The 288,358-nt window shown below is 37.7% G+C and overlaps 1 protein-coding gene across 1 annotated transcript; it reads right to left on the minus strand.

Annotated features, from left to right (window-relative positions):
- Positions 1-17,996: 17,996 nt before the first annotated feature.
- On the minus strand, positions 17,997-233,903 carry LOC117062424 (lysine-specific demethylase 6A-like). Its single transcript, XM_033175981.1, is given in 34 exon segments — positions 17,997-19,494; positions 20,759-20,929; positions 23,071-23,197; positions 56,458-56,599; positions 57,413-57,600; positions 61,329-61,443; positions 63,758-63,906; positions 64,390-64,450; positions 64,453-64,463; positions 64,537-64,601; positions 81,657-81,862; positions 82,706-82,811; positions 84,331-84,460; positions 92,129-92,901; positions 112,800-113,195; positions 113,724-113,819; positions 115,685-115,755; positions 115,758-115,776; positions 116,277-116,432; positions 116,890-116,978; positions 116,981-117,023; positions 117,560-117,779; positions 118,233-118,275; positions 118,278-118,330; positions 123,374-123,500; positions 126,408-126,501; positions 152,963-153,000; positions 156,034-156,088; positions 168,774-168,894; positions 172,801-172,859; positions 203,847-203,896; positions 224,096-224,204; positions 233,126-233,189; positions 233,386-233,903. Coding segments are annotated over 34 exon segments (4,326 nt in total). The 5' UTR covers positions 233,538-233,903; the 3' UTR covers positions 17,997-19,467.
- Positions 233,904-288,358: the final 54,455 nt, after the last annotated feature.

Consider the following 288,358-nt stretch of genomic DNA (forward strand, 5'->3'; position numbering starts at 1 on the left):
AAATCTTCTTCCACCAAGTAGCTCCAGTTGAGCATCACAGCCTACACTGGCTAGGGAGGCTGCTCTAAACTTTTATGAATTCAATTTATGAATTGTTCTTTGCTCAGTAATTTTTTTAACACATAGGTAGCTACTTGTATTGCTATTCTGTTAAATTTACTATTTTATAGTTCTTTTGAACTTCTTTCTTCTCTGGCTGTCTTTGTACTTGTTAATTTTTGCTGTGTATGTTTAGTGACATAAAGTTAGTTCTTTCCCCTTGTTTCTGCATTTACTATTGGTATTTTCTTTGTGGTTACTCTAGAGGCTTACATAAAACATCTTATAAGTCTATCTTAAGCTGATAACTGAACTATAATTGCATCAACACTTTTACCTTTCCTCCACTTTTATTACACTTTCCATCTTTATATGGTGTGTTCATTCATTATGATTTACTTTAGACCATTAAAGTATTTTGTGCGTCTATATATTTACCTGTATCAAGGAGTTGTTTCAATGTTGCTGTTTAGCATCATTGGTTTCAACCTAACTTCCTTTAGCATTCCTTGTAAGGTAATTTCAGTGACGATGAACTTTTATCTGAAACCTCTTCAATTCTCTTTTATTTCAGGACAGTTTTGCTGGGTTTGGCATCATTGGTTGGCATTTTTCTCCCAACACTTTGAATATATAATTATATTCTCTTCTGGCCTGCAAGGTTTCAGCTGACAATTCTGATAGTTCTATGATTTCCTGAATGTGACAAATTGCATTTTCCCTGCTGTTTCACATTTCTATTTGGTTTGGACTTTTGACCATTTAATGATTAATGTGTCTCGGTGTAGACTTGTTATGATTCACCTGATTTGGTATCTTTTGAGTATCATGAATCTGGGTCCATTTCCCTCCCCAGAATGAGGAGTTTTGAGCCATTATTCCTTCAGATAAACTTATCTTTTTTCTTTCTCATTCCTCCTGAAATTCTCATAACGTGCTATCTTGACTTGCAACGTAAGTGGTGTTCATAAGTCAGTCACTTTCCTTAGTCTCTTCACCCTTTATTCCTTTTGTTTTTGCGTGGCTAATTTCAAATTTCATGTTTCAGAGTTCACATTTCTTTCTTCTGTGTGATTCTGTTGCTCAATCACTGTATTGAATTTTTAAAATTTCAGTTATCATATTTTTCATTTCCAGATGTTTTTCGTTCCTCATATCCATTTTTGTATCATTCTGTTTATGTACCACTTTCCTGATTTCATTTAATTATCTGTGTATTCTCTTGTATCTCACTAAACTTTTTTACAATGACTATTTTTAATTCTGTCAGGCAATACATAGATCTCCATTTCTTTATTGCTGGTTGCTGGAGATGTGTTTTGTTCTTTTTATTGTGTCTTATTTTTCTGATTCTTCATATTCTGTATAGCTTTGTGTTTATATGCATGCATTTGAAGAAACAGTTCTCTGTCTCAGTTTTTTCTGACTGGCTTTCAGTAGGAAATACATTTTTAAGTCACCATAATGAGAAGTTCTGGATCTTTCTTCCTATTTGCCCTGGGCATTTTTGTTAGTTGTTTCCCAAAAAACTGTACTATCTTCCTCTTAAAAACAATCGTGATTGTGTTACACCTATCTGATGTGTGAAGTGAGACAGAAACCGAACTTCTGGTTGGCACAAAGGAATGCTTTGGGGGTATACACTGCTCTTTCCCCTTTCCTGGGAGAGAAACCTCAGGCATGCATCATCTTCTAATTTTACGTATTTATGCTAGCCACAAAAATATCTCTCTCTCCTTAGCAGCTGTGGACATCCATACTGTGCTAGTTCTTTCTGTGCTGTGAGATGAGATAGGAGCTAGAACCTCAAAATGTGTACTGAAAGACCAGGAACATTGAATCTGCCACAAACTCTTTTCCTTCACCCATCACTTTTTGCCGTGAGCTGTGCTGGAACTTGGAAAAGAAGCTAAACTAGGTAAAAGAATATTGTTCTTCGTATTCATTTCAGTGCAGCTGGTATCAGTTTGTGATTGTCCAGGGTACTGCAAATGCTTAAAGGACTCTGAGCTTCTCAAAACGGAATCTTGATATAGTTTTAAATCTGTGTTTATGTGGGGGAAACAACATCTGTAACTTCCTATATTACTGTCTGGCTGATTTGACAATAATTTAAATAAGGTATCACGTAAATACTTTAACAAGCAATTACAAATCTCTTGAAATTACTAATAAATTTCAGCAAAAAATGAGTAATAAAACACCCAGTTTAACTATAGAAATAAAAAATAAAGGAATTAGAATAAAAGACAGTGTATTGGCTCAATAGTAGATTATATAATACAGAGGAAAAATTTCAGTGACAAAGACAGAACTTCCTGTGTATTCTCGGTGAACACGAAAGAATAAGTAAGTTGAAAAAAGTGAACACAGTTGCGGGACCTGTTGTTTCAGGAATCATAGGGTGTTGCTTTTCTGGCCAGAAGCCTCTCTGGGTGGTGGTGCCTTTGCCGAAGTTTTGCTCAGGCCTGCTGGGCTTGCTCCACTCACTCAGTCTGGAAGGCTGCACGTGGCTCACATTATTGGCATAGATCCCATGCCTGCTATGGGCTAGCCAGATGTGGAGCGGCAAGATGTGTGTAAGCAAGCGAGTTTAGGGTCTCGCTATTGCACACAGTCAGGCACACTGGCTGCTGCACAAGGGTGGGCAGCTTGAGGTGCTGGCATAGGCACCAGCTCTCTGTGAGGGTGCAGTCGAAGCGGGCACATCACAAGCAGCTTCCACAGCTGCAGTGGTACCAGGAAGTTTGGAGACTCCAGAAACCACAAGGTCCCAAAGAGGGATTGACAACCCTGGCTCAAGAGCTTCCAGGTCTGGGCTCTCTGAAGGGCTGCAACTCTTCTCTCCTCTTCACTCACAAGGTGGTGAGCAAGGGGTATGTGTTAGCCCTGTTTGTTTTACAGCTTTCAGCCCCACCATTCAGCAGCTCCCAATTTCTTCTGCTGTGTCAGCGAAGAATGAGGTCTGTGGACAAATGAAGGGAGAGCAAGACAAAGAGAAGTTTTACTGAGTGACAGAATAGCCCTGGAGAGGGAAGTTCCTCTATGGGTACAGGTCTTCCGGTCATCTCTGCAGCTCTCAGCAGAGATGAGGCTCTGGAGTGGGTGGTTCCTTTCTACAGCTGGTCACCTGAAGTCTGTCCAGCTCTGCCTGAACCCAGGGCTTTTACGGGCTGCAGAAGAAAGTGAATGCCGATTTGTCCACGGGTGGAAAAGGCACCACAAGTTCACATTGGGTTTGCCGGACTGCCTAGCTTTCAGGCCCTCCCTGACCTGAAGGTGGGGCCTCACCAGGGACCCACCCCCTTCCACGCAGGAACCTGTCTGCCTCCTGCTGCCTTTCATGGTACCCAGGATGTATGTATCAAGGGACACCTGCAGGCCAGTGTAAGCTGCCCTCAGCCCCTCCATCAGCTTCTCTCTTATGCTCATCAGTGCCCAAAGTTCAGAGTGGGCCAGTAAGGTGGAAGGCTGGCATGTCAGTACTGCCTTTAGCATGAGCACAGCTGGCCAGGCTGACACAATGCCAAGTCTTGGCCCCAACCTTGCTCTGACATCAGAGTGGACACTGGGAGCTGAGAGAGGCCAGGGAGCAGGACCAGATACCTCCAAGCCTATGGGAGAGGGGTCCTTCCCGGGCCCCTGTGAGTGCAGAGATGCCTGGCTTTGCAGCTGTGGGAAGGCTCAAGAGCACAGGGAGGCCCAGGTTCACAGCTATGACTATCAACTTGGAAGTGGGGGGGTGGGGGTGCACCCACTTGTCCCCAGCTCCCGATGACCTTGTTGAGTGTGCAGCTCAGGGAATAAGTAACTCAAACATCAACACTAAGATGTAAACATCAACAAATTTAAAAGAACTGAAATAATGCAGTATATTTTCTGAGCAGTCAAACCAAAGTGGAAATCGGTATTACACAAAAATAAAGCCTCCCCACTCCCCATCACTAGGGAATTAAACAGTTCTAAATAATACATAGATCTAAGAGAAAACCCTAAAGGAAAATTTTAAAGTATATAAAACTGAATAAAAATTAAAATACAACATATCAAAATATGAAGGGTATAATTAAAGCTGTGAAAAGGGAGTTATTTCACTAAATGCATGTATAGAAAAGAGATACTTATTATTATTTGAGACAAGTTTCCACTATGTTGCCCAGGCTGGACAGCAGTGTCACAATCACAGCTCACTGCAGGCTCAAGCAAGCCTACTGCCTCAGTTTTCTGAGAAGCTGCAACTACAGGCACCCAACATCATGCCTGTCTAATGTTTTAATTTTTTGTAGAGTTGAGGTCTCATCATATTGTCCAGGCTGGTCTTGAACTCCTGGGCTCAAGCAATCCTCCTGCCTTGGACTCACAAAGTGCTGGGTTTACATGCATGAGCTACTGTGCCTGGTTGAAAATAGTTTAAATTAACTGAAGGAATTATATAAAGTAACTAAAGAATGAAGTGCAAAACAAACCCAAAGGGTGTTGTGGGTGAGGGATGAGGAAATAAAAATGAGTAAAACTTGGGGAAAAACAGTAGAATAAATAAATAAAATAAAATTTTGCTTTAAAAATAACTGGTGAACTGGTGAGTGAAGTCACAAAATATCAATAAAGAATAAAATACATTACTGCAGATACTATACTACTGAAAGGGTAATAAAAATACCATGAGAAATTCTGTAACTTAAAAGAAACAGTTCTTCAAAACTCACAATCTGGCAAGTCAATCAAAATATAAGAGACAATCTGAATAGTCTGTGACAATTAAAGAGAAATTGAAATTTCCTTTAAAAGTCCCCAAAAGAAGACCTAGACTATTATGGCATCACTAGATAAGTCAGCCAAATATTTTAGGAATTAATATCAAGTTTACAGAATGTCTTCAGAAACTGGGCAGAACACTTCTCAATTCAAAATAAGGCCATTCTTACACTGACACAAAATTAGAAAAAGACAATGTAAAAACAGAAAACACCAATAGTACTCAAGTACATAGGTATAAAAATAAACATTTTAACAAGCTGAGCTCAGCAACTACAAAATTAAACAAGCATGCAACACAAACAGTTGGGAGAAGGCTCATCTACGTAAAGCTACTTTGACACTGAAAATCAGCTAATGTAATCTATTTAAAAAGTCATATGGTTGATATCAACAGATGCAGAAAAATGAGAGCACCTGAAAATTTCAACACTCAAAGGTAAAACCTGCTAGGAAATTAAGAAGAGGATTTTTTTTTTTTTTTTGAGGCGGAGTCTCGCTCTGTCGCCCGGACTGGAGTGCAGTGGCCGGATCTCAGCTCACTGCAAGCTCCGCCTCCCGGGTTTTTACGCCATTCTCCTGCCTCAGCCTCCCGGGTAGCTGGGACTACAGACGCCCGCCACCTCGCCCGGCTAGTTTTTGTATTTTTTTTTTTTTTTGAGACGGAGTCTCGCTCTGTCGCCCAGGCTGGAGTGCTGCGGCCGGATCTCAGCTCACTGCAAGCTCCGCCTCCCGGGTTCACGCCATTCTCCTGCCTCAGCCTCCCGAGTAGCTGGGATTACAGGCGCCTGCCACCTCACCCGGCTAATTTTTTGTATTTTTAGTAGAGACGGGGTTTCACCGTGTTAGCCAGGATGGTCTCGATCTCCTGACCTCGTGATCCGCCCGTCTCGGCCTCCCAAAGTGCTGGGATTACAGGCTTGAGCCACCGCGCCCGGCCAGGATATTCTTAATAAAGAGCATTTCCTTATAAAACTACAGCCAACATCATAGTATTAAGAAAATTTTTTTTTTAAAGATTGGATACAACAGAAAGTAAGAGTGTCCATTTTCATCATTCTTATTTAACACAATATCGGGAATTCTAGCTGCTGTGATAAAGTAAGAAACATAAACACATTAACAACATATAGGAAGGGAGGAAATAACACTCTTCTTTATTGCAGACTGTACACACGGAAAATGTAAAAGAATTTACAAAAATCTTTTTTGAACTAATAAATGAGTTGTGCATGGTCAGAGGATATTAAATAAACAGAAAAAAGTTAATCATTCTGTTGACTAAAGATGAACTTGCAGAAATGGAAATTAAAAGCCCAATGCCACTTACATCTCTCAAAAAGAAATGAAGAAGCCTTCATCATGGCTGAGTAGGGGCATTTGCTTTCTCCAATAAGAGAACCAAAGTGAGTAATTACACACGAACTAGACCATCCAAGAGAGAGCACTGGAAAAGAGGCAATATCTAAAGCAAGGAATAATTAGGTGAGGCAGTCTGCTTGCCGAGGATGGGCTGGGAGCTGAGAGACTTTCCAACAAGGTCAGGGGTGAGTGATCCTTAGGAATCCATATTCATACTAGGTACCCCTGTAATTCTAGTCACTGGAGAGCTAACCCCACTCAGTAGGCCCTGAAACTAACATAGGGAGCAGCAGAGAGATGGTATGATGGTACTGCCTTAAGCATATAGCCTGCGCTGCGCAGGATCCCTCATATTCCCTGAGATCTAAGCAGTTACAGCAAGGCACACTCTTTGGAACATCACCCTAAACAGACTGGGGACCATCTTTGGAGTCCAGAGGAACCAGGGCTGAGGTGCAAGAAATGCATGTGCTGCTGGCTCTGGAACTTAGGTATAACCAATCACGGGCTACTTGGGACAAAGGTATGTCCGAGATGCAAAGAAAGTGCCATTCTAGAGCCATGCCCCCAACAGACTCCCTATTGTTTTGGAGCCCAGCAGTGGTAGGGCTGAGATGCAATAGAAAAGATGGCTGCTGTCCCCAAGATGTAGTTGTGAGCACTACCAGAGCTGAGGCATGAGTAGTACATGTGCTCCCAACATATGAGGCTAAGCTGCTGTCACTGAAACCAGTAATGCCTGCCTAGTGGCATGAATGCTACCACCATCTATCTAAGCATTCTGCCAGTGGCCTGAGGATCCCCATAACCCCTGCTTTCCAGGGCCAGCACATGTACACACCATCAGCCCTGAGGAAAACCCAGCCTGAGCAGGTTTAATCCCCTACCTATGCCACAGCAAAGTCTGGATCTTGGGTGTGACCCCACTCAGTCCACTAATGTTGACACCTGAACACTCCTTGTGGGGGAATCAATCTGGATCTTATCCACCTGGTTGCTATAACCACAGCTGATACCTATATGCATGTGTCAGACATAAGCCTGGAGACTGGCCTGATAAGCTCACTACAGTCTGATACACATTGCTTAAGGCATCCTTCCATTGTCACTGCCAGCGCCATCATCCACGCCACATCAGGTGTCCAGAGGTCCAAGAACCTACCTACATGCTGAGCTCACAGTTGCCACTATCAGCATCAGAGTAAGCCACCTGGGGCCCCAAGCATGGCCTGCTTGGATACACTAACACTGGTGTCAACTGTAGGTCACACAAAAGCCCAAAGATACAACTGTTCAGTGCACTGCTGCCACTACTAGGGCCTGAAGACGGGCCAGTCTGGCATCCCAGTCCCAGGTAAAACTGCACTACAGCCTCTAATACTAACTGTACCCACAGTCAGTGAAAAAGTCTCAGATAGCACTGATGCTCTTTACAACCAAAGAAATCACACAGAGATTATCCTACTGCATGAACCCAGAATCAAAGCCAAAGTGCCTTACCCAAGCAATGCCACATATTCATCCTCAGAAATATGTGCTTCCCTATGAAAGGGAATTAAGAAAATTGGAAGTGACTGATACATCAGTTATGCAGATATCAATGAAACGACACATGAGAAAGCAAGTTAATAAGACATTTCCAAAGCAGATAATAATCCTCCAGAAATAGATCTAAATAAAAAATATATACACAAAATGGCAGAAAAAGACAGTAGGAATTGCAAAGAAGCTCAGAGAGAAAGAACATTTAAAACAAATATTTAAAAAACCCAAAGCAAAAACAAGTCAGTATGATATGAGAAGTATAACAAAAAGACAGATATTATTATATTATTTTTTTGAGACAGAGTCTCCCTCTGTCCCCCAGGCTGGAGTGCAGTGGCCGGATCTCGGCTCACTGCAAGCTCTGCCTCCCGGGCTTAGGCCATTCGCCTGCCTCAGCCTCCCAAGTAGCTGGGACTACAGGCACCTGTCACCTCGCCTGGTTAGTTTTTTTGTATTTTTTAGTAGAGACGGGGTTTCACCGTATTAGCCAGGATGGTTTCAATTTCCTGACCTCATGATCCGCCTGTCTTGGCGGATCCCAAAGTGCTGGGATTACAAGCTTGAGCCACTGCACCCAGCCAAGACAGATGTTATTTAAAATAACTAAGTCAATTCTGGAACTGAAGAAGTCTTTGAATGAAGTACACACTAGGTTTGGAAGCAGCAAGAATTGGCTATATTAAGCAGAAGAAAAAAACCTCAGAACTCGAAAACAAGTCTTTTGAAATTAAAAAACCAGACAAACATTTTTAAAAGAATGAAAAAGAATTAACAAAATCTTTACAATATATAGGACACCATAAAGTGACCAAATATATAAATTACTGGCATCTCAGCATATGAAAAGATAACAAAAGGTTAACAATTTTTTTAGCAAAATAATAAATGAAACTTCCCAAGTCTAGCAAGAGATTTACATATCCAGATACAGGAGATCCCATGATCCCCTCAGATATGACACAAAAAAGTCTTCTCCATGACACGTTATAGTAAAAGTGTCAAAAGTCAATGACAAAGAATTCTAAGAACATCAAGAGAAAAGTGTCACGTTATCTATAAAAGAAATCCCAACAGATGAACAGACTGCTCAGCAGAAACCTTGCAGGCAAGGTTAGAATTAGATGATATAACCAAAGTAATGAAAGAAAATACCTGTCAGCCCAGGATGCTATATTCAATTCAATTTTCCTTCATAAATGCAGAAGAAATGAAGTCTTCCCCAGACAAGCAAACACTGAGGGAATTCATCACCACTAGATGAACCCTACCAGAATTGCTCAAGGGAGTCCTAAATGTGAAAATGAAAGCACAATATTCGCCATCATAAAAACACATCACGGTATAAAATTCAATTATAAGAAAACATACAAATAGGAAAGAACTCAAATGGTACCACTACGGATAACTGCCAAACCACAATAATAATAAAAGAAAAAGAAAGAAAAAGGAATATACAAAATCAGAAAACAACAGTATGAGAGGTACAGAACCTCACATACCAACATATCAATAACCTTAAATATAAGTGGACTAAATTCCACACTTACAAAATATATAGACTCTATGGATTAAAAACTATGATCCACTTATATGCTCTCTACAGGAAACTCACTATACCTGAAAAGTCAGCACATAGACTGAAAATAATGGTGGGAAAATAGTATATGGAAGCCAGAAGCAAGTAGGAAAAAAAAAAAAAAAGACAAAGAAGGTCATTATATAAAGATAAAGGAATCAATCCAGCGAGAAGAAATAACTGTTCCATATACATGCAGCCAGTACTGGAACACCCAGGTTCATAAAGCAAATATTAATTGATCTAAGGAGAGATATTTCAACGCAAGAATAGTGAGCAACTTCAATCCCCACTCACATTAGACTGATCATCTAGACAGAAAATCAACAATAAAACACTGGACTTAAGATTAGACACTGGACTAAAGGTACCTAACAGAAACTTGGAGAATGTCTACCCCAAAACTGCAGAGTGCATACTCTTTTCACATCAGCACATGAAAGATCCTCTAGGATAGACCATGTTAGACCACAAAACACTTCTCAAAAAAATTTTAGAGAGCCAAGATCACATCAAGTATATTCTAGCACCACAGTGGAATAGAACAAGAAATTAAGATTGAGCTCAGTGGCTCATGCCTGTAATCTCAACACTTTGGAAGGCTAAGGCAAGAAGACTATGTAACCTCAAGTCCAATACCAGTATAAGCAACATAGCAAGACCTTGCCTCTATTAAAAATTTAAATCAGCTGGGCATGGTGACATGTGCCTTTAGTCACAGCTGCTGAGGGAGCTGAGGTGGGAGGACTGCTTGAGCCCAGCGGTCAAACCTGCAGTGAGCCATGAGTATCGCACTGCACTCCAGAGCAAGACATTGTCTCAAAAAAAAAATTAAAAATTAAAAAATAAAAAAGGCTGGGCATGGCGGCTCACACCTGTAATTCCAGCACTTTGGGAAGCTAAAGTGAGATGATCCCTTGAGCCCAGGAGTTCAAGACCAGCCTTATAAGTGAGATGCTAATTCAATTAAAAAAATTAAAAACACAAACCATAAAACCACACAATAACAACAACAACAACAACAAAACCCCACAAAAAACTAGAAATTAATACCAACAGGAACTTTGGAAACTATACATACATGGCAATTAAAGAACATATTCTTTAACAACCACTGGTCAAAGAAGAAATAAAGATTAAAATAAAAAAATTATTTAAATAAATGAAAATGGAAACAACACACCAAAATCTGTTTAATGTAACAAAAGCAGTTAAAAAGAGAAATGTGTAACAATAAGTGGTTACATCAAAACAGTACAAAGATCTCAACCATGCAATCTAATGATGCACCTATTTGAAAAACAAGAACAAACCCAAAAATAGCAGAAGAAAAATAATAAAGGTGACAGCAAAACTAAAAACAAAAAAGAGACTCAAAAAGAATACAAAGGATCAATCAACACGAAGTTCGTTCCTGAAAAGACAAAATTAATAAACTACTAGCTAAGCTAACCAAGGAAAGCAAGAAGACCAAATAAACAAAATTAGAAGTAAAAAAGGAAACATTACATCTGATACTAGAGAAATAGAGAAGATCATGAGAGATTATTATGAACAAGTATAACTAATTACAAAAATTTAGAAATAATGGATAGATTTCTGGAAATATACAAACTACCTAGGATGAATCAAGAATAGCCAGGCACGGTGACTCATGCTTGTAATCCCAGTACTTTGGGAGGCTGAGGCAGGTGGATTATGATGTCAGTAGTTCAAGACCAGCCTGGCCAAGATGGTGAAACTCTGTTTCTACTAAAAATACAAAAATTAGCTGGGCATCTGTAACCCAGCTACTAGGGAGGCACAGGCAGGGAACTGCTTGAACCTGGGAGGTGGAGGTTGCAGTGAGTTGAGATCATGACACTGTACTCCAGCCTGGGTGACAGACAGTGTGAGAGTTCATCTCAAAAAAAAAAAAAAAAATCAAGAATAAAAGATAGGCCGGGCGCGGTGGCTCAAGCCTGTAATCCCAGCACTTTGGGAGCCGAGACGGGCGAATCACGAGGTCAGGAGATCGAGACCATCCTGGCTAACATGGTGAAACCCTGTCTCTACTAAAAATACAAAAAACTAGCTGGGCGAGGTGGCGGGCGCCTGTAGTCCCAGCTACTTGGGAAGCTGAGGCAGGAGAATGGCGTGAACCCGGGAGGCGGAGCTTGCAGTGAGCCGAGATTGCGCCACTGCACTCTAGTCTGGGCGACAGAGCGAGACTCCGCCTCAAAAAAAAAAAAAAAAGAATAAAAAATAACCCTGAAGAATAAAAAGTAGTGATATTGATTCAGTATAAACAAGTATCCCAACAAAGAAAAGCTCAAGACCAAATGGATTCACTGTTGAATTCTACAAAACATGTAACAAATAATAGCAATCTTCCTATTTCAAAACATTGAATAGGAAGGAATTATCCTGAACGCAGTCTATGAGACCAGCTTTATCTGATACCAACACCAGAAAACACACAACAAAAATCTATATACCATTATCCTTGACAAATGTATCCGCTGCTCTTGGCTTAGAGGAATTAATGTCATTAAATTGAACACACTGCCTTCCCCAAAGCAGAAAACACACAACAAAAAACAAAACTACACACTATTATCCCTGATGTATTGCATCCCATGATCACGGATCCAAGGAATTAAAGTCATTAAATTGAACATTCTGCTCAAAGCAATCTATAGATTCAATCCAATCCCCATTGAAATACCAATGTCATTTTTCACAGACACAGATAAAATAATCCTAAAATTCATGTGGAACTAATAACAAAACTGGCTAAATAGCCAAAGCAATCCATAGCAAAAAGAGACATCATACTACCTGATATAAAAATATATTACAGGGCTACAATAGCCATAAAAGCATACTATTGAAAGAGACATAGATCACTGGATGCAAACTGGATAACCCAGGAATAAATCTAGGTATTTACAGTCTAGTGACTTTTTTTTTTTAAAACAAGATGAAAAGAAAATACATTTGAAAAAGGACAGTATCTTTAGTAAATGGTGGTGGGGAAACTGTAGACCCATATGCAATAGAATGAAACTAGACCCCTTTCCTTACTGAATTAAAAAAATCACCACAAGGCTAGGCACATAGTGTAATCCTAGCACTCTGGAAGGGCAAGGTGGGCGGATCACTTGAGGTCAGCAGTGCGAGACCAGCCTGGCCAACATGATGAAACTCTGTCTCTACTAAAAATACAAATATTAGCCAGGTGTGGTGGCAGGTGCCAGTAGTTCCAGCAGCATGGGAAGCAGAGGAAGGAGAATTGCTTGAACCCAGGAGGTGGAGACTGCAGTGAGTCACGATCGTGCCACTGTACTCCAGCTTGGTTGACAGAGCAAGACTCCATCTCAAAAAATATAAAATAAAATAAAACAAAGTAAAATAACCTCAAGATGGATCAAAGACTTAAAAGACCTAAAATTATACTACTAGAAGAAACATAGGGAAAACACTACTGCACTCTGACCTAGATTTTATGGCTAACAGCTCAAAAGCGCCAACAAAAACAAAAATAGACAAATGATACTATATTAAACTAAAAAGCTTCTGCACAGCTAAGGAAATAATCACTGGAGTTAACAGACAACCCACAGAAAGGGAAAAAATATTTGCAAACCATCTGACAAGAGACAAATAATATCCAGAAAATACAAGCTCATACAACTCATTTATAAAAACAATCCCACTAGAAGGTGGGCAAATTACATGAATGGATAATCCTCAAAAAGACTGTATACAGACTGCCAAAAGGCATATACAACTGCTCAACATCACTAAGCATGAGGATATTCAAATCAAAACCATAATGAGATTAAAAAATCACAAAAATTGGAGAAAATGAATGGAAGTGGAGGTCATTAGTTTACAAAAATTTTTAGAGACAGAATCTTGCCCTGTCACCCAGACTAGAGGCGGTGGTACAATCATGGCTCACTGCATCCTTGACCTTCCAGGCTCCAGAGATCTTTCAACTTCTGCCTCCCGCATAGGTGGCAATACAGGCATGTGCCATCACACCCAGCTAAGGTTTGCATTTCTTGCAGAGGTGGAATTTCACCACGTTGCCCAGGATGGTCTCAAACTCCTAGGCTCAAGTAATCTACCTGCCTGGCTCCCAAAGTGCTGGGAATACAGATATGAGCCACTGAGCGCAGCCCAAGTACATTATGTTAAGTGAAACAACCTAACTGTGGAAAGGAAAACACCGCACACTATCATTCATATGTGGGGGCTAAAAAAATGATTTAATAAAGGTAGAGAGTAGAATGATACTACTACATACTAGAGGCTGGGAAGGACAGATGGCTGGGAGGGAGCTGATAAAGACAAGTAGGTTAATGGGTACAAACATACAGTTAGATAAAAGGTATACATTCTATCATTCAACAGCAGTACAGATGAATGTAGTTAATAAGAATGTATATTTCAAGGGAGAAATAGAAGAGGACTTGAATTTTCCCCAACCCATAGCTATGGTAAGTCTACAAAGTAATGGACACTCAAAATATCCCAATTTAATAGTTATACATCCTACATATGTAGCAACATATCACATGTACTCCCATATATATGCAAAATATTATCAATTTAAAAAATAAAATAATCTGTAGGTGTAAGATCTGTACAGGATCTACACGCTGATCATTACAAAAGCTAATGAAAAAAATCAACAAGGATTTAAATGGAGAGAATTACCATATGGACTGGGATACTCAACATATTAAAGATGCCAATTTTCTTAATTTTATTAACCTACTAATTATGCTGCAAGCACATTTATGTAGGTATGTATTCTAGATATTAGAACACTGTTGTTAATATAGTTAGCACAACATAACAGAATCACAATAAGGTTTTCTGTAGCCCTAGACAAGCTTATTCTAAAATGTATATGGAAAGGCAAAGACTCTACAATAGGTAAAAACAGTATTTAAAAAGAATAAAGAAGAACTGCTTTATCCAATATTAAGACCTATTATATAACTACAGTAATCAAGATAGTGAAGCACTCGCACAAAGATGAACAGATATAAAAATGAAACAGTCTAGAAAACACAAAAAACAACCAACACAAATTCACTCTACTGATAACTTTTAGAGTTACAAACAAATGGTCCTGGAGCTTAGACACAAAATGCAAAAACAAAAACAATATTGATGTATGCCTTATAATGTATTGAAAAAATTAACTCAAAATGGATTATGAACATAAATGTAAAATCTAAAAAATTAATCCACAGGGTAATATCTTTTCAGTTCTAGGTGTAAGTACATTATTTCACTGAAGCTGCTCAGGCAGGTTAACATCACAGTAAACTTGCACTAACCCAAAGAGATCTCCTTTTCTATCTTTTCAGAATGATGTACATAGTTTTCAAAATATTTACTCTTCCTGCCTTTTTCTTTTTTTTAGCTTGTTTTCCCTTCCCTTTACGTGATGCCAAAAGGTGGACTTGTAGTCTTCTCACTTGTAGATTCACTAACTTGCATTTCTAAATTTGAGATTCACATATCCATCTGTTACTTTCTATATCAATTAAAATCACTTAGATGTCCCTATATCTTCTGCTCTATCCTTTCTGGATTTTGTCTTGTTAAAAGCACACTTCTCCATGGGGATCTGTGAACTTTATTCCTTAAAATGTTTCTGAAATTTGTGCCTTTACTTCCATTCCACAAAATGAAAATTCCAAGTACAAAACATTTCTTCCCTGTACTTCCAGTCTTAGAAACAATCCTGTGGGATATGTGTAAAGAACAAGTGGAGCATTGAAATAAATGCAAGTGATAAAAGATTTTGCAAATTTATTGATTCTTTGGTATAAAACCACTCAATAGCTCTGTTACTAACTACAAGAACAGTCAGAAAGTCTTAACATGACTGAGGAGTTTTACATCATCAGGTCTCTTCCCCAGTTATCTGTTTGCTCACCCAATACCTTAGTTATGACAAAGAACTTGAGGTCCCCAAACATTCATGTTATGAAGTGTGAATGTAGATGACTTAATGCTGTGTTTTTTTTTTTTTTTTGAGATGGAGTCTCACTCTGTCACCCAGGCTGGAGTGCAGTGGTGCAGTCTCAGCTCACTGCAACCTCTGCCTTGCAGGTTCAAGTGATTTTCCTGCCTCAGTCTCCCAGGTAGCTGGGACTACAGGCATGTGCCACCATGCCTGGCTAATTTTTGTACTTTTACGAGAAGAGATTTCGCTATGTTGGCCAGGCTGCTCTCGAATTCCTGACCACAGATGATCTGTCTGCCTCAACCTCCCAAAATGCTGGATTACAGGTGTGAGCCACAGTGCCCGGACGACTCTTGAATGCAAACTGTAATAGTACCTTTTTGTTATTTTTCCATGTATGTTCCATTATTAGATGGTAAAAGCCTTGTGGAGTGTAGAGGACAAGTTCACATCTTATCCATATTTGTCTTTTAGGAGAAGCTAATTAAAATGTTTAAAATAAAAATATGTTACAGGAACTTAATGGCTAACAAAAAGGCTCAAATATTTAGGAGGAATAGATTCTTTACACTGAAATTATGTAATCATAAACGTAAGTTGATTTATACTAGTATTTTGAACATCCTACTTTGTAATGTATTACTTCGGAAAAGCTGATAAGGTTTACATTAAAATGCAGAAGGATGCCAGCTGCAGTGGCTCACACCTATAATCCCAGCACTTTGGGAAGTTGATATGTGTCGATCTGAGGTCAGGAGTTTGAGACCAGCCTGCCTAACATGGCAAAACCCCTTCTCTACTAAAAATACAAAAAATTAGCCTGACGGGGTGGCCTATAATCCCAGTTACTTGGGAGGCTGAGGCAAAAGAATCACTTGAACCCAGGAGGCGGTGGTTGCAGTGAGCTGAGACTGCACCGCACTCCAGCCTAGGCAACAAGAGTAAAACTCTGTTTCAAACAAACAAACAAACAATCAAACAAAAAAACCAGAAGCTGAGATTTCTGGTAACAACCAGGTTAAGTAAGCCACATTATACATACATGGCAGAAATGCAAATCAATCTAAGAAAACTTCATATTTAATCACTGAGAAAGAGAATATGGCTGTTTTCCACATAGTTCTTGTTTCTTTTGGGAAAAGTATCGTTTTATGCAACTACTGGATTATTTTCTGAACAACATGTGTGCTATGAATTTCTTTTATTGAAAGGCACATAGGTAGGGTCAGCTTGAGCAGCTTCACACGTCCCGCAGTACAAAGGACAATAAAAAAGAATCTTTTTATAAAGATCTCCAAAATGCAACTTACAAAGGTGATAAATTGATTAAAGTAGATAACAGAACTTTATCTAGATAAATGCCAAACTAGTGATATATTTGATTTTCAATTTTGGTTTTCTGCCTATTTAAAGAGTGTAAGCTTCTGAAAAGTATTACTCTCAATGGATAATCCAATTATCCATTAGGAAACATGTAAAAGGGCTAGGTGCAGTGCCTCATGCCTGTAATCTCAGCACTGGGGGAGCCTGAGAAAGGTGGATTATGAGGTCAGGAGTTCGAGACCAGCCTGGCCAATGTCATGAAACCTCATTTCTACTAAAAATACAAAAAATTAGCTGGGTGTGGCGATGCACACTTGTCATCCCAGCTACTTGGGAGGCTGCGATGGAAGAGCTTGAACCCAGGAGGCAGAGGCTACAGTGAGTCCAGATCACTCCACTGCACTCCAGCCTAGGTGACAGAGTGAGATTCCATCTCAAAAAACAAAAACAAAAACAAACAAACAACAACAACAAAAAGTATAAAAGATAAACAAGTAAAGTCATTTTCATGACTAGGTCAATTCTGTAAATTCAACATACAGTAATCCTGGCCATAAATCATCTTAAAAAGAGTTAAGATGTTATGTTTAACACAAACAACTGGTTAAGAAAAGTTCAGGTATAGCTATGGTATTCTAGATGTTTCCTGATGGTTGATTTGTAGTTTTTTTGGGGGGGGTGCTGGTGGGGGGAAGTCCTGAATTTCAATCTCAATGATTTCTGAATAAGATAATTTACAAGAAAATTACAAGAATATCAGCATTTAAAATATCTAGAAGTACTTACTATTTTTCTTCCTTAATTACAAATTGCATTTTTTTCCCCTGAAATTAGATATGTGATGATTACTGCTAATAGACTTCAATTGCCTAACTTAATAAAATATCTTTTTTTTTTTTTTTTTTGAGGCGGAGTCTCGCTCTGTCGCCCGGGCTGGAGTGCAGTGGCCGGATCTCAGCTCACTGCAAGCTCCGCCTCCCGGGTTCACGCCATTCTCCTGCCTCAGCCTCCCGAGTAGCTGGGACTACAGGCGCCCGCCACCTCGCCCGGCTAGTTTTTTTGTATTTTTAGTAGAGACGGGGTTTCACCGTGTTAGGCAGGATGGTCTTGATCTCCTGACCTCGTGATCCGCCCGTCTCGGCCTCCCAAAGTGCTGGGATTACAGGCTTGAGCCACCGCGCCCGGCCAATAAAATATCTTCATGAGTTTTCTAACAACTATTTTTAGGAAGCCAAAATATACCAAACTTGTCTGAGAAAAGTACTACATTAATGCAATGATCAAGACATTTCACCAGGTAAGATTATAAATTCCCTTTTGACATTTAAATAACTTCTATTAAAGCATTCTATGATTCTTCACTAAAGCTCTCTGGAAAGCTGTTACAAAGAAGAATGTGATAAAATAAAAATGCTTCAGAAAGGAGAGGTAGAAAAGACAAGTATTATTACCAAATGAGGTAATACTAAATTAGCAAGTTTTTCATATGAAATAAAAGTTTTAATCAAACTTATTACAATTTACTAGCGATATAGATTTTTTAATGCTTTCTTTCCCTTCACCCCAAATCATGTTGTACAAGCAGGACAGTATAGCATTTCAAAGTCATCTAGCTTTAAAAAAATAAGTCACTTAGTTGTTCTCTAAAACAAGAGGTCATCATTCTGAATCTTTTCTATAAGAAACTCTTAATTATAAACAAGATTTATCAAATCTATATAATGTTAACTTTAAAATCTTTACTTCACTCACTATATGTTTTCTACTATTATAAAATACATTTGCCAGCAATTATTTATGGGCTATCACTATGGTGACTACAACTTAATAAATCACACTAAAAGACATTTACTTTAAAAATAGCATACTTCTGTGAGTAATACTTTATAATAGGCACCTCAAAAACTATCATAGATGTAAAAAATTAACTTTAAATCTATACAATTATATATTGATGTTTCTGTCTATATTATACGTGTGTACACACACACATATAAAATACATATAATCATTAGGTTTGAAAATGAACAAAAAGTGTATTTTTTCAGAAAGTCTTTTTTAAACTCAAACATTGGAAAACCCTTTAAATATTTAACAATTTTAATAAAAATTTCTGTATAATACTAAGCAGTTTTATTTACACATATAAAATGTAATAGGAGTAGTGTTTAAAATTATAGAACTCCTTATGTAATGGCAGTTAAGTCTGGAAAAAAACAACATTCCATTCACAAATATTTTCAAGCAATAAATATGTATTTATAAATAGTGTAAATCTGTATCAAGACTAGAAACAAAAATCACAAATCTCAAGTTTATTTCTTTGTCTATGTGCAATCCATTATCTTTGTATATGGGCTATTAATATTTAAAAAAATTATTTTGGAACCACAAATGTAATCATCATGGCCTCAAAACACACAAAACACAAAGCAGTAAAAAACTTTCTCATGTAATAGTACACATCTTTTAAAAAGCTGATCAAGAAGACATTTAAATTTGCTATCTTATGAAGAAATGACCAGCTAGGAAAGTGTTTTTAACTAAGGAAAATTCTGCAGGGTTAAATACAAATGAATATTAATTCATCAGCCCAGAAATACAGAGACATGAAAAAGGCTATCTTCAAGTCAGTATTCTGTGTCACTTTGACAGTTTTGTCATATGTACACAAAACATATGATTAATATTATTTTTCTGAAGTACAGCTGAGTTAGCATGTTAAGTCCTGAAGTAGAGGCAGCACTCTGTGTCCAGTTGCTTGACATACTATTCTTGGAAGGTTGCATAGACATAGCTTTTAGTCAACATTTTTATGAAACAGCTACAAACCCAGTGGTGCAGAAATTTCCTGAAGAGCAGAATTATCTCATTTAATATTCATGGAACAATATCAAGATGAGGATGATAATGAAAGAGCCTAGAAATAAAAGTTAAGATTTTGTTATACAAATCCTTAATCGTGTTTGCTAGTTCATGACTATAAAAGATAGCCTTTTTATGAAGTGAGTTTACAAGATACATGAAATCTCAACAGCTTCCTAAGAGAGATGCTCTTTTCTTTGTTTTCTTTTTGAGACAGAGTTTTGCTCTTGTTGCCCAGACTGGAGTGCAATGGCACGATCTTGGCTCACCGCAACCCCTGCCTCTTGGGTTCAAGCAATTCTCCTGCCTCAGCCTCCAAGTAGCTGGGATTATATGCATCCACCACCATGCACGGCCAATTTTGTATTTTTAGTAGAGACGGGGTTTTTCCATGTGGGTCAGGCTGGTCTTGAACTCCTGACCTCAGGTGATCTGCCCGCCTTGGACTCTCAAAGTGCTGGGATTACAGATGTGAGCCACTGTGCCCAGTCGAGATGCTCTTACTTTATCCATTAGAACCAGTTCTTTAAGAGTGCTGCGCTATTACCTCCATTTTTCATCATTTAGTGAACAACCTTTGGAATACTGTTAAAAGTTAACCAGTTTTTTAGATCGCTAAAAGAAAAGTTGTGTGGAAAAATAATTTTAAAGTTAATTAAAATTTCACTAGCAACTGGCTTATGAAAATGCCACAGCTAGATGACATTTAATATATTTTTCATGAGTCTTACATATCACATAATCTAGTCAAGCAAGCTCCATCAAGTACTGCTATCAGGCTAACTCTTCTGGGAATCTTTAAAATCACAAGGCACATGAAAAAAACCCACACATTTCTTTCAGATAATTACTACAGAAGAATTAAGTAACTTACATGTATATACAAAGGTTTTATAAGTTATGTAAGCAGCATAACAACTACAAAATATTTTAAAACATACAGAGATTTACAAATGTAATTAGCGTAACTATTCTTTGGGGGCATTCTCACTGAGAGGCAAAAATGGTAATAAACATCAGTTTTATATAGAAAAATTAACATGAAATATGAGGAAGGCTACTAATATTTTTCTTTACACAGTATGTACTGCACTAATGGATAATTTAAGTTTCTTCTTCTTTTTTTTTGGTCTGAACAAAAGACATTTATTTCCCAAAGTTCTGCATGGTGGAAAGTCCAAGGTCAAGGTACTGGCAGGTTTGATGTCTGGTGAGAACTATTTTAAGTTTCTTCTTAACACACATTTATCAGGTAGCAAAGTCAAAGATCACTGCTTTAAACCCATCTAACTAAGCGTACTCACGTGTTGATCACTTACTAGTGTAAACTGATCATAAACTTGGATTAGGTCCTCCATTTTGTACTGTTCGAGCACCACAAAATTTTCCAAACTTCTGCTTGTTTTTCGTGCACAATCTTGGCAATGTACTATATAAGTTTTTTGGGTATTGCTTTCATTAGTGACAAAAAGCAGATTAAAAACCTCCACCTATATTAAATAAATAAACAAACAAATAAACAGTACTGGACAGTGATATCTGAAATTATTTTAGCCCTTTATCCATGGGGATTCTACTTCACATAGAACTGGACAATGATTTTTGGTTAAATCCAAGTGCTTAAAAAGACAAAACAGACTATGGCTGTGAGTTTGAGACACCAGGTTTCTTTTGTAGCACATCCAGAGAAAAGGATAACATTAGGTATTTAGAGATTGTCTTTAAAGAAATTAAATACTCATGACCATTCACTAAAGTGTAATTCAAGTTTTGATAAAAATCAGTGTATTTTTATTTTACCAATAATACCAGATCATTACTTGCTCTTCACTTTTCTGTGAGAGTACTCATAGTATTCTGTGTTTGAAGGATTGTGTTCCCCAAATGACTGAGCTCCACAGTCATTCATTTTTGATGTCTACAGCACATCACTGTGGTTAATTTTCACCAAGGCTAGAATTACAATAAAAAAACTTGGAATATGCACATAATCTGATATTTTTCAAGATAACGAAACTGATAGGTGAATAACAAAAAGTGTGTATTTTAAGCCTCATATTAAAAAAAAGTAAAAACACACGTGTATTCATGAACATTAATGTAACAAGAGACAAAATGCACATCTTATAGACAAAGACTGATGAGTTGCAAAGGCTCAGCCAGAATAATGGATAACATTGAGGAATACAATAGTTTTTTTCATATTCTAGAAAAATACATTCACTTTTCTGAAGTAAAACACCTAACTAGAATCCACTTGAGCTCATAATAATATACTTTGGTGAGTTTATACAATTTAAAAATTGCCAATGAATTTAATCAATTTATCTCAGAATTACAAACTTAAAGGTTTACATTAGACTTTTAATTTTAGTCAAGCATCCTCAGACTTCTGCTTGATTTCTTCAGTTAAAAAAGTGAAATCTTCATTACCTTAAGTCATCTTTAAACAGAGTTAAAATTCCAAATATGAAGCTTTCTATTACCATCAACAGGAATAACAGTACTCTAGCGACCTGAGCTGCAAATGTAGGGTTCTTCTACTTATCATAATTCCCACATTGGATCAACTGTGCTGGTAATTTTACAACGTAATAAACACTTTTGAATGCCTCCCCTTTTTTTTTTCACTTTCTTAAGGTTATGTTCTAGTCTAGGATGTTCATTAACACCTCCTAATACCATTCTAATAGCGTCCACACTGACTTGTTTGCTTTTTGTCTCCACTTCATCCAATTATCAACCACCTTTTTTTTTCTGAAACGTATAACATAGTCCTCTGCTCAGAAATTTAAAAGCTCCATTTATGTCAGCATATACATCGAATTCCTTAAAATGCATCAAGATGATCTGCAAACTACACACACAGCCTACTCTAATGGACTTTAAGAATTTGCCATCTACTTTCCAGCCACATTGAAATAATTAATTACCCTTTACTGAATATACTATTCCTTTTCCCATCCATACAATGTTCCTAAAGCGTAATGATGTTCTATAAATCTCCAATTATTGCTATTTTTCTCTGCTGCAATCAGAACATTCTTCAAGAACCCAAATGTTAAGTCTGTATGCTTGAGAGGAGAAAAACAGCAGACAAATCATTTTCCTCAGTGTTTCTGTAATAGTTTGTATATATATCCACTCTCATATTCATCAGTTAGATGTGTATTACAATGTGTTATTTATAGTTTGTCTCTGCAAGTAGAATATACACTTCTCCAGGGCAAGCAACACATACTTATTCTGTACATCTTGTAAACCTTAGCCACAAGAGAAATATCAATAATGTCTTATAAAATGAACTAAAAAGGACTTCATCCTGACCTGCCTGAATATTGAATTAAATTCTGTTTGTAGGCATCTGTGTACTTGTTATGGACTGTTCCTAGTCTAAAGCTGAGATGATTATCATTTGGATAAGGATTTACTAAATAAATTCTTCTGTAGGAGATACTTCTAATATATCTAGTTAGTGAAATATCAGATGAGAACTTAGCCTAACAGTTTTAATAGTCAATTTCAATCAAAAGCATAACATCAAAGTATAGGTAAATTTAAAATAAAGCAACAACATTTGAAACCTAAAGAATCCAAAACAAAACAACTATCAGTAAAAATAGTTACTCACCTCACAAATGCTACAGTAATGAGCTGGTTCATCATTTGTCCGCCCATGCCATATAACCTCCTTTCCTGCTGCAACAAGAGCTTCTCTCAATGTCTGACATTGCTTCAGAATTTTCAAAAGACAATACCTATTGTAGGTAAAAATTATTTATGAGAGTAACTACTGAATACTGTTACTGAATTATAGGTTGGGATTTTTATGATTATAGAGAGGCAAGAAGGCTGCCTATTCCCTCACAAGCAGTGTATTTATATAATAGTTTTAAAAACTTTGCACTACAGCAGACAATTATCTATGTATATGGTCACTATAAGATACAAAGTTAGTTCCAATATGAGAACAAAGGAAAAACAAAAGAGTATTATTTGCTGAATTTTAATTCGAAAATCGTATAGTAGAATCCTTCATTATTATTCACACTAACTTTTCTTATAATTTATAGTTTTCCTACACATACTTGTGAGGATAACAATATATTGTGTATAATTATACAATAATTTTCCTGTAATTTGATTTTCCTGTAATTTGCTGTCACTGCTCAAAACTGTCTGCTAAAGTTCCTGCAAATGTAAGGTTTTCAAAGCAGAGGTGGTATAGGTGATACTCTGAGGTACATTTCAACTCTAAACTTACCTTAAAAAGCACGATATGGGTTTAATAAAAATGCCATTAACACCATTTGTAAACATACAACCTCCTGGAATCAGGAGAGTTTGCGCTAATTTGGAGCTTGCTGCTCTACTACACTACAGATATTGACTTGAAATTATCATTATAGGGATTACAAACCAAGTATTTAGGGAGAAAACAATCATATTATCAGTACGTAAAATTATTTTCCACATCTGTTTATTATCTTTCTTTCCCGTGAGTGTAACCATCATGGGCGTGACGCTTTATCTGTTTTGGTTTTGTAAACTGTTGTGGGACTAAATAACAGTTAAATTTTACAATATACATTAAATTTTACATAAATTTAAATTTACATACAATTTTACGATATACATTAATGGCAGATTTAATTTCCTTAATTTATATTTTCTTTTCTTTTTTTTTTTTTTGAGATGGAGTCTCGCTCTGTCCACCAGGCTGGAGTGCAGTGGCGCTATCTCGGCTCACTGCAAGCTCCGCCTCCCGGGTTCCTGCCATTCTCCTGCCTCAGCCTCCCGAGTAGCTGGGACTACAGGCGCCCGCCACGGCACCCAGCTAACTTTTTTTTGTATTTTTAGTAGAGATGGGGTTTCACCGTGGTCTCGATCTCCTGACCTTGTGATCCACCCGCCTCGGCCTCCCAAAGTGCTGGGATTACAGGCGTGAGCCACTGCGCCCGGCCCTTAATTTATCTTTTCTTGCCATTTGTTGCTTGCCAGGTACTAGTTATGTTTCTTTACTTTTTAAATCAAAATTCCTATAAGTAACCCTGGGGCAAACTCATTAGGGATATTATATACAAAATATGGAAACATTTAAAAACATAAGACAAGTACAGCAAGATAAGCCTAATGTGGCCTGACAAATTCCTGAAGTATAATATAAAATACATAATTTTCCGTTTGCCTTTAGCAGTTATGCCTCTTTAGAAACAAAGCCATATTTTTGTCTATATTTGAATTTTACCAGAGCCTTATTGTGAGTTTTTGTATGTCTGAAAGAGGTGCCACGGGAGACAAGTGAAAAAATTCAGTTCATGTCAAAAAGTAAGAATATAAACCACACTGGATCTGTAGCATCTACTGATGTTTTCCTCTCATCCTTCTCCTACATGATTTCACTTCTGGGTACAGGGATATTACTGCATATGTTTTCAAAACAGTGTTTCAAAACGTCATATTTCACAGGAAAATAATGTTTCAAATTTTATGAATTTGTGTTTTTTGCAAATTCAACCATGTTTCCAAATGAGAAAATAAAGTGCCACAAAGAGGTAGCAATCATGAAGGCTTAGTACCAGACAAAATACACGGAATTGGTACATTAGATATGCCACGCAGTTCTCATAACAGCTCAGTGCAAGAAGCATCCATATCCATTTAACTAAGTGGGAAATGTGGGGGTCAAAAAGGGAAAGTTTGCATGATGTTATAAGGCTATTTAATTAGGGATCCAATTTCCTACATAAGTAAGCTTACTCTTACTATGTCTTCCATACCCTCTTCTGCTCACCATTTGCCATTTTTGTACCCACTCATCCCACCACCCTGTGCAACTGTCTTTCATGAAGATAAAATCCTTGGGGCTAAAAAAACCATTATGTTCCCCCAGACAATGAGGGTTAGTTTTTTCTTTTTTTTGAGACAGAGTTTAGCGCTTGTTACCCAGGCTGGAGTGCAATGGCGTGATCTTGGCTCACTGCAACCTCTGCCTCCTGGGTTCAAGCAACTCTCCTGCCTCAGCCTCCTGAGTAGTTGAGATTACAGGTACACATCATCACACCCAGTGAATTTCTGTAACTTTAGTGGAGATGTGGTTTCACTATGTTGGCCAGGCTGCTCTCAAATGTCTGCTTTGGTCTCCCAAGGTGCTCAGATTACAGGCATGAGCCACCACACCTGTATATGAATGTATAATGAAGCTTAGTTCTGTGCAGTCAGTTTGGTTCTACTTATTCCTCAGCAGATAAACTTTCATTTCCAATAATTCTCATTATTTTGACAATTACAGCACAGTTTTTATTGTATTACTTTATACTTAGTTTTGAAATTTCATATAAAAACGAGGCAAAATACTACAAAGGAATAACGCTTGGTTGCTAGAAATAAACACTAAGAATGAATAGTATTTCTATAGACACTACAGAAACAAACAGTTGAATAATATTAACATAAAATAATAATATTGTTATTATATATTACAACAGCCATTCTACAAGCAGACTCTCTGGAATGATGGTAGAGAATTATAAGCCTCAACAGTGAAATCTTAAAAGCTGACTGCTGTTATATTAACAATACTGAATAACTGAATTGTGGTTACTCCATGTTCTCATGTATTCTTCTTCAAATAAATTTTTATTCCTTACCACTTCAGAAGGCAGCAGTAGGAAATGAATAAAGAACAACAATAATTTTGAGAGGTAGAGGCTTTAATGGAGACCACATAAATGAGGATCTAATTCAATTAAAGGGTAGGGAAGAATATAGAGAAAGTAATAGTATTAAGGTAAAGAATATTTAAAAGATTCAAGATAAATTTCAAGACTTATTTTAATACAAACTGTTGGCTTTGATACAGGTTTCATCTGAAGAGAACTTTTGAATTTTCTGAATGGCCTATACACAGCCACAGAAATGCAGTGTTGACATTTCTTCACTTTGCTCAATTTGAATAGATTTACCCTACAACAATTACAAATTCAATTTAAAAAATATAAAAGAAGGGAAATGAACAGGCATATTGTGGCCTTCTGTTAAGGCATAAAACACCAGGAATACTGAGACTTCCAAAAGGCAACAGGATCGAGACAAAATTACTTTAAGTTTATATATTTTATCATACTCTGCTCTAAAGTGGGGAAAAAATAGAAGCTGATAAAGCTTCTACTGCACAACTGTATTAGGAATAGGATAAAAAACAACTTTAGGAACCACAGAAGCAGTAAACTCCTAGACTTTTGAAAATCTTATTTATTTATTTATTTATTTACTTTTTATATTTTAAGTTCTGGGATACATGTGCAGAAAATGCAGGCTTGTTAACGTAGGTACATATGTGCCATGGTGGTTTGCTGCACACATCAACCCGTCATTCACATTAGGCATTTATCCTAATGCTATTCCTCCCCTAATCCCTGACTTCCGACAGGCCCTGGTGTGTGATGTTCCCCTCCCTGTATCCATGTGATCTTAATGTTCTACCTCCACTTAGGAGTGAGAACATGCAGTATTTGGTTTTCTGTTCCTGTGTTAGTTTGCCAAGAATGATAGTTCCCAGCTTCATCCACATACCTGGAAAGGACATGAACTCATCCTTTTTTTTGGCTGCACAGTATTCCATGGTATATATGTGCCACATTTTCTTTATCCAGACTATTACTGATGGGCATCTGGGTTGGTTCCAAGTCTTTGCTATCGTGAGCAGTGCTGCAATAAATATGTGTGCTTGTATTTTTATAGTAGAGTAATTTATAATCCTTTGGGTATGTACCCACTAATGGAATTCTTGGGTCAAATGGTATTTCTGGTTCTAGATCCTTGAGGAAGCACCACACTGTCTTCCACAATTGCTGAACTAATTTACACTCCCGCCAACAGTATAAAAACGTTCCTATTTCTCCACCTACTCGTGAGCATCTGTTGTTTCCTGACTTTTTAATGTTCACCATTCTACATGGTGTGAGATGGTCTCTCACTGTGGTATTTGATTGCAATTCTCTAATGATCAGTGATGATAACTTTTTTTTATGTTTGTAGGCTGCATACATGTGTTCTTTTGAAAAGTATCTGTTCACATTCTTAGCCCACTTTTTGCTGGAGTTGTTTTTTTTCTTGCAAATTTGTAAAGTTCCTTGTAGATTCTGGATATTAGCCCTTTGTCAGATGGATAGATTGCAAAAATTTTCACCCATTCTGTAGGATGCCTGTTCATTTTGCTATGCAGAAAAGTTCTTTAGTTTAATTAGATCCCATTTGTTAATATTGGCTTTTGTTGTCATTGCTTTTGGTGTTATAGTCATAAAGTCTTTTGCCCAGGCCTACATCCTGAATGGTATTACCTAGGTTTTCTTCTACGGTTTTTATGGTTTTAGGTCTTATGTTTAAGTCTTTAATCCACCTTAATTTTGTATAGGGTGTAAAAAAAGGTGTCGAGTTTGTTTTCTGCATATAGGCCAGTTTTCCCAACACCATTTATTAAATAGGGCATGCCTCCCCCATTGCTAGTTTTTGTCAGGTTTGTCAAGACCAGATGGTTGTAGATGTTAGTCGTTATTTCTGAGGCCTCTGTTCTGTTCCATTGGTCTATGTATCTGTTTTGGTACCAGTACCATGCTGTTTTGGTTACTGTAGTCTTGTAGTATAGACTGAAGTCAGGTAGTGTGATGCCTCCAGCTTTGTTCCTTTGGCTTAGGATTGCCTTGGCTATGCGAGCTATTTTTTGGTTCCATATAAAATTTACAAGTAGTTTATTCTAACTCTGTGAAGAAAGTCAACGGCAGCTTGATGGGGATAGCACTAAAGTTATAAATTATTTTGAGCAGTATGGTAACAACAATATTGATTCTTCCTATCCATGGGCATGGAATGTTTTTCCATTTGTTTGTGTCCTCTCTTATTCCCTTGAGCAGTGGTTTTGTAGTTGTATTTGAAAAGGCCCTTCACATCCCTTGTAAGTTGTATTCCTAGGTATTTAATTCTCTTGGCAGCAATTGTGAATGGGAGTTCACTCATGATGTGGCTATTATCGGTGTACAGGAAGAACTGTGATTTTTGCACATTGACTTTTGTTTCCTGAAACTTTAATGAAGTTGCTTATCAGCTTTAGGAATCTGAGGCTGAGATGATGGGGTTTTCAAAATATACAATCATGTCATCTGCAAACAGAGACAATTTGACTTCCTCTCCTCCTATTTGAATACATTTTACTTTTTTTCTTCCCTGATCGCCTTGGCCAGAACTTCCAATACTATGTTGAATAGGAGTGGTGAGAGAGGGCATCCATGTCTTGTGCTGGTTTTCAAAGGGAATGCTTCCAGTTTTTGCTCATCCAGTATGATATTGGCTGTGGGTGTGTCATAAATAGCTCAATCAATACCTCATTTACTGAGCTTTGTGAAGGGGTGCTGAATTTTGTTGAAGGTTTTTTCTGCATCTATTGAGATAATCATGTGTTTTTTTCATTGGTTCCGTTTATGTGATGGATTACGTTTACTGATTTGTGTATGTTGAACAAGCCTTACATCCCAGAAATGAAGCCGAGTTGATTGCAGTGGATAAGCTTTTTGATAGGCTGCTGGATTCAGTTTGCCAGTATTTTATTGAGGGATTTTTGCATTGATGTTCAGGGACATTAGTATGAAATTTTCTTTATTTCTTGTGTCTTTGTCAGGTTTTGGTATCGAAATGATGCTGGTCTCATCAAATGAGTTAGGGAGGTGTTCCTCTTTTTCTATTGTTTGGAATAGTTTCAGAAGGAATGGTACCAGCTCCTCTTTGTACCTCTGATAGAATTCAGCTGTGAATCTGTCTGGTACTGAGTTTTTTTTGGTTGATAGGGTATTAATTAATGCCTCAATTTCAGAACTTGTTATTGGTCTATTCAGGGATTCAAGTTCTTCCTGGTTTAGTCTTGGGAGGGTGTATGTCTCCAAGAATTTATTTATTTCTTTTAGATTTTCTACTTTACTTGCATAGAGGTGTTTATAGTATTCTCTGATTATGATTTGCATTTCTGTGGGATCAGTGGTGAGCTCCCCTTTATCATTTTTTATTGTGTGTATATGATTATTTTCTGTTTTCTTCTTTATTAGTCTGGATAGTGGTCTATTTTATGGATCTTTTCAAAAAATCAGCACCTGGATTCATGAATTTTTTGAACTTTTTTTGTGTTTCTATCTTATTCTGACCTGCTGCGATCTTAGTTACTTCTTGTCTCCTGCTGGTTTTTGAATTTGTTTGCTCTTGCTTCTCTAGTTCTTTTAATTGTGATGTTAGTGTGTCGATTTTATATCTTTCCTGCTTTCTTCTGTGGGTATTCAGTGCTAAAAATTTCCCCTATACAATACTTTAACTGTGTCCCAGAGATTCTGGTATGTTGTGTCTTTGCTTTCATTGGTTTCAAATAACTTCTTTATTTTTTCCTTAATTTCGTTATTTACCCAGTAGTCATTCAGGAGCAGGTTGTTCAGTTTCCATGGATTTGTGGGGTTTTGAGTGAGTTTCTTAATCCTGAGTTCTAATTTGATTGCACTGCGGGCTGACAGCCTGTTAAGATTTCCATTCTTTTGCATTTTCTGAGGTGTGTTTTACTTCCAATTATGTGGGCAGTTTCCAAGTAAATGCAATGTGGTGCTGAGAAGAAAGCATATTCTGTTGATCTGGGGTGGAGAGTTGTAGATGTCTGTTAGGTCTGCTTGGTCCAGAGCTGAGTTCAAAGTCCTGAATATCCTTGTTAATTTTCTGTCTTGTTGATCTAATATTGACAGTGGGGTGTTAAGGCCTCCCACTATAATTGTCACTATTAGTGTGTGGGAATCTAAGTCTCTTTGCAGGTCTCTAAGAACTTGCTTTATAAATCTGAGTGCTCCTGTATTGGCTGCATATATATATTTAGGAGTTAGCTTTTCTGGTTGCATTGATCCCTTTACCATTATGTAATGCCCTTCTTTGTCTCTTTCCATCTTTGTTGGTTTAAAGTCTGCTTTTTCAGAGACTAGGATTGCAACCCCTCCTTCTATTTGCTTTCCACTTGCTTGCTAAATCTTCCTCCATCTTTTTTTTTTTTTTTTGAGCCTATGTCTCTGCACGTGAGACGGGTCTCCTGAATACAGCACACTGATAGGTCTTGACTATCCAATTTGCCAGTCTGTGTCTTTTTAATTGGAACATTTAGCCTATTAACACTTAAGGTTAATATTGTTATGTGTGAATTTGATCCTGTCATTATAATGCTAGCTGATTATTCTGCCCGTTAGTTGATGCAGTTTCTTCATAGTGTTGACGGTCTCCATAGAATTTGCTAGTTTTCGCATAGTTGGTTCCAGTTGTTCCTTTCCATATTTAGTGCTTCCTTCAAGAGCTCTTGTGAGGGAGGCCTGGTAGTGACAAACTTTCTCAGCATTTGCTTGTTTGTTAAGAATTTTTTTTTTCCTCCTTCACTTATGAAGCTTAGTTTGGCTGGATATGAAATTCTGTGGAAATTATTTTCTTTAAGAATGTTGAATATTGGCCCCCACTCTCTTTAGGGTTTCTGCAGAGATATCCACTGTTAGTCTGATGGGATTCCCTTTGTGGGTAATCCGACCATTCTCTGTGGCTGCCCTTAATATTTTTTCCTTCATTTCAACCTTGTTGAATCTGATGATTATGTGTCTTGGGGTTGCTCTTCTCGAGGAGTATCTTTGTGGTGTTCTCTGTATTTCCTGAATTTGAATGTTGGCCTGTCTTGCTAGCTTGAGGAAGTTCTCCTGGATAATATCCTGGAGTGTCTTACAACTTGGTTCCATTCTCCCCCCATCACTTTCAGTCAAATGTATGTTTGGTCTTTTCACATAGTCTCATACTTCTTGCAGAGTTTGTTCATTCCTTTTCATTCTTTTTTCTCTAATCTCGGCTTTATGCTTCACTTTAAAGTGAAGGAGGGGTTGCAATCCTAGTCTCTGATAAAACAGACTTTAAACCAACAAAGATGGAAGGAGACAAAGAAGGGCATTACATAATGGTAAAGGGATCAATGCAACTTTAAGTTGTCTTCAATCTCTGATGTGATTTCTTCCGCTTGATCGATTCAGCTATTGATATTTGTGTATGCTTCATGAAGTTCCCATGCTGTTTTTTTCAGCTGCATCAGGTCATTTATGTTCTTCTCTAAACTGGTTATTCTTGTTAACATTTGTCTAACCTTTTTTCAAGGTTTTTAGCTTCCTTGCATTGGGTTACAACATGCACCTTTACCCAGAGAAGGTTGTTATTTCCTACTTTCTGAAGCCTACTTCTGTCAATTCGTCAAACTCATTCTCTGTCCAGTTTTGTTCCATTGCTGGTGAGGAGCTGTGATCCTCTGCAGGAGAAGAGGTATTCTAGTTTTTGGAATTTTCAGCCTTTTTGGGATGGTTTTTCCTCATCTTTGTTGATTTATCTAATTTTGATCTTTGACATTGTTCACCTTCAGATTGGGTTTCTGTTTGGACGTCCTTTTTATTGATGCTGGTCCTTTCTGTTAGTTTTCCTTCTAATAGTCCCTTCTGTTGCAGGTTTGCTGGAGGTCCACTCCAGATCCTGTTTGCCTGGTTTTCACCAGCGAAGGCTGCAGAACAGCAAAGACTGCAGCTTGCTCCTTCCTCTGGAAGCTTTGTCTCAGAGGGGCACTTGCCAGATGTCAACTGGAGCTCCGCTGTATGAAGTGTCTGTCGACCCCTGCTGGGAGGTGTCTCCTAGTCAGCAGGCATGGGGTTCAGGGACCTACTTGAGGAGGCACTCCATCCCTTAGCAGAGCTTGAGTGCTGTGCTGGGAGATCCGCTGCTGTTTTCAGAGCCAACTGGTAGGGAACTGTTTAAGTGTGTGCCCACAGCTGCCCCTTCCCCCACGTGCTGTGTCCCAGGGAGATAGGAGTTTTATCTATAAGCCCCTGACTGGGGCTGCTGCTTTTCTTTCAGAGATGTCCTGCCCAGAGAGGAGGAATCTAGAGAGGCAGTCTATAGCGGCTTTGTTGAGCTGCAGTGGGCTCTGCCCATTCTGAACTTCCCAGAGGCTTTGTTTACACTGTGACGGGAAGACTGCCTACTCAAGCCTCAGTAATGGCAGACATCCCTCCCCAGTAATGGCAGAGACCCCTCCCTACACCAAGCTTGAGCGTCCTAGGTTGACTTCAGACTGCTATGCTGACAGCAAGAATTTCAAGCCAGTGGATCTCGGCTTGCTGGGCTTTGTGGGCTCTACTAAACTAGACCACTTGACTACATGGCTTCAGGCCCCCTTTCCAGGGAATTGAACTCTTCTGTCTTGGTGGCCCTTCCAGGCTCCACTGGGCGCATGAAAAAACAAAACAAAACGAAACAAAATGAAACAAACAAACAAAAAACTGTAGTTTGGTGTCTGCCCCAACGGTCACCCAGTTTTGGGCTTGAAACCCAGGGCCCTGGTGGTAGAGGCACCTGAGAGAATCCTCCTGGTCTGCGGATTGTGAAGACTGTGAGGAGAGCATAGTATCTGAGCTGACTGCACCATTTCTCATGGTACAGCCCCTCAAGGCTTCCGTGGGCTGGGGGAGGGAGTTCCCTGACCCCTTCCTGGGTGAGGCAACGTCCCACTCTGCTTTGGCTCGGCCTCTGTGGGCTGCACCCCCTTTCTAACTAGTCCCAACGAGATGAGCAGGGTACCTCAGTGGCAAAGGCAGAAATCACCTGCCTTCTGCATTGATCTCACTGGGAGTTGCAGACCAGAGCTATTCCTATTCAGCCATCTTGCCAGCCACCTCCTAGAGTCAAATCAATCTTATTTCTTAAGACTTTCTTTTAGTTGTTTGGATACAAGAATGTATGAAAAGGCATGGAATAAAAGTGGCTTCTGCATTGAAAGAAAAGCCTAAATAATGTTTTGGGGCATAATAGGTAATCAAGGAAATGACCGTGTTCTTGGGAAGCTACTGCAACAGGGGTGATCTTATAGCCAACATAGTAAGCCTTAGCATTTGCATTGTCATTGAGCTCATTCATCCTAAGCTATCTTCAGTAGAACTTCTCCCTCTAAAGAGCACGTACATTTTGATTTTATGTACATTTGAAGATTTTACCTATCTTCAAATGACCCTTGCTCATTTTAATACAAAAAAAGCACACCCATGGGTAGAGATTTAAGATGCTAATGAGACATGTGACATATGAACAAGTACCTACAGTGCACCCAGAAGACCACCCACAACATGCTTACTAGCAACATCTTTTTGACCTCCTTATGAATAATCATGTAAGAGTCTCAAACAGGGAGTCTCCCTGAGGCCAGTCTTTGATATCTCGTACCTATGAGAAGCCCATCCCCTCTCAGGATGTTGTGTTTCTCTCTCTCTCTCTCTCTCCGTATTCTCTCTATTCTCTACTCACATTTCAACACACTCTTTTTCTTTTGCAAAGAATTACTTTATGCCACACCTCTTTTGCTGTGTGTCTCTTGTTTAAATTATTTTAAGAAGACAAAAACCAAGGTATCACAATAACCATCAACAATTTCACTAAACATCTGATAAACCTGACAATTCTATTTGAAATACATTGCACATTCTATTCTACACAGTGTACAAGTCTGGGTGTGGTAACTCACACCTGTAATCCCAGCACTTTGGGAGGTGGAAGTCGGGATATTCCCTGAGCTTAGGAGTTCGAGACCAACCTCAGCAACACAGCAAAACCCTGTGTTTATCAAAAATACAAAAAATTAGCCAGTGTGGTGGCAGGCCCCTGTGGTCCCAGTTACTTGGGAGTCTAAGGTGGTAGGATTGCTTGAGCCTATGAGGTGGAGATGGCAGTGAACCAAGATTATGTCAGTGCACTCCAGCCTGGGTGACAGTGAGACCTTGTCTCAAAAACAAATAAACAAAAAACCCTAATCTACCTACTGTACACAGTGTATTCTAACCTAATCAATAACCTATTTGTACAATGATAAGACACTTAAGATGATGACGACTATGGATAGCAAGGACAACAGGCTAGAGAAATGAAGCCTTCTAAAAAGAGGTGTTTTAGAGTTGGATTTTATTAAGAGTATAAGATTAAATATACTTGAAATAAAATACACTTGTAATATTAGAATAAGGAAAACTATTGATTAGAAATAAATATATCAAAATAAAACAATTTTAAAAGTGTAAAAATAAGGGGCTTTATTTTCTTGGGCAATTGATGCACACTATAGATTCATAAATAAATATATTAGGAAGTGAGGAAACTCAAGTATACAAAAAAGGAAGATGGGATTTAAATACAAGCAACATGGTTCTAGTGTCTGTGTATCCATTACTCTGTAGTAAACTAGTTTGTTTGGAGCAGATCCTGGATCTGATTTTCCTCACCTATAAAAAGGAAATAATGATATCTATTTTATCATTATTTATTTATCTATGAAGAGTAAGATGAGTGTTAACATATATACAGTAAGCAGAATAACAACCACATCCACCTCCCTAACAAGGATGTCCAGATCTTTTTTTTTTTTTTTTTTTGAGGCGGAGTCTCGCTCTGTCGCCCAGGCTGGAGTGCAGTGGCCGGATCTCAGCTCACTGCAAGCTCCGCCTCCCGGGTTTACGCCATTCTCCTGCCTCAGCCTCCCGAGTAGCTGGGACTACAGGCGCCCGCCACCTCGCCCGGCTAGTTTTTGTATTTTTAGTAGAGACGGGGTTTCACTGTATTAGCCAGGAGGGTCTCGATCTCCTGACCTCGTGATCCGCCCGTCTCGGCCTCCCAAAGTGCTGGGATTACAGGGATGTCCAGATCTTAATTCCCAAAATCTGTTATTATATCATTCAGCAAGGCAAAGGATATTAAATTTGCTGATTTAAGGTATCTCATCAGCTGACTCTGAAATCTGACATAAAATTATCCTGGATTATCTGGTGGGGTCCAATATAATGGCAAGGGGCCATAAAAATAAAAGAAGGAAACAGAAGAATTAATGTCAGAATGATGCAATGTGAGAAAGACATGATCAGACTTTGCAGGTTTCAAAGAAAGAAAGTGTCCATAAATTAAGGAATGTACACTCTCAAGAAGCTAGAAAACACAAGCCAACAGATTCTTCCTTATAATCTTTTCCTATAATTTTAAGATAATAAATTTATGTTTTTTAATAAATCTGGTCAGGAAATCTGTAGTATTTTGTTAAAGTACTAATATAAAACTATTATGATATGCAAAGGGTTGAACAATTTGTGCTCAATAAATGAGAAACATTATCTGAAATCAATATGAAAAATTCCTAAACACAGTTAAAATAATTACCATTATTAAAGTTTACTTTTTGAGTTGGAAAATATGTGGCATAAGTGCCAATTGAAATGTTAGTAGTTCACACATTGAAAACATATTTAGACCACTCTCTATTCTAAGGCCCAAATAATTCCTGAAAAATCATGTAAGATATTGTTACTATTTGTTACTTTTGCAGAAAAGGAAGCAAGAATTATAGAAGTTTAGTAACTGGTCATGAGACCCCAAGACAAAGAAGTGAAGAAACCAAGACTATATGCAGATCAGACTCCAGGGCTTAGATTTCTCACCACTATTCTATGCTGCTCTCCTTTTAACACTTTCCTGTGACATTAAGTAGAACATCTCCCAAGTCTGTCTACAAAGTCAAAGAAAAACAAATAACAGTTGTTACATCATAAGAAGCATAATGAATGAAAGTACATGTACATTTAAGATAGTAAATTTTAAAAGTGAAATATAAGTAATGCTTTAAATGACAGTCAAAGGATATGTAACAAATCAACTTTACGTTGATTTCTTTGGAATTGAACTGTTTAAATTTCAGAAAATTAATTAATTAATTAATTTATTGGCATAGTTTCACTCTGTCATCGAGGCTGAGTGCAGTGACTTGGCTCACTGCTATGACCTATACCTCCTGGGCTCAAGTGATTCTCCCTTTTCAGCCTCCTGAGTAGCTGGGATGACCCAGGTGCACACCTGGTAAGGAAATTTACTTTTTAACTACTAGTTTATGTTTATGAATTCTACAATACGTAATTCTTTGATGGATCACTGAGAATTGATTTTTTAAAACTATGTATTCTAGAAAGAATGATTTCTACTCTAATTCCTGTCTGACATATTCCCCTGAATTAAAGATTTCCTAAAAGTTCAACTTTTCAGAAGAAAATGTGCTACTTACTATTGTTTTTGATTGATTTTCAAGTGGTCTCATATTTATCATGGTGCGTTAAATGGCAAATAACAATATTGTTGCATAACCCAGAATTAATAATGTGGTTAACTGATAATTAGGTTAGGTAACCTCCCTCTAAAGTTTTTATTTTTTACTATGCTTGTCACAGCTAGTCTTATTTACTATTGTAGCAGATCACATCTGCCATTTAACTACACAAAGAAGGTCGTTTTAAATTACACTGAAAAATCTAACCAGTAGCTGCAGCATTATCACTTAATTCCTTTCAAGGATTCTGTTGAAAGAAATGATTCAATAGTAAGACATAATGAATACACAAGTCTCATGAAAACGAAGAGTCACAGAACTATCTAAAGAATATACAGACCAAAAATACATTTCATATATCTGAAACTATCAATGATGCATTGCAAAAAGTGAGGATTTCCTTTCACGTTCGATAAACTCATTAAAAAAAAATCAGAGTAGAAATCTTTATTTTGATGAACATAGATAAAGGGCAGGAACAAATATATTTTCACTAAATTTTTTTTAAGCTTTAAGGTAAATTTAGTAACATCTCATAATACAAAATGAAAATTACATGCTATATATAATAAACGTTTTTATCACAGCAATACTGTAGTGTTTTATTTTCCTGATTATATCACAGTAATATATTATATATAAAATTTTAAATATTTAAATATAGTTTATATAATAAATGTTACATATATATAAAATGTTATATACATTATATGTATTATATATATAATGTTTTTTCTCTCTTAGGGCAATTACAAACTAGTACACAGAATGCCTCAGTTAGTTTCCTGCTTTAAATCTCAAGTTCTACATTTCCAACAGCTTTTTCTAACATTGGTATCCAACTTCTTCAAGTTGTTACTGTCTTGAAGTGCAGTCATGTGTCACCATTATTAAGAAGTGCTTTCACATTAGAAAGGTGTATTTTTAAATACTTTGTCTCTAGGTATGTGATGCAGGCTACAATAATTGAGATAAGGCTGGGTGCAGTGGCTCATGCCTGTAATCCCAGCGCTTTGGGAGGCCGAGGTGGGCAGATCACGAGGTCAGGAGATTCAGATCATCCTGGCTAACACACTGAAACCCTGTCTCTACTAAAAATATTTAAAAAATTAGCTGGGCATGGTGGCAGGCGCCTGTAGTGCCAGCTACTCGGGAGGCTGAGGCAGGAGAATGGTGTGAACCTGGGAGGCTGAACTGGCAGTGAGCCGAGATCGTGCCACTGCGCTCCAGCCTGGGTGACATAGTGAGACTGTGACAAAAACAAAAAACAAAACAAAACTTGAGATAAATGTCATGCTTTATAGACATTACATCATAAAATCTACAACTTTCAATCAATGTATTCCCAAGTGCTATCTTTAACCTTTCTATCTCCATTGTCTCTTTTGATTATCTCCCTAATGAAAAAATACAGTAAGAATTCATACTATCTATTTATCAACTTTCAAGACCCATGCACTGCTTTAAATTCAGTTAGCACTCAAATATTCGTGAACATTGCATACACACATACATACCATATATACATACATATATACATATAAAAGTAGCACTGTTGGCTGGTAAAAGTATTAGGCTGGTGCAAAATAATTGCAGTTGTTGACATTAACACATTTTCAGAGGTGGTTGAATGATTCTCGGTAATATTTTCAATCAGAGTTATAACAAAAGGTGGTTCTAATACCAAAAACTAAAGTTGGGAGTAGATTTTTAAAAAATCATAATAAATTAAATAACTATTCAATGATTCCAGATCTTGTAAGTATAAAAACAAAACTCTGCAGGTAAAATAGAACACAGATAAATACATACATGTAGTTAGATTAAAACACAATAATCAATCACAGAAGGGAAGTATGAGGAAAACTTGTTTTCTCGTACTTGTTTTCTTCTAAGAGAAACAAACTACATCTGTATGTTAGTTCAACAGTAAGACAACTGCTACCACAAAGATAATGCAATTTAAACTGAACTGTAGAAATGGAGAGCACCCCATATGATGAAAGAAGACCCTCCCTGCCGACCTCTTAAAGAGGAATCTTGACCAACTGGAAAGGTTTTAGAGGATATTAAGAATAACCATAGGACAGTATAAAAATAACATAAATGGGATATGTTTTAAATTCATTAACACTAGATAAGAACAAAAGAGGATAAAAGCTGTTTTTTTAATTCAATTTCCTTCCTATCCCACCACCCGAACCATAAGTAAGTCAAACGATCTATATTTTTATAACATAACCACAACATAATCTTTCACTCAACTTCCAGTGCTACAACCTCAATCTAGGTTAGACTGTTGCATTTACTTTCTAATAATTCTTTCTACTTCTAATCTTGCACTCGGCATTCATTTTTCATAAAGTCATAATTGCTGGATTTAAAATATAAATCAGAAGATGTTTCCATAAAATTTCATAATAATTACCTAAAGCAGCTCAGAATTACTAAGTCTACCTAAATGTCCTGCCATTGGTTTCTCACTTAAGTGAACACCCCACCACAAATTTAATTTTACTTGTATTACTAACAGTAACTTTATTATCTATCTGGAATTTTTCTCTCTGGTTGTGCTAGAATTTAAACCATGTGGAGGTAAAAATTTCGTCTTAATATACTGTTGGATCTATTATTGCAAGGCACACTGTATGGCACAGAGTTCTAGGATTATCAAACACTTGTTGGCGTTGTGAATTTTGCATAAATTTGGATAGCAAATAGTATATTTTACACCAATCTGTGAATATGTTTCAAGAATTATAGTTAATGACCATGATGAAATTACTAACTGGCCAACCAGAAACTGTGGAAATGAGAAATGCCATTATGACAGTAAGTAGAAATTTGGCTGGATGTTCTTTAAAACCCCTTATAGTGGACGGGCGCGGTGGCTCAAGCCTGTAATCCCAGCACTTTGGGAGGCCGAGACGGGCGGATCACGAGGTCAGGAGATCGAGACCATCCTGGCTAATACGGTGAAACCCTGTCTCTACTTAAAAATACAAAAAACTAGCCGGGCGATGAGGCGGGCGCCTGTAGTCCCAGCTACTCGGGAGGCTGAGGCAGGAGAATGGCCTAAACCCGGGAGGCGGAGCTTGCAGTGAGCTGAGATCCGGCCACTGCACTCCAGCCTGGGTGGGAGAGCAAGACTCTGTCTCAAAAAAAAAAAAAAAAAAAAACCCTTATAGTTTTCAAATCCAAACACAGACCAAAAATCAAATGAGTAACTAGATAAAATAGTACATAGGTACACTATACTGGCTTCACAATTTTGGTAAAATTATTTATTTTGGTGAAATTATTATATTTATTTATTTTGGTAAAATTATTATAAAATTATTTGTTAGAACAAAATTCTGAATTTACATTAGGTTTTTCTTTTTTAAAAAAAGACAGAATTACTTTTTTTTTTTTTTTTTTTTTTTTGAGACGGAGTCTCACTCTGTCACCCAGGCTGGAGTGCAGTGGCCGGATCTCAGCTCACTGCAAGCTCCACCTCCCGGGTTTACGCCATTCTCCTGCCTCAGCCTCCCGAGTAGCTGGGACTACAGGTGCCCGCCACCTCGCCCGGCTAGCTTTTTGTATTTTTTAGTAGAGACGGGGTTTCACCGTGTTAGCCAGGAAGGTCTCGAACTCCTGACCTCGTGATCCGCCCATCTTGGCCTCCCAAAGTGCTGGGATTACAGGCTTGAGCCACCGTGCCTGGCCCAGAATTACTTTTAAAAGATACTGACCCAACAAATTTTGGAAACATGATAAATCTTCCTCTCCCTTTAACAAAATACATAGACATACTTTGAAAAAGCCATCCTATTAATAACAAAAATATACATTTAACTGCTTAATCTAAAATTCCCAAAAGGTTATTAAGAAATCACAACAGCGAGACTGTAGAATAAAAAATCCTAGCCTCCATCTGCCAATAAAAACAATTATACAGCTAGCCATGAATGGAAAAAACTCTGAGAGAGACCAGGTGTCCAGTTAACAATCCAAAGACATACAATAGAGCAAAGAAACAAAAAAAAGACACAGAATAAATTCACAGAACGGCAGGAAGAACAGCTTCATGTTTATTGTACCATATATCTCTTAAACCAGCACAACTCATTTAACAGAGGACTCTTATCAGTGAGTTTCCCTCAGGGGAAAAGGACAGCAGGGCAGGCAACTAGCTTGCTCAGGGGCAGTAGTCAGAAGACTTGCTTCCTTACTATGCCCTCCCACCCTGGTGACTGAAGAGAACACCACAGCTCAGATACCTGGAGACAGCTAGTAACAGTAAAAAAGACAAGGCTATCACATAGCAGGAGCAACCATGGTCCCTAGCAGAGGATCATACCTGTAACTGACAACCTCAATGACCACTGCAGCTGCCATGAAACCCCTAGAAAAGGAGTGACCACCCTCTCCATAATGGCCTGTGTATCAGACACCAATGTCACTGACACCATGAAAACGACTGCATGCTAGGCCCGGCATCAGCAAGTACTAGTGTGATTAAGACTTCCCTTTTTGAGGAGAAAAAAGTCAGATAACCTCAATAGCTTTCACTACCAACAGATAAATGTGGCCTTGGCTGCACAAAAACAGTGCCATTGTGACAACTCTGAAGCCAGAATCCCTGTACTACATAAAGCTACTCCATCAAGCATGCACCTGCAGGTGATGATCTTTGCTCATCAGTCCATAAGTTAGAAAAAAGTGATTACTCCCTCAAATGCTCAGCCATCCAAAAAGCTACAAGAAACATTAAAAATATCAAATAAAGATGAAAATACAAAAGGAAAATAGTAATTTTTGAGTTACTCTCCCCAAAGAAATGAAGATCTACAAACTACTTGACAAGCAATTCAAAATAATCACCTAAAGACGCTCAGTGAGCTAAAAGACAACACAGACTACTAAACAATATCAGGTAAACAATACATCAACAAAACAATAACTTTAGCAAAGTGACAAAAACTACGACAAAACAAAACAGAAATACTGCAACTAAAGAACATAGTAATTGAATTGAAAAATCTTCACAGAAGATTCAGTGAAGCAGTAGAAGGACTAACTGAACTCAAACACAGATCATTCAAAATTACCCGGTCTGAGGACAAGAAAAAAAAGAAAAACCCAGCGAGAAAGTCTATAGGACTTACGGGACACTATCAAGACACTCTATGCCTTATGGAAGCTAATGAAGGAGAAAATAAACACAAAGGGGCAGAGCCTACTTAAAATAAATAATGGCCAGATGTGGTGGCTCATGACTAGTAATCCCAACACTTTGGGAGGCCAAGGCAGACAGACCATTTGAAGTCAGGAGATTGAGCTCAGGAGACTGAGCCCTACCTTGATGACATGATGAAATTCTTTCTCTACACAAAAAAGAAAAAAAGTTGTTGGGCATAATGGTATGTTCCTGTGGTCCCAGCTACTAAGAGGGGCTGAAGTGGGATGGTCACTCGAGACTGGGAGGTTCTGGCTACAGTGAGCCCTAATCATACCACTGCACTCTAGCCTAGGTAACAGAGCAAGACCCCCTGTCAAAAATGAAAGAATGAATGGATGAATAAGTAGAGAAAGGAAGAAGGATATAAAACAAACTAGAGAATAAAATGCATATTCAAATTCATTATGCCCAAAAACTCCAAATAAGCTAACCATAAAGACATCTTTGCAGGATACATTATAATTGCTTAAAATCATGCTGAAAATAGTAAAAGAACAACCCATCAAATTGAAGGGAATCAGGAGAAACTTTACAAGCCAGAGAAGACTGGGATAATACTCAGAGCAAGGAAAAACAAACAAAAAAAACTGCCCTCAAAAAATAATATGCTCAGCAAAATTATCCTTTAAAATTAAATGAGATGTAAAGTCTTTCTCAGACACACAAAACTAAGTGAGCTAGCACGAGATCTGCCTTAACAGAAATGCTTAAGGAAGTTCTTCAAATTGAAACAAAAACACATTAAAAAGCAAAGCAAAAACACAGAAAAACATAACTCTGAACGTAAACTTATGAACACATAAAAATTAATGCAACACTGTAAAAGTGGTGATTTACTCTTAACCCTAATACAAAAGTTAGAAGATTAAAATGTGCTAATATAATGTTAAAAGAGGCAAACCCTAACTTTAACAGCACAAAGAGTGTGTTATCTACAGGGCAGTAAAAATGTTGTGCTTTGTATGTGATCCAAATTAAGTTGTTGTCAATTTAAAGGGTTAACTATACGATACTTTAGAAGGGAGCAAGAGGGCCGAAAAGGACACTCCAGTGATCATTACCCCTGCAGGAACACCAAACTGAACAACTATTCACACACAGAAGCACCTTCATCAGAACCAAAACTCAGGTAAGCAATCACTGTATCTAGTTTTGACACAATATTTTTCAAAAGGCACTGAAGGAAGTAGAAAAGACACTTTTGAATCACTGATACCACCCATCCCCAATCCCTCTCAGTGACTATGTTGAGCAAAGAATGTGTGCTTGGGGGAGAGAGAGCCGTGATTGTTGGACTTTGCATTGAAATTCTGTGCTGCCTTGTCTCAGTGAAAAGCAACATGAGGAAAATATCTCTGCCTTGTCTCAGTGAAAAGCAACATGAGGTGTCACTTTGCTGGCACCCACTGGGGGAGCATTTAGACAGATCTAGCCAGAGAACTGTCCTTCACAGCAGTCAGAACCTGAGTTCTAGCTGGTCCCATCAACACGGACGAATGTGCTCTGGGGTACTAAATGAACATAAAAGTCAGTATCTGCCAGAAAGACTGCAGTTCTTAGGCAAATTCTAGTGCTGTACTGGGCTCAGAGCCATGGGACTTGAGATGCATGTGACCAAGTGAGAGAGCAGCGAGGGCAGCCAAGGGAGTAACTGTGTCAGCTTTCCCCAGTTCTAGGCAGCACTGCTTGCAGTTCTCGGAGAGACTTTCTTTTCACTGGGGAGAAAAAGGTGAATTAGGAGGACTGTCTTGCAACATGAATACCAGCTCTGCCAGAGTACATCATGCAGAGTCCTGAAGCCCCTTTCCAGGCCCTACTTCCTGGATGACATTTCTAGACATACCCTGGGCCAGAAAAGAACTCACTCCTTTGAAGGAGACAAGACCTAGTTCTGGCAAGGTTCAACATCTGCAGACTACAGAGGCCTTGGGCCTTGATATCTCAGCCGTACCTTGACAATATTTGTCACAATCCTTTGCTGAGACCTAGGGCTATGCTGGCTTCAGGTGTGTGACCCAATGCATTCTTAACTGGGGTAGCCATGAGGAAATATTTCTTCTGCTTGAGGAAAGGACAGGGAAGAGTAAAGGGGACTTTGTCTTGCACTTTGGGCACTAGTGTGGCCACAGTGGGGCAGAGCACAAAGCAAGTTCCTGGGGGCTCCCAATTTCAGGCGTTGGCACAGATGGCATCCTGGACCCCCTCTGAGGAAAAAGGAACCTGCTGGCTTAAAGAGAGAGAGAGATTCAAATCTGGCTGCATTCAGCATAAGCTGACTGAAGTGCTCTTGGACCTTCCGTGAACTTCAGTGGAGCCAGGCAGAACTTTCTATGAGTCTGGGAGTACAGAAACCATGTGGACAGACTACTTCTGCAAAAAGGAGAGGGAAGAGTCGGGGAGACTTTGTCTTGTAGTTTCAGTACCAACTCAGCCACAGTAGAACAGAGCACCAAGTAGATTCCTAACATTCCAGACTCAAGGCCTTGTCTCTTAGGTGGCATTTCTGAACCCACCCTTGGCTGGGGAGAAGCTTGATGTCTTGAAAGGAAGGACACATTCCTGGATAGATTCACCACCTGCTAACTGATGTAGGTGGGGCACATCACTAGGAGCCAGGCAGTGGTCACCCTGGGGCTTTGGGTTAGAGTCAGTGCTGTGCTGGGTTTGGGTTTGACCCAGTGCAGTCCCTGTGGTGATGGCCCCAAGGGTGTTTTTGCCATCTGTCCCTCAGCTCCAGGAGTCTCAGCATGGTGAAAGACTCCATTTGTATGAAGAAAAGTATGGGAAAAGAGTAAGAGTGTACAACTGGTAATCCAGAGAATTCTACTGAATCATTACCAAGACCACAAAGGCGGTAACTCTCTGAGTCCATAAAAATCACAGTGTTACTCGGTTTGGGGTGCCCCTTAGGCAGATATGGCTGTGGCAACAAAGATTTTTTTCTTTAGAGATGAAGTTTCACCCTGTCACCTGGGCTGGAGTGCAATGGCATGATCTTGGCTCACTGCAACCTCCACCTCCTGGTTCAAGCAATTCTGCTGCCTCAGCCTCCCGAGAGTAGCTGGGATTAGAGGTGCTCTAATTACCCCCAGATAATTTTTTGTATTTTTTTTTTTGAGACAGAATCTTGCTGTCACCCAGGCTGGAGTGCTGTGGCATGATCTTGGCTCACTGCAAGCTCCGCCTCCCAGGTTCATGTCATTCTCCTGCCTCAGCCTCCTGAGTAGCTAGGACTATAGGTGCCCGCCACCGCACCAGGCTAATTTTTTGTATTTTTAGTAGAGACGGGGTTTCACCATGTTCGCCAGGATGGTCTCAATCTCCTGACCTCTTGATCTGCCGCCTTGCCCTCCCAAAGTGCTGGAATTATAGGTGTGAGCCACTGTACCTAGCCAATTTCTTGTATTTTTAGTAGAGACGGGATTTCACTATGTTGGCCAGGTTGATCTCAAACTCCTGACTTCATGATCCACCTACCTCAACCTTCCAAAGTGCTGGGATTGCAAGCATGATCCACCATACCTGGCCTGACCAAAGATTTAGATCACAACACTAAATCACCTTTGAATACCTAGAAAACCTTCCTCTGAGAAACACAGGTACAAGCAGTCCCAGACATGAAGACTACAATAAATAAATAACTCCTCAATGCCCAGACATTGACAAACATCCACATCTGTGACAATCCAGAGAAACATGGTATCTCCAAATTAAGTAAGGCACCAGGGGTCAGTCCCAGAAAGACAAGAGATTCACGACCTTTCAGACAAATAATTCAAAATAGCTGTTTTGAGGAACCACAACTACACGTAACATAACACAGAGAAGGAATTCAGAATTCCATCAGATATATTTGAAAAAGAGATTAAAAAGAGTCAAGCAGAAATTCTAGAGTTAAAAAATGCTGCTAACACACTGAAGAATGCATCAGAGATTTCTAATAGCAGAACTGGTCAGAAGAATCAGTGAGCTTGAAAATGGGCTATTTGAAAATACACTATTGGGGAGACCAAATAAAAAAGATTAAAGCCCACCTACAGGAACTGTCAGAGAGTGTTAAAAAGGCAAATCTAAGAATTGTTGGCCTTAGAGACGAGATAGAGGCTGGGCACAGTGGCTCACACCTATAATACCAGGACTTTGGAGGTTGAGATCCAAACCTCCTTTGGATCTACCTTTGGAGGTAGATCACCTGAGGTCAGGACACCAGGCCCGGCCAACATAGTGAAACCCCAAAATTAGTTGGGAGTGGTGGCATGTGCCTGGAATTCCAGCTACTTGGGAGACTGAGGCAGGGGACTCACTTGAACCCGGGAGGTGGAGGTTAGAGTGAGCTGGGATTGCTCTACCGCACTCCAGCCTGTGCAACAACAACAAAACTCTGTCTCAAAAAAAAAGAAGGTAGATAACAAACATCAGGGTAGAAAGTTTATTGAAAGGAAAAATGGAGAACTTCCCAAACCTAGAGAAAGGTATCAATATTCAAGTACAACAGTGTCACAGAATACCAAGCAGATTTTTTTTTCTTTGAGATGGAGTCTCACTCTGTTGCCCAGGTTGGAGTGCAGTAGCACTGTGTTGGCCCATTGCAACCTCCATCTCATGGCTTCAAGCAATTCTCCAACTTCAGCCTCCCAAGTAGCCGGATTATAGGCGCCCACCACCACACCCAGCTAATTTTTGTATTTTTTTTAGTAGAGACGGGGTTTCACCATGTTGGCCAGGCTGTCTCAAACTCCTGATCTCAGGTGGTATGCCTGCCTCGACTTAGCAAAGTGCTAGGATTATAGGCGTGGGCCACCACGCCCGGTCCACCAAGGAGACTTAACCCCAGTAATATTCTTAGGCCTTTAAGAATAAAATAACCAAAGATCAAGGACAAAGGAAAGACCTAAAAGCAGTGACAAGGGAAACAAATAAAATACAAAAAAAAAAAAAAAAGCTCCAATACATCTGTCAGCAGACTTCTTGGTGGAATCCCTAAAGGCCAAGAGAGAGCAGCATGACATACTTAAAGTGCTTAAGGAGAAAAACTTCCAGAATAGTAGATCCAGCAAAAATATCAAACACAAAGAAGAAATACTTCTGACAAACAAAAGATGAAGGATATCACCAATACCAGACTCGCTCTACAAGAAATGCAAAAAGGAGTTCTTCAATTACCAAATATAACTACAAAAAGTTTTCAAGATACAGACAATATAGTAAGATACAAATAGAAACAACAGAAAGTTTAAAAGGGGGATGAAATTAAAGTGTGAGTGTTTGTTACTTTTCTCTTTGCTTGTTTTTGCTATCAGTGTTAAGTTGTCATCAGTATCACCAGAGAAAATCACCTTCACAAAAAGGGAGACAGCAAGGAAAGAAAAAAAGAACACAGAATGATGAGGAAACAAAAATAAAGTTATAGGAGTAAGTCCTCATCCACAACATTGAATGTAAATGAACTAAGCTCTCCAATCAGGAGAAAGAGAGTGGCTGAGTGCAGAATTAAAAAGAGGCAATGACATACTGCCTAGAAGAAATGCCCTTTACCTATAAAGACACACAGAGACTGAAAATAAAGGGATGAAAAGAGATATTCTATGCAAACAAAAATGAGCAAAGAACAGGAGTAGCTGTATTTATGCCACAAAACTGATTTCAAAATAAAATCTGTAAGAACAAAGAAAGTCATTATATAACAATAAAGGGGCCAATTCAATAAGAAGGGTTAACAATTGCAAATATATATGCACCCAACACTGTAGCACACAGATATATATAAAGCACATATTATTAGAGCTAAAGAAAGATAGAGATCCAGTACACCAATGGCTAGAGACTTCAATACCGTACTTTTGGCATAGGGCAAGTCAGATCAATCAGACAGAAAATAACAAAACAGCATTGGACTTAGTATGCAGTATAGACCAGAGGGACCTGACACATATTTACAGAACATTTTATCTAAATTAGGGCTGCAGAATACACATTCTGCTCCTTAGCACATGCATCATCTCAAAGCCAGATCATAAGATAGGCCACAAAACAAGTCTTAAAACATTAAAAACAAAATGAAACAATATGAAATATCTTCTCTGACCATATGGAATAAAACTAGACATCAGTAACATGTGGAGCTTTTGAAAGTATAAAAGCAACTAGAAAATTTTTGGGGGAAAATTTTTCAGTTGGAAGAACAATTAAAATTTTCCAATTGTTTTTATAGTTTCAAACATCCTAGAATGACCAGAGGCCAACGAAGAGATTAAGAATAAAATTTAAAAACTGCTTGAAACAAGTAACAATAAAAACACAACATAACAAATCCTATGGGCGATAAATCTAAAACTGTCCCTGGAGCCAAAGAAAGGTCATCACCTAGTAATAACTGGGTTCATTCAACTGGGAAGTGTAACTATCAGAAATATATGTGGCCCCCAAACATCAGAGTACCTACACATATATAAGAAAATATTGACAGGTATGAAAGGGAATGCTTATGGCAAAACAAAAATATAGTAGGGGAATTCAACATCTACCTTAGAATAACGTATACAGCCTCCAGAACACCCCTAACCCCACAAAAAAAAAAAAAAAAAATCAATAGTTGACTTGAACCAGCACTAACAGGGAAGTTTATGACTATAAGTGCCTACATCAAAAAGGAAGAAAAACTTCAAATGAAACAACCTATTACTGGCAGCAATATACACCAATAAATTAGATAACCTAGAAGACACAGACACATTAACAATACAACCTACCAAGACTGAACTGTAAAGAAATAGAAAATATGAACAGATCAGTAATAGGTTAACAAGACTGAAGCCATAACAAAAAAATCTCACAGCAAAGAAAAGCCCAGGTTCAAGCAATTCTCTTATCTCAGCCTCTCAAGTAGCTGACATTATAGGCGCCTGCCACCATGCCTAGCTAATTTTTGTATTTTCAGTAGAGATAAGGTTTCACCATGTTGGCCAGGCTGGTCTTGAACTCCTGACCTCAGCCTCCCAAAATGCTGGGATTACAGACAGGAGCCACCATGGTTGGCCTCACTGTTGAATTTTACCAAACTTTTTTTTTTTTTGAGACCGAGTCTCACTCTGTCACCAGGCTATAGTGTAGTGGCATGGCTTTGGCTCACTGCAACCTCCGACTCCCAGGTTCAAGCAATTCTCCTGCCTTAGCCTCCTGAGTAGCTGGGATTACAGATGCATGCCACCATGCCTGGCCAATTTTTAAAATTTTTAGTAGAGCCAGGATGCTCTCCATCTCCACCCGCCTCAGCTTCCGAAAGTGCTGGGATTGCAGGTGTGAGCCACCACGCTCGGGCAAGTTTTACCAAACATTTAAAGAACTAACACCAATCCTACTCAAACTGTTCTGAAAAAGAGGAGGAAGAAATACCTCTAAACACATTGTATGAGCACAGTATTACTCATATACCAAAACCAGACAAAGACAATTAAAAAAAGAAAGCTACTGGGCAATATAAACAGAGGCCAAAATCCTTAACAAAATATAAGCAAACCAGATTCAAAAACACATTGAAAAGACCATTCATCATAGTATGCAGCCATAAAATGGAACAAGATAATTTCCTTGCATGGACATGGAATCCATTATCCCCTGCCAACTAATGCAGGAACCGAAAACCAAACACCACATGTTCTTACTTATAAGCGGGAACTGAACAATGTGAACAGAGGGAGGGCAACAACATACACTGGGGCTTGTTGGAAGGGATGGACAAGGGAGAGCATCAGGAAAAGTAGCTAATGCACATTAGGCTTAATACCAGGGAGTTGACAGGTGCAGCAAATCACCAAGGCACATGTTTACCTATGCAACAAACCTGCACATCCTGCACATGTACTCAAGAACTAACATAAAATAAAATAAAACAAAAACTATTCATTGTGACCAAGTGGAATTTAACACAGGCATGCAAGGATAGTTCAATATATGCAAATCAATCAGTATATCATATCAACAGAATGAAGGACAAAACCATATGATCATTTCAAATAATTCTGAAGACACACTTCATAAAATTCAACATCCCTTCATGATAAAAACTACTTAAAAACCAGATATAGAAAGAACAGACCTCTACATGATGAAAACCATATATTAATACAACAGACACAGCTAGTATCACACTGAATAGGGAAAAACTGAAAGCCTTTCTTTCCTTTAAGACCTGGAACACAACAAGAATGTCCACTTTTACCACTAACAAAACTAAGAACCAGTCTTTTAAATCCATAAACAAAATTGACAGACTAAGAAAAAAAGAGAGAAGACACCAACAAAATTAGAAGAGAAGACATTATAAAAGATATTCAGAAACAGGCTGGGTGTAGGGGCTCACGTCTGTAATTCCAGAACTTTGGGAGGCCAAGATGGGCAGATCACAAAGTCAGAAGTTCGAGACCATCCTGACCAATATAGTGAAACCTATATCAACTAAAAATACAAAAATTAGCCGGACATGGTGGTGTGCACCCATAGTCCTGGCTACTCAGGAGGCTGAGGCAGGAGAATTGCTTGAATCTGGGAAGCGGAGTTTGCAGTGAGCCAAGATTGCGCCTCTGCACTCCAGCCAGAGCAACACAGAGTGACTCTGTCTTGGGAAAGAAAAAAAGAGAAGAAAAGGAAAAAGATATTCAGAAAAAAAAGGATGAAAGAGATTATTATGAACAATAACATGGCAAAAACTAGATAATCTAGAAGATACGAACAAATTCTTTTTTTTTTTTTTTGAGACAAAATCTTGCTCTTGTCCCCCAGGCTGAAGTGCAATAGCACAATCTCAGCTCACTGCAACCTTTGCCTCCCAGGTTCAAGCGATTCTCCTGCCACAGCCTCTCGAGTAGCTGGGATTACAGACGCCTGCCACCACACCTGGCTAATATTTTTATATTTTTAGTAGAGATGTGGTTTCACCACATTGGCCAGGCTGGTCTCAAACTCCTGACCTCAGGTGGTCCACCCGCCTCAGCCTCCCAAAGTGTTGGGATTACAGATGTGAGCCACCACTGGAAGATATGAACAAATTCTAAGAAACGTGCTATATGTAGCAAATCTGCATCAAAAAGATTTAGGAATTTCGAACAGACCAGTAACAAAAAAGGTGCTTTAATTAGGGATTAAAATTCCCCTAACAAAGAAAAGCCCAGGACCAGATGGCCTTGCAGGTGAATTCTAATAAACACTCAAAGAAAAACACCAACTTTTTCCAAAAAATAGAAGAAAGAAGACATCTAAACTCATTTTATGAGGTCAACACCACCATAATATCAATGGCAGACAAAGACGTCACAAGAAAATGAGATGATAGGCCAACATTCCTATAAAACATAGATGGAAAAATCCTCAGTAAACTAGGAACAAATAGAATTGAGCAGCATATTAAAAGGATCATGCACCCTGAAAAAGTGAATTTATCCTTGGGAAATAATAATGGTGTGACACAGGCAAATAAATGTGATCTATCATACTAACAGAGGAAAAGGAAAAATGACATGATTATCTAAACAGATCCAGAAAAGGCATTTGAGAAAGCTCAAACTCTATTACTATTTAAAACTCTCAACAAAATAGGTACAGAAGGAATGGATCTCATGGTAAATGCTGTAATGGAAAAAGTACACAGCTAACATCATAATCACTGTGGGCAGAAATGAAAAGCTTTCCTTCTAAACCCTAAGTAAGAACACTCATTCTTGGCATTTGTTTAGAATCTAATACTGTTTGTTGTAGCCAGACAATTAGATAAGAAAAATAAATAAAAGAAATTCAATTTTTTTCATTTTTTTTTTGAGATGGAGTCTCACTCTGTCCAGGTTGGAGTGTAGTGGTGTGATATTGGCTCATTGCAATCTCTGCCTCCTGGGTTCCAGCAATTATCCTGCCTCAACTTCCTGAGCAGAGTAGTTGAGACCATAGGCATGTGCCACCATTCCCGGCTAATTTTTGTATTGTCAGTAGAGAATACAAAAGGGGTTTAACCATGTTGGCCAGGATGGTCTTGATCTCTTGACCTCGTCATCTGCCCACACTGGCATCCCAAAATGCTGGGATTACAGGAGTGAGCCACTGCGCCTGGTCATGGCATTCAAATTTTAAGTGAAGAAGTATAATTACCTGTATTTGCAGATACCAATTCTATATGCAGAAAACTCTATAGAGACTCAACAAAGAAAATTGTTAGAATTAATAATTCAGAGAAGATTCAGGATACAGAATTGGGATATAAAAATCAACTGCACTTTATATAGAAAAATCAAACTACTAAAAAGAAAAAAAAAATGAAGAAAACAGTCCATTTATGTAACAAAAAAAATCTTAGTAATAAATATAACCAAAGAAACGAAACATTTGTACATGGAAAACTATAAAATGCTGATACAGAAAATTAAAGACACACATAAATGAAAAACATCTGTACTCATGGTTTGGAAGTATTAATATAAATACTGTTAAAATGTCCATACTACCCACAGTAATCCACAAATTCAATGTAATCTCAAGCAAAATCCCAACTACATTGAGTCTATGGATTACTGTGGGTAGTATGCAATTTTAGAAGAGAAAAAGTCTTCTAAAATTCACATGAAATCACGAAAGATTTCCAATACCTAAAGTAATCTTAGGAAGAAAAACAAAACTAAAGGCATCAAATGACTTGATTTCAAAACACACCTCAAAGGTATAGTAATAAAAACAGTAGGGTACTGACATAAACACAGATATACAGACGAAAAGAACAGAACAGAGAGCTCAGAAATAAATACAATTATGAACAACTGCTCTCTGACAAATGTACCAAGAATAAATACGGGGGAGGAAAAGTAAAGTGTTTTCAATAAACTGTAATGGAAAAATGGCATTGTTTGATACAGAATCATAAAACTCAACTATCACTTCATATTATATACAAAAATCATCTCAAAATGGCTTAAAGGCCAAGACCCAACTGAAAAAGTACTAGAACACAGAGAAAAATATTGCTTACTTCAGGTTAAATGAAATAAAGAAGACTCAGAAAGACGAACACTTCATTATCTCACTTACGTATGTACACTCTAAAAACATTAAACTCACAGAAGCACAATGTGAATGATGACCATAAGGAGGGAAATATGGGAAGATGTCAGTCAAGAGTCACTATGTTTCAGTTATGCAGAAGTAGATTCTGGGTATGTAACATACAAGATGATGACTGTACCAGTCTGTATAGTATTGCTATAAAGAAATACCTGAGGTTGGGCGCCCTGGCTCATGCCTGTTATCCCAGCACTTTGGGAGGCCGAGGTAGATGGATCGCCTGAGGTCAGGAATTCAAGACCGGCCTGGCTAACATAGTGAAACCCCATCTCTATTAAAAATACAAAAAATCAGCCAGGCATGGTGGTGGGAGCCTGTAATCCCAGCTACTTGGGAGGCTGAAGTTGGAGAATTGCTTGAACCCAGGAGGTGGAGGTTGCAGTGAGCTGAGATTGCACCCCAGCCTGGGCAATAAGAGTGAAAACTCTGTCTGAAAAAAAAAAAAAAGCTGAGACCAGGTACTTTTGAAGGAAAGAGAATTATCTGGCTCACAGTAGTGCAAACTATAAAATAAGTATGACACCATCATCTGCTTCTGGCAAGAGATTCAGACCAGCTTCCACTAATGGCAGAAGGCCAGGAAGGGGAGGAGATAGCAGAGATCATAGCAAGAGAAGGAAGAGAAGAACAGAGGCAATGGGCTCTTTTTTAATAACAACTCTGTCAGGAACTAGCAGTGTGAGAGTTCACTGACATCCCTAGCCACAGAGAAGCATTAATTTACTTATGAGAGAGCCCTCCCCATGACCCAAACACTCCCCAGGAGACCCGCACTTCTAACACTGGGATCAAATGTTACCACTGAATTTAGGGGAACAAACATTGAAATTACAGCATTATCTCTGTGCCCCCACTCAAATTTCATGTACTTTTTACATACAAAATAACATAATTAATTTCCATTAGCCCCAAAAAGTCTTAACTTGTTCCTGCATCAACTCGAAAGTCCAGAGTCTCACCTGAGATGCAAGGCAAGTTCCTTACAGCTGTGAGCTTGTAAAATCAAAAATGAATTATTCACTTCCAAGATATAATGGAACAGACATTGGGTAACAATGCTTTTCTGAAAAGGATAAATCAAGTCAAGAAGGGAATAACAGCCTGTATACAAGCCTGAAAACTAGCAGGGCACACACTGAGTCTTCAAGCTTCAAAGTAATTTTTCTTGACTCCAAGTCCCATATTTTGGACATATTGGTGTCAGCAGTAGGCTCCTAAGGCCATAAGCTGCTCCACCCACATGGCATTGCTGCACACAGGCCATGTGACTGCTCTCATGGGTTAAAGTTGAATTTCTGCAGTTTTTCCAGTCTGGACTTGCATGCTGCCACTGGCACTATCAACCTGATGTCTGTAGAACTGTGGCCCTGCTCCCATACCTCCATTAGGCACTGTCCTACCAGAGGTCTCTCTGTGGAGGCTGTCCCTGTGGTAGGCTTCTGTGTGGGCATCCAGGTTTCTTATATATCCTCTGAAATCTAGGTAGAAGCTGCCAAGGTTCCATGGCTCTTGCACTGTAGGCAACACAGACTTAACACCTGTAGAAGTCATCAAGGCTTAAAGTTTAAGTTCTCTAGAGTGGTGGAGGATGGGTGGAATAGCATCCTGGGGTGGCTCATGGCAGCAATGCCTTGGCTTGTCCCTCCCTACTTTCCAGACCTTTCTATTCTCCCCGGTCTCCAGGGTTGTGAGGAGAGGGGCGACCTTCAACATTTCTGAAACGCTTTTAGGGACTTTTTCCAATGAGCGTGAAGATTAGCACCTGGTTCCCTTTTACTCATGCTAATCTCTCTAGTAAGTGCTTGCTCTGCAGCACCCTTGGATTCCTTTCCTGAAAATGCTTTCCTATTACATTTCTTTTCCAAATTTTATAATCTGCTTGTCTTTTAATTGTAAATTCCATCTTTAGTTCATTCCTTTGCTGCTGGTTTAGATAGTAAGCTGTTAAAAGTAGCCACATAACTTATCGAAAGTTTGCTGTTTAGAAGTTTTTTCTGCCCCTTACCCTAGGTCATCACCCTTAAGTTCAGCTTCCTGCCAAACCCTAGGGCAATGGAAACAACACAGCCAGGTTCTCTGCTGCAAAGTAACAACAGTGACTTTTGTTCCAGTTCTCAGTAAGTTCATCATTTCCATCTGAGATCTCATCAGCAAATCTTTCACTTTCTCTATCAGCTTTTTGGCCAGAAACAGTTTACCAGTCTCTAACAAGCTCCAAAGTTACCCTTGCTGGACTTCTTCTGAGCCTCATCAGAATAACCCATTCATTATAATACAAACTTTTCCTAGCCTGGTCCTTCAACTCTTTGAACCTCCTGCCTATTACCCAGTTCCAAATTTGCTTCCACATTTTCAGGTATCTTTTAGCAAAAAGTGGTATCCCATTTCTAAATATTGATTTTCTGTATTAGTGTATTTACTGTTGCTATAAAGAAATGCCCAAGGCAGGGTAATATATAAAGGAAAGAGGTTTATATGGCTCAGCTGTACAAGAAATATGGGACCAAGACCTGCTTCTGGTGAGGGCTTTGGAAGGGGAAGGGGAACTGGTATATACAGAGATCATATGGCAAGAGAAACACGAAAGGTGCCAGTACTTTCGTATTTATATATATGTTCATCAAATTATCAGGCTGTACACCTTAAATGTATACAACTTTCACTGTCAACTATACTTTAATATAAAAATAAAAAACATAAAAAATAAACAAAAAACTTACTTAAAAACAGTAAAACAAATTGTCCTAGGAAATCAGTTTTATCAGAATTAGGAGAAAATAGACATTTGTAAATTTACCAGCATATATTCATGTACACCTTTATTCTGCTCTAAGTCGTAATAAACATGGGTGACTGTCAGCCATCACATCCCCTGTAACTTGCACACATACGCCCAGATGGCCTGAAGTAACTGAAGAATCACAAAAGAAGTGCAAATGCCCTGCCCCGCCTTAACGGATGACATTCCACCACAAAAGAAGTGAAAATGGGCAGTCCTTGCCTTAAGCGATGACATTATCTTGTGAAATTCCTTTTCCTGGCTCATCCTGGCTCAAAAAGCTCCCCTACTGAGCACCTTCTGACTCCCACTCCAGCCCGCCAGAGAACAACCCCCCTTTGACTGTAATTTTCCTTTACCTACCCAAATCCTATAAAATGGCCCCACCCTTATCTCCCTTCGCTGAGTCTCTTTTCGGACTCAGCCTGCCTGCACCCAGGTGATTAAACAGCTTTATCGCTCACACAAAGCTTGTTTGGTGGTCTCTTCACATGGACGCACATGACAGTGACTATTTGTAAGGGAAGCAAATATTTTAATCTTATGTGATTTTATAACACTTATGAATATATAAGATTATTTACATCTTATTACATTTTGCCAAGACTTCTGTCTATATAATGTCAATATAATTCTTTTGAAAAGAAATACTGAATGGCTACCAATACCCCCAAGAGAAACCGCAGCAGTTTTAGAAGGCACTTACTTAATCATTTCAAAAAGCTTTGGATCTGACACTTTAATATTTCGTGCCATATTCCAGGACAGATGCACCATGGGTACCGGTGACTTCACACTTTTCAATTTGTTCCATTCGTACCGTTCCACTGCCAATTTATACTGGCAGGCTAGGAGGAAAAAAGCAACAGTCATAAAGTAACCCAAAGTAATAGAACATATGAAGATAACTATTATTTATCACCTCTAAGGCGATAAATAATGAGCTTTTTTCCAAGCCCATTGGAAAAAGTCCCTAAAAGCATAACTTCAATATCAGTTCTGAAAACCTGGAAACACTGTAAGACTATTATGTTTTGTGATAACTGTGGTTGAAAAAATCTAATGTAAAGAGCACTCACAATATGCAAGACATTGTGCTAGGTTCTTTTAACATCTTATCTCATTTTATTCTTTCAAGGCCTTCATTTGGTAGAAGAAAGTGGTTTGGTAGAAGAAAAAATGAAGGCCTGAGAGTTAAAAAAAAAAAAACAACAAAACTTGCCCAAAGTCATAAAGTTAACAATGTAGAGACATGGTCTATTTCAGGTCTTTCTAACTGTTAAGGCCAGATTATTTATTTATGTATATCAAATACTATGACATTTTTGGGCTGCACATACGGTATATATCACATCAACTGAAAATTCTAATGAACAACTACAATGCTTTACTCAGTAAAGGGCTTCCTTTATAAAAACATAATCTAGCACCCTAAAAGTATATCTTGTATTTCTGCAAAGAAAATGTTTATATTTTTAAAAAATCTGTGTTCTTGGATTGCCATTTTTAAGCTAAATTTAATTTCTGTATTAAAAACTGGTATTTTTTTCCTACAAGAGATACTATTTCTATTTTCAGTGAGTTATTTTCTACTAGTAAAATAATATCTACTAGGTAACCCTTTAAAATATAAACTTTGTTGGTATTATTATTCAGAATACCTGTAAGTGGACCAACATTCCAGGCAATGTTATTGCACCAGCCAACAGCTTGAACCCAATGTACAGTGCCTGCATTTATCCAGACCAAATCTCCAGGTCGCTGAATAAATCTATACACAGGAACATTTGCTTCATAAAGATCTTCAAGGTTGGGCCACCAAGAACTCATTAAAAAATTCAAATTATTTCTGAAAAAGAAAATAATGAAAATCAAGTTGAAAAGTGTTTTATTTCTAAAAAAGAAAATAATGAAAAATCACCTTGAAAATTAATCGAATTAAAACAGATTTAACAAGAGTTAAAAAAATGCTTTAAATTTTTCTTCCATTAATACTTTGTATCACAGGGCTGGGTGCAGTGGCTCTTGCATGTAATCCCAGCACTTTGGGAGGCTGTGGCAGGCAGGTCATTTGAGGTCAGAAATTTGAAACTAGCCTGGCCAATACAATGAAACCCCGTCTCTACTACACACACACACACACACACACACACACACACAACACACACACACACACACAGGCAAACATTGTGGCACGTGCTTGTAATCCCAGATATTCATAAGGCTGAGGCATGAGAATTACTTGAACCTGGGAGAAGGAGGTTGCAGTGAGCCATGATTGCACCACAGTACTCCTGTGTGGGCAACAGAGAGAGAGAGACTACTGCAAACAAAACAAAACATAAGCAAATAAAAAAAGATTTGGCATCACAAAAGCATTGCAACAAGAACTGCCTCTTTCATTTCCTGTTGAAGACTTGGGCCAGGGTCCTGAGAAAAATTAATTGCAGGTGAATACTGATAGACTTATCCAAAGATCAGCTACTATAAGCTTAAACTTACTGTTCAAAAGTCTACAAATTAATATTTAAGTTTCTAATTACAGTTAAACATACTGATTTTTAATTTTGTTTCAATAAGAAATATTTTGACTCATCCTTTCTTTTTAACTAAAAAACCTCAATACTCTGAAATCTCTAAAAATGAAAACTCTGGTTAGAAATCACATTAAGTCATTTAAATCTTAATCATAATTACTGTGGTAGATATAAGAACCAGGACCTCCTCTCAATATTCCTGAGTCAGGGGTGAGAAGGAGAGCAGAAATCATCCTCTACTGCTGTCTGGAATCCTAGGCAGGAAAGGGGAGTAAGGACAGAATATCTATTTGCATAGGCTTTTAGGAATTAGGTGACTTAAGGCAGCTGAAAAAACTAGCACAAGAACCCATATACACATATGCAAACCACCACTGGCACCAATACAGACAGATAAAATTATGAAGTTTTAATACAAAAGTCATTTTTTTGTTATTCTCCTTCATCAGATTTTCTGTATTGTTGCCCAGGTGTGGTGGCTCACACCTGTAATCCCAGCACTTTGGGAGGCCCAGGAGGGAGGATTAGTTGAGGTCAGGAGTTCAAGATCAGCCTAGCCAACAAGGCAAAAACCCCAGCTCTAATAAAAATACAAAAATTAGCCAAGCATGGTGGTGCATAGCTGTGAACCCAGCTACTTGGGAGTGTGAGGCAGGAAAATTTATTGCACTTGGGAGGTGGAGGTTACAGTGAGCTGAGATTGCGCCACTGCACTCCAGCCTGGGGGACAGAGCAAGACTCCATATAAAAAAAAACCCAAACAAACAAACATTGTTTTTTTCAATATTGTGATGTACTGCACAGTAACTACATTAAGTTTTCTATTAAGAATTTAGTAAAATATTTCAAATTAAGTTTTCTCAAGAGGAAGAAATTCACATAGTTGAAAATGTTTCAAATTTAAGAACTAGCTTTTGCTTTGTTTCTATATTTTATCTTTAAAAAATGACAAAAATCTGGAGTTGTCTATATGAAATCTTAGTCTGTTTCATTTTATTCTCCTAAAATTGCTTTTGACTTCAGCAGAGGTTAGCAATTCAAGGAATGTTTTGTATGTGGAGACAGAGTCTTGCTCTGTTGCTCAGGCTAGAATGCAATGGTGCAATTTTAGCTCACTGCAACCTCTGCTTCCTGATTCTATCAATTCTCCTGCCTCAGCCTCCCAAACAGCTGGGACTACAGGTACACATGACCATGACCTGCTAATTTTTGTATTTTTTGTAGAGATAGGGTTTCACCATGTTGATCAGGCTGTTCTTGAACTCCTGACCTCAAATGATCGGCCCTCTTTGGCCTTCCAAAGTGTTGAGATTACAGGCATGAGTCACTGTGCCCAGCATGTTTCCCATAAACTTTAAAAAAGTTGCCAGTAAACAGGAAGCAAAATGAAAAAAAGAAAGGAAAAGGAAAAAATTATAAGCATAGCACAAATCTGACCTTATCTTACTCATATACTACCAATATAAAATGAGAAAATTTTGTATTTAAAAAAAAGGCAGCAAAACCAACAAATGCAGACAGTATTTTTTTCAAAAGTTCAAAACAACGGCTAATTACATATAGGGAGATACTTTATGCAAAATAAAGTTACAAGGAAACTGCAAAGAGGACTGCAAAGTTTTTGAACTTAAAGATAAATAAATAATTTTAACTTCATATTTTTATTATTCCCAATCTTTAATTTTTCAGATATCACATTCTCCCCTCCCCTCAACAATCATTAACCTAAGGTCACTTCTCTGTTCAGAAAGGAAAAAAGTTAAATCCTGAAAATGGCAGTTCTCATTAAGGAAAAATGAACAGAAGTCATTATATTTAAATGTTAACAAGAACTGCAGTATACAACCTCACAGTTTTAAGAAAAAAATTCTCTGTGTAGCACAATAGGGATTCCCCCGTATAAACTTCTTTTTTCCTTGTTTGCCCTTGCTGTTTCTGTGTATTTGGAGTTTCCTAGGTTCAGAACAAAGAGTTCAGATCAAAGTGTTTATTGATGTTTTAAATGTTAAAAAACATCACCTTTGCTATGCTGAGGAAACCTTACGCATCACACAACAAAGGCAACAAAAAGTGATTATTTCTTGCCAGTAGGTAAGAAAATTAACTTTATGTTTTAATAAGATGCACTTTTTACCAAATAAAATGTAAAGACATTCCAAAAGGTTAAAGTAGAAATTATTTTGTGAAACATGCATATTGATTATAATGTAACCTTCATATATAATTCTCTATGAGAATTTCATCTTTTTTTTACAATATGTTTTAAGTACGTAATACAGTTTCAATTATGTCTGTATTTTTCCACTACTTCTTTACAAACTCTAAAAAACAAATCCTGTGATTCCTTTGTTATTGATATTTTTAGGCTGAATTACAAAGATACACAAGATTGAGTTACTAAGCTACAAGGGTGCCTTATTTTATAATTTCCCGTAATTTCTAAAAACAATGTAAGTAAAATTTTTCTTTAAGGCACACTTGTCAAATCTGGAAGAATGCACGACATTTTTACATTAACATAAAAAACAATTTACTCTCTTATCAATTCATACCTATCACCACTGCAGAGACTACTTCATGGCATCTTTCTGTTTGTTTGTTTTGAGACAGAGTCTCAGTCTTGTCACCTAGGATAGAATGCCATAGCATGTTTATGGCTCACTGCAGCCTCAACCACCAAGGCTCAAATGATATTCCCATCTCAGTGTCCCGAGTATCAAGGACCACAAATGCAGGCTAATTATTGTGATTTTGCCATATTCCTTAGGCTGGTCTCAAACTTCTAGGTTCAAGACATCCATCTGCCTCAGCATTCCCAAGTGCTGAGACTGCAGGCACAAGACACTGTGTTTGGCATGGCATCTTTTCATTAAGTATTTAGATAACATAAAAGATTTAAAATCAAATCACTTAAAAAAATTTCTGCTGAGCAGTAAGTAAAACCACTGATAGCTGCATTAAGAAACTCAGCTTTGCACTTTGTCCTTTACAACTATTTTCTCATAGTTACGTTAAATGAAAGTTTAGTTCAGAAACCTACTTTTCACAGAAGTCATTCAGAACACCCCAATAATCCTCAGGTACAACAAACCATTCACAATCTCCTGGACCAATATTTATGTTAACAGAGCAGAAGTTGTTATTTTCTTGGTGACCTGAAAAGTAAAAGAAAATTAAAGTCACAACTGCAGCAGCATATGGACTGAGTGAAAAATACATGCTTAGAACTTTGACTAGAACATAATACACAATACATATTAGCTATAGCATTACTATTCCTTCTCTATAAACGACTTCTCAATTCTCACAAATAGTATCAGAAACCTTATTAAGAAGAGAAAGGTATAGTGTTCAAAATGTAACCTGTCTCCTAGCACTCTTAGCTCCTACCACATGTCAAATGTTAGCATATAATGTAAAGAATCACAACTCTTCCACAATGAGTAGGTGGATGGCACTGCCCATGGCAAGGGGCTTTAAAAATAAAAACTACAAATATTAGGACACCACGGGCACCTACCCATGGTGAAAGAGTTAGAAACATTTACATTACATACCATATATATTATCTTAGCTTATGATCTATCAGCAATCTCAACATTTTAGAACACATTAAAGATCATATCAGAATATGAAGTGTATTATAGCAGGCATTATTTCTACTAATGCAATACTGGAATAAAATCTCCATATACAGAAATTCAAAACAATGTTTCTTTAAATTATATCTGGCAAACTAAAACATACTACATTTCTTCTAAGGAATTCCTTAACAGTTCCATAGGACACTGTTGAAGTACTAATGTTATACAAAGAAACCAAAAAACCCAAACACTTTAGAGACAAATGACAAGGAGATTATTAAAAGTTTGGTTATTCCTCTGCTAGATTTTAAAAGAAAAATGACATTTTTCATTTCACGTGATTTATTTCATTTTCACTGTGAAAATGAAAGGTGTTTAATATCTACATTTATTTGCACTGTATTATTCATTGGACAGATCTGTGAAAAATATCATGTGCCAGTCTCATTGACCTGTTGAATGAAAGTTCCATGAATTTTGTCAGAAACAGAGATTGAATATCTTCACTTGTCTTAAAAAAAAACAGGTCAATGATTTAGCAATGATGAGGTTGTATTGCTATTTTTAGAGCTCTGAGTTGAGATGGAAATTTTTCTGAAGAAGTACCACATTCTGCCACTGTTATTGACCACTTACTGGCCATGAAATTTTACTGCAGGCTTCCAAACATTTCTTGATAAATTCAACCTAAAAATTACAAGGCAAAGAGAACTTACATGTGAAACTTTTAGGATGATAAATCATTCTGAAGACAAAAGAAATTTTTGAATTGCAAGTAGTATCAAGCTGCTTTTATACACTACTTCTTATGCTACTAAAAACAAGAAGCTAAATCTCCAGTAGCACAGACATTTGCAAACATATACTTCTTTAAGTTCAAAATATAATTTCAGCAGCATTTTCCAAACCTCAACAAAAGTGCAGGGAAATGTGCATATTTCAAAAGCCATTTGTACTACTATGAGGTTTTCCAACTGAAGGTGCAACTGACCTTCAATTTGAGGAAATTAATCTGCAATGGAATGAAACCCAAAATGAAAATAACATAAAAGGAAACAAAAATCTAATCCCGTAAGTGTCTTTAAGGCAATTAATATACTCAAGAAAATATGCTCAAAGTTTGACATTAGTATATGGTAGTATTGATCCACTTGAAAAGACATTTTGAAGATCTTAGTACCACAGAACAACTTTATCAGGTGTACATTTGTAGTTAATATTGATGACACAAGAACACAGTATTTGAGCCCCAATGAAGTACTATTTCCTCCAAAATAATTCCATTGTTTTAACTGGTAAAAAAATGCATTCATTTGTTATTTATTTTGATTTTCATCAATAAAAATCCATAACAAATATGAGTTTTGTTTTAATAGAACACCTATAAAATATCATCAATGGAATCTCTTGGCTTGCAAAGTTTAAAATATTTAGTATCTAGCCCTTAAAGAAATATTTGCTTAAAATTAGGAAGTTTTTGGATTACATTTTACTAAAAAAAAAAAAAAGCGCATCACATACTTTAAGCATTGTCAATGAAATTTTTATTATACATAACTTGAGTAAACTGGTTCATAATACATCATTCTTACTGTAACTGTGGTAAAACCTCTGAAAAACATTGTTAACTTGTCATTCCTAACACTCAGTAACTTAGCATCCCTTTCCCACTTTACATTTTTCTGATTTTTTTCATATAAAAATGATGGAAAAACAATACTCTGAGCTCAATTATAAGAGTAATATGAACATTTTTACCCATAATAAAGAATTTTAAAATCCTTTTGGCTTTAGAAGTATAAATGACAATGTGTTCTCTTTGCCTGTTCCACATGATAATCTCAATTTTTTCAATCATATAAGGTATGTTAGTCATTAAAATCACCTGGTGTCCGACTCCCAGGAACTTTCATATATAGTTGTACTGTATTCATGCCCAGAATGGTATGTCCAACGTGGCTTAGAAGATTTCCTGCTGACACCACACGCACAAAAGCAGGAAGTTTAGTCAGTTCATGTAATTGTAACTTCCACCTGCAATAAAATAACAGACTAAGAGTAAAAACTCATGAGCATTACCATATCCTCAAAAACCCTGTGAGTCAATCAGAAAAATAATTAAATCTATAAATATTTTACCTGTACAGTCAGTACAACTAAAGTGTTTAACTTATTTCAAAAATAAGTCTTAAGACAAACACAGATTACTGAAAAAAAATAATAAAATGTATAACTACTAAATAAAAGAAACAAGTTATCTTCCATTTATAAAGTTGTATTAATAGAGACGGTACTTTGATTTTCTTAAGAGTAACATTTTAATTGTAAAACCCTGTCAAAATAATTTCAGAATTGTAGTGTTATTAGGTAAAACTAACACATCAACATAAAAAAACAAGAAACAGAGAGAGAGAAAAAAATAGGAATAGAAAAAAAATAGAAAACTAGACAATTCCCAATCCTGCAATCCGTCATTGGTTCAGTTCATGGAAACAGTACTAGGGCAGGGAGACTTACTTTTTGTTATCAGAGAGGTCAATGTTGGTCCCAAATTTTATGGTTTTAAACGGTCCTTTCTTCTCCTTCCAGAACTTAAAAAAAGAAAGAATATTAAATCCATGTATTTTAGACAGAAATGTTGAGTGGGTGCTAAAAGTTACTTACTTCTCTGAAGATGTGGATTCATTATCTGAATGATCTTTGTGTTGTGTTCTTTTCTCATTTTCTTCCTTCAGGTTAAGAAAAAAATATTCATACTTAGTATCCTCTAACAGGCTATCACTTCCATTATACAAATTATGAAAATACTCATCTACATGGGCAGTATTGACAATTTTTGAGAAATAAGTTTCTACAGGCACATTTCACAGAAAGTATCTTCTATAATCACATTACATTAAGTTACAGGAAAAGTCAAAGTCCAGTGCACGGTACTCAACCTCCTCCGTCATCTACAAAATTAACACGAAATTCAGTTATTATACTAATGTATAAGAAAAGCATGTAGTCATTCATATTTTACTTTGGAGCACGGAATTTTCTAAATAGTAAATGAATTTCATTTAAAATGATATCAAGAGAATATGAGAGAATGAAAAATGAAAACAAGGACAACATGCAAAAACTTTCTAATTATATATTTAAAAAAAAAAGATGTGAGAAAGCACCTTAATAAGACAGAATTCCTACCCCCGCCTTTTTTTTTTGAGCCAGAGCCTCACTCTGTTGCCTAGGCTGGAGTGCAGTGGCGTAATCTCAGCTCACTGCAAACTCTGCCTCCTGGGTTCAAGGAAGTCTCCTGCCTCAGCTTCCCTTCAATTCCCTTTTGCAATAAGTAAAAACCATTGTTTTGTTTTTCCCTGTAGACACTGTTTTATGAGAAAGAATCTGTAGACTCTTATACTTAGGCCAAGGACAAGACAATGAAGAACAACTTGAAGCTGAAAGTACTGAGGGGTGTAACTATGAAAGTTAATTATAAGTGCCAAGTAGCAAAGCAATGGCACATATTCTAAACTGGTAGAAATAGGTTTCCATCCATATGCAAATATGTATAGAGTGAGCAATGTTAAGATCCTCTATTTCTGATTATAGTGTCATATTTAGTTACCCTGGCTTTCTCTGTGGGTGAATCACATTAACAAAGCTAAGAGCATATGGATGAAGTTCTTCACAGACTAAATTTTCAATGCAAAGAGTTCTATATACATAATAAAATATTTTCACATTTTTATTTGACATTTTTAATAAAAAATTAAATGCCGAATATAAAAATGTTTTTCTCTTGAGAAATATTTCAAGAATATGCAACGAGAAAATGTTTCTCAGAGGACTGGAAATCCACATGTAAAAGAATGAATTTGGACCCCTACCTCATAATGTATAGAAAAATTAGCTCAAAATGAATGTAACTTAAATATGAGACACCACACAAAACTCATGCAAAAAAAATTAATAAATCTGTATGACTAGGGGTTAAGTAATAGTTTCTTAGTAATGACAAAAACAAACGAGATCCAAGAAATGCAAATAATTGAACTCCATCAAAATTAAAATTTTTGTGCTTCAAAGGACACTAATAAAAAAAGTGAAAAGACAACTCACAGAACAGAATAAAGTACTGACACATTTAACACTTGAGAAGGAATTTTTTTTTTTTTTTTTTTTGAGACGGAGTCTTTCTCTGTCGCCCAGGCTGGAGTGCAGTGGCGCGATCTCGGCTCACTGCAAGCTCCGCCTCCCGGGTTCCCGCCATTCTCCTGCCTCAGCCTCCTGAGTAGCTGGGACTACAGGCGCCCGCCACCGCGCCCGGCTAATTTTTTGTATTTTTAGTAGAGACGGGGTTTCACCATGGTCTCGATCTCCTGACCTTGTGATCCGCCCGCCTCGGCCTCCCAAAGTGCTGGGATTAGTAACAGGCGTGAGCCACCGCGCCCGGCCGAGAAGGAATTTTTAACAAGAATATAGATGCAGATAATTTACAGTTTGATAATCAAAGTAGCCCAATTAAACAATGGGCAAAAGAAATAAACATGCATTTCACCAAAGAAAATATAACCATTAACAATATGTTCATGAAAAGATGCTTATTACTTCAAAACCAATAGTATGGTTAGAATCAAAAGGAGATAGTATACAGGTATCAGATAAGACAGATAAATGGGAAACTTATAAATTAAGAATAAAAATGTAGGCCAGGCACAGTGGCTCATGCTTGCAATCCCAGCGCTTTGGGAGGCTGAGGTAGGTGGATCACTTGAGGCCAGGAATTCAAGACAAGCGTGGTCAACATGATGTAACCCTGTCTCTGCTAAAAATACAAAAAAACAATTAGTCAGGCATGATGTTGTGTGCCTAAAATCCCAGATACTTGGGAGGCTAAGCCAGGAGAATTGATTGAATCCAGGAAGCAGAGGCTGCAGTGAGCTGAATTATCACCATGCACTCCAGCCTGGACGACTTGAGTGAGAATCACTCTCAAAAAAAAAAAAAAAAAAAAAAAGTAAAATGTAAAATGATGCAGCCATTTGAAAATTAATCTGGCCATTCATTAACAGAATAAACAATGAGGCCGGCTCCAGTGGCTTACACCTCTAATCTCAGCATTTTGGGAGGCCGAGCTGGATGGATGATTAGAGGTCAATAGTTTGAGACCAGCCTGGGCAATGTATTTCACATGGTGAAATACTAAAGAAGTGGTTTAGTGATACATGCTGTAAATGAATAGACCTTGAAAATCTTATGCTAAAAGATAAAAAAGAAACCAGTCACAAAAGAAAACACAACAATTAGCCAGGTGTGGTGGCACACATTTGTAGTCCCAGCTACTCAGGAGGCTGAGGCAGGAAAATTGCTTGAATCCAGGAAGTGGAGGTTACAGTGAGCCAAGATTGTGCCACTGCACTCCAGCCTGGGCAACAAAGCAAGACTGTCAATAAAACACCAACGAAAAACCCCAAGAATAAAAAATGAGTTATTATACCACATAATCTAGCATCTATACAAGGGAAATGAAGATACATGTTCCCACACAAATACTGTTTTTGAGTATTCATAATAGCATTACTCAGAATACCTAAGAGGCAGAGCAGAAATAACCTAAATGTTCATAAACTGATGACAGAGTGCCTCCACCAAAAACAGTATATATCCAGACAATGTAATATTGTCACTGAAAGAGAAGTGGTTTAGTGATACATGCTGTAAATGAATAGACCTTGAAAATCTTATGCTAAAAGATAGAAAAGAAACCAGTCACAAAAGAAATTATATCATCCCATGCACACACACACACTCAACATTGGCAAATCTACACATACAGAAAGCAGACAGGTGGCTGCTTGAATTCTTGGAGCTGGGGGAAATCTGACTGTGGATGGGTATGGGTTTTCATCTGGGAATAAAATAATACTTGTAAAATTTATTATGATAATGATAGCACATCTATGAAATACACTAAAAACCACTGAACTGTATACTTTATATGTGTAAATTGTATATTATGTGAATTATCTTGATGACGCAGTATAAAAAGAAATAAAGGACAGGTGACATGAGCCCAAATGGTGAATGAAGAAGCCCCAAGTCCTCACACTTCCTTAATGTAAAAAAATGGAAAATTACCTAACATAATCTGATACAATTTATGGAAAACAATCACAGACCTATAGTATCCAAGTAAACAACTTATAAAAAGCCACATTGAAATCAGTAGGAAATACTATGGTGTTTTTTACTTGTGCTTGCCTCACACTCCATCAAAGGCCTGGTACAGTGTTGCTATAAAAGAGGTATCAATTTCGTTCCTAATTTGTTCCGTCAAAAGAGAGACAGCAGAGAAAACCTCACCTGTAATTTTCTAATTCATCTAGGGACTGTCTAAAATATTGGTCTCTGTTTTGCCTAATACTAATGCTTCTCAAAAACTTTTTAAAAATTTCATTTAGCATGCTATGAGCCTAGATTTATCCTGAGACCCTGGACAAAGACACTGTAAGAATACAACAACATATCTTATAAATAGTAACACAAAATTTCTAACAAAATATTAGTAAGATGAATTCAGAAACACATTATAACAAGTTTGTATGTAATGAACTAGTGGACTTTCCTCCTGAAATTCATGAATGATTAACAACATATTAAAATCAGTCAATTTAATATACATTAATAAAATGAAGAAAAAACTCATGATCATCTCAACTGGTAAGAAATACAATTTCACAAAATTCAAGATGCTTATATATGATAAAAAACATTCTACAAACTAGGCACAAATGGAAAGGGCTTCAACATAATAAAGGCCATATATGAAAAACACATAACTTAACGTTGTACCTAGCAAGGACTGACAGCTTTTCTTCTAAGATCAAGACCAAGATAAGGATTTATGGTTTGGAAAACTAAATATTGTTAACATGTCAATATTACCAAAAGTGATCCACAGATTGAATGTAACCTCTATTAAAATAACAACAACAATTTTTGCAAGATTAAAAAATTCATTTGGACGGGCGTGGTGGCTCACGCCTGTAATCCCAGCACTTTGAGAGGTCAAGGCAGGCGGATCACGAGGTCAGGACCATCCAGAGCATCCTGGCTAACACGGTGAAATCTCGTCTCTACTAAAAACACAAAAAAATTAGACAGGTATGGTGGTATAGGCCTGATTATATGGCATGAACATGGGAGGCGGAGCTTGCAGTGAGCCGAGATTGCGCCACTGTGCTCCAGCCTGGGCAGCAGAGTGAGACTCCTTTCCCTGCCCCCAAACAAATTCACTTTTTTTTTTTTTTTTTTTTTTTTTTTTTTTGAGACGGAGTCTTCTCTGTCCCCCAGGCTAGAGTACAGTGGCGCGATCTGGGCTCACTGCAAGCTCCGCCTCCTGGATTCACGCCATTCTCCCGCCTCAGCCTCCAGAGTAGCTGGGACTACAGGCACCCGCCCCCCACCACGCCCGCCTACATTTTTGTATTTTTAGTACAGACGGGATTTCACCGTGTTAGCCGGGATGGTCTCAATCTCCTGACCTCGTGATCCACCCGCCTCAGCCTCCCAAAGTGCTGGGATTATAGACGTGAGCCACCACACCCGGCCACAAATTCATCTTAAGGAAGTTCAATAGAAAGATGATCTTGAAAAACACTACTTTACTTCAAACCATACCATAAGGCTACATACAGTAACCAAAACAGCATGGTGCTGGTACAAAACAGACACACTGTCAGACCAATTGAGCAGAATAGAAAACACAGAAATAAAGCCATAGACCTACAACTGTCTAATCTTCAAGAAGACGGATAAAAACAAGCAAGGTAGAAAGGACTCCCTATTCAACTAATGGTTCTGGGTGGAACAACTTGCTAGCCATAGACCGAAGAACAAAACTGGATCCTTACCTTCCACCATATACGAAAATTAACTCTAAGATGGACTAAAGATTTAAATGTAAGATGTCAAACTATAAAAAAAGAAAACAGAAAATACCCTTCTCACCACTGGTTTCGGCAAACAATTTTTAACTATATCTCTAAATAAAACTGCAACAAAAATGCAAAGTGATTAAGTGTGACCCAATTAAGGCACAGAGCTTCAGCACAGCAAAATAAACAAAAACTATTAACAGAGTAAACACACAAGCTATAAAATGGGATAAATTATTTGTGAACTATGCATCTGACAAAGGTCTAACATCCAGAATCTATAAAGAACTTAACAAATCAACACAAAAAACAAATGACTCTATTAAAAAATAGACAAAGGATATGAAAAGGGTATGTCTACTTAAAAGAGGACATATAATTTGTTTTCTGCTAGGAGAAAATAAAACAACATACAAGTGTCAGCCAAAAAATAGGAAAAATGTGGCTGGGCATGGTGGCTCATGTCTGTAATCGCAGCATTTTGGGAGGTCGAGGCGGCCGGGTCATCTGAGGTTGAGAGTTCGAGACCACCCTGGCCAACATGGAGAAACCCCGTCTCTACTAAAAATGCAAAATTAGCCAGGTGTAGTGGCACATGCCTGTAATCCCAGCTACTCAGGAGGCTGAGGCAGAAGAATCACTTGAACCTGGGAGGAGGTTGCAGTGAGCCAGAGATTGTGCAACTGCAGTCCAGCCTGGGCAACAAGAATGAAACTGTCACCCGCAACAAAAAAGAGAGAGAAAAAAAAGGAAAATGTTTGATCATCACTAATTATCAGAGAATTGCAAGTCAAAACCACAATGAGATACAATCTCACATTAGTCAGAATGGCAACTATTAAAAAAGTTAAAAAAAAAAAAAAGCTGGTGAGGCTGTGAAGAAAAGAGAAGGATTATACATGGTTTATGGAACATTAATTAGCCACTGTGGAAAGCAGTTTGGAGAGTTCTCAAAGAACCTAAAATAGAGCTACCATTTGACCCAGTAAACTCATTACTGGGTATCTACCAAATAGAAAACAGCATTCTACAAAAACAGATACATGCACTCCTATGTTCATCATCACTGTGCTATTCACAACAGCAAATGTGGCAGGCCAGGTCTCATTAACAGCTGAATATGCAGGCCTCCATCACAACTGTTTCAGCACTGACTGAGTGGTTAATTTAAGTATTAAAAGCTGAGTCAGTGCCCTCATATAAAGCCTGGAATGCAACAAAAGTCCATCAAGAATTTTGCCCGGGCCTTGAAGATAACAAAATAACAAATTCTTAACAGGATCTGCTTAGGATTAAACAAGTTTTTCCTGGGCATCTGAAGAAACTCCCCAGACTTCCACAAGTAAGTTTTACTGGTGGTCTAAAGAAACTCCCCAAACCTCCATAATTTAGCAGGAAACAGGATAAAGGTACTCAGCACCTGGAGACATCTAGAATAATTTACTGAGGCTCCAGAGGAAGGTCTTCAAAATTCAGACCTGTTATAAATTAGAAGCTGTTAATCCCTTATGAGTTTAGATTAATGCACGCTACACACTGACATATAGCTTAGAAGGTATATAAGCTCTAGAATACTTTGTAATTTTGAGTTGGTATGGTAATATTTTCCTGGTTTTCTCCCTGTACCTGGTTACTTCAGAAATAAACACTCTTCTTTCCCAGTTCATCTGCATCTCATTATTGGGCCATGAGAATAAGTGGTGCAATCATCAATTTGGTTTGGGAACACAAAGACATGGAATCAACCTAGGTGCTCATCAATGTTGGACTGCATAAAGAAAATTGGTACATATAGACAATGGAACACTATGGAGTCAAAAAAAGGACAAAATGATGTCCTTTGCAGCAACATGGATGTAGCTGGTGACCATAATTCTAAGTGAATTAACTCAGAAACAGAAAACTAAGTTAGTTGCATGTTCTCCCTTATAAGTGGGAGCTAAACACTGAGTACATATGTACATAAATGTGAGCTAGATGTGAAACGAAAGGAGGTGGAGCATGAGGTAAAAAACTATCTATTGTGGGGTACTATGTTCACTTTCTGGGAGTATTAAATCCAAGTGACAAACTTGCACATAAACCCTCTGTCTTTAAAACAGAAGTTGATATTTTAAAAATAAAGGGCTGGTTGTGGTGGCTCACGCCTGTAATCCCAGCACTCTGGGAGGATGAGGCAGGCAGATCATGAGGTCAGGCGATCAAGACCATCCTGGTTAACATGGTGAAACCCCGTCTCTACTAAAAATACAAAAAATTAGCTGGGTGTGGTAGAAGGTGCCTGTAGTCCCACCTAGTCATGAGGCTGAGGCAGGAGAATGGCATGAATCCAGGAGGTGGAGCTTGCAGTGAGCTGAGATTGCGCCACTGCACTCCAACCTCGACTCTGTCTCAAATAAAACAAAAAAATTAAAAAATAAATGAATAAATAAATAAAAGAAAGAAAAATGAACACTTTCTAATTTCAAAATTTACTATAATACTACAGCAATCAAAATAGTGTAGTAGTAGCATAAAGAGACATACAGACCAATAAAAGAGAACACAGAATCAAGACAAAAACTCTTGCATGATTTCTGACAAGACTGCCAAGACTACTGGGCAGGAGAAACGTCAGTCTTCTGAATAAATGGGATTGGAAAAACTAGATATTAACACGCAAAAAACCAAAGTTAGTTCTTTATCTTGGATCACATACAAACTTAACTTGAAGTAGATCAGAGACTCAAACATAAGAGTTAAAACTATAAAATTGTGAGAACAAGTAAAAATGCTGTGATATGATATTCGGCAATGATTTCTTAAACTTCAAAAGAATGTGTCAACAAAGTAAATAAATTGGACTTCACAAAAATTAAAAAATTATCAAAGGACACTATTACCAAAACAGTAAAATTATAATAAACAAAATTTGAGAAAATACTTGTAAAACATTGTAAATCATTGCAAATACTTGTAAATTCTCTTGGCCATTGCCAATGGGAATTAACATGGTGCCAGCACTGCGCAACACAATATTGTCTTCCTTTAAGAAGTTCAGCAAGTAATTACCACACAATCCAGTAGTTCTAGAGACAGAACATGTAATTTACATCAATTTTCAGAGCAGCAATACTCAACACAGTAACTTAAATGTGAATAAACAAAATGTAGTACATAATGGAGTTACTGTTCAGTCATAAAAAACAGTAAAATTATGATGCTAAAAACATAGATGCACCTGACTGAGAAAGCCAGACATGAAAGGACAAAAACTGTATGATCCCACTTACATGAGCAACCCAGAATTTGTGAAATGTATTTTGAAAGAATGTGAAAAAGAGATGATCGGGCACAGTGGCTCACACCTGTAATCACAGCACTTTGGGACACCAAGGAAGGCAGATCACGTGAGGTCAAGAGCTCAAGACCAACCTGACAAACAGGGAGAAACCTGTCTCTACCAAAAATACAAAATTAGCTGGGTGTGGTGGCACATGCCTGTAACCCCAGCTACTCAGGAGGCTGAGGCAGGAGAATTGCTTGAACTCAGGAGGCGGAGGTTGCAGTGAGCTGAGATCACACCACTGCACTCCAGTCTGGGCAACAAGAGCGAAACTCCATCTCAAAAACAAACAAACAACAAAAACAAAACAGATTATTAAGGAGTTGAGGAAGAAACGTAAAAGGAAAATATCTTATCACTAAGCTAACAGAAAAAGTCCAGCTTGGAACTGCTTAGGGCAAACTTGCCTCACATTCTATTCAAAGTCACCCCACTGCTCACTGAAAGAAATGTGTATGTGATTGCCTACTTTGGAGAGGCTAATCAGGAACTCAAAAGAATACAACCATTTTTTCTGTTATCTACTTATGGCCTGAAGGCCCCTTCCCCAGAAATGAGTTGTCCCTCATTTCCAGACCTAACCAATGGTTCATCTTACATATACTGACTGATGTATCGTTTCTCCCTAAAATGTATAAAACCAAACTATACTCTCATCACCCTGGGCATATGTCAACAGGACCTTCTGAGGCTGTGTCATGGGAGTGTGTCCTCAACCTTGGCAAAATAAAACTTTCTAAATTAAATAAACTGAGACCTCTCTGAGATTTTCAGGGTTCACACAGAGGTAACCAAAGAGGGATTTTCAGTGGAGGTGCCTCTGACCGTTGACGAATCTTCTATTAGTGCTTGGTACCAGCTTGAGTTATCTTTAGGCACCACACCAACATGACAATTTGCTGAGGCATTGGAAGAAGCCCCTCCAGAGAATCCCCGATCTCCCGAAATTTGTTCAAGATCTGAAGTTTATTTTGCTGGATCCAAAGTTTATTTTGCTGTACAACTCATTTTCTTTTCTTGAGTTTTACTTGCTTCTAACACAAGGAAGACACGCTTTTCCTGCTTCCATGATGATGATGGAAGCCAAGTAACAGTTTGTGCTCTTTTCCAACAAGGAAGATGAGTTGTTTTTCATTTTTTTTTTTTTAATCTGCTTCTAGGATGGTGTGGAGCAGTCATCAGCCTCAGACCCAGCCATAGGTAAGTAACTGAACTGTGGTTTGCTTTGGCCAAAGTTAAGATTAACAACTAGCTGATCTTAATTTCTCCTTACCAGTAGAGCACTCAGTAATCATATAAACTGTGCAATCATTTGTTTTGCATAAATGTTTTGTTGTTGTTGTTCGTTTCTGTTTTTCTTGTTGTTTCGGTCTTTTTCCCACTTGGGTTTGATCAACTCTGTATGACTTGATCAAATCCAAAGGAAGTTCCAAATTATAGGGAAAAAGTCCTCTGAAGTGACTAAATTCCCACGAGAGAGAGAGAGAGAGAGAGAGAAAAGAGATTGTGTGGTAGGGGAAGAAAACCAGCTAGCAAAAGGAAAAAGAAAAAGAGGAGAAAGTCTATTGATTTTGGCTACTATAGGGCTTTACGGATGTAACAGCCACCTTTTTGCAAGCCAGCCTAAAAAGACAGAGCAATTGCTGTATTTCTGAAATAGGAGCAGTTTATCCTATTTAAATATATGGTAATGAGATTTTAAAAGATTTTTTTTGGACGGAATTTTGCTCTGTCACCCAGACTGGATTGCAGTGGCACAGTTTCGGCTTACGGCAGCCTCCACCTCCTGGTTTCAAGTGATTCTCCTGCCTCAGCCCCCTAGCTGACATTACAGGCGCACGACACCATGCGCGGCTAATTTTTATATTTTTAGTAGAGATGGGGTTTTGCCATGTTGGTCAGGCTGGTCTCGAACGGCTGACCTCAGGTGATCCACCTGTCTTGTTCTCCCAAAGTGCTGAGATTACAGGTATGAGCCAGCATGCCCAGACACTTCCATACTCTTAAAAAGAAGACAGTGTAGTTTTTATAGTTACATCTTGAATTTAGTAAGATTGCCACAACTTCTATCTTTTGGCTTCAGGCAGTATAGTCCACAGGTAGTAAGGCTTATTTTAGGAAAGAAATGTTACTTGGTTTCAAAGTTAAACTATAAACTAAGTTCCTCCACAGTTACTTTGGTCTAAGCACCAGGAATGAGCAAGGACAGCCTGGAGGTTAGAAGCAAGATGGTGTTAATAGGTGAAATGTTTTTCTCTGTCAAAATGTAATTATAATTTTGCAACGGTGAGCTCAAAACTTTAAATAATTACAATTGTAGTTTTTATAAATAATCTAGTTAAGCAATTAAGTAAAAGTAATACGATAAATCCTTGTCGACAAACTTGTCAAAATTTAGAATCTACAGTTAAATAACAGATGTGTTATTATTTGTGTATTTTCCAATAAAAATATATTTGTAGGAAAATATCCATTCTAGAAAAAAGAGTGTCTATAAAAAGCGAACAATTTTTTGTCTAATTCAAAGCTTAGGTTATGTATAAAACAAAGTAAGCCGGGCACTATGGCTCATACCTGCAATCCAAGCACTTTGGGAGGCCGAGGCAGGTGGATCACCTGAGGTCAGGAGTTCAAGACCAGCCTGGCCAACATGGTGAAACCTGTCTCTACTAAAAATACAAAAATTAGTGGGGCATGGTAGTGTATGCCTGTAATCCCAGCTACTTGAGAAGCTGAGGCAGAAGAATTGCTTGAACCTGGAAGGCAAAGGTTGCAGTGAGCCAAGATCGTGCCACTGCACTCCAGCCTGGATAGCAGAGTGAAACTGTCTCAGATAATAATAATAATAATAATGTAAAAGGAGTCAGCAAATGCAAGAGGTGAAAACAAATTTTATAAAAAGAAAGAGATTTTGTTTTGGTAAGAAAGCTTAAAGAGAAATAATTTTATGTGAGAAAGAACCTTGTATAGTAAATTTATTCCTAAGTAAAACAACCTGGTTGTTTAAGAAAGAGGGATGTTCAGGACAAATCAGAAAGTCAAATATGTCATGACCCATTAGCATAGGTCATAATAAGAGGATTTATTAAAAAAAGAAAAGCTTTCATATATTCAAGTTATCTATGATTAAAGGGAAATGACAATGGTCTTTCTAGAGGTTGGATTAGATGTAAAAAAAAAATACACATTAAAGGATGATTGGTTTGTATAACAATGAAATTTTCATAAGGGGTTGATTTACTCTTAATAAATTATAAGAGATTTTAACCCAAAGTTCAACTTTTATTGTATCTTGCTTGTTTTGGTTTTCTATCCCCTTTTAAAAGGCAAAACTAGGCCAAGAGCAATAGCTCACATCTATAATTACAGCACTCTGGGAGGGTGAGGCAGGCAGATCACGAGGTTAAGAGATCAAGACCATCCTGGTCACCATGGTGAAGCCCCATCTCAGGCAAAAATATAAAAATTAGCTGGGCGTGGTGGTGCATGCCCGTAATCACAGCTACTGGAGAGGCTGAGGCAGGAAAATTGCTCGAACCTGGGAGGTAGAGGTTGCAGTGAGCTGAGATTATGCTACCACATTCCAGCCTGGCGACAGAGCGAGACTCCATCTCAAACACCACCACCACCAAAACCAACACCAACAACAAAGGCACATGATAGTAACACTCCCCTTCAATTCATTTTCAGCTCAGATAAGCTTTTCTTCAGAGGGTTCTGTTTGTTGTGGTCTGATGGTAATAATGTATTCTTAAAGGTCTAAAGAAAATGTTTCTTTCCACAGAATATTCTGTGACAAGCACAGAGGTTGTTTCTTTTGCCTTTTGGGAACTGGCCTAATCGATTTTACATTTTATCAAAGTAATTCCTATACCATTATTATTAAGTTTGGTTTGCTTAGGAAAAACTGAGATTAGAAACAAATTTCTTTAAATTAAGGTTGTACGTCCTCGTACCTTGCCGTACACACTTTTAAAGTCCTTGTGATACTGAGTTATAGGGCTTTGACTCGTGGTCTAAAAACAATGAGTCCTGCTGAGTCTTAAACACTGAAGCCTCATCTTCAAGCCTGGTAAAAGATGCCAACCAAAATAAACTGCATTCCTGAGAAATAGGTCCAGAAATTAAAGCTATTCAACTCCTCAAGGTCCAAGGACTACTGCAAAAGAGGTGAGTATGTGAGATTTTAAGGGACGATTTTGAAAGATAAGAGATAATTAGTTCCTGTATACATTAACCATTAATGTCAAAGACACATTGATCTAAGACCAGCATTTGTGTCCCTGTGTCAGATTAACAAGGGTTTTTTCAAGCATTAACCAATTCCTTAAGAAAGACTATAAAAGAGTATGGAAGTTATATCTTAATATCACTATGAAAATTTATAGATTTCTATAAAATTTTATAGAAAATTTTGTAAAATTTTGGATAACAAATTTAATTGGTTTCATGCTGTTTTTATTAGGGCTTATTGTTTGGAAAGTTAAGTATCCTCAATAATGAAGGTTTATACCTTCTTTTTAAAAAATTCTTGAGTTATCACTCTGTTTAATTTAATGATTTATTTTACAATGATCTCTGATCCTATTTTGTAATATCAAGCTGCTTTAAATCTTTAATATTTGACAAACTTCCCAATACCAAATGATAAATTCTGTCTTTTTCTAATTTAATTAGTCCTTTAAGATAGTAATAGGTCCCCTAATGTCCAAAAATCACATATTTGGCTTATTTGGCATAAAATAATATATAGTAAGCATTGTCAAATATAAAAAGGTGATTGGCTTTCTTAGGGCTGCATTTGTGTAAATCTATTATGGCTGTGTGTTCCAAAATTATAGGAAACTCCTATAATTTCTGTTATGTCTTAATGTACATGATTAGTAATAATTATAATAGTTATGTTAAATTATTTTGTGCCACAGAGGTAATAAATTTCCTAGTCAATTGTGTGTTTGACTATGACTGCTCTAAAACTTTTAGTCATCCACAGAAAATTGTTGTCTTTATTTGGTCCTCTTTAGAAGGTGGTTTCCCAATTAGCTATAAACTCTTAACAGGTGCTCTTGAATGCAAGTTTCTGATAACTATGAGACTGTGACATGAGAATACAGAAAAACCTGTCAGGACTCACAGAGAGCTGAAATATCAAGCAGAACAGGAATATTAAGCAGAATATTTGTGAATATCAAGCAGAACAGGAATTACCTGCATGGACTAAATTAACAGAATTTGAAGTAATCTTTTAAACTTTTTGTTTAAAATATTGCTGATCCTTTGTTTTTCAGAGTCAAGAAAACTTTAAAGTTATTTAAAACTTTTAACAATTGAGTACTCTTATGAAGAAAATTTGCAGTATATTTCTTTCTATCTGATTTCTCCGGAATTTGAAAACTACTTGCAAGTATTCTTAGCAATTATAGCAATACAATTATTTGCATAAGTGAAATAAAAATGTTTTCATTTGTAATAGGACACAATGGTAGAAACCGGTTATTTTACCAACGCTTTGACTGAAATGGTGTACTTTCCTTTAAGGAGTCAAACGACTTATGGAGTCAATAAAATTCCCTTGAGGAATCTGGCCTCATACCTTTGTACGCATGGTCCCTATATAGGGTTACTGTCCTGTGGTAAGTAAAGAATGTCACTTTCTAATAGGCCCAGGAACCCCAACTTTATCTTGGAAAATCAAGAGTAGAGGAATTCAACCAAGTCATAGGTATTGATAGTAGAAATCGATGGCTGGGTTCAGCTTTAAAAAAGTGTTAGCTGAGACTACTTCTATGAAACAAAGTTCCATCAAAGCCAATTAAAAAAAGAAGCCCTGGCCGGGCGCTGTGGCTCACGCCTGTAATCTCAGCACTTTGGAAGGCCAAGATGGGTGGATCACGAGGTCTGGAGACCGAGACCATCCTGGCTAACACTGTGAAACCCCGTCTCTACTAAAAACTACAAAAAACTAGCTGGGTGAGGTGGCGGGCGCCTGTAGTCCCAGCTACTCGGGAGGCTGAGGCAGGAGAATGGCGTGAACCTGGGAGGCGGAGCTTGCAGTGAGCTGAGATCCGGCCACTGCACTCCAGCCTGGGCGAAAGAGCGAGACTCCCTCTCAAAAAAAAAAAAAAAAAGAAGCCTATTGGAAAAACAACTATTCTTGCTGTACTTTATACAAATAATACGGCCGAGTTTAATAAAGAAAATACATCCTAACTGGGGAAAGAAAAATTATGTTTCAAAAACAATAGTAAACCTGTGGCTAGAGTCTAGTATTGCCAAATATTTTTAACTAATAGGAAACAACCATCCTAGCCATGAAAGATCAGACAAAACCTGACAGCAGACTCATTTTCTTCTCAAATGCTTTCTCCAAGAGATTTTTTTTTTTTAATGGGGACAATGTGAAGGGAAAATGTCTTGGGTACCTGAAATCACTATGCTAAAGGGAAAGGTCAAGCTGGGTACTGCTTAGGGCAAACCTGCCTTCATTCTATTTAAAGTCACCCCTCTATTTACTCAGTCAAATGTATATCTGATTGCCTCCTTTGGAGAGGTTAATCATAAACTCAAAAGAATACAAACCATTTGTCTCTTACCTACCTGTGGCCTGGAAGACGCCTCCCTACTTTGAGTTGTCCCACCTTTCTGGACTGAACCAATGTTCATCTTACATGTGTTGATGTCTTATGTCTCCCCAAAATGTATAAAATCAAACTTTGCTCTGACCTTGGGGACATGTCTTCAGGACTTCCTGAGGCTGTGTCACATGCACACATCCTCAACCTTGGCAAAATAAACTTTCTAAACTATCTGAGACCTGTCTCAGATTTTCATGGTTTATTAACTAATGATGAGTTATGTTTCATGGGGTCAGAGTTTCAGTTTGAGATGATAAAAAGGTGCTCAAAATGAATTGTGGTTTTGGCTGCACAATAACATGAACACCCAAGGCCACTGAATTTAACAAAAATTGTTAAAGCATTACTTTCCTGTTTACTATGTAACAAAAAATCCAAAAAATACGCTATTTTCACAGCAGAATTGGATTCCTGTGATATCAATGTGATGAAAATACAAAATGAGGTCCAAATTTTAAACATCTTCTGGAGGTCAATGATACTAGCAAATTATAAATTTGAAACTTCCAACAACATATTTTTCAGCTATAAAACTTTACGTTTCAAGGAACAGCTTTATAAAAACGTAACTTTTCTATATTCTTTCATCTGATATAGTAAACGCAGTTCTATTTTATAATTTATTTATAATTTCATTTATTTTCTTTCTTTGAGATGAAGCCTTACTCTGTCAACCAGACTGGAATGAAGTGGCACAATCTCAATTCACTGGAAGCTCTATCTCTGGTTTCAAGTGATTCTCCTGCATCAGCCTCAAGAGCAGCTTGGAATACAGGCACCTGCCACCACTACATGGGGCTATTTTTGCATTTTTGTAGATATGGGATTTCACTGTGTTGGCCAGGCTGGTCTTGAACTCCTGACTGCAAGTGATCCGCCTGCCTCAGCTTCCCAAACTGGTGGTTTTACAGGCGTGACCCATTGCGCCTGGCCAAATTTGTAATTTAAAGGGGCCATTAAGAACAAACAATTCAAACAAATATTTGAGAAATACAATTGTGGTTGCATTGCTTAACTATTTTCTTAATTTTTTTTGAAAAAATTCAAAAACTTTTATTTCTAACAATTCTATTTTTCCTCATTTACTATTATATTTTACTAACCACTGTCCTGTTTAAGATTTTGTTTTTCAATTTTCCATGTATTTTTGACACATTTCTGTAAATTTCTTCTTCTATAGTTTTTTTAGAGACTACAATTAATAGAGGAAGACTGCTAATGCTCCCAAAGGAAAATTATCCAGATAAAGTAAAATACGAACATCTTTTCACTGCTGAGTGACTATCTGAGATGACCAGATAATTTTCTTCATATTAAGTATCATTCTGCAAACTGTAAGTAGGCTTAGTTTATCATTAAAATATCCCAAAAATAAGGTAGATGTAAAATAGGAATTTTATTTCTCTATTAGCAATGTGTGTTTCATACACTGTAATTTTGCTTACATTTTTAAAAGTTTATCAGGCATGGTGGTTCACACCTGTAATCCCAGCACTTTGGGAGGCTGAGGTGAGTGGATCACCTGAGGTCAGGAGTTCAAGACTAGCCTGGCCAACATGGTGAAACCCTGTCTCTACACAAATACAAAAATTAGTCGGGCAATGATGGCGGGTGCCTGTAATTCCAGCTACTTGGGAGGCTGAGGTGGGAGAATCACTTGAACCCAGGTGGTGTAGGCTGCAATGAGCTGAGATTGCTCCATTTCATTCCAGCCTGGGTGAGAGACGGCAAGACTCTGTCTCAAAAACAACAAAATAATAAAATAAAATAAAAATTTAATAATTTATGAGCTATAGCACTTTAAAAACAAACTGTTAACAGTATGCACTAGACAATAGTTATGAAAGTAATATGCACTATTAAAAAATGTAAAAATTAAAAAAGGAAGAAAGAAAAACTTACTCTCAATGACTCCTGGAAGGAGGAAGCCTGGTATTGTGCATATTTAGCAATTGTAGTATGAGATCTATTACTTTCACAAAGCCAGATTTTCTTTGTTCCAGTGGGATCCCAGTTTTCATCTGCTGGTTGCAGCAACTGTGTCCTCACTTCTACCATATGTTCATTGTTAGCTTCTACCAAAGTTTTGGTAGAGAAAAGTCCAAGATCTTTACAAATAATAAGTTTCATTAATCAGTAAAGTTGTATTCAGTTCAATTAAAATGTCAAAGTACTTTAAAAAACCTATTTAATAGAGTCCCATCAGTTTCCCTTAAGAGGGCTCCAAGTCATTTGGTATCAGAGTTACACAGCACGTGTTTGAAGCTCTGGCTATAACCATCATGTCAGGGTGTCGAGGGTTGCAGCATTTATAAACATAATCCAATTTTACTTATATTTAATACTCAGAACTTCTTCAACTATGTAACCTAAATATTGTATGTTGGATAATGATACCAAATTTAAATCTAAAGTAAAAATCCACCACAATATTATGTTTAAAAAACGATAATAAACTTATTGCTAGAGTCTAGTATTGCTGAATATTTTTCATAATAGGAATAAACCATCCTAGCCATGAAAGATCAGACAAAACCCCACACTGGAGACTATTTTCTTCTCAAGTGCTTTCTCCAAAAGATTTTTTCTTTTTTTAAACGGGGGAAAAGTAAAAGGAAAATATTTTGGGTACCTGAAATCACTATGCCAAAGGTAAAGGTCAAGCTGGGTACTGCTTAGGGCAAACCTGCCTCCATTCTATCCAAAGTCACCCCTCTATTTACTGAGCTAAATGTGTATCTGTTATTATCTGTATATGATATCTGCATAATCATTTGCATCAGTGCTAATGATGCTTGTTCATGCATGAGAGACAAAAAGTGAGTGAGAAAGAAAATAAACACACATTAAAATAAAGACTCAGAATGATGGGGGAAAAAATCAGTGTTCTGTCAATGTTATAAAAATTTAAAGATAGTAAAACAAATATTCAATCTTGGTTTCAAGCTTACCTAATTTAAGAGCTCCAGCAAGGCCACGTATTACTGTAACAGGGTTTTTTGGATTTGTACAAAATTGATGTAATGGAGGAAAGAAAGCATCACGTTTATTTTCCAACTGTAAAAGCAAAATATTTTGTTAGTCTCAGACAAATGACAAAATATACCTCAGATTTCTGTCTTTAATAAAATGACTAAATACAATACTTGAAATTTATGAGTTTTTTCCCATCAATCTGGCTATTTAAAATTTGCAGTGCATCCTAACCTTTGATACTGTGTTGCTACATATTACAGTACTGTATCATTTGTCTTGTCAGGTAAGTGTGGAGGTAATAGCTAAAAAAAACCCTCTCTTTAAAAAATTACATTTGAAATTTGATTTGTTTTAAAACTGTTACCTATCTCTTACATCACAGTGATTCATAAAATTCTTTTAAATTATTTGAGCTGTTCAAAAGTATTTACCAAGCATATTTTTCGAGTTATCTTCTATTGCTTCTTAAATGAGACAACAGGTAGAAGTGACTTTTAAAGTTTAAAATCAAACTGTTTTAAAAACTATTATCAAAACTTTTAGAGAATTAAGAACCACAACAGGCAAACCTTAAATTTGTATTTGCTGCCTCAAAGTTTCAAAGGAAAAGCTTATTTTAGTCTCTCTTCCATGACTCTTCTAATACCAATGTCAATAAATTTCAACTAGGTAAAAAATCAATACTGAACATCTGTCCAAAAAAAAAGCCAAAATCTCCAAAATCCTCTCTTACATATTTGATTCAAGATCACTCTAATTACTGTCTCTTCATGTTTTAGCTTCAGATTCTTTAACTTGTGAAGGAGAATGAAAAAGCTGGTGACACAAATTCTTCAGGAGGAAAAATACATAAAAGTTATTTTGATGTAAGCCACATCAGCTCACTTCTTCAAATGCTTATGTTGCTAAATAGTAAAAGAGCCACTTAAATTCCAATGGAAATTTTGTGTCTACATGTATTTATGTAAAACTTTTAAATAACATGTACTCATAATCACTTTTATAACCTCAACCAGTTTTTATGAAGACAGAAAAAAATCTCTTTATTAAGGAAATGTAACATTCAATAGGTATACATAACTAGCAGTGCCAGAATTCAGATTTAGAATCGTGTTTACTAAAAGCTGACCCTGGAAAACAATTATCTTTTGCTGCTCTCATATAATTCCAGTCAATATTTGAGAAGACCTTAATTTTTCTAGACAAAATCTGTTTGCATACTCAGTGGTCAAGAACTTTTTCTGTCAAACGCCAGATAATAAATATTTTTGGCTTTACGGCCAACCTAGTCCCTTTTGCAAACTCTGTCAATGTATTGAAAATGCAATCATAAAGACAGCAACTAAATAAATAAGCATGGTTATGTTCCAACAGAACTTTATTTTCAAAAACAGGTTGGTAGGCAGCTTTTAGAGTAAGATCACTCATTTGTTACGTGCCCTGAAATATAAACATGTTTTTCTGAAATATTAAACCTGTGAGAGTAAAGTCTATGCTCCCTAAGGGAATCTGGCTTGATTTTAAAAAATACATCTATTTTCTAAAAGACACATTAGTTCAGACTCTTGATTTATTTATAAGTTACTCAATAGGGACTCACATAAATACTAGGTGTGGGTGGATTCAACTTGTCCTTTGGCAAGGGTGGGTATGGTGAAGTTGGTGGTCTTGGAGGTGGACATTTATCTAACAAAATGCAGCTATTAGACAAGCCATTTTTACCTAGATTCCTTTTAAAAAAAAAAGCAGAAGAAATATATCAGTGATATATTTATTTTAAAAATACAAAAAAAGAGAAAATCTGAAATAAAAGTCAGGCATAAGGCATTCACAAAAATACAAATAGTGTAAGATATTCAGATCTATTAAATAAGAAATTGAGAACTATTAAATTTCAGCAGGTCTTATAAAAGCTAAACAAAATATACTACACACAGAGTATATAAAATGTTGACAAAATTCCTCTTATTCATTTTCCAATTTGCTTTCTCATATGAAACATTAATATAAACTCAAATGTTCTCTCCAACATGTGCCATGGTTAAATGTTCTCCATAAACTGGTAAAATACTTGATCAAGAAGTTATTTACATATCCTTAATATCATAGTATATCTCCTTTCTCACATCACATCTTAGTAATTATTTCTAGAATACCATTGTGAAAACTTTCAAATTCAGAAACTCATTAGTTTCATCCTCAAGACTTACTTTCTGTGGAATTAGCTAATACTCAATAAGACTCCATTTTCCAAACTTTCACATCTTATAATTTTAAGTGATGTGTGTAGTTGCTCTGTGTTGTCACACTGTGCATAATTATTACTTAACAGTATTTGGATTTTTTCTTTAATGAAAGGTACAATATTTGTTAAATTATTGATATAAATTCTTAAAATATGGCGAAATTATTTCCATAATCCAATTCTTCTTTTAGTATGCAAATACAAGTTATTTCCTAAACTCTTAATATTTTAACAAATTCAGAAAACTGCTAAGCCTTTCAAATTATTCAAGCTGTCTCACCTAATTATTAAAATTATGAAATAATCAATGTATTAAAATATTAAAGGAAGGAGCTCTCAAAAATGTTAATATTTCAGACAAAAATCTGAAAATTCTGTTTTGGAAAGTAAAAAATACATCAGTAACTGCGAACAAATTATGTTTGTATTTCAATATATAGAATAATAAAAGCTGAAGCAAAAGCTTGTTTTGCTTTATTTCCCTACACAGAAAAAAACTTTCAAGTCATGCCTCTGTGGTTGGACTAATAAAAATGAAGCCTTGAAATGCAACATATACACTTTTAAGATGTCATAGTAAATAGCTACTAGGGCGTATAATCTTTTTTTTTTTTAATACAGAGTCTGGCCTTGTCCCCCAGGCTGGAGTGTAGTGGTGCAATCTCAGCTCACTGCAAGCTACGCCTCCTGGGTTCACCCATTCTTCTGCCTCAGCTTCTGAGCAGCTGGGACTACAAGTGCCCGCCACCACGCCCGGCTAATTTTTTGTATTTTTAGTAAAGACAGGGTTTCACTATGTTAGCCAGGATGGTCTTCATCTCCTGACCTTGTGATCTGCCTGCCTCGGCCTCCCAAGCTACTGGGATTACAGGAGTGAGCCACCGCACTAGGCTGTATAACCTTTTTAAGCAATTAAAAAGGTCTTAATGCATTTTTAAGTTACGAATTTGGTTAGAAATTTGACTTATCTATTTTTTAAATAAAAAATGTGCAAATACCTATTAAATGTTTACATTTAACTACCTATTACATTCTAAAGTAGTATCTAGATTTCAGTTTCCCTCCACAAAGCATAATAACCCATAGGTTTAGTCACAGATGATACATGTTAAGCTTTTAACTTAAATACAGAATTGAACCTAATTTATAAACTCCTTATAACTTCTGTTTTAAATAAATAGAATATACATGGTGAAGAGACAATTCAATTCTCACTATACCAGTACTTCATTGTACTAAATTTGGTGAAGTATTTAATTGTACTAGAAATTTCTTTATGTTAATTATTGTAGTATCAAAAATTAAACAATCACCTCTATAAAAAAAGAGACTAGGCAGGGTGCCGTGGCTCATGCCTGTAATCAAAGCACTTTGGGAGGCAGAGGTGGGCGGATGACCTGAGGTTGGCAGTTTGGGACCAGCCTGACCACCATGTAGAAACACTGTCTCTACTAAAAATACAAAACTAGCTCTACGTGGTGGCAGGGGCCTGTAATCCCGCTACATGGGAGGCTGAGGCAGTAAAATAGCTTGAACCTGGGAGGCAGAAGTTGTAGTGAGCCGAGATAGTGCCACTGTACCCCAGCCTGGGTGACAAGAGTGAAACTCCATCTGAAAAACAAAATAAAACAAACAACAACAACAACAACAAAACAATTAGACTAAGAACTTGGGATTGACTGTAGAATTCTGTCTTATAATTTCTACAGTCTATAAAATAGAAAAAAGTGGATACATAGGAAGCTAAAGCATTGGAAAATGTAGATACTGGCATCTGAAGAAAGAATAAGATGAGGCACGAGCAAAGGAGCCATGATTCAATCACTTGAATGCTGAAATCAAAATTTAAATTGTGAAAGAAGCACAACGCTTTCCTGATTAAAAATAACGGACCAGGAATATACAAATAAGAAGACTATCAGAATAAATGATACAATAAATCATATCTAACAATTCCTTGACATATTTCTATCAATTATTAGAGTTAAATCACAAGCTTTAGGAAGCTTCTTAAAGGAAATAATATAGATGTTTTAAAAAAGTAAATAGTATATCTTTTACTTAACAGGTATACAATCTGACCCTAATGCAAAGAGATAGGTCTTTTTACATAGCTACATTTATGGAATAATCCTACAGACAACAGAAATAGACTATCTTCTGAATGTATGTATGAAGAATCCAAAATTCTTCAAAAGAAATTATGAAACTTTATTAAAGTTCATAATGGGAATGAAACAAAGTTGAAGAAAAAGCAGGTGTTGGAAAGACTGAAGAGTTTATCTTACTCTGAAACCTTCTTGCTAACCCTTAGTTACTTACTGAAGACACTCATCATTATATAATATTAAAAATGGCGTTTTTGAAAATAACCTGGTTAAGTTTACTTTCAAGTTCACCCATATAAGGATAAAACGAGATTCTCTCCAAACACCTCATAATAATTTATCTTTCCTTATAAGCCTGCTTAATCAGGGAAATTAACTCTCTTACTCCCATATTACTTAATTTGAATCTCAGTTTTCTCTCCAGAACAGATGCTACTATCAACTGACTGAATTGGTGCCCACATAGAAACTATCATTTCTCATTCTGGCTCTTTCTCTACAACTCAGAATAATTTCATTCCTAACTTTTGAATCCATCCGTTCATTCTCTTTCTTTCTGCGACTGTTTTCCTTTGCTTTCTTAATTTCTCTCCTATTTTCTTTTTGGTAGGTTATCTTCAATAGCAAATTGGAACCTACATTTATTGGAATAGTCTTGCAGCCACAGATACAATATTTTAAAAATACACTATTTATAGCTTTTAAAAATAAAATTATTCATTTCTGGTAAGGTAAAGTCCTTTTACCATGTCTAACCCAAAAATAATTCTTTCAGAATGCATTTTATCATAAAGTTATTGTTTACATACACCTCAAAATGAGATAGATTAAAATCTATAGTCCATTAATATAAAATATATAATTTATTTAATTATTTTGCAAAAAAAAAAAGATCACTACTACATTACTGCTTCCCAAGGTTGTTGTAACCATAAATTATAAAAAAGCAAAAAATTTTGATTTCATCTTAGTAGCTGATCAGTTAACATATATTTAATGGCTGACACACAATGGTTTCTAATAAAATAATCAAAATACCTGAGAGTCTAAACAACGTTTAGATACAGTCATAGAGAAGAAGTATGTAACACCTTAACATCTCACAGTAACAGGAAAAGAGTTGTATCATCATTTGGCAAAAGCTGTTTTCAAATTTGAAGTTTAAAAACTTTTTAATAAAATGACCAAAGTAGATTAAAAATAATGTTTAGATTGTCTAGTTATAGGGTATTTCTTTTCTGTTAATTTGCATCTAATTTCAGAAAGCTCTTTTATGAATCTAATAAAACCAATATACTATTGTTACAATTTCCAAGTTTAGGTACTAAAAATACAGAAGGAATACAGAATGTGTTTTTTGGCATCGGAAGTGACTTTCACTTACATTTTATACTCTTCCATACAGAACATTTATGAGACGTAAGAAAACTTATTAAGATTTAATTTTATTGTGTTTCAAGTCTATGTCAGGTTTGTTTTTGAGGTAGTACAAATGCTGTAAAACTGACCGTGACAATGACGGTACACATCTGGTAATCTGCTAAAACCAAATGAACTATATACACTAAATGACCAAACCATATGGTATGTGACTTATATCTCAATAAAGCTGTTTTTTAAAAAGGTAGATGAGGCTCATTGGGGGCATCAATCTGTTGCCTTAATATCAAAGAAAGTGTTCCTGATTCTTTTTTGTGGGAATGGAATGAAAACCAATTTTTAAACAACATGTGAACCCCCATTGATTAAAAGAGTAGCACTTGAATCCCTGAACAGACCAATAGTAGGTTCTGAAATTAAGGCAATAATTAATAGCCTACAAACCAAAAAAAAGTCCAGAACCAGATGGATTTACAGCCGAAAATACCAGAGGTTTGACAAGGAGGAGCTGGTACCATTCCTTCTGATACTATTCTAATCAACAGAAAAAGAGGGAATCCTCCCTAACTCATTTTACGAGGCCAATATCATCCTGATACCAAAGCCTGACAGAGATACAACAAAAAAAAGAGAATTTTAGACCAATATCCCTGATGAACATCGATGTAAAAATCCTCAGTAAAATACTGGCAAACCGAACCCAGCAGCACATCAAAAAGCTTATACACCATGATCAAGTGGGCTTCATCCCTGGGATGCAAGGCTGGTTCAACATACACAAATCAATAAATGTAATCTAACATATAAACAGAACCAAAGACAAAAACCACATGACTATCTCAATAGATGCAGAAAAGGCCTTTGACAACATTCAACAGCCCTTCATGCTAAAAACTCTCAATAAATTCGGTATTGATGGAAACTATCTCAAAATAATAAGAGCTTTTTATGACAAACCCACAGCCAATATCATACTGAATAGGCAAAAACTGGAAGGATTCCCTTTGAAAAACTGGCACAAGACAGGGATGCCCTCTCTCACCACTCCTATTCAACATAGTGTTGGAAGTTCTGGCTAGGGCAATCAGGCAAGAGAAAGAAATCAAGGGTATCCAGTTAGGAAAAGAAGAAGTCAAATTGTCCCTGTTTGCAGATGACATGATTGTATATTTAGAAAACCCCTTTGTCTCAGCCCAAAATCTCCTTAAGCTGATAAGCAACTTCAGCAAAGTCTCAGGATACAAAATTAATGTGCAAAAATCACAACCATTCTTATACACCAGTAACAGACAAACAGAGAGCCAAATCAGGAATGAACTTCCATTCACAATTGCTTCAAAGAGAATAAAATACCTAGGAATCCAGCTTACAAGGGATGTAAAGGACCTCCTCAAGGAGAACTACAAACCACTGCTCAATGAAATAAAAGAGGACACAAACAAATGGAAGAACATACCATGCTCATGGATAGGAAGAATCAATATCGTGAAAATGGCCATAATGCCCAAGGTTATTTGTAGATTCAATGCCATCCCCATCAAGCTACCAATGAGTTTCTTCACAGAATTGGAAAAAACTGCTTTAAAGTTCATATGGAACCAAAAAAGAGCCTGCATTGCCAAGACAATCCTAAGCCAAAAGAACAAAGCTGGGTGCATCACGCTACCTGACTTTAAACTATACTACAAGGCTATAGTAACCAAAACAGCATGGTACTGGTACCAAAACAGAGATATAGACCAATGGAACAGAACAGAGCTCTCAGAATTAATACCACACATACACAGCCATCTGATCTTTGACAAACCTGACAAAAACAAGAAATGGGGGAAGGATTCCCTGTTTAATAAATGGTCCTGGGAAAATTGGCTAGCCAGAAGTAGAAAGCTGAAACTAGATCCTTTCCTTACTCCTTATATGAAAATTACTTCAAGATGGATTAGAGATTTAAATGTTAGACCTAATACCATAAAAACCCTAGAAAAAAACCTAGGTAATATCATTCAGGACATAGGCAAGGGCAAGGACTTCATGTCTAAAACACCAAAAGCAACGGCAGCAAAAGCCAAAATTGACAAATGGGATCCAATCAAACTACAGAGCTTCTGCACAGCAAAAGAAACTACCATCAGAGTGAACAGGCAACCTACAGAATGGGAGAAAAATTTTGCAATCTACTCATCTGACAAAGGGCTAATATCCAGAACCTATAAAGCACTCAGTCAAATTTACAAGAAAAAAACAAACAACCCCATCAAAAAGTGGGCAAAGGATATGAACAGACACCTCTCAAAAGAAGACGTTCATACAGCCAACAGACACATGAAAAAATGCTCATCATCACTGGCCATCAGAGAAATGCAAATCAAAACCACAATGAGATACCATCTCACACCAGTTAGAATGGCAATCACTAAAAAATCAGGAAACAACAGGTGCTGGAGAGGATGTGGAGAAATAGGAACACTTTTACCTGTCGGTGGGACTGTAAACTAGTTCAATCATTGTGGAAAACAGTGTGGCGATTCCTCAAGAATCTAGAACTAGAAATACCATATAACCTAGCCATCCCATTACTGGGAATATACCCAAAAGATTATAAGTCATGCTGCTATAAAGACACATGCACACGTATGTTTATTGCGGCACTATTCACAATAGCAAAGACTTGGAATCAACCCAAATGTCCATCTGTGACAGACTGGATTAAGAAAATGTGGCACATATACACCATGGAATACTAGGTAGCCATAAAAAAGGATGAGTCCCTGTCCTTTGTAGGGACATGGATACAGCTGGAAATCATCATTCTCAGCAAACTATTGCAAGAACAGAAAACGAAATACCACACGTTCTTACTCCCAGGTGGGAATTGAACAATGAGATCACCTGGACACAGGAAGGGGAGTATCACACACCGGGTCCTATTGTGGGGAGGCAGGGGAGAGGGAGAGCATTAGGAGATCTACCTTATGTAAATGACGAGTTAATGGGTGCAGCACACCAACATGTCTCATGTATACATATGTAACAAACCTGCACTGTGGCTAACTAAAGGCAAGTCTACTTAAAGTATAAGGAAAGTATTAAGAAAAAAAAAAAAAAAAGAGTAGCACAATATAGCAAGTCTTACCAAACTGGCTGATAAGTTAGAGCTGTAGAATGTTAAAAGTAGTAACAGGCCTTATTGATTATTAAGGCTAGTCTTTGCTTATATTTGAGAAAACATTTTGTCAGACTCTACAAGTTACATAGTTTCCAGGAGAGACAGGAAATGAAGAGAAACTGCAGTCTATCATATACCAGGGCCTCTCAGGGGTTGGGGACACCGGGAGGGAGAGTATCAGGACAAATACCTAATGCAGGAGGGACTTAAAACCTAGATGATGGGTTGATAGTTGATGCAAACCACCATTGCACATGTATACCTATGTAACAAACCTGCGGTTCTGCACATGTATACCAGAACTTAAAGGAAAATAAAGAAGAAAAAATCCACAATTTTCAACATAATAAATTTCCTTTTGACACTGTTGTTTTCTGTGAGTGACTCTATAATCTTTTGAGCATGTTACATTTATTAATATATCACATAAACCTTTTAGTTGTCTGATCTGGCCAGAAGTTGACCATTTTCATTTTGTGATGAATTTTCCCATACTAACCTGAATGCTTTCAGAACTTCTGTTGAACTGGGGCATATAGACACTGACATTGATGGTATGATCTGAGAAGTAGATCTGTGGCTAACTAAAGGCAGGTCTACTTTTGTAGAGCTCTGTGAGTTCTCCAGCCCCTCTCCATTGACTGTGTGTATTCCACTGTGAGGACTGTTAAGGCTGGTAACACTGTTTATGCTTGCCTGCTCAGTGGATTTAGGAGAAGGTGTTGCTGTGGAAATGGCTGAAGAGGGTGAAGAGGCAACAGAATGATCAGTCTTTGTATGAACAGCTGGGTGGATATTATTGACTTTGTCACAGGTTCCAGTATCCACATTGTCATTGGCTTTTCCAATCAACAAGGCAGAGAGCTGAGGATTGTCTCCAATTAATAAATTTGGTGAATCTCCATGGTTAGGACTGGAAACAGCATCTGCTATCAACTGATGAACATGATTAGAAAGTCCCTTGACATCAGGACAGCCATTAGATGTGTCTCCAGTATGCCTGCTTGTTTCAGGCACCAAGGATCTATTTTTTGAAGGCTTGCTCTCTTTGGTAAAAATAATGCCTTGTTGTCCCCCTGAGGTAGCAATATGAGAGGAGAGGTGACTGTCAGCATTCCTCTGTGGTACTGAATTACTAGGCAGAGTGAGATGTTCATTTGGCTTCTTAATACCAGTGCTAGTTGCCTGCTGATACTGGGCAGACTCAGTGGAAAACACAGGTTGTTCTTCATTAGGTCCTGACACACATGAACTCTGACTCTTATGAAGCCCCTAAAAAAAACAAAAATTGAAATTTAATGTCATGGAAGCTTGAATGCATATACAGAAAACTCTTGAGGATTAAAATGTTAAACACAAAGCCACCATAAAGAAACTAAATTTTGTGTAATGTAATTTAAGCCAAATCTCAAAATCATTTAAAAGTTCCCATAATCAACAGATTAAAGTGGTTAGTATTTTTAGAGAACATGATCTAACCTGCCTGCTTAATTTGATTTACTAATATGTGAATAATTTTCTTCCTATTAGGCTTTTTAAGTTTAAATTGTTCAGTTCTGACATACATTTTCAGCTGAATAAAAATTTATTTCAAAATTTAGATGTGGAAAAACATGTATAGTTATGTATGGTTATTATACTTAATACATGAAGTATATTTCAGGGAATACCATTTACAATAAGCCACAGACTATGCAAAAACAGTCTCAATAAAACTGAAAGACCTGAAATAATAGGAAGTGTGTTTTCTGAAAAGAGAATTACATCAAATATCAAAAACATAAAATCCTATAAATACTCAAATGTGTGAAAACTAAAGAACAGAAATCTAAATTTCCTATGGGCCAAGTTAAGAAATGACAAAATAAATTAGATAATTCTTTGAACTTGATAAAAATAAAAGCACACCATGTAAAAATTTAGTTTAATGCAATACTTAGAAGGTTTTTTTTTTTTTTTTGAGACGGAGTCTCGCTCTGTCACCCAGGCTGGAGTGCTGTGGCCGGATCTCAGCTCACTGCAAGCTCCGCCTCCCGGGTTCACGCCATTCTCCTGTCTCAGCCTCCCGAGTAGCTGGGACTACAGGCGCCACCACCTCGCCCGGCTAGTTTTTTTGTAGTTTTTAGTAGAGACGGGGTTTCACCGTGTTAGCCAGGGTGGTCTCAATCTCCTGACCTCATGATCCACCCGTCTCGGCCTCCCAAAGTGCTGGGATTACAGGCTTGAGCCATCGCGCCCGGCCAGAAGGTTTTATACTTTCAAACACTTAGGTTGTCAAAGAATAAAGGTCTAAGATCAAAAAGATAAAACACCAATTTAAGATGTTGTGGAAAGAGTATCAAACCAAAAATAAACACAGGGGAATAAAAAACACAGGAAGGAAAAAAAATTACTGAAATAGAAAACAGAGAACCAATGGAAAAAATTTGTTAAAAAATATATACAACTGGTCTTTGAAAGGATCAACAACACTTAAAAAAATCTTTATTGAAATATAACAGTAAATATAAACTTAGCAAAGTACAAAGAAAAGAAATTGTACTGTTAGAGAGCTTACAAACAACATTTTAGGAAGAAATTACACTAATCTTACAAAAATCTTTTCAGGATATACAGCAGTACAGAGCTTTACTAAGTCATTTCAGAGAGCCAATAATACTCTAATACCGGCCGGGCGCGGTGGCTCAAGCCTGTAATCCCAGCACTTTGGGAGGCCGAGACGGGTGGATCACGAGGTCAGGAGATCGAGACCATCCTGGTCTACACGGTGAAACCCCGTCTCTACTAAAAAATACAAAAAAACTAGCCGGGCGAGGTGGCGGGCGCCTGTAGTCCCAGCTACTCGGGAGGCTGAGGCAGGAGAATGGCGTGAACCCGGGAGGCGGAGCTTGCAGTGAGCCGAGATAGCGCCACTGCACTCCAGCCCGGGCGACAGAGCGAGACTCCGTCTCAAAAAAAAAAAAAAAAAAAAAAAAAAAAAAAAAAAAAATACTCTAATACCAGTGAAAGCCAATAAAATGTATCACTGAGAAAAACATGTCCCTTGAATACAGACAACATGATCCTTAAAAACATATTAGCATGTCAAACCCAGCAATATATAAGAATTATGCACCAAGACAAATGAGGAGTTATCTTAAAAAGCAAGTAGGTTTACATGTGAAATCAAGCAATGTAATACCATACTATTAGAATAGCGACAAATAACAAAAAAGGTGGAGTTACATTTACCTATTTTTAAAACTTACTATAAAGTTATAGTGACCAAGGCTGTGTAGAATTGGGTGTAAGAAAAACTATATACAGGGGTAGGACAAAAGAATCTACAAATATATCCACATATAGATTGCAAATTAACTGTTGACACAGTTGCCAAGATGGGAAGAAGAGTTTTATACAAATGATGCTGGAATAATCAAATATCCTTATGCAAAGTGGATATTCTCACACAATGTACAAAAATTAAATGACTCAATTAAATGTATGAGACAGTCATAAAAATTAAATTATAAAATATAATATGATACCAAATAGATCGCAGAGGGTAAGCTCTAGAAAGTCAGTTAATTATGTTAATCCCTTTTTTTTTTTTGAGACAGAGTTTTGCTTTGCTGCTCAGTCTGGAGTGCAGTGGTGTGATCTTGGCTCACTGCAACTTCTACCTGCCAGGTTAAAGTGACTCTTGTGCCTCAGCCTCCCAAGCAGCTGGGACTACAGGCACATGCCACCTTGCCTGGGTAATTTTTTTTTTTTAATAGAAACAGGGTTTCATGGCTGGGGGTGGTAGCGGCAGGCAGATCACCTGATATCAGGAGTTTGAGACCAGCCTGGCCAACACGGCAAAAACCTGTCTCTAATAAAAATACAAAAATTAGCCGGGCAAGGTGGTATGTGCCTGTAGTCCCAGCTGCTTGGGAGGCTGAGGCTGGAGAATTGCTTGAACCTGGGAGGCAGGGGTTGCAGTGAGCCAAGATTGCGCCACTCCACTCTAGCCTGGGTGATGCAGCAAGACTCTGTTTCAAAAAAGAAAAAAAAAAAAAAAAAAAAAAGAATTGGGTATATTGGCCAGACTTATCTCAAACTCCTCACAAGTTGGTCAAAAAGGAAAACTGTTTCACGGATGAGGGAGGTATGTGAAATTGTGGGAAAGACACGAGGTCTTGGGAGAGACCAACTTGGGGTATGATGTGGGGAGGCACAGATCTCCTAGCGTGGACTGTGTGCTCTGAGGTGAGTGCGGAAAAAACCAGACCTAGGACACTGTATACTGCCTATAGGACCAGCTCCACAGCTGCAGCTAGCTGTGAGAGGAATTAAGGCACACTCTTGGCTAAGCAGTGTCCTAACCTCCCATAATAGGATCTGGTCTGGTGGATCCAACAGTGAAAGCGTGCTGTAAGGGGGGAAATAGGAGGAAAAATGTCAAAGCCCACTCCACTGGAGTGCATGCTGAAAAAATCTTTAAAAAGGTTTTAATGGTGATTATGGGATTAAGCTAACTCCACAGAAACAGAGAACACTTTGTGAGACAGACTGGCCATCTTTTAATGTAGGGTGGCTAGCCAAAGGTACAACAGACGGAAATAATTGGCTGAGTGTCCTAGTTAGTTACTCAGGCTGGAGAACAGCCTGGGCACCCAGATCAGTTTTCCATATATTAACTCCTAGCTAAGTTTAATTCAAACCCACACTAAGTGACTACAGGCCTGCTTTGAGACCTATTGTAAGACTCTAATGGCCCGGACAAAATCAGGAACCATAGAAAGAGACTGCAAGGCATCAGAAAAAGAAAAGGAGTCACAGGAAAAGCGGAAAAAACCTGTCCTACAGGCCCCACATGAAGAGTTAGAAAGTGCATCCCCCTATGCACCAATTTATCCATCCTGGCAAGGAAGGCTTAGACAGGATGCTGTCCTGGCTGCCTCTGGAGATTCAGACTCAGAAGAAAGCACCCCTCAGGCAACACCATGCAGAGAGGAGCCAGAGTCCCTGCCTGAAAATTCAAGGGAGAAACTCCAGGGGGATGAGGTCGGCTAGGCTGGGCTGTGCCCGAGCAATGCAGAGGCCCCTCTGAGAAACACGGGGACAAACTTATTTAAATGCACAGAATAAAGTCCAAGGGGGAGAATATGTCTTCGTTTATCAGCCCTTCTCTACTACTGATCTCCTAAATTGGCGACAACTTACTCCTTCCTATATAAAGAAGCCTCAGGCTCTTACAGATCTAATGCAGTCTATTTTCCTAACTTACAATCCTACCTGTGCTGACTGCAAAAACAACTTCTTCTGTCATTATTTAATATCGAAGAGTGCCGTAGTTATACAAGCCACTTTCCAGTGGCTAGAGAACAATGTGTCTGCAGGCACAGGAGATATCAGGCAGTCTGCACAACAGGCACTCCCAATAGAGGGGGACCCAGGCTGAGACCTTAACCAGGCTCAAGGGCTACAAAGTTTGCAAAGGTATCGAGAGGCACTCCTAAATGGAATAAAGGTTGGAGTGAAAAAGGCCACCAATACCAAAAAGGTCTTAGATGTCCTCCAGAAGCCAGATAAAAGTCCCAGTGAAGTTTATGAGAGGCTCTGTAAAGCTTAGCGGTTTTACAAGCCATTTGATCCAGAGGCAGTGGGTTATTAGTGTATGGTTAATGTGGCATTTGTAAGCCAAGCGCAAGGAGACATAAAGCAAAAGCTTTAGAAGTTAGAAGGTTTTGAGGGCATGAATATTATCCAACTTATCCAAGTGGCTACTAAGGTGTTTGTAAATTGGAATGAGGAGGCCAAGAGAAAAGCTAGATGCAGAGCTAAGGAAAAGGCAGACTTGCTGGTGGCGGCCTTAGTTGGCGAAGAAACTGGTTTTGTGAGAGGGCATGGTAGTAGGAGAGGACAAACTAGGCAAAACCAGGAAGCTAAGCCAGGATAAGAGGGCTGACCTAGGTTTGAGAGAGATTAGTTTGCAAGATGCAAGCAGATGGGACACTGTAAGAATGAATGCCCAGACAGAGAAAAGGATAAAGTCAACAATCAGGGACAAAACAGCTGGCCAGAATACTCTGCCGATGGTCAAGGGGTTCACAAATCAGACACAGATCTAATCAGACTGGCAGGAATCAATAATTATTATGAGGACTGAGAAAGACCAGCCTCCATTTCATTAGGCCCTGAGGAACCTACGGTCTCAATGGAGGTAGGGGGCTGGAAAATGGACTTTATAGTTGACACTGGTGCAGAGCACTTAGTAGTAACTCAAGCAATTGGGCCATTGTCTAAAAATTATGTCAATATAATTGGAGCTACAGGAGTAACAGAAAAGAGGCCTTCAATTCTAAAAGATGTAGGACTGGAGGACAGGAAATCCAAAATGAATTTCTGTATTTGCCAAACAGTCCGGTTCCCTTGTTAGGAAGAGCCTTGTTCCAGAAATTGCAAGCAGAAATCTCCTTTACCTGAGAAGGCGACATGACTCTGAAACTAGGATAAAGAAAAGCCATGATAATGACCCTAATTATCCCCACAACAGAGGAATGGAGACTATGAGAGATGCAAAATTTGTAAGATGCATTTTGCCAGTGGGAAAATGAGGCAATGTATAAGAAATTATTTCTCAAGCTGCCAGGGGCGTGGGCAGAAGACAGTCCCCCAGAGTTAGCCATAAATCAGGTCCTATAGTGGTGGAACTGCTGTGGGACACTTAACAGTGCAAATTTGTCAGTATTCCATCCCAGCAAAGCCAGCCACGGGATTACAAAGGATATAGTCTGACTCCTTAAATTTGAATAGTAGAAAGATGTGCCTCTTCTTGGAACACTCTACTGCTACTGATGTTAAAGCCCTCCAGAGATTACCAGACGGCACAGGATTTGCAGGCCATACATAAGGTTGCAGCTACATCATATGCCATTGTGCTCAACCCATATACACTGCATGGCTGAATTCCTGCTGACGCTGCTTGGTTTACATGTTTAGACATAAAGGATGGATTCTTCTGCATCTGACTAGCCCCTGAAAACCAAGCCATCTTTGCCTTTAAGAGGAGCTCATCATAGTATACTTGGACCAAACTCCCCCAAGGATTGAAAAACTCCCCAACCATTTTTGAGGACCCACTTGCCTCAGACCTGAAGGGTTTCATGCCACCAAGTGGCCGCCGTGTCCTGCTGCAGTACATAGATGACTTATGCACCCACAAAAGAAGAGTGTTTTCAAGGCACACAAAGCCTCCTTCATATTCTGTGGGAGGCTGGTTATAAGGTGTGTAAGGAAAAGGCACAAATCTGTGGCCAAAGAGCAAAGTATCTTGGCTTTAACATCTCTCAAGGGCAGCGTGAGAGTGGATGTGAGTGAAAAGAGACTGTGGCATTTCTCAACCTGACACTAGACAACAAATGCGGGAGTTTATAGGGGCAGCTGGTTTCTGTTGCATTTGGATTCCAAATTACTCGCTCTTGGCAAAATCATTGTATGAGGCTACCAAAGTGGTGGAAAAGAACCCCTCCTGTGGGGAAAAGAACAGGATATGGCCTTCAAGGAAATCAAGAAGGCTTTGATCCAGGCCCTGGCATTGGGACTGCAAGACACGACAACACCTTTTTACGTGTATGTCCATTAAAGAAAAGGAATAGCTACAGGAGTCTTGGTACAAACACTAGGGTCATGGTATTGGCCCGTGGCATATTTGTCCAAGCGACTAGACTTTGTGGATATGGAATGGCCACTCCATTTCAAGGCAATGGCAGCCTCTGCTCTGTTAGCAGAAGATGCTAACAAGCTCACATTTGTAAAAAGGTTGATAATTCAGATGCCCCACACAATCATCACCCTGATGGGGTAGAGGGGGCATGGCTGGCTTTCTGACCCTAGGATGTTAAGATATCCAGTACTTTTGTGTGAAAACCCCTACATAAACTTGGAGACTGTGAATACTCCAAATCCAGCTACACTGCTGCCAACAGAATGGGCAGAGCACGGAAAGCCCCCATTGTGTTGCCCAGGGTATGGTTGTGTGGAAATGGTGGATGAGGTTTTCTCAAGCCGAAATGACTTAAAGGACCAGCCATTAAAAAATCCACATGTTGAATACTTTACTGATGGAAGCAGCTTCATATCTGAAGGTGTCAGATGGGCTGGATACGCAGAGAAACACTGAATTCAGTAGCTGAAGCCTGCCCTCTGCTGGTTGGAACTTCGACCCAAAGAGTTGAGCTAATAGCCCTCATTAGAGCATTGCTATAGGCCAAAGTCAGTAAACATCTACACTGACTCAAGGTATGCTTTTGCCACTTTGCATGTGCATGGCGCCATATATAAGGAAAGAGGATTAGGCCGGGCGCGGTGGCTCAAGCCTGTAATCCCAGCACTTTGGGAGGCCGAGACGGGCGGATCATGAGATCAGGAGATCGAGACCATCCTGGCTAACCCGGTGAAACCCCGTCTCAGCTAAAAAATACAAAAAAAAAAAAAAAAAACTAGCCGGGCGAGGTGGCGGGCGCCTGTAGTCCCAGCTACTCGGGAGGCTGAGGCAGGAGAATGGCGTAAACCGGGAGGCGGAGCTTGCAGTGAGCTGAGATCCGGCCACTGCACTCCAGCCTGGGCAACAGAGCGAGACTCTGTCTCAAAAAAAAAAAAAAAAAAGGAAAGAGGATTATTAACTACTGAAGAAAAGGAAGTCAAAAATAAAAAGAAAATACAGCAGCTCTTAGAAGCTGTATGGGCTCCGAAAGCAGCAGCAAAGGGCATCAAATAGGAGGTGACGAAGCTAGAGGAAACAGGAAGGCAGACAGAGAAGTCAAAAGAGCTGCGATGATGGAGGTAACTAAGAAGGAAGAGGAAATCCTTACAATGCCCTTACTGGAGCTTCCCCTTACAGAACCCTCTAACTACTCCTCCACTGAAAAGGCTTGGTTTGAGCAGGAGAGTGGAAGTTTCCAGAAAGGAAGTCAGTGAAAGTTCTCAGATGGGAGGCTTGCCATTCCAGAAGCAACAGCCCCCTGGTTCATAAAGCAGTTTCATCAAGGAACACATACAGAAAAACTGCATTATAAACTCTAGTAGGATGGCATTTCTATGTGCTGTGCCTAACTGCCATCACTTGAGTCATTTGTGAGCAATGTTTAACTCGTGTCCATACAATCCACAGCAGGGGCCAACATAGCCCCCAGGGAATCAAGGAACTGGTCTACACCCTGTGAAAACCTGCTAGTGGACTTTACCAAGCTGTCTTGAGCAGGAGGCTACCAGTACATGCTAGTGTTTGTCTGCACTTTCTCAGGGTAGGTCAAGGCATTTCCCACCAGGACAGAGAAAGCTCGGGAAGTAACCAGGATCTTACTAAAGGACATTATTCCTGGATTTGGACTGCCTCTAACTTTAGGATCAGACAATGGCCCAGCATTTGTGGCAGAGATAGTACAACAGCCAATGCAGATGTTAAAAATCAAATGAAACTGCAAATAGCTTATCGCCCACCGAGTTCTGGAAAAGTTGAAAGAATGAACCGGACACTCAAATAGCTGTTAAGACGTTTCGCCAGGAAACTCATCTAAGGTGGGATCAGGTGCTGCCCATGGTCCTTCTCCAAGTGAGGTGCATCTTACTAAATTAACTGCGTATTCACCTCTCAGATGGTGTTTGGCCAACCACCCACAATCATAACTCAGAAAAAAGGTGATTTAAAATAAATCGGGGAATTAACCTTAAAAAGGCAAATGCAAGCCTTCGGTGAGGGCATGCAGGAAATATAAAGGTGGGTAAGAGAAAGAATACCTGTTAGCCTCTCAGATGCAGTACATCCCTTCCAATCTGGAGACTCTGCCTGGGTCAAACAATGGAACCTGACCACCTTAGGGCCTTTATGGGATGGTCACCATATTGGGATCTTGTCTACCCCACTGCTGTTAAAGTTGCAGATATCACACCATGGGTTCATCATAGCTGAGTGAAATCAGCAGCAACTGCAACTCAGGACCAGTGGACCCGTCAACAAAATCCAGACCACCCAACATAGCTGATTCTGCGGCAAAACCACGCCACTGCTGAAAAGGACAACTGCCCTGCTCTGACCACATCAGAGGTTGGTTGGTCCACATATGGCTGAAGCTTAAGGAAACATCAAGCCCTGCTCTAGTCACACAACTGGAAGCTGACTAGTCTACACACAGCTGAAGCCTAAGGAAGTCAATGATTGATAAGTAAGTGTGAACTGATTTTACAAGCATATACTCTTACTTGTACTCATTATTTTACTGTCATGTTATCTTTGCAAATGCTGCCAAGCTTTTTGCCCAGAAGGGTGCCCATGCATAGTGTAAATTTAATCATATTAGTAATACTGAAGCTGCTGACACTTTCACCTATGGTTATAAAAGGGGACCAAGATGACTGTCATCACTGTATGATAGAAGCCTGGACCAGAAAAGGTATGACTAAAACTCTTGTTACACCAGACCTACTGTAAGTGTACAGGGACTCATACAGGAACTTGTGTCTATAACCAGACTAGTTAGTCTGTGATTCTGGAAACAGGCAGCTCCAAGTATGTAATGACCCAGAGTTCTTGCCCTGTGACTTCTGGCGAATCCCTAACGCCATCATATACAAACCTCACAGAAATTGGGGTTGGTAAACTTGTAAACAAAGCAGAAGTATTCCCTTACTCACATAAAGGGCCTGTCTCCATGATATTTTGATGCCTGCCAAGCCACATATCTCAGTAAACTGGATAATACTGGGACCATCTGTAAAAATCTAGGACAAGAATCAGCAGCACAGATGCCAAGGCCATAATAGGAGAGTCCGAAAAGGAGTGCGCTGATTGTGATAATCAGTGGACCACATATGAATTTATCAGCACCTGTACACAGGAAGGGTTGCTCTGTTTGCCAGCCAAGCAGTGAAGATAGGAACTTGCAACCCACTCAATCTGACGATACCAAAGCCAAATATGCCTTTCTGGACTAAAGGGCGTAAAGGGCTACTAATGTTCTTTTTTTTTTTTTTTTTTTTGAGACGGAGTCTCGCTCTGTCACCCAGGCTGGAGTGCAGTGGCCGGATCTCAGCTCACTGCAAGCTCCGCCTCCCGGGTTTACGCCATTCTCCTGCCTCAGCCTCCCGAGTGGCTGGGACTACAGGCGCCCGCCACCTCGCCCGGCTAGTTTTTTTTAATTTTTTTAGTAGAGACGGGGTTTCACCGTGTTCGCCAGGATGGTCTCGATCTCCTGACCTTGTGATCCGCCCGTCTCGGCCTCCCAAAGTGCTGGGATTACAGGTTTGAGCCACCGCGCCCGGCCAGGGCTACTAATGTTTGATCAGGAAGGAGCTCTCTTAGGACTTGGTATTCCTCTGGTCAACACCATTAAAACCCAAAGGACCCAAGTTCAAGTTAGCCCAATGCAATACTTTAGGTTTTTAAATCTTTCAATGAACACTTTAATCCTGAAGTATCAAAAATTCAAATTCCTCATATATCAGCTGAAAACCTGTTTGCCCAGCTAGCCAAAAGTCTTGCTAACAATTTAGGAGTTACTGTATGTTATATATGTGGAGGTACTAATATGGGAGATCAATGGCCTTGGGAAGCCAAATAATTGATGCCACAAGAAAATTTTACCATGCCTGAATTTGTTACACAATTCAGTGCAAATCCAAGTGTTTGTATTAAGGAACCCCATCACTGGAAAATACTGTATCGCCTGTTGGGACAAGGTCTTTCAGAACCAGGTAGGGGCAACAACTTGCCCAGGTCAACAATATTTTGGAGAATCTGAAAACAGAACACAATGGAGAAGTTTTATAGACAATTCCTCTGTGTCAGATTTAATCCCTTTTGCAGTTCCCAACGCTAAATCAATCATGGTACCACCGTAATAGATGGATGACTACTTATTCCCTTCTCCTGCCACTTCTCATCAGAAGCATCCAATCCACCATAGATGCAACAGTACACAGACATACCACCACCCAAATAATGGCTCTGCAAAAGTACGAACGGGTGTCCCAAGATGAGTATGTACCCACTCAAGAAGAAATAGCTAACTGTGGTGCTCTTTACTAATCTATGTTTGTGTCAGGAAACCAAGGGGGGAAATGACAAAGGAATTAATGAAATCAACTATAACTTATTAGTAGTAGTAGTAGTAGAAATTTTAAAATCCTCTTAAAGTTGCTGCAACTTTAAGTTGTGACTCCCCCAACCTCCAACTATACTCAACTTAAAAGAGAATATTAACAGCCTGTCTTCTCTCTGTGATCAGTGGCCCTTATCTACTTGCCCCAGCTCTACATTCCTCAAAGTTTATTACAGGCCCAGCAAGTTCCTGCTTACCTCCCTAGCACAGCTGCCGGTCACAAGACTGATAAGTTTAGGTTGCAAGACATGATTTTCTCAAGAGGTAAGAAATGTTGTAATGATTAACTGCCTTTGTTTCTTGCTTCTGTATCTTGCTTCTTGCCTTGTGTAGTTCCCGCCTTTAGATGTTTAAAAGTAGCAGGGCTGGGTGAGGTGGCTCACGCCTGTAATCCCAGCACTTTGGGAGGCTGAGGCAGGCGGATCACGAGGTCAGGAGATCGAGACCATCCTGGCTAACACAGTTAAACCCTGTCACTACTAAAAATACAAAAAAATAGCCGTGGGTGGTAGCCGTGGGTAGCACCTGTAGTCCCAGCTACTTGGGAGGCTGAGGCAGAAGAATGGTATGAACCTGGGAGGTGGAGCTTGCAGTGAGTGGAGATCACGCCACTGCCCTCCAACCTGGGCAAGGGAGTGTAACTCTATGTCCAAAAAAAAAAAAAGTAGGAAAACCTCTTTGTTTGGGACTCAGACTTTCTAGACATCTGTCCGGCTGAGCTGGTGATTACCTTAATAAATTCTCTTGAACCTTTTTCAGTCTCTCCAGTCTTGACTGTCCCACAACATTTTGTGTGATAAAATAACTGAGCTTCTTACCCTACCAATTCTGACATGTAAAAAAACTAACCACTTCAAAATAAATTTTTAAAAATAATAAATAATAAATAAAAAAAAATTTTTTTTTAAATCTTCAAATACTTTCAGGATGGACAGTCTCTGTTTTAGACTGAATAGTAGCTTTTTGTTCCTTGAAGCCATTTTTATTGAGTATCTGGTTTGGCCACATCTAACTTTTTCAGGCTCAAGGGATGAAACAGAATAAAAATACCCTAATTCCCTATTTTACCCAGCTGATGAAGTAGACAAAAGGGAAATAAAATAATTTAGAATATATAATATTAGGTGATGTTTTGATAAACACCTTATAGAAAAATGTATCCAAGAAGAGGGCAGAGAACGCTGGAGACAATAGGACACAATTATGAACAAAAAGATAATGAAAAGCTGATATCCTTGAGATTGTGATGTTTGATTAAACTCCTGGAGGAGGATCTGAGAGAATAATGAAGATACAATCAGCCCTTTGTATCTGTGGATTTCCACATGGGTGCCTTTATCCAACCATTAATCAAAACTATAAGGAAAAAATATATAATAATACAACAATACAAATAATACTTTTTTTTCTTTTTTTTTGAGATGGAGTCTCGCTCTGTCACCCAGGCTGGAGTGGAATGGTGCGATCTCAGGTCACTGCAAGCTTCGCCTCCCGAGTTCACGCCATTCTCCTGCCTCATCCTCCTGAGTAGCTGGGACTACAGGTGCCCGCCACCACGCCTGGCTAGTTTTTTTGAATAATACTTATTTCTAAAAGAGTATAAATTCTTTTGAGGAGCTAACTTTTCTATGATGATCAGGACATAGCTATAACAGAAATCAAGAGGAAATCAAAAGAAAAAGCTGGTAGATTGTACAAACTGCCTGTTTGACACAAATTTCTTATTTTCCTCACTCAATTCCTATTGATCAAAAGCTAACAAAAGCAAACTGAATGGTAGCCCAGCACTATTCAATTTTCATTTTAGAAGGGTTATTAACAGGATATATTCCCTAACTTTGAAAACACAATGGCAGGTGAAAGAATTAAGAAACTAAAGGTCACATACTATATTATTCCATGTGTATAAACTGTTTGTAATACATTAATCCATATGCACAGAAAACAGATTGGTGGTAAGTTACCCAGGGTTAAGAGAAGGGAAGTGACTGGTTAACTTACTGTTGTCACCCAAATTGAACACAAAGGCAGACAGATTCACACCTTACCATAGTATCATAACTTACCAGAGCAGAAGGCCGTGAACACAAACTGCTGCTGGAACCACTAAGAGAAAAACCTAGACTGTAACTGAAAAATTGCTGGATGCTCAGTTTTTGAGAGTTAGAAGCTTCAGGGAGGCCAACTCTTAGGAAACCTCCACATTTTTCTAAGTTTTACCTCCAGAAGCCCTAATAGGATCTTACAATAAAGATTAGAAAACACATCTCTACCTCTTCTAACAGGAAAAGCGGCAAAGTAAACATTCTGAAATGTTTCCTGAGCATCCGTTCTTAAAAAGGCATGACTCTGGGACATTACTGTAGTATTTGGCCAGAGCCTAAGACATCCAGGGTTTTATTATAACTAAATGACAGACAGCAAATACTCAATGCCAAGCCTCTCTAGCCTTCCTGCTTGTCTACTGGGGAATAAAATGCTGACCAGCACTTGTGAAACGCATCAGCCAAAAGGTAATGGCTCATTAAAAGACGGGCAACAGCCTGGGCTTGGTGGCTCAAGCCTGTAATCCCAGCACTTTGGGAGGCTGAGGCGGGCAGATCACAAGGTCAGGATATAGAGACCATCCTGGCTAACACAGTGAAACCCCGTCTCTACTAAAAATACAAAAAATTAGCCGGGCGTGGTGGCGGGCGCCTGTGGTCCCTGCTACTCGGAGGCTGAGACGGGAGAATGGCATGAACCCAGGAGGCGGAGCTTGCAGTGAGCCGAGATCGCGCCACTGCATTCCAGCCTGGGCGACACAGTGAGACTCCATCTCCAAAAAAAAAAAAAAAAAAAAGACAGGCAACTAATACAGAACCCTTCCTTCCACACACTTTATCACCTCATCAATAGAACACCTCCAAAATAACAGAATACAACTGAAAGAACTGCGTGATTCAGATCTTACATAAGCAGTAATGTCTAGGAAAAATATGATAACAGAGAAAACAAACCAAAAACAGCACATCAAATAGTAGCCTCTTACATTTGCAATCTTGGTAAACAGTAAACCCAGGCTAATAGTCTGATTAACATAAACCTCAAAGTGAAAGCCTATCTACCTGAGATACTTTTAGCCAGTATACAGGTTTAGTACAGAAAAATACCGAAAAGTGTAACAAACATTAAATGGACATACTAAAATGGGAATGAGAAAAAAAACAGAAGAAATATTTGAGCCATAATGCCTGAGCATATTAAAAATTAAGGATTGAAACTGTTAGGGACAAACTGCCCCAAAAAGCTTCTTGATCCTGCCCACCCCTCCCCACTGGGCAACTCCTCTTCATGCTGCCCCACGCCTCTTTACATTTCTAAGTCTTTACGTAGGCGCCATGGTAAAGCCAACCAGCTGACTTTACTTACAAGGCCTGGCTGCGGAAAAATAAACTCCGATTACAAACCACCTAAAACCCACAGAGGGAGCTTGTGGGAAGCATAAGCAAACTTGACCTCCACCCTTAGGTACCATAAATGTTACAAGGTGATACATGGCATAATCAACCAGTGGCAAACAATCCCACGATGTGGCCATATCAAAGAACTCCCTCAAACTCTGTCCTCAATATCAATCCCTCATTCTATAATCTGGCTGCTGCTGCCTCCTTTGTCTGTGGTAAAGCGGCTGGCAGGTTTACTAAAAGCTTGCCTGAACTTGGGTCTTCCTCTCTCTCTTTTGTTGTTTCTCTCAGCTGACCTTATGCAAACCAAACCACAGACCCAGAAAACTTATGAGAATATCCAACAATATAAATAACAAAAAATACTACAATAGGCATCTATAAGTAAACTGCAAAAAAGCAAAGACAATGAAAAAAATCGTGAGAAAAATTAAGAAAAAAAAAAAAAAACCCACCCCAGCTTACCTGTGGAGGAGCCAAGTTAAGAACTAAAGCTGACTTCTCTTGTGAACATATGCACTAAAAGAGTGAATACTTGTGCCCACCTTTACCGCCCAATTCCTATGTTGAAACTGAATCACCAAGGTGAAGTTACTAGGAGGCTGGGCTTTTGGGAGGGGATAAGGTCACAAGGTGTACAGCCCTCATGAATGAGATTAGTGTCCCTTACAAAAGAGCCCTGAGAGAGACTCCTTGCCCATTTTACCAAGGACACAGCAAGAAAGTAACATCAATAACCCATCTTCACAAGACACCAAATAGGCTAGCCCTTGGTGTTGGACTTCTCAATCTCCAAAACTGTGAGAAATTTCTTTTCATTATAAGTCACTTAGTCCATAGCATTGTGTTCCAGTGTCTGAATGAACTAAGACTCCATGCGAAAGAGAGAGTAGACAGAAATGTTTGAAGTATTAAAGGAAAACTCAAACTGGAATTTCAGCAAAATTATCATTAAAAAACCAGGGAAGAAATTTTCTCAGACAAACAAGAACTTGAGAGACTTCTGTAACTAGAACACATGACTAATAGGAGAAACCATGAGAGATGAGGAAAGGAATGGGAGCTTTTGTACTTTTTGTGTAATTTTCTATATATCAACATGGCTCTAAAAAATAAAGTATATTAATCAATAAAAATAAAAAAAGTTTCAAGAAATTCATATCTCTATATCAAAACCTTAATAGCTTTACTGTGCCATCAGATAAAGCTGCACTGAGGTCCTGCACTGAGGCCTCACTTTCATTCTACTAATGAGGAAACCACCCCTCATATTGTCTTATGGCCAATTTCTGCCTCCAGAGAATTAAAAGACAGAAATGAAATCCACAGGGAGACAGCCAGTGCCGCACCTGGGCCTGGTTAAAGACGGACTCCCGACCTAACTGATTATGTTATCTATAGATTCTAGACATTGTATGGAAAAGCACTGTGAAAGTCCCTGTCCTGTTCTGTTCCTTTCTGATTACGGGTGCATGCAGCCCCCCATCATGTACCCTCTGTTTGCTCAACTGATCACAACCCTCTCACTTTGAGAGGTGAGAGCCCTTAAAAGCGACAGGAATTGCTCACTTGGAGAGCTTGGTGGTTGGAGACGTGAGTCCTGCCTAAGCTCCCGGTCGAATAAAGCCCTTCCTTCTTTAACACAGTGTAAGAGGGGTTTTGTCTGTGGCTTGTCCTGCTATACTACCTTTTGATAAGCTACTCTCCAGCCACTCCTTACCTGCGCTTTTTCCTTCAATTGTCTGAGTCTCTAATGTGCTAGACCTCCCAAGGTACTTAATCATGTCACCCTATATTACAATTAATGGTAATTTAAATTTTGCTAGTCCTTTCCTCCCGTTAGAATAAATATTGAACAGCTTGCATAGCAGTGGCATTCTCCAGGAAATATGTGCAAATATTACCTGAGGATAACCTTCTAAAATGTGTCATATGCCTTATTGAAATAGCGATGAGATTTGGTGTAATTGTAAAGTAAAAATTGTTTTTTTTTTTCTGTACACTAGCTTTATAATTATTATTATAACAGTCCCTCATATTTGTAGGGGATATATTCCTAGACCCTCACTGGATGCCTCAAACCATCAATAGTCCTGAATTCTCAATATGGTTTTTTTTTTTTTTTTTTGATTTGATAACTGAGGGACAGCAACTAAGTGAATAAGGGTAGGTAACATGTACAGTGTTGATATGCTGAACAAAGTGATGATTTACATCCTGGTCGAATGGAGAGGAACAAGACAAGATTTCATGACACCACCCAGAATGGAAAGAAATTTAAAACGTATGTATTGTTTATTTCTGGAACTTTCCATGTAATATGGACTGCAGTTGTCTCCAGGTAACTGAAACCACACAGAAAACAGTACTGTGAATTTATAACATTTCAAATAAACTTACGTGCACAGACTGAATTACCATGTAGTCCAGCAGACATACCTCATTTTATTGTGCTTTGCTTTACTGAACTTCAAAGATACTATATTTACTACAAATTGAAGGTATATGGAAAAACCCTGGATATCAGGAAGCAAGTCCACCTGTACCACTTTTCCAACATAATATATTCACTTTGCATCTCTGTAACTCTCTCATTGTTTTAAACTTTTTCATATTATATCACTGATTTGTAATCAGGGATCTTTGATGTTATCATTTTCATTGTTTGGGGCACCACAGACAGGGCAGCAAACTTAAATTAATAAATGTTCTGTGTTCTAACTGCTACACCATCTAGTCCTTCTATTTTTCTCCCTCTCTTCAGACCTCCATATTCCCTGAGACACAAAAATATTAAATTAGGCCACTTAATAAACCTTACAATGGCCTCCAAATATTTGAATGAAAGGAAGAGTTGCATATCTCTCACCTGAGATTTGTGGATTAACTCATAATTTTGAAAGAAGTTTTACTATGGGTATTTATTTATTTATTTTTGAAACAGGGTCTCACTCTGTCACCTACGCTGGAGTGCAGTGGTGCAATCTCAGCTCACTGCAGCCTTGTCCTCCTGTGCTCAAGCAACCCTCTCTTCCAAGTGTCTGGGAATGCAGGCACATGCCATTATGCCCTGCTATATTTTTGAAGTTTTGGTACAGAGGGGGTCTTGTTATGTTGTCCAGGCTGGCCTCCAACTCCTGGGCTCAAGCAATCTTCCTGACTTGGCCTCCCACAGTGTGTAATTAAAGTCCTGAGCCACTGCATCAAGCCACATCTCTCCCTTTAAATCCAAAGCTGGAACAATTAAAGTTAGTGAGGAAGGCATGTCCAAAGCTAAGACAGTCGCAAAGTGAGCCCTCTTGCACCAGTTAGCTGAGTTGTGAAGGCCGAGGGAAAGTAAAACTACTACTCCCGTGGACATACAAATGTTAAGAAAGCAAAACCACCTTATTGATGATACAAAGAAAGTTTTAGTGGTCTGCATAAAGGCTCTCATCACTGACAACATTCCCTTAAGCCAAAGCCTAACCCAGAGAAAGGGTCTAAACCCCTCCTTCACATCTATGAATGCTGACTGTGGTGAAGAAGCTGCAGAAGAAAACTCTGAAGCCAGCAGAAGTTGGTTTATGAGGTACAAGGAAAGAAGCCTTCTCCATAATATAATTAAGTGCAAGGTAAAGCAGTAAGTTATCCAGAAGATCTAGCTAATATCACAAATGAAGGTGGCTACACTAAACAACAGATTTTCAGTGAAGATGAAACAGCCTTATAATGGAAGATGATGTGATTTAGGACTTTCTAACTAGAGAGAAGTTAGCGCCGGTTCCAAGGCCTCAAAAAGACAGACTGACACTCTTGTTAAAAGCTAAGGAGGCTGGTGACTATAAGCTGAAGGCAATGCTCATTATCATTCTGAAAATTCCATAGCCTTAATGCAGTATACTAAATCCACACTGACTGTGCTTTATAAATGGGATAACAAAGCCTGTATGATAGCCCATCTGTTGACAGCATGGTTTACTGGATATTTTAAGTCTATATGGATAGGTACTACTCAGAAAAAGGGATTCCTTTCAATATAATACTTCTCATTAAATATGCACTTGGTCATTCAAGAGCTCTGACAGATGTAAAAAGAGATAAATTTGTCTTCATGCCTAACACAGTATCTACTCTGCAGCTCATGGACCAAGAAGTAATTTTGACTTTAAGTCTTATTATCTAAGAAATACTTTTCATTTCATAAGTCTATATATAACTAACGCAGACAGCAATTTTCTAATAAAGTTAAGCAAAGGAAACAGAAAACTTTCTGAAATGGATTCACTATCACTCAACATGTCATTAAGGACATTCACGATTCATGGGAGGAGGTCAAAATGAACGTGGAAGAAGTTGATTCCAATCCTCATGGATGACTTTCAAGAGTTCAAGACTTCAGTTGAGGAAGGAACTACAGATGTAGAAATGGCAAGACAGTTTGATAAGTGAAGCGTGAAGAAGTAACTGAATTGCTGCAATCACACAAAACATTTCAAATGGATTAGAAGTTGCTTTCTCAGGGATGAGAAAACAAAGTAGTTTTCTGAGAGGAAATCTACTCCTGGGGAAATGCTGTGAACACTACTGTGATAAAAACAAATGACTTGGAATATATAAACTTATTTGATAAAGGCAGTGGCAAAGTTCAAGAGGAATGACTCTAACTTTGAGAGAAGTTCTATCATTGGTAAAACATCAAATAGCATGGCATCCTACAAAGAAGTCTTTCAAGAAAGAAAGAGTCGGTTGGGCACAGTGGCTCATGCCTGTAATCCCAGCACTTTGGGAGGCCAAGGTGGGCAGTTCACTTGAGGTCAGGAGTTTGAGACCAGTCTGACCAACATGGTGAAACTCCGTCTCTACTAAAATTACAAAAATTAGTCAGGAGTGGTAGTGCGGTCCCAGCTACTTGGGAGGCTGAGGCAGAATTACTTGAATCTAGGAGGCAGAGGTTACAGTAAGCCAAGATAGCCCCATTGCACAGCCTGGGCAATAGAGTGAGAGTCTATCTCAAAAAAAGGGAGGGAGGGAGGGAAAAAGAGAGGAGGGAGGGAAAAGAGGAGGAACGAAGTAAAGGAGGGAGGGAGGGAGGGAGGATCACAGTAGCAACTATCATTGTTGTCTAAGAGGTTACAGTCACTCCATCAGCAAACACCATCCTGATCAGTCAGCAGTCATCACCACAGAGGAAAGACCCTCTACCAGCAAAAAAAAATTATGACTTGCTTAATGATCACAGGCTTTCTTTTTTAAGCAATAGAATATTTTCAAATTAAGATGTATATGCTGTTTGCTTATAGAAACTGTAATTGCAAACTGACACAGTATTGTAAACATACCTTTATATGCACTAAAAAATGAAACTAAATTAGTGTGATTGGCTTATTATGAACTCACTTTATTGCAGTTGTCTTGCACGAAACCTGTAAGATATCCAAGGTAGGCCTGTAATGATCCTGGTACCACTTAAAAGTTTTGTAAGATTATCAATTACTTAAATTACTTTTTAAAGACAAAGACATTCTTTAAATTTCTATCTTTCTTCTTAGAATGTACACAAACTAAATAAAGATAAACTACACTACATAAGAGCCAAGAAAGCCTCTAGTCCTTTTTTTACCTGAGCGGAGTGAGACAGTTGTTTTCTCCATGGCTCTTCTATGCTGCTGTTCAGGTCTGTATGGTTATGAGGTAGAGTGTGTGTATTCTGCTGCAGGTAAGGCACATTTCCATTACTTTCACTTCCTGCTATACAGTTACTGCCTAGCAAGACAGTGTCTGTACTTCCTAGAATTTTTGATGTGCCACAAGAAATACAGCCTGCAGAAAAAGCTCCACTGGACAAAAGTTTTTCAACGCAAGCAGGGTGAACTCCAGGCTGAGAGACGCTAGATACTCTGGTCAGAGCAGCATGGGGTTGTGGATCAGAGACAGAGTTTGTAGGCAGTGACGAATCAGCTATTGCCCCATTATGAATTCCAGTAGTTCGTACCTGAGCAACTCCTTTGTGTCTCACCTTCAAAAACAAAAAAGAAACACTGCTGTGACTTAGAAAATATGTAGTTCATACAACTCTAATTTCACATAACATTTCATGTCTCTAATTTAAAAAACATATACTTCAACAATGGATTCACTTTAAAATATAATTCTACACAAAGAAGAAAGGTGTTTCAATATATAAAGAAACAGCCCTTTATTAACAGCTCAAGGGCAAAATAAAGCAGATAAAAATTATAAATAATGATTCAAAAACTTACAGACTTTTTTTCTGTCATGAAACAGAAGATTTCAAATTTCCATTCAATTTACATTCCTGTCAAATCCTTCAAATCAATAATTTGGCTCTAAGTTAATCTGAGTATATTTCCTTTTTAAAAATTTGACCATTACTAATACGTATGTGAAACTCAGATATATACATTCCATGAAGTATACACAGAAACTATAAGTTAGCATTAATATCCTCTAAAATGATACTGTAGTAAAGAAATATTCTCAACATGTTGATAAATTTTAGAGAAAATAAAAATATTATACATACTTGCTGCATTAAGACAAACTGACTTTCTAACTGTTCCAGCTGACGCTTCTGTGCTGGATTTAAATTATCTCTATTTGCACGCAGTTGTTCCAAGTGCTAGAAGAAGAAAAGAGGCGAATACAATCAAAGTTTAATCTAAAATTTAAGACAATATAAGGCAATTCCTCACTAAAAAGACTATACAGATAGAACCTTTACACGATGAAAGACAGCAATTCCTAAACAATGTTAAGATAGCGAATTTTTTTTTGAGACGGAGTCTCGCTCTGTCGCTCAGGCTGGAGTGCAGTGGTACAATCTCTGCTGCACTGTAACCTCCGCCACCTGGGATCATGCCATTCTCCTGCCTCAGCCTTCCGAGTAGCTGGGACTACAGGCATGTGCCACCATGCCCGGCTAATTTTTTGTATTTTTAGTGGAGACAGGGTTTCACCATGTTAGACAGGATGGTCTCGACCTCTTGACCCTGTGATTTGCCTGTCTTGGCCTCCCAAAGCGCTGGGATTACAGGCGTGAGCCACGGTGACCGGTCACAATAGTGATTCTTAACCAATGTTAGTCAAGCTCAAAATCCTTTAAGAAGTGTGAAAAGGTGGCCGGGCATGGTGGCTCACACCTGTAATATGAGCACTTTGGGAGGCCGAGGAGGACAGATCACGAGGTCGGGAGATTGAGACCATCCTGGCCAACATGGTGAAACCCCATCTCTACTAAAAATACAAAATTTAGCTGGGTGTGGTTGCACACACCTGTAATCCCAGCTACTTGGGAGGCTGAGGCAGGAGAATCCCTTGAACCTGGAAGGCAGAGGTTGCAGTGAACTGAGATCGCATGTCACTGCACTCCAGCATGGCAACAGCGCGAGACTCTGTCTCAAAAAAAAAAAAAAGTCTGAAAAAGGCAGTAAAATCTAAAATTCTGAGGAAAACTGTTTTGTGTGATTTTAGTTAAATGTATTATGGAGAAATAAAAATTCAAAGACAAAGCTATTTAGCTTAAAATGTATTATAATAAAAGTGCTTAATGCAACTATTTGTAACAGAATTACTGAAAAACATGTAAATGACCAATAGTTGGGATCTGTTTAAATAATGGATTTGCCCCATGCAATCATAAATAAAAGAACAGAGAAGCAATACACAGACACAGGAAGATCCAAAAAAACTGAGATCCTAAAATATATGTAAAAGTGTTCCTACAATTCTATTTTAAAAAGAGAGAACTGGAGATCATACCATCGCACTCCAGCCTGGGCAACAAGAGTGAAACCCTGTCTCAAAAAACCCAAAAAAACAAAAAAACAAAATACACACAAGAGAGACTTTGCCAGGTGCAGTGGCTCACACCTGTAATCTGAGCACTTTGGGACACCAAGGTAGGCAGATCATTTGAGGTCGGGAGTTCGAGACCAGCCTGACCAACACGGTGAAAACTTGTCTCTACTAAAAATAAAAAAATTTAGCTGGGCAAGGTGGCACATGCCTATAGTACCAGGTATTCGGGAGGCTGAGGCAGGAGAATCGCCTGAACCCAGGAGGTGGAGTTGATATTGTAAGCTGTGAGCTGTGAGCAGTGAGCTGATATCATGCCACGACACTTCAGCCTGGGCAAAAAAGCAAGACTGTCTCAAAAAAAAAAAAGCAATACACAAACATATTTGTTTGTACACGCACAACTTAACATCTCTAGAAAAAAACTGTTAACATTGCTAGTCCATAAAAACTAAAAATGGGTGGTTAGAGACAGAAACTGGAAGGTCCCTCATCTTATGTAATCTAAGTTTCCTCTCCTCTCACAAAATGGATTCTAATTCTATTATTCTGGAAAATGTGGGCTCATTTTAATTACATTCATATTAACTTAGTTAACCGTCATTCAATTTGACACTTAATACCTAAAAAACAATGTTTACTGTTTTTACCGCTTTCAAATTGGGGAAAGATTGTCAAAGAAATTCATACCTGTAATTTCTGTGGTGTCAAACACAACGAATAAACTTGCTGTACTGGATGATGTGAAAGACTCTGGACACATTCCAGTTACCAGAACCATTCTAAGGAAAATTTATTGTAAAAGATTATTTGCTTAATTTCATACACTTCTAGTTATGACTAGTGAGAACCAAGTGACAAGGAATTGGAATAGGTATATATATACATATACATATGACTTATCCTTTTAAATCATTAAAAGTATTAAAAATGCACAATTCATTCATAAACGTATACATTCAGAAAAAAAGGCCCATATTTAAGTTAGGTCTCAAAAAGATAGAAAAGTGGTTTACTCCTATTCAACATTCAATTTATTTCAACGTCAGAAGTGATGGTAAAAACTATGTTAAAACTGTAAAAGCAGGGAAATGAATAGAATGACATGATGAACACAAACTTTTCCCTACCTTCTATATTTAATGTGATGCAAAGATAATGGAATAGAAATACTGCTTCACTTTCTGATGTCCACAAGCTTAAAATACAGTCCAGGCACATTTCAGAAGAGTTAGTTTCATTTTTGATTGGGATTTTCCATATCTCTAAAATGTATATATACCTTTGTTGGACTAGATGTTCTTTTCTTCTTAGCAGGACTGGACAGGCCTTCTACTTGGCTAGAAGTAATCATGTGTAGTGACAAGGATTGCTGTAAAATTGGTGTTTGACTGTGGTTTAATACAGGTTCAGTATTTGGATCATGAGCTCTATAAGCCTAAGGATCACAGAAGTTAGACAAAAATATGGTTCTACATATTCCTAATTCATTCCTTCAAATTATAAAACTTTATATACTTTTCAACACTATGTGGACATCATTGATGGCAATTATTCAAAATTATAATCAAATGAATCATCAAGGGAGCAATGTGTCTTCTTTAGAAAAGTTTCATCTTTTAAACTTAATAAACAACTATAGAAAAGTCACTTAAGAAATAACTTTCAAATCATGAGAATATACAAAGGTTTTAAACTGACATCCGTATTTCTTCCCATATCAGAGGAATTTTATTTTGATTTTCTAAAACTTTTTGGAATTAAAAAAGTTTTATTTTTTAATTAAAAATATTTCTCTATTTTAAAGTCTTAGTGAAATAAATTTGATTACTAAAGAGTGAAAAAAAAAAAACCCTTAAAGCTGGGCACCTACAGAATATAACCCAACTTCTCACCTGCTGTGCTGTGTTCATGGCACCCTGCCTGGAGGTAAGCTCTGCGGGGATTGGTAGGCTCCATGCCTCCTCAATACTAGGAAGTAATTAGTTTTATTCTGTAGACTACTTTGTGGAAGGTTACACAACTGAGCCTAGGAAAAATTATGTGAAAAGCAAATTTAACACAAGCCTACTTGAGTAAGAGCAAGTCCACAAAATCTTCCTCAGTGTTATAGGTATTTAAAAAAAAATTCTAAATTTGGGGATTTTAGGTAGATGTTAAATATAAGAAGGGCAACTAGAATATTCTTGTGCGAATCAGAACAAAGACAAGCTGTTTTTCAGTTCTCATAGATATCTTCTCATGAAATTTTAAGCAAGAGTGAAAAATGGCATTTGTGTTATTTTCTCTACAATGCTATGAAACAAAATGTAGATAGCACACTGAAAAAGTTCACACATATTAATGTAAAATATAAATATGCATCAATAAATGTAAAAAAGAACTTAGTTTACATACTGCATATTTCACTTAAAATTAAATGAAAAATAATACCACAAAATATTACAAAGTATGGAAACAAGGTAACATCAAAACACAAATAGACAAACATGCCAGCCACCCTTCTCCTGCCAATTATTACAGGAATATATGTGTCATTTAAAATATACTATTTAAGATTTTTACCTGTAGAAATTTAATTCTTGCAGCAAGCATAGAGGTATTACTACAACGTTTGCTTCTAGTTGCATTTAGGTAGCATTTAATGGCATCCTGAGGTTGATTGCAGGATTCATAGAGAGTACCTAGGTCCATCCAGGCTGCTGCATGCCCATGGTCCAATTGTACAGCACAAATATAGGCCTGTAAAGCATCCATAGGCTGATTTTGCTGCTGATACAACACACTGGGAAGAAAAATAATGCTGTCAAATTTAACTGGTTACTTTCTTTTGTTTATTTTTCTGTTTTGCTGAGACAGCATCTCACTCTGTTGCCCAGACTGGAGTGAAGTGGCGTTTCCAAGGCTCACCACACCCTTGACCTCCCAGCTCAAGCAATCCTCCCACCTCAGCCTCCTGCGTAGCTGGGACTTTACAGGACATGCCACCATGCCTGGCTTTTTTTTTTTTTTTTTTTCATCTTTCATAGAAATGGTGTCTTACTATATTGCTCAGGCTGGTCCTGAAATCCTGGACTAAAGAGTTCAACAGCCTCAGCTTCCCAAAGTACTGGGACTATAGGCATGAGCCACTACTACTTCCAGCCAGTTAATTTTATATTACTATACAGTATATTAGATGTTTCAATCATCCAGTATATCAAGCGAACTTCTATTGCTTTTATATACATAGCCTTACCCTATTGAACACCATGTATCTGCACTTGCTTCTGATTTATCATAGATTGCCTGTAAGATATAAAGGCATCCTGAACTTTCCCAATACTTGAGTAACACCTAAAAGGAAAAAATATAAATAAATAAATACAATTCCATGAATAATTTATTTGCCAAAAAGATGAACTGTATTCCAAAAAAGAAAAAATAATGGGCAAGCATATATATGTGTGTATATATGATTATCAATGTGATTTATTTTAATCTCTATTGTAACTAGATGTTAAATACTGTCTTGAAAGAGCTAGTACATGTTATATTAATAAACTCTTCTGAAACTATTGGAGATTTCTTCAATACTACAATATTGAGGGTTAAACATAAAGCTCTCTATTTACACAGTCTGACCTCAGGCTTCTTACATCATAAGAATATAGTTAAATATAAAGAGAAAAATATCTTTGATAATGACTTTTATATTAGGATTTAATATTCCCCTTCCATTTAATAACACTCAGAACACTATCATTCTTCGTTAACTGTGTGACTTGTTGAAAAAAGTAAATCTATTGTAAAAATGATTATCACCATGTAGTTCTCTACACATAAAGTTTTTAACTTTATATTCTTTATGATGGAGGAATTCCATGTGTGTGCATATGTTACCAAGAAACCATCTGTATAATTTCACTTTACTATGACATTAGATGATACAAAACAGCAAAAATCCTTCATATCTTTAGTGGTACAGGTACTATAGGTTGATTACTCAATCTCTTCTAATTGTGTATCCCGAACAGCTGGGAACCACAGATTAAAACAAAAAACATGAGAAGAGGCATTTCATACAGGTTTGGAAAATATGTGCAAATATTACTGAACCTACAAATGGAAATTTTTAAATCTAGGCTATCAACTTGAGATATGTAGTTTAAAGGGCAAGTAATATGATTAAAATGAAAATAAATACGGGCAGACAAAACCATATACAGACACTGGTAAAGAATAATACGGGAAAAAATAGAAATGGCAAGAAAGAAAAAGATGGGGGAAAATAATCAAACCTAATGATTAATGAAGATGTGATGATGTGATTACAGAGTAGGGGTCGGGGGGCAATTGTTTTAAGCTTGGTTCAGTGGGAAAATGGCAGTATCACTTAAAAATGAAAAAAAGAAAACACACACACACAAATCAGGAAAGTTGCTAGAGAACACCACGAAGAGGGTTTTTAAAAATGCCAATTTAGATGTGATGTGAGGACTTTGGTAATGCTCAGTAAAAAGAACCAGATGTGGTACTGAATTATAAGCTAACTTAAAGTCAGAGATTTTAATTTGGAATTTACTCATATGGGAGAGTGATTTAAGAACACAGATGCATATAAGGGAGGTATAGAAACATGTCTATAGAATGAGTCATTAATGGGCTGGGAAATACAAGAAATGCCAGTAACTGAAACAGATATTTAGAGGATGCATACAAACTGCAGTGTAGGAGGGGAGTGGTGAGATGAAGAAGATACTTAAACAATGTTAACAGTGACAGACACCAGAAAGAACATGAATGTTAATAGAAAAGACAGAAATTTTCTTCAAACCAATTTCAGATTATCAGACAAATCTGGCTAATGCTGAAAGAAAGAAATAGCAGTATTTTCTCAGATCAACATTTTCCAATTCCATTTCCAAAAAGTGAAAACTAGAAAGCCAATGCACCAAAACACAGATCTGAGTCCAGTCACCAAATACTTTCCCTCTAATGCAATGTGTCTAGGTTCCTCTGTGGTAATCCAGAGTAATACAAAAGCACAGGGTAAATTTGAGTGGCAACTCTTTCTCTGATAATAATTACATGGCACCTTGAGGAAAACATTTTATTCCTCTGGACTTACTTCCTACATCCATAAAATGAGACTGAACAAAGGTTTACTCCCCTAATCTCTTCCAAATTTAACATTACACAGTTCTGTGACTCCAGGAGACTATTTTAACTGAGGCAATAACCAGTGTCATTACGTAAAAATGTAATACAGCATCCCCATTTCACTTTGATATGTACATTCCAATTGAAAAACTAAATCAATATTCAATACAGCCCTAACTAATGACAAATTATCAGATGCCTGTGTCTTACTAACACCCAATGTCCGTATGCAGAGCTTTAAGAACTTTTTAAGTATAACTTTTAGCAAATCATTTTTTCAGCACAAATTACATTAGAAACATTAAATCAGAAGGCAGTAGATGAGACTGAAAAAAATAAAAGCAGAGAAAAAAATTTCCATGAAACCAAAGCTGGTTAATTACCTTCATCTGAGAAGTCAAGAAAGTATTCTGTAATGTTTGAAAATTTTAGCTAAAAAGGTTAAAACCAAACCACACCCAAATGCCTTACATTCATAGACTCAGGGAAAGACCTTCGTGAATACTACTTTCCTTACGGAGCTATAAAAGTTTATTATTGAAACTATAATTTTATTTTATTTTACTTTTTTTTTTTGAGACAGGGTCTCACTCTGTCACCCAGGCTGGAGTGCAATGGCACAATCTCAGCTCACCGCCACCTCTGCCTCCCAGGTTCACATGATTCTTCTGCCTTAGCCTTCCAAGCAGCTGGGACTATAAGCATGCACCACCACGCCCAGCTAATTTTTGTATTTTTAGTAGAGACAGGGTTTCACCATGTTGGCCAGGATGGTCTCCAACTCCTGACCTCATGGTCTACCTGCCTTGGCCTCCCTAGGTGATGGATTACAGACAGGTGTGTGCTACTGCACCTGGCCTTCATTTTATTTTTTTGAGACAGGGTCTCATTTTGTCACCCAGGCTGGTGTGTAGTGGCAAGATCACACCTCACTGCATCTTCCAACAATCCTCTCAACCTCAGCCTTCCCAGTAGCTGAGACCACACACCCAGCTAATTTTGGTATTTTGGGTAGAGACAGGGTTTCACCATTTTGCTCAGGCTGGTATTTGACTCCCGAATTCAAGCAATCCAGCCTCCTTGGCCTCCCAAAGTGCGGGGATTGCAGGCATGAGCCTGAGACTGTAATTTTAAGCATCTTTCATTATATTATCTTGTAAAATTCTACAAGAAGTAAACAATTACAACCATCCTTTACAATAATGAGACATTTCGGTGCTATAACAAAACATGCAACATATCTTATTCTTAAAGAAAAAGCAAAAAAACGTCCTGGTTCATAGTCTTTCTATTTACAGTAAAAGAATTGCTCAAATATAATAAAAAGCCATAGACCAGAGTTTACACCTGCCCCTTTTGGTAATTAACCTCTTTTAATGTTATTGTATTAAGGCATACACTGTGCAAAAGCTAATAGTATGTAACAGTGCTAGCTCTAAGCCTAAACGCTACTTACTTAGTTCACTTGCTCTATTTAGTAATAGAACGACTCCATTGAGTAATAAAGCCAGTTTGCTCAAAACACTTTGTTGTGCAATGCAGATACAAAAAAGATTCAGCTTCTCCTGAACTTGAATGGTGGATCAAGTCAAAGTTTGGAACTCTCAAGTTTTGTATTACAAGTAATGTAAGGTCAAATTATTTTACAAACCCTAGAGTTCTTCATTACGAAAACTCTACCGCAAAGGATTAACTTCATTATTATTATTTATCAACAGATGACCAATATTTTAAATAAGGAATAATCCTAACAATAGTCTCCCTTTAATATAAATATGCTTTCCTAACTTTCAAAAAAAAAATGAAACACTGTACACAACTAAAGTTAACAGAAAAACTAAATTCGAATGCGACTGCATGTCAAAGTTACACAAAATAAGCTACCCTATGTATAAACAAAACTAAAATTTACCACTGAAACAAATTAGGGCAATTAAATTAAGATACAACCTTGTTTTGAAAAGATGCCTGACAGGTATAATAGAATCTTCTCAATAGTCAAGTAAAAACTTGAGACATCAATTAATATTTATGTGTCTGATTTAATTTGCTTCATAAAGTGCTAAGCATACAGAAAAACTCAAAACTCACCCTGTGGTCAAGAAAAATAGGGAGAAAAAATGTCTGGGTTACTAAAAATTTTTATGTTCCTACCATAACAAACAATAACTTACACATTTCCTCTAGATTTTCCACTAGCACTGTAATCTGAGGGCTATGATTAATAAAAATATTTTCACATTAATATAGAAATCACCAGCCAAGATTATAAACAGCAAATTTCTACTGATGACTGACAGATAAAATTTGGGGTTTTGTTCAATATTTTTTAAAATACTAGATATCAAAGGAAACACAATTTAAATACTAAATTGAAAAACTATTAGTGATTATTATGTGATGGTACTCTTTAAGACTCTTTAAAAGTTAGCAATAACTCTACTCAGATTAAGAAAATGTGATGGCGACACCACAATTCTACTAAACACAAAAATCACGCAGGCATGGAGGCACACTCCTGTAGTCCCAGCTACTCGGAAGGCTGAGGTATGAGAATCATTTAAGCCTGGAAGGCAGAGGTTGCAGTGAGCAGAGATCACACCACTGCATTCCACTCTGGGCAACAGAGTGAGAGCCAGACTATGTTTCAAAAAAATAAAAATAAAAATATGAAAACAAAATCTACTAAGTACAAGAAGAGTACCTCAATAGAGCAATTAAATTTAAAGCTATCTATTTTTTATCTCCTAGGAACTTTCAATTTTCCTTTTCTCTAAAATGAAAATAAAATATAGTTTCACATAAAATATTATATCCAATAAATATATTTTTATAAGCATACAATACAATTATATTTTAATGTAAAATAGAAAATATAATTATTTTAATTAGGGGATATTTTAATGATTTTTAAATATAGTTATATTTTAATAAAAACATAATTATATTTTAATTTTAATTAAATTATGATTATAACAGCAGTAAATAACCACAACAAACTTCAAAGTAATACTGAAATGCAAAATAAAACATAGGTTCAAAGAGCTGTAGGAGTGGTACAGAGTGGGTACCACAGATTTTATTTAATAATTAGATTAATAACTACAGCTACACAGACAACTGAAAGACTAATTGGGAATTATTTTTAAAATGTCACTTCCCAGATTACATTTTACAAAATCTACAAATGATTTTACATTACAAATAAACTCTAGATAGCACAAGTATCTATCTCACCTTCCAAGAAAATACCAAGATTGGCCAGAATTAGGATCTGCCTCCAGTGACTTTTGGAGATACTGAATAGCATAGCTTTCCTTTGAGGCTTTGTCTCCTACTATATCCGTATTATGATGCATCCAACCTATAATTAAAAGGTATAAGCATTTACCCATCATTCTACTTCTTCAGTTTCAAGAACATGGGAGAAACAGCAAGTAACTTTCTCAGTAATTTATTCATTTAACACAGACATTTTTCCAAAATTTAAAACTAACAAATAAAGTGTAGAGAAGTTTATTTCACAAAAAACGATACAATCAAAGCTAAAAAGGGATCTTAAAGCATATACAGAAAACTATAAATGATTTTAGAAACTGGCTTGACATAGAGATGACAAATCGAATTCTCTTTTGTAAATTTAATCTGAAAAAAATGCAAGTTATAAATCATAAGTATAAAATTGATAAATTTACTATCCTTTAAAGGTTGCCATGCAGTGAGAGAATTTTAAAAACAACTTTCAACTCCATGCTTACATCCAAAGAATAAAAAAATGCTTATGTAATCAAAGATAATCCATTTACATTCTTTCTGCTGTTGTTGAGATGGAGTCTTGCCCCGTCACCCAGGATAGAGTGCAGTGGCACAACCTTGGCTCACTGGTATCTCTGCATCCCAGGTTCAAGAGATTTTTCTGCCTCAGCCCCTCAAGTAGTCAGCATTACAGGCATGGGACACTATGCCTGGCTAATTTTTGTATTTTTAGTAGAGAGGGCATTTCACCATGTTGGGTAGGCTGGTCATAAACTCCTGGCCTCAAATGATCTGACCACCTCAGCCTCCCAACAACATACTGGGATTACAGGCATGAACCACCACACCTGGCCCACTTACATTCTTTTTAATAGCTGTGTTCAACTTTTACCTAAAACATAAACCTTCATAACATCTCAAAATAATATATAATTAATTTAATTACACTTTAAACAACTTACAAAAGGCCTCATACATTACTGACATTGTTTATTTACAATAATAACATTATAAATGTCACAGCATTAGATAAACAATCACAACAAAACTTCCAGGCTATATGGAAAAAGCAAAATGGAAAGTAGGTTCAAAGAGCCATAAGAGTGGTACAGAGTGTGTACCAGAGATTTTTGTTTAATAAATAGATTATGAACTACAGCTACATAAACAATTGATAACTAATAGGTAATATATGCTAAATGCTCAAGTCAAATTAAAAACAGTCTATCAGCTGTTTATACACTTAATTCAAGTGTATAAAATTAGCTTTGCAAAAGCATCTAAACAAAACTCTGCTTAACTGCTTTTGAAACTGTGGAAAAAATAGTGACATTATAAAAAAATACATATTACAACCAATTTGAATAAAAATTAGGATTTTATTTGCTTAGACCAAAAAAAAAAAAATTACTGTACTGAAGGACTACCAACAAATATTAACCCAAATAGCAAATATAATCAAGATAGATAAGCAACGAAATTAATTACTGGGGAGGGGGCTTGCTATATTCTAAATGATAACATATTATCTTTTATTACTTTCAAACACTAGATTACCTTATCTTCAATTTAAGAATGTAACAGATTTTTGAAAAGAAAACCCAGTAAGATGTTACATATAATTTTAGATGAAATATTCCCATTGATCATATATCAATACAACTACAAAGCAAGCTTAGTATCCGCTTACCAGCTGTGTGATAATCTTGATTTAATTTACTTCATAAAGTGCTAAGCACACAGAAAAACTAAAAACTCAACCTGTGGTCAAGCAGTAACGGATAATGTCCAGAATCCAATACTAGCTGCACCAAGCACTATCTTTTTTTTTTTTTTTGGGACTGAGCCTCGCTCTGTCGCCCATGCTGCAGTGCAGTGGCAAGATCTCCGCTCAGGGCAAGCTCCCCCTCCCAGATTCATGGCATTCTCCTGCCTCAGCCTCCCCTAGCAGCTGGGACTACAGGTGCCCGCAACCACGTTCGGCTAATTTTTCGTATTTGTTTAGTAGAGATGGGGTTTCACCGTGTTAGCCAGGATAGTCTCCATCTCCTAACCTCGCGATATGCCAGCCTTGGTCTCCCGAAGTGCTGGGATTACAGGCGTGAGCCACTGCGCCCGGCCTTGTATTTTGTTTTGTTTTGCTTTGAGACAGTTTCGGTCTGTTGCCCAGGCTGGAGTGCAGTGGCTCAATCTTGGCTCACTGCAGCCTCTGCCTCCTGGGTTTAGGTTATTCTTCTGCCTCAGTCCGGCAAGTAGCTGGGATTACAGATGCACGCCACCACGCCTGGCTACTTTTTGTATTTTCAGTAGACGGGGAGTTTCACCATGTTGGTCAGGTTGGTCTCAAACTCCTGATCTTAAGTGATCTGCCTATACAGGACCCCCACAGTGCTGGGATTACAGGCACCTGGCCAGCATTAAGCAAAATCTTTATATAGATGGTGAGAAGGAGTGTGCTTGATACTAGGTTTTTCAATAATGAAAATACACTTATAGAAGAAAACATTCATACAGCAGTCCCCCATTACCTGCTGTGGTTTCAATCTCCCAGTGCCAAAAAATATTTAATGGCAAAATCTCAGAAATAAAATACTCATAATTTTAAATTGCATGCCACTCTGGGTAGCATGATGAAAACTCTTACTACTACATCTTCTTCTACTACTCTCTGTCCAGTGTATCCACACTGTCTATGCTACTCATTCAGTAGTCACTTAGTAGTCATCTTAGCTACAAGATTAGAAAAACATAGTAAAATATAGGATTTGGAACTATCTGCAGCTTCCAGAGTATCATGGAACATATAACTTGGTATAACATGGAACTACTGTAATAGAATTATTTATTTAAAATTTTACCTCAAATTAATACATAATAATTAAACGTCACATTTAGTCTTAAACCACTGACTTCTAAATGAAAACAAATGTCTGAGCAGAGGGAAAAAAACTGAACCTCAAAAGGAAAATCTCTTCAAATTAATGTAATGTATAACAAAAGTTAAGTTTTCATGTACCTAACTGTTGCAATACAGTTGCTTTTACTTGTGCAGGAAGGTTTTCTGTCTGTAAAAGTTGTTCATATGCTTCCTTTGCAGAATGATACTTCCTCTAAAGAGCAAAGGAAAAAGAATATTTAGAGAAAAATAATATTAAAATAAAAATATTCTTGATTTTAGCAATATATACATGGCCATTCTTAACTTATAAGTAACTTAAATAATAAATCTATATAATAATGAATATTAAAAATTAGATAATAAAAATAAATATTACAGTATTATTAAAATAGCTAGCACAGGAATATTTACATATTAATAATGTTTAAGAAGTTTCTTGTACCATAAAAAAGTAACAGAAAGTAAAAAGTGCTAATATTTTAACTTAATATTTATTTTGCCCAGGCCAGCCATGTTTCAGATCACAGCAAAAAGATAACATTAAATATAAGACGGCATAACAAAAATATTACATTTTTAAAAAAGTCTATCTCAAATGCTGCAAAAAAAAATTGCAAGCAACCTCTAACATTATTTAACTTTCATAAAGTTACAGAAGTATTCTACCAGACAACGCAATATTAGCCTAGAAATACTTTCAAAGAGAAGAGTAATTTGTTAATACATCAAGTACCACTATTCTTTACAAACACTTCTGCGCTTAGCCAAAAGTACAGAAACAAGAAGTGTTTAAAATTTAAATTCAAAATTTAAAATACACCATCTGAGAAATAGTCTTTAGAAATATTTATAATTTTAAAGACATTACATTTTCCATAGATATATAGTAACGATGTTTGTAATATTTAAAGTTATAAGCAATTTTCTAAGTAAAACCATTTGCACAGCTCTACCTCACAAAATACTTGTACAACTAAAACCTATTATTGTTATAAAGTTAAACTCAACTCCTACAAATTAAAATAAAACCAATATTGAATCTGAGATATACTTAGCAAAACCATGCTAAACAAGGCAATAAGAAAGTGACTTGTACTTATAATCTCAGCTGCCTAAACAGCTTTAACATTTTTAAAATAAAATAACAAAACGATAGAGTGCCATTTCAAGAGTTACTAATGACTGTAACAAATTACTAGAGCAATGTAACTTATTCAATGCTGTGTAAACTGGGACTGAAAATAAATGTTACCAAAACAGAGAAAGAAGTGGAGAGGTAAACATACTATTTTTCTCTCTTTCTCCCTCCTTCACACACAGATGCAAATATAGCAAAACTGACCAAAAACAGGTGAAAGCAAGTCACAAGTAATGAAAAATGAAGTAAAATTTATAAGCACTTAAATTAATAAAAACACTTATTTTCAAATAAGGCACTATAGACCACTGGAGAGTATCAGTGGGAAAGAAAATATAAAGTGAAACATTCAAAATATTTTAACGGCAAAAAATTACAATTAAAATGGCTAACCATCTCAGTGCAAAAAAGGAGAGGGGGCAGGTGCATGACAACATACATCACTTTTTCATGATTTAAAAAAAAAAAAAATTGGCTTGGTGAGGTGGCATATGGCTGTCATCCCAGCACTTTTCAAAGTCGAGGTGGGTGGATCTCTTGAGCCCAGGAGTTCAAGACCAGCCTGACCAACATGTTGAAACCCCATCTCTACTAAAAGTATAAAAATTTGCCAGGCATAGTGTCGCACACCTATAATCCTGTAATCTCAGCTACTCAGGAGGGTTAGGAAGGAGAAGTGCTTGAAACTGGGAGGTGGAGGCTGCAGGGAACCAAGGTCAAGTTACTGCACTTCAGCCGAGCGACAGAGTGAAAGCCTGTCTCCAAAACAAAACAATACAAAAACCAAACCTTGAAAATTATAAATGGAAGGGAGATTCTTCAATGCAAGAAAGGCCATATGTGAAAACCCCTCCAAACATGTCAGTGAAAGACTGACAGCTTTTCCCCTAATATCAAGAACTACAAAGGAAACCAAAATCACATTTCTACTCAACTTAGTAATGAAAGTTATAGCTAAGCAATTAGACAAGAAATAAAACACATCAAAGTCAGAAAAGCAAATAAGCTCATTTTCCTGAGATGACATGATCTATATAAAAAATTTTTAAGCATATACAAAAACCACACACACAAAGTTGCCAGATTCAAAATCAGCATTTAAAAATTAGCTGTACTTTCGTCCTTCCTTATCTGCCGTTTCACTTTCCATGGTTCAGTTACCCACATGCAAATGAAGTCCAAAAACAGTAAATAGTAATAAAAAAAATCCAAAAATAGAACAATTTATATTTAAACCGTGTGTTGTTCTTGGTAGCATTATGATATCTTACAACATTCATGCCACTGGGAACATAACTCATCACTTTTTCCAGTGTACCTGCATTACATGTATGTACCCACCCTGTACATGATGTTAAGTCTCTTAGTAGCTATCTTGATTACCAGCTTGAAAACCATGATTCATAATGTCCAGTACTATTTGAGTTTTCAGGTAACCCAAGGAAAAGTCTTGAAATGTGTCCCCCACAAGTACGCTGATGGAGAATTTGTGGGGTGATAGGGCGTAAGAAGGATTACTGTACACTAGCAATAGTAACTAATAATTTGAAAAGAAAATTAATAAAACAATTCTATTAACAGGATTAAAAAAATTTTTTTCTGAAGGAATAAATGTATCAAAGGCAAAATATCTGTATATTGAAAACTACAAAACAATGCTAAATGAAATTAAAGACACAAACAGGAGACATTCCGCATTCATGAACTGAAATTCTTGATACTTTTGCAATGACAGCACTTTCTAAAGCAGTTTATGAATGTAAAACAATCTCTATGAAAATTGCATACTGATTTGCAGGAACTGAAAAACTCATCCTAAAATTCATATTGCAAAGGGCCAAAAACAGCCAAATAACTGTTAAAAAAATAAAGTGAAGAATTTGCACGTTCAAAGTTCATACTGACTAAAAAATGATAGTAAATGAAACAATATGGTATTGGCATAACAACAAAAGAGAGCCCAGAAATAAAATACCCACACAGGTGGTAAACTGATTTTCACCAGAGGTGCCAAAACATGTCAATGGAAAATAATGTTTTAAACAAATTCAATATCCACATTGAAAATAATGAAAATGGGTCCTTATTTTATACTACATATAAAACATTAACGGAAAATGAATCAAGGCCCTAAATGTAAGACTTGAATCATACAATTCTTAAAAAAAATTGCATGATGTCTTCACATGCTGGATTTCACAGTGATTTCTTAAACATGACACTAAAAGCATAGGTAACAAACAGAAACTAGACTTCTCCAAAATTAAAACTTCTGTGCATCAAAGGACACTATCAAAATAGTGAAAACCACAAAGTCAGAGAAAATATATGCAAATCATGTATCTGGCAATGGGATTAACATTCAGTATATATGAAGAACACTTACAATTTGACAACCAAATGCCTCACAAAAGGGCAAAGGGTTTGAATAGACATTTCTCCAAGAAGCTATACATGTGGCCAATAAGCATATGAAAGAATGCTCAAAACCATTAGTTATGGCAGGGCGCGGTGGCTCAAGCCTGTAATCCCAGCACTTTGGGAGGCCGAGATGGGCGGATCACAAGGTCAGGAGATCGAGACCATCCTGGCTAACATGGTGAAACCCCGTCTCTACTAAAAAATACAAAAAACTAGCCGGGTGAGGTGGCGGGCGCCTGTAGTCCCAGCTACTGGGGAGGCTGAGGCAGGAGTATGGCGTGAACCCAGGAGGCGGAGCTTGCAGTGAGCCAGGATCCGGCCACTACACTGCAGCCTGGGTGACAGAGTGAGACTCTGTCTCAAAAAAAAAAAAAAAACAAAACAAAAAAAACAAAAACCATTAGTTACTAAGGGTACTCTAAATCAAACAATAATGAAATACCACTTCACAACCACTAGGATTAAGGACATGGAGAAATTTGAACCTTTGTATATTGCCACTAAGAATGGTACAACTACTGTGCAAAACAGCTTGGTGGTTCCTTAAAATACTAAACAAAATTATATTTCTCAGCAATTCCACTAGATACATACCCAAATGAAAACAAAGACTCAAGTAAATACTTGTACACTGCTGTGTATAGCAGTATTATTCACAACTGCCAAAATACGGAAATAACCCAGCTATTCATCTACAGATGAATGGAAAAGTAAAAATATAGATATGAATGAGTATAACAAAATATTGTTCAGGTACAAAAAATAATGAAGTTCTGAAAATGTGAATGAACCCTGAAGATTCAAAGTTAAGTAAAATAAGCAAGACACAAAAAGATAAATACTACATGATCCATTTGCGTGATGTATCCTGACAGAGTCCAATTCAAAGACAGAAAACAAAGGATACCACAGGCAGAAGTCAGAAGAAAATGAGGACTTAGTAAGTATGGCTTTTGCATTATGAATGATAAAAAAGTTATGGAAACAAACAGTGGCAATGGTTACACAATACTGTGAATGAACTTAATGCTATCAAATGGCACACTTAAAAGCACGTAAAATATGGCTTAGGAGTCTGAGGCAAGAGGGTTTCTTCAGGCTAGGAGTTTGAGACCTGTATATGCCACATAACAAGACCTCATCTTTACAAAAAAATTCTAAAAACTAGATAGACATGGTGGCATATGCCTACAGTCTTAAAGATAAAAGAAGAAAAAAATAGTAAATGTCAGGGAATGTTTATTTCACTAAGTTATAAAACAAACCAACAAACAAAAAACAAGAAACAGTCAGTATAGTATGTTGCCTTACGAAAAGGTTTATATATAAACCTATATATAGATATGAGCCCAGGCTGATCTCAAACTCTTGGCCTCAAGCAATCCTCTTGCTTCAGCCACTGAAAGCACATTATTTTTAAGTGTACCACTTAAGTACATTCCCAGTGTTGTGTAACTATCATCACTATTTCCAAAGCCTTTTCACCACTCACAATACAAAATCTGTCACTTTATTAACTCCCTATTCTTTTCTGACTGCATCCTCTGGTAACCTTAACTTTAGATCTTTAAATTGGTCTATTCTGGATATCTCATACAGGTAGATCATAGCATTCATCCTTTTCTGTCTGGCTTTTTTCTTTTTTTAGCTCTGTCACCCAGGCTGGAGTGCAGTGGTGCAATCTCAGCTCACTGCAACCTCCGCATCCTGGGTTCAAGAGATTCTCCTACCTCAGCCTCCTGGGTAGCTAGGATTAAAGGCTCATGCCACTACACCCAGCTAATTTTTATATTTTTAGTACAGATGGGGTTTCACCATGTTGGCCACGGTGGTCTTGATCTCTTGACTTCATGATCTGCCCGCCTCAGCCTTCCAAAGTGCTGGGATTACAGGCGTGAGTTACTGCGCCCAGCCCAGCTTATTTCACTCAGTCTTTAAAACAAAACAAAACAAAACAAAATACGTTCTTATATACTCATACCCTAAATTCTGAAAATTTTTAGAGAAATTAGTACATAAAAGTGTTGTCCTTAGCAAAGCAGTTTGGGAACTATAATGACAGAGGAAATGGTAAGACTTTTGTTTTAGCTTTTTATATTTATTTTAAGCCACAAAAATACATCCACTGAAAATATTAAAATAAAGAAGAATAACCATAAACATTTAAAAAAAATCTTCATCCAAACAACATGGTGCCTCCACTCCAGACCCCCAAGCAATTCTTGAGTTAATAGCACTTAAGACTCATCTTATGCACCAGTCCTAGAATCAGTGATTTCTCCAAGGAGCACTAGTTCCTTTTACTAGAGAACAGTACTAGTAACAAAGAGCAGTAGGTGTGCTTGCTGATATTGTTCATCACTGCTTCAGTTCATCTTGGCTGACAGAACAAGGATATATATAGATTTACACATATACATGACAGTTAATTTCCATATAGACACATATCTATAGGTGTATTTACATGTAAGTTATTGATATAAAAATACCTTAATCCAAACATGAGTTCATACTGATATCACCAGATATAATCCATTTCCCATAGTTCATTCTAGTATCCCACAGTGGCCTATTTGTAGACTCCTACCTCAACAGGGAATAAACTGCTCCCAAGAATACCATTTGTTTTCTTATTTCCAGAATTTCTTATTTTCCTATTTCATCTTCTCATTTCTTTTTCTCCTCTTCTATTTTTCTATTATTTTCTATTTCTTATTTCACTGTCTTATTTATTTGTAGAATCCCAGTATGTTATTTTTGAATTTCTAAAATTCATGTCCCTAACAACACCTCTCCCACTAACAGCACAATTCTTAGGCACAAGACTGTTTTATTTTGTTTAAATGTAGTTTCATTTCCAAAGATCAGCAGATTTCTCCCATTACCCTCTTCAAAGAGATCATGTGATACATTTATGACAAAATTTATTTGGATATAGTCTATGTTCCTTTCTGGAATTTCCTGACCTCACAATTTTTAAAAAATTTTATATACATTTAAGGTTCATTCTTTAGGCTCTAAAGTTAGATGCTTGCCTTAAATAAGTAACCTAATGTATCCAAGATAATGTCATACATCTAACAATACAGCAGCATGCAAAATGATTTGATGATTCTAACATGACCTGGGGGCTTCATCTAATTATTGCCCCTCTCTAAACTCCCTGAAAACATCTGATCTCATTATTATACTTACAGTTTTCACAAAATGCCAAATAAATAGAGTAACAAAGTACAGAGTCTTTTTGTAATGGCTTCTTTGATTTAACAATGTGTATTTAAGATTCATCTTTGTTGGTACATGAATTCATAGTTCATTCCTTTGCAATATTTAGCAATATTAAACAGTATGTATTAGCACAGTTTTACACACTCACCTAGTGAAATGTATCTTGGTAGTTTCCATTATGCAGCAGTTAGGAATGAAATTATTATAACATTCATACGCAGATTTTTGTTAGAAAATAAGACTTTCAAGTCAGTTCGGAAAATGTGCAGAAGGACTTGAGTAATATGTAAAGTCTATATTCAGTATTACAATAAACTGTCTTTCAAAATGGCTGTTTCAATTTGCGTTACCAAAAGCAATGGATTATTAATTTATGCTACTATATAACTTGCCAGATATAATATTGTTTGGCTCTTAAAATTTTAGACTTTCTAACAGTTGTACACTAATAATACTTTTTTGTTTTAATATGAATTTACCTACTAACATCTTTTCATGTTTACGTGCAATCTGAGTATCTTCTTCAATGTGTTTCTCTTCACATATTCTCAACATTTTAAATATTTTCTTATTATTACTACTATTAGGTTTTACAAGTTTCTTGTATCATTCTATAAAGCCCTTAATTTAATATGTGAGTTTTACATATTTTCTCCCACTCTATGGCTCATCTTTTCAATCTTTTAATAGCATGTTCCTGAGATCAAAAGATTTTAATGCTAATTATCAAATATAAGTATTTTTTTCGCAAAGATGGTACAAAGTGTTATATCTCAAAACTAACAATAAAGACAAGTTCTTACATATTTGTACCCTTGTGATCTATTTTGAATTCCATTTTGTATACAGTGTGAGGTAGAGATCCACATTTTTTTCTGCATAAATGTCCAACTGTTCATTACCATTTTTTTGAAGCACAATCCTACCACCACTGTATCACAGAGAACACTGTCAAAATCAGTTGACTAGACAAGCCCTGGAAGTCAATTGAGACACGATCAAAAGAAAATTTAGAAAACCAGAATTAGAAGTGTAAACTAGCTAGGCACTCTGGGTCTAGACCAATGTAATAACAATACTAGCATGTCCCACCTAAAAGAATCTGACCAGGCTCATTCCCATCACTGAAAATACGAAACAGCAGAGCACCCAAAAAAGTGATATCATCTAGTGGATCCCTTTTAATAAATGGCATATTCAAAAGTCCTTTTCTGAGTGCCCTTTCATCCGCATAATGCTGAGACTACCTTCCCCGACACAAAGAGGCACCAGTCAGCCTGGCTGTGGAAAGCATCCTCTTCCAGTGAAACAGCACCATTAGAGTGAGACCCTGAAGGAATACTAAACAAACAAACAGAATAACATAGAACCACCAGTATCTTACAAAGGAATTTTTTTTTTCTTTAGAACCACAGTCTGGAAGAGTAAAGGCAGAATCTACATCACAAACATGCTTCAATAATCACTTCAAATTCCCTTGAAACAAATGAAAACAAAAAAGATCTCAGTAAAGAAATACAAGTTTAAAACATAAGAAATTGAATTACAAAATTTAAAAATGCTACAACAAAACTCAATGAACAGCTCACTAGCACAGGAGAAATGAAGAGAACATAATCTGTTACAATGAACTTGAGGACTTGGCAACAGAATTTACATTTGCACAACAACAAAAAAATCAGATTAAATATATACATAAAATGAGGACCTATGAACCAATAATGAAATGTCAAGCATTTACAACATAAGCATTCATGAATATGAAGCACATGTGACAAAAAAAGTAAATGGCAAAATTATGGCTAAATGTCACAAATTGACAAAAGACATAAACCTATTCAAAAGGCCAAGCAGGCTGGATGTGGTGGCTTATGCCAGTAATCCCAGCACCTTGGGAGGCTGAGGTGGGTGGATCACATGAGGTCAGGAGTTTGAGACCAGCTGGCCAAGATGGTGAAACCCTGTCTCTGCTAAAAATACAAAAATCAGCCAGGCGTGGTGGCGGGCGCCTGTAATCTCAGCTACTCCCGAGGCTAAGGCAGCAGAACTGCTAGAACCAAGGAGATGGAGGTTGCAGTGAGCCAAGATTGAGCCACTGTACTCCAGCCTGGTGACAAGAAGGTGACTCCATCTCAAAAAAAAAAAAAAAAAAAAAAAGAGGCTGACCAAAGCTCCATGTGATAAATCCAAAAATATCCATGGCAAATATGAATTTCCTACCTGAAACCATAAACAAGAGGGGAAATCATGTATTAGTCAACTGCTGGAAGAAAAGATTTTTCAACATAAATTATATCTGGTAAAAATATATGTCAGGAACAAAGAAAAATAAATACATTCTCAGATAAAGAAATTTGTTGGTAGCCAACCTACCACAAAAAGTATGATGAAAATCAGAGTTCTTCAAAAAGAAATGATAAAAGGAACCTTAGAGAATCTGAAAGAAAAAAAAAAAAAAAGAGCGGACACATGTGTACTCAAAATAAGATTTCAACATATAAGTTTATAAAACTATGCTTGGCTATTTTTTTAAAAAGTATCTAATATAACATAAAATTATTTTTAAAGTGGTGAAGGTAAAAAGGCAAGGAAATGGCTATAAGGGATGTCCACATTTCAACTGAAGTAGCAAAATGTCGACACTAGAAGTCACATGTGCATACTGTAAATAACTAGAAAAATTAAAGAAAATTATATAGATATTTTCAAACATCTAACTGATATTTCAATATGAAATTTTAAAAAATAAATCACGTAATCCCAAACAGGTCATAAATTCCTCGATGCAGTATGTAAAGACAACCATGGGATTAAAAAATAAAACACAAAACTCACTATATGCCATTTACAAATAATGAGTTTCAAATTTAACACAGAATGAGAGTATGAGAACAGAAAAATGGAAAATAATATTGTAAAAATTTTTGGGCAAGTGCGGTGGCTCATGCCTATAATCTCAGCACTTTGAAATGCCATGGCAGATGGATCACTTGAGGTCAGGAGTTTGAGATCAGCCTGGACAACATGACTAAACCCTGTCTCTACTAAGAGTACAAAAGTTAGCTAGGTGTGGTGTCACACGCCTGTAGTCCCAGCTGCTGAGGAGGCTAAGTCAGGAGAATCAGTTGAACCTTGGAGGTGGAGGTGGCAGTGAGCCGAGATCACACCATTGCACTTCAGCCTGGGAAACAGAGCAGACTGTGTCTCAAAAAAAAAAAAAAAAAATTTTTTTTTCAGGCAAGTCTCATGGCTCAGCCTCCCAAGCAGCTGGGACTACAGGTGCGTGCCAGCAGGCCCAGTTAATTTTTTGTATTTTTTGTAGAGACAGGGAGGGGGGAGGTGTTTGGTGATGTTGGCCGGGCTAATCTTCAACTCCTGGCCTCAAGTAATCTGCCCATCTTGTACTCCCAAACTGCTGGGATTATAAGCATGAGCCATGGGGCCCCACCACACCCGGACTTAATATTAATAATAATTTTTAAAGACAAAAATGTGGGTGGGCGTGCTGGCTCACGCCTGTAATCCCCAGCACTTTGGGAGGCCGAGGCAGGAGGATCACCTGAGGTCAGGGGTTCAAAACCAGCCTGGCCAACACGGTGAAACCCTATCTATACTAAAAATACAAAAATTAGCTGGGTATGGTGGCAGGCGCCTGTAATCCCAGTTATTCGGGAGGCTGAGGCGTGAGAATCACTTGAATCCAGGAGGCGGAGTTTGCAGTGAGCCAAGATTACGCCACTACACTACAGCCTGGGTGACAGAACAAGACTCCATCAAAAAAAAAAAAAGCACTGACAATGCAGGAATGGACTAATACCAGAGAAAATGGTAGAGTAGACAACTCCAAGGACTCATTCCTCCACAAAACATTACAAACAAAAAACAAAAAAAAACCAAGCAAACCCTATCCAAAAACATTAAGGATTTATAGTAGTCATAAAATATAGCACCAAGAGCAGAGCCTGACAGGAAAAGCTGGGGAGAAAGATTCTTTGGGAAATTAGGACATTCAAAAGTGCCAGTGTCTACTGGGATACCACACTCATGTCCAGAAAAAGATTCATGCTTGCTTGATGAAAACCATACGAATTCACCTTTACCTGATTTCACTTCTATGTGATTACTCAGGACAAGGAGGAAAACTAAGATTTGTAAGCTTACTTATGTATTGGAGTTGTTCCACACCAAAAAGACAATTTATAAAGGGGAAAATGTTTCAGAGGTTTCTTTTCTTTTCCATTCTTTTCACTCTCTCTTTTTCACTTATTAGATTTTACTCCTGGTGTGCAAAGAAATCTATATATAATGTTAGCTAAATACAAGCTAAAGGAATAGAGATCACACATGAAAAAGAATACCAAGAGTGAACATACCTGGTGACCATCAAATAGGCAAGAATCCCTCATGTGAGGACTTTAGAAGCGAGCAAAGACCACCTGGTAACTATCAAAAGAGGCCATCTGGAGGCAAAACTCCTTATCTGGGAATTCAGATGTAATTAAGTTTCCTTAGTATCTAACGTTAGCATCTGGTTCCAGGCCTCTTTAAACTTTTGTAAGTAACAAAAATTTCTACACATCTCTGGAATGCCATGCTGAAACTAATTTTATAATCCTAAACCGTTGGGAGCAAGCCCCCCAAAATCTGGCCATAAACTGGCCATAAATAAAATCTCTGCAGCACTGTGATACGTCCATAATCGCCCTAATCCCCAAGCTGGAAGACTGTGGGTTTATGGGAATGAGGGCAAGGAACACCTGGCCCGCCCAGGGTAGAAACCGCTTAAAGGCATTCTTAAGTCACAAACAAAAGCGTGAACGATCTGTATCTTAAGTGTGTGTTCCTGCTGCAATTAATTTGGCCCATCACTCATTTCCCTTCAGGGATAGTTTTAGTTAATTTAATATCTATAGAAACAATGCTAATGACTGGTATGCTGTTGGTAAGTATGTGGGTAAATCTCTGTTCGGGGCTGTCAGTTTTGAAGGCTGTGAGACCCCTGATTTCCCACTCCACACTCTGATTTCTGTGTGTGTGTCTTTAATTCCTCTAGCGCCGCTGGGTTAGGGTCTCCCTGACTGAGCTGGTGTCGGCACTAAGTTCCCATCTTAAGGTCCATAAATGCTCCTAAGGAAAATTCACCATGGTCCTCTTGATGAGATACCCAGCTGCACTCTTTTCAGCATTCTTCTTTTCTAATAAACTTTCCTTTTTCAAATCTATATTGTTGGTAAGTCCGCTTTACGCTGAGTCAACCCTGTGCTGGGGTTCTGACACCTTGCCTGGCAAATACAGACTCTGGAAACATAATTTAAACAGTCATTTAAAAACCAAATGTGGACTACAGTAAGAACAAAATCAAATTCTGAGGAGAGGGAAGACACTGTCTTCTAGAAGTGACCTCTTAAAGTATTTAAAATGTCAAACAAAACATACTGAACACGTAAAGAAGCAACATATTATTGCCCATTCAAAAAATAAAGATTTCTGGTTTCTAATTTGGCATTTAAGAAGCTGGAAGTCGTCACTCCATCCTAGCAAAGTAAAAATCCAAACTAGCTGAAATATCAATAGTTTTTTTTAGATTCATCAGAGAAGTGCGGGTCACAGTGCAAGCCAACAGCCCAAACTGGAGAAAAATGACAGATCAATGCAGGGAATAAGGATTGGCCAGAGCAAATACCCCTGAGCACTATCCTCACAAGGAAATAGTGCTGTCTCAGGGAAATCTGAACTGTGAGTGACAAATTACAGGCGCTCAGCATGGACACATGTGAGAGACACAAACAGCAGAGGGACCCAGTTATCTGGGGCACACACACAGTTTCTGAATTTTACCTCCAGTTTCTCACAGTGAATAATGAGGGGAAAAAAAATCTGCCAGTCTAGCTTTCCTGTCCTGTATCAACCTGTGAAAAAAAATCTGAGAAGCACTGTGAAGTTGACAGTTCAGAGGCACAGACTCATTAAAGACTGAAACCTAAATCACAGACCTAAATACAACACTCCTATACTCCCCATCACACTTACCACAACATTAGTAAGGGGGATGTGTGTGTGTATATTTACATATATACATCTAATGACCAGGTATGGATATCAAGAAAAAAATAACCAAAAAAGGCAAAACAACAACAACAACAACAAACACAGTTGGAAGAGATAGAGCAAGCATCAGAACCAAACTCAATTATGACACGGATGTTGCGAATATTAGACTAGGAATGTAAGATAAATGTAATTAAGATCCAAAGAGATTTAACTGATAAAGCAGACAACAGAAACAGGTAAAGGAAAGACAGAGAACTCCTAAGAACCAAAGAGAAATGCTAGAGATAGAAACTAATGTAACAGAAAAGAAGAATACCTTTGAAAACTTACTGGTAAACTAGACAATACTGAGGAAAGAATCTCTCAGCTTGAGGTTATCAACAGAAACTTCCTAAACTGAAAAATGAAAAAAAAAAGTGAGAGAATGACAAAAAGTGTGAATTATAGAAAAAGAAACAGATAAAATATTTGAAACAAAAGTGAGAATATCCACTAATGAATCTCAGATAGAAAACCACAGATGGTGGAAGCTCATGGAACACAGGGCAGAATAAATGCCCACATGTTTATACATAGGCATATCATTTTCAGACTATACAAAATCAAGACAAAGAAAAATACTGAAAGAAGCTAGAAGAAAAAAAAAACACATTAGACAGCAACGGTAAGTATTACCTGTGTTTCCTCCTTAGAAACCATGAAAGTAAAAAGAAGAGTGAAATGTCTCTAGTTTTTACAGGGAAAAAATAAAATAAAATAAACCACCAACCAGGGACTTTATCCCCTGATAAACTGTTCTTCCAAAATGAAGAATGCAAAAGGACCCACTCAGAAAAATTAAAAAGGAAAGCAGTTTATGCCAATACACCTGCAGTGTAACAAATAGTAAAACAAATTATTAGAGAGAAGGAAACTGACAATAGTCAGAAACTCAATATTCATAAAGAAGACCATCAAAAAAGGGGTAAGTGGAGACAATATTAAACACTTATAAAAATCCTTAGTTGATCTAACAAATATCAGTTCATTTAAAACAATATAAGTGAAATGAATAGCAAGAATGATACAGGGAGAGGGAAATAGAATTAGGATTATCTTATTATTCTAAAGTACTCTGACTACCAGTGAAGGAATAAAGAAAAATAGTGCTGTTTTATAGTGGACTTCTATTAGTGCACAATTAAGAGTAAGTGACAGCCTGGGCATGGTGGCTCACGCCTGTAATCCCAGCACTTTGGGAGATGGAGTGAGTGGATCACCTGAGCTCAGGAGTTTGAGATCATGGTGAAACCTAGTCTCTACTAAAAATGCAAAAATTAGCCAGGCATGGTGGCGCATGCCTGTAATTCTAGCTATTCAGGAGGCTGATTATTTCAGGAGAATCACCCGAACTCAGGAGGGGGAGGTTGCAGTGAGCAGAGATTGCTCCATTGTACTCCAGCCTAGGCAACAAAAGTGAAACTCTGTTTTGGGTAGGGGAGAAAAAAAATAGTAAGTGACAGTAAGACAGGAGTGAAAATGGAATCATAGAATGCTCAATTAAAACCACAAAGGTAGAAACAAGTCAGAGACAAAAACAGAAACGGAAAGAAATGGTAACAAACAAAACAAGCAGATATTAACCAAATTAAACTCACATTACACGTAACAACTTTTTCAGTAAATGACAGATTGTGTAAATTACAGTGGTCCCATAAGATTGTAAAGGATCTGAAAAATTCTTACCCCAGGTGGCATCACAGCCATGTTAAAGTCTTAGTGCCATGGAACACCTGTGTTTGTGGTGATGTCGATGTAAATAAACTTATTGCACTGCCAGTTGCCTAGAAGTGCAGAACAGTATACATACTTGGCAATGATAATAAATGACCTCTTACTGATTTATGTATTTATTATATTATTTATTGTTATTTTACAGTGTACTCTTCCTACTAATTAAAACACCCACCTAAAGTATTTTTTAAAATATTAAAAGTAAATTATATGAAAAGATAAAATAAATGCTGCCGGGGACGGTGGCTCACACCTGTAATTTCAGCACTTTGGGAGGCTGAAGCAGGTGGATCATGAAGTCAGGAGATTGAGACCATCCTGGCTAACACGGTGAAACCCCGTCTCTACTAAAAACACACACAAAAAAACTAGCCGGGCGAGGTAGCTGATGCCTGTAGTCCCAGATACTCTGTAGGCTGAGGCAGGAGAATGACATGAACCCGGGAGGCGGAGCTTGCAGTGAGCTGAGATCGCGCCATTGTACTCCAGCCTGGGAGACAGAGCAGACTCTGCCTCAAAAAAAAAAAAAAAAAAAATATATATATATATATATATGTATATATACATATATGCTAATTGTAATTTTAAAAAAAACCCTGGAAACACAGCAGACTTCAAGCCAAGCAACGTTTTCTGGGATAAAGAGCAGCATTACATAGCAACAAAGGGGTCCACTCTCCAAGAAGACAACAATCCTTAACATTTATGCACCTAACAATGGATAAATAAAGCAAAAACTGGCAGAACACCAAGGAAACATTGATGAATTCAATAGATGGGGAGAATTTAACATATATTTATTAGAAATAGAAAAATCAGCAAGCAATCAGTAAAAACACAGAAACAGTGGAAATCAACAACACTGTCGACCAACTGAATATATAGTCATCCCTTGATATTCATGGAATGAATATCATGGGACACCAAAATCCACACATACTCAAGCTCCACAAATTACCCTGTGTAACCAGGGTATGTAAGAGTCAGCTCTCTGTATTCCTGGGTTTTCATCCCACAAACACCGCATTTTCAACCTATATTTGGTTTTGGAAGTGGAGCCTGCAGCAGTAGGAGAATACACATTCTTCTTAAATTCAAATCAAATATTCGCAAAGTCACAACACATTCTGTGACATAAAATATACCCTTAACAAATTTCAAAGAATAAGAAATCATACAATGGGTGGAGGGTAGCTTGAATCTACAAATCAGACTTAAACTAGAAGTCAATACAATTGAACGGACTGGTTACTCTCTAACATAGTTCAAGGTTAAATAGCACACTTCTATTTTAATTTAGGAATTGACAGTATAAACTAGAATAAAACTAAAAGGACTGGTTAATCTCCAAAACAGTTCAAGATTAAATAGTACCCTCCTATTACAGCACTAGTAAGAAGAGTTCTCAAGAAAATAAAAAAAAATTATTTTGAATTAAATGAAAATGAAAACAAAACTTATAAAAGTTTGTGGGACGGAGCAAAAGCACTGAATGAACATATCAAAAAAGAGAACATACTGGGCAGGGCGCAGTGGCTTATGCCTACAATCCCAGCACTTTGAGAGGCCAAGGCAGGAGGATCACCTGAGGTCAGGAATTTGAGACCAGCCTGGCCAACATGGCGAAACCCTGTCTCTACTAAAAATGCAAAAATTAGGCAGGTGTGGTGGCTGGCACCTGTAATCCCAGTTACTTGGAAGGTTGAGGCAGGACGATTCCTTCAGCCTGGGAGGTGGAGGTTGCAGTGAACTGAGACTGCACCACTGCGCTACAGCCTGGGCAACAGAGTGAGACTGTGTCAAAAAAAAAAAAAATACTGGCTGGGCGCGGTGGCTCACTCCTGTAATCCCAGCACTTTGGGAGGCTGAGGTGGGCGGATCATGAGATCAGGAGATCGAAACCATCCTGGCTAAAACGGTGAAATCCCATCTCTATTAAAAATACAAAAAATTAGCTGGGCATGCTGGTGGGCACCAGTAGTCGCAGCCACCTGGGTGGCAATGCAGAAGAATGGCGTGAACCGGAAGGTAGAGCTTGCAGTGAACCAAGATGGTGCCACTGCACTCTAGCCTGGACAAGAGAGCAAGACCCGTCTCAAAAAAAAAAAAAAAAAGTACTGAAAATCGATCACTTATGCATACACCTTAAAAAATCTGAAAGAGCAAATTAAATATTAAAATATTAAGTAATAAAAATTAGAACAGAATGCAATCAAAATGAAAACAGGAAATCAATAAAAAGTCAATGAAACCAAACTAGTTCTGTGAAAAGATCCATACATTAGTAAGCCCCTACTTTTCAGGTTAACAAAAAAAGAAATAAGACACAAATAACTCACATCAGAAATGAAAGCGCAAATATAGCTATGGATGCTGTGGACAATAAAAAGGATAATAAAAGAATGCAATAAAAAAATGACCAAAAAATGTAGAGGAAGTGAACCAACTTCTTGAAACAGATTTGCCAAAACTCACATAATCTGAGTAAGTACATATCTAGTAAAAAAATTCAAGGCAATAATAAATAATTTTCTAAAAAAGAAGGGCTGTAGGCCTACATCATCTGACTGGTGAATTCTACCAACATTTAGGGGAAAAAACTACAATTCTCTGTAATCTCTTTAAAGAGAAAGAAACAAAGTACTTGCTAACTCATTTTACATGGCCAGTACTACCCTAAATCCAAAATCAGAAAGACATTTCAAGAAGCAAAAACTACAAATCAAAATATCTTGTAAATATGACATGAAAATGCTCAGCAAAATACTAGCAAATGAAATACAACAACCTATTTTGCAATCCAACCAAGTGGGATTTATCCCAGATGTGCAGAGACAGTTTAATTGAAAATCAGTTAATGTAACCCATTAAATCAAAGGGCTTAAAAAAAAAATCACATGACAGCAGGCCACGGGGATCACTGTAATCCCAACACTATGGGAGGCTTAGGTGGGCAGATGGCTTGAACTTAGGAGTTCAAGACCAGCCTGGGTAACATGGTGAAACCCTGACTCTACTAAAAATACAAAAATTAGGCAGGTATGGTGGTGCGGGCCTGTATTACCAGCTACTCTAGAGGCTGAGGTGGGAGGATTGCTTGAGACTAGGAGGCAGAAGTTGCAGTGAGCTCAGAGCACACCACTATACTCCAGCCTGGGCACAGAGTGAGACCAAATCTCAAAAAATATTAGTAATTAAAAAATAAAAGGTTTACAGATTGGGAAGGAAGAAATAAAACTGCTCTCTTCATGGACAAGATAATGTATGTAGACAATCTGAAGGAAGTGACCAAAAAAAAAAAAAACCTCTTGAAATTTTTATTCACAATCGCATGATCTGAGGGTGATACAAAGAAAGACAACTGTTTCTTTATTTGAGACGGAGTTTCACTTGTGTTATGCAGGCTGGAGTGGAATGGTGTAATCTTGGCTCACAGCAACCTCCGCCCCTCAGGTTCAAGTGATTCTCCAGCCTCAGCCTCCCAAGTAGTTGGGATTATAGGCAAGTGCCACCAGGCCTGCCTAATTTTTTTCTATTTTTAGTAGAGATGGGGGTTTCATCATGCTAGCCAAGCCTGTATCCAACTCCTGACCTCGGGTGATACTCTCCTTGGCCTCCCAAAGTATTAGGATTACAGGTATGAGCCACTGTGCCCCACCAATTGTTTCTTAAGTATCTGCAATAAACTAACAGAATTTGGTATTAAAAATACAATACTCTTTACATAGCATTCCCAAAATAAAAGTAGGTATAATTCCAGAAAACATGTACAAGATCTATATGAGGAAAATAACAACTACAAAAAAAAAAACTGATGAAGATACCAAAGAAGAAATAGAAAAATATTCCTGGAAAAGAAGACTCAATTCTAACAAGTTATTACACTTCGTGGATATAAACCAATATTAATGTTTACATGAAGAGATACATTTGTAGTACGTACTGCCTTAGAATATTGTACAATTTTTTTTTTTAAGTATACAGTTTCTTGTTCTGTCTTCGAGATAGCAGGGCAGCTATCAAAGTTAACTATAATCTCCAACTCCCGGGCTCAAACAATGTGCCCGCTTCCTCATCCTGACTATCTAGGAGAGGTATGTACCACTATACCTGGCTAATTTTTGTACTTTTTGCTATGTTGCCCAGTCTGGTGTTGAACTTTTGACCTCAAAAGATTCTCTCACCTCAGCCTCGAAAGTGCTGAGATTACAGAAATGAGCCACTGCATGTAGCTAAAAAAAAATTTTTTTAGACTTTCGTGAAGACAGTCTTGCCATGTTACCCAAGCTGGTCTCATACTCCTGGCCTCAAGGGATCCTCTGACCTCAGACTCTCAAAGCACTGGGATTACAGGTGTGAGCCACTAAGTCCGGCAGTTCTTCTGTGTCTCAACCTCTGTTTACAAAGAGCTCTCCAGAATAGACTTTTGTGAGCTATTTTAATTTCTCTAACAATGATTATTTCACCTCTGCCATTTCGTACTTTGTATACACATGCAACTTCTTTTTCTTGAAGCAACTTTTGAATGTTCTGTCTGCTTTTATTCACCAGGGGAAGAACATTAAGGCATACTTTCTAAAAATTTCTACATTATTAATTTCTGAGTGTCTATTTCATTTATATCCCATTCAAAACATTTTCTTATAATATAATATGAACTTAAATTCATAGAATAAGACTATGCCTAATACAATATTCTTTTACATAAAAACCGGATTTGGCTTACCTTTTACATAGAATTTTTGTGTTTGTCTATGTGAATAAAATCTGCCTTTAAGTACCAAAACTTAGTACCGAAACTTTCGGTGCTAAAACTAATTCTAACTTATGAATTACTTTAAGAAACAATGTAGGCTGGGAGTGGTGATTATTAATCCTGTGATCCCAGCACTTTGGGAGGCTAAGGTGGGCAGATCACTTGAGGTTAGGAGTTCGAGACCAGTCTGGCCAACACGGCAAAACCTTGTATCTACAAAAATACAAAACTTAGTCAGGCATGGTGGCACGTGCTGTAATTTCATGCGCCTATAATCCCAGCTGCTCTGGAGGGTGAGGCAGGGTAACTGCTTGCCTATGGGAGGAGGAGGTTGCAGTGAGGTGAGATTGCACCACTGCCCTCCAACCTGGGTGACAGAGCAAGACTCTGTCAAAAATCAATCAATCAACCAATCAATCAATCAATTTCAATCAATATATCAAGTAAACATTCCATTCATGTTTAAAATAGCTTAAATGAATAATTATTCACAGTAACATTATTTCTAATTTTCACAATTAATTAAACTGTTCAAAGTATATCACTGACATTATACAATACAGCTCTACTTGTACTAATAGTAACTTCCAAGACATGTTAAAAAAAAAAAAAAAACAAGAATCAAAGAGAATATGCTCACTACATATAATTTGAATAAAATAAAGGAAAACAAAAACAAATTATATAAATATATGTGTGAATTTACCTAAACAATTAAAAGATTTTTGTACAATACTCAAACAACTATTAACACTGGTGGCTGCTTTGGAAATAAATATAGTTAGAGGCAGATGGAGGGAGAATTCACAGACTCCCCCTCTTTTCATTCTGTACAAACACATGCAAAATTACACAGTATTATAATAATAAAATGAATGTTAAAATATCAGTAGTTTCTAAATCTGAAAGACTAGTCAGAAAATCCATCTTTAAAAACCATCTGGTTTTCCTTTAAAATTTTTTATATTAAATTTTAGTTTCTGGCTGGGAGCAGTGACTCATGCCTGTAATCCCAGCATTTTGGGAAGCTGAGGTGGGTGCATTACCTGAGGTCAAGAGTTTGAGACCAGCCTGGCAAATGTGGTGAAACCCCTTCTCTACTAAAAATACAAAAATCAGCTGGGCATGGTGGCAGGCGCCTATGCCAGCTACTAGGGAGGCTGAGGCAGGAGAAACACTTGAACCCAAAAGGTGGAGGCTGCAGTGAGCCGAGATCACACCATTGCACTCCAGCCTGGGCAACAACAGTGAAACTCTGTCTCAGTAACAAAAAAAAAAAAAAAAAAAAAATTTATGTGAATAAGACTGGAGCAGCAACTTGCCCATTCAAGTTTTCTACTTCTGAGTAAAATTTCATCATTTATCTTCTGCTAGGAAAAAGCTTCTAGATTTTAACAGTTGTTGTATTTTTATACAGTAGTTCCAAAATATCTTCTATTAACACATCTGTAACCCTGTAGCAAATTTCTCCACTACTTCTAACATTTTTGCTTTTTTTCACCTGTCAGAAATATCCATTTGATCTTTTCAAGGATTCAACTTCTGGATTCATTTAGGCAATTTCTAAATACAAAACTAAAATAAAGTAGGCTTAAGGAGTTACTGTGTTAAAAATATGTACAAATAATACCAAAAGAAGTAACAATAGATGATGAAATGCTCCTGTTATCTTATTAAAATGAACAAAAAATAGCCAAGAAGAAAACTAATACATTTACAGATGTTACTGCATATGTTGCATGCAAACAGCATTTGTGGATACTTACTTTATATATGTGTCTTTAAACATTTCACAACTTGCATTATATTAAAGATCAAATAACATTCCATTGTGTATATATTTAGATACACCCTCCCTGTTTTCTTTATCCATTCATCTTTCAATGGCCATGTAGTTTGTTTCTACATCTTGGCTGTTGCAAATAATCCTACAATTAATACGAAGTGGAGACACATGCTGATGTTGTTTTCTTTGGATATACATGAAGTGAATGGCCAGATTATATGGTAGCTCTATGTTTAATTTTTAAAGTAACCTTCATGTGTTTTCCGTAACGGCAGTACCAATTTATATCCCCCACCAGGACTGTATAGTTCATTCTCTTTTCTCCACATCCTCAGTAACACTTTTAACTTTTTGATAACATCCACTGATATAGTGAGGCTTTGTGTTCCCACCCAAATCTCATCTTCAGTTGTAATCCCCACTAATACCCAAATGTCAAAGGAGAAACCAGGTGCATGGGGGTGGTTTCCTCTATGCTGTTTTTGTGACAGTGAGTTCTCACAAGATCTAATGGTTTTATTAGGGCCTCTTCCCTCTCTGCTTGACAATTCTGCTTTCTGCCGCCTTGTGAAGAAGGTGCGTGCTTTCCCTCACCTTCTGCCATGATCCTAAGTTTCTTGAGGACTCTCCAGTCCCGCAGAACTGTGAGTCAATTAAACCTCTTTCTTTTCTAAATCTCCCAGTCTTGGGTATGTCTTTATCAGCAGTGTGAAATGGACTAATATAGCCTCCTAAGATACGTGATGATATTTCACGATGGACTTGATTTGAAATTTCCTGATTAGTTTTACCAAGCAGTATGTCATATACTTGTTGACTGTTAGTATACTTGCTTTAGAAAAATGTCTATCCAGGTCCTTTTGCCCACTTTTACTTGTAGGTTACTTTTTGGTTACTGAGTAATATGGATTTTGGAGATATTTGGGGTATTAACCCTTATTGGAATTTATGGTTTCCAAGTACCATCTCCCAAACTTCCTGGATGCTTCTAACTTTGTTGACTGCTTTCTTTGCTGTATACAAGCTTTTTAGTTTGATGCAATCCACCTATTTTTACTTTTATTACCTATGTCTTTAGTGCCATATCCAGAAAAATCACTGCTAAGATCAATGTCATGCAGCTTTCCCTGCTGTTTTCTTCTATTATGGTTTTAAGTCTTATGTTTATAAGTCCTCAATTCATTTTGAGTTGCTTTTTGCGTACGGTGTAAGATAAAAATCTAATTCCATTTTTATACATGTGGATGTCCAGCTTTCCAAAACAACTTACTGAAAAGACTATCCTTTTCCACTGTATTTTCTTGGATCCTTTGTCAAATATCAGCTGACCCTATGTATGTGGGGTTTTCTTCCAGGCTGTCTATAAAGTGCCATTGGTCTATGTATTTTTTTTACATACCAGTCACTATTTTACCATTTTCATTACTATCGCTTTATAATATATTCTGAAATCAGGAAGTGTAATGGCCCAGCCTTGTTATCTTGTCCAAGATTCCTTTAGTTCTTCAGGGTGTCTTCTGATTCTACACAAATTTTACAATAGTTTTTTGTATTTCTGTGCAAATGCCACTGGAATTTTGAGACATCACTTAGTGTAGTATGTACATTATGATAAATACTGATTCTTCTAATCTATGAACATGGAGAGACCTTGCTATTTATTTCTGTCATTTTCAGTTTCCTTCACTGATGTTTAACATATTCCAGCCTACAGATCTTTCCATTTCTTTTGGGGATGATTCGTTATTAACACATACAAATACTATGATGTTTGTATGTTAACTCTGTATTCTGAAGCTTTAACAAATTTGGTTTTGTTTTCTTTTTAGTTCTAATAATTTTTCCTGGAGGTGTTAATTAGGTTTTTTTTTTTTTTAACAAGATCATGACTTCTGCAAACCAAGACTTCTTTTCCTTTTTCTTCCCAATAAGTATCTCTTTATCATGCCTAACCGCTCTGGCTAGGACTTCTAGTTTCATGTGGAACAGGAGTAGTAAAAGGGGGCATCCTTGTCTTGCTCCTGATCTTAGTGAAAAAACTTTCCATTATCCCCAATTGAGTATGATGTTAACTGTAGATCTGTGATATATGGCCTTAATTATGTTGAGATACATTGAGAAAACATTGAGTTTTTGTCAAATGCTTTTAATCCAGCTACTGAGATAATCATATAATCATCTATCTTTCATTATATTTATGTAGTATATCACATTGATCAGTTTGTCAATGTTTGCATGATCACTACATCCTACGGATAACGGCCTCTTGATCACAGTATGTTAGCCTTTCAATGTATAACTGACTTTGGATTGGCAATATCTTTTAGTGCTTTTATCTCTTGTTAGTATTTTTGCTGGTATTTATTAAGAACTTACACTGATTTTAGCAATTAATGTCACCATCATAACAACACAGTAAGGGTAAACCATATGTTTATCCAAAAAGCTACAAAGCCTATTTAACTGGCTATTGAAAGATAATGAAAAAGAAAAGCTCTGCAAATTTTAGAAAATGTATTTATCAGGTGACAGAAGATACTAAAAGGATATGAGAAAACCTAGCTGACAGTCTTTCCTTTACTGGTTAAAAATTAGGAAAATCAAAAGAACCTACATATGTATTCACACAATACTACATTTTACACTTCAGCCTACTTATAGAAGATAAATGATTGTATCAGAATTTTTTAAATTAGGAGGACATTCTTATATTAACAAGAAAGGTATCATTGAGATAAAGAATTCCACTGAATATGTCCACTGACATGAAATCACACTACCCATTTTTCCACTTTTGAGAAGACTGTACTCAGTTTAGACTTCCAATGTCCCCACTCTACTATACTGACCTCTACTACACAAAGAACAGGTATAGTCTAATTTTTAAGATTCAAATATAAAAATTCTGTAACTTCAGTGATTACTCACTGAAGAATTTTTATATTTCTATCTTTAAAAATTAATTATATGTCATTTAAAATTCATACATTTCTTTGATACAAATTGAGATTATTTTAATATCTTCAACTGTACAAACCATACTAATAGGTAGAATGCATTTAAAATTAGTTTCTCTGTATCATGTGATATGTGTCCACACCCAAATCTCACCTTGAATTGTAGTCTTCATAATCCCCCTGTACCGTAGGAGGGACCCAATGGGAGATATTAGTGATTTAATAATGGGGGCAGTTACCCTCATGCTATTCTCATAATAGTGAGTTCTCACAAGATCTGGTGATTTTATAGGAGGCTTTTCCCTCATTGCTCAGCACTTCTCCTTCCTGTCACCATGTAAAGAAGGATGTGTTTGTTTCCCTTCCGCATGATTGTTAAGTTTCTTGAAGCCTCCCCAGCCATGCTGAACTGAGTCAATTAAACCTCTTTCCTTTATATATTACCCAGTTTAGGGGATGTCTTTTTTAGCAGCATGAGAATAGAGTATACATCAGGCGTGTTTAATGTTAGAATCAAAAATAATTTCAAGATATTTTACTGTCAAGTGTAATTTTCACCAGCTCTTGTTATTTATTGGGGTCATAAAAAATTATCTAACTGGGGCCAACCACAGTGGCTCACAACTGTAATCCCAGCACTTTGGGAGGCTGAAATGCAAGGATCACTTCAGCCCAGGTGTTTTGAGATCAGCTTTAAAAACACAGCAAGACCCTATCTGTAATAAAAATTAAAACAAACTGGCTTGCAATGTTAGTAGTCCAAGTTACTCCAGGGGTTGAAAGGGAGGATGGCTTGAGTCGAGGAGTTCAAGGCTGCAGTGAACTAAAATTGTCCCCCTAATGTGCTCCAGCTTGGGCAACAAGGGACACCTGATCTCTTAAAAAATAAAATAATAAAATTACTTTTCCTATATCAAAAAATTAAGAAAATGTTTTTAAAACAGCAACAACATAATAAATGAAAAAAATACATACCCTAAACTTGGAATGGCACATTAAGAATTTTTATTCACGACACTCATGAAAAAGATGGGCAATTCTTAACCCATTTATGCCTACTGTTCCACTATTGGAACGCTAAGCATGTGGGAGTTTTTAATCCTACCGCTTAAGGTCATCGCCAAGGTATGTCTGTAAAAATTCAAAAAATTGCAACCTCCACCACAAATGGATTTAAATGCATTCTGTAAAACAAAATCAATCCGTAGGTTAGAATATCCCACCTGAAGGTGTATCAACTTTGATTCAGTAAATCTAAGGCCACTGTGTGTATCTTGTGGAGCACAGGGAGAAGTGAAGTAGAGAAACATATAGATAACTCTTAAAAACTTCCCATGAAGCTTGTCACAGCTGAGTTAAAGAACCAGCCAGTTAAATGTTCTGTGTCTTACTGCATCTCACAGTAACATGAAGAATGGAAAACACACCATCTTTCCTGTCTTGGATATAATCCTGAACCAAATCTACATGTCTACATCACTATTTTCTACTTGTACTAGAAACATAAGGGCAGACCTAAAAAACTACATACGTGTGTTAATAAGCTTCCCCCACCATGAAATCGTTTGTTTTTTGTTTTTCCTTAAGACAGGCTCTCACTCTGCCACACAAGTTGGAGAGCAGTATCACATCACACTGCAGCCTCTGACTCTTCAAGCAAATCTCCAGCCTCAGCCCTCAAAGTAGCTGGAACTATAGGCACATGCCACTACACTTAGCTAACTATTAATTGTACAGACAAGTCTCACACTTTGTTGCCCAGGCTAGTGTCAAACACCTGGGCTCCTGCATCGGCCTCTCAAAATGCTGAAATTAAGATATAAGCCACCATGCCCAACAGGTTACTAAATCTCTCTTTATTTCACAATTTAAATTCAAAATGTTCAGCTACTCATAATATATAGAAACACTACCAATTTTGTAAGTCTACCAACTCCACCACAAACTGTTAATCCATATGTTATTAGTCTTAATACTATATAACAAAATCTGCTACACAAAGCAAAGCATTTAAAAAAAAAGCTAAAATAATTTTAAAAACAAAACAGCCTTGAGGCAGTGGTAACTATCATTTCAAATGGTATGATGTTTAAAAGATAACTCAATCTTAAAGAAAAACAGAAAACTTCAATAACAATGACTTATTACAATCATTCATGAATACTTTAAAATAAAAGTAGACATAACATCCAGGGTTAGAGGAAAGCTTTTTAAATAAAGTATAGAGGCAAATTATATTAAGTCAAAGCACTGCATACATGGCCAATATTGTATTTGGGAAATAAATTAAAATACAGAGTTTAAGGTAGTTACAGAAACTGCTATAAACAAACAGTAAATACAAATCTTAAATTCCTTCATTTGTCTTTAACAATTTGTTCACTAAACAAAATTTCAAACAAATTTAATGACAGTAAAATACAAAATATATGAAAGAGTATAATGCCCACAACTCAAATTGTCTAGTATATTTATTTCATTTAAAGCCTGGTATCTTCAAGTACATTTCATTTCATCTAAAGCATAGGTGACTGCTTTATTTTTGTTCTTAAATTAAAACACTTACCTGGGTTCATACAAATGGGCAATATGAAATTGAACTGCAATGGATCATGGGAAAAGATCAGTTACAATACAGTCTAATGTAATAAAGTAACAAAAAGTAGGGATAATATAAAATGTCAGACATAGGCAAATGCTATAACTATGGAATATACATTTGACTAGCAGTGCAACTTCTGTTTTAGACAATATGCAATTAAACCTAACAAAGATCATGCCAAAAAATATAAAAATGAAGTAATATTGTAACCAATTTATTTATAAGTCTAATAATCATCAAAATCCACAACAGGTAAGTATACATCATACAAAGTTCTTAATCAGAGTATTAAGAAAACATAAGCATTTAAGTTTACATATCTCAACACATGGTATTCAAAATTTTACCTTAAAAACATAATATTTACTCTGTAATCAAGAAATGTTTTTCAATGTGTATGCTTTTTCTTTATATTAAATCTTTTATTAACAACTTTTTTAAGGTGATAGATCAAATACTAGTAACAACATAAGGAAACTTAGTTTTCTTTTAATTCTTCAGAAATAGATCACTGTGGTCAAGAACAAATACAAATAGTCAAACTACCTAAAGAGCAAGACTTCAAAATAATTTATTTGAAGACTCAAATAAGGCAGACTATTTGGTTTCTTTTTGCAGCCCTTCTTAATGCCCAATTTCCCATCACCAGAGCACACAACAAAATCACAATAGATAATTACAAGTCCAAATATTTGAATTTTATAGTTTTTATTCATCCATGATAAACACCTTTTCTTGTTTTAAGATATATCTTTTAAAACTTTCAAAATTATAAACAGAATTTATATTTTTATATAATTCTAAATTCTATATAAAATTTATATTTTTAAAGAAAAGCCCCATAGCAGTCATAAAATTCTGACATCCCTTTGTCTCTCCTCCCTTCTGAATCATCCCTCCTTGCTTCTCCTCACACCATTTCTCTCAGCCTCCTAAAAATAAATTATACCTGGGATGGTTGATACAATTACCAATTCCTAGCTAAACTCTTTCAGATTTTGGTTTAGTGAACCTGGGTAAATGTCTGGAAAGCAGCTTTCCAATAAGTTCCCCATATCTAAAATTGGAGAACAATGCATTAGATAACCATAAATTCCTTTCCATAAGACAGAAATTACTCCAAAATTTTATAATTAACTAAAATCAAACAAACTTTCTGAAACGAAGTAATTGCTTTGGAAAAGACAAATATAAAATGTAATCAGCCATAAAGTAAAACTTTGTTTTTAAAGAAAAAGTATGATTTCAAGATAATACCTCTCTCCCCCAAAAAACAAAAACAACAAAAGAAAAATGTCACATATGCACATACAGCCTCTGTGGTTTACACAGGTCGAGAGGTTTTCTTCATCTTCCTCTCCTTTTTAGAGTTTTCCTTACCACATAAGATCCAGTTAATCAAAATCTCATGTCTTTGAATTGCCGGAGAGAAACTAGATGACAGATTAAGAAAAGGAAAAAAGTACCAGGTGCAGTGACTTGTGACTGCACTCCCAGTATTTTGGGAGGCCCTGAGCCCAGGAGTTCAAGAACAGCCTAAGCAACATGGCAAGACCCTATCTCCACAAAAAATACAAAAAATAAAAAATAAAAATATTAGCCAGGCATTACATGCCCCTTAAAGTTCCAGCTACTTGGGAGGCTGAAGTAGGAGGATCACTTGAGCCTGGGAGATAAAGGTTTCAGTGAGCCATGGTTGTACCAAATGCACTCAGTCTGGTCAAAAGAGTGAGACCCTGACTTAAAAGAAAAAACAAAATTAAAACACCCCGCCCGCCCAAAGAGAAAACCAAAAACCAAAAGCCAAAAACTATGTCCCACATCCCCAATTATCCCCCATATCTGTACTCACCAAATGAAGACAATAGAAAAAGATTAGGGGTAACTGGAATCCTAATCCTATCTGAACTTAAAATACAAATTTAGGCTGGAGTCCCAGGTCTCTGACCTCACCATCCCATAAAATACAACATCATCTTCTGTAGGGTAAAAATCTCCACCTTCATCCTTTTTTTTTTTTTTAATACTGCGTGTTACTCTGTCACCCCGGCGTGTAGTCGCACAATCTCGCTTCACTGAAACCTCTGCCTCCCGGTTTCAGGCAATTCTCCTGCCTCAGCCTCCCGAGTAGCTGGGATTTCAAGTGTGCACCACAGCATCTGCCTAATTTTTGTATTTTTATTAGAGATGGGGTTTTCACCATGTTGGCCAAGCTGGTTTCAAACTACTGACCTCAAGTGATCAACCCACCTCCACCTCCCGAAGTGCTGGGATTACAGGAGTGGGCCACTGCTCCCAGCCCATGTTTCATTCTTGTCTATACATTAAAAGGGAGTGTAACTATATAACTAGGTATGCTTAATATGGCAATTTTCAATTATAGACTGAAATAGGTAAAAAATTGACATAAAAGGTCTTTAATATTCTAACATTTTTATTACAAAGGAAAATTACATTATTTAAATTTTCATATTCTTTTTAAACATGCTTTTTTCCCCAAAATATTAACTGTAGTCATTCACCTTCAAGAATTCAAAAAACAGTATTTATTTTTTAAATTATAGATTTTTAACTTATTCATAAATTTAAAATCTTTCCATTCAGGCTGTGTTTAAAATTGGCTTTGAAAACTTTTGATTTTTGCAACATCACCAAGTACACAAGAAAGTTTCAAAAAATAGGCTTATGGTATGTACAAATTCTAAGATATTAAAAGGTGAATTATTTTTTAATATAAAAACATAGACACCATAAAAGGAGAAAAACTACCTGGCTTAAAGTAGGAATCACTACTTGTTAGTGCTCTTGTGACATATCAATCATTTCTATAGTTATCAAATAATAATACTGACTGTCTTTGGGCAAGAAAAATAGTACCAAAATCAACTCAACTCCAGTGACTTAAACTCTCTGAATCTGGCACATGCCTTCTACTTATTTTCTCAAGAATGAACAAACACAAAGGTATCAGTAGACAGAAAGGTATCATCAATATTCTTTGCTTGAAAGTATTTTGTTTAAAAATACTTACTTTCCGCACTGGACAAAGTACATGGATTACAGTCAATCAAGGCTAACTGAAAATGCTGCAGGAGAAAAGTAAAAATATTAATGCACTAAATTAAGAGTTGCATAAAATGACATTTTCTATTATAGCCTTTCAATGTCTATCATAATTTAACAAAGCTTACACCAATGCACTACACTCAACCAAATAAAATTACTATATTTCCAAATTTATTGTTGAAAATATAACTGTTAATCAAGTTATTTCCCCAAGATAGTTAAGAATGGAGGCTGTATGGAAGAATTTACTGTATTTATATTTTAGTTTTATTAAAAAATGTCAGATATTTGAGTTTTCCAGTAAACAAAATATTAAGGTATAAATTAGACATGTAATTCAATTCACTATTTTAAAATCTGAAAAATACGATTATTTTTTAGAGCATTATAGCTTATCTAGACCTGAACTTCAGAAATCAACTTCGATAATATGAAAATTAACATAAAGAATAAGACATACCTGGTTTTACTGATTCTTCAATGTCACTGTACTTCAAAACATTTAAAACCTGTATGTACAACCTACTTAAACACATCAAGTAACCTATTTTCAAATTGACATGCGAAATGTAGTTGTTCTTTGCCAATAACTTTTTTTTTTCACTTATTGACAAAAGAAGAAACTGGATCTCAAGCACTGAAAGCAGGGTGCTTTTAAACATATTGACATCAGGGTGCTAAACATTTTAAATGTATGTGAATTGTGTATATAAAATATCTAATCAATCATGAAATATTAAAACACTTATATTTTTACTCTAAATATATCATATAAGCCTATGCAGCATGCAAACCAACTTGTAGTTCTGTCCACAGATAGAATGAATAATTGCTAAAATCATATAGTAACTAATGTTTATAATTTATGAACTATTTAACTAAAGATAATAGGCCTTAAAACTCATTTAAATAAAAAATGCACACATCTCTTTCAAACATTCTACAAACTATTCCCATAAATATTCAATTTTCAGAGCCTCCACTAACTTTCAAGAATAATCAACCATGATACCAACAAAGATCAAGCTACTTTAAAAGTCAACTACAAAAAGATCATTATTTACAATGAAAGTATTAAAATTGTACTAAAGATAATAATATTTAATGTTTAAAATGACAAATAATATACATAGTCAAAACATAAGTTGTTTGTAAAAATAAATTATATTCAATGATGTTTAAAAACTAAGTTTCAAGGGAAAAATCAATGTGGGAATCACTGAGATCCTAAATACGCCTAGTCAAATTGAGAACTGTCAATTAACAAAGAACAAAATTAATGTTTTCTACATGATATTACAATCAAAGAATGATAACAAATAGCATCAAGAGAGTGAATACTTTAGCTAGTAGACATAGGCTTGGCCTCTGTGTTATAATATTTAAGTTAGACTTTTCAGCAAATGGCATTTTAAAAACTAAGTATCTGTATGAAAAAAGTTGGGCCTCTGTTATGTCGTATGCAAAAGTTAGCTTAAATTGGATCAGAGACATAAACTTAAGAGCTAAAACTATTAAAGTCTTAGAACAATAAACAGGAAAAACCTTTATGACATTGAATTTGACAGTGATTTCTTGGATATGACAGAGACACAGGTTAAAAAAAAAACACAGATTTACTTAGCTTCATCAAAATTAAAAATTTTTGTACATGAATGAACCACAATCAAGATACTGAAAAGAAAAAAAATGCAAATTATAAACTGGATAAGGAATTAAAATGCACAATACAAAATATGTTACAAAAAGACTGAAAAATTCAAAATAGGCAAAGGACTTGAACAGACATCTCGAATAATACAAATGGCCAATAAATACATGAAAACATCCTCAAAATTATTAGCTATTAGGAGAAATACAAATGAAAACCACAATGTGATACCAATTCACTCCCATTTGGATAGCTACTACCAAGTAAACAAACAGAAATGAAAAAGATTTTTTTCTCTTTTTTCTTTTTTTATTTACTGGCAAAGCGAAGAAGAAATTGGATCTCAAGCACTGAAAACAGGACTCAAACTCTGTGTACACCAATGTTCAAGGCAGCATTATTACAGGAGCCGAAGTGGAATAACAGAAATGTTCACCACAGATTAAAAGATTAAGAAAATGTGGTTTAACTGTAGAATATTATTCAGCCATATTCATCCCAAAGGAATGGGAAGCTTCTGCCAGGGAATCTAAGGTTGCAGTGAGCTCAGATCACACCACTGTTCTCCAGCTTTGGTGACAGAGTGAGACCTTGTCTCAAAAAAAACACAGAAAACAAAAAGGAATTCTGATACATGTCACGACATTGATGAAAACCTGAAATATGCCAAGTGAAATAAGCCAGATATAAAACTACAAACATTGTACAAGTCCACTTATATAAGACACACAGAGAGTTCTACTGAGAGCTAGAAAGTAGAAGAGTAAAGGAACTCCCAGGTACTTAGAGGAAAAAAGAATGGCAAAGTATTGATTTATGGGTGGAAAAGTTTTGTATAGGATAATGTAAAGTTCTGAAAACAAGTGGTAATGGTTACACTGCATTGTAAATAATGCCACTAAAATGTATACTAAAACAGTTAAAACGATAAATTTCATGTTACGTAAATCTTCCCACAATAGCAACCAAACAAAAAAGACAAAACCTAAAAGTATTGAGGCTTCATTTAACTTATGAAGTTACTATTTAACTTCGTTTTTTAAAACTTACCGCTTGAAACACATTCTGATATTGGTAAATTACTCATAATCAAATAGGCTTTTAATGATAAATACTTCATCAATCATTAATGAGAGATGATAACGTATGAAGGGGTTCAGAATATGCCACCCCAAAATATGTGATTTTGACATAAATATTACTTTGAGCTACAGGCAAATAAGAAACAGGCACAATAAAACTCCCTATCCTCCTTTCTACTTGAAAGGACAAGGTGATTCTTAATTTCTGAAAGACAACTCTATACTCTTATGAACCTAAAGGCAGCACAGGAGTAATCTATATAACTTCTCCCAAATATTTGCCTTTCCACAATTTGCTTCCCCTAGAAACTTCAAGTCCTTCCGTTTGTCTTGTCAGTTCTCTATAAATTTACTGTTCTTTTGGTTACATCTCACAGCAGCCCATATTGTACACTCTTCTGAGTTACTCACAGAAAGAAAAAACTTCAGGACCCTCTAAATGTATGATGCCAAGAGGTAGTTAAACCCTGGAAACTGAGTCACACAGAATGTTTGCAATTCTGTTTCTTATGGTTTCCTGGACAACAGCTCCTGCTCGCTGAACTTGTTCAGTACACAATTAAGAGACACCAGACATTCCCCCTTCCAATCACTGATCTTGAGATTAACTGTCTCTTTTATCGGCCTAATTCAGACTGGATGGTGCCTAAGACCCCATAACAGTTATATCTTTGTGTAAAATGTTGAATATACTTTCCTGAAAGATAAAGACTACCTCAACAAATCAGATTTTTGTTAACTCCGCAGTAAGTCTTACATAGAAGAAAGCTTTGTCTGTATAAGCGAACCCAAGCTTCTACACTTTGGAAAACTAACTTCCCTGGAATCTGTGTTTGCAGGGACCTTAGCTTTGCAGTTGAATAAACTCTTCTTAAACATTATGCTGACCTTTTTGATTACTTAGGTTGACACTCATCACAAAGTTCTCTAGTGTATAATGTGCAATGCACACATTAATAAATTTGTTTATTTTTCTCTTGTTAGTCTTTATGTCAGTCTAATATTCAGGGCCCCAACCAATGAACCTAAAAATAATTGAAGGCAAAAGTTTTTTTTTTTTTTTCATATAAGATCAAAACAATTGCAGACATTGGAAATAAAATGCTCAAAAAAAAAAAAAATTGGGCCGTATCAATGTCAACTTCCCAGATGTTACCTTTGAGAAAAACTGATGAGTATAGGATCTTTTTTGTATTACCTTTTATAATGATACATATATATTTTTGAAATAAAAATAATAAAAGCAAAACTGGGAAATAAAAATCTTATTTCCTGAAGAAAAACCCAACATTTGAACACTGTGAACATTTCTTTTATTTCCCCTTAGTTCTGTAGTTTGAATATTCCATTCAAAATTCATGTTGAAATTTAATTGGTATTGTGACATTATTAAGAGTAGAGATCTTTAAGAGGTGATTAGATCAGAAGGGTTCTCTCTCATGAATAGATTAATGCTGTCATCAAAACAGTGGGTTCCTTAGAAAAAGGGTGAGTTTCACCTGGTATCTTTCTATCTTAATGTGATGCCTTTCACCATGTTCTGACACAGCAAGAAGACTTTCTTCAGACGTAGTCCCAAGATCTAGGACTTCCTAGCCTCTTGAACTTCAAGTCAAATAAATCTTTCTTTATAAATTACCAGTCTCTAGTACTCTGTTGCAGGGGCAGAAATGAACTAAGACACTTGGTTTCCAAACCGAAATGTGGATCCTTAACATGCTAACAGAACAAGACAATACAGACTATTTTTTAAGTATATGAAGTATCGGAAGCACAGAATACTTATTTTCCTCAACACAAAAAGAAAATCATAATAGCCACACTTCAGACTATACTATATTTTTAAGTAAAATCTGTCTTGAAATCATATTAAATATATGAGAATACAGCCTTTCCTAAACAAGTCACCACAGGATAGAAACTGGCCTGAAAAGAAAATAATCTGGCCAGGTGCAGTGGCTCACTCCTGTAATCCCAGCACTTTGGGAGGCCCAGCACCTTGGGTGGATCACCTGAGACCAGGAGTTCAAGACCAGCCTGACCAATACGGTGAAGCCTTGTCTCTACTAAAAATACAAAAATTAGCTGGGCGTGGTGGCAGGTGCCTGTAGTCCCAGCTACCCAAGAGGTTAAGACCCAGGAGGGTCTTGTTTGAACCCAGGAGGCAGAGGTTGCAGTGAGCTCAGATTGCGCCACTGCACTCCAGCCTGAGTGACAAAACCAAGACTCTGTTTCAATGACAAAACCAAGACTCTGTTCAAAAAAAAAAGAAGAAAATAACTTGTAAGATTATAGCACTTCAGTACTATTTTAGTAAAACCTAAAGAAAAAAGATCAGTATATAATTCAAATTACTCAGCCTATTTGTCAGTACTGAAGATCTGCCAGGAGCAATAAAAAATTTGAATGCTATAGTAAAATTACTGCTTTACTATTCCACACCCCTAAGCAGCATAAAATGCCAAACATTTTTAAACAGCAAATACTTTGAAACTACATACTTCAAAACATCCATATGAGAAAATACTTTTAAAACATATTATATATTTATAAAAGAAAGTCATGCACAACACCTCACATTATAAAAGGCTAAATTAAATACCATGAACCAAAAAAAAATAAACATTAAGACAGTAAAGGAAATAAGACAAAATTATATAACCTCATCTCCGTTTTCAGTATCCAGTACTCAAACTAGAGTCACCCAATCCTCAAATTAATGACTAAGCTTAAGAATGACCTTTCCAAAGACAAATTATCAATTAAACCACATTTCTGAAGACATGAGTACTCTATTGCTGCAAAATATTGTTCTGTATCTTTAGTTGTAGCAATTATCCCAAAAGAATTATGGATGTCTAGGAAGATGCTCTTAGTTCGGTCTCATCCAAATTCTGCTGTCATGAAGTAAAACTCCAGTCAACTGCAATATTTCCCATTTCTTAAAAGTGGAAGAGTCCCACACCTGTAATACTTTCTCCACTCCCTCACTGGTTTGTTGTCTGCCTCAGCAAACATCATCTTATCCTCTTAAAAAAAAATCTTAGGCTAGGGTTCAAACCTGCATTATGAAGCCTTTTCTGGATCTCCCCAGGCAATAACTTCTGTTGCCTAGACAGCAGTTTGATCAAAATGTTTTTGTACTAAGTATACAGAAACATTAGAAATAACTCAATAAAATATGGAACTAATTTTAAAATCAATTTAGTATAACCATTCTCCTTCTAGGAAAGCAGTGTATCAAGTATGCATCTGCTAAATATAAACTATGCTAATTAAAGAAGCATTTCTCAAGCCCAACTACAACGCATCTAAATACAAAACATGGGCACTAAAAATAAAGTTATCAAATGGTTACTTCCGACAATTCAGAATACTGTAGCCCATGTCCTTATCCTTGAGGAATACATTCTAAGACCTCTAATGGATGCCAGTAATCTTAGATAGTAATGAACGCTACAGATACAATGTTTTTTCACTCTGGTAACTGAGACAGCTAGTAAGTGACTAACGGACAGGCTAATATATACAGCCTGGATACGATGGACAAAAGATGATTTCATCATGCTGTTCAAAAGGGGCACAGGATTTAAAACTCGTTTTTTTTGTTTTGTTTTTTTGAGACGGAGTCTCCTTCTGTCACCAGGCTGGATCTCAGCTCACTGGAACCTCCGTGTCTCAGGTTGAAGCGATTCTCCTGCCTCAGCCTCCCCAGCAGCTAGGACAACAGGCACACGCCACCACGCCCAGCTAATTTTTGTATTTTCAGTAGATACGGTGTTTCACTCTGTTGGCCAGGGTAGTCGCAATCTCTTGACCTCATGATCCAACTGCCTCAGCTTCCCAAAGTGACACAGGTATGAGCCACTAAGCCCAGTGACAATTTAAAACTTATGAATTGCTTGTTTCTGTTTATTTCTCTTTATTTTCCATTTAATATCTCTGACCAAGGTTTCAGGTAATTGACCTCAGAAAACAACACTGTGGGTAAGGGGCGACTACTGCAAACGTATATGCTCTACTAATCTTTAAAAATTTCCTTGTAGAAAGTCAGGCATAATGGCGCAGAACAGTAGTCCCAACTACTTGGGAGTCTGAGGTGGAAGGATCACTCTGGGCGAGGAGTTTCAGGCAGAGTACTATGATCATGCCTGTGAATAGCCACTGCACTCAATCCTGGAAAACAGTGACAGCCAGTCTCTTAAAGTATAATTTCCTTATATAAAATATATTTTAAAATCTCTCATTCTTATTTATGATAAAAAATGTTATTCATCAATGTATACTTTGAGCTTGGTCAATACTGAGCAAATACAGCCCTCAAATATCCTTTTCATTTGACAGGTAAACTGCATGCCTACTAAGGCCACGTATTATGCATGTAAGAATAAACAAACATAATCTCTCCACCAAAAAGCTTTAGCCAGAGAGAAATATTAAAGTAAATAATTATGTTCATCTGATCAACTCAGCAATGGCAAGAAGTTCACATAAAAGTACAAGACGTCCAGTACAGATCTAACCACCTACAAAAGGATGCCTCTTTGAAAAAATGTTATTAAGATAGGACCTGCATAGATAAGTAAAAGTTACCATGAACGAGTTCTAAAAAATTCACTACAGAATAACAAGCATCTGTTAAGGGCCCAAAAAAACATGAAGGAGATAATATGAAATTGTATTGTCTTTTTCTATTCTGAACATAATCCTAACGATAGAAAACTACTGAAGTGTTTAGGACAAAAAGTGACAATCTGAGCTCCATTTAAAAATAATCTTTCTTTTTCAACAGATATCACTGCTGCTCCTTAATATTTTTAGTTATCTTTCCAGACACATAAAAAGATTAACTCAGATTCCTTGAGTGTCAGGTGTGACCTGGTGAGCTAATAAATCAATTTTCTTAAAGGAAAAAAGATTAAACAGACATTTCTCAAAAGAAGACATATAAGCAACAAACAGGTATATGAAAAAAGTTTAACATCAATCATTAGGGAAAAGCAAATGAAAATTACAGTGAGATATCACCTCATACATTTAAAGGCAGCTATTATCAAAAAGACAAAGTATCATGCTGATACAGTTACAGAGAAAAGGGAAGTCTTAACAAAGCTGCTGGGAATGTAAATTGGTGCAGTCATATGGAAAAAAGTAAGCAGATTCTCCTCAAAACTCAAATTACAATATGATCCAGCAATTCAGCTACTGGTATTTAACCAAAGGAAATGAAATCAGTAGGTGAAGAGACATCTGTCAAGTTTATTGCAGTCCTATTTACAGTAGCCATGATATGAGATCAACCTAAGTGTTTATCAATGATTGAACAAGGTCAGAAAATCTGATATATATGTGCATACGTGTATGTATATATGCGTATATAATACATACACACATTGTTCTTCCATTTAAAAGGAAGAAAGTACCAGTAAGTTATTTCTTCTTTCAAATTAATGTAGTTACAACTCTGATGAAGAAAAAAAAAAATGGTACTTTGTATATCATTTCACTTAAAGTTGAAGTTTCCAAGAAACTATTTGATGATGTTAAATGAGATCTTAAACTGTGCTGTCATTTACGGTCACACAGATGAACCAGGAGGAAATTAAGACAAATACTGCATGATCTCAGTTATTCTAGAACACTGTTAAAAAACCTGATCTCATAGAAATATAGAGTAGAACAGTGGTCATCAGAGGCCAGCAAAGACTGGAGGGACAGAATGAAGCAGAGAAATTAATCAAGGAGTACAAAATGATAGGTGGATAAGAGGAATAACTTCTGGTGTTCTATACAGCATAGCAAGCAGACTACAATAAGCAATATTATATAGTGTGTATCTCAAAATAACTAGAAAAAAGATTCCAAATGTTCTTATCATGAAGAAATGTCTGAGGTGATGAATACGCGAAAACTATGATGTGATCACTACCCAATGTATACATGTGTCAGAAGCATCACACTGTATCCCCTAACTATGTTCAATTATTACGTGTCAATTAAAAATAAAATTTTAAAAATAATTTTAAAATTAAAAAAAATTGTTAAATACGACACAGTTTATTTTTATTCAAGGCAACTTAGTAATCCCAAAATGATCTGAGGAATAAGGTCTGAGTTGTTTTGTTATATGCATTTATGATCTCTTACCACAGCAAATTTTAAGAGTTTAAAAAGTCCTCACTAACAACTTTATTTCACGACTTAATAACGTCAATCACAATTGATGTTCCATGAGTTTTAATCCAGACTCTGTCCTTAAATAAAACTATTTTATATTAACACGTAGATAGGGACTGCTGGTCTATGTGCCGTTATATAATTAAAAGCAATTTTAAAGAGCACTTGATTTCTGATCTAGATATGTCTCCTGTCACAGTCATCCATTCGATATTTGTTAAGAACCTACATGATGTCTTAATTTTTTAAGCTTATTTTTGTTAGGTTATGTACAGTACTTAGAGTATCCTAAATACTGAAGAACAGAGTAAAATTTTGTTAGATAATTTTATATACCTTACTTACTATGTCTTAGAAGGTGGATATAGTTATTCTATGTCCACAGATATCATAAGAACCAATTAGACACCCTGAGACAAGGTTATACATTTATTTAAAAGGCAAAATAAAATCAATTTATGTTTTTAAAAATGCTACAAGAGTAATAAAACATGAGCTTTTTTTTGTCCTGGTTTTGAACATGGGAATGATGCCGTTAATTTGCATCTTCCTTACCCCTTTCATATCTGCCTCTTAAATCAGCATTTATTATTTTCCACTAGCAAATTTTAAGGGAACAATAAATACCTCAGTACGCTCACCAATAATCCTCATTTTCAAACACAAAGGATTTAAAAAATTCAAAAGTTTCTAATGTTGTGTGTTCAAATAAACTAGCACATACAGAGATAAGCAAATATTTAGTAAACTTCTATACAATCTTTTTTCCGGCTTTACTGAGGTATGTATATATGCCTCAAAACAAACATGAATATGGATTTTTGATGAGGTATCTGTATACCTGAATCAACTAACCTTCAAGTCTGGACTTCCTATTATGAGTTAGAAATTTTTGAGCTGGAATTTATAAAGTAAAGCCCAAAATGTCCCTCAAAGCACACTTTGCCAGAAAACACTTGCTGTTACACAAATATGATGATAGATTCCATCTTTAGCTAGATAAACTACTAACCAGCTAAAGAAAACTGGAAACTTTGAAAACGGAGATATTTGTTCTAACTCAAACCTGTATTCATTTAAAATGCTAAGTACTTACAGCAATATACAGAAATATCTCTTTCTCAGTTAAATTATTGATACCTATAACAATCGCAACAATAGACCAGGAAAATTTTGATTATGAGGGAAAACTTAAGAAACAAAATTTCAGGATGAGATAAAAATCAAGTAAGATATTCAAGCTGAGAGCGAGATTAATGTTGAAAACATCCCAAAACTTTTTAATGCTATACAAACGAAATAAACATCAAAAGGTTGTTGTTGGATGTTTAAAATAAATGAAAGATGGGCAAAAACAAAGAAAACAGCATATATCTAAGACATTTTTTGCTAAAACCAACATTACTTGAAGGATTTGTTACCCTTTACATATGACTAAGCAAAGAAAAGCACATACAGGCATGAGTTATCTGTTACAACTAAATAACCAGGAACACTCTCAGTGAGTTGATGAACTCATGACAATGAACCCTCAAATTACTCTCAGCCTAAATATTTAAATACTTCCACTTCATTAAAATAAGAGCTTTGCATCCATAAAATTCTTTAAGATAACACTGTATTTACTACTGAATTAAATCTTTTCTCCTCTGGTTTTTATATGCATATTTCATACTTAGGAAAAAAATAATGTATTGTGCTTATTCCTTTCTCTCTCCAATATATTTCCAAAGAACACAACCATAAAACATTGCTGTGGCAAAACAAATACGTTCTCAGAAAATTTTACCCTACTTATTTTCTGCTGTAAAACATCTTAGAGCCTTTTACAGACATTATATGTTAGTGTGTGTGTGAATATATACATACACATACATATACGTATATATATATACATATACACATACAATGTGCAGAGAGGATTAAATCTACAAAGTGGCATAGCTGTACTTATTTTCAATTTCAAATCCACAGGTATCTCAAATGGTAAGCAATTTGAAAATGTTGCTCTGAATTTGAGAAAAACTGAAAGTTTGAGAATTTCAGAAAAACTGAAAAATTCTGTTCTACTTTTCCACATCAGTTGCACTTAACCTTGGACTTAGGGACTCCTCAATTCCACTTTTTTTCTGAGTAGTGTGAAATCTAATTTACATAGTTTACTTGCAATGATTTTAATGTTTTGGGATGACTATGTTCCATCAGTATCATTCTTTAAAAACATAAACAGCAGAAACAGTTTACATAATTGTAAACCTTAAAACGAGGCATAATTGAGTAAGAAACACACGCAGTTAAGGCATTAATTCAGCAACTCTGGATTGGTCAGACAAGCACATTCAAAGAAAGGTATGAATCTTGACAAGCTCCTGACAGTAATCTCTGAAGTCCTTGGAATATCTAGTCTGACAAGAGTGTCTTTATTTATCTGGGGCTTTGGTTCATCCCAGATAGTTATGATAATAACTGATTTATGGCAGAGGCCTGGGGCAATATGGTATCAGACCTCTCTCTATAGGCACTGGAGACTGAGCTACTAAGGGAGCCCAACTTGGAGGCTACTAAGGCAGCTTAGTAGGCAGGTCCTCCACAGCTACAAGATCAAATTCTAGTAAAAACTCTGAAAAGCAACAGTCAGTGAGCTCTTCTGGTGGACAATATTCTGTTCATGTTTTCCTAACTTGCTGTAGGGAGAATCAACTGCAGCTTACAGATGTACAATAGAGGACAAACGAAATCTTCCACCTGGTTCTCTCTCTTAGACTTTGCCCTTATATGTCTTTTCCTTAATAATTTTAACCTGTATCCTTTCACTGTAATAAACTGTAACCATGAATATAAGTGTTATTTGGGTTAAGTTCCTCTAACAAATAACTGAATTTGAGGGTTTGGGGAACCCCAAACAACACAGAGCTTTTAAAAAGTATTCCTTTAAGTTTTTCTCTGTTAGTGGGTTCAAAGTAAATCCTATTGTTAAGTCACATAAATACCCTCCACCTTTAAAATTAAGATAATCTACAAAAGAGCTGTATCTGGAAAAGGAGAAACATACTTAACAGTCATAAAATCACAAACCTTATTATTTTCTCCAGAAGCTATAATTCTTTCAAAAAACAATGCTTTTAACTTAAAGGTAAGGCCTATTTTCATTAAAGTCTTGGAAAACATGAAACAGCTGCACATAGCAAAAAACTAAAAAAATTTTGAGAAATCAAATTTCCACAGAATTAAGATATTTAAACAATAATTTAATTTTTCCCAAAAATCTGCATATTACCCAAAATCTGTGTATTTACCAACTGGCAGTCCAAAAGCCTGAGAGAGAATATTATATTATACAACTTTGTTATGATATGTTTGCTATTATAGGTGTAGGTTTCTAATGAGACCTATACAAAACAATAATCAATAGTTAAATCACTGGTATGACATCACTAATTGGCCCGTTCTCTCTCTTTTTGGTGGCAGACACATGCAATAATGTTGATGCTCAAAGGAAATCAAAACTTTCACCATCTCCTGATTATATAAAAACTTTTAAAATTAAATAAAACAAAAAGTTTAAGACGTTAAAGTTATCTTGCAAGTGTTCGTATTTATTTTATATACTGAAACTCAGTTCCAACCTTTTCTCAACCCTTTAGGTTATATCCTCAATTTTCTAACATTTTTATAGTGCTAAATTCCAACACTTCTCAGAGACATTAAATAAAGTGTGCGTGGGCAAATGTGCATGCGCGCATACACATACATGCACGTGAAATTGTGTATGTGGGAAAAATCTCAACCACCTACCTTTAAACTAGACTTGTAGTCTGTGTTCACTTTGAACATGAGCCCAAGTCGTAAATGAATTTCCTTGGCTCGACAAAAGCTGGGGTCAACATAAAGCACATCTTGAAATGCTTTAATTGCCCTGAAAAACATATAAACATAAGAAACTGTAATTTTTAATACTTATGTGTATGTCCTAAGTATAGGAAATATTCTAGGTATTCAATTTTAATGAAAGTACCAACTTTATAAAAAACAGTATGAATGAATAGAAAATATTAGAAAGGGGTAAGAAAGCTCATAAGCCTTTTTTTCTCAATTCCATCAACTATTCAAAAATATCTAAATTTTAGTGGAAATTACTACAAATCTTTCTGAAACATCTCAAGGAGGAACAGCAGGAAAATGTGAAAAGGTGAGAAAGTGAAGTGAGAAAGTTAATCCTCCTTCTATTCAGCTTCATATAAGCCAACTTTTAAAACTTTATTTCTGCCTTTCACTTTTGGTTTTTTTTTTTTTTTTTTTGAGAGGGAGTCTCGCCCTGTCACCCAGGCTGGAGTGCAGTGGCCGGATCTCAGCTCACTGCAAGCTCCGCCTCCCGGGTTTAAGCCATTCTCCTGCCTCAGCCTCCCGAGTAGCTGGGACTACAGGCGCCCGCCACCTCGCCCGGCTAGTTTTTTGTATTTTTTAGTAGAGACGGGGTTTCACCATGTTAGCCAGGAGGGTCTCGATCTCCTGACCTCGTGATCCGCCCGTCTCGGCCTCCCAAAGTGCTGGGATTACAGGCTTGAGCCACCGCGCCCGGCCTCACTTTTGGTTTACTCTTTTTTTGTAAATAACGAGGTCTCAATCCGTTACCCATGCCAGAGTGTAGCAGGACAATAACAGCTCACTGCAGCCTGGACCTCCTGGGTTCAAGCAATCCTCTTACTTCAGCCTTCTGAGTAGTTGGAACTACAGGCTCATGCAACCATACCTAGCTAATTTTTTTCATTTTTTGTAGACCCTTTGATGTCCTGGATGGTCATGAACTTCTGGGCTCAAGGGATCCTCCTGCACAAGCCTCCCAAAGAGCTGAAATTACAGGCAAACACCTGGCCTGTTTGCCATTATCTAACTACTATTCTAAGTATGTGTAATAATATGGGTAGGGGATCAACTTTCATTTTTTTCACATAGATTTCCTATAGTCTAGCATAATTTGCGGAGCAGACTATTTTAATCCCAGAGCAATATGGTGCTACCTTTGATATAAATCAAGTACTCATGTTCATGTGGGACTGTTTCTGGGTTCTCCCATCTAATTCAGTGTTCATTAGTCTATCAATCCACGTTTGCTTAAATGCTATTATATTGTCTTAATTATTGTTTCTTTTTAAAATGGGTCTCTCCAGTAAAGAAAACCCACAGATAAGTAGAGGTTTTTTTTTTTACTAGTGAGTTTATTTTGAATTATTTTTACTGCTTGAATTATGTAAATGATAACTTCCTCAAAAATAAATACAAGAGCAAAAAGTCTGCTTGAATCTAAATTATTCTCCAAATACTCTGAAAGTAACAATTTAGAATCTTAAGTGTTTCTAATGACAAATGACAATTTTCTATAGAGTATAAAAAGATATAGATACCAGTAATAACACAAAATAGGATATAGGATACACACATGCCCCAACAGGTCAGTCTGATAACTAATTTCCTACTTCTAAAATTATGTATATTTTTATACATAATTAATATCCATTAATTCCAAGATTACACATTTTAAAAGGTAGGGGGATTGGGGAATTATACAGATATCACTTAAAGGCATTAATCTTTCACTTAGCATAGTAACATATATATTAAAGTCATTACTATTTTGTATCTATGTTAGCTTTATCTCTCAATTGATTGTATGTTCTTATCTTCAATCTGTGGGAAAACATGAGTTATCACAACTATATTAAACTTAACATGATGCACATTTGTTTATTTCCCCTAAACTGTATAGGAATACAGTTTCCCTGTCACTAGTCTTACACTGGACTTCACCTAAGTTAATTCTGGCTAAAATGATTTTATCTATAAGCCCAGAGAAATAATTATACATACTGATTAAAATAACCACCTTCCCATCTTTACATGAAGCAAAGTATAATAAATTATTCTACTAACTAAAACTTATATCCTTATTTTGAATACATGTCCCTAAATTCTTTACCACTGTTAACACTGACTTGGGCAGTCAGGGTCAGGTCCCCAGTGAAACCTGACGTTCAAGCCAGAGAAAGCCTGAAGCCTGAAAACTGGGCTGCCAGTTCCAGGTTGAGTCTGTGACCCACAGTGAGAACTTCCTTGACAACTTTTAGCCAGCCAAAACGTGCTTTTTCTAGGCCCACCTTGGACCAATCAGCATGCACTCCCCCATTCTGAGCCGACACAAACCCCAGACTCAGCTATACTTTAGCACTATCCACCTTTGGGTAGGGGATACCCACTTTAGCTCCCCTCTCAGCTGAGAGCTGTTCTGTTTCTCAGCAAAACTTCTCTGCCTTGCTCACCCTCTAGTTGTCCATGTTACCTCATTCTTCGTGGACCCAGAACAAGAACCCAGTACCCACCAAAGGGCAAGGCATAAAGTGACTGCAACACTGTAGTCCTCCTGCCCTCTGCCTGCACCGGGCAGCTACCCCATTTGACAGGAAGCAGCAGTGGGACCAGGCCAGCCCAGGAGCTGTTGTCTGGAACCAGGTAATGGGACTGACCCAACTGGCAGGCACGCAACTCCGTTCATTGGAAGTGTGTGGACTTGGTGAGGGAGCGATAATTATGTGCTGTAACATTTGTGGGGGCTCAGACACCGGAACTCCCCAAGCCAGGGCTGTAACAAACCGTAACACCCCCTTTGGGGCTCTGTGGTTTCTGGTATCTCCAAATATTTTCAGTGCCACAGTGCTCCCCTAGTCCAGATGCCCAAGGTGGAAGCCACTGAAGGTACTGTTGGTCCAGCCCTAGACTTGCACAGAACTCACCCATGTGCCAGCAACTGGAGCTGCCCAACCTGCCAACACACCTAACTGTATGCCATGGCCAGACCCCATGGTCACTGGCTCACCCACATCTTGTAACTCTGCACCTGGCTCCCCACTGGTGGGTGTGAGATCTGGGCGGGTACTATGAGCCTAGCACAGCCTGCAGGGCCAACTGGGCAGAGCCAGTCCAGCCATCAGGAACCAAACTTGAGCAGAGGCCATACCAGCCAAACAGGTCTTGTGAAGCAGCACCCAAAGGATCCTTTGTCGTTACCCTTCCCAATGATAACTGAACAGAAATGTCTTTTGATTTCAATGCCAAAATATGCAGAAACTACACATTTTTTTGCTTTCAGTAGGAATTTTGTTTAAATTATTAAGACTGGGGACCCAGACATCAGGTCTGCTTATACTACTAAATAAATGATTAAATAACAGTGACCAAGAACTAACAGATTTATGACTGATTATACAGGAAGGTTATGAATTAAGTTTAAGATCCGTTAAAACAATGTATACCATTCATGAAAAAAAATCATCACAGAATCTTTAATGCTCAGTAGCAAACAATTCAGTATTTCCAGACTTGAGGTAATTAAATGGCTGAAAAGCAGAGAAGGAAGAAAAACAGATGGTAGGAAAAGCTACCCAGGTTGAAGTTACATATTCACCTGTGGGAAAACACGTCAAATAGCTGTCAGTGCATATTTAAGAACTTTGTAATAAACATTACGGCAACCTACACATTGCGAATCTTGATCCTATTTTACCCTATCTGAGTGCTGTCACAGTCCAAAGGAAGATAATCTGTGACATTATCCAGAGGAAGATAAACTGTGACAGCACTCAAATAGGGTAAAACATAAAACAGGAGCATGGCAGTTTATAATCAAGTTACCAGTTACTGGCCAAGAGGAAAGGATGATAGGTTGAACTTGATTAGGAACTCCCATAAAATAAGTGATACTACTGGAAATGTATGGTTATAGATATTAAAATCACCATTTACTGGAAACAAATGGTATAAGTTAACTTACCAATGAAATGCATTGTAGTAGAAGTAGACCAAACCAAGGCCATATAAAAATGCAGCATTCTGTTAATATAAAACACAAAACAACCCTTATAACAGATTTTATATCTATTACACATATTAGTAAGAACTCAAGTAATGAGATGTTTTAAGTTCTGAATATTTTACCATATATTATAATACTCTTCTCTACTTTTTCTCTAGTTCTCTCCATTTTGTAAATTGGAATCCATTTTCCATTCAATGTTACCAAAAAAGTAGTAACTTTTTTTTAATGCACAGCATTACCCTCTACTAAATGTTAGCACATACTGTGCATCCCTTATCCAAAATATTGAGACTAGAGGTTTTCCAAATTTCCAACTTTTCTGGGTTTTAAGTACTTGCATATCCATAGATACCTTGGGGATGGAACCCAAGTTTAAACACAAAATTCATTTGTTTTCTGTATAGCTTATACACATAGCCTGAAGGTAACTGTGTACAAAACGCCAATAGTTTTGAGTATGAAACAAAGTTTTTGATATTGAATATCTGAAAGCGAAGGTGTCACAATTTCAGCCACCAAGAGCACAATCTGTGGTTGTTTGGCATCACCATCATTTGTAATCAGGAATTTACATATGCCACTGACAAGTAACCACTTTCTTATACTAATTCACATGTAAGTGCTTAAAACAGTAAAAAAAAAAAAAAGACACAACATTATACAGTGAAAAAACAGTGTCTGGGTAACTAAATAGCAAGGTAGCATACAATCATGGGCCATGTTAATGACAGACAACATATATATATACAACAGTGGTCCCACAGGACTATAATAATTGATTTTTACTGAATCTTTTCTATGTTTAGATATACAAACACCACTGTGTTATAATTATAGTATTCAGTATTATAACATGCTACACAGGTTTGTAGCCTATAACCTAGAGGCTATACCATAGAGCAAAGCTGTGTAATAAGCTGCATCATTTAGGCTTCTGTAAGTATACCATATGATGTTCCACAATGATGCAACTGCCTAACAATAAATTTGTCAGATTGCATTCCTATCATTAAGAGATGTATAAGTGTACCTGTATCAGTTGATAAACTGCAACAACAACAAGAACAACAGAACAGCAGGCTCTCAGTCTCCACCTATGATGCTGTATTTTGATGAAAAATTTACTGTACACACTGTATTATTTATTTATGTTTTGATAGGGAGTCTCTGTCATCCAAGCTGGAGTGCAGTGGCATGACCTAGGCTCACTGCAACGTCTGCCTCCCAGGTTCAAGCGATTATCCTGCCTCAGTCTCCTGAGTATCTGGGACTACAACTGCCCACGATCACACCCAGCTAATTTTTGTATTTTTAGTAGAGATGGGGTTTTACCATGTTAGCCAGGCTAGTATGGAACTCCTGAGCTCAAGAAATCCACCTGCCTTGACTTCCCAGATGCTGGGATTACAGGCATGAGCCACCATGCACGGCCTAAATGGCTTGTTAAATGTTTCTGCAGAATTATCTGCCTCATACACAAATGGCTTTTACCTTGGACGTCTTTCATCTTATAAACTGACATGATTTCTTGTTATGAATGCCTGCTGTCCTAGTCCTTCGATGAGTCCATGAGGCATTTTCATCACATTGTCTGTAGACACCTTCCCTGCAGTCTTAAAAATATCATCTTCATCATCACTATTATCACAATCACCTTAATTCAACCAGACTATTCTGGCTATTTCACAATTGTTAAATGAACAACCAGGGCCTTATTATTAATGTTAAGAGTCTTGATATACAATTCTTGTAGCTTTATTTTATGTATTTAAGGAAGAGAGATGTCATTTTTTTCTTACTTGACATAGAATATCCTTCAAAGTTACCACCTTGTTTACTGTCATCACTGCACACGGTCACAAAGCATAGTTGTGTCAGACAGTAAGACAATGATGTCTTTAGTTACACTCTTGAAAGTATAGGCAACAGCATATACAGCATCATTCCTCATGCTAACTCCTTCTGAAGACCTGCCACACTCACATCTCTGTTCATTCATGCCAGCATGCTATTCAAGAAAATTTTTTGTATTTAGTCTTTATTGATCTAAAGCTATTCTATCCTGCTCACATGGTTCAATTATTGAAGTCACATTTGGAGAAAATGACACGGCAAAAAGATTATTTCTGAGTGAAATTTCAGCTGAAGGATGAGCAGAGCAGATGTCAACCAGTCCAGCTTCCTGCAATGATTACAAGCAGCTACTACAAAATATTTACGAAACCAATCAGAAAAGATGTTGCTGGTAATCCGTGCCTTTTGTTAGTATAATAATGAACTGGTAAGAATTCCACTCCCTGAACACAGTACACAAGCTTTTGTCAATCACAGTAAGTTCAGATTTATGCATGCTTGTCACATGAGCACATGCCAGCAGTTATTTTTAAACCTCTGCAACTAGCTTGTTGAATACTCAACCATTCTCTTCAGTTTTCAGTTTACTGTGATAACAGCCACTTGTTTGATGACGAGCACAGTACTATTATGTGGCATGTATTCAATGCAAAATTGACAGATCCCCTCTTTCAATACACGATCAAAATTTATGTTTTTAACTTTATGCAGTGTTTTCCTATTTCTCATTAACTTCAGTTCATCCTTTCCACACATAACTTCAACAGTTTATCCTTCTGTTTCTTCAAGTCACATTGGTGGTCATTCCAGTGTTACGCTCTTCTAAAAATGTTTCACACTTACGTCACAGTTCAGTTTGTCTACATTTCACTTTATGTGCTACGAACATAAATGCTTTCTCTTTCTCTTATCATTTTTACCCAAAAGGGTATCTGACGGACTTTTCTGATACAGTCTCTTTACATCACTAAGTAGAGAATAAGCAAAAAACAGTGCATATAGGTTTTGGCCCCACGTGGGGCATTATGGAGAACCTGTCATTGGCACATCCAGTCTACATAAGTGTCATTTTATTACCTTTCATGGCCTTGCTTATCTGGATTTATCTGGCATGGATGGAAAAGGTATGTAACAGCTAAAGGGACCTCAGAGTGTCTTCTTCCCTTGGGGATGGTGAATAAACTATGTGCTGTGCACCTGTATTTGGACTAGGACACATCACATGAGGCTGGGTGTGAAATTTTCAAGTTTTCAATTTATAGAGCGCACTTTAAATTTTAGATTTTTGAGTTAGAGATGCTCAAATATTCAACAGTTCTCTTCAGTTTTCAGTTTACCGTGATAATCTCTGCTTGTTTCATGATAAGCACAGAATTATTATGTGGGATGTATTCACAGCAACACTGACAAATCCCTTCTTTCAATATACAATAGAAATCTATACATGATGCTCAATGTGTATTAAAAACAATATTTTAAACTCAGAAAAGTCACCTAGCTATTACATTTTTAAGTTTTTAGATGTCACTAATTCTTTTTGCAGCACGAAACAGGGGGATGGATTCCTGAAGTATTATTATAATTTTCAGTTGCCTTGGCATCCATTTTGAATATAAGCAGAGCTTTTTCATATAGAAGCAGGACTTAGCTGCCCTTGACACAGTTTCTAATTTCTCTCTCTTCTACTTCCTCAATATAGTTAATCTACATATCTGCCTTAAGCAACTGCCTCCTGGTTACCACTTCCCTATGGAACAGCTAGATACAACCTACTTGATTTACCCCACTAACCCTTACAATCTACAAGGATGACACAGGTATGTCACCACAACTACCTCAGTCACACCTTGAACTCCTGTAACTTGCTCTAAACCCACCAATTAGAATCACTGAGGGAAACCTGCTGGGGTAATACCGTGAGTCCTAACAAAGGCTTTGGCCCATAGTTCTCTCCCACTGTCTCACCTGGGTTGAGCATCCCAGAGAGTTCCCCCTTTCCATGTACCCTGCAAGGCATGCTATCTTTTCTCTGTAATACACTACTTCTGTTATTTCATTTGTATTGTGGTGCCCCATCCTCTGTTTCACCTGACTGTTACACCCAAACCAAACTCCCCTCCTGTCAAAACTCTCCTAGAGATGTCTGTCTTGGTAGGAATAAAGTAGACCCTGGTTAAGAGCCACAAGGCTTCTGCCAGAACAGATGCTGCATGGCTTATGACAGGGTTACATCCCAGTAAACCATGATAAGTTGAAAGTGTGGCAATACATTTAAATGCACCTAACTTACCAAGCATCATAGCTTAGCCAAGCCTAATGCGTGATTAAGACGTTTATTTATTTTATTTTATTCTATTTTTTGAGACAGGGTCTTGCTTTGTCAACCAGTTGGAGTGTAGTAGCACAATCATGGCTTTGTGCAGCCTTGACTTCCCAGATTCTGGCAATCCTCCCACCTCAGCCTGCTGACTGACTGGGAACACAGGCACACACCACCATGCCTGGCTAAGTAACTTTGGTAGAGATAGGATTTCATCACATTAATCAGACTAAGGCACATTTGCATTAGCCTACAGTCAGGCAAAATCACTGAAAACAAAGCTTATTTTATATTAAAGTGTTGAAAATCTCATTTAATTTACTGAATATTGTACTAAAAGTGAACAACAGAATGGCTGTATGGTAACTGAAGCTCACTGCTTCTGTTGAATACATACCACTTTCACACCTTCACTATGTCAGAAACGAAGAGTAATCATTGCCAGTAAGGAACTGTCTTTATAGACGCGTTTCTTCTGACAGGGTCATCTGGTGAGAAGGCCATCGGATTACAAGCATTGGGCCATCCACCAAAATACAGCAGAATCCTTTGAAAAGCACAATATATACATTCATGGCCACCTCTCCTGGATTCCTCTCATGGCAAGGCTAGAATGTATAGGCATTCTCTAGAGACCTCAAAACCAACTCAGATGTCAAGTACTCAAAGCTCACAAAGACCAGAACTAGAGAATGCCAAAGAGAATATGGGCAACATTAAATAGCTGTGGCAATCCTAAGCAAAAAGAAAAAGCTAGAGGCATCATGATGCCCAATTTCAAGCTATATTGCAGGGATACATTATTCAAAACAGCATGGTACTGGTCCAAAAATAGATGTTTAGACTAACAGAACAGAATAGAGTCCAGAAATAAAGCCATACACCTATGGCCATCTGATCTTCAAGAAAGCTGACAAAAACAAGGGGAAAAGACTCCCTAGTAAATAAATGGTGCAGGGATAACTGGCTAGCCATATGTAGAAGACTAAAACTGAACGTCTTCCAGCTTACAGTTACCAAAAGTCAAAGACGATTAAAGACTTTAAATGTAACACACAAAACTATAAAAACCCTGAAAGACAGCTTAGGCAATCCCATCTCGGACATAGGAATGGGCAAAGCTTTCATTCCAAATACACCAAAGGTAATCGCAACAAAAGCAAAACCTGACAACAGGGATCAAATTAAATGTAAGAGCATCTGCAGAGCAAAACACAGTAAGCAAAACAAGCAGATTAAATGGACAATCTACAGAACGGAATAAAGTATTTTCAAACCATGCATCTGACAAAGGTCTCCATAAGGAACTTAAATTTACAAGAGAAAAACAACTTCATTAGAAAGTAGGCAAAGGACATAAACCAACATTTTTCAAAAGAAGATATATATGCAGCCAACAAGCATAGGAAAAAAAAACTTCAGTATCACTGATTATTAGAGAAAAGCAAGTAAAAATCAAAATAAGATACTATCTCACACTAGTCAGGATGGTTACTATTAAAAAACAAAGAATAGCAGGTGCTGACAAAGTTGCTAAGAAAAGGGAACACTTATACATCCTTGGTGGAGTGTAAATAAATTAGTTCAACCATTGTGGAAAGCAGTATAACAATTCCTCAAAGAGCTAAACGCGGAACTAACATTTGATTCAGCAATCCCATTATTGGGTATATACCCAGAGTATATTCTCACTGTATAAGTGGTATAAATGATGATTTATGCTATTAATCATTGTACCACAAAGACAAATGCATGCGAATGTCCACTGCAGCACTATCCACAATAGCAAAGATGTGGAATCAACCTAAATGCCCAGCAATTAAAGCATAAATAAAGAAAATCTGGTACATATACACCATTGAACATTAAACAGCCATAAAAAGGAATAAGATCATGTCTCTTGCAGGAACATGGATGGAGCTGAAGGCTATTATCCTTACCAAACTAAAACAGGAACAGAAAATCAAATACTGCAAGAGACACTGGGATCTACTTTAGGGTAGATGGTGGGAGGAGGGAGAGAAGCAGAAAAGGTAACTATTGGGTACTAGGCTTACTTAATACATGGCTGATAAAACAATCTGAAGAACACGCCCTAGTGACATGAGTTTACCTATGTAACAAAGTTTCACATGTGCCCCCAAATCTAAAAGTTTTAAAAAGACAGAAAACGAATACAGGCAACATATCAACTGTGTCTACTACAATTTTCTATATAGAAATGATATTATTCTACCTAGGAAACAACAGTAGTTCAATAAACGTCACTATTTCAACTCTTGATTGATTAATCATGACATAAAATGATGTTGGGAATATAAAATATAAATAAACAAGAAATACATATGTTCACAAATAAATGAAAATCATTATAACAACTATTTGTCACAAAATGTAATCATTTAAATTAGACTTTGCTTACCAAAATGTTATATGCCTAAAATATTTTCTATTTCTTCCTAATTCATCTTTCAAACTTCTTATTCAAGTATAACTAATGTATTTTCAAATATCTACTCAGATTTATTACAATTTGCTTAATATTTTTCTTAAAAACAGCCCATCCTATATACCTTATTTTACAAAAAACTTTAATCCTAGCCATGAGAAACAGAAACTCAGCATAAGTAGAAGGCAGTATGAAAATAGAATAAAATGAACACATCAAAATTCAACTAGCTTCATTTGCCTAGAATTGATTTCAAAAAATAATAAAGACAAAGTTCAGTAAACAAGAATATTAAAAGATAGGTACTAAAACACTTCTTTGCTTTCCCAAAAAAACTAAAAGGGGAAAAAAGAATCATTAAATAGAAGTTGAATACTGTATATCAATTAAGAACGATAGTATCTCTGAATGAAAAGTAGAAACAACTCATATAAGCTCCATAATGACAATATCCATGACACAAGATAAAGCACGTGAAACCATGCAGACTGCTTAGATGAAGAACTAGATCTGTGAGTCTAAGGAAACCAACAGAACTAGGAGATCTTGAGACAGAATTCTAAAAAGTCGAGAGCTACAAAGGCAACTTCAGAGACCTGAAGAGTTTAAACTCTTGTTAAGAAAATTACCAAGATCAGGGAAAAAGCTATTGAAAGGACCAGAAAGAACAATGTCTACAAAACCGAGATCCATAACTACTATTATCAAACAGACTGAAAAAATCTGCACATAGAGAGCAGTGAATTCAAGATCTCACCTAAGTGTGTGGGAATAACTAATATGAGGACTGAGTACTCTTCAGGACTCATCTCAAAATTCTTAAGATAAAACCAGAAGCCGGACTGCATAGAGACATTGGGACTCAAAGAATGACAATATGGCAAGTTGCCTGTCTCTCCTTGTTGCCTTCTACATGTTCCAGATAGGGTACTCCTGAAGGCTCCAACCCAGGCCACTAAAAAAATCCTATTACTCCTAGCCAAAACACCAGGAAAAGAATGACATAAAACCTGAAAACTTATCCACAATACTGCCAGAAACCAAGGGGTAAAAATGTACAATACCATTCTCCCACACTCCACTACACACAGACACAATAGGGCTGCAATAGGGCTAAGAAGGAAACTGATATTCTTATCCTAATTACCACTAGGAAGCAGACTGCATACCACAATTTCCCAGCACAGTAGTGTCAGCAGAACAAGCCAAAAGGTTGTCTTCCATCCTTTGCTGGCAAAGGGAACTGGCACTCTGGATTTTTCTGGAGTATCAACAAAGAGAGGAGTAAATCTTTCATTTGCCATAAAGTAGAAGAAGATGATGGCACACAGATTCCACCACAGAGTATTTTAGGCAAGGCCAAACAAAAAGCTGATGTACACACCCCTTCGTCATTTGAACCAGGTAATGCTCCAATTTTTCTAACCAGATGGTGTCAGTAGTAATGAAATTGGACTTAATTGTATATTTCCATCTAGTGAAAGTAGGCAGTACTCCATTTCACCCACCAGGATATTATATAGAGGGCCCTATGGAGAGATTAGCCTTATTTATGTGGGAGAAAAGAACAGGTGCACTGAAGTTATTTGGAACTTTGCAACCTCTTTTTTAAATCCCCTTTAGCAAGGCCCAACAGGAAGTTGTGTCACCACATACTCCTAGCGTCAACCAGGCAGCATTCGGCAGACCACAGTTGGCATTCTGATTGCCCCAACCTTCCCTTCCATCAGAAGAGCCCAGAAGGGAACTCACCTCAGTTACATCCTCATGCTCTAAAAGATAACAATGCCCAGCTTTCGCCTAACCTTAAGAGAGTATCAACAAACCCCACTAGAAACTTCACTGTGCACACTCATCCACACTTACAAGGCAGCCTGCTTTAAAAATATGTAGAGAGAATGGCTGAATGTGGTGACTCATGCCTGTAACCTCATCACTTTGGAGGGCCGAGCCGGAGAGATCATGCAGTCAGGAGTTTGACACTACCCTGGCCAACACAGTGAAACCCCATCTCTACTAAATATACAAAAATTAACTGGGCATAGAGGGGTGCATCGGTAGTCCCAGCTACTCGGGAGGCTGAGGTGTGAGAATCACTTGAACCCAGGCAGAGGTTGCAGTGAGCTGAGACTGCACCACTGCACTCCAGCCTGGGTGACAGATCAAAACTCCATCTCAAAACAAAACAAAACAAAACAAAAAAACAAAAACCACCAGAGGCTGGGTGTGGTGGCTCATGTCAGTAATCCCATCACTTTGGGAGGCCGAGGTGGGCGGATTATGAGGTCAGGAGATCTAGACCATCCTGGCTAATACGGTGAAACTCTGTCTGTATTAAAAATACAGAAATTAGCTGGGCGTGGTGGCAGGCACCTGTAGTCCCAGCTGCTCAGGAGGCTGAGGCAGAAGAATCACTTGAACCTGGGAGGCAGAGCTTGCAGTGAGTAGAGACACCACTGCACTCCTGCCTGGACAACAGAGAGAGACCCCCCCGCCTCCAAAAAAAAACAAAAAATAAAGAGAGAGAGGCAAGACTACTAGGAGGACTGCGTAGGCCCAGGAGTTCAAGAGTAGCCTAGGCAATGTACTAAACCTTGTCTCTAAAAACATAGGAAAAGCTAACAAAGAGAAAAGTAACTATGTTCCAGACATTAAAGTGAAAAGCAAATTCAAGAAATTATAGACTATCAAAAGTAATACTATCCCAATGCACTTACAGACCCAGTATTAAGTAGATAAAAAGACACAAAACTAACAGGGAGAAAATAGTCAAAAACCACATATCCCACAAAGTACTAGTAAATAGAATAAATAAAGAATTCTTTAAACTCCAAAGTTTCAAAACAATTCATTAGAATGTAAGCAAAACACAGACAATTCACTAAAGCACATATACACATTAACAAAAAATGTACTAACGAGGCAAACAAGCACATGAAAAGATGTTTAATATCATTAGTGACAAATAAAATGCTAATTAAAACCACATTCTGCAACTGGCATGGAAAATCACTGTTTTAAACTGTGGTCTCTTCTCTCCCAAGCAAGCATAAATACTCTCAGAAAATTTCCCCAGAACCACAGTTTCGAAGGTGAGAGGAGGAAACTGAATGTGGACATTCTACATCCTCTGCTATCTCAGAATCTTCACAGAAAGCACACTTTGATCCTATCCCACAAGAACCACTAGGAACACCAGAAAGGCTGACCCACCTGGAATGACCTGAGGACAAACAACAGAATGCAGATCACACTGACTGGTGAAAGAATCTTGGTGAATATTTTGAACTCCAAACAGAAGGAGAAACACAAAGAGACCAGTTGGCTCCACAGTACTACAAGGGGCACAATATGCAATAAGGTCCAAATCTCTCTTGAGATTTTCCACAGAGCCTTGATATTCAAAGCAGTCTTTCCCTTGTCTGAAAATGAGCAAAAGGTCAGCATTAAGTTCCAGTAACTAGTTAAGTCTTCCCAGAACGAGAACATGACAGGGTAGCAATTTAGTTTTGAAGCAGCATTTATTATTTTGTGTTTACTATAAGCTCCCCAAACTAGGGACCATCTACCTACAGGGCAATGAGTTTGTACCTGTCCAATGTTTTAGTTCTGGTGCTCACTATGAGTCTTCTCCAAAATGGGAAAAGAGAACAGTCCAATGTTTAACTTGCAATACTAAGTAGTAAAGGTCTAAACCACCAAAGAACATTTGCAAAAACTAGAAGAGGAGGCTATTTCCTCAAAGGTGCAGCATCTACACAAAGTCACAATGATTGCAGAAACTGAAGGAAACAGACACAACCAAAACAAACCAACAATATTCCAGCAATGTACTCAAAAGAAGTGAAGATCTGGCCGGGCGCGGTGGCTCAAGCCTGTAATCCCAGCACTTTGGGAGGCCGAGACGGGCGGATCACAAGGTCAGGAGATCGAGACCATCCTGGCTAATACGGTGAAACCCCGTCTCTACTTAAAAATACAAAAAACTAGCCGGGCGAGGTGGCGGACGCCTGTAGTCCCAGCTACTCGGGAGGCTGAGGCAGGAGAATGGCGTGAACCCAGGAGGCAGAGCTTGCAGTGAGCTGAGATCTGGCCACTGCACTCCAGCCTGGGTGACAGAGTGAGACTCTGTCTCAAAAAAAAAAAAAAAAAAAAAAGCCTCCACATAATAAACATTCCTGAAGGAGACAGGCCTAGGATGTGTATTTAAGAAAATAATTCCATAATGCTAGAGAAACATGGCACCACCAAGTACAGCAGCTCAGCAGTAACCAAATAAATTCAATCCAAAAACAAAATACCCAAGAGACATCACAATCGAATTACCAAAACTCAAAACAAAGCAAAATAATACTCAAAATGAAGGGAAAAAAGAAATATCATATTCAATAGAGCCCAAATATGACTTTAAGCAAATTTCCCAGCAGAAATCCTGCAGATTTCTGCAGTAGAGTGAGATGTTATACTCAAAGAACTGAAAATAATTGCCATCCACAAATACTGTACTCAAAAGGTATCTTTCAAACATGAAAGAATGAAAAAGTCTATCCCAGATAAACAAAAGCTGAGGAAATTCATAAACACAAAACTGTCTTAAATGCTAAAAAAAAGCAGTCTTCAACTTGAAAGAAAAGGAGAGTAATCTGTAAAAGAAAATATCTGCAGGTATTAAGCTCATTGCTTAAAAAAAAAAAAGACAAATTCAGAATAATTGAACACTGTAATTGGGGTAAATAAACCATTCATCTCAGTACGGACACTAAAATTGAATCAAAACTGTTGAAAACAATGATAGCTACAACAACAAGTGAAGAGGCAATAGCAATATTTAAAGGTTAAACTGTAATGTCCAAGATTCAAAATGTGGAGGGCAGGAATGTTAAACTGTAGTTTTTGCAACTTGACATTTCTTTGCAATCACATAAAGTGTTAAAATTACCAGACTTTTTCTGTAAACCTCCTGGCAATCACACAGCAGAAAGCTGTACATATAGACTACAAATCAATACCACAAAATCAAAACATTCTACTATAGAAAAATCACTTAATTACAAAGGAAGATAGTAAGAGAGAAAAACACAAATGATCTACAAAACAACCAGGGAACAAATAATAAAACTGCCTTAGTTAACTTTTGCCTATCAATAAGAATGCTGACTGTTAACTGAATTAAATTATCCAATTAAAAGCCCAAGTAGCTGAAAAGATTTTTTAGAACACTAAACAATATGCTGTCTACAAGAAACTCATTTCACCTATAAAGAACTCAGACTGAAACAAAAATATAAAAAGACACTCCACAAAAATGGAAAACGAGGAGGCAAGAGTAGCTTTATTTACATCAGGTAAAACAGACTTTAAGTCAAGAGTGGGAAAGAAACGTTAAAAAGGCCATTACACAATGACAAAGGTAGCAATAAAGCAAGAAGATATAACAATTACGAATATATATGCACCCCAAACTGGGATTTGGGAGCACTCAGATTTATGCAACAAGTATTAACGGATCTAACGAGAAACACTGACTGACACACAATCATGAGTTTCAGCAATGGACAGATCATACAAACAGAAAATAAAGAAATATCACAGGTAACTGCTCTCTAAAGCAAACAGACCTTCTGTAACAGTATATAAGCCTTCCCTTTTTTAACATGTACTTACCAGCATATTTTGCTTTTTGACTTTCTGATAATGGCCATTCTGACTTAGGAAGATGGTATCTTACCATGGTTTTGATGTGCATTTACCTGATGATTAGTGATGGTGAACATTTTTCATGTTTCTTGGCTGCTTACATGTCTTTTTCGAAAATGCCTGTTCATACCCTTTGTCCAAATTTTTATGGGGTAGTATTTTACTTGTTGCAATGTTTAAGTTCCTTGTAGATTTTGGGTATCAGCTTTTTGTCAGATGCATCATTTGCAAATACGTTTTCCCATTCTGTAGGTTGTGCTTACTATTTCCTTAGATGTGTAGAAGCTTTGGATTCTAGTTAAGTTCTGTTTCTCCAATTTTGGTTTTGCTGCATTTGCACTTGCTCATAAATTATTTGCCCAGTACAATCTTTAGAAGAGTGTGTCCTAAGTTTCTTCCACAATTTTTATAGATATAAGTCTTAGGTTTAGGTCTTCACTCATGTTGAGTTAATTTTCGTACATGGTGAAAGGTATGAGTACAATTTCACTCTTCTGTATGTGGCCATCCAATTTTCCTACCACTATTTATTGAAGAGGGTGTCATCTTCACAAAGCATAGTTTTGCTGACCTGTCTAATAACAGTTGGTTTGTAGACATGTAGTTTTATTCTCAGATTCTTTATTCTGTTTCAACAAACTAATGTGTCTATTTTTATATAAGTATCATGATATTTTGGTTACTGTAGGATTATGGTGTAATTTGAAGTCAAGTAATGAGATACCTCCAGCTTTGTTCTTTTCGCTTAGAATTGCTTTGGCTATTCAGGCTTGTTTGATTTCACATGAATTTTAAGACTGTTTCTCATTCTGTGAAAAAATAACATGGATAATCTGATAGGGATTATGTTGAATCTGAAGCCTACTTTGGGCAGTTAGTCGTTTTAACTATATTCATTCTTCTAATGTAGGATCATGGGATGTTCTTCCATTTGTTTGGGTCATTTTCTTTCACCAGCATTTTATAAAATAGTTCTCCTTATAGAAATCTTTCACCTCGCTGGTTAAATATATTCCTGTATATATATATTTTTTGTAGCTATTGTAAATAGCAATGCCTTCTTGATTTGATCCTTGGCTAGATCACTATTGATACACAGAAATGTTACTGAATTCTGTTTATTAATTCTGTATCCTGCAACTTTACTGAAAGCATTTATCAAATGTAAGAGTTTTTAATTTTTAGAATTTTCTGTATACAAGAGCGTATCATCAGCAAACAAGGATAATTTCACTTCCTCTTTTCCAATTTGGATGCCTTTATTTTTTTTTATCTTGTGTGACTGCTCTCGCACAGACTTCCAGAGCTATTTTTAACAACAGCAGTGAAAGTTGGCACCTTTGGCTTGGCCAAACTCTTGGGGAAATGGTTTCAACTCTTTCTCAATAAGTAGGATGTTGGCTGTGAGTTTGTCATATTCAGCCTTTATTATGAGTTGAGGTATGTTCCCTCATGCCTAGTTTATTAAGGATTTTTATAATGAAGGGATGCTGAATTACACTGAGGGCTTTTTTTACACATATTGAGAAAATCTTGTTTTTGTCCTTGATTCTGATTATGCGATGTATCATACCTACTGACTTGTGTACGGTGAACCATCCTTGGGTTCCCTAGGGTAAATCCCACCTGATTACCGTTTATAATTGTTAGATATGAGTTCTAAATTTCTCTTCAAAGAGTCAGTATGTCAGTATGTTCAATTCTTTGCCTTCTACGTTTAAACTTAACTGCCTCATAAAGTAACCTTTGTTGATCACCTGCTCCACCCTGACTCATTCCGATTACCAGCTCCACCCTGACTCATTCAGATTACCTGCACCACCCTAATTTCGATTTCCTGCTCCACCCCAACTAATTCCGATTTCCTGCTCTGCCGTAACAATTTTTCCCACCAAACCACTTACTCTGTCACTCTCTTTAAAATAGCCAATAGGAATTAGTTTAGCCCGTGCAGTCTAACCTTAGCCCATAGGCAAATGACATAGCAGCAGGGGCCATTTGTGTCAGGAATAAGAACACCTTCCCCTCCCTTGTTCAGGTGTGTGGTCACCATGGCTCCATCTGTGAGAGTGCACCCTTCTATAGAAGTAAATTGCCTTGCTGAGAAGAAAATTTTATATTCAAGTGCTATTTCTTTTGCAGCACTGAAACTTATGACTTTATCATTTTAGTATGTTAATAGATTTATTTTGCTAGTCTTTTGTAGAGGATTTCTGCATTTGTGTGCATCAGGAATACTGGCCTGTAGTTTCTCCTTGTGCCATTGTCTGGTTTAAAATCAGAGTGATACTGGTCTCACAGAATGAGTTACAAAGGATTCCCTCCTCACTTTTTTGCAGTAGTTTCTGAAAGATTAGTACTAGTTATTTTTTGTACGTTTGTCAGAATTTGGCTGTAGATCCATATGATCCTAGGCTTTTTTTGTTGTAAGATTTTGCCATTATTGATTCAATCTTGCCACTCCTTACTGTCTGTTCAGAAGTTCTTTTTCTTCCTGGTTAAATCATGGGAGGTTGTGTATTTCGAAGGATTTATCCATTTCCTCTAGGTTTTCTAGTTTGTGAGCACACAGACATTCATAACAGTCTGTGATAACCTTTTTTATTTCTGTGTTATCAAATGTGATCTCTTTTATAATTTCTGATTGTGCTTATTTGGATCGTCTCTATTCTTTACTTTGTTAGTCTAGCTAGTGGATTTTACCAGTTTTGTTTATAAGGCTTGGGTGCAACGTGGCTCACGCCTGTAATTACTGGTCCTTTGGGAGGCCAAGGTGGGCAGATCAATTGACTTCTAGACCAGCCCAGACAACAGTGTGAAACCCCAGCTCTAACAAAAAAAAAAAAAATAACTTGGCATGGTGGCATGTCCCTGGGGTTTCAGCTACTCAACAGGCTGAGGTGGAAGGATGGCTTGAGCCTGGGAGAGAGGTGGAGGTTGCAGTGAGCAGAGCTTGTGCCACTATGCTCCAACTGGGTTGACAAAGGGAGTTCTTTTTGGTTTATATTTTTGAACAGCCTAAAAACATGACTATTTTGAAAAAACAGTATTGACAAACCTTTAACTGGACTAAAAGAAAAGGAAAAAAGACCAATACAAATAAAATAAGAGAGGAAAAAAAGAAACATTATAACTAAAACCACAGAAATTCAAGGGATCATCAGAGGCTTTTACGAACTGTGTACCAACAACATGGAAAACCTATAGAAAATAATTAAGTTTTTGGACATATACAATCTAGCAAGATTGAATCATAAAGAAGGAGAAATCCTGAATAGACCCATAAATAGTAACAAGATTGAAGCAGTAATAAAAAGCCTCCCATTAAAGAAAAGCCAGGACCTGATGATTTCACTACAGGATTCTACCAAATATTTTGAGAAAAACTAACATCACTTCCACTCAAGCTACTTCAAGAAAATTACAGATGAAAGAATTTCTCCAACCCATTCAATGAGGCTAACATCCTGCCACCAAAATCTGAACACAAACGCACACGCGCATGCACAAATTTCCCTGATGAACAAACACATCCAAAACTCCTTAAAAAAAAAAAAAAAAAAACTAGCAAATGAGTTCTGCAATACTACAAAAAGATCATTCAACATGATCTTTTTCATCATCATAATCTCCCTAAAAGAGGACTCATCTACTGCATGTAGGAATGGTTCAAACAAAAAAATTTAATAAATGCGATTGATGCATCACATTAAAAGAGTCAAGAACAAACACCATGTAATTGCTTTAACAGATGCCAAACAGGCATTGAAATTGAAAGACTTTGTCCTCAAAGATACGGAACAAGTCAAGGATGCCCACTTTCATTCAACATAGTGCACAAAAGTCATAGAGCAATTATGGAAAGAGAAATAAAACCTGTTCAAATTATTAAAAAATAACCAAATTATCCTATTCACAGAAAACATGAACCTACAGAAAAATCTAAACACCAAAAAATACTGTAGAAATTCAAAAACAAGGTCGGGCGCGGTGGCTCAAGCCTGTAATCCCAGCACTTTGGGAGGCCGAGGCGGGCGGATCACGAGGTCAGGAGATCGAGACCCTCCTGGCTAACACAGTGAAACCCCGTCTCTACTAAAAATACAAAAAAAAAAAAAAAAAAAAAACTAGCCGGGCGCGGTGGCGGGCGCCTGTAGTCCCAGCTACTCAGAGGCTGAGGCAGGAGAATGGCGGGAACCCGGGAGGCGGAGCTTGCAGTGAGCCGGATTGCGCCACTGCACTACAGCCTGGGTGACAGAGTGAGACTCTGTCTCAAAAAAAAAAAAAAAAAAGAAAAATTCAAAAACAAATGCAGTTATGTTGCACAAAATAAAATCAACATGTAAAAATTACCATTTACATACAGCAATAGCAAATAATCTTAAAAAGATCAATGAACCAGTTCCATTTACAACAGCTCCATAAATAAAATACATAGAAATAAATACTACTAAACTCAAAGATTTCTAAAATGAAGACTAAAGGCATTGATAAAGGAAATTGAAAAAGACACACAAAAAGAAACAAAATTTTCACGTTCACCCAAAACAATCTACAGACTCAATGTAGTGCCTATCAAAATACCAATGACAGTCTTCACAGAATAGAAAATAAAAATCCTAAAATTTGTATGCAACCACAAAGATCATGAAGTGTCAGATCAGAATGGTTCTGCCAGCATTATCACCCCTCCGACTTCTGAAAGGAAAGGATTTTCTAGGGAAAATGGAGTAAAGCTGACTCCCCCCGTTAAAGGTTAAGAACGCTTTGTGTAACAGATAGCCTAGTTTTGGCTATCTAGGTTGGCCACCAGAGGGCACCCTTAATCAGAGACTCACCAGCAGGGCGTTTGAAATAATAACAGGGGCAACACATTAGCATGGACACCCAGATCGATTTCCATATACTGATTCCAGGTTAAATATAACCCAAACTCGCCCTAAGTGGCTAGTAATCTGCATGGCTGAATATTATAATACCCTAGTCGCCCAAGCTGGCCCAAAAGGGATCAAAAAGACTGTATCATGTAAGCCCTTGGAGGAGACTGGTAAGCAAAAGAGCCAAGAAAAACCGATTTTGCAGGCTCCTTCGGAGGAGCTAGAAAACCCTCCCCCGTATGCCCCTCTATACCCGTCCTTAGCAAGGCTTAGACAGGGGAAGGGCAGTTGTCTTCCGAAGAAACAAGCTCAGAAAGTAGCGGGGCATCTCCACAGCAGGAAGAAGCTGCATCCTTGCCACCTAAGACTAGGAGGGAAAAATAGGATGAGGAGGCAAACGTCTTAGGTCCAGCGGTTACCGAGCTCTGCAAATGTGGCTCAGAGAGATGCGGACACAAGTCTACCTTGATGATCAAGGCCGGGTACGAGGTGGAGAACAAACTTACTCTTATCTCCTCTTCTCCACTACTGACCTTTTAAACAGGAAACACCATAACCCATCATACACAGAAAAGCCACAAGCAATAATTGACACAATGAGAACAATCTTTTTGACTCATAGTCCTACCTGGCCAGACTGTCAGCAATTGCTAGTCATTTATTTAGTACAGAAGAAAAGCAAAGAGTGGTGCAAGCAGCCCTCCACTGGCTAGAAAACAACGCAACTGAATGCATAAATGATTCTAGGCAGTATGCGGAAGCCCAGTTCCCTGACACCGACCCAAACTGAGACACAAACAATCCTGATCATTTAGAATGCCTACAGAGGTATATGGAGGCACTCCTAAATGGGCTAAAGTCAGAGGGAATAAAAGCAATGCACACAGGGAAAGTTTCAGAAGTCCTTCAAAGCCCAATGAGAGTCCCAGCCACTTCTGTGAGTGGCTGTGTGAAACCCACTGGCTCTATACTCCACCTGACACGCAGGTAGAAAATGGTAAATACTGCCTTCGTTAGCTAGTCACACAGTGACATCAAAAAAAAGCTCCCCAAATTAGAGGGATTGCCAAAGAGGCATGGAGGAACTCTTCAGTGTCTTATAGAAGGCCGGATACAAAGTTTAAAAAAAAAAAAGGCTTGCATCTGTTGTCCTAAAGTTAAATATTTAGGTTTTACTTAATAAGTCCTAAAGTTAAATATTTAGGTTTATTTAATAAGCAAAGGACAAAGGGAGCTTGGTGAGCAGAAAGAGGCCGTGTGTACACTCCCTACTCACACCACAGGGCGCCAAATCAGGATTCTTAGGTGCAGCGGGGTTCTGCCGCATTTGGATCCCAAATTTCTCACTTTTAGTTAAGCCTCTATATGAAGCTACAAAGTGGGATAAGAAAGAGTCCCTCCTCTGGGAGAGAGAGCAAGCAAAGGAGTTTAAAAAATTCAAAAAAGCCTTAACACAGGTTCCAGCTTTAGGCATCCCAAATCAGACTAAACCTTCCTTCCTGTACGTGGATGAAAAGAAAAGAGACAGCAGTAGGAGTTTCAACACAAATGCTAGGATCATGGCATAGACCTGTGGCCTATTTATCTAAACAAGTAGACACAGTGGCATTAGGCTGGCCACACTGCTTTAAAGCAGCAGTGGCAACTCTCTTGCTGGCCCAGGGGACTGGCAAATTAACGCTAGGACAGAAGTTAATTATTCAGGTGTCACACACTGTAATAACCCTGTTAGACCAGAGGGGGCATCACTGGCTGTCTAATCCAAGAATGGCTAACTATCAGACTGTTACATGAAAATCCTAATACAAATGTGGAAACAGTGAATACCCTAAATCCAGCTAGTCTGTTGCCTATAGAAGAATCAAAATAATTCCCATCACATTATTGTAAGGATGTAGTAGATCAAGTGTTTTCAAGCAGGAAAGACTTGAAAGATCATCCTTTTGAAAATTCAGACCTAGACTATTTTACAGATGGTAGCAGCTTCATTTCAGATAGAATTTGCAGAGCTGGGAATGTGGTAGTGATAAATGATTTTAAGTCAGGTGAGGGAACAGTGGTAGAAGCACAGCCACTGACAACTGGAACCTCTGCTCCCAAAAGGCTGAGCTTATTGCTTTAACAAGAGCTTTATTACTAGCAAAAGGCAGGATAGTTAATATCTATACTGATTCTGAATATGCTTTTGCCACACAGTGTGCTCATGGAGCCATCTAGAGAGAGGACTTCTAACAGCTGCGGGAAAAGAAATAAAAAATAAAAAGGAGATCCTGCAGCTCTTAGATGCTGTTTGGGCACCTAAAAAGGTAGCCATTATACATTGCAAGATCATCAAACAGATGGGTCCTATAAATCCATAGGAAATAGAAAGGCAGACAGAGAAGCAAGGCGGGCATTTATGGCAACCACACCACAGGAAGAAGAAGCTTTAATGTAAGTTACCTCTTTTCCCAAAACCATTACCTTTAGAATACAAGTAGGCTCAACCCCCTGTGAGAACCTGATGGTAAATTTTACTTAGTTACCCCATGTAAGAGGACTAAAGTATTTATTGGTCTTTATATGCACCTATTATGGGTGGGTAGAAGCTTTCCCCACCCAAACTGAAATGGCCCAAGAAGTAACATGGGCATTACTAGCACATATTATCCCCAGGTTTGGGGTGCCTTTGACTATTGGGTCAGATAATGGCCCAGCATTTGTGGCTGAAGTTGTTTAAAACTTATCCCAATTACTAAAAACAAGATGGAAACTGCACACTGCATACCATCCCCAAAGTTCAGGAAAAGTCGAAAGGATGAACCAGACAATAAAGCAACTGTTTAAAAGTTCTGTCAAGAAACCCACCTAAAGTGGGATATGGCTCTGGCCATGGTTCTCCTTTGAATCAGATGCATCCCAAACAAGCAAACTGGATACTCACCCTATGAAATTCTCTTTGGAGGGCCTCCCCCTCTTATTTTCCAAATTAAAGGAGATCTCAAAGAAGTACGGGAACTAACAATAAGAAGGCAAATGCAAGCTTTAGGAACAACCATGAGAGAGGTGCAAAGCTTGGTGCAAGAAAGACTGCCAGTAGGCCTAACTAGCCTAGTTCACCCGTACCAACCCAGGGTCTCTGTCTGGGTCAAAAAGTGGAACCTGTCCACATTAGGGCACATATGGGATAGGCCTTTTATAGTAATCATACTTACCCACACTGCTGTTAAGGTTGCTGAAGTTGTTCCCTGGAACCACCATAGCCAGTTAAAGCCAGTTACTGCCCAGGAAACATGGACCAGCCAGCCAGACCCCGATGATCCCACCAAACTAACCCTAAGATGAGGTGCCAACAGAGATCAAACCTAAACCAGTCAACCTCAGATCCAACTGTTAACGAAAAATCGTTGAGACCTGCTATACTCACAAAACCAGAAGCTGACTATTCTACACACTGCCAAAGCTTGAGGAGTGTTCAGCAGATAAGTAAAGTAGATATGGGCTATTTTAATACTTATTGCTATTCTAGTAGTATTTGCTGTACTATTGTTATATTGCCATTGTTGCCAACCCTTGCTTTCAGAAAGGAACATAGCCTGCCTGTGCCTAGTCTGAAGATGTTACTCTCTGTTTTACTTATATTAACTATTATCTGAAACTTACAAAGCAGTGAAAATACAAATGAGTTTTCCATGTGCACCCAAACTACTGGGGTAAGGAACACACAGGTTAAAACCTTTATATATCAAACCATTATAAGCAAATAGGCTCCCTAGGAATTTGTGTATATAACCAAATTACTTATTCAATGTGTGATGTTGGTGATAATCAGCCCTATGTCTGCTGTGACCCCAAACTTCTACCTCGAACTTGGTGTGACATTTGTGAAAGGTCTGAAAAAGGAACTCTTTACAATTCAACCCGATACCCTCCATCAATAAACGCAGTGTGTATCTGTGTTTAGATGCCTGCTAGATAATAAGAACACCCCTTAAAACTAAAGTAATAACGGCGGCCCCAATCTGTTATGGCAATCCTTGCCCTAGAGTCATGTCAGTGTGTGTCTCTCATGGTTGCCACATTCTGACTCCAAAAGAGAGTTGACTGCAACCACTTGTATCCTGTACTGGATTAGAGATAACCCGCAGTCTCAAGACATACGTTTCTCCAGAAACCTCTCCACAGATTGCTATAACTATGATAATTGTGTAACAGGAAATTCCTGTAGCCTCATTGAATTTGTTATTTCAAATCGGATTGGGCAATAGGCACTGAAGTTCCAGTTGGATACAGTGATGAAGCCACAGAAAAAGAGGCGGATCCTAAGCTAGAGAGATGAGGCATTAAATACTCCAGGGTGCAAGCCTACCAACAGCACTGTATAGTTTTTATATTATCAAAAAGACTCAAGCTCACAAACCTCAGCAACGATTTAAAAGTTTCAAGTCATTCAGTGAAGATATTAACCAAGTAGTTCCTGAGCCATCCTTTATCACTAAAAATCTGTTTGTGCAGTTAGTTAAGAACATAGCAGGAAATCTAGGAGTTATCTCATAGTATGTATGCAAAAGACTGACATGGAGGATAGATGGCCTTGGGAGGTAAAAGAATTGCTTCCCCAGAACAACTACACTTTAATTCTCTCTGCCACAAATGCTCCAGAATTAATCCCTACTGGCTATAGTACTTGGCTTTTAAAGGTTTCTATTATAGGAAGATACTGCATACCTCATTGGGGGACTACCTATCCACACCCAGCAGGCAAATTAGCCTGTTTAGGGCAACAATACTACAATGAAACTATATGAAAAACTATGGCAGACAGAAAATAAAGCGGGTAAAAATAACTGAAGGCCATCTCATTTTAAACCATTTTCTAGGTTCTCTTCTTTAAATCACTCTTGGGATCAACCAAAAGCACAAAACATGGTAAGCATCAACATGGTAAGCACCTGCAGGCCTCTACTGGATCTGTGATCAGTGAGCCTACAGGCAGGGGCCAGAAAAACGGACAGGAGCTTGTGCATTAGGTGTTATTAAACAATCGTTCTTCCTGTTACTCTTGAAGCAAGGAGAAGCTTCAGGGTTTTCCTATTTATGATGAGCCTAGAAGTAAATGTAACAAAGGAGCAGCAGACTTAAAGGAAGATACAGAAATAGGGGACTGGAAAGACACAGATTGCAGAGAGAATAATAAATAATTATGGCCTGGCCACCTGGGTGCAAGATGGATTATGGGGATACTGTACTCCCATCTACATGATTAATCGCATCATTCGGTTACATGCATTATTAAAAATTATAACTAATGAAACATCTAAAGCTTTAGATTTATTGGCTGTACAATCTATACAGAATGAGAAATGCAATTTATCGAAACAGACTGCCATTAGATTATCTGCGTCTGCAGTAAATTTAACTAGACTAATTGTTGTTTAGAAATTGATGACAACAGGTAGGCAGTTATGGAAATCACTGCCACAGTGAGAAAGTTAGCTCATGTTCCAATCCAAACTTGGAAAGGTTGGACCTCAGACTATCTTTTTGGTGGATGGTTTTCATCTTTTGGAAGATTCAAGACTCTCATAGGAAGTGTAGTACTTCTATTAGGCAGCTGTCTAATACTCCCTTGTTTACTGCGTCTCCTGTTTAGGAACATACAGTTCACTACAGAAGCAGTAGTGGCTAGACACACCCCTCCCAAATAATGGCACTAAATAAATATCAGCCATTACCCACAGAAGAAAGTTCATCTCAAGAGAAGGTGGAGAATTATGAAACTAACATAGGTTTTTTCTAAAGTAGTTTCCTTTCCCATGTCTCACCCTCTTTACCTTCTATATGGATTGTAAAACACAAATGTATAGGTATGGGATAGAAGAGTTAGGCCTTAAACATCACTTATAAAAATAACTTGTTGAAGTATAATCTGACTTCTACTTATGCACAGGCAAATGGCGCCACAGAAAATAGTTAAGTTCAGCTCCTGACTGGCTTACTCGTGCTTCTCTCTAGAGAACAGGTGAAAATTCATGCCCCCTACGTGGATGGCTGGTTAGTCAGTGACAGGGAAGATTCCCTGAAAGATGGAAACAATCTAAAAAGACAGGTACAGCCACGGGGAGGACAGCAAAGGCTGAGAAAAATTTAAGCCAGGGAGCCAGTCTGCTCCCACAAAAAAGTTAAGTGACGCTAAAAGCAGATACACTGGCAAAGCAACTCCCCATGCAAACAGATGAACTGCCTTTTGACAGGCCTTTGACTCTGTCCTACTATCCTAGCATCATGTGCATCATCAGGAAAAAGGTAAAAGCTTTCTAATAATAGTTTATTTTAAAAGAAAGCTTTTAAACGGGGAATGTGAAAGGAAAATAAAATAAAATAAATAATAAAGCCAAAAATAATAAACATAAATATGAAATAGTTAACATTAATACAGGTTACTTAGAAGTTACACATAGGCTAAGAAATTTAAGTAGTCCCTCCCAGCATTGCTAACAAGTTGCAGCTGCAAGCTTATCTCAACCTTCCAAGCTTATCGCCTGCCTCCAGACCCCTGCATGTTTCTGTAATTCCTGTTTTCCATTACCCCAGCTCTGTCCAGCTTTGAGGTTGACTGGTCAAGATAACTAAATTTTAAGCTTTCTCAGAACTGCCACAGGGTTAAATAATTTGTCTTTGTCTGAAACCGGTATCCTGCCTCATTTTCCCGCCTCAAATGACATGTAAAGCAAGCCTGCATTCTTTGTCAGGGTCAGTAGCCATTTTGTGTGTGAGTCTGCTGTTGGCTCAGGTGCCCAAATTAAATAAAGTTGTCTTTGGTCTGCAAAGGTCTCTTTGTCTTCCTTGCCCGGAGTTTTACTGTGACATATGATCACCGGGTCAACACAGATATTAACGTGAAAGTTAAATTCTTTGAAACACACAAAAAAGAAACACAATAAACCAAAAGCAGTGAGAAGTGAGACACAACAAAAGCAGTGTTAACAGGAAAATTTACAGCACTAAATGTCCATCTTCAAAACGTATAAATACTACAAATTATGAATCTAATGATGCAACTCAAGAAACCAGAAAAGCAAGATCACACTCAAACCCAAAACTAGCAGAAGAAAAAAAGACCACAGGATCATTAAATGGAACATAGACTAGAAAAACTAATTACATTAAATGGAATATAGACTAGAAAAATGCATGACTAGAATTGTGTATGTGGGTGTGTATTAGCTCTAAAAAAACTAATTTTCTTGGCCAGGCGTGGTGGCTCACACCTATAATCTCTGCACTTTGGGAGGCCAAGGTGGGTGGACCACTTGATGTCAGGAGTTTGAGACCAGCCTGGCCAAGAAAGAATCAACAAAACAAAAAGTGACTTCTTCTAAAGGGTAAAGAAGAGTGATAAACTAGTAGTTAAACTAACCAAAAAAGTAAGGGAGAGACCAGAATAAATAAAACAAGAAATGAAAAAGGGAACACTATAATTGGTATCACAGAAATACAAAACATTATCAGAGACTATTATAAACAACTATATACTCATAAACTTGAAAAGCTAGAGAAAGGATAGATTCCTGTGAACATACAACCTACCAAGAGAGAATCAGGAGGAGGCATCATCAGAGACTATTATGAACAACTACAAACTCAAAAACTTGAAAACCTAGAGAAAGGATAAATTCCTGAGAACATACAAACTGCCAAGATAGAATCAGGAACAGGCAGAAAACCTGAAGAGACAAATAAAAGTAGTGAAATCAGTCAGGAATTACAACGTCTCCCAACAAAGGAAAACGCAGGACAAACGGATTCATAGCCAATGTCTGGGAAGTATGAGGTTGTGGAAGGGAGATGGATGATGAGAAATCAGTTAATAGGTGAAACATACATTATTTGGGTGATGGATAACATATTAAGTGCCCTAACTTGATCGCTGTGCAATCTATGCAAGCAACAAAATTGCACATGAACCCCATAATTTGTAAAATTAATTTAAAAAAGCATTAGTACTAATCCTTCACAAACTCTTTCCAAAATTAGTCCATTTTTCACTAATGGACAGAACAACTAGGCAAAAGAGTATGAAGAATACATTAAGACAACATTTTGAACTAACTATACCTAACAAAAATCTATCACACTTCACTAACAATAGCAGGATATACATTCTTCTCAAGCACAAAAAAATAGCTCTTGGACCAGGAGTGGTGGCTCACACCTGTAATCCCAGCACTTTGGGAGGCCAAGGCATGCAGTTCACAAGGTCAGGAGATCAAGACCATCTTGGCCAACACAGTGCAACCCCGTCTCTACTAAAATACAAAGAATTAGCTGGGCGTGGTGGTGCACACCTGTAGTCTCAGCTACTTGGGAAGCTGAGGCAGAAGAATCCCTTGAACCTGGGAGGCAGACACTGCAGTCAGCTGAGATCTGCCTCTGCTCTCCATCCTGGCAACAGAGCAAGAAGACCCTGCCTCAAAAAAAAAAAAAAAAAAAAGAAAAGAAAAAAAACCCAGCTTTTGAACAGTCCTTATGATAAGCCACAAAACAAGACTTAACAGTTTTAAAAAGTTTTTAAAATAATATATTCATACAAAGTATCTCTTGTAACGACAGAATATATTGAGTAATAAAACATAGAAAATTCACAAATTGTGGAAATTAAACATATGTTTGTAAATTTGTGTGTCTAAATTTCCAATGAGTCAAACAAATCAGTAAATACTTCATAAGAATTAAAAGATAAAATACATCTTCACAGAACTGATAGAAAGCAGTTACAAGAATGCTCAGAGGGCAAATTAAAGGTATAAATTCCATTGCTAAGAATTAAATCCTACAAGTAACCTGCTCTTCAAAAAACAAAAAACAACTAAACCCAAAGCATGTTCAAAAAAAAAAAAAATAGATATAAGTAAAACTTTAATAAAATATTATCATCTGCAAACACAGATAGTTTGACTTCCTCTCTTTCTATCTGGAGGCTCTTTATGTCTTTCTCTCCCCTGACTGGTCTGGTTAGAACTTCCAGTATCATGTTGATCAGTGGTGGTGACAGGCAGGGCATCCTTGTTCTAGTTTTTTTTCAAGGGAGATGGTTTCAGCTTTTGTCCATTCGATGTGATGTTGGCTATGAGTTTATCACAATGGCTGTTATTATTTTGAGGTAGGTTCTGTCAATGCCTCCTTTGTTAAGGGTTTTTAACATAAGGGAATTTTCAATTTTAACAAAAATCATTTCTGTAATCCAGGAAAGGAATTGTGGTATAATACACACCATGGTATACTATGCAGCCATAAAAAGGAATGAGATGATGTCCTCTGCAGAATTCTACATGGACGGAGCAGGATGCCATTATTCTGTTGCTGTACTAAGTGAACTAGTGCAGCAACAGAAAACCAAATACATATTACTAACAAGACACCTGAGCGTGCTTGAGGGTAGATGGCGGGAGAAGGATCAAAAAACTACCTATTAGGTACTATGCATGTTACTTGGGTGACAAAATAATCTCTACACCAAACCCCTATGACACTCAGCTTACCTGTATAACAAACCTGCACATGTACCCTGAGCCTGACAGTTAAAAAATAAAATAAAATACCTAGAAATTAGTGTAAATTTGTTATTTCAACTGTAACAAAATTATAATACTTATACACTGACAACTAAAAAATATTTTGATACAAATGTTAAAAGTTCCAAATAAGTAACAAGAGGGCTGGATTTAGCGGCTCACTCCTATAATCTACTTTGGAAGGTCAAGGAGGGTGGACTGCCTGAGCCCAGAAGTTCAAGAACAGCCTGGGTAAGTGTGAAATAAATAGATAATTAAATAAATACACATGTCCTCTGTTGATATCATTTCAATATAAGTGTTCATGGGGCCGGGCGCGGTGGCTCAAGCCTGTAATCCCAGCACTTTGGGAGGCCGAGACGGGCGGATCACGAGGTCAGGAGATCAAGACCATCCTGGCTAACACGGTGAAACCCTGTCTCTACTAAAAATACAAAAACTAGCCGGGCGAGGTGGCGGGCGCCTGTAGTCCCAGCTACTCGGGAGGCTGAGGCAGGAGAATGGCATAAACCCGGGAGGTGGAGCTTGCAGTGAGCTGAGATCTGGCCACTGCACTCCAGTCCGGGTGACAGAGCGAGACTCCACCTCAAAAAAATAAAAATAAAAAAAAAAAATAAGTGTTCATGGAATGTACCATGTAATATTGTTAAGATGACCCTACTCTTAAATTTGAACTACATATCATAATTCCTGGTGGCTTTTGGCACAAACACAAAACTAATCCTGTGGAAAATACAAGGTACCTAGAGGAGCCAAAATAACTTTACAAAAAAGGAACCATGCTGAAAAAAATCATACTAACCAATCTGAAAACTTACTACAAGGAACACTAATTAAGACATGGTAGCACTGCAATAATGACAGGTATGTATCTAAAATAGAAATTAAGAGTCCCGAAAAAAGAAAAACTAAAAAAAATTCTTTTTTTTAACTATTACACTTTAAGTTCTGGGATACATGTGCAGAACGTGCAGGTCTATTACACAGGTATACATGTGCCATGGTGGATTGCTGCACCCATCAACCCATCTTCTACATTAGGTATTTCTCATGCTGCTACCCTTCCCCTACCCAACCCCTGTCAGTTCCCTCACAGACCCTGGTGTGTGATGTTCCCCTCCCTGTGTCCATGTGTTCTCATTGTTCAACTACCACTTCTGAGTGAGAACATACGCAGTTTGGTTTTCTCTTCTTGTGTTAGCTTGCCGACAATGATGAAAACCTTTAAAATTTATGGTAAGCCTGAGGAACTGTCATAGCCTAAAGGAGCCTAAAAGAAAGACATGAGAAGTAATAATGTTATATTCACGATGGGATCCAAAAAAAAAATTAGGTAAAAACTCTGGAAATCTGAATAAAGAATGAACTTTACTTAATGCTAACACATCAAGACTGCATAATAAACTTTAACAACACATGTACCAGATTAACATAAGATGTTATCAACAGGGGATTATGTATAGGCACATTGTGGTATCTTTGAAATAATCTTGCAAAGCTAGACTTGTCAATAAAAAATAAAGTTTACTTTGAAAAAAACGAAGACAATGAGTAAAAGTGATGAAAAACAACCAATAAATCTTAAAAAGCTTGGTTAAATTCTGTGCGGAAAAACTACAAGATCAGAAAACGGTGGTTCAGAAGGTCCTCTGTTCATATACTCCATAGTAGCAATAACTTGACAATGATTCACAAGCGAAAGTGGCTTTGTGGGAGCTTTGAATTCCAAGTAGAAGATAGCAAAACTCTGAGACTAACAATTGTTTGGCAAAAGCAGGCCTGTGCCCAGGTGACAGTTTTGCCAACAAGGTCCCCAGCTATAGTCCTATCACCCTGCAGCCTCAATCATAATAACACTGAATAGCAACGATTCAGGCACTATACCCAGGGACATAGATGCCACACTATGCCTTGGGTAATGGACTGTGAACCCCAGTCCCGCAAAGACTCTGAAACTGCTCTGTAACTTGGCTACAGACCTTACTAGCCTCAGGCCAGGACAGGGTTTTGCCTAATCAGTGGTTTCCTAGTTAGGCAAAACTCTGTCCAGTATGTGCCCTTGAGGTAGGCCTACTACCCTGTCAAATTGCATATTTTAAAGCAGCACTGTAATGCAGCTCCAGCTACCAGCCATACTGACCAACATCCTAAAAGCCATCCTGTCTAAAAACCATTAGAAACACCTGCCTCAGACCCCAATAATAGGTGTCCCAACCACAGACTCTACTATATATCCAGTAGCAGCCACCTGACCTGGTTCCTATCAGTGATCCCAGAGGCTAATCCCAACAGCCCAGGGTCCAGAGAGGAGGTCTGTAAAGACTGGAAGAGGTATTTGCTCTTTGAATACACATACAGCCAAAATGACACCAGCAAAACCAATTAATAAAGCTCCAGTGACCAAGTACCAAGTACAGTGACCAAGTGCAAGTAAACTACACGGAAAAGAATTTGAAATAATCACCTTAAAGAAGCTGAATGAGATGAAACATAAGACAGATAAGTTAAAGAAATAGAGAAAACAATGAATGAATAAAATGAGAGCTTTAACAAAGAAACAAAAACCATTAAAAAAAAAACAAACCTAGACCTGAATAAAGAACACAGTAACAAAACAGAACATTAACAGCCTCAATAGCTGACGCAAATATGAAGAAGAATCAGCAGGCTGGTATACAATAAGGTCATCTGAAATTAGCTGGCAGTTGTTTCAAGCTGGTGTCTGGAAACAAAAATGAAATCAGCCAGTTAGATGGAAAAAAAAAAAAAAAGTAAAAGTAAAGAGTGCATATGAGACTTACAGGATATCATCAGAAAAACAAATATACATTTTTTTTACACAGAAATATATATAATTTCCCAAGGAGGAAAAAAAAGGCTGAAATTTAGAAAAATCAACAAAATAGTAGAACAGGAAGTTCCCTGCTCATATCAAAATTAACTCAAATAATCAAATACCAAAATGTAAAAGCTATAATTATAAAACTCTAAAAGGAAAATACTGATAAACATGTATGATGTTGGATTTATTTAACAGATACATTTAAATTAGTCAGTCACCAGTAAAGGCAGAAGCAACAAAAGAAAACACTGTATTTATACATTTTGTTGTTTTCACTAAACATACAATACAGTTAAAATATTTTTTCCCATCATTTGTTGCATGGACACTTGCTTGTTTCTGCTTTGGGGCTTTTATGTACAATGCGGCAGTGAACATCTGTAGCCTTGCTTTTGTTTGAACATGTAGTTTTATTTTCTTTTATTATATACCTAGGAGTGGAATTGTTTGACAAGATAGTAACTTCGTGAAGAGTTGCTAGGTTGTTTTCTAGAGTAGTCACACCATTTTACATTCCCACCTCAGCATTTAAAGATCTGTTTCTCTACATCTTAGCCAACACCTGCTATCTTTAAAAAATTTTTATCATCCTAGAAAATATGAAGTGGTCTGTAGTTTCGATTCTCATTGTCCTTATGACTAATGTTTGAACATCTTTTCGTTTATTGGCCTTTGGATATGCTTATTTTTGGACAAATGTCTATTCTGATTACTTTTCTTCCATTATTTCTTGAGTTGCAAGAGTTTTAAAATATATGTATCTGGTTATTTGATCCTTACATGATTTGCAGATTTTTTTTTATCTTTTGAGTTGTCTTTTCAGTTTTGATAAAATTCTTTGAAGCACCGAAGACTTAAGTTTTGATGGACTCCATCAAAATTTGTCCAGAATAGGCAAATATATACAAACAGAAGGGAGAGAGACAGAAGGGTATGGTGTTTATTTTAATATTATCAAAATGTTTCAAAATTAATTGTTGTGATGACTGGACAACTCTATGAATACATTAACAACTACTGAATCGTACCCTTTCAATGAGTGAATTCTAAGCTATATGCATTATATGTCCATAATGTTTTACCAAAAACAAAAAATCAAAATAAATGCGTATCAATATATGTTTTGTACTAAGTAGTTTTCATTTTTAATTACATTTCTTTCCCACTCAAGTAATTCATGAAAGCCAGAAATAATTTTATTTATATTAGGAATCAACACATGGCCTTTCAAAGTCTGTGACTACAACAGGACTTTCCCTTTACCTACATTATATTATCTATGGTTAACCCTCATAGCAGTTACAACTATGAGTAATATCATGGGTTACATCCTATGACAAGATAAATGTATATTGAGTATGATTTGCCATAAAGGAAATCAAAACTGTCATTGAAAATTTGTACCAACCTTCCAGTAGTCAGACTGTAAACTGTAATATCTCTGATATGCAGATAATGCTGGAAAAGAAAACATAATTATTAGCCAAATCACATCCCATTTAAAAATCCACTGTAAGACATTAAATAGATATTTTAATATAAGCTGCTCAACATGCCCATCCATTAATAAACAATAAAAATCAAATAATCTAAATTTGATGGCTTACTAATTTAATCAGGTATATAAAACCATCATCAGATCTTACCCATGCACTCGAACAAACATAGTATCTTAGCAATTACTTGAATCAATTTGACCTCCTTCAGGGAGCAAAAGTAATGGCAATCTTCTAGAGGTATTCTCCACTATGATAAAGTTTTCTAATTTTTCTTAACATGCAATTTACTTTCTACAAAGATAAAAATTCAGTCACCTAAGGTGCAAAATAACTCTTTGAGATGCTTCCCTTTACACAATCAGTAGACTACTATTATCTATAGTTTAATTCCAAGTTAGGATGCCCTATGCCCTAAAACCTATCTAAAGGCAAAAAGGGTACTCAAATCATATAGAGGAGTTGTTACCGACAGGCTACAAAAATGCACAAAAATAAAATCGCAAAATAAAAACATAAAAAATAAGTCATAAAAGCACATTAGAATTAGTGGAAACATTAACAATGACAAAACTAGGAAAACCCATCACTTTATCCATTTAACTCAGAATCTCTGAAAAACAGCTGAGCAATGATTACATTCCTGGGGATAAGCTTTTAGGATAAACTATTGCAATAAATATCATCCAAAAGTCAAAAATAAATTGAAAAAAATGAAAAAGAAAAAATAAACTGAAAACAGCAGAATGCCAAAAGTGGCAGACTGAACATACTGTAATAGGCAGAGGATTCTGTCTTGAACAAACATTTTTACAAATTTCAGAGATTTTTATAATAAAGATGTAAACGTTAGCTGAAATGCTTTCACTGAATTTAACCACAAAAAGCTAAGGTGTGGGGGTAAGCCTATTGAGGAAAACTTGCTTTTTTCAAACAATTATAAAATGACAAGACAGAATTAAAAAAAAAACAAATTTAATGCTCAACAGACAGCAGCATATATAAGAATCATCTCACGATATAGGCTATATTTATATGACTAAAATATTTACTTTCAAAACAAAAAAGTGCAAAGGAGTGACATCCAAAAAAGTAGCCTGAAAAGATTCGTAGACACTTTTTCAAGAAAGGCAACCTTAAAGTCTCTCTATAGCTGTCTTAAGGGCACTATTCAAATGGAGAAAATTTTACATAAGAAAATATATCAAGTTCTCAGCAAAAACAGTGAAAATCTATCTCATTTTAGCCTGAACTAATTCTTTCTCACACCATTCCTACTTTACCCCAGCTCAGTAAGACAGGACCAGTAGACCCACCAAAATATAGTGTTCTCTGCTGCTCCTGTTTTAGGGCTAGGCTAACTTCTCAATAGATGTAAGCTACCAACATTTCCCCCACTCAGCTTAGTATTGCAGAAACTATATTAAAAATAAGTGGGGGCAGGCGCAGTGGCTCAGGCCTGTAATCCCAAACTTTGAGGGGCTGAGGCAGGCAGATCACAAGATCAGGAGATGGAGACCATCCTGATTAACACAGTGAAACCCGTCTCTACTAAAAATACAAAAAATTAGCCAGGCATGATGGCACGTGCCTGTAGTCCCAGCTACTTGGGAGATTGAGGCAGGAGAATCACTTGAATGTGGGAGGCAGAGATTGCAGTGAGCCAAGATCATGCCACTGCGCTCCAGCCTGGATGACAGAGCGAAACTCTGTCTGGAAAACAAAACAAAACCAAAAAAAGGGCAAATGACAAGACAAGAAGCTGCTTTGCTCTCCCATGCCCACAATGGCTAACTGGAAACTCTAATCCAGGTGCAGCAGACCAGTAAAGTACTGATGCTCAATAGCCCTTGATTTAAATAACTCTGGATAGATTCCACGTAAAAGAAGCAAGCAGACTAAAGACCATAGCTCCTACCCAGTGCCTACTCCTAAAGCACAGGGATCATTTCAAGAGTAGTGGCCATTATCTCAGGCTCCAGACCTTGAAAAGCAAAGTTTCAACTCTAGTGGAAAAAGATCATGGAATGCAGTAGTTTCTCTTCTACTGTGAATTTATTCAGAAAGCATTTGGGGATGTTCAAGCCCAAGAATATCATAGAAAACATGCAGATTTTTACAGATAAGCATCTAGTAGCTTCAAAAGAGCAAGTATCTAAACTGCAGACTGGCTAGAAGTTTTACAGAGAGAAACAGGGAGAGAAAGAAATCTCTGGGGTTAGAAAAGTCCTGAGAGGTAGACCTCAAGAAGTGTTGCATGAATGAGAAATGTGGGACACTGTTCGGCATAAACACTACAAGTAACAATTATTGGGAAAAAAGGAACAGAAAAAGGAACAGAAAGCCTGAAGAATACCACAGTGGTAAATTCCCACCATGTTACAGGTTATCTTTTTCCCTTCTATCCTACTACATTTGAAACTGAAGAAGCCACCATTCTGGAAGCACCAAAAAGAATGAAGGCAGACAGGGTGGAACTAATTTCAGTAACTAAAGGACCAAGGAAAAAGGCAATCCAGCAAGACAGAAAACTGAGAATGTAATCTGTCCACTGCAAACAGTACAGAAAAAGAGTTCCCTCTACACACAAAGTTTCTACACACAAAGTTCAAGTAGAAAGCACAGACATCTATCATTTATCAGGCTACCTATTGCGTTAATGTGAGAGGATGCCAATAAGGGAGAAAGAAAAGAATTTATCTGATGGCTGGTAATGAGGCTCACATGTCCTCCACTGAAAGTAGCCTAGATTTCACACTCACATGGCGGAAACAAGTTGCCTGCACATGTTAGTGGCATCAGAGCACCCAGGTGGAAGTTAGGATTTTAACCACAGGCCAGAAATAAGGAAGCCTGGAAGAATAATGGAAACCATGTGGGAAGCCAAAACTCTCATTTCAGTTCAGCATTAACAAAAAGCCTAACTCAGTGAAGAATCTGAACTTTAATGTTCACCTGGCAGTAAGAAACAGCAATACAATTTACTGTAGATTAATATAAGATCCTAAGATCCACCAGCCAGGTGCAGTGGCTCACACCTATGATTTCAGTACTTTCGGAGGCCGAGGTGGGTGGATCACTGAAGGTAAGGGGTTAAAGACCAGCCTGGCCAACAGAGTGAAACCCCAACTCTACTAAAACTACAAAACTTAGCGAAGTATGGTGACACATACCTGTAGTTCCAGCTACTTGAGAGGCTGAGGCATGAGAATCACTTGAACCCACGAGGCAGAGGTTGCAGTGAGCCGAGATAGCACTACTGCTGGGCAACAGAGGGAGACTCTGTCTGATAGCATAACATAAAACCTTTCAAGATCCAGTTAAAAATCATTCACCATATCCAAAAAAAAAAAAAAAAAAAAAGTAAATCACACTGAATGAAAAAGATGGGAGAAATGTTTGAATATATAACAAATTTTAAACTGGAATAAAAGTGCTTCAAAGAACAACAACAAAAAAAGGAAAAATGAGAAAGTCACAGTAAAGAAATAGAAGCTACAAAAGGCAAACCAATGTAAACTTTAGAACTTACAAATGAAATAGTCAAAATAAAGAGCTCAGCTAATAGCCTCTGTGGCACAATGCACACAGAAACATCATTAAACTAGAATACGGAAAGATAAAAACTACTCAAGCTAAGCTAACAAGAAAAAATAAACTAAGGCAATGAAAGAATGCAGCCTCATGGATCTGCAGGTTATTAATCAGCGAACTAAGTGTCATTACACTCCACAACGAATGGAGAAAGAACTAGTTGTAAAATATACTTAAAGATTGGTATGAAATTTCTTGAAATGTGAATGAAAAAGAGATGTGGATGCTAGCCATGATAAAGCCCCTACACCCTTCAAGGGCCCTCACACTAACATAGGGGACTGCCTGGAGATCATGCAAAGGCATTGCTCCAGAGAGGGAGGTCACTTTGGGACCAATGCACTGCTAGAGCAGTAAGCAACTGCAAGTAACTAAAACAACTGTGAGGAGCAATAAACTCCAATGACTCACATTTCCCAATATTAAAACCTCCTACAAAGCTACTGTAATCAAAATAGTATAGCTAACATAAGGACAGAAATAGAGACAATGGTAGAATAGAGTTGAGAACCTGAAAATAATCTTTACATATATGATCAATTGATTTTTTCACAGAATGCTTAGTCCACTCTTGAATGGGCAGTTTAATTTTCTCAAGCAAAAGAATGAGGCTGGTCCCCCAACTCACATAATATACTAAATATAATCAATTATTTATTAAATATAAGAAGTAAAACCAAAGAAATCTGGGAGAAAATCTAAAGATTCTTCATGTTCACGAACATGGCAACAGAGAGGGCATCAAAAGCATAAGCAACAACAGATAAACTGAACTTGATCTAAATTAGAAACCTCTGTGCAAAGCTCATTGTTAATAAAATGAAATGAAAACCTATATGATGGGAGAAAATATTTGCAAATCATGTTTAATCAAGATTTATCATCGAGAATATACAAAAAACTCCTAGAACTCAGTAACAAAAGACAAGTAGCTCAACTAAAAAATACATAAAGAATCTGAACAGACATTTATCCAAAGTTGATACATAAATGGCCAATGAGCACCTGAAAAGATACTCAACAGCATTAGTCACTAGGGAAATAATGCAAATCAAACCCACTATGAGACTATCGCTTCACACTGTAATGGTTACAACAGGAGGTGTGGGGAAATAGTAAAAAACAAGTGTTGGCAAAAAACTGGAAATCTCCTCCTTTAATGGCAGGATAGCAATAATGGGTACAGCATCTGCGGAAAACAGATTTTCTTACAAAAATTACTATTTTTTCAGCAATAAAAATAGCAATTCCACTCCCAGCTAACTTGTCAAAAGAACTGAAGGCCGGGCACAGTGGCTCACGCCTATAATCCCAACACTTTAGGAGGCTAAGGCGGCTGGATCACCTGAGTTCAGGAGTTCGAGACCAGCCTGGCCAACATGGCGAAACCCTATCTCTACCAAAAAAAAAAAAAAGACAAAAATTGGTTGGGTGTGCTCGTGGGTGCCAGTAAACCCAGCTACTCAGGAGGCTGAGGCAAGAGAATCGCTTGAACTCAGGAGGCAGAGGCTGCTGTGAGCCAAGATCAGGTCACTGCACTCCAGTCTAGGTAACAACAACAACAAAAAAACAGTTAGAAGTGGGGACTCAAATAGATGTCTGTATACTAATTTTCATAGCACATTTCCAACAGACAAAAGGTAGGAAAAAAAAAAAGCATTCATCCAAGATGATCAGTAAACTGTGGCATACACATACAATAAAATATTCAGTAATAAAAGGAACAAAGTAGTGATACATGCTGCAATATGAATGAACCCTGCAAATATTCTGCTGAGTAAAAACAGCTGACACATACAATATGATTTCATTTATATGAAATATCAATAACAGGCAATCCACAGAGACAGAAGGTAGACTAGTGACTGCAAGGACCTAGCTGAAGAAAGGAAGAAAGAGTAGTGACCAATAAAATAACATTTCAACCAAAGAAATATATACATTGTAAACTGTTTTAAAGAAAACAAACAGGTCGGGCATGGTGGTTCACGTCTATAATCCTGGCACTTTTGAAGGCCAAGGTGCGCAGATCACCTGAGACCAGGAGTTTGAGACCAGCCTAGACAACATTGCAAAATCCCATCTCTACCAAAAATACAAAATTAGCCAGGAATGTTGGCAGGCATCTGTAATCTCAGCTACTCAAGAGGCTGAGGCAGGAGAATCACCTGAACCCAGGTGGTGGAGGTTGCAGTGAGTCAGATCATCACTTCATTTCAGCCTAGGTGTCAAAGTGACACTCTGTCTCAAAAAAAAAAAAAAACAAACAAAAAAAAAAACGAAAGAAAACTAACAAGGATCTATGTCAATGATTTATTGTAGCATTATTCACACTAGCCAAAAGGTGGAAACAAATCAAGAGTTCACAAACACCAATGGATAAACAAAAAGTGGTACATACATACAATGAACTCTTAATAAGCCTTAAAAACAAATGAAATTCTAACACATATTATATGAATGACTAAATTAAACACACGACAGGTAAAAGAATCCAGACACAAAAGGAAGATTATTGTTCCTTTTGCATTATTCCACTTATAACTTACCACAGAAAGATATGTTCATACAGATCAAGGCGTAATATAGGCAAACAAGGGCTGGGTGTGGTGAATAGGAATTTATAGCTGAATAGCTATAGAGTTTTGTTTGGTATGACAAAAAAAAAGTTTTGGAAGAGTGGTGATGGCTATGATGTACTTACTGCTAAAGAAATTTAACACTTAAAAGTGATTTAAATGGCAAATTGTGTTATATACATTTTAACATAAAACTTTAAAAAAAAAGAAAAATCATTTTTCTGGAATAAGTAAAAATCTCTCTCTGGAAGGGATGTGAAAATTCAAAGATCAGAATGACTATCCATAGTCATAGACTATCACATACCTAAAGCACATGAATAATAAAATTTCAGAGTAAGGGTAAGAATAACAGATTTTCTAAATTATCATCAAAACATTTCCAATATGAAGGACATGAGATGCTGATTCACAAGGACACATAACAGACTAAAACAGGCCTATTCTAAAACATATCAATTTGAAATTTCAGAACAAAAGTTCTATATTCCCAGTTTTTAGAAAATAAGTATTTTCCTAAGTCTTCAACATCCCCAGCACCTGTGACTGTCTAACCCAAATGACCAGGTACATCAATAGGACAAGACTAGTCCCTTCCAAGTCGACTTTCTTGCCTTTCCCTGATTAAGATCTAGAAACATTCAAACACATCAGTAAAATTCTCTTTAGTCTTTTGCTTCAGTATTCTGTCCTGACCCCTAGTAAATGGGTTCCACTGTCTATGGTTCCACATTCTCTCAGCTCCTGATGCTGGGTGAGGCCACTATCTGTGAGTTCCACCTAGATGACCCCTTGTGTGATGTGCCAGGCCGGCCTCTTCTAGAACCTGTGAGTAAAACAAACCCTTTAATTTCATTTGCGTCATCAAGTATAACCTCCACAGCCATAATGGAACAATCCTAGCAACCCCCAAAAGACCACTTACTCCTCTATTTACAACATAAGGACAAAGACTTCCGGGGTAAGGCACTGAACAACAGGTCACATGAAAAAAATTCTTATTAAAGAGCCTCAGACTCCACACTAGCAATTCCAATACCAAGAAAATGGAAAATAACCTTCAAAATTATAAAAAAAACCCATTTCCATCCTAGATTTAAATATTCAGATTATTAATTTACAGTGGCAAGGGGAAAAGAAAGATATTTCACACAAACATATATGTGAAGTCTCAAAACATTATCTCTCATGAATCTTTCCTTAAGAAGCTACTAAAGAATGTGCTCGTCCAGAAAATATTATACACTGGGTGAACATAGGAGGCTCACACCTATAATCCCAGCACTCTGAGAACAAGGCAGGTATGGATTACTCAAGTTCAAGAGTTCAAGACCAGCCTTGGGTAATGAAACTCTGTCTCTAGAAAAAAAACACAAAAATTAGCCAGGCATGGTGACTTGAACCTGTAGTTTCAGCTACCTGGGCAGCTGAGGTGGAAAAATGGCTTCAGCCACAAAGACAGAGGTTGCAGTGAGTCGACACTGAGCCAGTGCACTACCACTTGGATGACAGAGCCAGAACCTGTCTCTTAAATATGATGAAAAATAAAAAATTATATACCAACAAAGAAGATATGTGATAAAGAAAACAGGAGAACCAGAACAAAGAAAAAAGGTTCCAAATGGCATCTATATCCCAGATAGAATTTAGGAATACAATGACTTAGGACATACACATACTCATCTACCAACATCTGCTATTTCTGTATTTCTTAATCTGAAAAATGTCCAGTTAAACTTGGTTTTGACTATTATATGTGCACACCTATTTTTTAAAAATCACCTCTATTATCCTCTTCTCACACTACAAACTAGATGACTAGAAGGCCATCTCACTCCCCATAGAAGTGTTCTAACATGACCATCATTTGAATTGTCCATTCTCTCCCTCATCTTATTTCCTCACAAATTTCTAGTACTTGGTACATATAAGAGCCTAGTCAAAGACACTAACTGTAAGAAGTATGTTGTCCTAAAGTCTGTTTCTAAAAATCAGTTTTATTTATGCTAGGGTATTCAGTTTTTCAAAGCTAAACAATATCCAATCATTCATAAGTGGTTGAAAAAAACAAAATTTCAAGGAATCTATAAACTCTATGCCTAGAAGTAGCATGAATTTAGTAAGCTCTTATGATTAAAAGTCAATTTTAAAACTCAACTGCTATTTCTTATAGTACTAACAATAAACAACTAGACACAAAAATTTGGCACCAAAAATTTAAATATTTACATCTCAGTATAATAATATATTTAATAAAACATGCAGGATCTGTATGTTGAAACTGTCAAAACAAGAAATCAAAGCATAAAACAAATGAAAAGTCATTTCATTTACATGAATTAAAAGAATTACTATAGATAGATAAGATGAACATCCTTCCTAAAATAATTAATAAACTCAACATAATCCAAATGAACCCCCAAGGAATGGTTTGTCTATACCTGCAAAAATGTACTCCCTGAGTGTGGGCTATTGATAGTGACTTCCTTCCAAACAATATGATATGGAAAGAAGCAAAAAGATTAACTTTACACTAGAGAAACCTAATAAACAGTGCCTCAGCCAGTGAATAACATTAACATTGTTAAGTCATGTGATAGTATGTATCTCTGATATGTGATAAAATGTACTTTATCCTTATAACTTTTCCCCTAAAAAAAATGATAACCTAGTTTAATCATGAGAAAAACATCACATGATCCCAGTTCAGGGACATTCTACAAAATAACTGACCAATACTCCTCAAAACTACTAGCATCATCAAAAATAAGGAAAGCCTGAGAAAGTTGCAACAGACAAGAAAATCATAAGGAGATATGACAACTAAATGAAATGAGCTATCCTAGTCAGAATTATCAAAGAGAAAAAGGAAAACAGGGAAAAACTTAAAAAAAATTTGAATAGAGACTTTAATATATAAATATTGCCTCATAATACTGTGACAAACATATCATCCTAATGGAAAAGCTAAGAGGGAAATGGAGTATATATAGAAACTCTCCAATAACTTGTAAAATATATTATACACTTGACCATGTCTATAAAAAGTAAAAACATTATAATCATATTGTCAACCACTGTCCTAGATAAAGGCATTAGAAGAGTACTATGGTCAGCCTCCATTTTCAACCTATAAAGTTTAAAATTTATATTCAGAATTTATGAGGAATTTATTTACCTTTTATAATTTTGAATGTCACCTCATGTACTTAAGCTTATCTATTATATTTTAAGTCATTTAAGCAAGTTCTCAAGATTCTGTCTATTCCATCAGTCGCTGGGATCTTATCATTTAAAAAATCTTAACATTTTATGTCTCCTAAATAGGTTATTAAAATGAATGGCTATTAACAATCTCCTTCAATATAGTTTCTCTGTTGAATTTATCTTATCCAAAGCATTGTCCTTATTTTGAGTATTTAAGTTAAGTACTGACCCATGGATAAAATTCCTAGTACTACTGTAACCCAGGCTTTCCTGAATTCTTAAACAGAGGATGGGACAAGAGTGTAAGGATCATTTATTTTGATTTGATGCATAATGTCTGTTTCATAATAATCGCAGTAATTGTCTAATTTATTCTTCTCTTGGTAAACCAAAATTCATGCACTCTTTAAACTAAAATTCATGTGCTTCTTGGGTCCTCATTGGCTCAAGTTGTCCTTGTCCCACTATGAAACCTTTTAATGTCATCATAGCAAGATCACTGTTTTCCTTTACCACTTACAAAAACGGTTTACCAACCATGTCAACAACCCCCTTAATGAATACCCAAAGCTTAAGTTTTATCAATCCTTGAACCCAATTTTAGTCTTAAACAGCCTTCAAATTATTTTTAATATTTGTTTTGTATTTAAATCTATCCATTTTAGTCTGTTATAAGCTTAAATCCTAATTTCCTTGAAAGTATTCCTAAGCACCTAAAATTCAGTTTCATTAAAGCCAGAGAACATCAAACTCATTTGTTAATCACAGATTAAACATACAAACATACTTCTTAAAGTATTAAAATGACTGCCAATAACCAATAATATATTTATATAAAGAAAAAAAATCAAGAGCCAATAATGAAAGTTAACTATTAAAAAGAAAATTCAGAGTTCTATAATCCCTGCCATATTTTTATCTTTAACATAATAGAAATACGAGGAGAAAAAGTGGAGAAAGTGCCATATCATTTTTTCTTTAACTTCACAACCTTGTTCCACTTCTTTCAAATAAAAAAATGGGGTCGGGCACACTGGCTCATACCTGTAATCCCAGTACTTTGTGAGGTCAAGATGGCAGACTGCTTGAGCTCAGAAGTTCAGGACCAGTGTGGGCAATATGGCAAAACCCCATTTCTACAAATAATCAAAAAAAATATATATCCTGGCATGGTGGCGCATGCCTGTAGCCCCGAATACTCAGAAGGCTATTGTGGGAGGATGCTTGAGCTGGGGAAGCAGAGATAGCAGTTAGCCATTACTGTGCCACCACACTCCAGACTAGACGACAGAGCCATCCCCTGTCTCAAGAAAAAAAAAAAAAAATGAGGATGAGGGATGTAGTTAACAAGATATTGGTCAAAGGAAACAAAATTTCAGTGAGATAGCATAAGTTCAAGGGATCTACTATAAAACACAGTAACTATATTCATGTTACATATCTTGAAAATTGCCGAGAGTAAATTTTAAATGTTAACACCAAAATAAATAGAAATTTGTTAAGTAATGCAAACGTTAGTTTGATTTAACAGTGCTACAATGTACACGTTTTGAAACAAGATGTCGTACATGCGAAAGATATACAATTTTTATATATCATTTTACAAACAATTTTTTACCGGGGGGGAAAAACAAACTTTTTGTTGTTACAACAAAAGGTCCTGACTACTGTATACATAGTACAACAAAAAAATTTTACAACTTCTCCCATTTTTTGAGTTTTAAGAATTGTAAGAATTTTCTTAGAAATGAAAACAGAAGCAATTGTCAAGAAACAAGAAGGAGGAAAGGAAGAAAGAGAAGCAGGGAAAGAAAGGAAAGAGAAGGAAAGAAGAGAAATGAGGGAAGGAGGGTGGAAAGGAGGGAAAGACAGAAACAAGGAGGTAGAAGGACAGGGTGGGGGGTGGGAAGAAGAGTGGGAGAGAAATTAGTAATATAAACCACAATCCAATGGTAAAAGTAATACTAAGCAGTGCTAAGAATTCAAGAACATAGTTACTCTAATACATACAGATGTTCAAATATAAATGAGTAAAACCTTTCAAGAGGACAATCTGGCATTAAGCACTCAAAAGTTCATTTAAAAACAAGAGTATTTGTGTGTATGTATTCCTGCCTCCATCATGCTGGTAATGGATATATAACAACAATTACTGGCACGTAAAAATTTTCCCTAGGGTTATCAACAGATTATTTTGAAAGCATAAAAAGCAACAAAGAGATTAAAATGCTCAATAAGAAAATATTTTCTGGTTTTAAGACAGAGTGTCACCCAAGCTGGAGTGTAATGGCACCATGTCAGCTCACCTCCGCCTCCTGGGTTCAAGAGATTCTCCTGTCTCAGCCTCCCAAGTAGCTAGAATTACAGGTGTGCACCTGCTCATTTTTGTATTTTCAGTAGAGATGCCATGTTGGCCAGGCTGGTCTCGAACTCCCTACCTCAGCTGATGTGCCCAACTTGGCCTCCCAAAGTGCTGGGATTACAGGTGTGAGCCACCATGCCCAGCTCAGAAAACGTTTAACTTAAGTAATGGAACAAGGGTTTACAAATGTTTTTGTAAATGCAGCCTACAAATCTGAGGTATTTTGGCACGATATTATTCATATACTCTATTGAGTTTAAGCTATAAACTGGAATGCAGAGTAAAAAACAAATTTTAAATTTTGAAATGTTTTTATTGACACAATAGACTATCAGGATTTTTATCAAAACTTTAACAGTTGTCTCTTTGTGGCAAATGTGTTACTGAAGGCTTCCTAGAATTTTTCTTAAATACTGTGAGTCACTAAGCTCAATGCACTAACTACAGATGTCAACAAAACACACAGCAACAGTTGTTTTTTTAGTTATCTGAATACTGTTTTTTTTTGTTTTTTTTGTTTTTTTAACAAGGAACAGAGTATTTGTGTTGTTAAGATAAATGTAACTTTTGTATTTTGTCTTAAAAATAGAGACTAGTAAGCAGTGTGAAACGGGTAAGACCGAAAAAGCGGCAGAATATAGTGGGAAAAATAACTTTCAAGTCAGCTCAACTTGAGTTCTCTATCTGGCCTTACTATATGACATCAAGTCTCTTAATCTTTCCTTGCAGGTCCCAAGCACCTAAACCCAAGCAAGAAATGACTGAAGAATGAAAAGCCATGCACTGTAAGAAATTAAACAAGAAATCAAAGAAATAGAAAAGGGTTAAGAAGGGCTCATGACCCTGGCATGCTTAGTATAATCTTTCCAGATGGAAAATTTTGACTAGATAATATTACTCAACACCACCAAAAAAGAGGCCAGGTGCAGTGGCTCATGCCTGTAATCTCAGCACTTTGGGAGGCTGAAGAGGGAGGATCACTTGAGGTCAGGAGGTCAAGTCCAGCCTAGGCAACATCGCAAAACCCTGTCTCTACCAAAACTACAAAAATTAGCCAGGCATGGTGGCACAGGCCTGTAATCCCAGCTACTCAGGAGACTGAGACAGGAGAATCGCTTAAACCTGTGAGGCAGAGATTTCAGTCAGCCAACATTACACCACTGCACCTCAACCTGGGCAACAGAGCAAGACTCCATCTCAAACACGACAACGAAAAAAACTAAAGCAGAGTGTGATGGTACAAGTGCACACAGAACACACAGGGTTGAAAAGTACTAATAATACAGGAGCAGAGGTGAAGGATGGTAGCTGGGGCAGGAAAAGAAAGATGACTTCTTAAGATAGACACAAAATAAAAGGATAGATCTCAAGCTATGCTTCTGTTTTCTGACTATGCTCTAACTAAAGAAACAGTATTTCTTCTATCATCCTCAGCTGCTACCCAATATATGCCTCTATAGGAGTACATTAATTAGCTATGGAAAAGTAGTAAGCCAACAGGAAGGATGAAAAGAAAATAAGGAAATAAGTCTGTTGGTCACCTTGATTGTCATCTGTCTTTGGTGTAGTTCTGGATTTCTTTTTTTTGAGAATATGACTGGAAGTTCATACTTTTACCCTCAAATATGTTATCAAAAGAGCATATATTAACTTTCACATAGTTGGCACTATATAAATGGTTAATGTATCTACCTTGTTCTCTTGCACCTTTTTATACTCACTAATGTAATGTTGCCTAAAACACATCTCCTTTTAAATGTAGCACTGACACATACTAACATTCGGAAAAAACTCCTGTCCAGCATAAACCGCAATAGACCTGCATTGTGACATGCTACTCTCTCCCCAGCATGAAAATATTGTGGTTAAGAAGAGACAAGGAAGCTGTAGCATACGTAGAAAAGCAAAATGACTCTTTTATTCCTACCTCTTCATCTTCTTGAAGTCATCAAATCAAATTAGTAGGCCTGCTGAAAACCCTTTTAAATGTGTTACTTCTTTGACATTATTAAAATAACATTCTCATCAAGGTCATCAGGGTCTCAGAACTGACATACAACGTCCAAGAAAGTTTTGTTCCTTCTGTTTTTCCAGTGTGCTCTGCCACAAATTCTTTAGTTCTCAAAGCTAACAGAACTTTTACTAGTTGCCTAATGAATCTATTCCATAGTTCTGAGAGCATGGGCATGAATATCTGAAAACCTGAGGTATGCTCACTAATCTGCTATTCTTGGAGCTTCTCAAATGGCATTTTCCTCCTTGCATAAATCAGACTAATTAGTGACACCACAAATTGTGATCATTGAGAAATCTCTGAAGGTTTTTAAGAAGTAGAGAAGGAAGCTATCTATAACTTTTTAGAACTGTGACTGAATTCTAAACACATTTAATTGGACATTACATGAAGACGTTGTGTCCTTAACCTTTGAATGCAGGGAAGATAAATAGAAAATCACCTGATGCATATGCAAAAATTTATCAACTTCACAGAAACATATAATACCATTCTATGAACACCAGTTTATCTCAATATTTTGTCCTTTACTGTCAACAAAAGAACACAGCCACATGATATAGGAAAAATCTTTATCTTTAAAAATTTTGCATGAATCTCTAGCTAAAAGATCATATGACATATTTGCAACAATTTATTAGCTTTCAGAGCTTTAATTGATATTTATTATTTGGGGGTTCTATGTTATTCAACTCACTAGAATTTATTTGTATACAAAATCAATACTTTTGATGGTTTCACAGTTATTCACAGACCTGCACAGGACAGCAAAAAATTCAAGCCACTGGATACACGCATTCCCAGCTAATGTTAGAAGAGGTGAGCCTTTCTCTGACTTCATGTGTCAAGTACTCTAAACAAGCAGGCTTTTCCTGCTATATGCAGTATCACATGTTTCTTATTTTTGCTCTTTTGTTAGTAATTTCGCTTTTTAAAAATCACTATCCAGCTGGGTGCAGTGGCTCACACCTGTAATCCCAGCACTCTGAGAGGCCAAGGCAGGCATATCACTTGAGGTCAGAAGTTTAAGACCGGCTTGGCCAACATGGTGAGACCCTGTCTCTATTAAAAATATGAAAATTAGCTGGCTGTGGTGGTGCACACCTGTAATCACAGCTCCTAGGGAGGCTGATGCACAAGAATCGCTTGAACCCAGAAGACACAGGTCGCAGTGAGCTGAGATTACACCACTGCACACCAGTCTCATTGACAGAGTGAGACTATGTTTCAAAAAATAAAGTCAGGTGTGGTGGCTCACACCTGTAATCCCAGCATTTTGGGAGGCAAAAGCAGTTGGATCATGAGGTCAGGAGATCAAGATCATACTGGCTAACACAGTGAAACCCTGTCTCTACTAAAAATAAAAAAAAATTGCCAGGTGTGGTGGTGGACATCTGTAGTCCTAGCTATTTGGGAGGTTGAGGCAGGAGAATGGTGTGAACCCAGAAGGCAGAGCTTGCAGTCGAGATCACACCACAGCACTCCAGACTGGGCAACACAGTGAGACTCTGTCTCAAAAAATATATAATAAGTAAAATAAATAAATAAAGTAAAATAATAAAATGCAATATAAAATAACAAAACAAAATAAAATCACTAACCAATGTATAGCGCCAAACAGCTATCTGATGTGCCTAAGTACAAAAAGATTGTGATGTGCCTCACAGAAAAATATATTTTATTCAGGCACGAGTTATAATGCTTCTGGCTTTGAGTTCAATGATAATGAATCAACAATTTAGATTTTAATAGGGATCTTTAAACATAAATACATATAAAATATAGTTATGTATTGATCAGCTAACAACGTTGTGATCAAAGGCTAATAGGAACTTTATCCTGTATTCCCTTTAGGAACAATAGTTCAGTATTTGCTAATTCAGTTTTCACAATGACTTTATAACATAAACCTAAATGACAAGAATCTATATCCATTGTGAAGCAAATTCACTGTTTTATACAGACACACACACACACACACATACACTGAGTCTAAGTCTGGTGAGACAGGCAGCCTACCCCATGCGGCCCATCTGTGATAACAGAAGCCTCGGATTCATTGCAAGCTTCAGCCTAAGGCACAGGAAAGCTGCCCAGAGCATATGGAGTCTCATCTGTCCATGACCACTTGCACCATGGCTGAGGAACCCTGAAAAGCAGCCCTAAGTTTTACACCCTGGCATTGTAAGCCTTCATGAGCTAAACAGTTGAAAGAACACACCACCAGCTCTTTAGTGCATCCTGTTTCTGGTGTGGGAGGCAGGTGGGAAAAAAGCAGGGCTGTTTGCCGAGTGCCTCATCATCTCAGGATGTTGTATTCCCAGTACATTCTACAGTCATTCTTGAGAACTACAAGTGAGAAAGAATGGAAAAGTGGGTTGGTCCAAGACCACGCTGACTACTATCCTTCATGAAACGTACGCTATGGTCACTAGTTTATATAAATATTTTACTTTATACTATAAACAAACAGTAGTTCCACATTATAGATTAAGAATTCACATATTTAACAAATTCCCCATGAATTTGTTTCTCTAGGCAACAGAAAAAAACTATAATCAAGAATCAGGGAGGGAGAGCACTGGGAAGAATAGCTAATGGATGCTGGGCTTAATACCAAGGTGATGGGTTGATCTGTGCAGCAAACAACCATGGCACATGTCTACCTATATAAAAAACCTGCATATCCTGGACAGGTACCCCAGAATTTAAAATAAAAGTTGAAGCAAAAAAACACCAAACTCCTTTTTTAAAAAAACAGATTTTTATATTTTCAAACTACATTAACACTTCAAATTAAGGAAATATCAACTTCAATTTAAACAGCAACAAAAATAGGCTCACTCATAAATGAAATAAAATTATTATTTTTGGAGAAGCCTAACTCAAAGACCTATTACTTGGAAGCACCCATTTTATGTTCTTATACTCTATGTACCAGGGCAGAGTATTACAATTTCACCCAAGAAAGGGAAAGGCAAACAAAAAAAGAAAAAGAAACATAAAGTTTTACATACATTATTAATCATTCTGGGAATAACAGTAAATGTACAGGAACCAAAAACACAGAGCCAAAATTTTTAATAAAAGAGAGCCTGTCAATATAACAGGTAACAAATTACTTACTTGAAGGAAGAAGAGAGAAAATTATGAATGGCTGGAATCTCAGTTAGCTTGTAATTGGAAAACTTTCAACTCATCATGAAATAAATACAAAATACAAATGAATGGCTCCATATTCACTTTCTTTTCTTCTCTACTACTACAAGTGATCAAGTTACCACTATCTCTAAAAAGAGTGATTCTTTTTTTCCTTTGAGACAGTCTTGCCCTGTTGCACACACTGGAGTATAGCGGCACAATCTCAACTCACAGCAGCCTTTGCCTCTAGAGAGAGTGCAAGCAATTCTGCCCTAGCCTCTGGAGTAGCTGGGATTACAGGTGCATGCCACCATGCCAGGCTAATTTTTTTTTTTTTTTTTTTTTTGAGACAGAGTCTTGCTCTGTCACCCAGGCTGGAGTGCAGTGGTGCCATCTTGGCTCATTGCAGGTTCCACCTCCCGGGTTCATGCCATTCTCCTGCCTCAGTCTCCTGCATAGCTAGGACTATAAGTGCCCACCACCACGCCTGGATAATTTTTTGCATTTTTAGTAGAGGCGGTATTTCACCGTGGTAGACAGGATGGTCTCGATATGCTGACCTCATGATGCACCCGCCTCGGCCTCCCAAAGTGCTAGGATTACAGACGTGAGCCACCGCCAGCTAATTTTTTGTATCTTTAGTACAGATAGGGTTTCACCATGTTGGGAGGCTGGTCTTGAACTCCTGACCTTGTGATCCTCCTGCTTCGGCCTCCCAAAGTGCTGGGATTATAGGCACGAGCCACTGTGCCTGGCCAAAAGACTAATTCTTTATATGCCAATATGGACCTGAGAGAACATTTAATCAAGAACTTAAATGTCAGGGTTATTCTTCTCTGATCTTAATGTATTTTGCCCAATGTCTAACCCACCATGTGCCCAAATCACAACACAACAAAACAACCTTCAAAACAATTTCCTTGGAGTCTTTATTCACTTCACGGACCCAAAATTACACAAGCCGTCTTCTCTTCTTTTTAAATAGAAAATGTAAGAAATCTAAAAATATACGCCAGCAGCAATGGCTAATGCCTGTAATCCCAAAACTTTGGGAGGCCAAGACAGGCGGATCACCTGAGGTCAGAAGTTTGAGTCCAGCGTGATCAATGTTAAAACACCATCTCTACTAAAAATACAAAATTAGCTAAGAGTGGTGGCAGGCACCTGTAATCCCAGCTACTCGGGCGAGACGGAGGCGTGAGAATCACTTGAACAGGGAGGCAGAGGTTGCAATGAGCCAAGTGAGAGTTTGTGCCACTGCACTCCATCCTGGAGATAGAGCAACACCGTCTCCAAAAACAAAAAAAAAAGGAAGAAATTAAATACATATTAAATGACTGCTACACAGCAAAGACAGACAGTCTCTACGTAAATCTGCTTCTCAATTCAGGGTCTTTGTTTACTAGCTCTCAAGTTTACATATTAAACGCACATAAAAAATCTTAAATGTGTACTAGAAAAACCTACGTATTTTTCTTCAGCAATCACTTCCTTTGAAATATTACATTTTAGGCCAGGTGCAGTGGCTCACACCTGTAAGCCCAGCACTTTGGCAGGCAGAGGCAGGTGGTTCACTTGAGGTCAGGAGTTTGAAACCAGCCTGACCAACAAACATGGTGAAAATCCATCTCTATTAAAAATACAAAAATTAGCCGGTGTAGTGGCGCATACTTGTACTTCCAACTACCTGGCAGGCTGAGACATGAGAATCACTTGAACCAAGGAGGTGGAGATTGCAGTGAGCCGAGATTGTGACACTGCACTCCAGCCTGGGCAACAAAACAAGACTCTGTCTCAAAAAAAAAAAAAAAAAAAAGGGAAAGAAATATTACATTTTAACCAAATTTTTATCTAAGTGTATAAATAAACATTATTAGTAAAAGTCACCTGCTAAAATGAAGCCCATTTAACAAGTACTAAGAATTCCATTTACTGTTCATTGACTTTCTCTTCTACTATTCCTCAACCTACTACTTATCAAGAGGAAGACGTCAGAGAAACTGAAATTAATCTGTTAATATAAGCCATTTTTAAATGGCAAAGTTCCAGCTGAAACATACATACCCATAGAGCATGCTGTATCAAATCAAAAGTACATTTCATTAGTAAACACTGGCTTAACCTAACAAAAAATGAGGTACATCAGATACTCTCTACTGCTAAAGCACATGAGTGGCATAACCCCACCAACTCTCTCCTCTAATCCTAACATAGTCCACTGTTCTTTCCACTACCCATATGTGCTGGAAAATACCTCTGCCTACTCTCTACCAATATGTTTACTTCTATCCAAAAGTTATAAAATATTCAATGGTACGGGAATATGGGTAAGAAGTAAAAATGTTATGATTTCCTAAATAAATAATGCTCTTGGTCAGTGGCTTGGTACTATGAAAAGTACACAATTTTTACAGTTATCTTAAGTAACTTACCTCCACCTATTGCTTTTTTTTTTTGAGACAGAGCCTTGCTCTGTTGCCTAGGCTGGAGTGTAGTGGTGCAATCTCGGCTCCCAAGTCCAAGCGATTCTCCTGCCTCAGTCTCCCAAGTAGTTGGGAAAACAGGCACATGTCACCACACCCAGCTAATTTTTGTATTTTTAGTAGAGACAGGGTTTTGCCATGTTGGCCAGGCTGGTCTTGAACTCCTGACCTCAAGTGATCCACCTGCCTTGGCCTCCCAAAGGATTACAGGCATGAGCCACCACGACCAGCCCTCCACCTATTTCTGAGAAGGAAAATCATCTGACAGAATGAAAAAGATCTGCTGTATACAAGGCTCAAACTCAGAGATGAGCTGTCTGTATTCCTTTAGAATAACACACTGCTACAGATCAGACTTGCAATATTTTCTTACTATAATGAAAAATTTTGAAGAAAATCAAGACAAAAATGAGAAATACTGTTCCCCTGATCTTTCTAAAATGTCCACATTTGTATAATACAGATAAAGACAACAAACTTACTGTCTTTCTACTGCGGTAGCATTTTTAAAAACATGATTTTCACAAGGGCAAGCAAAATAGCAATACACACGTAGGATATTATACTTTTTACTCAATAATCTAATTTGCTGCATATTTATATGAAATCACATAAAATTTTCACATCTCTATTTAGTCTAAATTCTTTCTCATTGATTACTATGTTCATTAGTTTATTAGATGAAAGTAAAAATCAGTAGTATCCCTGAAGAAAGAAAAAACATTACAACTACAGTGCAAACATAAGTCAAGCAAGAAATCTAAAAAGAGAATAACAATACCTTTTGAATAATCTTCCAGCAATAGGTTGAAGTGACCTAATTGGCAAAAGAAGTCAGAGTCCACTTTTCCTTCAGCTTTTAAGATTAAAGATTCGTAGCAGCGAACAGCCTAGAAATAAACGTTATAAACATTAAGAAAAAGGCATGTCCTTCCTGGAAGAATACATACAACTGCATGAGATTCTTAAAAAAATCAAAGCAACCATAAATGTATGTCATTTCTTCCACAGGCATAGGATTAAATTCAGCATTTCAGACAGGATATAACTTCTCTTAATAAGTTACTAATGAAGAAATTAGATCCCAAAGATTCTTGGTGAATTCTGAAGTCTTCATCAGTATAACCATATAAAAAGGAGATGACAGAAGTCAAAGTAATTATGGGCTGACAGGACAACTGTATCAGTTTCATTAAAAAGGGTTAACTTGAAGATAAATCTTTTGACTCCAGCTGTTTAGAGGATCTAAAGTGACCTTGATGGACAGTGGAAGAAATCACAACATGGAATTCCTTGAATAAAAATTTATTGACTTTAAAAAAAAAAAAAAGAATTTACTAATGAAGCCAATAGTCATGATCTAACAATATATCATATGCTCAACAAAATAAACTAGGAGCTCATTAATAACTTTATATAAAAGCTGCACATATAAATTCTTACTATTATCCTTATTTATACAACAAAACTACTCTCAAATAAGCACTGGAAGAACATTATTGACTCTGGTAGCCATTAACCACATGAAATTTTTGAACACTGGAATGTGGAGAGCCCAAATTGAGATATACTGTGTTTCAAAGATTTCACACAAACTTTGGTGGGGGGTGGTTATGGGTTCAGATCAAACCTTTGAACTTTCAGGAGTTTATAGGAAGAAAAACTGAATGAAAACATTACTAAAACATCAAAACAGCGTCCTGAAATTTTGCTGCAAATATTTGTAAAAAATTTGTTACTAACCACAGATTTTGAAAAACTTGGCCGGGCGCGGTGGCTCAAGCCTGTAATCCCAGCACTTTGGGAGGCCGAGACGGGCGGATCACGAGGTCAGGAGATCGAGACCCTCCTGGCTAATACAGTGAAACCCCGTCTCTACTAAAAAAATATAAAAAATTAGCCGGGCGAGATGGCGGGCGCCTGTAGTCCCAGCTACTCGGGAGGCTGAGGCAGGAGAATGGCGTAAACCGGGAGGCGGAGCTTGCAGTGAGCTGAGATCCGGCCATTGCACTCCAGCCTGGGCGACAGAGCGAGACTCCGCCTCAAAAAAAAAAAAAAAAAAAAAAAAAAAAGAAAAACTTAATTTTAAAAATATTTGTAAAAAATTTGTAAAAAATTTGTTACTAACCACAGATTTTGAAAAACTTAACTTCTTCTAACCACAGTCTTAATAACATGCAAACAGCTTGTTATTTGCAAAGAAAAAGATGCTCAGTATTTTCAAGAATAAATGAGTTACATGTAATGCAGAACAAAATGAATAAATCTCAAAGTAAGTTGAAGGAAAGGAGCAAGCCTAAAGCACAGTATATTTTTCACAATCTCACTTATGTAATATTCTAGAAAAGTAAACAATCTTTAGTGTCAGAAAGCAGATCAATGATTACTTATAATTGCTGCCTCCTCTTTCTGAATTACTAAACCACTGCCTGAGTTTACTTGTACTAAGGCCCCACTGTGCCAGGTCCAATACCAAGTACTTTACATAAATGTTCTTCCTTAACACAAAATGCAGTATCTGGAAAAGAGGATTTCAAGTAATTGCAGCATGAAAAGGATAGTGAATGCACTCTACAAGGGGTAATCGAAGCACTTTGGGAGGCCGAAGACATGTGTATCACGAGGTCAAGACATAGAGACCATCCTGATCAACATGGTGAAACCCCGTCTCTACTAAAAATACAAAAATCAGCTCAGCATGGTGGTGCGCACCTGTAGTCCTAGCTACTGGAGAAGCTGAGACAGGACAATCACTTGAAGTCGGGAGGTGGAGGCTGCAGTGAGCCAAGACTGCGCCACTGCACTCCAGCCTGAGCAAAAAAGCAAGACCCCGCCTCAAAAAAAAAAAAAAAAAAAAAAAAAAAGGGGGAGGAGGAAAGGGAATAAAGGCAAAATATAGGAAATTTTATATTTTAACATTGTGCTAACATTCACAACAGCAAAGAGTTCCACAGTTTAGTCCACAAGTACCCTCCTCTCTATGCAAATTTTCTTAAAACACATATCCACATATCTAAAATGTCTAATTCTCCACCAAACAGTACTAGACCTGAAAACAGGTAAGTGTAACCATATTATACTAAGTCACTTTTTTCAATCAACAAAATCTGACCCCAAATAAATGTATATATTGTATTTAGCAGGAACTTCAAAGTAGCTATTACAAATATATTTAAAGAATTAAACAGTGGGCAAATACAGGAGATTGAGGTTGCAGTGAGCTGTGATCATGCCACTGCAATCTACCCTGGGTGACATAGCAAGAGTTGGAAGAAAAAAAAGAAAAAGAGGACAAAGGACAAGAACAGATCAAAAGAAGACACATAATAGTCAAAAAGCACATTTAAAAAATGTTCAGCATCACTAATCATCAGAGAAATGCAAATCAAAACCACAATAAGATATCATCTTACACTAGACAGAATGTCTATCATTAAAAAGATGAAAAAAAAAGAGATACTGGCAGGGATACAGACAAAATGAATCTTTACACACTTTCATAGAGTATTAGCACACTCTATGAAAAACTGTATGGAGATTTCTCAAACTACTAAACACAAAACTACCATTCAATCTAACAATTCCATTACATGGTATATACCCAAAGAATAAGAAGTAATTGTATCAAAATGATAACTGCATTTGTATGTTTACCGTAGCTCGCTTCACAATAGCAAAGATAGGAAATTACTCCAAAGTCCACCAATGGATGACTGGATAAAGAAAAAGCGGCATATATAAAATTAAATACTATTCGGCAATTCAAAAAATGAAAATATGTCTTATGCAACAACAAGATGGAACTGAAGGTGAATATCTTAAGTGAAACAACTCAGAAACTGAAAATCAACACTTAATATTTACTACATCAATATAAATGATCAAATCCAAAAAAAGAAAACACTGAACAAAAACAGAGCTTCAGAAACCTTTTGAGATCATGTCAAGCATTACAATCTTAACAAAACTGGAGTCCGAGAGAAAAAATGGGAGAATAAAATAACTATCATCCAGGCCAGACACAGTGGCTCACACGTAACCTCAGCACTTTGAGAGGCTGAGGTGGGTGAATCACAAGGTCAGAAGTTCAGGACCAGCCTGGCCAAAATGGTGAAACCCTGTCCACAAAAAATTAGCTGGGCGTACTGTGGGTGGCTGTTATCCCAGCTACTTGGGAGGCTGAGTAAAGAGAATCGTTTGAACCTGGGAGGTGGAGATTGCAGTGGGCAGACATCGCGCCACTGCCCTCCAACCCAGGCAACAGTGGGAGACTCCGTCTCAAGAAAAAAAAAAAAAAAAAAATCAAAGAAAAGAACTATCATCAAAAATTCTATACTTCATTATACTATACTTTTATTAAAAAGCAGAATCATATGCCCAGACAAACAAAGGTAAAGTACTAACTGATGATAGACATACTTTACCACAAAGAAGTATTGTTTCACACTGGAAAAAAATTAACATAGCAGGTAGTAATGTGAATTTCTAAGGCATTAACACGGTTGTGGAATGAGCAAGGCGTGCTGGACCAACTACTAAGTTTGTATATAAGGAATACACCCCCTGATAACTGCTCATCTGTTTTTGTATCCCTCTAGATTTGTAATTTGGGAGAAAGTAAGACTTGCTAGAAAAACAAACTTGAGGGATTTCATTACAACTACACTTACCCTGTAAGAAATGCTAAAGGTAGTCCCACAGGTTAAAGAAAAATGATGTTAACTAGCACACAAAATCATTTGAAAATACAAAATAAAGGTAACATATAGACAAATATGGTAACCTATAATATTGTAAATCCGATGAAAAATAATGAATAAATCTGGCATCAAATTTTTTAAGGCATAAAAAAACTCTAAAAAAATATATTAATGGATCCCTGAAGGACAGATATAAAGAGCAGTTTTTATATGAAAATGAAATTTAGTTCTGACAACTGATAAGATGATTGTTGGCCAGGCGTGGTGGCTCACACCTGTCATCCCAGAGCTTTAGGAGGCCAAGGCAGGTGGATCACCTGAGATCAGGAGTTCAAGAACAGCCTGGCCAACATGGTGAAAGCCTGTCTCTATACAAAAGTAGCTGGTGTGGTGGCAGATACGTGAAATCTCAGCTACTCGGGAGGCTGAGGCAGCTTGAACCTAGGAGGCAGAGGTTGCAGTGGGCTGACATAGCACCACTGAACTTCAGTATGGGCAACAGAGGGAAATTACATATCAAAAAGAAAAAAAAAACAAACAAAGATAGTTATAACTTTATGAAGCTTTATGTTACTGCCATGGTAACTACAAAGAAAACATATAGGACATATGCACAAAGTGAAATGAAAAGAGAATTAAAACTTGTCACCACAAAAAAATTCAAAGAAACAAAAAGGAAGGCAGAGAGGAAAAGAGAAATAAAAAGGCTACAACACAGAAATCAAACAACAATGAAAGAAAATGGAACTAGTAAGTCCTTTCTTGTCAGTAATTACTTTAAATAGAAACAGATAATGCACTAATCATAATACATAGAGGGAATTATTGGATTTAAAAAAAAACTATAAATTGTCCAAAAGACACTCATTTTAGACCTAAGGACACACACAGGCTAAAAGTGTAAAAATGGGAAAAGATACTGTATTCTATTCTCTGAAGAGGGCAAGAGTGGCCATCCTGGGACTATAGGTACAGGTCACCGAGTCTAGCAAATTTCTTAGTTTTTGTAGAGATGGAGTTTTGCCATGTTGCTCAGATTAGTCTTGAACTTCTGGACTCAACTAATCTATCAGCCTCCACCTCCCAAAGGGATGGGATTACAGGCAAGAGTCACCATGCTAGGACAAGTAAAGATTATAACAAAATGAGATCAGCGAGTAAAAGAACAGGAAAGTAAGTTACTTTAAACATCTGCTAAAAGCTAAAGTCTGATTTTAAATCTGATTTCTGAATAAAATTACAAAATGCACTGCTGTGGTATGAATCAAATAATCTCCAAGTAACAACTCTGTCCTATTAAGAAACAGCATGCAAACTTTTATTTTCATAAGCTAACCTTTACTGTGAACTTTTAAAGCCCTTCATACATTTATTCTATACTGATGTTCTCATGTTAGTCATCCTACCATTTAAAGGACTATTTGTTCAATCTAAACTGAGAAGTCTTACTTCAATATGACCTTCATAAAAGTTTTCCATTCATGGACTCTCAAATTTGTTTTGCTCTGAGTTGTGGTAGCAATTTACAAGCTAATTATGTGAAGATTCAAAGCAAGTTCATAAAATATGCCAGTCATTGACTAATTTATAAAATATGTATGTTTAGGTCTTAATCTGTCAAATGAAACAATCTTACATTCTTTAACATAAAAATTAGCTTTCTAGATGGCCATTAAGAAAAAATGGGATCGTTCATTAGCATCACAGTAATGTAAAAATAATCTTCAAAACTAAAAATTAATCTGTGTCAGAACAAATATATCATACTATGGTTGGAAAGCACTAAAATTTAATTCTGGCTTACAGCATTATGCCTTTAAAGAAATTTTGCCATCTGAGTCACAGAAATTCATGTCAGGCAAAACAATCTTATTTGGCATAATAATTCCAAATGTTCCCTAGTTAGCTCAATTTGACTCTTTTAAAAGCTAGCTATTTAGTAATAAAAGCAGGCCAGATGCAGTGGCTCACGCCTGTAATCCTAGCACTTTGGGAGGCTGAGAAGAGCAGATCGCCTGAGGTCAGGAGTTCCAGACGTGCCTAGCCAACGTGATGAAACCCTGTCTCTATTAAAAATACAAAACATTAGCCAGGTATAGTAGTGGGCACCTATATTCCCAGCTACTTGAGAGGCTGATACAGCAGAATCGCTTGAACCCAGAAGACATAGGTCGCAGTGAGGTGAGACTTCCCCATTCCGGGGCGACATTCAGCCGGGGCGACAAGAGTGAAATTCCATTTCGGGGGAAAAGAAAAGTAAAGTAAACCAATCCCAGAAAAGTGCCTAGTTATTCTCATGTAGTTTGGAACTGTGCCTAGATATCAAAATATGTTCTATAATTGCCTCAGATAGGTATGTCTGATGTTGTACCAAAATTTTATATTAGCATTCTTACAAGTCCTACTTAATACTTTGTCCAGTAATATGTAAACAATAACAACCATAACTGTTTAGAAGACAACTTCCAAACTATAAAATACTTTTTCCTGATACACCAAATTAAAGACTTAATTCTAAATAACAAAATGTGACATTATTTATATAGTTGTTTTTAAACTCAAAACACTTATTTTTAGAACTGGAAATGAATATATGTTACAAGTTAGCAAACAAAACACATATAATGCAAGATCTTAAATATCACTATTCAAATATTACAGTGTGAAAAACCACTCAAAGCATTTTAATAGGTGTTTTTCCTGTTAATGTCTCTAGCATTATATTGAAGGCATACTGTAACAGTAACATTCTATTTGACAGAGTGAAACTCTTATCATAATACAAACAAAATCAACCTAAAAGGCTTTCCAACATGAAATAAAAGTTACTACTGCTAACATTTGTTCTTCACTTAATTGAACTGTATATTATTTAAATATGTTAAGCTTCCACCAAAAAAGTTTTTGCTGAAAAGTATTTACACTAATTCAGATGACAATCTTATAAAAATTCCTAAATTACAGAATTGTAAGGGAATATATTGTTACAACCATCCTAATGGTTTGATATATGGGTTTATGTATAAGGTTAAAAAAAAAAAATCAGAGAAACTAGTCACTGGATAGAGTATCTTCAATGTCCAGAAAACTTGACAGGAAAAAAAAAAGATATTTATAACAATACTTTAAACCTTTAGCAGCTTATAAAACAATACTGACATTTGTAAAATCTATAAATAAAACTTTTATAGAAAACATAAATATGAATAAAAACTGAAATATCAGTGATATAGATCATTCTAAGAATTTTTTAAAGAAACAGTGATGATAGGCAAAGCTCTGTGAGAAAGGGAAAAAAATATTTTATTATACATACTACAGAATAATTTGTCTTGGAGAACAGGTTTAGTGTTTTTTTTTATTTCAAAAAGTCACTGCAGTTTAACATAGGGCATTATTCAGTGTTTTATGAAGCTACAGTTCTCCCCAAACATAATGAAACCACTTTCTCAAATTTAAAATGTTACTGTAATCAAAGTTGGAAAGGATAAACATGTGAAAAAAATTCCTTAAAATTTAAATCCCATATTATCTGAAAAGTTCATTCCAAACTGAACTTTAAAATTAACCACAATCCACTGAGAATTCATCCAAACTCCAGCATATGAAGATTTAAAGTTCTCAGCCAGTATTTTCCCACACTATCCCAGAAAACATCAAATTACTTCATTTCATTATAACTACTTTAAACATCAAGGCAGATCGAGTCACTGTTGCTTAAATCTTATCATTGATACTGTAACATGTTTTTCATAAAGCGATTTTCACTTGCATAAATAATCAAAGTTTAACTCATGTCTCATGTATCAGTCAAATGAAGTGGATTTACTAACATATATACACATTATACACACATATATATTACATTTTAGTTTTCTGGTCATTATTTGTCCCCAAAACAAATATGCAAAAGAGATTACAGGTAAAAGAATCTGTGTCTGTACTGAATTAAACTACAAAAGTAAAACGTTTTGGCAAGTAAAATGTTCATCTTGAGAAAAAAATTAATATTTCCTTCTTAAATGCAGTAATAAACTGAAATTCCTAACTACTGGTTTCAGCATCTAAAAGATGGCGCGATTGTTGTACCGTCTTATTTCATGCGACCAGCTGACAACATACAAGTACTTTAAAAATATTTTGTTCAGAGGATAAAAAAAGATACACAGAGGAATATTCCGGGGCCGTTATGCAACAATTCAGACGGGAGTAACCAAACGTCCTGCAATTAATAAGCACATGTAGGTCAAAGAATGCTGCCATCTATGTTGGGGATAACGCAAGAATTCTACTTTTAGCTAATGATAATTTTTATTAAGCAACATGAAGCTACAGCAGCGCTCTTTAAAGTCTACTCATTGCTAAGGTTTCCGGGTTAATACCTCCTCCTTCCCCCCAAGCTTCCCCCCTTATTGCTCCTCCCACTTTTTACCCGCCATCTTGGCTGATGCGAGCAGCCATTAACTAAACGACAGTGCCAACTTTTCAGACAAACAACGAATTCTTCCTGCTGTGAGCCTGCCACCTAAGAAACAAGGCTCCTGAGTGGAAAAAGCACACACATTCATGAAATCACATTTGCAGCATTGTAGATCCTAAAAAAGTAAACACATCACTGAACTTCAGGCTAAACATACACTCATCAGTTTATAGGTTAACTACTGAAAACTCTTCACCGCTATAATTCACTTACTACTTACACTTAGGACACCGGGGATATTTAAAAAAAAATGTTTAAAAATTAGACAGCAAGAGCCAAATGCCAAAAGGCGACAGGAAGACGCAGGAAGTTATTAATTTTGAAAACTGTACACATTCACAGTTTGTGACGCTGAAATTCAGGAACAAAAGGCCCTAAAGTCACAGGCATGTTTGTATGGACCCGATTTAGTCCGGTCCCAAAGCGCTCCGTTTTTTTTTCCCTTAGGGTAGAAGGGAGGCTAGAGCAAGCGGCTAAGTATTCCAGAGTACCCGGAGTGCAAAGGCAATACTTTTCCGACCCCTTGGCCATGGAGCAGCGCCAAAGTAATCCTGGCTGGGCGATAACGGACGCTGGGCCTTAGTAGAGCAAAATGGGGACCAAAGACTCCGTCCGCGCCGGGTTGCTTTACCTTGCCTAGTAGGGTCTTCATCCTGGCGCCATCTTCATGAAGTCTCACGAATCCGAAAAGGCGGCTGTAGAGAGAGATACAAAGAGGTTGTTAGTGGTCTGAGAAAGCCAGTGACCCGTCCCTTTCCGAGTCCGAGAACGACAGCGACAGCTTGGTGAGTGCCAAGCTGAGGATGACCCCGTCACCAACATGAGCAAGCTGTGTCCAGGCCTTCCCCGAGAGTACCGCCAGCCAACCAGGCGGGTGACGGAGGTGCGTACCTGTCCATGCCACCAAGCGCCTCCCTTTCCTCAACTGTCAGGCTAAGGGACTCCTCTTCGCTGTCGCGGCTCGCTTTTCCTGCCGCCATTTTCTTTGCCTCATCACCTAAGGCAACAGTAGCGGCACTGAGCGACACTCCGCAGGAATTCATGGAAATGCAACAAATTTCCAAGTCCACGTCGATACCCAACCTTAATCGAGTAACTGAAAAGAAGCCTTCAATCGCTGCTTGAGACTATGACGCCAATTTTATCGCTTCCTCAGCGGCTGCAAGGAAAAAAAACCCTAAGGCAAAGCCGAAAGCAGCCAAAGCACGGGCAGCGGAACTCGGCTACCTGGATCACATCTCGGAAACTACAGGAAAGGCAGAAGCTTGAAGTGCTGGAGAGCACAGCAGAATTTCTTAAAATCACAAACTTTGCCAGCACCAGCACAAAGTTGTAATTGTGTCATGGGCGAACCCCACGCAGCAGCCACGACCTCCCCGCTTCCAACCAGTCAGTTGTAGCCAATCTAGGGGACTCATTCATATCACGTGACCTTTGTTGACTTACGTCAGGCATGGCTCCACTGTACTCTCCGGCTGCTGGGACCCCGCCCTTCCAGTTTGGCAAGGACCTGGGAACGTGACAGAGGCTGACTCTGATTCTGACCGCTGGTTGGTTGATGGCCATGTCTATCAAAAAAAAGGTAGTCTCTGGGATGGAGTAACCTGTAAATTGTCCTAGTTAAATGCATTAGGTTTAGAGAATGGTGTGCCCGTGGTCTTTTTGCAGTTGCGATACACTTGAAGAGGGGAAGAGAGTGATGGGAAGGGCGGCGTCTGGCATCTCCGACGGCGCGCAAGTGAGAAAGAGAACACCATGGGCTTTAGGAGAGTCCGGAATGAGGCTCCCACTGTCACGAGCCGTGCGAATGAGAGACTTTGCAGGGCATGGCAGGGAAGCTGCGCAGGCCCTAAACCTTCACCCTTAGGCGACTCAAGACTTTTGGCCCTAAGGCCTTGTCACCCATATAGGCTAGTTCTTTGCCCATTTCCTCTCCACTGACCAAGTCTAAAGAGAAAGCATAATACCTTATTACCTCAGTCGGTAAACCAGGTCCTAGGGAATCAACGTCGCACCTGTATTTATTAATTCATGATATTATCTAAGCAACAAATGGTAATTTCCCCCCCCCCCCAAAAAAAACCAGTCACTCCACAAATCCAAAATGTTTATTTCTATTGCGATAATTCTATGAGGTCTCAGTAAGACTAGGCGCTGCTGTGTACAGGAATTAAGAGAACAATATTAAGACCTTCACACTTTTAAGATGCAGCAACCCATAGAAAAGAAAAAAAATTTTTTTGACTCTCAATTGTAACTAAAATTAGAAATAATAAGTTAAACAATTTATTTCTGAACCCCAAATATACAAGTCTTACTCAATAAAAAAGTTTATTTTGCAAGACTGACTTCCCCATGATATATTTACCCAAGGTGGTGGGGGCACAGCTTGCTTTTTGTACCTTTTAGGGAGACATCATTGGTTCAGTCAGCTGACAACTCCCAAGTGGGGGCTTCTAGGTTAGAAGTAGGTAAGAGACAGTTCGGGCGCGGTGGCTCACGCCTGTAATCCCAGCACTTTGGGAGGCGGAGGCGGGCTGATGACCTAAGGTCGGGAGTTTCAGACCATCCTGACCAACATGGAAAATCCCGTCTCTACTAAAAATACAAAATTAACCGGTCGTGGTGGCGCATGCCTGTAATCTCAGCTACTCGGGAGGCTGAGGCAGGAGAGTCGCTTGAACCCAAGAGGCAGAGATTGGGGTGAGCCGAGATGGCACCATTGCATTCCAGCCTGGGCAACAAGAGCAAAACTCCGTCTCAAAAAAAAAAAAAAGTAGATAAGAGACAAAAGATTGCATGCTTTTGAGTCCTTGATCAGCCTTCTACTGAATACAGAATTTAGTCTGCCTAGTGACTCTGTATTTTTACATACATAAATAATAAGGCAGAGAGAGCAATCAGATATGCAATTGTCTCTTGTGCGCATCAGAAGGATAACTTTGAGTTGTGTCTGTCCTTTGTCCCCAAGGAATTTCCTTGTGGGCACGTTTTGAGGAACGTATGTAGCTTCTTATCTTTGTATCTATCTTATTTAGGAATAAAATGGGAGACAAGTTTAGTGACATAGCTCCCAGCTTGACTTTTCCCTTACTTAGTGATTTTGGGGTCCCAAGATTAATTTTTCTTTCTTATATTATATGGCGTAAGTATATTGCGGATTGTGTATATTTTTGAATGTGAAGAATCCATAAAAAGTCTCATATATGTTAAACGCCTCTGTCGATTACTGTTTTCAAAAGACAAATTGCATAATATTCCACTGCTTATCCCTCCAGTTATTAGGTATTAGGAAAGAGTTAATCATTAATGGGCATTAGGAGAAATGTTCCTTTATAAGTGAAGAAATTGAATCTTTTTTTAAGTAATAAATTTGCCTCCTCCAAAAATGGATATTATGTATTTAAACTTTGATGTTTACATGAGAGGACAATATAGAACTTCCTGACAATAAACTATAACACCAGTGAGAGTTTTGGGAATCCCAACTGATTTTGTCCAGTAACACATGTTTTCATTGTTATTTTGAAACTAACAACTAATTCTGATTCTATAGGTTAGAGTCTATCATGTTCTCTCCTCATTCCATTTCAGTTGAATCACTACACAGCTGAGAATATTTTCAGTAGCTGTACTATTGAAAATATTATATTAATTGTCATAAGTATATTATTAAGTATATTTATTATCGTAGTGGTGGTCATTCCAAGAACTTTTTGATAATATGCATACATTTGTAGAAGCACATTCAAATAATGTAGAATATGGCATCTTCCAGGAATAAGGCCTACCTGTCTCACTTGAGGCAGGTAATTATTATAAAGTGATAAAGCACATAGAGGTAGGACAGAAATTGCAGTAAAGAAAGAATTTGAATTCTGGCTCTGTACAGGCTGTATCCTTGGAAAAGTTAGCTAATCTCTAACCCAACATTATATTTCGAATGTAAATAGCTACCTCCATCCTCATACCTTCATATACATTTGGCAGATTATAAATCAGACAGGGTATAACCTTAAGGCCTTACATTCTTTGTAATTTTTTGGATCTTACCTAGTTTATAAAATATAACTACAAAATATACAAAAATGTATATACTGATAAAAGACTTATTATTTATACCCTTTCTAGTTTATAATTTGTCACATGTATGTGAAATGGGTGTAAAGCATCCAGATTTAGGTTATTCCCTCAAGACACTAATGACTTTATATTATTTTTAAAAAAAAAAATAACAACACATGGAAGGTAGAGTGGTATAGCAAAAGAAGAAATACCAAAAATAAGCATCAATTTTTGGAAAATTAGAGGATATAACTATTTAACCTGATGTATGGGAATGCATGTAGCTTATTTTTTTTTTTTTTTTAAATTACAGCTGTATTTAATACAAAATGTTGTCCAAGGTTCTGAGAAACTAAGCTCAGTAACTCCAGCCATCATTCAGAAAGTAGTTATTGCTCATACAAATGGAATAATACAAGATAGAGGGGGGATAATGTATGTCCAATGGTATTCTTCTCAGCATTATTTACAATATTTTTATCTGAAACCATCTACATGATCCAAAATTATGAAATGATTAAGTAATGATTAATTGTCAAGTGAAATGATCAATATCAAATACACAATGGAATAATTTTCTGCACTGGAAACTATTTTTATAAGCCATTCACAATAGCATGAGGAAATGATTTTACTAACACTTCTAATCTTAAAAACCATGAGAGAAAATTGAATAAGCTGTGTATATAAAATGATAATGACTTTAAAAAGAAATTGTTTAGTTTTTTAAATTTTTTGCCATTCTTATATTGCTATATAAAAAAAGAATTTTAAATGACAAAATACCCACAACCAGGTATGGAAGCAGGTGACATTTAATTTTTTCTCTGTTAAACATGATGTTTATTTATTATACTTTAAGTTCTGGGATACACGTGCAGAACGTGCAGGTTTGTTACCTAGGTGTACATGTGCCATGGTAGTTTGCTGCACCAATCACCCTGTCATCTAGTTTTAAGCCCCTCATAAATTTGGTATTTGTTCTGGTGTTCTCCTTTCCCTTGAGTGCCACCCCTGATAGGCCCGGGTGTGTGATATTCCCCTCCCTGTGTCTGTGTGTTCTCATTGTTGAGTTCCCAATTATGAATAAGAATATGAGGTGTTTGGTTTTCTGTTCCTGTGTTAGTTTGCTGAGAATCATGGCTTCCAGCTACGTTTATATCCCTGCAAAGGACCTGAACTTATTATTTTTTCATGGCTGCATAATATTCCATGGTGTATATATGCCAGATTTTCTTTATCCAGTCTATCATTGATGGGCATTTGGGTTGGTTCCAAGTCTTTGCTATTGTAAATGGTGCTGCAGTACACATACATGTATATGTGTCTTTATAGCAGAATAATTTATAATCCTTTGGGTATATACCCAGTAATGGGATTGCTGGGTCAGATGGTATTTTTAGTTCTAGATCCCTGAGGAATTGCTACACTGTCTTCCACAATGGTTGAAATAATTTACACTTCCACCAACAGCATAGAAGCATTCTTGTTTCTCCATTTACTTGCAAGCATCTGTTGTTTCCTGACTTTTTAATGATCACCATTGTAACTAGCATGAGATGGCATCTCATTGTGGTTTTGATTTCCATTTCTCTAATGAACAGTGAAGTTGAGATTTTTTTCATATGTTTATTGCCCACAAAAATGTCTTCTTTCCAGAAGTGTCTGTTCATATCTTTCACCCACTTTTTGATGAGGCTGTTTGTTTTTTTCTTATCAATTTGTTGAAGTTCCTCAAGATTCTGGATATTAGCCCTTTGTCAGATGGGTAGATCACAATATTTTTCTCCCATTCTGTAGGTTGCCTGTCCAGTCTGATGATAGTTTCCTTTATAGTGCAGAAACTTTTTAGTTTAATTAGATCCCATTTGTCAATTTTTGTTTTGGTTTTCATTTCTTTTGCTGTTTTAGTCATGAAGTTTTTGCCCATGTCCATGTCCTGAATGGTATTGCCTAGGTTTTCTTCTAGGGTTTTTATGATTTTTAGGCCTTATGTTTAAGTATTTAATCCATTTTGAGTTATTTTTTGTATAAGGCATAAGGAAGGGGTCCAGCTTCAGTTTTCTGCATATGGCTAGCCAGTTTTCCCAGCACCACTAATAAACAGAAAATCCTTTCCCTGTTGTTTCTTTCTGTCAGGTTTGTCAAAGATCAGATGGTTGCAGATGTGTGGTGTTATTTCTGAGGCCTCTGATCTGTTCCATTGGTCTGTATATCTGTTTTGGTATCAGTACCATGCTGTTTTTGTACTGTAGCCTTGTAGTATAGTTTGAAGTCAGACAGCATGATGCTACCAGCTTTGTTCTTTTTGCTTAGGATTGTCTTGGGTATGCGGTTCTCTTTTTTGGTTCCATATGAAATTTGAAGTAGTTTTTTCTAGTTCTGTGAAGAAAGTCAGTGGTAGCTTCATGGGAAAAACATTGAATCCATCAATTACTTTGAGCATTATGTTTATTTTCATGATATTGGTTCTTCCTATCCATTAGAATGGAATGTTTTCCCATTTGTTTGTGTTATTTCTTATTCCTTGAGCAGTGGTTTGTAGTTCTCCTTGAAGAGGCCCTTAACGTCTGTGTAAGTTGTATTGCTAGGTGTTTTATTTTCTTTGTAGCAGCTGTGAAAGAGAGTTCACACATGATTTGGCTCTCTGTTTGTCTGTTATTGGTATACAGGAATGCTTGTGACTTTTGCACATTAATTTTGTATCCTGAGACTTTGCCAAAGTCACTTATGAGCTTAAGCAGTTTTTGGACTGAGACATTGGAGCTTTTTAAATATGCAATTATGTCATCTGCAAACAAAGACAATTTGACCTTCTGTCCTCCTATTTGAATACCTTTATTTCTTTATTTTGCCTGATTCCCTGGCCAGAACTTCCAATACTATGTTGAATAGGAGTGGTGAAAGAGGGCAATCTTGTCTTTGAGGGAATGCTTCCAGCTCTATCCTATTCAGTATGATATTGGCTATGGCTTTGTCATAAACAGCTCTTATTATTTTGAAATATATTCCCTCAATACCTAGTTTTCTGAGTGTTTTTAGCATGAAGGAGTGTTGAATTTGATCAAAAGCCTTTTCGGCATCTATTGAGATAATCATGTGGTTTTTGTCACTGGTTCTGTTTATGTGATGGATTACATTTGTTGATTTGCGTATGTTGAGTCAGTCATCCATCCTAGGGATGAAGCTAACTTGATCATGGTGCAAAAGCTTTTTGATGGATTCAGTTTGCCAGTATTTTATTGAGGATTTTCACATCAATGTTCATCAGGGATGTTTACCTGAAATTTTCTTTCTTTCTTGTGCCTGTGCCAGGTTTTGGTATCAGGATGATGCTTGCCTCACAAAATGAGTTAGAGTCCTTCTGTTTTTGTTGTTTGAAATCATTTTAGAAGGAATGGTACCAACTCCTCTTGGGAGTACTGGTAGAATTGGGCTGTGAATCCATCTGGTCCTGTGCTTTTTTTGGTTAGTAGGCTATTAATTACTGCCTCAATTTTAGAATTTGTGATTGGTCTGTTCAGGGATTCGACTTCTTCCTAGTTTAGTGTTGGGAGGGTTTATTTGTTCAGGAATTTATCCAATTCTTCTAGATTTTCTAGTTCATTTATGCTAGAGGTGTATATAGTATTCTCTGATGGTAATCTGCATTTCTGTTGGATCAGTGGTGTTATCCCCTTTATCATTTTTCATTGTGCCTCTTTGATTCTACTCTCATTTCTTCTTTATTAGTCTGGCTAACAGTCTGTCTATTTTGTTTATCTTTTCAAAACACCACTTATGGGTTCATTGAATTTTTTTTTCTTGAATGGTTTTACACGTGTCAATCTCCTTCATTTCTGCTGTGATCTTAGTTATTTCTTGTCTTTTGCTTGCTTTTAAATTTGTTTGCTCTTGTTTCTCTAGTTCTTTTAAGTTGTGATGTTAGTTAGGGTGTCAATTTTAGATCTTTCCCACTTTCTGATATGGGCATTTAGTGCTAAGATTTCTCTCTTAATATTGCTTTAGCTGTTTCCCAGAGATTCTGGTACATTGCGTCTTTGTTCTCATTGGTTTTAAAGAACTTATTTATTTCTACCTTAATTTCATTATTTACCCAGTAGTCATTCAGGAGCAGGTTGTTCAATTTCCATGAAATTGTGCAGTTTTGAGTGAGTTTCTTAATCCTGAGTTCTAATTTGATTGCAGTGTGGTCTGAGAGACCGTTTGTTATTATTTTCATTCTTTTGCATTTGCTGAGGAGTGTTTTACTTCTATTTAAGTGGTCAGTTTTAGAGTAAGTGCTGTGTGGTGCTGAGAAGAATGTATATTCGTTGATTTGGGGTGAAGAGTTCTGTAGATGTCTATGGGGTCCACTTGGACCAGAGCTGAGTTCAAGTCCTGAATATCCTTATTAATTTTTTGTCTCGTCGATCTGTCCAATATTGACAGTGGGGTGTTCAAGACTCCACTGCTATTGCGTGGGGGTCGAGAGGAGGGAGTTCCCTGGCTCCTTGCACTTCCAGGGTCAGGTGACTCCCCACCCTGCTTGTGCTCTCCCTCCACTAGTTGCACCCACTGTCTAATCAGTCCCAGTGAGATGAACAGGGTACCTCAGTGGGAAATGCAGAAATCACCTGCTTCTCCATTGCACTTGCTGTGAGATGTAGACAGGAGTTGTTCCTATTCGGCCATCTTGCCAGTCGTCTCCCATATAGCTTATTTTTAATGTTAGATTGTATTTTATACAAACCTCAATCTTAAAAGGTCAGAGGTCACCTAGCAAAATCATGATTTATCTAGACTTTCTCATAGATCCATGTTATCGTTTATGTACCCAAAATAGTTTCAAGACAGTTTACTTTTACACCTAATTTTTAGTAGCTCTTTTCATGTACTGGAGTCATAAAGATTATCTAACTGGGGCTGGGCATAGTGGTACTCACCTGTAATCTCACACTTTAGGAAGCAGAGATGGGAGGACTGCTTGATCCCAGGAGTTAAGACAAGTCTGGACAATGTATAGGAATCTTATTTCTATAAATAGTTTAAAAATTAGCCAGTCATGGTGGTCCTTACCTATAGTCCCACCTAGCAGGAAGGCTGAGGCAGGACAACCCCTTGGGCCCAGGAGGTTGAGGCTGTAGTAAATGGTGATGGCATTGTCTCTTTTTTTTAAAAAAAAAAGATGGCCAGCCACAGTGGCCAAGGCAAGCAGATCACTTGGGATTACTTGAGCCTAGCAGATTGAAACCAGCCTAGGCAACATAGCAAGACCCTGCCTCTACAAAAAATAAAAAAATTAACCAAGCTTGGTGACACACACCTGTAGTCCTAGCTACTCGAGAGGCTGACATGGGGAGATTCACTTCAGATCAAAAGGTAGAGGCTGCATTTAGCTGTGATTATGTGAATCTGGGCAACAGAGCAAGACCCTATCTCTAAAGAACAAACAAAAGCAACCATAAGCTTGGAAATGTAGACAAGACCATGTAGAACATAAATGGTGCACCAAAAAAATCAAAGTTTAAAATGACTCTTATGGGCTCTGAACTTTCATTTTACTACCTTCCAGCCAGTTTCAGGCAAATAATAAAAATAACAGTAGTGTGGTAGTTGTTGCTGCTCTTTTATTTGTTTTTTTAATTTAAAAAAATATTTATTTATATTTTGAGATCATGGCTAACTGCAGTCTCAAACTGCCCAGCTCAAGTGGTCCTCTTACCTTAGCCTCCAAGGTAACTGGGACTGCAAGTACACACCACTAAACCTGGATAATTTTATTTTTTGTAGAGAGGAGGTCTCCCTGTGTTTCTGAGGCTGGTCTCCAACTCCCGGACTCAAGTGATTCTCCTGCTTCAGCCTTGCAATGTGTTGGGATTACAGGCATGAGCCACCTAGACCTAGCCTTGCTACTGTTGTAAACAGAGGTTTCTTTCATTGATCTCAGGGCTGGTACCATGCTCAATAAATGCCAGCTAATTGGCTGACAGATATTTATAAGGTAGCTCTTATTTCTTTTTCATTTGTTTTAATCTTTTTTTTTTTTTTTTTTTTTTGAGACAGAGTTTTACTCTTGTCACCAGGATGGAGTACAATGGTATGATCTTGTTTCACTTCAAGTTCCACCTCCTGGCTGTGAGCGATTCTACTGCCTCAGCCTCCCAGGGAACTCGGACTACAGGTGCATACCACCATGTCAGGCTAAATTTTATATTTTTAGTAGGGTTTCAACATGTTGTCCAGGTTGGTCTCTAACTCCCGTTCTTAGGTGATCCATCGGCCTCAGCTTCCCGACGTGCACGGATTACAGACATAAACCACTGCACCCAGCCATTTGTTTTACTCCTAATATGGCTTTAAAAGAGTTGAGAACAACATGCTGGTCTATTAATGCTATTGTCGACTTCAGAACAATAAGTAAAAAAGCCAATGTATTTGGATTACTAAAAGTATTCCTTACATGAGCCTTTAGTATTATCTCAAAAATCTTTAATCTTGCAATCATATCTTTGCCAAAAATTGAGAGCATAGAACAATTTTAATTTGTTCAATTACCTTGTGATCCAATTAATATAAAAATCATTCACAAACCTGAGTTGAGGTAACCACTCTATTTGCTACATGTATAGTAAAGCTTGTTTGTTCTACGTAAATATCCAATAATAGACAGTTCAATAATCTATAAATTAAATGCACTAAACGAGGCCTCTCCTTTTTAAAAAAGTCATGAATAGCATTATTATCAGATGACTTTACAATTCCTATCTTGTGTGTAAGTTGAGAACAAATGTCCAAATATATACATTCTCTCTCTATAATAGAATGCTTTCCCTTATATAGATCCAGATCTCTCCACAGAAGAGGATCAAAGTAAACTTACCTGATTGGCAATTATTGAGAATACTCTTTTAATATATATATATATATTTTTTTTTTTTTTTTTTTGAGACGGAGTCTCGCTCTGTCACCCAGGCTGGAGTGCAGTGGCCAGATCTCAGCTCACTGCAAGCTCCGCCTCCCAGGTTCACGCCATTCTTCTGCCTCAGCCTCCCGAGTAGCTGGGACTACAGGCGCCGCCACCTCGCCCGGCTAGTTTTTTGTATTTTTTTTTTTTAGTAGAGACGGGGTTTCACTGTGTTAGCCAGGATGGTCTCGATCTCCTGACCTCGTGATCCGCCCGTCTCGGCCTCCCAAAGTGCTGGGATTACAGGCTTGAGCCACTGCGCCCGGCTACTCTTTTAATATTAATATTGGTCCTCAAGCCTATTTCCTATCCTAAATCTTATAATGAATGGTAGAAAAAATTAGACAATTGAAAAAGACCAAGAGATATTATTGAGTCTGGAAAACTTCAATAATCTTAGAAATTAAAACTTAGAAATGAAGTCTTACAATTGGCTAACAGTATTCTTTGGTGCCCTGAGCTCCACCAAACTTCAGAGATCCTGGAAGTGAGGAGAGGGTATAGTGTAAACGAAGTTCAGTATAGAGCAGTTCTAAATCTGTTTTGTATAAAGGACATAGGGAGCAGTCCACAAAACAACTAATTTAAAACAGCATTATCTTGTTAGAGAACATTTGAAAATCATGGTCGTGTACATATGAACAAACAGACCCACGTAGGGTCATTTGGTGAACTAGTGGAAAACTTTGAACCTGAACCAGAACATCTCAATATAATCAATTTCAAATAAATGATTATAAAATAACCTTTAGATTTTTCTGCATATGAAATATATAATAATGTTTGTAGTATTTTTTACAGACATTGAGTCCAACACACCCATACGTCTTAAGCATAGCAAGGTACCATGTTGAGAGCCCAGCCCTGACCAGATTGCACCCCGCCTGGTGGCCAAAAATCCCAATATCACCTCATCCCTGGATCCTCATTGACATCCACTACCCACAGACACAGCCCTGATTCCAAGGCTGAAGCACAAGTCATTGGCAGTAACCTGGCCCCTGATTCATGCCCTTCATATTTTTTCCCACACTAACAAAGAGTGTTAAAAGAATTTTACCACTTTCTGTAATAAGAAATGCTTAAATAACCTGAGAAATATTCTGCCTCAAAACAATAGAAAGAGGGGAGGGAGGTTTAAAATGGCTGATCAGGGGAAACTGCTACTCACCTCCATGACAAAAACCAAAATAGTAAATAATCATTTCAAATAGATCACCTAAGAGAGAACACTGAAATTCAACACAGAAGTGTTAGGCAATATGCAAGGAAGGAGAGGGAAATGAGGCAGCCTGCTTGGCTGGGATTGACTGGGATCCTGGAGAGGCACCTCAGTTCAGGGAAAGGGTAAATTAAAGACCACCAGTGTTCCATATTCTCACTATGGACTTTTACAATTCTAGTTATGGGAGAAGCCATCAATCCCCACAGTCCTTAAGACTAACACAGGCTCCTGGAAACCACACCATGGCCTTGGTTCAGAGAGGGAGCTTACACTAGGTCCCACACACCCATGAGTCATAAGCACAGCAAGACTGCACCCTGCTTCTGGGCCCAAAAGCTCAAGCATCTCCATATCCCTGGAGCTTCCTGGACATCTGCCACCCACAGACATAACCTCAGTTGGCTGCTGCCTCCAGAGCTGAAGAATAAGCCATTGGCAATGACCTTGCCCCTGACTCATGCCCTCTGCTCTTGCCAGTTACTAGCAATGGCCCCACTGCTCCCACTGCCCCTGAAATGAAGTTGCCACACATTTACAAGTGCCCTGAGGACAAATTCCTCCTCAGTCTGCCAGTACTGTGGATGTTACTGACAGAGCCAAACCACAATGTGTATAATCTCCATTGCCAGCATATGGCTGCTGCCATTGGAAGAAATCCTACACTTCCCAGGAGCAGGACTGCACCATGTCCACTGGTAACTGGTGCATCCCACCAAAGACATGGGGATAACCTTGATGCTGCCTACAACACCCAGCACCTGCATGAACCACTGAGGGACCTGAACAGGCCCATCTGACCTCAATTCTGCCTCTGAAATACTCAACCATGTTGTCCCAGGTAATGGGGACTTCCTAATCCAGTCAACCACCACTGGCCCCTGGAAACTCCTCCCAGGATCCTGGAGCTCAAGCCCAGCCAACCTGCCACAACCACTACAGTGAGTAGCCATCTGTATGTGCTATATACAGTCTTGGGGACAGGCTCACCCACCCTGTTACAACCATTGCCAACACAAGTATGGACTATTTGGGAGTCAGAGAGTTATGCTACTACTGTTACTGCTGTTCCTCATACTATTGCAGGAATCAGAGGACCAGAGGGACCAAATGGGTGTTACAGGAAGTTTTTTCTTTTTTTTTTTTTGAGGCAGAGTCTCGCTCTGTCGCCCGGGCTGGAGTGCAGTGGCCGGATCTCAGCTCACTGCAAGCTCCGCCTCCCGGATTTACGCCATTCTCCTGCCGCAGCCTCCTGAGTAGCTGGGACTACAGGCGCCCGCCACCTCGCCCGGCTAGTTTTTGCATTTTTTTAGTAGAGACGAGGTTTCACCGTGTCAGCCAGGATGGTCTCGATCTCCTGACCTCGTGATCCGCCCGTCTCGGCCTCCCAAAGTGCTGGGATACAGGAAGATTTTTATTAAGGTGTACTCTGGTTCAGTGGATTTGCATCCAAAAAAACTGAGCTCAGAACAAAGGCCTTCATTTTTATAAGCTAGCTTATAGAAGCAGAATAAAGACAGTTAGTCAAACAGCGACAGGTCTCGTAATATCTAGCATAACTTGTGATATTGCAGCTGCATCAAAGGAGAAACAGGACCTTACAAAACTTGCCAAATATTTATGGGCAGTGGGTAAAGGGCTAAAAGAGGAATTCTGTTTCTCTTATCCTTATGTTGGGGAGTGCTGGGAGAGTCTCCAGAGCATGTTCCTTTTGAGTCCTGACTTCTTAGTGTTTTCAGGACCTTGCTGGGGCCTGGGCTGTGTCTGTTACTGCTTTTTGGAATGAGACAGCCTAATACAAGAACTTGTTTTTCTCTTTTGGTTTTTATTTCTCTAATTTCCACCTCAATACCATATGTGCTTCCCAGTGGCCTAGAATCCACCCACCCACCTGCCCACTGTTACCACTATCAGCACCGGAACAAGCTGAGCCCACTAACACTGCTGCCAGGATATGCCACTCTTGGGCTGAAGTACAGGCCTTTCTGGCATCCTCATTCACAGCAAAACTTCAAGACAGCCTCCACTAACAGCTCCACCCTGAGCAACAGAGGAAATCAAAGATAGCACTGACATTGTTTACACCCAAAGGTCAGGTCACCTAAAAAGGGAAGCCAATTAGGCTAACAGCAGATCTCTCAGCAGAAACCCTACAAGCTAGAAGAGTGCGGCCAATTTCAACAATCTTAAAGAAAGGAATTTTTAACCCAGAATTTTATATCCAGCCAAACTAGGCTGCATAAATGAAGGAAAAATAAAATCCTTTATAGACAAGCAAATGCTAGCGGACTTTTGTCACCATGAAGCCTGCCTTGCAAGAGATGCTGAAGGTAGCACTAAATATGGAGAGGAAAAACCAGCACAGCCACTGCAAAAACACACCAAAATATAAAGACCAATGATACTATGAGAAAACTGCATCAACTAGTGCGCAAAATAACCAGCTAGTATCATAATGACAGGATCAGATGCATACATAACAATATAACTTTAACTGTAAATTGGGCTAAATGGCCCAATTAAAATACATAGACTGGCAAATTGGACAAAGAGTCAAGACCCATCCATGTGCTGTATTCAGGAGACCCATCTGATGTGCAAAGACACTCATAGCCTCAAAATAAAGAGATGGAGGAAAATTTACCAAGAAAATGGAAAGCAAGAAAAAGCAGAGATTGCAATCCTAGTCTCTGATTTTAAACTAACAAAGATCAAAAAAGACCAAGAATAGCATTACATTGTGGTAAAGGGATCTGTTCAACAAGAAGAACTAACTATACTAAATATATATGCACCCAATACAGGAGCACTCAGATTCATAAAATAAGTTCTTAAGAGACCTACAAAGAGACTTAGACTTGTATACAATAGTAGTGGGAGAATTTAACACTCCACTGTCAATACCAGACAGATCCATAGGACAGAAAATTAACAAGGGTATTTAAGAATTGAACTGAGCTCTGCATCAAGTGGACCTAATAGACATCTACAGAACTCTCCACCTCAAACCAACAGAATATTCATTCCTCTTAGCACCACATGAAACTTATTCTAGAATTAACCACAGAATTGGAAGTAAAACATTCCTCAGCAAATGCAAAAGAACTGAAATTATAACAGTATCTCACACTAGAGTGAATCAAATTAGAACTCAGGATTAAGAAACTCACTCAAAACTGCACAATTACATGGAAACTGAACAACCTTCTCCTGAATGACTATGGGGTAAATAATGAAATTAAGGCAGAAATAAGTAAGTCTTTAAAACCAATGAGAACAAAGACACAATGTACCAGAATCTCTGGAACACAGCTAAAGCGATGTTAAGAGGGAAATTTATAGCACTAAATGCCCATATAAGAAAGTGGGAAAGATTTAAAATTGACACCCTAACATCACATTTTAAAGAACTTGAGAAATAAGAGGAAATAAATTCAAAAGAAAGTAGAAGATAAGAAATAACTGAGATAAGAACAGAACTAAAGGAGACAGACACACAAAAACAACCTTCAAAAAATCAGTGAATCCAGGAGCTATTTTGTTAAAAAGATTAACCAAATAGATAGACTGCTAGATAGACTAATAAAGAAGAAAACAGAGAACAGAAGGGCCGGGGGCGGAGCAAGATGGCCGAATAGGAACAGCTCCAGTCTCCAACTCCCAGCGCGAGCGACACAGAAGACCGGTGATTTCTGCATTTTCAACTGAGGTACTGGGGTCATCGCTCTAGGGAGTGCCGGACAATCGGTGCTGGTCAGCTGCTGCAGCCTGACCAGCGTGAGCTGAAGCAGGGCGAGGCATCGCCTCACCTGGAAGCGCAAGGGGGAAGGGAATCCCTTTTCCTAGCCAGGGGAACTGAGACACACAACACCTGGAAAATCGGGTAACTCCCACCCCAATACTGCGCTTTAAGGAAACAGGCACACCAGGAGAATATATCCCACACCTGGCCGGGAGGGTCCCACGCCCACGGAGCCTCCCTCACTGCTAACACAGCCGTCTGCGGCGATCTATCCGCAAGGCAGCAGCGAGGCTGGGGGAGGGGTGCCCGCCATTGCTGAGGCTTAAGTAGGTAAACAAAGCCGCTGGGAAGCTCGAACTGGGTGGAGCTCACAGCAGCTCAAGGAAGCCTGCCTGTCTCTGTAGACTCTACCTCTGCGGACAGCGCACAGCTGCAGTCCAATAGGGGAAGCAGCGGGGGCCGGTGCAGATGCGAACGACTCTGTCTGACAGCTTTGGGGAGAGCTGTGGATCTCCTAACGCGGAGGTTGAGATCTGAGAACGGACAGACTGCCTGCTCAGGTGGGTCCCTGACCCCTGAGTAGCGTAGCTGGGAGACATCCCCCACTAGGGGCAGTCTGACACCCCACACCTCACAGGGTGGAGTCACCCCTGAGAGGAAACTTCCAAAGAAAGACTCAGACAGGTACACTCGCTGTTCAGCAATATTCTATCTTCGGCAACCTCTGCTGCTGATACCCAGGCAAACAGGGTCTGGAGTGGACCTCAAGCCATCTCCAACAGACCAACAGACAGTCCTTCTGACTGTCAGATGGAAAATTATCAAACAGGAAGGACACCTATACCAAAACCCCATCAGTACGTCACCATCATCAAAGACCAGAGACAGATAAAACCACAAAGATGGGGAAGAAGCAGGGCAGAAAAGCTGGAAATTCAAAAAATAAGAGCACATCTCCCCCTGCAAAGGAGCGCAGCCCATCGCCAGCAACGGATCAAAGCTGGTCAGAGAATGACTTTGACGAGATGAGAGAAGACGGCTTCAGTCCATCAAACCTCTCAGAGCTAAAGGAGGAATTACGTACCCAGCGCAAAGAAACTAAAAATCTTGAAAAAAAAGTGGAAGAATTGACAGCTAGACTAATTAATGCAGAGAAGATCATAAACGAAATGACAGAGATGAAAACCATGACACGAGAAATACGTGACAAATGCACAAGCTTCAGTAACCGACTCGATCAACTGGAAGAAAGAGTATCAGCGATTGAAGATCAAATGAATGAAATGAAGCGAGAAGAGAAACCAAAAGAAAAAAGAAGAAAAAGAAATGAACAAAGCCTGCAAGACGTATGGGATTATGTAAAAAGACCAAATGTACGTATGATTGGGGTGTCTGAAAGTGAGGGGGAAAATGGAACCAAGTTGGAAAACACTCTTCAGAGATATCATCCAGGAGAACTTCCCCAACCTAGTAGGGCAGGCCAACATTCAAATTCAGGAAATACAGAGAACGCCACAAAGATACTCCTCCAGAAGAGCAACTCCAAGACACATAATTGCCAGATTCACCAAAGTTGAAATGAAGGAAAAAATCTTAAGGGCAGCCAGAGAGAAAGGTCGGGTTACCCACAAAGGGAAGCCCATCAGAATAACAGCAGACCTCTCGGTAGAAACTCTACAAGCCAGAAGAGAGTGGGGGCCAATATTCAACGTTCTTAAAGAAAAGAATTTTCAACCCAGAATTTCATATCCAGCCAAACTAAGCTTCATCAGTGAAGGAGAAATAAAATCCTTTACAGATAAGCAAATGCTTAGAGATTTTGTCACCACCAGGCCTGCCTTACAAGAGACCCTGAAGGAAGCCCTAAACATGGAAAGGAACAAGCGGTACCAGCCATTGCAAAAACATGCCAAAATGTAAAGACCATCGAGGCTAGGAAGAAACTGCATCAACTAACGAGCAAAATAACCAGTTAATATCATAATGACAGGATCAAGTTCACACATAACAATATTAACCTTAAATGTCAATGGACTAAATGCTCCAATTAAAAGACACAGACTGGCAAACTGGATAAAGAGTTAAGACCCATCAGTCTGCTGTATTCAGGAGACCCATCTCACATGCAGAGACATACATAGGCTCAAAATAAAGGGATGGAGGAAGATCTACCAAGCAAATGGAGAACAAAAAAAAGCAGGGGTTGCAATCCTAGTCTCTGATCAAACAGACTTTAAACCATCAAAGATCAAAAGAGACAAAGAAGGCCATTACATCATGGTAAAGGGATCAATTCAACAGGAAGAGCTAACTCTCCTAAATATATATGCACCCAATACAGGAGCACCCAGATTCATAAAGCAAGTCCTTAGAGACCTACAAAGAGACTTACACTCCATACAATAATAATGGGAGACTTCAACACTCCACTGTCAACATTAGACAGATCAACGAGACAGAAAGTTAACAAGGATATCCAGGAATTGAACTCAGCTCTGCACCAAGTGGACCTAATAGACATCTATAGAACTCTCCACCCCAAATCAACAGAATATACATTCTTCTCAGCACCACGTCGCACTTATTCCAAAATTGACCACATAAATGGAAGTAAAGCACTCCTCAGCAAATGTACAAGAACAGAAATTATAAGAAACTGTCTCTTAGACCACAGTGCAATCAAACTAGAACTCAGGACTAAGAAACTCAATCAAAACCGCTCAACTACATGGAAACTGAACAACCTGCTCCTGAATGACTACTGGGTACATAACGAAATGAAAGCAGAAATAAAGATGTTCTTTGAAACCAATGAGAACAAAGACACAACATACCAGAATCTCTGGGACACATTTAAAGCAGTGTGTAGAGGGAAATGTATAGCACTAAATGCCCACAAGAGAAAGCAGGAGAGATCTAAAATTGACACTCTAACATCACAATTAAAAGAACTAGAGAGGCAATAGCAAACACATTCAAAAGCTAGCAGAAGGCAAGAAATCACTAAGATCAGAGCAGAACTGAAGGAGATAGAGACATAAAAAACCCTCCAAAAAATCAATGAATCCAGGAGTTGGTTTTTTGAAAAGATCAACAAAATTGACAGACCGCTAGCTAGACTAATAAAGAAGAAAAGAGAGAGGAATCAAATAGACGCAATAAAAAATGATAAAGGGGATATCACCACCGACCCCACAGAAATACAAACAACCATCAGAGAATACTATAAATGCCTCTACGCAAATCAACTAGAAAATCTAGAAGAAATGGATAATTTCCTGGACACTTACACTCTCCCAAGACTAAACCAGGAAGAAGTTGAATCCCTGAATAGACCAATAGCAGGCTCTGAAATTGAGGCAACAATTAATAGCCTACCCACCAAAAAAAGTCCAGGACCAGATGGATTCACAGCTGAATTCTACCAGAGGTACAAGGAGGAGCTGGTACCATTCCTTCTGAAACTATTTCAATCAATAGAAAAAGAGGGAATCCTCCCTAACTCTTTTTATGAGGCCAACATCATCCTGATACCAAAGCCTGGCAGAGACACAACAAAAAAAGAGAATTTAAGACCAATATCCCTGATGAACATCGATGCAAAAATCCTCAATAAAATACTGGCAAACCGGATTCAGCAGCACATCAAAAAGCTTATCCACCATGATCAAGTGGGCTTCATCCCTGGGATGCAAGGCTGGTTCAACATTCGCAAATCAATAAACGTAATCCAGCATATAAACAGAACCAAAGACAAGAACCACATGATTATCTCAATAGATGCAGAAAAGGCTTTTGACAAAATTCAACAGCCCTTTATGCTAAAAACGCTCAATCAATTCGGTATTGATGGAACGTACCTCAAAATAATAAGATCTATTTATGACAAAGCCACAGCTAATATCATACTGAATGGGCAAAAACTGGAAAAATTCCCTTTGAAAACTGGCACAAGACAGGGATGCCCTCTCTCACCACTCCTATTCAACAATAGTGTTGGAAGTTCTGGCTAGGGCAATCAGGCAAGAGAAAGAAATCAAGGGTATCCAGTTAGGAAAAGAAGAAGTCAAATTGTCCCTGTTTGCAGATGACATGATTGTATATTTAGAAAACCCCATTGTCTCAGCCCAAAATCTCCTTAAGCTGATAAGCAACTTCAGCAAAGTCTCAGGATACAAAATTAATGTGCAAAAATCACAAGCATTCTTATACACCAGTAACAGACAAGCAGAGAGCCAAATCAGGAATGAACTTCCATTCACAATTGCTTCAAAGAGAATAAAATACCTAGGAATCCAATTTACAAGGATGTAAAGGATCTCTTCAAGGAGAACTACAAACCACTGCTCAGTGAAATCAAAGAGGACACAAACAAATGGAAGAACATACCATGCTCATGGATAGGAAGAATCAATATCGTGAAAATGGCCATACTGCCCAAGATTATATATAGATTCAATGCCATCCCCATCAAGCTACCAATGAGTTTCTTCACAGAATTGGAAAAAACGGCTTTAAAATTCATATGGAACCAAAAAAGAGCCCGCATTGCCAAGACAATCCTAAGTCAAAAGGACAAAGCTGGAGGCGTCACACTACCTGACTTCAAACTATACTACAAGGCTACAGTAACCAAAACAGCATGGTACCGGTACCACAACAGAGATATAGACCAATGGAACAGAACAGAGTCCTCAGAAATAATACCACACATCTACAGCCATCTGATCTTTGACAAACCTGAGAGAAACAAGAAATGGGGAAAGGATTCCCTATTTAATAAATGGTGCTGGGAAAATTGGCTAGCCATAAGTAGAAGGCTGAAACTGGATCCTTTCCTTACCCCTTATACGAAAATTAATTCAAGATGGATTAGAGACTTAAATGTTAGACCTAATACCATAAAAACCCTAGAAGAAAATCTAGGTAGTACCATTCAGGACATAGGCATGGGCAAGGACTTCATGTCTAAAACACCAAAAGCAACGGCAGCAAAAGCAAAAATTGACACATGGGATCTCATTAAACTAAAGAGCTTTTGCACAGCTAAAGAAACTACCATCAGAGTGAACAGGCAACCTACAGAATGGGAGAAAATTTTTGCAACCTACTCATCTGACAAAGGGCTAAAATTCAGAATCTACAAAGAACTCAAACAAATATACAAGAAAAAAAAACAAAAAACCCATCAAAAAGTGGGGAAAGAATATGAACAGACATTTCTCAAAAGAAGACATCCATACAGCCAACAGACACATGAAAAAATGCTCATCATCACTCACCATCAGAGAAATGCAAATCAAAACCACAATGAGATACCATCTCACACCAGTTAGAATGGCAATCATAAGAAGTCAGGAAACAACAGGTGTTGGAGAGGATGTGGAGAAATAGGAATATTTTTACGCTGTTGGTGGGATTGTAAACTAGTTCAACCAGTATGGAAATCAGTATGGCAATTCCTCAAGGATCTAGAACTAGATGTACCATATGACCCAGCCATCCCACTACTGGGTATATACCCAAAGGATTATAAATTACTCTACTACAAGACACATGCACACGTATGTTATTGCGGCACTATTCACAATAGCAAAGACTTGGAATCAACCCAAATGTCCATCTGTGACAGACTGGATCAAGAAAATGTGGCACATATACACCATGGAATACTATACAGCCATCAAAAAGGATGAGTTTGCGTCCTTTGTAGGGACATGGATGCAGCTGGAAACCATCATTCTTAGCAAACTATCACAAGAACAGAAAACTAAACACTGCATGTTCTCACTCATAGGTGGGAACTGAACAATGAGATCACTTGGACTCGGGAAGGGGAACATCACACACTGGGGCCTATCATGGGGAGGGGGGAGGAGGGAGGGATTGCACTGGGGAGTTATACATGATATAAATGTCATGCACATGTACCCTAGAACTTAAAGTATGATAAAAAAAATAAATAAATAAAGAAGAAAACAGAGAAGAATCATAAAGACACAATAAAATAGGATAAGGGGATATCACCACTGTTCCCCCAGAAATACGAACTGCCATCAGAGAATACTATAAATACCTCTGCGTGAACAAACTAGAAAACCTAGAAGAATTGGATCAATTCCTGGACAAATAAACCCTCCCAAGACTAAACCAGGAAGAAGTTGAATCCCTGAATAGACCAATAACAATGACAAAAACCACATGATTATCTCAATAGATGCCGAAAAGGCTTTTGATCAAATTCAACACTCCTTCATGCTAAAAACACTCAGAAAACTAGGTATTGAGGGAATATATTTCAAAATAATAAGAGCTGTTTATGACAAAGCCATAGCCAATATCATACTGAATAGGATAGAGCTGGAAGCATTCCCTCAAAGACAAGATTGCCCTCTTTCACCACTCCTATTCAACATAGTATTGGAAGTTCTGGCCAGGGAAATCAGGCAAAATAAAGAAATAAAGGTATTCAAATAGGAGGACAGAAGGTCAAATTGTCTTTGTTTGCAGATGACATAATTGCATATTTAAAAAGCTCCAATGTCTCAGTCCAAAAACTGCTTAAGCTCATAAGTGACTTTGGCAAAGTCTCAGGATACAAAATTAATGTGCAAAAGTCACAAGCATTCCTGTATACCAATAACAGACAAACAGAGAGCCAAATCATGTGTGAACTCTCTTTCACAGCTGCTACAAAGAAAATAAAACACCTAGCAATACAACTTACACAGACGTTAAGGGCCTCTTCAAGGAGAACTACAAACCACTGCTCAAGGAAATAAGAAATAACACAAACAAATGGGAAAACATTCCATTCTAATGGATAGGAAGAACCAATATCATGAAAATAAACATAATGCTCAAAGTAATTGATGGATTCAATGTTTTTCCCATGAAGCTACCACTGACTTTCTTCACAGAACTAGAAAAAACTACTTCAAATTTCATATGGAACCAAAAAAGAGAACCACATACCCAAGACAATCCTAAGCAAAAAGAACAAAGCTGGTAGCATCATGCTGTCTGACTTCAAACTATACTACAAGGCTACAGTACAAAAACAGCATGGTACTGATACCAAAACAGATATACAGACCAATGGAACAGATCAGAGGCCTCAGAAATAACACCACACATCTGCAACCATCTGATCTTTGACAAACCTGACAGAAAGAAACAACAGGGAAAGGATTTTCTGTTTATTAGTGGTGCTGGGAAAACTGGCTAGCCATATGCAGAAAACTGAAGCTGGACCCCTTCCTTATGCCTTATACAAAAAATAACTCAAAATGGATTAAATACTTAAACATAAGGCCTAAAAATCATAAAAACCCTAGAAGAAAACCTAGGCAATACCATTCAGGACATGGACATGGGCAAAAACTTCATGACTAAAACAGCAAAAGAAATGAAAACCAAAACAAAAATTGACAAATGGGATCTAATTAAACTAAAGAGCTTCTGCACTTCAAAAGAAAATATCATTAGAGTGAACAGGCAAGCTATAGAATGGGAGAAAATTTTTGTAATCTATCCATCTGAGCGAAGTCTAGATCCAGAATCTACAAGGCACGTAAAGAAATTTAGAATGGAAAGACCAAACAACCCCATCAAAAAGTGGACAAAAAATCTGAACAGACACTTCTCAAAAGAAGACATTTATGTCACCAAAAAAATATGAAAAAAGTTTGTCATCACTGTTCATTAGAGAAATGCAAATCAAAACCACAGTGAAATAACATCTCACGCCAGTTCAAATGGCGATTGTTAAAAGTCAGGAAATAGGTCAGGTGCAGTGGCTTATGCTTGTAATCCCAGCACTTTGGGAGGATGAGATTGGTGAATCGTGAGGTCAAGAGATCAAGAGCATCCTCGCCAACATGATGAAACCCCATCTCTACTAATAATACAAAAATTAGCTCGGCGTGGTGGCGCGTGCCTATAGTCCCAGCTACTTCGGAGGCTGAGGCAGGAGAATCGCTTGAACCCAGGAGGTGGAGGTTGCAGTGAGCCAAGATTGTGCCATTGCACTCTGGCCTGGCAACAGAGTGAGACTCTGTCTCAAAAAATTAAATTAAATTAAATTAAAAAAGGAAACAACAGATGCTGGAGAGGATGTGGAGAAATAGGAATGCTTTTACACTGTTGATAGGAGGGTAAATTTGTTCAATCATTGTGGAACACAATGTGGCAATTCTTCAGGGATCTAGAACTCGAAATACCGTGTGACCCAGCAATTCCATTATTGGGTGTATACCCAAAGGATTATATATCATGTCTACTCTGAAGACACATATGGTGGCAGTGTTCACAGCAACAAAGACTTGGAACCAACCCAAATGCCCATCAGTGATAGACTGGATAAAAAAAATACGGCACATATACACCATGGAATACTATGCAGCCATAAAAAAGATGAGTTTGTGTCCTTAGTGGGGACGTGGATGAGGCTGGAAACCATCACACTGAGCAAACTAATACAAGACCAGAAAACCAAATACTCCATGTTCTCCCTCTGAAGTGGGAGTTGAACTATGAGAACACATGGACACAGGGAGGAGAACATCAAACACAGAGGCCTGTGAGTGGGTGGGACACAAGGAGAGGGATAGCATTAAGAAAAATACCTAAATGCATGTACGTGTAGGGCTTGAAACCTAGATGATGGGTTGATGGGTGCAGCAAACCACCATGATATATGCATACCTATGTAACCAGCCTACATCGTCTGCACGTGTCCCAGAACTTAAAGTAGAATAATAATAATAATAATAATAATAATAATAATAATAAATGTTGTACATGTACACCATGGAATACTATGCAGTCATTAAAAAAGAATGAGATTTATTTCAGAACAAAGATGCAGCTGGAGGCCACTATTCTCGGCAAACTAGCGCAGGGGCAGAAAACCAAATACCACATATTCTTTCCCACTTATGAGAAGGATTTAAATGATGAGTACTTATAAACAAAAAAAGGAACAACAGACACTGGGTTCTAATTGAGGGTGGACAGTGGGAGGATGGAAAGGAGCAGAAAAAATAACAACTGGGTACTAGGCTTAATTCATGGATGATGAAATAATTTGTACAAGAAATCTTTGTGACATGAGTTTACCTATGTAACATTCACTGGTATCTTGGAGCCTAAAATGAAAGTTAAAAAAAATGAACAAAGTAAATTAAGACATTTTAGTCGTGGAATATTTTATATGCAATGCCCAAAGAAATTAACTGTAAGAACCTGCAAACTCTCCAGGTGATTTTAACTATAAAAACAGTGGAGAACAATTGCTCTATGGCAGTATTTCCCAAACTTGCCCCCAAATAAGAAGCATCTGACATGGTTGTTAAATGTATTTATTTCAGGCCTCTTCCTAGATTTAATAAGCCAATTTTCCAGAAAAAGAGCCCAGAAATGTAGATATTTAATAATTATCCAAAGAGATACTTTAAATGAGGAAAGCTTAGGCAATGCTATTAACATTTTCTTCTCACCCTCTCCATGTTAAAAGCAATTAGCTGAAGTATAAACCACTAACAAGGGCATTATTCAGTTAAATTCAGCCAACAATGTTTTTCGTGTACACCTTAAACATTACCCTTGAAAGTCACTTTTAATGTGTGATTTTGAACCTAGAAATCACTGAGAAACTTAATAAAGGTAGAGCGGTTGGTTGCTATACAGATACTATTATTGGGTATTCTTCTCTCAGACTACTTAACTTTCATGCAGTTTTGTAAGAAACACTTTAAAAATATGGGCTGGTTACTGAAGTTCGCATAAGTTGGCTGGCCTGGTGTCGTATCAGATCTATCTCAGAGGCCTGAGAAGAACTACCTTTTCTTTATCGTGCCCAAGATAGAGGCATTTTAAGCCTCCCCAAAATCATTTCTTAATGTATCTCAAGAAGGAAAATGTATTCAAGACAGATGTTAAGTGGATACCTTTAAGTGCAAACCAAAAAGTGGTTATGGAAATTATAATGAACAAGTAAAATTGACTAAAGGATGCATACTCAAATACCTACCCTTTCTTTTTGGTAAAAAGGAGGGAGGCATAGTGAGTATTAAATTATTGATATAGGCTTATTAAATTTCCTGTTTTTAGCACCATAGTCGTTTACTTACCACTGGTCAAAGAAACAGATTAGTAACTTTATTATGAGCACTTTGAAGGGAGGCATTTTGTCCTACTGTATGTAGTTTTTAAATGTTAAGTATTTAGCATAATTCCTAGAGCATAATAAATAAGCAAAATTATTTTTTGAATTACATACCAATATTGATTGCTTACCTGAACCTCATTGTTAAAACATACAATATTAATACATCTAAAATAATGTTTAAAAAAAAATTTGTGCTCAATTAGGCTCACACTAAAATAAGCTGTAGTAATAATTTTTAAAATTCTGACAAAAAAGAAAATGATGTTTTCCTCTGAAGTTACAAAAATGAAAGGGTTGAAAAGAGAACCTTTATTTATAGCTTTCTATTATTAATTATTTAATTGTTTTAACCATGTGCATGTACTAATTTTATTATAGAAAAATAAAAGTTTTTAAGGTCAGTTAAAATGAACATGATTAACATTATTAAAATTACATAATCACACAATTAAGAGATTTTGGAGTGATCTTTTCCTCATCTCAGAATATGCCCCAATTTTCCTTCAGTTTTATCTCCTAGTAATAGTTGTTAAAATGCCCACAATTCTCCATTTTTTTCATTAAGAGGTGAGGTGAAAAAATTCCTATTTTTAAATGTGAATTGACTATATTACTTGCTTTGATCAATGGGAGGCTAGCAAATGTGTGCAAACCATGGCTTGAGAAATATTTGTGTGCACTTGGTTCACTTGTCACTTGTCTCATTTGTTGGGTAATAAAGGACAGGGGATGCACTTGCTGTCATGTATCAGTCAACCACCAGACATACAAGCCATCTAGTCAGTTACTGTCCATCTAAATTCCAAGTGACTGCTGAGATCAGCTGAGCTCAGACACAGCTATCACTAATTATCATAGAATTGTGAACCAAATAGTTGTCTTGTATAGTAACCAAGTTTGGAATGATTTGTTATCTCTCCAGCTCGTAACTAAAATACTGTTCAGTTATGGAGCTCTCTACACTAGTCAAAAGGATTCACACAGTTTGTGCAACAGTGTATGTACATATCAATTATTATTTACATCATTTTTCTACATAAATTATGCTATTTATTATCACATTATAGACAAAATGCCACCTGTCCTTTGAAATTGTTTTTTTCTCCATTCCCAGCTTACTAACGGTTTTTTTTTTTTCCTAACCTTTATTTTCAGTTCAGGGTTACGTGTGCAAGTTTGTTATACAGGTAAACTTGTAACAAAGAGGTTTGTTACACAGATAATTTCATTACCCAGGTACTAAGTCTAGTATCCAACAGCTAATCTTTTCTGTTTCTCTCTCCTCTCCCATTCTGCATCCTCAAGTAGGCCCCAGTGTCTGTTGTTTACTTCTTTATAAGTTCTCATCATTTAACTCATCTTTTTAAGTTTTGAGGGAGAACACACCTTATTGTATTTTCTGTTCCTGCATCAGTTTGCTAAGAATAGCAGCCTCCAGCTTTAAGGCATGTTCTTTGCATTTCCTTGTGAAAGATGTGATCTCATTCTTTTTATGGCTGTATAGTATTCCATGGTGTACATGTACCATATTTTCTTTATTCAATCTGTCATTGATGGGCATTTAGTTTGATCCCATGTCTTTGCATTGTGAATAATGCTACAGTGAACATATGCATGTATCTTTATGATAGAACAATTTATATTGCTTCAGGCATGTACTCAGTAATGGAATTGCTGAGTCAAATGGTAGTTCTGTTTTTAGCTTTTTGAAGAATTTCCAGTACCTGAAGGAATCAACATTGAAGTCTGAGACAGCAAAGATGGCCTGCCCCTCCCTCTAGGAGCTCTGTCCCAGGGAGATATGAATCTCTGTTGGCTGGAAAATACCAGCAAAAGTGGCTGGAGACCAGATTTGGGAGGTCTTCCCCAGTGAGAGAAATGAGATTGGAGACCTGCTTAAAACAGCAGTGCGCTGGCCCTGTTTTTATAGACTTGCTGTGTTGTGCTGGAGGTTTACTTTAGCCCCCAGTCACTTTGAGTTCTCCAAAGTCTGAAGGCTAGAATGGTTAGGTCACCCAAACTGTAAAGATGGCAGCCCACAGTTCCCAGGGAGCTATGTCCCAGGGAGGTGTGAAACCTTTCTTGGGGGCCAGGTGCAGTGGCTCATGCCTGTAATCCCAGCACTCTAGGAGGCTGAAGCAGTTACACTGCTTGAGATCAGGACTTTGAGACCAGCCTGGGCCACAAAATAAGACTCCATCTCTAGAAAAAATACAAAAATTAGCCAGGCATGGGGCATATACCTATAGTCCCAGGTACTTGGGGAGGCTGAGCAGGGAGGATAGTTTGAGCCTGGGAGGTGGAGAGTACGTTGAGCCAAGTTCACATCACTGCGTTCTAGCCTGGGCAATAGAGCCAGACGCTGTCTCAAAAAAAAAAAAAAAAAAAAATAGGAAAGAAGGAAAAAAAAAAGAAACCTCTGTGAGCTGGAAAATAACAATGGTGGTGACTAGAGACACCTGCTGGGAGATAAGGAAGGAAAGAAGGAGGGGAGAAAGACAGAGGGGGAGGAAGGGAGAGGTGGTGGGAGGGAAAAGAAAGGAAACCTCTATCAGCTGGAAAATACCAATGACAGTGACTAGAGATGCCCACTGGGAGATTCCGTCTAGTGAAGAAAAATGGGATTTAGGATCCATGTGAATGAGCAGTCTCACAATGTCTCCATAGAGTTGCCAGCCTACACTGGGGAACCATTACTTGCCTCAGACTTATTGGAGCCCTAAGGCAACAGTGACTGAGGCTATGAATACAGCAAAAACGGTGGCCCACTCCTCCCATGGAAAGCTCTGTATCAGAGAGGTATAATGCTGCTGCCAGTGGTTGGCAGGAATTTTAAGCCAGTGGGTCTTATGCTGTGAGGTGCCATGGAAGTAGGTCCTGCAGACTTTTGTTGATCAAGCCCTTGGATTCAGCCCCTTTCCTAGGGGTATATATGGGCTCTAACTCCTGCTTTGCCACAGCTGCATCTGCTTTTGTTGGGAAATCTACAAAGTCCTGGTATGTAAGGATCTTGTGTCTCTCCATGTGTCTGAGTGGCTGCCCTGCCGCAACTCCCCATGGTTCTGTGTGTCTGGCCCTGGTGGAGTGGGTTCACGAGAAGATCTCCTGACCCAACTGTTACAACGATTCATGGCAGAAGCATGGGTTCTCAGTGTTATTCACTTGTCACTTCACTGGGCATGGGAGGTTTCCCTGGCTCTGTATCATTCCCAGCTAGGGGCCATCATCCTGCCTTGCTTTTTCTCCATTCTCTATAGGCTGAGTTGTTTCCTTTTTATTCCCAGGTCAAGTACTTGAATGTTTCACTTGAATAGTTTATTACTCCTTGCTAAAAGCTTTTTGTATTAAGAATGTCAGTGGCTAATTTTAATTCCACTAAAATATTTTTTATGGTTGGACACAACAGAAACCAATAAGACTGAAGTACCTTCATGGAAATATTTTATTCATTTTTCTTATCTGATACTATTACTTGAACCCATCTCTACTTCTTTTACTTTGATTCTTACATAACACTTTTAAATTGCTAATTTAATTTTTAATTCCATAATCACCCAGTTGACTTTCTGAAGGTAAACTTTTGTTAATAACTGATTGTGTCCCAAAGTTTAAATGTTGAAGTCCCAACCCATAACATGACTCTATTTGAAGGCAGAGAGACTTAAGAAGTAATTAGAGTTAAATGAAGTCATAGTTGAGTCCTTAATACAATATAATTGGTGTCCTTCAAGAAAAAGAAAGGACAGCAGTTACATATAGTCAAGAAGTAAAGACCAGTTGAGGGCACAGAAAGATGAAACCATCTGCAGGTCAATGAGAAAGGCCACAATAGAAACAGAACCTGCTGGCACCTTGATCTCTAACTTTCATCCCCCAGATTTGTGAGTGGCTTATCTTGTAAGCCACTATGGAATTTTCTTATGACAGCTGTAAAAAACTAATACAACATTATTCTTTATCTGAGTTTGAGGATCTTTTTAATAATGCCAATTAGCTGCTGATATGACTTCTTTTGAACTATATATCCAAATCTTTTCTCACATTTAAAGTAAATCTTTTATTGTTTATATTATTCCTTAATATAGTCTAAATACAAGAGTTCTTGGTCACATATATGATTTTATTATTTATTATTTATTATTTATTATTATTATTATTTTTTTATTTTGAGATGGAGTCTCTGTTGCCCAGACTGGAGTGCAGTGGTGTGATCTCGGCTCACTGCAGGCTCTGCCTCCTGGGTTCACACCATTCTGCTGCCTCAGCCTCCCAAGTAGCTGGGACTACAGGCGCCCACCACCACGCCCAGCTAATTTTTTGTGTGTCTGTGTTTTTTTTTTTTTTTTTAGTAGAGACAGGGTTTCACCATGTTAGCCAGGATGGTCGCAATCTCCTGACCTCATGATCCACCCACCTCAGCCTCCCAAAATGCTGGTATTACAGGCATGAGCCACCATGCCCGGCCATGATTTTTAAATATTTACTCTAAGTCTTGGCTACTGTTTTATTTTCTTAATAGTGGCTTGAAGGGCAAACATTTTTAATTAAAAAATCTTTAAATTGTTTAATTTTTAAACAAAATTATGTAATTTTAATTTTGACAAAGTGTAACGTATCAATGCTTTTTGGAGTAGAATTTGGGGGTCATACCTTAGAACTCTCTAAAATCTGGAAAACTTTTTTCTATGTTTTTGCCTAAAGGTTTTAAAGATTTGTGATCCATTTTAGGTGTGTGTGTGTGGTGTGTGTGTGTGGTGTGTGTTGTGAAGTGAAAGTCTAGATTTGCATGTGGATATCCAATTTTCTAAGTAATATTTGTTAAAAAGACAATCTGTTTACATTGATTTTCTTTGCACCATTTAAAAAAAGTGTCCTTAAATGAAACTCTTATTTCTGAAGTTTCAGTTTTCCTCTATAGATCTACATATCTATTTATGTTACCTGGGGTTTAATCTAAGAAGCAGAAACAGGGAATTTGCTTAGACATTTAAGATAGCTGGTTAAATAGTCACTGCAAATCTTTTCAGTGTGGGAGTCTGAAATTTACAGGATGGTGGTCAGAAAGAGAAGATAATCAACTTCTTGAACTTTGTAACTGTGAGTGGATACTCACAGTCATGAATTGATAACCCACAAGGGTGAACTTAAACTTATATCTGTTCCTTTTGTCTCTGATGATATGGGAATGCTGTCAAACATAGGGCCATTTGTCACAGGGCTAATCACACAAACACCTGGCTCAGGAATCAGAGAAAACTGAAGAAAGATACTGGAGGAGCAGGGACATTTTCAGTGCCAGATGCTGCTTAATGCCAACATTAATCAGCAGATCAACAATAGCATGTGACCTACAAAATAGTCGATCCCTCTCACATCAGGCTTCCAACTTTCAGTGAATTACTCCCTTGTAGTGTATGCTAACTGGAAAAAATACAAGAAAAAACTACTGGGATATGTTGTCAAATGTAGCCAGAGTGACACAGAATAGTCCACCCTATTTGTAAATTAGTATGCATGTAAAATATCTTTAACTTCCTCTCTAATTCCAAATAATAAGGCATTATACCGTTTCCGGTTTCCACAAGAGAGTGTATAAGTCCTCTTTGGTATCTATCTTTTCCTTTGATATGTTTAACTCAACTAAACTAACTTAACAAATAGGAGATATAAAGTTAACTATTACTAATATGTTATGAAAGATAATAAGGAGAGGAAAGATGCCATGGCAATGTCAGGAAAATACCCTATATGTTATAAAAAAAAAAGGGGGGGGAGGAACCCTCCATTCTAGGAATCTCTCTTTTTCTATTTTTTTTTTTTTTTTGAGACGGAGTCTTGCTCTGTCGCCGGGGCTGGAGTGCAGTGGCCGGATCTCAGCTCACTGCAAGCTCCGCCTCCCGGGTTCACGCCATTCTCCTGCCTCAGCCTCCGGAGTAGCTGGGACTACAGACGCCCGCCACCTCGCCCGGCTAGTTTTTTGTATTTTTTAGTAGAGACGGGGTTTCACAGTGTTCGCCAGGATGGTCTCGATCTCCTGACCTCGTGATCCGCCCGTCTCGGCCTCCCAAAGTGCTGGGATTACAGGCTTGAGCCACCGCGCCCGGCCTTCTTTTTTTTTTTTGAGACAGAGTTTCTCTCTTATTGCCCAGGCTGGAGTGCAATGGCGCCCGAACTCAGCTCACAGCAACCGCCGCCTCCCGGGTTCAAACGATTCCCCTCCCTCAGCCTCCTGAGTAGCTGGGATTATAGGCATGTGCCACCACCCTGGCTAATTTTGTATTTTTAGTAGAGACAGGTCTTATTCATGTTGGTCAGGTTGGTCTTGAACTCCCAACCTCAGGTAATCTGCCTGCCTCGGCCTCCCAAAGTGCTGGGATTACAGGTGTAAGCCACTGCGCCTGACCCAGTTCTAGGAATTACTTACAGCTTTTCCAGAAAACTCATGAATAATCTACCTCTTGTTTAGCATATAATCAGGAAATAACTATAAGTATACTAAATCAGGTAGTCCATGCCACTGCTCTGCCTATGGAGTAGCCATTATTTTATTCCCATACTTTCCTAATAGACTTGCTTTCACTTAACTCTGTGCACTTGCCCTGAATTCTTTCTTACATGAGGTCCAAAAACCCTCTATTGGGGTCTAAATAAAGACTCCTTTCTGGTAAAAGTTGTAAGGATTGTTGGTTTGCTTTTGGAGTTTTGAGTTTTGTTGGGGTGGGGTATGATGGAATCATGCTGTGTTGCCAAGGCTGACTTTGAGCTACTGGACTCAAAATATTCTCCTAATTCAGCCTTCTGAGTAGCTGGGATTACAGGTGTGCACCACCATCCCTGCTTATTTGTAAGTTTTTATGTTGATCTTCATTAATGTTTTATCCCCATTACAGAAAATCTGTGGAGAAGACTGGATAAATTATTATTTACTTTAGAGCAAATAACAACTGCATGCTTCTCTGAATAACAATTTGAGTTATATACTCTAATGCATTATTTTGGGGTAATTCTATGAGAGTCAGGCATAGATGCCAAGGAAAATGAATCTGGGTGCTTATATTTATATCATTCTCTTCCCTTCCTGAAAGAAGAGTGAAAGATATTGCTCTTTGTATAGAATTCTTACTTCATTTTTAACTTTTTTTGAATGTGGAGAGATATCTTTGCAGGAAATTTAAGCTCATTTTGTCAAGCTTTACAGTACAAGTATGTGTCCATGGTTATGGATCTCATCTCTCTTTGGAATGTTACTAACTTCTGAAGTTAGGTAAATTATTAATATATCTGGAATTATTTTAATTAAAAATCTTCACTTTTATTATTGATTTTTTTCCCAATAAGATTAAGGCTGATATTGCCACATTTGACAGATAAAGAAGCTGAGACCCCAAAATAGTTAGGTGCCTTACCCAAGGTCTCATACTAATTAGATACCATATGGCCACTTCTTTCTTTGAAAATGGTGGCATTTCCCTTAAAGCCAAACTGGAAGTGTCTAGTTCTGGGAAGAAGTTATTGGGATGATGGCTATTTGTCTAATCTCAGGTTACCCTTAAAAGACCCAAGAAATTCTTCCCACAAATACAACAATTTTCCTCACTCTAGGCATAGTTCAACCTGTGGGTCCTCCTCTGACACTCTTCAAAAACCAGAAATACCAGGAACTGAGGCAGGAATGGATCAAAGACAGACTTTTCTGTTATCCACGATTTCTGTCTTAGAATGATTATTTTCTACAACTGACTGCTTCCTGGAAAGGTGTGTGGAAACATTCCCAGTAACTTTCTATTTTATACCTTCTATGTCCTTGACCTCCTCCATCATACCTCTGCTTGATCCACTGTTCCACTTACATGGCCTACTGTGTAAATCAATTTAGAAGGTAACTTACTTTCCTTCCTTCCTTCCTTCCTTCCTTCCTTCCTTCCTTCCTTCCTTCCTTCCTTCTTTCTTTCTTTCCTTCTTTCTTTTTTTTCCTGGAAACCATCATTCTCAGCAAACCATCGCAAGAACAGAAAACCAAACACCACATGTTCTCACTCATAGGTGGGAATTGAACAATGAGAACACTTGGACACAGGAAGGGGAACATCACACACTGGGGCCTGTTGTGGAGTGGGGGAAGGGAGGAGGGATAGCATTAGGAGATATACCTAATATAAATGATGAGTTAATGGGTGCAGCACACCAACATGGCACATGTATACATATGTAACAAACCTGCACGTTGTGCACAGTACGCTAGAACTTAAAGTATAATAAAAAAGAAAAAAGGAACAGAAGGACATATATCAAGATGCAGGGCAATTTGAAGTTCCACTGAGGGACAAATGTTGGAAAGCATGCCATGGAGACCCAGATGGTTGCATCTCCAAGTGGGATGTCAGCTGGGCAGAACTGCTCCCAAATCACAGCTAGAAGAAGAAGCTGGAACTGAACTTCAGGTTTAATTAAGAATCTGTATGGGACCACTGTTGGCAACCTGACCCAATGGCATCAGCAGGCAGGATTGCTTCCAGATCACGGCTGAGAGGACCTGGAGCTTAGAATCAGGGCTCCTTCAGGACTGCTGCAGGTTGGAGATCAGCAGTCCTGTCCTGGTTTCACAAATATTTATGTCTTCCAGCAGTTACATGAGCCATTAGGATTGCTCCCAGGCTGCATGTGAGAGGGCTTGGAGTTGAATTTTGGGGCCCCTTCAGGATGTGCTGAGGGAATGGAGGTTGTCATGGTTGCCCTCGTAGCTCAGTCTGGCTATGAGGTTCTAGAAGTTCTTTGCGTGGGTGTGGTTACTCATGGGCTTCAGCAGAGGGACAGAGTCAAGACAGTACCCCTTCAGTATTTGCTATGGATAGGAGGCCAGCAAGCCCACCCTAGTGGTTAACACAAGTGAGTGTCTCAGCAGTCTCCTGTGCCTTAGCAGTAGTTCACTGAGTACAGCAAGAAAGCCAGAGCTTAGACAGCATCCCTTCAGGATCTTTGTGGGAGATGGAAGACAGCATGTTTGTCCCAGTAGCTCAGATGGATGCATCTCTTATCAGTTCTCTGCACATGTGGGATAAATGCTGGAATGCAGTGAGAGGGGCTTGAAATAAGAGAAAACCTTTCAGGGACTGCTGTGGGATACAGACAAGCAAATCTGTCCTGGTGCCACAGATGGGCAAGCCTTTCTCTTGGTCTTTATGTGAGCATACTAATGGGACCATAGCTGACAGGGGCTGGAGCCAATTTATAGAATAATTTGGGTCCACTGATGTGGCCAATGTTGGTGGGCAGATGGCTCTACTGTAAGTAATCTCTAATGAACCCTTAGACAGATGATTCTGATTATAAGCTCAAGGGCAAATACAGCTCTAGACAATACCCTTGGGAAAATAGGCCATTTTGGGGCTTGAACCCAGAAGTACAATCGACAGGTGCTGAATAACAATCAGCACTCTGAGAACAACTCTCTTGTGACTTTGAGTATGCTGAGGTTCCATAATCTACATAAATCCCAAGGCTTATAAAAAAAGAGGCTTGTCTGTTGGTATGTGCAAAATTCTTGTTGTGAGGGATATAATAGGGTGGCCTCCTATTCTACTACTTTGCTAATGTCCCTCTGTTTCTTCATTTTTAATCTTTGACATTCTCACAGTTGAAAATGACATCACATGGTTGCTCTGATTTATAGTTGATTGATTACTATTGTGGTTAAAGTTTTTTTATATTTTACTTACACATCTATAATTTTATAATTGATTGTTTCAGTGTTTATCCTATTCTTATTTAAATTGATTTGGTTATAATGACACTGAAACACTCTATATAAAATTGAAAATTATATGAATATTCATTATTAGGGATTGGCTAAATAAATTATGGCAGTCTATAAATCACATTGTATCTCATTAAATAACAGTATAGGTACATAATTTTGGAAGGGAAAATATGTTGATAACAATGTTAATGGTAAGGGAGCAGACAAATTATTCCATGCAAATGGACACCAAAAGCAAGCAGGAGCAGTTATTGTTGTATCAATGAAATAGGCTTTAAGGCAACAACAGTTTAAAAAATACAAAGAAAGTTATTACAATAATAAAGAGATCGATTGAACAAAAGATATAGGTATCCTAAATATATGTGTGACAAGTTTCAGAGCTCCCAGATTCATAAAACAATTACTTTTAGACATAAGATAGCAATGCAATAATGGTGGGGAACCTCAACACCCCACTAACAGCACTAGACAGATTATCAGGAGAAAGACAAAAAGGACACATATAACATAAACTGAACTCTGGAATAAATGGACCTAACAGATATTTACAAAACATTCTAACCCCCAAACCAGAATATACATTCATCAGATGTGAAACATTTTCTAAGATAGACCATACCATATGCCACAAAAAGTCTCAATAATCTTTAAAATATTGAAACTTTATCATGTATAGTCTTAGGCATAAAAGAATGACACTAGAAATCATTTCAGAGAAATTTTCAAAACTATGCAAACACCTGGAAATTAAACAATCTGCTCCTGAGTATGTTTGGTTAAACAATGAAATCAAGGTGGAAATTAATTTTTTTATTTTTTATTTTATCATTTTTTTATTATACTTTAAGTTTTAGGGTACATGTGCACAACATGCAGGTTTGTTACATATGTATACATGTGCCATGTTGGTGTGCTGCATCCATTAACTCGTCATTTACATTACGTATTTCTCTTAATGCTATCACTCCCCACTCCTCCCACCCCACAACAAGCCCTTGTGTGTGATGTTCCCCACCCTGAGTCCAGGTATTCTCATTGTTCAGTTCCCACCTATGAGTGAGAAAATGTGGTGTTTGGCTTTCTGTCCTTGCAATAGTTTGCTCAGAATGATGGTTTTCATCTTTATCCTACAAAGGACATGAACTCCTCCTTTTATATGACTTCATAGTATTCCATGGTGGATATGTGCCACATTTTCTTAATCCAGTCTCTCATTGATGGACATTTGGGTTGGTTCCAAGTCTTTGCTATTGTGTGAATAGTGCCATAGTAAACATCTGTGTGCATGTGTCTTTATAGTAGCATGATTTATAATCCTGTGCACTCTTTTGCTATGCAAAAGCTCTTTAGTTTAATTAGATCCCATTTCTCAATTTTGTCTTTTGTTGCCATTGCTTTTGGTGTTTTAGTCATGAAGTCCTTACCCATGTCTATGTCCTGAATGGTATTGCCTAGGTTTTCTTCTAGGGTTTTTATGGTTTTAGGCCTAACATTTAAGTATTTAGTCCATCTTGAATTGATTTTTGTATAAGGTGTAAGGAAGGTATACAGTTTCAGCTTTCCATATATAGGTAACCAGTTTTCCCAGAGCCATTTATTAAATAGGGAATCCTTTCCCCATTTCTTGTTTTTGTCAGGTTTGTCCAAGATCAGCTGGTCGTAGATGTGTGGTGTTATTTCTGAGGCCTCTATTCTGTTCCATTGGTCTATCTCTGTGTCTTGGAACCAGTACTATGCTGTTTTGGTTACTGTAGCCTTGTACTGTAGTTTGAAGTCAGGTAGCATGATGCCTCCAGCTTTGCTCTTTTGGCTTACGATTGTCTTGCCAATGTGGGGTCTCTTTTGGTTTCATATGAACTTTACAGTAGTTTTTTCCAGTTCTATGAAGAAAGTCATTGGTGGCTTAAGGGGGATGGAATTGAATCTATAAATCACCTTGGGCAGTATAGCCATTTTCATCGTTTTGATTCTTCCTACCCATGAGCATGGAATGCATGTTCTTCCATGTCTTTGTGTCCTCTTTTATTTCGTTGAGCAGTGGTTTGTAGTTCTCGAAGAGGTCCATCACATCCCTTGACTAAACCTCCCAAGACTAAAACAGTAAGAAGTTGAATCCCTGAATAGACCAATAACAGGCTCTGAAATTGAGGCAATAATTAGTAGCTTACCAACCAAAAAAGCCCATACCAGATGGATTCACAGACGAATTCTACCAGAGGTACAAAGAGGAGCTAGTACCATTCCTTCTGAAACTATTCCAGTCAATAGAAAGAGAGGGAATCCTCCCTAACTCATTTTAAGAAGCCAGCATCATTGTGATACCAAAGCCTGGGAGAGACACAACAAAAAAAGAGAATTTTAGACCAATATCCCTGATGAACATTGATGCAAAATTCCTCAATAAAATACTGGCAAACTGAATGTACAGTGAACTCTACAAGTCAGCAAGAAAATCAGCAAGAGAAAAACCAAGTAATAGTGCTAAAAAGAAGACAAAAACAAGAACAGACAGTTCTTTTTTTTTTAAAGCCCAGGTTGCCAGTTTATTACACCTGTTTCGCTTGTTGCAATCTTCGTCATAAAATATATAAATATAACAAAATTTATTATGTCAGAACTTTCCTCATAACCTTTGCATGGATCCCACTTGCCTGTAGAACATTCTACATAATTTTCTTTTCATTTATTTATTTATTTATTATTATTATTATTTTTTATTATACTTTAAGTTCTAGGGTACATGTGCAAAACGTGCAGGTTTGTTACATATGTATACTTATGCCATGTTGGTGTGCTGCACCCATCAGCTCGTCAGCACCCATCAATTCATCATTTATATCATGTATAACTCCCCAGTGCAATCCCTCCCTCCTCCCCCCTCCCCATGATAGGCCCCAGTGTGTGATGTTTCCCTTCCCGAGTCCAAGTGATCTCATTAAGAACAGACAGTTCTTAAAAGAAGATACAGAAATGCTCAACAAACATGAACCAATACTCAACATCAGTAATCAGCAAAATACAAAGTAAAACTACCACAAGGGACCATAATACCCTAGTGAAAGTTGGCACTATTAAAAAGTGAAAAAACAATTGATGTTGGTGCAGATGGGGTGAAAGGAACACTTATACTACTCTGGAAAGCAGTATCCAGATTTCTGAAAGAAATAAGTAGAGTTATCATTCAATCCAACAATCTCAGTAGGTCCAAAGAAAAGAACTCATTATGTAAACATCACTACATACATGTTTATCACAACACAATTTACAATTTCAAAGATATGGAAACTAAGTGCCCATCAACTGATAGAGTGATAAGAAATATGATTTATATATATATAAATAAATATATATTCTCTATATATACACACCATGAAATACCAGTCAGCCATACAATAGAATGAAATAATGACTTTTGCAGCAACTTGGATGAACTGGAGGTGATCACCCTAAGTGAAGTAACTCAGAAATGCAAAACTAAATATGCTATGTTCTCACTTACAAGTGAGAGCTAAGCTGTGGGCGTGCAGTAGCATACAGAGTGGCATAATGAACATTGGAATTCAGAAGCTGTGATGCTGGGAGAAAAGTAAGGAATGAAAATGTACCTATTGGGTACAGTGTACACTATTTGGTTGACAGATACACTAAAATCCCAGATGTCAGCACTATCCAGTTTACCCATGTAACCAAAACTGGTTGTACTGCTAAATAGCTTTGGCTAATGCTATTGAATGCACCCCCCCTTTTTTTTTCTTTCATCTTTTTTTTATTTTTATTATACTTTTAAGTTCTAAGGTACATGTGCATAATGTGCAGGTTTGTTACATATGTATACTTGTGCCATGTTGGTGTGCTGCACCCATCAACTCATCAGCACCCATCATTCATCATTTATATCATGTATAACTCCCATGCAATCCCTCCCCCCTCCCCCTCCCCATGATAGGCCCCAGTGTGTGATGTTCCCCTTCCCGAGTCCAAGTGATCTCATTGTTCAGTTCCCACCTATGAGTGAGAACATGCGGTGTTTGGTTTTCTCTTCTTGTGATAGTTTGCTAAGAATGATGGTTTCCAGCTGCATCCATGTCCCTACAAAGGACGCAAACTCATCCTTTTGATGGCTGTATAGTATTCCATGGTGTATATGTGCCACATTTTCTTGAATCCAGTCTGTCACAGATGGACATTTGGGTTGATTCCAAGTCTTTGCTATTGTGAATAGTGCCGCAATAAACATACGTGTGCATGTGTCTTTGTAGTAAAATAATTTATAATCCTTTGGGTATACCCCAGTAGTGGGATGGCTGGGTCATATGGTACATCTAGTTCTAGATCCTTGAGGAATTGCCATACTGTTTTCCATAATGGTTGAACTAGTTTACAATCCCACCAACAGTGTAAAAGGTTCCTATTTCTCACATCCTCTCCAACCTGTTGTTTCCTGACTTTTGAATGATTGCCGTTCTAACTGGTGTGAGATGGTATCTCATTGTGGTTTTGATTTGCATTTCTCTGATGGCGAGTGATGATGAGCATTTTTTCATGTGTCTGTTGGCTGTATGAATGTCTTCTTTTGAGAAATGTCTGTTCATATCCTTTGCCCACTTTTTGATGGGTTGTTTGTTTTTTTCTAGTAAATTTCTTTGAGTTCTTTGTAGATTCTGGATATTAGCCCTTTGTCACATGAGTAGATTGCAAAAATTTTCTCCCATTCTGTAGGTTGCCTGTTCAGTCTGGTGGTAGTTTCTTTTGCTGTGCAGAAGCTCTTTAGTTTAATGAGATCCCATGTGTCAATTTTGCTTTTGCTGCCGTTGCTTTTGGGTTTTAGACATGAAGTCCTTGCCCATGCCTATGTCCTGAATGGTACTACCTAGATTTTCTTCTAGGGTTTTTATGGTGTTAGGTCTAACATTAAGTCTCTAATCCACCTTGAATTAATTTTCGTATAAGGAGTAAGGAAAGGATCCAGTTTCAGCTTTCTACTTCTGGCTAGCCAATTTTCACAGCACCATTTATTAAATAGGAATCCTTTCCCCATTTCTTGTTTCTCTCAGGTTTGTCAAAGATCAGATGGCTGTAGATGTGTGATATTATTTCTGAGGACTCTGTTCTGTTCCATTGGTCTATATCTCTGTTTTGGTACCAGTACCATGCTGTTTTGGTTACTGTAGCCTTGTAGTATAGTTTGAAGTCAGGTAGCATGACACATCCAGCTTTGTCCTTTTGACTTAGGATTGTCTTGGCAATGCGGGCTCCTTTTTGGTTCCATATGAACTTTAAAGCAGTTTTTTCCAATTCTGTGAAGAAACTCATTGGTAGCTTGATGGGGATGGCATTGAATCTATAAATAACCTTGGCAGTATGGCCATTTTCACAATATTGATTCTTCCTATCCATGAGCATGTATGTTCTTCCATTTGTTTGTGTCCTCTTTGATTTCACTGAGCAGTGGTTTGTAGTTCTCCTTGAAAAGGTCCTTTACGTCCCTTGTAAGTTGTCCTAGGTATTTTATATCTCTTTGAAGCAATTGTGAATGGAAGTTCATTCATGATTTGGCTCTTGTTGTCTGTTACTGTGTATAAGAATGCTTGTGATTTTTGCACATTAATTTTGTATCCTGAGACTTTGCTGAAGTTGCTTATCAGCTTAAGGAGATGTGTGGCTGAGACAATGGGTTTTCTAAATATACAATCATGTCATCTGCAAACAGGGACAATTTAACTTCTTCTTTTCCTAACTGAATACCCTTGATTTCTTTCTCTTGCCTGATTGCCCTAGCCAGAACTTCCAACACTATGTTGAATAGGAGTGGTGAGAGAGGGCATCCCTGTCTTGTGCCAGTTTTCACAGGGAATTTTCCAGTTTTTGCCCATTCAGTATGATATTAGCTGTGGGTTTGTCATAAATAGCTCTTATTATTTTGAGGTACGTTCCATCAATACAGAATTTATTGAACGTTTTTAGCATGAAGGGCTGTTGAATTTTGTCAAAAGCCTTTTCTGCATCTATTGAGATAATCATGTGGTTCTTGTCTTTGGTTTGTTTATATGCTGGATTACATTTATTGATTTGCAATGTTGAACCAGCCTTGCATCCCAGGGATGAAGCCCACTTGATCATGGTGGATAAGCTTTTTGATGTGCTGCTGAATCCGGTTTGCCAGTATTTTATTGAGGATTTTTGCATCGATGTTCATCAGGGATATTGGTCTAAAATTCTCTTTTTTTGTTGTGTCTCTGCCAGGCTTTGGTATCAGGATGATGTTGGCCTCATAAAATGAGTTAGGGAGGATTCCCTCTTTTTCTATTGATTGAATAGTTTCAGAAGGAATGGTACCAGCTCCTCCTTGTACCTCTGGTAGAATTCAGCTGTGAATCCATCTGGTCCTGGACTTTTTTTGGTGGGTAGGCTATTAATTATTGCCTCAATTTCAGAGCCTGCTATTGGTCTATTCAGGGATTCAACTTCTTCCTGGTTTAGTCTTGGGAGAGTGTAAGTGTCCAGGAAATTATCCATTTCTTCTAGATTTTCTAGTTGATTTGCGTAGAGGCATTTATAGTATTCTGTGATGGTAGTTTGTATTTCTGTGGGTTCGGTGGTGATATCCCCTTTATCATTTTTTATTGCGTCTATTTGATTCCTCTCTCTTTTCTTCTGTATTAGTCTAGCTAGCGGTCTGTCAATTTTGTTGATCTTTTCAAAAACCAACTCCTGGATTCATTAATTTTTTGAGGGTTTTTTGTGTCTCTATCTCCTTCAGTTCTGCTCTGATCTTAGTGATTTCTTGCCTTCTGCTAGCTTTTGAGTGTGTTTGCTCTTGCCTCTCTAGTTCTTTTACTTGTGATGTTAGAGTGTCAATTTTAGATCTTTCCTGCTTTCTCTTGTGGGCATTTAGTGCTATAAATTTCCCTCTACACACTGCTTTAAATGTGTCCCAGAGATTCTGGTATGTTGTATCTTTGTTCTCATTGGTTTCAAAGAACATCTTTATTTCTGCCTTCATTTCGTTATGTACCCAGTAGTCATTCAGGAGCAGGTTGTTCATTTCCATGTAGTTGAGCGGTTTGGATTGAGTTTCTTAGTCCTGAGTTCTAGTTTGATTGCACTGTGGTCTAAGAGACAGTTTCTTATAATTTCTGTTCTTGTACATTTGCTGAGGAGTGCTTTACTCCCAATTATGTGGTCATTTTGGAATAAGTGCGATGTGGTGCTGAGAAGAATGTATATTCTGTTGATTTGGGTGAAGAGTTCTATAGATGTCTATTAGGTCCGCTTGGTGCAGAGATGAGTTCAATTCCTGGATATCCTTGTTAACTTTCTGTCTCGTTGTTCGTCTGTCTATGTTGACAGTGGAGTGTTGAAGTCTCCCATTATTACTGTATGGGAGTCTAAGTCTCTTTGAAAGTCTCTAAGGATTTGCTTTATGAATCTGGGTGCTCCTGTATTGGGTGCATATATATTTAGGATACTTAGCTCTTCCTGTTGAATTGATCCCTTTACCATTATGTAATGGCCTTCTTTGTCTCTTTTGATCTTTGATGGTTTAAAGTCTGTTTTATCAGAGACTAGGATTGCAACCACTGCTTTTTTTTGTTCTCCATTTGCTTGGTAGATCTTCCTCCATCCCTTTATTTTGAGCCTATGTATGTCTCTGCATGTGAGATGGGTCTCCTGAATACAGCAGACTGATGGGTCTTGACTCTTTATCCAGTTTGCCAGTCTGTGTCTTTTAATTGGAGTATTTAGTCCATTTACATTTAAGGTTAATATTGTTATGTGTGAACTTGATCCTGCCATTATGTATTAACTGGTTATTTTGCCCGTTAGTTGATGCAGTTTCTTCCTAGCCTCGATGGTCTTTACATTTTGGCATGTTTTTGCAATGGCTGGTACCGTTTGTTCCTTTCCATGTTTAGGGCTTCCTTCAGGGTCTCTTGTAAGGCAGGCCTGGTGGTGACAAAATCTCTAAGCATTTGCTTATCCGTAAAGGATTTTATTTCTCCTTCACTGATGAAGCTTAGTTTGGCTGGATATGAAATTCTGGGTTGAAAATTCTTTCTTTAAGAACGTTGAATATTGCCCCCACTCTCTTGTGGCTTGCAGAGTTTCTGCCGAGAGATCTGCTGTTTCTGATAGGCTTCCCTTTTTGGGTAACCCGACTTTCTCTCTGGCTGCCCTTAAGATTTTTCCCTTCATTTCAACTTTGGTGAATCTGGCAATTATGTGTCTTGGAGTTGCTCTTCTGGAGGAGTATCTTTGTGGCGTTCTCTGTATTTCCTGAACTTGAATTTTGGCCTGCCCTACTAGGTTGGGGAAGTTCTCCTGGATGATATCCTGAAGAGTGTTTTCCAACTTGGTTCCATTTTCCCCCTCACTTTCAGGCACCCCAATGAGACGTAGATTTGGTCTTTTTACCTAATCCCATACTTTTTGCAGGCTTTGTTCATTTCTTTTCTTCTTTTTTTCTTGGTTCTCTTTTCTCGCTTCATTTCATTCATTTGATCCTCAATCGCTGATACTCTTTCTTCCAGTTCATTGAGTTGGTTACTGAAGCTTGTGCATTTGTCACGTATTTCTCGTGTCATGGTTTTCATCTCTGTCATTTCATTTATGACCTTCTCTGCATTAATTAGTCTAGCTGTCACTTCTTCCACTCTTTTTTGAAGATGTTTAGTTTCTTTGCGCTGGGTACGTAATTCCTCCTTTAGCTCTGAGAAGTTTGATGGACTGAAGCCTTCTTCTCTCATCTCGTCAAAGTCATTCTCTGACCAGCTTTGATCCATTGCTGGTGATGGGCTGCGCTCCTTTGCAGGGGGAGATGCGCTCTTATTTTTTGAATTTCCAGCTTTTCTGCCTTGCTTTTTCCCCATCTTTGTGGTTTTATCTGTCTCTGGTCTTTGATGATGGTGACGTACTGATGGGGTTTTGGTATAGGTGTCCTTCCTGTTTGATAGTTTTCCTTCTGACCGTCAGGACCCTCAGCTGTAGGTCTGTTGGAGATTGCTTGAGGTCCACTCCAGACCCTGTTTGCCTGGGTATCAGCAGCAGAGGTTGCAGAAGATAGAATATTCCTGAACAGCGAGTGTACCTGTCTGATTCTTCCTTTGGAAGCTTCCTCTCAGGGGTGTACTCCACCCTGTGAGGTGTGGGGTGTCAGACTGCCCCTAGTGGGGGATGTCTTCCAGTTAGGCTACTCAGGGGTCAGGGACCCACTTGAGCAGGCAGTCTGTCCGTTCTCAGATCTCAACCTCGGTGTTGGGAGATCCACTGCTCTCTTCAAAGCTCAGTTGAAAATGCAGAAATCACTGGTCTTGTATGTCGCTCACGATGGGAGTCGGAGACTGGAGCTGTTCCTATTCGGCCATCTTGCTCCCCCCCCCCCCTTTTTTTTTTGATAGACTCTTGCTCTGTCGCCCAGGCTGGAGTGCAGTGGCGTGATCTCAGCTCATGGCAACCTCTGCCTCCTGGGTTCAAGGAATTCTCCTGCCTAAACCTCCTGGGTAGCTGGGATTACAGGCACCCACCACCATACCTAGCTAATTTTTGTATTTTTAGTAAAGGTGTAGTTTCACCATGTTGGCCAGGCTGATCTCAAACTCCTGACCCAAGATGACCTGCCTAACTCAGCCTCCTGACCTCAGGTGATCCACCCACCTCAGCCTCCCAAATTGCTGGGATTAGAGCAGTGAACCACTGTGCCTGGTCTGAAATTTAATTTTTAAAAATTTTTGCAGAAAAAAATGTACTTTTAGAAAATGTTATAATAAAAAATATTTAACCCATTATGAAGTTATAAAAACATATCCATGATCCCTGTATTAGTCCTTTTTCACACTGCTCATAATATATACCCAAGTCGGGGCAATTTATAAAGGAAAGAGGGTTATTGGATTTACAGTTCTACATGGCTGGGAGGCCTCACAATCATGGGAGGCAAGGAGGAGACAGTCCCATCTTATGTAGATGGCAGCAGGCAAGGAGAGAGCTTGGACAGAGAAACTCTGGTTTTTAAATCCATCAGATGTCATGAGATGAATTCACTATCACAAAAACAAAATGGGAAAGACCCTTCCCATTCAGTCTTCTCCCACCAGGTCCCTCCTATATGTGGGAATTATGGGAGCTACAAGATGAGATTTGGGTGGAAACATAGAACCAAACCTATGCGTCTCCAAAATATGTATACTGGGTTGAACAGTGTCCCGAGACTTCATGTCTATGTGATTGTGATTTTAACAGTGCAATCTTTACAGAGGTAATGAAGTTAAAATTAAGTCATCGTTGATTAGAGTAGACATTAATAGAATGACTGGAATCATTATAAGAATATGAAGAATGTGAAATTTTTGGCATAAACAGGAAAAAATATAATATGAAGACAAAGGTAGAGATTACAGTAATGTGTATCAAGACAAAAAAAAAAAAAAAAAAAGCCCAGGATTGTCAGCAACCACCAGATGCTTGAAGAGGCAAAGAAGTATTTCCACTTAGCCAACATCTTGATTTTATACTTCTATCTTTTAGAGAGCAAGAGAGAGACAGACTGCATTCGTATTGTATGTCACCCAGATTGTGGTAACTATTAAAGCAGTCTTTGGAAAGATATACGATATATGAAGAAAAAAAAATTGACAAGTTTTAAGGAAAAATAAGCATTTATTTGTATCTCTTTTTCTTTTTCTTTCTTTTTTTTGTTTTGAGATGGAGTCTCGCTCCGTTGCCCAGGTTGGAGGGCAGTGGCACAATCTCGGCTCACTGCAAGCTCTGCCTCCTGGGTCCATGCCATTCTCCTGCCTCAGCCTCCTGAGTAGCTGGGACTACAGTCACCTGCCATCATGCCTGGCTAATTTTTTTGTATTTTAGTACAGACGGGGTTTCACTGTATTAATCAGGATGGTCTCAAGCTCCTAACCTCGTGATCTGCCCACCTCAGCCTCCCAAAGTGCTGGGATCACAGGTGTGAGCCACCGCACCCATCCAAAGAAACATTTTTAACAATAATATCTGGAGACTTTCATGCTATAACTTCACGAATGGATATAATAGCTACACAGGAGACGAATGAGGAGATGAGAGACTTGAACAATACTGCAAAATGAACAAATACACAAACTAGCTCTAAGAAACACATGTAAAACACTTTATCTTTGCTGGGTATGTATGATGGTTCATGCCTGTAATCCCAACACTTCATGAAGTTCAAGTCAGAGGAGCATTTAAGGCTGGGGTATGCAAGAGCAGTCGGACCAATGAAGAACATATTTCTACCAAAAAAAAGGTTTTTTTGTTTTTTGTTTTTGTTTTTGTTTTTTTGAAATTAGCCAGACATGGAGGTATGCACCTGTAGTTTTGGATACTCAAGAGGCTGAGATGGGAGGATCTCTTGAGCCAAGGAGTTCAAAGCTACAGTGAGCTAGGATCATGGCACTGCACCCCAGCCTCTATGACATAGCAAGACTCTGTCTGAAAAACAAAAACAAAGGAGAAAAATATTTTGCCTAATAACAACACAACATATATTATTTTAAAGCATACGTAGAGCATAAGGAACATAGTGGGATGTACCATGTGCTAGCCCATATGCAAGCCTCAACTTCAGAAGGATTGAAATTGTACAAGACGTGTTGTCCAACCACAATACAGGAAAATTTTAAAATAATTTTTAAATAATTTAGTTAATTGTTAGGAAATTCACTAAATATGGAAATTAAACATATTAAACACTCAATGTGTCACAAAGAATCACAAAAGAAATTATTGTCCCATGTTTGATGAAGTGAAAATAGAATATATCTGAAGTTATAGCATATTATCAAAATAATCCTTCAGAATTTTATAGGATCAATGGCTATTTTAGAAAGAAAAATGTATAAAATCAACAATCTCAGGTTTCTTGTTAAGAGCTGGAAGAGGGAGAGCAATTTATACAAAATAATTACAAGAAAGCAAATAATAAACATCCAGTGGAAATCAATGAGCTCAAACATATAAATCAAGGAAATTGGACATTTTAAAATAAATAACCAGCAATAAAATCAAAAGCTTACTTGGAAAATATCAATAATGTTTATAATCCTCTCTAGGCTGATAAGGATGATAAAAGAGAAAATGCAATGGTTAAAAATTAAACAAATGATGTTGATAAGTGTATTAAAATGATAACAAGAAAAGATTCTTGTTTTAGTACATTTTCTTTTTCTTTTGTTTTTTGAGATGGAGTCTGACTCTGTCACCCAGGATGGAGTGCAGTGGCCGGATCTTAGCTCACGGCAAGCTCCGCCTCCCAGATTCATGCCATTCTCCTTCCTCAGCCTCCTGAGTAGCTGGGACTACAGGTGCCCGCCACCACACCCAGCTAGTTTTTTGTATTTTTCAGTAGAGACGGGGTTTCACTGTGTTAGCCAGGATGGTCTCGATCTCCTGACCTCGTGATCTGCCATCTCGGTCTCCTAAAGTGCTGGGATTACAGGCTTGAGCCACTGTGCCCAGCCTCCATTTTATTTTTCTTATAACAGAATGCCTGAAGCTGGATAATTTATTTAAAAAATTGTTTCTTACGGAGGCTGAGAAGTGCAAGGTTGAGGGACTGCATCTGGTGAGGGCCTTCTTTATTTTGAGATGGAGTCTTGCTCTGTTGCCCAAGCTAGAGTGCAGTGGCACAATCTTGGCTCACTGTAACCTTCATCTCCTGGATTCAAGTGACTCTGCCTCAGCCTGCTGAGTAGCTGAGATTACAGGTACACACCGTCACACCTGGCTAATTTTTGTATTTTTAGTAAAGACAGTATTTCAGGCCGGGCGCGGTGGCTCAAGCCTGTAATCCCAGCACTTTGGGAGGCCGAGACGGGCGGATCACGAGGTCAGGAGATTGAGACCATCCTGGCTAATACGGTGAAACCCTGTCTCTACTTAAAAATACAAAAAACTAGCCGGCGATGAGGCGGGCGCCTGTAGTCCCAGCTACTCCGGAGGCTGAGGCAGGAGAATGGCGTAAACCCGGGAGGCGGAGCTTGTAGTGAGCTGAGATCTGGCCACTGCACTCCAGCCTGGGTGGCAGAGCAAGACTCCGTCTCCGTCTCAAAAAAAAAAAAAAAAAAAAAAAAAAAAAAAAAAGACAGTATTTCACCATGTTGACCAGGCTGGTCTCAAACTCCTAACCTCAAGTGATCCACCTGTCTCAGCCCCTCAGAGTGCTGGGACTATGGGTGTGAGCCACTGCTGGGATTATGGGTATGAGCAGCCTTCTTGCTAGTGGAAACTCTGTGCAGAGTCTTGAGGTGGTTCAGAGCATCACATAGTGAGAAAGCTGAGAGTGCTTTGTTAGATCTCTTGTCTTCTTATAAAGCCACCAGTTGTCATGCCTGTAATTCCAGCACTTTGGGAGGCTGAGGCAGGAGAATCGTTTGAACCCGGGAGGTGGAGGTTGCAGTGAGCTGAGATCATGCCGTTGCACTCCAGTCTGGGCGACAGGGTGAGACTCCGTCTCAAAAAAATAAAAATAAAAATAAAGCCACAAGTTGCAAACCCATGATCTACTAACCCACTAATCTACTAATCCATAAACAGATTAATTCTTTCATGAGGAGAGAGCCTTCATGACCTCATCACCCCTTAAAGACTCCACCTCTCAGTACCTATATTAGGGATAAAGTATAAACATGAGTTTTCAAGAGGACAAATATTTAACCATGGCATTTTATTCTTGGTCCTCCCCACTTGCATGTGAGAAGTAATGTCTTCTAACATACAAATATTTATTCCAGTGTCATGGTCCCAACACCTTAACTTGTTCCAGCATCAATTCAAAAGCCCAAAGTCCATAGTCTCAAATGTGAAATCAAAGTAAAGTATTTACATCCAAGATGCAGTAGTGGTAAAGGCATAAAGTAGATATTTCCATTCCAAAAGAAAGAAGTAACAGGCTCCAAGCAAATCTGAAACCCAACCCTGCAGACATTAAATTTTAAGCTGGAGAAATAACTTTTGACTCCATTTGCTGCCTTGGGGACACCTGATATGAGGAATAAATCCCATAAGTTGTAGGATGCACTACTTCTATGGAGGCTTTTCAGGGTGCAGCCCATGTGGCCTACTCCTAAGGTTAGAGTTCAGTGCCTGAAGCTTTCCCAGGCAGGTGTTACATGCAGCAAATGACTCTACAGTTCTGGGGTCCTATAGTAGTCTCACTATTCCCTTAGTGGGGACACTATGGTGGACTCACTTGCATGGTTCCACTGGGCATCACCCTGCTGGAGACTCTCTGGAAACTTTGACCCCACATTTCTGCTTGGCCTTACTCTGCTGGAGGATCTCTGGATTCTCCACCTTTGTGAGAATCCTTTTTCTTGTCCCCCTACACTTTCAACAACATCCTTTAAAATACCAGTGGAACCATTTTTTAAAATATTGCTGGAACATACCACTATACCTTTTGTACTCTGGGCCTGCATAATTGGTAACATATGAATGCTGCCAAATATTTTCAGCTTGTTCATGTTGGAGTGGCAAGTTGGGTTACACTTGAATAACAGCTGTGGTGGCAAAAAGGCAGTGTTGGAATGCAGGGAGCAGAGATCTGAGGGGGACCCTGAGGGGTTCTGTGGAGGGTACTGTAGGTCTGCATCGTCAAATCATTCTGCTATTCTGGCCTTTTGGCCTGTGATGGGAAGTGCAGCTGGGAATATCTCTGAAATCTTTTCAGGGACTATTTCCATTTTCTTGATTATTTCTTCTCTCTGTACTAATTGCTATAATAAAAGCTTACAGGGCTACTCCCTTGGTTACCTCTCAAACATGATATTCTTACACAATATTTGGCTAGGCTGAGGTTTTCAAATCTTTTCACTCTGTTTTCCTCTTAACTGTAATTCTACTTTTAATCATCATCTTCTTCTGCTACTGCTTTTTTCTTTTTTCTTTTTTTTTGCTATTGAATCTCAGCATAAACAGCCAAAAGCAACCATACAGCTTCTAAATATTTTGTTGAGAACTTTCTTCTGCCAGATACCCATTTTCATCACTCTGAAGTTTGGCCTTCCACAAACACTGTAGACATGGATATAGGTTAGTCAAGTTTTTTGCCAATTTACTACAGTTTCCAATACTTTATTCCTCAGTTCCATCTACCTTTTCAGAATGGCCTTTACTGTTCATATTTTTATCAGCATTTTAGTCAAGATCACTTAATCAATCTCTAAAGAGTTTCAATCTCTTCGTACTGTTCTTATCTCCTAAGATTTCATCAGAATCAAGCCCTAATCCTCCAAGTTCTTCCTACCTCTGCTCATAACCTAATTTCAAATCCGTTTCCACATTTTCAGGCATTTGTTTTAATCAAGCCTCCACTTTTGGTGTTAATTTTCTGTCTTAGTCTGTTTTCCAATGCTTGTAACATCATACTTGATATGGGGTAATTTATATTTTAAGAAGTTTTTTTTGTAGGTATGGATAGGCCACATCTAGTGAGGGCCTTCTTGCTGGTGGGAATTCTGCAGAATCTGGAGGCAATGTAGGGTGTCATATGTTGAGGGGCCTGAGTGTGCTAGCTCATGTGTCTCTTCTCATATAAAGTTACCAATCCCACACCTGTGATAACCCAACCTACTCATGAGGTCAGAACCATTCTGATCTAGTGACCCCATTTCTTAGAGAAACCATTTCTTAATAGTGCCATGTTAAGTATTAAATTCAACCTGAGTTTGAAAGGAAAAAATATTTAAATTATAGCATTCTAAAGAACTTTATGTTAACAAATCTAGTAATTTAGATTAAGCAATTAAAATATATTTAAATTATAGCAATTCTAAACAACTTTATGTTAACAAATCTAGCAATTTAGATTAAGTGGACAAAGTTTTGAAAGCTATAAACTAATAGGTTTACTTATAAGAAATAGATAACCTAAATGGTAGAGTTAATTTTTTTTTTTTGAAAGGAAAATAATTCTAATTCAAATACTTGCAAACAAACAATCAACAAGAGGAAGTACTTGGCTGGTCATGGCCACATCTGTAACTCCAGCACTTTGGGAGGCTGAGGCAGGTGGAACACCTAAGGTCAGGAGTTTGAGACCAGCCTGGCCAACATGATGAAACCCCATCTCTACTGAAAATACAAAAATATGACCTGAGTGTGGTGGCAGGTGCCTGTAATCCCAGCCACTTGGGAGCCAGGAAAATCAGCTTGAACCCAGGAGGTAGAAGTTGCAGTGAGCTGAGAGTGTGACATTATGCTCTAGCCTGGATAACACAAGCGAAGCTCCACCTCTAAAAAAAACAAAAAAAAACCAGATAGGCCGGGTGCGGTGGCTCACTCCTGTGATCCTAGTACTTTGACAGGCCAAGGTGGGCAGATCACCTTAGGTTAGAACTTGGGTCAGAAGTTCAAGACCAGCCTGGCCAACATGGCAAAACCCCATCTCTACTAAAAATACAAAAAAACTAGCTAGACGTAGTGGCAGGGGCCTATAATCCCAGCTACTTGGGAGGCTGAGGAAGGAGAATCGCTTGAACCCAGGAGGCGGAGGTTACAGTTAGCCGAGGTCACACCATTGCACTCCAGCCTGGGTAACAAGAGTGAAAGTCTATCTCAAAAAAACACAGAAAAAAATAACAAAAAACCCACAGAAAACAAACAAAGAAACAAAAACCCAGAAAACAGATAAAACATTATAAGGAAAGATAATTAGGTAATTACAGAAAGTATCTTCAATCAACATGATGCCTATGTCCTAAAAAAATTAGTTAACCAAATGTAGAAGTTAAAAATACACTATTATGCTATTGCGAAGTATATTATTACAGGAATACAGAAATAGAAAAAGAATGATTATTAGTTATCTAGACAGGTATATTAAAAAATTTGACAAAACCCAACATCCATTCTAATATACAATGACAATTTCTTAAACAGATTTTAAGAAGTCATATACAAACATCTGAAACCAACATTATGCTTAATGGTGAAAGGCTGAATACCTTGCCCCAAATTATCAGGAACAATACACGATGCCTACTTTTACTACTGCTGCTCAACATCAAACTAGATATTCCAGCTAGTATAATAAAAAGGGAATAAAAACATCCAGACTCCAACAGGAAAAGTAAAACTACCTTTATTCAGTGTTTCACCAAAAAAAGACATAAATGACTAAGAGGTATATAAAAACATTCCAGGTATCACTAATCATTACAGAACTGCAAACTGGCCGGGCGCGGTGGCTCAAGCCTGTAATCCCAGCACTTTGGGAGGCCGAGACGGGCGGATCACGAGGTCAGGAGATCGAGACCATCCTGGCTAACACGGTGAAACCCCGTCTCTACTAAAAATACAAAAAAAAAAAAAAAACTAGCCGGGCGAGGTGGCGGGCGCCTGTAGTCCCAGCTGCTCCGGAGGCTGAGGCAGGAGAATGGCGTAAACCTGGGAGGCGGAGCTTGCAGTGAGCTGAGATCCGGCCACTGCACTCTAGCCCGGGCAACAGAGCAAGACTCTGTCTCAAAAAAAAAAAAAAGAACTGCAAACTAAGACTGCAGTGAGATATCACATCACACCAATTTAAATGACAATTACGAAAAATGAAAAGATAAATATTGTGAAGACATGGAGAAAAAAACACTTGCACACTGTTGGTGGAAATGTAAATTAACATATACATCTTGTTTCCACAAGATGGCACATTGGAAGCAGGGTTTGTTTGCCTCTCCAACTTCAAAGAAAAGAATAGTATATAGAGATTCACACTGTTAACTTTTTTTCAGAGAAGCAACATAGGAACTTAAAAGTGAAAGAATCCCCAGATCCTTTGAAAGACATGGCAGACTGCAGCCTACTCTGAGACAGGTGAAAAACTGTAAATCCCCAGAGTGTTAGAGGGAGAGTGACTGCCTCTAGAATACACATTTCCACCAGAGAATCTGAAAATCCAGAAATCCAGGCCACAGGAGAAGGCCTTAACCCTAGCCAGAGCTGGGACTGATTCAGGGAGTAGCAATAAAATAATTAGAAATAGCAGAGAAGTCAGCTAGGTAGCTTAGAGATGGATTGCAGGATGAAAGAAACTCTCAACAGAATTTCATAAAATAATCCTTTTGGCTTAGGATTATCTTGCCAATGCGGGGTCTTTTTTTGGTTCCATATGAACTTTAAAGCAGTTTTTTCCAGTTCTATGAAGAAAGTCATTGGTAGCTTAATGGGGATGGCATTGAATCTATAAATTACCTTGGGCAGTATGACAATTTTCATGATATTGATTCTTCCTATCCATGAGCATGGTATGTTCTTCCATTTGTTTGTGTCCTATTTTATTTCACTGAGCAGTGGTTTGTAGTTCTCCTTGAAGAGATCCTTTACATGCCTTTTAAGTTGAATTCCTAGGTATTTTATTCCTTTGAAGCAATTGTGAATGAGAGTTCATTCATGATTTGGCTTTCTGTTTTTCTGATATTGGTGTGTAAGAATGCTTGTGATTTTTGCACATGGATTTTGTATTCTGAGACTTTGCTGAAGTTGCTTATCAGCTTAAAGAGAGTTGGGGCTGAGACGATGGGATTTTCTAAGTATACAATCATGTCATCTGCAAACAGGGACAATTTAACTTCTTTTTTTCCTAATTGAATACCCTTTATTTCTTTCTCTTGCATGGTTTCCCCGGCCAGAATTTCCAACACTATGTTGAATAGGAGTGGTGAGAGAGGGCATCCCTGTCTTGTGCCAGTTTTCAAAGGGAATTTTTCCAGTTTTTGCCCATTCAGTATGATATTGGCTGTGGGTTTGTCATAAATAGCTCTTATTATTTTGAGATACGTTCCTCCAATACCAAATTTATTGAGTTTTTAGCATGTGAAGGGCTGCTGAATTTTATCAAAGGCCTTTTCTGCATGTATTGAGATAATCATGTGGTTTTTGTCTTTTGTTCTGTTTATGTGATGGATTATGTTTATTGATTTGTGTATGTTGAATGAGCCTTGCATCCCAAGGATGAAGCCCACTTGATCATGGTGGATAACCTTTTTGATGTGCTGCAGGATCCGGTTTGCCAGTATTTTACTGAGGATTTTCGCATCGATGTTCATTGGGGACATTGGTCTAAAATTCTCTTTTTTTGTTGTGTCTCTGCCACTCTTTCATATCAGGATGATGTTGGCCTCATAAAATGAGTTAGGGAGGATTCCCTCCTTTCTATTGATTGGAATAGTTTCAGAAGGAATGGTACCAACTCCTCCTTGTACCTCTGGTAGAATTCAGCTGTAAATCCTTCTGGTCCTGGACTTTTTTTTGGTTGGTAGGCTATTAATTATTGCCTCAATTTCAGAGCCTCCTATTGGTATATTCAGGGATTCAACTTCTTCCTGGTTTAGTCTTGGAGAGTGTATGTGTCTAGGAATTTATCCATTTCTTCTACATCTTCTAGTTTATTTGTGTAGAGGTGTTTATAGTATTCTCTGATGGTAGTTTGTATTTCTGTGGGGTCGGTGGTGATATCCCCTTTATCATTTTTTATTGTGTCTATTTGATTCTTCTCTCTTCTTTATTAGTCTTGCTAGTGGTCTATCAATTTTGTTGATCTTTTCAAAAAACCAGCTCCTGGATTCATTGATTTTTTTGAAGGGTTTTTTGTGTCTCCATCTCCTTCAGTTCTACTCTGGTCTTAGTTATTTCTTGCCTTCTGCTAGCCTTTGAATGTGTTTCCTCTTGCTTCTCTAGTTCTTTTAATTGTGATGTTAGTGTGTCAATTTTAGATCTTTCCAGCTTTCTCTTGTGGGCATTTAGTGGTATAAATTTCCCTCTACACACTGCTTTAAATGTGTCCCAGAGATTCTGGTATGTTGTATCTTTGTTCTCATTGGTTTCAAAAACGTCTTTATTTCAGCCTTCATTTCGTTATCTACCCAGTAGTCATTCTGGAGCATGTTGTTCAGTTTCCGTGTAGTTGAATGGTTTTCATTGAGTTTCTTAGTCTG

The sequence above is a fragment of the Trachypithecus francoisi genome, unplaced genomic scaffold, assembly GCF_009764315.1.
Source record: "Trachypithecus francoisi isolate TF-2019V2 unplaced genomic scaffold, Tfra_2.0 Contig00131, whole genome shotgun sequence".
Classification (NCBI taxonomy): domain Eukaryota; kingdom Metazoa; phylum Chordata; class Mammalia; order Primates; family Cercopithecidae; genus Trachypithecus; species Trachypithecus francoisi.